The following is a 213,422-nucleotide window of genomic DNA, read 5'->3' on the forward strand; positions in this document are numbered from 1 at the left end:
GTGGGGGTGTATGTTCCAGAACCTCCAATTAGTTATAGTGACATCCAGTTTGCAGTAACATGGTTGACTTTTGTGCTAATTTTAGGTCACAGCCCAGTAGGCTGATCTCAGGCATCAATAATGCTCCTAATGTACCTGGATCAGCTTTTAGCAATATGGTTTTGTGTGGAAGACATGCTCATTACGATTATACTGTACTGTATCACCAGCTAAGTCTACACTGATCTGCAGTTCCACAGAAAGGAATATCTTTTAAGATAGTCAATAACAAAAAAAACTGTTCATTGTCCTAATTCACAAATGCATTCAAATTGCTAGTATAGCATTGTTAGTAATAAGGTCCTTAAGTTTAAAATGGGGAACAGTTTTTGCACAGTTTTTTAGCATTTTCCTATACTTTTCCCATGTTTATACTACGCACTTACTGTGCTAACATGCCTGGCTATGGTTTATCAATTGTTTAATACATTTTCACTGTTGATTATATTTATTAGCACTTTGCAATGCTATAGTGATATATACCCCAGTTGTATAAGGGTAGGAAAAGCATGTAGTGTTTTCTTGTACACTATTTCGGTCCTAATAAAATGATGAGATTATAAATACATGCAACATAGCATTCTTTGTTAAAGTAATTGCAGCTAACAAAGTAGTTCCCCCATGCACATGCATTAATTTTATATGTCTCAAATGTGCAGTTTAGCAAACATGTATTTTCATTTTAAAACATGATTTCTGGTACTACACTAGATTAAATAAATATATGTTTGCAGATCATGCTTTTAGACCGTCTTGCACTTCCTGGGTCATTTTACCTGGGGGGTGAACTTATCTCCACCCCTTCCCTGGCTTCTTACCTGTCAAAAACCAAGCAGCTGCTTCCCCTATTAACTAACCGATGTAGTTCATGGAAGTGCAAAATGAGAATGATTTTGTTAGCTATAATTACTTTAACTGAATCCACATAAATACCCCACTGTATACTGCATAACAAAAGTGAACTGTTCTGACCTAGTGCCATAAAGCCTTAGAAGTTGCATGTTACATTTCAAAGTAAATGGCAGAAAGTAGAAGACACACAGGTTTTGTTTGGAGCTTTTCCAACAATTAAATGGTCATTAAATAATCCAAAAGAGCATTGCCAGGCGTGGGCAGGTAATGTCTGACACACATGTAACAGAAAAAAAAGGAAACATCTTTGTAAAGCATGCAGAGCTAAAGGGCTGCCGTCAAGCAGTTTGTTCAGAGCAAAATGGGAAGCAGGCAAACCATGACAACAGCAGCTGTGCGCGCAGTGCATTGTGGGATTGTTTCACTCCTGCTCCATCTATATTTAGCTTGTGGAAGCTTTGACAAGTAGGCCAGAACTAGGATCAATGAGCTGATACAGGGTGCTCAATGAAATTACTTCTGTGATCAAACAGTGTGGGAAATTAAGGCTTGTTTTCTTTTCGAAAGATGGCATCAGAAGGTAAGCCTGAAGGGTTTCATTTGTTTCTTACATGCTTTGGTTTACCTGACAGTGCAGCTTTTCAGTACAGGGATGTACTCGTAAACCACCCTGTTTTTTTTTTTTTTTTTCCTTTTGTGAACTGTTTCAATGCGTTTATGCGGTGTTGAACATAATAAATAATGTAAAAGAACTGATGCAGTTAAAAAATAAATACCCTGCTGTATTCTGGTAACTGCAGTCACATATTGTATGTTGTATTACTGTGCAGTGCTGCTCATGCTTACAAATAACCAATGTGAAATATGGGAGAGTTTCAGTATCAACCTCAATGCCTCAGAATTGCAACGACAAAGAACTTCACTGTGCATTTTCATTTCTCTTGTCAGTTTCTTACCTGGTATAACATGGGCTAAATTATTATTTCATAAGACATTTGGTATAAGACTTTCTCTAGTAAAATGTTAGCTGTTTAGTGTTTGTCTCATGACACATAAACTCTATGACACCAGGAACCACACTAAGGATGTGACTGTTTTATCTGTAGTAGTTCTCATGCCAAAAAACGTGGTGGCCACTGAGTGCGACCACCAACGCCCACCGGTAACCACACTCTACTGTGGAAGCAGTAAAAGGAACCAGAATGCAAATCCAAACCATAACAATTGCAATGGGATGGGCTTAAAGACTTGATTACAGATGATTAAATATCTACTGTGAGGTTTGCTGTGGCTACACAAAAATCACCCTTGTGGCCGCATTGAGGAAAAACTGATATTTAATTTGAATTTCATTTAATCTTTATTTTATCAGATAAAAAGATTGAAAACTAATTTTCTCATTTACAACAACGATCTGGTCAAGAGGCAAACATCACAGCAGCACAAAGCAAATAAATACAACATAGAATAAATAACACATTAACAAGTACATACACATGCATTAGACAATAATAAATTCAGATTCAGATTAAAAACATCCTCCGAAACAAAACTCTGTAGTTTTAATTTGATTTGAAATGTATTCCAGTCAATAGCAGCTGCAAACTGAAATGAATTACACCCAAAAACAGTGGACACTCTGGGAAGAACCAATCTAATAAATGAATCTGATCTTAAATTGTAAACTGAAGCCGAGAACTGTAATAGGTTGCACAGATATAGTGGGGTTTTCCCAGTCAGGGTTAACTAACCTAAGCCAATGATCCAGTGTGCAGTGAAGGTCATTCAACCATAATATAAAATCACAGTGATGAGTAGGATAAGAAGCACCAGTTATAAATCTTATAGAATGGTATAAAGCACCACGAGTTTTGAGGCCATTTTGTAGACAACATCACCATAATCTAGTATTTGAAGAACAGACATCTGGACTAGAGTATACCTTCTTCTGGAAAGGGTAAAACAAAGTGCTCTTACAAAGAATTCCCGAGTGAAAGTGAGACATGTATCCGTGTGGTGACGGTGATGTCGCAGCCTTACTGGCTTGGGCCAAATGTTAGAAACCACTTTCTGTGGTCATTTATAAATCTGGAGGCCAGTTACCAAACCATAAACCAGAACGTTGCGCCAAAAAGTGGATGAAGGTGAAAAAGTATTAATCAGTATTCTTAAAATTAGGGGAAAGTCCATAACTGTGAAATTCCAATAGTAAAAAATTATAATTAATAACAAAGTGAGACATTCGGCAGTCCAACAGACTGTAGTCCAGCGCTTATCCACTACGTAATGTATGGAAGACAGACAACGATGTTACGTAATCAGAGTTCCACGTCTACTATATTTTGTTTATTTTTACATACATGCCCCAGGCCACCAGGGAGAACGGTGACGTTACGTATGTGTTTTGGCCGTGGGTCAGTTTCAATACCACCAGAAGCACGGGGAGGATAAATAATTAATTAGATGGGTCACGTGCTCAGCATTGCTTCCTGCCAATGACATTTCTCTCTTCTGCTCTCCTGCATCACAGAAAGGATGCTGTATGTAGCCAAACCAATGTGAGCAAAATAGAGTACCTGCTGCAACTCTGCAGGTAGGAGCTGTTTCAGCAAATTGGGATAGTGATTCCAGTAGTGCAGTTACTTCAAGGTTATTGTTGATGTAGTAGGTATGGTAACTTCAAAGGGAAACACGTTTTTGTGTCTGTTTCTCAAATCCAGCAGGTGCAACAATACGAATAATTACAGAATCCTATGATAAATCATCAGATATTGTAGGCCAAAATACATTTCCGAAACTCGGGCCATCAGTTCTGTTATTTTATGTTGGAAGTTGAAAAATATCACTTATTAGTAAAAGAACAAGGCTCAAGAATAAATCATTTCTTTGTAGCTTTTCGTTAACGCGGCCTTTTGTTTTCAGAATCAATACGCGAAGGTAAACTGTACGAATGTAAACTGTAATATTCGATGCCAACCCACAACAGTTTATTAATGGTGAGCTCTCGCAAAACATGAAGGACGTAAAGAAGTGTGTTTCTCTGTTGATATTACTGTCCGGCTACTTTGGTTTTGTTCCGGGCTGTCTACTGTACATTGAAGCAGCGTCTGCAGTCCGCTGTGTCTAGTCTCTGGGGGTAGCTTAGCGTAGTCTGTGCAACATCAGCAATAAAAGAAAATGCTAAATTCGTTACGAATAAGCTGTCACTGAATACAATTAAGCTAATCTTGTTAGTTTAAGGACTGTTTATTATAATTTCATGAGCAAAGGGTTGGGATGTTGAAATAAATGTGGTTAAAACATATGTGATGTTTTAAATGTTACATATTTTCTGAATATTTGGATGATGCTATGAATGTGTACAGTAGATGAGAACAATGCTGAAAAAAACCCTATTGTTTTCTATGCAAATCTTGGCAGTAGACGACTGTACATTTGTGTAATGGCTCCTCTGAGAACAACTTAATCAGCAACTTTCTCAATTGCAGTAGGCTGAAGTATTCCCGATTTTACATTTATATTCACAGAAGTATGCTTTATATTCCACTCCTAGCACAGTACTTGAGCTTACAGGGAGAACTTGTTTTTTCAAATATCATTGGGACACAAACTCTATTTTTAAAAAGCTTTGTAGAAGCATAGGGCACTTGAACTTTTCTGTCAATGACTTGCGTGAGTTATTCTTCTTCTTTGCAAAGCCCTTGATATAGTTTTATTAACACTATTTGCCTAGGTCATCCTAAACATGGAGAAACATTTTTGTGCAGCAAAACCCAGTTGCCAACAACATATGTATTGTAAACCATAAGTAATTTTTAAAAGCAACGACTGACTCTAAAATACCTTTTTTTTCTCTGCAGGCTCTGACATGGGTTCCACGGGAGAAATCAATGGCTCGGGTAATCTCATGGACTTCCTGGATGAGCCCATACCAGACGTAGGGACCTATGAGGACTTCCACACCATCGACTGGCTGAGAGAGAAATCCCGGGACACAGACCGGCACAGGAAGGTAATGGAACTAATGCACAACACAGCTTTTTTAGAATGTATTGAGCCAAACTTGTCCAGATGTGATACAACAATTCCAGTAGTTTCTTGCCTCGGCACATATTATACAATAAATCAGTTGATGAGTTTTTGGCTGCTAATCATTTGCTCATAGACCAAGCAAAGATCACTGAGAAGTAATATATACATTTTTAAAACTGTAATAAATAAAAATATAATAATCAGTCCTCATAAGTAACTGCCCACTTTCCTGGGAGCCGTGCCCTGATAACAGTAGTGCTTCAGACTTTAAGATTATACCAGTAGAATGCAGCTGCTTCTCAATTGAATTTTATTTTTTTTCAAGTATCACCTAAGGTTTGTAATTGGGGGGGGAAAACACATATTAAATCACTGGATTTGAAACAGGTCTCTCTCAAATATATTAATATGTAGTTGCTGAAAATTAATCAAAATATTCTGAGTAACATAACCATGTATGCACAAATATATGTGTGTGTTTTTTCCTGATCATGTCCAAGCACATATTATGACTACCCCAGAACACTTGGAGTGATGAAAGTGCGATGCTCTCAAAATGTTGGTTCAAAAAGTTTTTGCAGTTGCAGCCTGGGTCACTAATACTCAAACTTGTCAAACACTCCGCATCCCTTTCAGACACTAGAAATAATATATAATACATATGGGCTAAATTTGTAGTTTTTATTTTGGTTCAGGAGAGTGTTTAAAAATATGCATTTTTATTGTGATCTACTTAAGTTTCTGTCAAACATGGTCAGACATACAGTAGGTATTACTCTGCAGTTTCTGCATGCCATTTGAAACTTTCCCTTCATGGTTTCTTTCACCAAATAATTTTCTTTTTACATTAAAGCTAACTGTATTTACTTTACACCCTGTTTCCTATCCATGTATCTCCTTTTTATTTCTAGATTGCCAATAAAAGTAAAGAATCGATATGGGAGTTCATAAAAGGTCTGCTGGATGCCTGGTCAGGATGGGTGGTGATGCTTCTAATTGGGCTTCTGGCAGGTACGACCTTTAACCTTTAAAACGTTACTGATGACCTGCAACGTTGGTAGGTACTGTATCAGTCTATAATGGTTCTTTACCATTTTATCTGTAGAGCATTATTTTAATGGTTTTCCAGGTATCCACGATTGAAACACAAGATTAGAAATAAACATAAATTAACACACACGCCATGTGTTTTTTTTGTTTGTCTGAGGACACGTGGGTAAGAGTAACCTGTAATGGTTTAAACTGTTGTATGATAGGAATTGTATGTTACATCCTGGACTAGTTGCATACCTTTTAGTCATTGTGTGGTGACCCCTTTTTTTTTTTTTTAACCTGATTGTGTTCAGGTACACTAGCAGGTGTGATCGATCTAGCGGTGGACTGGATGACAGATTTGAAAGAGGGCGTGTGTCTCTCTGCTTTCTGGTACAGCCATGAGCAGTGCTGCTGGACCTCCAACGAGACCACCTTTGATGACCGGGATAAGTGCCCTCAGTGGCAGAAATGGTCCGAGCTTATGGTCGGACGATCGGAGGTGAGCAGTTAGATCATGACGGGAGTACAAAACTGTTTCTTTTTGTGTTTAGGAGGTTTGTTTAGCACTATGTGTTTTTATTTATTTATTTTTTTTAAAATGAAATGCTTTTATATAATAATTATTACCCTTTATGATCTTTTACAGGGTGCCAGCGCTTATGTGTTGAACTACTTCCTGTACGTGATGTGGGCTCTCACCTTTGCTTTCCTGGCAGTGTCTTTAGTCCGAGTTTTCGCCCCATATGCCTGCGGGTCTGGGATTCCAGAAGTGAGGAACTGTGAAGGAAACTCTACTGTGCTAAAATGTATTTTGTGTTTACTGTGATGAGAGAGGCAGATGTATACAGTATTTTTATGGATATAGAGTTTATAAGGAATGCTCCAGAGCATTTTATTTTTAATCAACCTATAAATGGAAGACCAATCTGCACCAAGTTCCATAAAGAAGCTGCATGGATAGCATAGCTCTATTTCACGGTGATAGTTTAAATTGACCAGGTGGCAATTATTTGTAATTGTTCTAAATAGTTACCAAGTTTTGTTTTAATATTACATTTAATTATCACAACCTTTCCCTAACCATACTTTATAGTACAACTGAGTAAATTATAGGAAATTACCACAATAATTACACAGCCTTATTATCCTGTTAGTGTAAAGCATGACCTGTTTCTGTCAAGCTGCCATATTGACGCAGTTCACTTCACCCTACTTGATGCAGAGATAATGGGAAACTCATGCTTGACTATATTTACAGGCTATTTTATACTTTTTTTTCCTTTCATTTTACTGGCTGTTAAGATGAAGTACTTAAATCCAAACAGTAAATCATATTTTAGCATGTGGGTTTTCAGTACTGAGATATAAAACACATTTTGTCTCCTTTAAAGTTGATTGGATCCAAACTCACTAAGTCTTTTGATTTGTGTTTTTACTGGAAATTCATAAACTATTTACAGGAGACCAAAGGGAAATGTTCATAATACAAGAATAGTGTAAACTGCTAGGAATGACTCTACATACTACCCTGTTTATGTACTGCTGATGTATTGTTGGTACTGTAATGTTTATGAAAAAAAAGTTGTGTTAGGTGACATTTATGTCTTTTCTTTAAGTTCTTAAAGTTGTTCAAGTTTATTTTCAGTAATAATAAAATAAACTGTTTTCTAGATCAAGACCATCCTGAGTGGTTTCATCATCAGAGGCTACTTGGGAAAGTGGACCCTTCTGATTAAGACGGTGACCCTGGTGCTGGCCGTGTCCTCAGGGCTCAGCTTGGGGAAGGAGGGGCCTCTTGTTCATGTGGCCTGTTGCTGTGGCAACCTCTTCAGCGGCCTCTTTTCCAAGTACAGCAAGAATGAGGCAAAGCGGAGAGAGGTACATCTACCCATTTAATACTGTCCAGTGTTTACGAAGTTGCCTAGTGCCAAGTATAAAAAAAAAAGTGTGGTGGTTTTGTGTGGACAGCAAAGACCATGAAGCACATTTTCCTTGTGACCGAAGCTGAATTTCAGTCCCTTCCCAGGTGACATGCTAGTGCATTAATCCACTGTGTGCCACCTAAAATCCAATACCTGTTATTGAGAAACATGAAGCTTAGAAAAAGGTTGTTGGACCGGCAGTGTTGATACAACAAAGTATGTTTAATTTTTGTGCTGTCTAATTTAAAGAGAATGCTTAGTGTGCTCTGTGTATAATGTCATCCTTTGTATAACACACACCTGTGTGTGACGTGCATAACTGCAGCCTTGGATTTCATCCCTTGTATAACGCTCTTCTTTATACAAGCATATCAAAACAGAAAACCTGTGCATATATAACATGCAACTTGTATATAGTGCACAGACATTCTCCCAATATTTTGTAAAAGAATATGTTATATTCTGAAATTTACTTTGTCCTTACAAAGAAAATGAAACAAAAATATAGTAAAACAAACAATAGCATTGTGTGTAGTGTGCAGTATATGTGCTCTATGTTTCTGATGCACAGTTTTGTATGTTTCAGGTTTTGTCAGCTGCTGCTGCTGCTGGAGTGTCGGTTGCCTTTGGCGCTCCGATCGGAGGAGTACTTTTCAGCCTTGAGGAGGTACGAGATGTTCTTACAAATATATTGTTTCCACGTTTTATGATGCAGTTCAGGCCCTCTGCCAGTCCCCAAAATAATATGCAAAACGATTGTTTAATAGTCTGGTTTATTATTAGGCAGTGGAAATCTTATCCAACAATGTCTTATAGAATCGCTTTACATTTATATGATGTTTCCAATCATTTTGACTGGTTTTGATCCCTGATGCTACAGTTGGCGCCACTTTATGGGAACACCTCGAGAGAAGGAAAAATATCCAGAATAAACAGCTGTCCCAGTTAAACGAGAGGCAGTTGAGACGACCTTAGTCACACTTGATTCTTAATGAAAAGAAAAATAATTAAATCACATCACATTATGATTAAATGTTAAATACATAATTTAAAATACGTGTCAATGTTTTTTTTTTTTTTTTTTTTACTCCTAAACAAATTTAATTGCACCTTTGATGTTGACACGCCAATGTTCTTTGCAACAGCAGCCTGATCAAACACACTTATGCAAGTAGAATGCGGCAAGGCATAGAGCAGTTCAGTGCAAGTACTGGAACAATTCGGTGCCATATAGTCCAGTATAGTCGAGAGTTGTGAGGGTTACAGACGCTGTCTGAACAGGTGTGTCTTGAGGTGCCGGAAGGTGGTCAGGGACTGAGCAGTTCTGATATTCGTGGGTAGGTCATTCCACCACTGAGGGGCAAAGATGGAGAAGGGGCAGGCTCTGGAAGCGGGGGAGCGGAGGTGGGGTACAGCTAATCTGCCAGTGGTGGAGGAGCGGAGGGGGCGAGAGGGGGTGTAGGGAGAAATGATAGTCTGGAGGTAGGAGGGAGCAGAAAGGCCGAGACAGCGGTAGGCGATTATCAGTATCCCAATTAGGAGGTGCCGACTGTATACATTGTTATATATTTGTCTCTTACTGGGTATGGATAGTACAGAATCAGATGTTTCTCATTGTTATCTGGAATTAAGAAGCAGACACGTGCCAGACAACATTCAAACAAGTTAGGGAGAAAAAATATAAAATCTCAGTATTGGAAATAAGAATACATATATAGAATTATTGCAAACAAAAATTGTTTGAAATGTATTTGTAAAAGATCATGATTAAAAAGTTTAGACATGTGCTGTACATCCCTAACTTACCATTCCTACTGTAGGTGAGCTACTATTTCCCACTGAAGACCTTGTGGAGGTCCTTCTTTGCAGCTCTGGTAGCAGCCTTTACCCTGCGCTCCATCAACCCCTTTGGAAACAGCCGGCTGGTGCTGTTCTATGTGGAGTACCACACCCCCTGGTACATGGCAGAGCTCTTCCCCTTCATCCTGCTGGGTGTCTTTGGGGGGCTGTGGGGGACCCTCTTTGTCCGCGGCAACATTGCCTGGTGCCATCGCCGCAAGACCACGCTGCTGGGCAAGTACCCTGTGCTGGAGGTGATTGCAGTGACAGCCATCACTGCCATCGTGGCCTTCCCCAACCCGTACACACGGCGCAGCACCAGCGAGCTCATCTCGGAGCTCTTCAATGACTGTGGAGCGCTTGAGTCCTCCCAGCTCTGCGACTACATCAATGACTCAAACATGACCCGACCTATAGATGATATCCCTGACCGCCCTGCTGGCCCCGGTGTCTATGCAGCTCTGTGGCAGCTCGCGCTGGCGCTCATCTTCAAAATTGTCATCACCATCTTCACCTTTGGCATGAAGGTAAGCTAATGACTTGATGTCTGCCATTTGTGTATATGTGTGAGATTTGTGACATAAAACAGTTCATAGAGGGCATATCATCTTCAAAAAGCAAAAGCAGATTTCTGAGCTAAAACATTTGTCTACTTCACTTAGTTTAACTGTCATAGAGGCTGCTGTAACTGACGAAGTAGAGGGAAATAATTTACAAACATCTAAAACTTGAAGAGTTTGACACAGCGAGTGACAATAGTTAGATACTGTGCAGTACATTGCAACTTGAACCAAGTGATAAGAGTCTTAAGAAGTTCAATAAGAGGTGTAATGTGACATATCCTGAGGAATTTAGATAGGCAAATGATTAATGGACACAGCTTTTACAATATTTTCTATGTTGTATTCTACTCATTCTTCTGGTCTGGTCCCCCATGTCTATAGATTCCTTCAGGACTGTTTATCCCCAGTATGGCTGTGGGTGCCATTGCTGGCAGGATAGTTGGAATAGGTGTAGAGCAGATGGCCTACCACCATCATGACTGGATTATCTTCAAGAACTGGTGCCGACCAGGTGCTGACTGTGTTACTCCAGGACTGTACGCCATGGTGGGGGCTGCAGCTTGCTTAGGTACTGTTACGAAGTTACATGCATCACAGTCATTACATTGACATTGACATCATCACAGCTCTTGTTGTATATAACTAGGGCTTCTGATTTTTTGTGTTTTCCTCCGACTTTTCTACTCTCCTTTAAAAATTCAATTGATACCTGTTAAGCCATTCATTTTTCTCCATCACAACTGAGAACCGTGTTAATAGTAAAATTGATTTCATTTACGGGCTTTTAAGTCTTACTTTTTCATTTAAAAGCAGACGCGATTCATCTTTATGTAAATACAGTTACTTATAACTATTGTAATAAAGTGTGTCCAGCATAAAAGTTTAAATAGTTTAGTTTAAATAAAGATTAGTTGCTTATTAACATGTTACAATCTCATTTGTACGTCCTGCTTGTAAATTAAAAATGAAAGCTTGGCCGATTTAAAAGCCTATTTAGTTTACAATCTGTTTTACTATTAACAAATTTCTCAGCTGTGATTGAGATGCACGAATGGCGTAACACATATCATTTGAATTGTTAAAGGAGAGTATAAAAGTTGGAAAACACCGAAAATCAGATATAATATACAATATACAATACATTACATAATATACAATATAATATACATTACAACAGATTTTAAACTGAGCCCCACAGGGATCTCTGCTGCTGGAACATGGTTAATTGCCAGTTTTTTATATAATTAACAATATCAATCCTTATTGAATCATGACTGTGTACATGAACAGATAAGGTCATTTGTTTGCCATTTCATAGGCGGAGTTACCAGAATGACAGTTTCTCTGGTTGTGATCATGTTCGAGTTGACGGGGGGCCTAGAGTACATCGTACCCCTCATGGCTGCCGCTGTCACCAGCAAGTGGGTGGCAGATGCCTTTGGGAAGGAGGGCATCTACGAATCGCACATCCATCTGAACGGCTACCCTTTCTTGGACGTGAAGGACGAGTTCACGCACCGCACGCTGGCCACTGACGTGATGCGGCCGCGGCGCAGTGAGCCCCCCCTGGCTGTCCTCACCCAGGACAGCACCACTGTGGAGGACGTGGAGACCCTCATCAAAGACACCGACTACAATGGCTTTCCTGTGGTGGTGTCCAAAGAGTCAGAACGACTAATCGGCTTCGTTCAGAGGAGAGACCTCCTCCTGGCCATCAGTAAGCAACCTCGTATTAGGAAACCCGTTACAAAAACAGGGCTGGCTAAAGCACTGAGATACATGTGTCCTGTCACACACTGATGGATCTAAGTTGGATATAAAGATTATAATAAATTACTAAAACTGATTAAATTGTGTAATGATTACAGGAAAGGTGGATCACAATCTTGCTTTTGAAACGGTATACATCTTACTACCTAATAATTGCTTGAAATTTGCTTATGCTTCTTCTTGTGTTCTTGCGCTAACCTTTGTCAGAAAGTGCCAGACAGAAGCAGGATGGTGTTGTGAGTAGCTCTGTGGTGTACTTCATTGAGGACACCCCACAGTCACCTGCCAGCAGCCCCCAGTCCCTCAAGCTGCGACGCATCCTCAACCTGTGCCCATTCACAGTGACCGACCACACCCCCATGGAGACAGTAGTGGACATTTTCCGCAAACTGGGGCTCCGCCAGTGCCTTGTCACCCGCAGTGGGTAAGTCATGTATACCTACCGATGGAGATGATATCCCCTCTGGGGGTTACAGTGGAGGTGAACATATGTACAATGCCTGTCATATATAGAAAGTATCAGAATGTGGGGGCATATGGAGGCATGTGTCTTCTGTCAGTTTGCCAAACGTACCTTTTTACTTGTGCAGTCTGTGTCTGTAATAAAGGCCTGGTGGTGGATGAATATCACTGATGTTTCTTTGTTTTTCCTCTTCAGTAATATTCTGTGAAAGTGCTGCCATTAAGATTTTTGTTGTCTTTTGGTCAGTATTTATTGATTTCTTAGTTTTATGTGTTTACATTCTGATCTACCAGTTGGTGGTACATAACTATTTACTCTTATTATGACTCTTATTATGACTCTTATTGTATCTGGGAGCGTTTTTTCCAAGTTAGTTTTGCCCTCAGCGAAGTAATTTCCATAAACTGATGTCAACTTTTTTTTTTCTTCTCTCCAGGCGCCTCTTAGGCATTATAACTAAAAAGGACGTTCTCCGACACATGGCCCAAATGGCAAACCAAGACCCTGAATCTATCATGTTCAATTAATCAGTGTCATAGGTGGATGAAGTCCATGCTTGCTGATACCTTCAAGGAGTTTCTAAGCTTATACTGTAATGCCAACGAAAGCACCCAGGGCCTTGCTGGGAGGACTTGCTGAAATGGGAAAGGAATCAGAAGAGACAGCCTCTGGGGTTTGCAGGGTCTTTGTTGATGCCACAGCAAATGTCATGCTAAGCTTTTATCTTTTAAAAGTTGTCCTACCCTGGAACAAATTTAACAAAGCATTAATATTTTCGCAGTAATACTGTAGTGTGAAATCATTATCAACAACATAAATAATTTATAAACAGAGTAGGTGGGGCTGGCAGAGTTAAAGGGACACATTGACACATGATTTGACTTGAATAAAACGAAGAAGGTTATTTAGTCCTGGCACTTGAGATTCAACAGGCACCTCAAAGCAAGCTGAAAAGCCAAGTAAATAAAGATTTGCTACTAAGTCAATATCAAGCAACAAAACCTGAAGCCACAAAAAATGATTAAATAGTTAAAAACAATTGTTTTGTAGTCATCACATCCTGATGACTTTTTTTTTATATATAAACTCAGAAGCACCTGCATGACCTTAAAAGGGCTCTCAAACAAGTTTGGGTGAAACACTAGATTGTAATCATTAACCTGACCCCCTGCAACACTTATACCCCATTGGATCTGATCAAAAAATCTGCTTTGTACACAAACACCTTTTCATGATCCTGCTAAAAATGAGCCGGTATCCAATCCTGTTTTTTGATCCTATTAGTACAACCGGCCCCAGGTCACTGATGTGAAGTGCATTTACTTTACTACTAAGTACTATGGACTATTTGGAAACTGGACAACTCATGTAAAAGCTACATGTAAATCGTATATAAATTACTTTGTTGTAATGATATTGCACAAAATCATCATTAGTAAGTCACAATTACAAAGCTCTGAATCTCATATTCAAATGTGACATTTTCCAAACAATTTGCAACGACTTCACGTACTTCTCTCGCTGCCTTCTCCAGCCAGTGACGTCACAGGAGCGATTTCCAGCAATGGCGGATTACAGTTTGATAAAATGCAGAATTTAAACAGCTCGTTTGACATAAACCAATCAAAAACAATCAAAACAAACCTGAGATTACATTGCTTTCCCATCTATTTTATCATTTACAAACAAACCAAAAAGTGTTTCTTATCCCCTTTTAAGATAACTGCTATTTCACAGCTGCGCAGAGTTGCTCTTTAAGCTAACTATAAAGAGCTCAGGCCTTTTAAATGCAGAATGGCTGATTAAAATTGGCATTGCAAAGGTTGATCATTTGAGTATACTTTAAACTCATTATTTAAACCTGTCATTGACATGCATAATAGTGGTAACTAGTATGTAATATGCTTGATCTACAAAGCTGCAGTGGAACATATTGCACAGTGTCTCAATAGTAAAAGAAAGCTGTTTAGTTACTGAAGCTACAGTGAAATGTTTTATATGTATGGCTGTATTTATTTGTATTTACCTTTGACCTAGTTGGCACTGAACCAACAACCTTTATTAGCAGTCATTGTTTCCTTGATGGATTACATCAATATTGAGAGATTCACAACATATCTTGCTTAATATGCAAATGTTTAACAGTTTCATCATGACAACTGTATCTTTTGGATATATCTTATACTCAGTACTGACATTGTTTTGCCAGTATCACTACTACACTACTGTATGTTAACAAATTGTTATTTTTTTAGAGGTAAATAGTACAGCTGGAACACAAAAAATGAACTTTTTAAAAAGCGAATCAATTTAAAATATGAAGTGTATGCATCTTTTTTTAATGCATTTGTTTTACTTTTTTTTATTGGAGAGTGTATTGAATTAATTCCTGTATTTATTTATTTATTTATTTTGGCTTCTGTAACAGTCCAAATCAGTGAAAGGATGTTGACACCCCTCAGCTCCTTCCTTGAGCTTCTTGCAAGGTAGCTATGGCAGCCCTGTCTTGTTTGACTAATAAGATTGTTCTTTTATGTTTATCACCCAACACTAAACTGTCAAAATTCTGTACCTGTGCACAACATGATTTTAAAAAGGGGCAAAAAGGGATAATTCTCCACATGCATGTATATACCAACACAGGATAATGACAAAACATTGATTGCAAAGTACTGTACATTTCTATTTGCCCTTTTTTAATAGTTTCAGATTAATCTTTAAAAAGCTGCAACTTGAATATTATTGATCGTATATTTTGCTCAGCAGAATGTATATTTAGCTTTTTTTAGTCTGGGCATGTATGAAAGAATGGGGCCAGTGGATAAAGCACTATAGTAAAATTATATAACTAATACTATTCAACTTCTTTGGTAAATGGTAAAGTGCTAGTACATTTTTATACATAGTGCCTATGTTCCATATTGAAAGCACCTGCCCCCTAATAAATAAATGGATAATTTATATAAATTGGTTTTTATTATCCACTGTGTATTTATTTAGAAATGTTTGAAGCAGCTTTACATAAGGTAATTGCATTGGATTTCTTTGTGTTGTACAACTTTTTTTTATTTCTTATCATGATGTGTTGTTTTGTGCAATAAAATATAATAAGCATTTGAACGTTTTTTTTATATCTAAAGAACTACGCAGTTCTATTAAAGTGTCAATTATAAAGACATTTTTACAGTCCTTTTTCAAAGTGTGAACCCTTATGCACTAATTGTCTGTCTGTCACACTACTCCGTAAATTCAATCTCCAAACTTGTATTAGTGTCATTATTAGACGTTATAAACATTTTCAATTGAATTAGGGTATAATCTTAAACTTGATTTATATACAATGTGTACTATTCTAAATTATTTTAAAAAGCATTTTTTTTAAATGTAATATCAACTATGACAAAAATTGTTCCCTTTACATTTAAGAAACTGCATAATGTTTTCTGTAACTTTATTTGTGAAAGAGAAATAGATAAGTATGCATAGGTATCCTTTGTTTAGACTTGCTGCAATTGCATTCTTCAGCTGGGCCGTTGGAAGATTTATGGGTATCTATGTACAGTACCAATTAGTCAAGAATGAAGAATGTTCTGTTAAGAAAAGAACCAACTGAATGGGTGTACTATACAGGGCAGTAGACAGCTATGAATAATCACTGAGACACTTGCCCATGCACTGCAGCTAACAACGTGTAACAGAGCGTAAATAATAATTATTTGTATGATTTTAACTGAGGCCTTGCTATGTCTGATTTTTTTTAGCTGCCTACAGAGAGGCCATAAGGGGGTCTGAGATTCTTATATAAAGTGCCAATAAGCTTAGCCTGTTCTAGGTTTTTGTTGGCTTCTTCAACATCAGTGTTGGGAATTCTTAAAAATTGTGTTGGGCCATTAATACAAAATAAAAATCCAAGATCCAATCTAGTTATTTATTTGAAGTTTTAGGTTAAGTGAAACGTTTTAATTGCATACATTTACCATATACTTACAAATTGTCTATTTTTCCACCAGTTGAGCCTGACATAGGGCTGGCATAATGTAGCTTGGGGTATATCCACACAAGCCGTAGCTTTAGCTGAATTTTGGTACTGGCACAGAACAAGGAATGGTGAACACAATAAAAAAAATCCCCGACCTACTTTGGTCACATTTTTTAAAATGTGCCATTATGTTGTCCATGGTTTGTTCTGTGACAGTTTGTTAGGGATTTATAATAGAACATGTCTTATGATTTCAGTGTTTCATTGGGGAAAGTTTTATATGATTCCAAAATGATTAAACCACAGATAAGCAGCAGTGTGGAGTAGTGGTTAGGGCTTTGGACCCTTGACTGGAAGGTCGTGGGTTTAATCCCTGGTAGGGGACACTGCTGTTGTACCCTTGAGCAAGGTACTTTACCTAGCTTGCTCCATTAAAAAAAAAAAAAAAAAAAAACAACTGTATAAATGGGTAATTATATGTAAAAATAATGTGATATCTTGTAACAATTGTAAGTTGCCCTGGATAAGGGCGTCTGCTAAGAAATAAATAAGATAAAATGGGATAATAAACAGATACAAATAATAATAAGTCTACAAATTCAGAGGATGTAAAGTATTTATTTAAGCCTACGTGAGAGTATTAATATCCTAACTGATTTTTACATACATTTATCCCGTTTGAAAAGTTCATTGACAGTTCATTAGGAGCACAGGTGTGGTATGTATATTATATATAATTAAAGTGTAAAGCCTGATTTTCCAAACTAATATCTTCTAGTCCAAAGTGTACTTTTATTTATTTATTTATTTATTTATTTACTTTTATGGTACAAGGCCTGCAAGAAACAAAAGTTGTGATCTTTTTGAAAACAAGGCAAACTGGTTTACAAAGAATCTCATTAAAACAACTTCTAAATAACTATGTCTTGTTATGTCCACTAGATGGTGCACAAACGCAAAACACTCTCCATTGGAATGTTAGCAAACTAGGTCAAGGCATGAACATGTGCGTTCAAGTGTTTTATATTTCTTGTAAAGGATGCACATGTCTTTACACAGGGAAAACATGTTTTCACGAGTCGTAACAGTATGAGATAAAATGAAAATGGGTACTTGATATAATAAAAGCCTTGGACTCAGGAGGGCATGTGCCAGGTCTGATATTTCATATTGGACATGTACTGTAAGTGCAAAGAAAAAAAGAAAAAAATAACAAATTTGCTATACAACAGAGAAATGTGTGACCTTCGTGCACAGTTATTTAGTTATTTATATATGTCTGTGGCACTTTTGATAAACGGCTGCAGCAATAAAATGATCCTATTATAAGTTTCCTTAAAATAAGGTTTAAAAAAATTAATTTCTTACCTTACAAACAACATTGTACATGCCCCTATTCTTGTGTTAAAGGTGTTTTGATTATTTGTTTTTCTTAACTTTTTTTTTTATTTGGGGTATGGCGATTTTTTAAATACAATGCTATAGTTAAAAATGTGTTGCGTTATTCCTTTAAGTGTTGTAGTTTACAGAAACCCCAACAATGCAATTAGATCATGTGACCTACAGCAACGGTATCAGGGGTCTGTTTGGAATATTTGCATATTGTGAATTAACACAAAGAACCAAAAGATTTTCAGCACAAGAGGCTGCAATAATGTTAATAATGCTAATAAGGGGCTTTCACATTTTTTGACCATACACATCCGGTAGTATCTGCAAACATGTAACCAGGGTCCGTTGTCCATAGTCACAATTCATTTTCTGATGTAGAGCTATTGTCTTCCTAGATTATCAATAAATCCATGAACCATAAAACTGTTTCTGGCAATAAATCATGAAGCTTCTCAAAACGAAACCAACATCAACAAAAGACAAACTACTGCGTGGTGTTAGACCAGGGAATTCATACTAATTAAATGTTAAATGAAGCATACAGAGGTCAATGAAAGTCACCTACAGTGGCTGGGGGAATAGACCTGAATTTAAATCAAAGCAGATAAAGAGGCTGTGTGGTCCAGTGGTTAAAGCAAAGGGCTTGTAACCAGGAGGTCCCCGGTTCAAATCCCACCTCAGCCACTGACTCATTGTGTGACCCTGAGCAAGCCACTTAACCTCCTTGTGCTCCGTCTTTCGGGTGAGACATAATTGTAAGTGACTCTGCAGCTGATGTATAGTTCACACACCCTAGTCTCTGTAAGTCGCCTTGGATAAAGGCGTCTGCTAAATAAACAAATAATAATAAAATAATAACAATATGGCACAATTCACTGCTTGTGGAGGGCTTAGGACTGAATGGCAAAGTGAGTTCAGTCAGTTTGAACTATTTCATGAAAATGTAATTCAGTCCAATTACTAATTACATTTTTTTGTTTATGAGGATTGTTTTGCGAAGTATGTATTTTGGGATCACCGTATTTCTAATAGGTATATATCACATGGCAGACCTGCCGCCAGTCATACACAAACACACAGCCTGGGTACCCTAAACCTTCCTTAAAAAACACATTATAGAAAGTATAATGTTAACCTGGAAGTTATTGATTAAAAAATGTTTTAAACAAACCTTCACGCATATTACTGTGCGTAGAACTACAGTAATTTGAATGCGAGCTGTGCAAAAGATATATTACACTTCCCAAACCAGAATAAGACGTGAACTGGGCAAAGCTGCAAAACACAGGGCCTAAGTGAAAGCAATTCAACAGGCATGGGAACCCTCAACTGAAGGTTTATTATGTGCTGCTTGTCTCTCAAACTGACATCACTGACTGTCTGGAGTAATACACAAAAGAAATACAACCCACCTGGATTCAAAATGACATTGTACCGCCTGCATCCTTAGTGCAAATATCTGTATTTGTTACAAGCGACGAAAAAACTAAACAAAACCAAATACGATTTAACCTCTTTTACTCTACATTTCAGAGACCAGTAATAAACCTTTGCAAGGGTATAAAAAATAAAATTTTGGAATTCTACTGATCTTAACAGTGTCTACTTGTACTGTCGGTTTGTTTCATAGGATGACCTTTTTATTTGAATACATTTTAAAATCCAGCAGTGGTTACATCCAGCTAAAGTGGCAGTTTGCCAGCTTGCCCTAGGCCTGAATTAATGCAGCAGCTGAGGCTGAGGAGTCTTTGGAGTGCAAGGACTGAAATAGTTTCTTTCCTAAAGAATGATGGCACAGTACCCTTAAAAAGTACATTATTCGCTGACTGTAGAAGGGTATTCATTATGTGTCAATGCTCTTTCTGTCAGTTTTCATAACAGGCTTTCCTCTGCAAGCCACCAAGTCTTTGTAAAACACCACAAACCAGATGAGGGACAAAGAAGTGGCTTGGCACCCCTTTTCAAGGGATTGCCTTCAGTTTTATGCTGTCAGCCGAGTTCTGAAGGAGTTATTTAGCTGAAAGGTAGGTACACGTCTTATGCTGATGTCAGCATTATTAGCTCATCAGCCGCCAGGGGGAAATCAAGTAAATTATTGCACTTGCTTTTTGGTGTTGTATGGCTTCTAGTGCTCCTCACAAAATTTTGGTCTAACTGTATGTCAGGTTGACTATAGTTTTGGATAGTGCCTTCATCAGTACCTTCAAAATGCCTACTTTCAGTTCCTTATAGTTTACCTTTATGATTGAGCACAATGGTGAAACGGGACACAAATAATTTTCCCTAACGTTTAATATGTACAATTAAAAATTCTTTACTAATTGGTTAAAGTACCTTTAAGAAATGTGATAGTTCTTTAGTTTACTAGGTTGTACTCTGCTGAATATCTCTCAGAAACCACATGGGTTAAGAGCCCTAAATAGTATAAATACCTGACTCTGTGAGAGGAACGTTATTATATAGAATGGAACTGTAGAACTTTACTATGTAAGGTCTGAAGCATTTATACTGAAATAAATGTTCTCTGTGCCTGTACCAGAAATCAGTGTCTGGACTCTCTACACTGTCTTCTGTCCTGGATTAACATCAAACCAGCCTGCCAGTCATTACAATGTAACGGTTACAGTGTCTGTCTAAAGCAACTTGACTTGAAACTCTGGTGTAACTGAGTTGGCTAAAGGAATGAAGTACTTATTTTTTTATTCATATTTAGACTTCAACCAAATTGCATTATAGAAATACAGGCTCTTTACTGAATATTACCATAGCGGACAGTCGTGCAGTGAGGAGAGAGTGTCATTTCTGTGATAGCCCATTGAAATTCATTAGAGATAATGCTCTTGTAGTTTCACAGCTAGCTTTTTGAAATTTCAAATTAGTTTAAATGCCACTTGTACCAGCATTGTCATTGTAATGTTGCAGGAAACAGTGAGCTCATGCTTAACTAGGCCTCATTAAACCTGACATACAGTATTATCGTATACGACTACTTGGAGCCTTTTTGTGAATAAGCTCTTCTAAATTCTGACTCCAGGACAACCTGAAACATATCAAACTGTTTGCAAGCGTCTATATTCCATTTTCCACTGGGATGACTCTACTTACTGTTGACTCTAATGAGGGTTTTGACAGTAGCTAATGAGTGATGAAATGTGTGTTCTGCGATAATAGATAACTTTTTAAAATTGACAGCACACATGTGCAACTTTGTGACATTAATCTTAATTGTTTAAGATGATAACGTGACTTGCTCTTACTGTGCACCGCGAAGCATTTGCACAATGAAGTATTTAAAGGCTGTTTTCTCAAAGGGTGCAGAAGTAGTTGTTGGGAAAATGGGAACATTTTATGTTGAACTGTAAATTACCTTTACTGTAATATACCACTGTGTTCCACAGTACTTACTCAAAAAAGTAATTTTCTAACTGCAATTGATAAATGCTTTATTATAGAAACCATCAAACCCCCTAAAGAACATAAAAACTCCAAATGATTATGGTGCCCATGACTACCAACAATTTAGCAGTGTAGAAGAGATCAGAGTAAGAGGGAAAATTATAAATTGGATCCTATTTAATTAAACTCAGGTGCAATTGCTTTAAATGTCATTTAAAAAAAAAAAAACAGTTTACATTTTTTAAGCTGTTTCAATCACTCTGAATAGGTCTTTTCTCAGAAATTAGTTTTATTTATAAAAAGGTACAGTGTGGTGCCTCTAGTTGTTATGAAATTGACAAGTTGTCAGACGTTGCCATGACTTTTTAAGAAAAGATTTGAAGAGAAAGAAACAAATTAAAATCGATGGTCATTTACCAATGTTATGATTATGATTTTGCATGGTAGTACAATGGTTGTACTACTGAAAAAAGAAACAAGGACCAGGGGTCACAAATGGAGATTAGATAAAGGGGCATTCAGAACAGAAAATAGGAGGCACTTTTTTACACAGAGAATTGTGAGGGTCTGGGACCAACTCCCCAGTAATGTTGTTGAAGCTGACACCCTGGGATCCTTCAAGAAGCTGCTTGATGAGATTCTGGGATCAATAAGCTACTAACAACCAAACGAGCAAAATGGGCTGAATGGCCTCCTCTTGTTTGTAAACTTTCTTATGTTCTTATGTTCTTACAAAATATAAAGAAAACCTGCCTTGCATTTGCTCAAATCTTCAATGCATGGGCTGATATATTGAATCAAAGTAATAATATCATTTCTAAAAGAAAACAGCAAGCAACCAAATAAAAGCCCATGCACCCGTTTGTGAGATTATATGGTACTACTTTGGCCGCGTTTACTGGTAGCCATAGATACAGTCTCGTACCCTAGTCATCAGAATAGGGAATATGGACACTTCTGACAACATGAAACGGAGATTTAGTTGGTCTATATGCAAATATCAATAAAAAGTATTTGAGAAACAGCACTGAGATCTACATACATCATAAGAGGACAGTAAAAAACACCTTTCAAATGTCATCTAAAGGGTTCTCTGAGTAGCTCACCTGGTAAAGGCACAGGCACGTGGTGTGCAGGGTGATGGCTCCGACTCTTTGGAAGTCTCTCCCAGCTTTGATGCGTGATGCTCCCACCGTCGCTTGCTTTAATCAACTCCAAAGACCCACTTGTTCTCTCTTGCTTTCCATGCTCTTTAAGCCTGATATCTGCTATTAGCTGCTGTGTTGCTGCTACTATTTCATGTATTATGCATTGTTTTTTTTTTTTTGTTTTTTTTACTGTATTTCATGTATTATGCATTGTTTTTTAATGTATATCATGTATTATGCATTTCTCAGCATTTAAAGTATTATGGATTTTCTTGTTGTTATTGCATCTTGTAAAGCGCTTTGTGATGGTGGTCCACTATGAAAGGCACTGTATAAAATAAAGATTGATTGATTGATTGATTGATTGATTGATACAACAAAGTATATGTATTTTTTTCCACCATGAAATCATGGACAGAACAATAGAGTTGATATTTAAAGCTGTGTGCACTTTCCAAAGGAAACAGGATAGACAGGTTAAAGTGTGTTTCAAACAAGGGTTGTTCTCAACATTAACTTCTGGCAAATAAATTAAATAGATTTCTGCTATTATGTATTCATGCCTCAAGTGCATACTGTACCTTGACTTCATCACTTAGTCTTCTTAACTATTTTAGACTAAAGACATGACGTACATACTGTAGTGGTTTTAAGTGCACAAAAACAGCTATGCTTTTGCCAAAGACCCTTGAGCATAACAACCACATAGACACGTACACAGGGCAATTGACCCTGAAATTGACTGCAATCGTTGTTTCCGTCAATTGATAAGATTTGACATAAATACATTTGTTCCATGATACTGTGAATGTGAGCACTATATTCAAACACATCAATATAGCCAGACAACTAGTGAACTGTACTGTACAGACCTGGGGGTTTAAGAAGATACATTGCTAGCTGAACACTTTTTTCACATTAGGATTTTTTGACATTTTAACAGGTTTTTGGAATAAAAGATATCATACTTTTTAGTGGTGGCAAAAGCCACTATATAAATAGCGGCAACATAATTATGATTTACTGTCAAGGAGACAAATGTTTTACTATGCTGTGCCTTCAACACTAATACTGTCCACTTATGAAGGCACTAGCTGAAAGGTATGTCTATTTGACCTTAATATGTTCTGTATGGGCATACCACACACAGAAATTCAGAGCACAGAACAATTCCAATAGACTGATGCACAAAGCAAATTCAGGATTTGTATTTAGTGATTACCTCTATTTAAATACAGTAAGAATGTAAGCATGGACATAACGAACAGAACTACAAATGTAATGCCATGCTCCAAATTTAAAAGCAATAAAAATATGTTGAAATATAAAGCAAAGGCTTCTTTTGTTTTCAGTGTTTTATGTAGTGCAGGCTCATCACATTGTGTGGAATACAGATGCAGTTCCTGCAGGTAGAGTGTTCAGATGAACATGAATCTAATATTGTTTTTCTGTTTCATTATTGATAACTTTGCATCACAAAACTTGGTAACGGTACCATTAGCAATTCAGTGCAAGCTGGAGTTTCAAACATTTATCCCTTAAGAGTTTGTGTGCCCTCTGTGAACTGTTTGTGTCACTCAACAGAAAACTCAAAATAATGACCCAACTTGGTATACAGTCCATGTTTCTGTGACTGCAGGCTACCTCCATGTGATTTCTGGTACTTAAGTCAGACAGGGGTTATGTATCATATGGCTGCCTTGCTTGTGTTTGCTATTGATCACCGATTGTATCCACAGGGGACCTCAAAAATGTATTTCTGACAGGAGCCCATTTATTTTGTCCAAGGCCAATATTGTTTTGAAGAGGTTGCGGTGATGGTGCAGAGTTTAGGATGGATAGGTAGCCTTCAAATTGAGGGAACTAATTGAATCACACCACAGGAAAGCTAGCAGCCCTCATTTAAAACAATAACAATAAATAAAAACACAATTATGGCCAACAGAGCTGAATTCCCAGTGTATATTCCACAGATGATCAGCGATAAATCACTGTACCTGTGACTATGGAATAGGGTTTAGTGTCGACCAAACTTAATAAGGTCCATAATAAAACTTGGGGCAGTTTAAATTTGACTACAGTAGCTATCCATTTGTGCTATGAACCTGGGCTGATAAAGTAGATGACATCTTGTTCCATTAAGCTGGTTTCCTCTGCAGTCAACAATCCAAGCAGACCTTAATCAAACATCAACAATGAAATGTACTTTACTTGTGTTGCTGATTTTTTCTGGAGACAGATTTCTATAAAGCCCCAAGTCCCAGTTGAAGTTAGCTGAGGCATTGTTTGTTACCCTTTCTGAAGAGGTTGATACACTATTGAAGTCACTATAAAATGGTTTCACCTATACAATTTAAATAGCCTCTAACCAAAACTTGATAGTCCATTTTATTTCTACATATAGTCTAACTTATGACTTTATGTTGAGGAAGACATTTTCATCTTCCTCAAAGAAGAACGTTTGGCAGCATGTGTTTGAGATGCTTTTTTTGGTCTTTCACTTCAGGTGTGCAATATTTCCCATACCAGTACTAAATTAGACTGGAACAATTAATGGCACTGGACAGATGTCCTTCACACGATTAAAGGACTAAAAACAAATCATGATAGCTCTTAAATGACACATCTGGAGATTTAATCCAAAGTACTCATCAATGTTTTTTTTTTTTTGTTCCTTTGCTGTTGTGTACCAGCCCCCCTCCCACTAAACTCATGAATGTTGTTTTCTAACAGACTGCTGTAACGAAAAAAAAGAAAACATACATGAAACTCGCTATCTCCACCACAGCAGAAAAAATTAAACTGAAAATAAAAAGCAGTGTTATTGTACTTTGCATTATTGTGGTAAACTCTGTCATGCAATGGCTGCAATACTGTGAGCATCAAACATATTCACACAGAGAAATATAAATAATAAAAGCAAAACGTTTTTTCTGAACTTTATGATGATTAGGCAGCTAACATCCCTAATAAAGAGCTGTCTCAGTAGTGATGCCAACAGATATAATGAGGTGGGTTTTAAAGGTTGCCTGCCCCCTACTGTAAATAAAAGACAAAATAGTTTACTGAATTTGCTTCCCAATTAGTAACCCCCCCCCCTTTTGAAGACACCACTGATGGCTAAAACTATTATTTTCTTCATTAATTACATCAATATTCTTTAAAGGTGTGTCATTTCAACTGGAAAATAGTATGTTTTGGGCATTAAAGTGTTTTAAGAATACGCTATTTTAATGATTATGAAAACAGATGTTTGATTTTGGAGGCATCTAATAAAGGCTCTTGCTATATACCAAGATAATTAGTTCTAGTCAACACATATGGCAATAAATGAAACCTAACTCAGAAATGTCAGGTTGCAAACTGATTTTTACAGTTCTCCATTCCCCAGGTCACCATTGTAAATGAGAACCTGCACACAGCTGATCTTACCTGGTTAAATATAGGGTAAGACCACTTTTAATCCAGGAGAGCCAAGATCAGAAAACTGTCTGTGCATTCTCCTCCTCTACTGGGATTTAACCTTATGGTGCCTTAAGTATTGAAGTCAAAGCACTTAGCAGATGGATTGAAGCAGGTTTTATTATTTTATATAATGCAATATAAATACATATGGCTTGTTTCTGTGTAGCTGTCCAAAAACATTTGTGTTCAACATGAACTAGTTCAAAATAGTACAAGACATGGCTCTCCAAACAAAATATATGTGTTTAAAAAAGCACTGCTTTGAAAACATAGAGCTTTGGAGACGAGGAAAGATAACATGAGTTTTTTTTTTTTTTATCAAAATGCTTAAAGCAAGGTATAAACCAGGTGGATTTAGATTTTGAGATAATAATAAGTAAATATTGGAGCAACATAACACTGAATTATTGCAAACACCATAAAATAGTAAATGAAATGTAAAAAATGACATTTTAATCTACTACAAATATTGTGTTTAATAATTGTATTAGAAACACATTAGGAATGTATAATTCAAATTATCCAAGGCAAATGAGTGGTTGTAATTAGAGAATTGAGACTGCTTTGAACTGAATTGAAGATTGAGGAATTGCTGTGGCATGGTGGTAGAAGTCTGGGAGGAGGAGAATGTACTGAAGAAACAACAAGCTCATAATACAGCAGACTCTCACTTATTCAAACCAGCTGGGACCGGACACAGTTCAGATCAGTGATTGGTTTGGAGTACTGAATGTCTTGGAATGTGTCAGCTTCACGTTTTGAAGTCTTCGTTTTGAGGAGTGTTCTGCTAAAACTTGATAACCCACTTTTCATTTATTATTATTATTATTATTTTTTAGATAACCATCATTTTAACAACCAAATACAAATACTTAAACGTGTGTGGGTTATCCAGTTTTCCACCACATGTTTTTTAAATTGTACAACATATAAAATACATTGATGGTAATTTTAAACAAAATTACTTTTGAGGGATATCATTTTTTTTTCCAGGACACCCCTCATTTAAATCTGCAAATGGTTTACAATTGCTAAAGTCTGGACTAACAATATTTGTTTTGTAACAGGTTCAGTTATTTTTTCAAGTTATGAGAAAATTAATAGATTCTGGCTTTATCAGTAACATAAGTGAAAAAGTATATATCTTTTTTTATATATAGAGAGTATCCTGCAATAGTGTTGTGACAGTCGTTACAATTTTCTTAAGAATGATCATTTTCATTATCGTTTTCTCTGAACCTTAACTGTGTGCCAGTAAGTTTTCACTTACTGTTCTTTCCCGGGACTGCCATAGTTCTCAGATATAGAACAGGTTCAGGTTGCTGGATCAGTGGGTGATGAGATCACTATCAGGCCTTTTCTATATCCCTGCTTCATATCATATCAGCAACTGTGAAACTGCACCTTTTTGATACCTGACACCAGTGATAACAGCCATATCCACTGTATAGCACACATAACGCAGGCATGGAACCACCTGACTTGGCTTTACTTAAAAATAAAATGAACTGAGGACGTGGAGCTCATGCCGCTTTTATTAAAAATAGAAGGGAATGGACTGTAGCATACATGGCAACTATCAAAAGAGGGTAGGCGGTCCTTTTTCAAGCATTAATCCCAGGCCTGTTCTGTCAGAAACTGTAGCTGAGTTCAATAACAAAAGACCCAGAAAATGGAAGGCTTGTAAACACCGGCTGAGCTGAGCTGCTAAACCCTCCTGGAGCAGAGTCATGCTGGAGGAGTCTCAGGAGTGCCATTTATTCAAAGACATATCTAAGTGCTTGGCCCTTTATGGAGACATATTGGCTGTACAGTAGTAATACAGAAAAATGAGGGCAAGTTAAACCTCACCCTTGCCCTGATCAGTGTTATACATCACCTTTACTTATCAAGCACTCCAAGGTTACGAGAAGCAGCTAAAACGGTCCGTGCTTGTCTGCCAGATCTGTGGGCTGGGCAGCTCTTTTATAATGTCCCTGGATTATTGTTTGTGACCTGTGGCCTTGCGTTTTATATATGACCTGTGTCTGAAGAGTTTAAGCTTCCTCTGAAGAGCTTTTACCACAGCTTGCAATGCTATAGTAAATGCATTTCTCTCTGGTGTACATATTTTAAGCAAATGAAAAGGCACTTACCCTGAAAGCGTAAACTCCAGGGTCACTTGTGTAATCAGATTATAGCAGTTATTCTGTACCTTTATGTTTGGTACGTAGTCAATAGAAGTCCACTCATGCAGAATCACAATATGTTGCATGTATATACATTTAAATTCATATGCATATTGTATGCCTCATTTGTGGAAGTATATATATATATTTTCTACATTTGATCTATGTGTCATTGTGACAGAGATCGAATGAGTCTTAGTGTTAGATCTCCCTCTCGACCTGTGAGAGCACGGTATACGAGGAACAGAGTACCCTTAATGAAATGGCACGACAATTTATTCCGTAGGGTAGATGGAAGTCGGTCAGTTCGGAAGGGGGCGGAGCCATGGCACCCGAGCTCAGTGACCCAGACGGTAAGCGGCGTGGCATCCGAGGACTGGAGGAGCGGATGCGCTCGTTAACCTCGGGGTCATGGGCGAGGGTATAAATAGGGGGCATGGCTTGAGTGATCTGTTCCTTTGCATATGGTTAAATTATATGACCAAGAAGGAGCCCGTTTGTGAAATCGACCGTGAGTGTTTTGTGTCTGTGTCCTAACACTGTGTGTCTTGTGTGTTGTTTCACTAAAGATTACTGAGCACGATCCGGAGCTGCAGCCGCAGGCCAGCGACAAACCCGGACTTCACCACTCACCTTTTCACTACTGGAACTGTCTGTTGTTTGCACCTTTTAGCACTTGAATCACGCACTGTCTTTGTGTTTGTGTTTAGTGTGGGTGTCGGAACGGGACTTTGGGGTTGCGGGTCAAACCCGTAGGATTATAACGAGAAGTGATATACGCCGCTATATCACTTCCAGCACCATTATTATTTACAGGTTTTGCCTTGAGGCTCTGGACATTTATTAATTTAAATAAACACCCTTGCACCTGTATCAACGTTGGTCTGTGTGATTATTCTGCACTGCACTCACCTGCACGTCATTACCACTTTGCCACACGTGGTTGTCAGAAGTAAGGATGGACTACGCAACACTGTCGGTGCTGCTGGAGCAGCTGGACAGCAGACGGGAGGGGGAGGAAAGACGGAGAGAGGAGAGGTACACTGCGCTGATCGAGAGGGTCGGGCTGGCAATACCTCCCACAGCATCAGCGGAACGCGGCTTCATAGCGCCCAAAGCCAGGACGCATAAAATGACGGCGGATGATGATCCAGAAGCATACCTGGTGGCATTTGAGCGGCTGGCTACCACCGCGTCATGGCCCCGACAGTTCTGGGCAAGCCAGCTGGGACCCTGCCTGATTGGGGAAGCGCAGGCAGCCTACCAGGCGATGGGGGATGACGACGCCGCTCAATATGACCTGGTAAAGCTGGCTATTCTCCGCCGTCTTAACATTACGGAGGAAACGCACCGAGTGAGGTTCAGGGAGTACAGGAGGTCCCCGAACGTACGCCCCAGGGTGGTCGCGCAGAAGCTCTGTGACCACATGATACACTGGCTCACCCCGGCGCTAAAAACAACTGCCCAGATGGGGGAGGCCATCGTCATTGAGCAGTTTTGTCATGTGGTCGGCGCCGAGACCCAAGGATGGATACGGCGCCACAACCCCGACACCCTGGAACAGGCAGTCAAGCTCGCTGAGGACTTCGAGGACTCCCTGGTATCCGCCCAGACCGGGCTACTCACCCCGCTAACTCAACGGAGCAGCCGAGCCCCACCTCCTCTCTCTGCTCCATCAGCCCCACCACCAGGACCGGTTCAACGACCTCCGAGAGCACCAACCCCAATGGGCGACCTTGCCTCCTCTTCATGGAGACCAAGGTCGGCCCCCAGCGGGGGTAGAGGTGCTGCCCCTGCCCCGTTGCCATACCAGCAGCGGGACAGACCATTTAACACTGTGCCCTCCTTTCCCCCTACCTGTTTTAGGTGCCGCCAGCCGGGACATCAGGCTAGGTCATGCCCATCTGCGATGGAGTGTGACGTGGCCGTCTGTAATCTGGCATCTGAAGCGGGTGAGCGAGGGAAAAATGGTCGGGAGGGGCCTTGTATTGTTAAGGTGATTTTTGAAAATGTGAAAACCCATGCATTAGTGGACACAGGGTGTGGTCAGACCTTAATTAGAGCATCTCTCTTAGGCGGTATGGTGTGGCAGCCACAAGGTCAGGTGGCGATCTCCTGTATCCATGGAGACACGGCAACATACCCCACAGTAAAAGCATATTTATCGGTCGGTCCGATGAAACGTTCCCTGGTAGTTGGGGTAGCGGAAAGGTTACCACATCCCATTATTCTGGGTCGGGACTGGCCCAACTATAAAGATTTATTGAAATTAAGGGCAGTCCCGGCCATACACGCAAATGTGGCAGAAAAAGTAGAAGGGGAAATGATTGGTAATGTTTTTCCCTTTCAAGCGGAAATGTTCTCTTCCCTGTTCCGGCCGAAAAAAACAAACAAAGAGAGAAGGCTGCGGAAATGGGAGGGAGCGTTAATGAGACAAGGCTGGGGGCTGGTGGGAGCCTGTTATAACGGTGAAAAACGTCAGTCAAAGGGGGTCGGAACGCAGTGTGACCGAGAGGGCGAGGTTACTGGGCCATCAAGGGCAGATGTTACTCCCGCCCCGCTCAATATACCGGACATGTGGCACTCGAATGTGAACCTAGTGTGGGAGCAGGACAATGACCCATCACTGGTGCACATTCGGGGACAGGTCCGGTCCATTGAAGGTAAGGATGTTGAAGGCGCTGGGGCACTAGTATTTCCACACTTCATTATCAAGGGGCAATTACTATATAGGGTAAACCTGGCCGCGGGCACAGGACATCCTGTAACACAATTATTGGTTCCCCCGTCTTGTCGGCTGGAGGTCATGAGGCTGGCGCATGATATCCCTTTTGCGGGGCACCTCGGAGTTGACAAGACAAGGGAACGGATATTGGCTCGATTCTTTTGGCCAGGTGTTTATAAAGAAGTGTCGAAATATGTAGCCACATGCCCAGACTGCCAGAGAGTAGCGCCGGGTCGAGTGCGCCCCGCCCCTTTGGTCCCACTGCCGATTATTTCCACCCCCTTTGAACGCATCGCAGTGGACATAGTCGGCCCTTTGCTACCTTCTGACTCCGGGTATACGCATATATTAGTGGTGGTAGATTACGCAACGCGATACCCAGAGGCAGTTCCATTGAGGTCCACTAGTGCTGCTGCGATAGCCAAAGAACTAGTGCAGATTATGGCAAGAGTAGGGATCCCCAACGAGATATTGACTGATCATGGAACTAATTTCTTGTCAAATACGCTACAGCAGGTATATAAATTACTAAAAATACGTCCCATCAGAACGTCGGTTTACCATCCACAGACGGACGGTTTGGTGGAACGTTTTAATCAGACTCTAAAGGCGATGCTGAGACGATTTGTGAATCAGGAGCAAAAACATTGGGCATCGCTCCTTCCCTACCTCCTTTTTGCAGTGAGAGAGGTGCCGCAGAGTTCGACAGGGTTCTCCCCCTTCGAGCTCTTGTACGGCCGACAGCCTCGCGGCATCCTCGATCTGTTGAGAGAGGGGTGGGAGGAGCACAAAGGCTCGTCCAAAAATGTAGTGCAGCATGTGCTCCTACTGAGAGATCGCCTAGATTTGGTCGGTCGTTTGGCCCAAGACAATCTCAGATCGGCTCAGCATCGACAACAGCAGCATTACAATCAAAATGCATTAATCCGAACTTTTCGACCGGGAGACAAGGTAATGCTGCTACTTCCCTCAGCGGAATCCAAACTATGTGCTAAATGGCAAGGGCCATATGAGGTGATTCGGGCTATAGGAAAGGTGAATTACGAAATTAAACAGCCCGATCGCCGTAACAAAAAAGAAATTTATCACATAAATTTATTAAAGCCCTGGCAGGCAAGAGAGGTGTTATTTATAGCCCCAGGCAATATAGAGGATGATTTAGGGCCCGAGCTAGAACCCTCTAGCACAAAGAACATTTCGATGGGGGAACAGTTACTTCCTGATCAGCAACGTGAACTACGCAGGTTAATTGAGGAATTTAGCGATGTTTTTTCTAACACGCCCGGTAGAACTAACCTCGCTGAATATGACATTATCTCTCCCCCAGGTGTCACAGTGCGAGAGAGACCTTACCGGGTCCCGGAAAGTCGACGGAGTGGCGTTCGCAAAGAGGTATGGGACATGCTCGAACTTGGGGTGATTGAGCCTTCCAGGAGCGAGTGGTGCAGTCCAATTGTGATAGTGGCCAAAAAGGACGGCACCAACCGCTTCTGCGTTGATTTCCGCAAGGTAAACGCTATTGCCAAGTTTGATGCGTATCCCATGCCTCGGGTCGACGAACTCCTAGATAGACTGGGGACGGCGAGGTTCATCTCCACTCTGGATCTGACGAAAGGATATTGGCAGATCCCGTTAACTCGTAGGTCTAGAGAGAAAACCGCATTTTCAACACCAGAGGGGCTGTTTCATTTTACAACCATGCCGTTTGGGTTACATGGTGCGCCTGCTGCCTTCCAGAGACTGATGGACCAGGTTTTACACCCACATTGTGAATATGCGGCAGCGTATATTGATGATGTGGTCATTTACAGCTCCACCTGGCGAGAGCATTTGGCTAGGATCACAGCCGTCCTTCAGTCTCTAAGGGCAGCCCGGCTGACAGCTAACTTGCGAAAATGTGCGTTTGCCAAAAGAGAAACACAATATTTGGGATTTGTAATGGGGAATGGCAGGGTGAAACCCGTTGTCTCCAAGGTCCAGGCCTTGGTAGACGCGGCAATCCCCAAAACCAAGGCTCAAGTGCGGTCGCTACTGGGGTTAGCCGGTTATTACCGCCGCTTTATCCCTGAGTATGCCACAGTGGTTAATCCCTTAGTTGACCTCACCAAAAAGAGCGCACCAAATTTAATTAAATGGTCAGAAGAATGTCAGGGGGCGTTTAATACTGTTAAGCAGAGACTTTGCCAGGCCCCTGCTCTCATCACTCCAGACTTCACTAAGAGATTCATCCTCCACACCGATGCTTCGGATGTCGGTTTGGGTGCAGTCCTGTCTCAAATGGTAGGCGGAGTAGAACACCCTGTTTTGTACATAAGTAAAAAAATGCTCCCTCGGGAGCGCAACTACTCCGTCGTCGAAAAAGAGTGTTTGGCCATGAAATGGGCTACTCACTCTTTAAGATACTACCTGCTGGGACACTCATTTGATCTTGTCACTGACCACGCCCCACTCAAGTGGTTAAGCACAATGAAGGACAGCAATGCCCGGATAACTCGGTGGTATCTGGCATTGCAGCCCTTCATGTACCATATGGTACACCGTGCAGGGAAAGACCACCAAAATGCGGATTATTTTTCCCGGGAGGGGGGAGTAATGGGAAAGGTAGGTTTAGCCGAGTGTTCCTTCGGCTCCACTCTGAGCGGTGGGATATGTGACAGAGATCGAATGAGTCTTAGTGTTAGATCTCCCTCTCGACCTGTGAGAGCACGGTATACGAGGAACAGAGTACCCTTAATGAAATGGCACGACAATTTATTCCGTAGGGTAGATGGAAGTCGGTCAGTTCGGAAGGGGGCGGAGCCATGGCACCCGAGCTCAGTGACCCAGACGGTAAGCGGCGTGGCATCCGAGGACTGGAGGAGCGGATGCGCTCGTTAACCTCGGGGTCATGGGCGAGGGTATAAATGGGGGCATGGCTTGAGTGATCTGTTCCTTTGCATATGGTTAAATTATATGACCAAGAAGGAGCCCGTTTGTGAAATCGACCGTGAGTGTTTTGTGTCTGTGTCCTAACACTGTGTGTCTTGTGTGTTGTTTCACTAAAGATTACTGAGCACGATCCGGAGCTGCAGCCGCAGGCCAGCGACAAACCCGGACTTCACCACTCACCTTTTCACTACTGGAACTGTCTGTTGTTTGCACCTTTTAGCACTTGAATCACGCACTGTCTTTGTGTTTGTGTTTAGTGTGGGTGTCGGAACGGGACTTTGGGGTTGCGGGTCAAACCCGTAGGATTATAACGAGAAGTGATATACGCCGCTATATCACTTCCAGCACCATTATTATTTACAGGTTTTGCCTTGAGGCTCTGGACATTTATTAATTTAAATAAACACCCTTGCACCTGTATCAACGTTGGTCTGTGTGATTATTCTGCACTGCACTCACCTGCACGTCATTACCACTTTGCCACAGTCATATATATATATATATATATATATATATATATATCAGAAAATCAAACTGAACATTTTAAGATTTTGTATGCCATATGTTGGTAGCTAAATGCTGGAAACTATGCTTGAGGGAATTATTACAGTAGATTGAATAGCTGAATGGCAAAAGTCAATTTTCCGGAGCCCTGGTAGGGGTGACCCTGTCTGTACCATGTCAACATACCCAGCACAAGAAAGGACTTTGCATTTCAATATTGACTGCTTCCCAAAATGTATACCCATATTGTTAATGTAAAATAGCTGTTAGCAAACTTTGTGTAAAAAAGTAGATTGACTTTGAGCATGATGGTAAAAAGGAATTTGGTATGGGGATGAAATACAGTATTATCTAATAACTAGTGTATTCACGTTGTTGTTTAGATTCAGTATGTGTCATTTTATGTGTTACTGTCATAACATCATGATGATTTTTTAAACAGAGAAGTTTAAAGCCCCTAAGAATGAAGTATAAACTTGAAGTACTTTAAGTACAGGGTGTAATCATTACTTGTCCACTTGCAACTCTCTGCCCCTAGTCGACGTAAGAAACTATTAACGGAATATTAGAGAATATATGCTATTAATTGCATATTATTTTTCTGGATACACGCGATCTCCACCTCACACACTCTAACCTCACCCAGCACACAGTAAGACTTTGACAGACTGGATCACGTTCTCAGCTGCACACTTAGGCCTCACACTGGTCAAGTAAAAAAAAAAAAAAAGAGAAGCACAGTATTGTAGTGATGGTAGTATTTTACCACACAGTTATTAATTAGGTGGCCTTGGGATTCATAGATTGGCAATAGGGCATTTAACAAAGAAACTGCTGTTTGGGAGTGGTGCACAGTGTCTGCCATATGCTTGTCAGGAAAGGTAAAATACAAGGATTCTGATTCCATTCTGTTTGTCCCAGTCTCAATGCATGTACCCAGGAGATAGGAATATGACCAAAAACTGCAGTGGTCTGGAAACTTTCAGTCTGTCTCCATTCTAATTTCAGTCTATCAGCTAAGAGTGAACTATTGACTTTATAATGGATGGTGTAGGGGTAGTAGAAATACACAAGTGTATTGGGCCATACAGTGTATAAAATACACTGTTTTGCATCGCCCTATAGAAATAACTAATTTTACTTTACTTTTCCATATACTTCACGAAGAACTGACAAAAAATGAAAAATGTGACATTTCGAAATCTTACATGAAATACTGTACTACTAGACTTCTGTGATATCATTTGGTAGTTTCTTTGATTACATGATGTAAAATAGAATATCTTAATTATGTTAATATAGCTTTTTTTTAAATTATGTCTCAATCCTAAAATTCCAGCTGATGCAAAACATTTGGCCATAGCTGTATATTGATCATAAAACTCATTGTAGTACTTAAATTCAAGAATAAGCAATTAAATATAGATAATAATACTAATACTAATACTAATACGACTACTACTACTACTACTAATAATAATAATAATAATAATATTAATAATAATAAGCAAAGACAAATTACATTGTAATTCACAGGAACATTAAAAGTTTCTCTGCATATTGTAAATACATAAAATACAATCCACTTTCTATTAATTTCTTTAGTTTTACACAAAAGCAAGTTGTTTTGCCACTGAGCACCCAACTGTAGTCTTGATTGATACAGTCTACTGTTTGTGTTTTAAGGCACTGGAGTATTGTAATTCATAGCACTGATCCTGACCTTTAGAATTAAAACAGTGTGAACAAACCTAGAGCAGCTGTTTTAATCTGCAGACATAAGCTTTTTTTGTTTGTTTTATTTCCATTGAAAAATAAAAAACATCCTGCCATTTCCCTTATGTGGAAAATCAGAAGGCTTATCAGAGGTTCTTTCCCTGTAATGACAAGCTGTTTGGGTTATTGCTAGAACACATGCAATAACAAAACCCTGATTGGTAAAAGTTTGTGGAATTTCAGTGGAGGCACATGCGGGTCTGTGACAGAGAGAGAATGAATTCTAGTCAACAATCTCCCTCCCGACCTGTGAGGGCGCTGTGTAACAGGAACAGTGTGCCCCGGACTGGATGGTTTGTCAGTTCATTCTAGGGTCAGTCGGAAGCCAGCCATCCAAGAAGGGGGTGGAGTCACAATACCACTCTGATACCAATACACAATACAATACACAGAGGACTGTAAAATTAAATATATAATATGTTTGTGTAAAAGTTACAGACTGAAAATCAAATTAACTGAAGTGGTGGTGTGGAGTAGTGGTTAGGGCTCTGGACTCTTGACCGGAGGGTTGTGGGTTCAATCCCCAGTGGGGGACACTGCTGTTGTACCCTTGAGCAAGGTACTTTACCTAGTTTGCTCCAGTAAAAACCCAACTGTATAAATGGGTAATTGTATGTAAAAATAATGTGATATCTGTATAATGTGATATGTTGTAACAATTGTAAGTCGCCCTGGATAAGGGCGTCTGCTAAGAAATAAATAATAATAAGTACGATCTCGTAAATGCGTGATTTTATTACAAACTTAACACAAGAGCAAATGGAATTGAGATGTAAAATTTGTGTTTTGCAAAACTTGTTTTCCTTCTTTGTCCACAAATACAACAAATGATTCCCACACTGCAGACTTTTCTGTGAGCTTTTGTTCATGGAATTAGTTTTTCTTAAGTTTTTCCATTGCTCCGACTTTTAAGAATGATCTAAAAGAAACACCTTCGATAATGCATCACGTGTCTGCTGCTGCGCTCCGCAAGCCATGTCATGTGCTACTGGGGGAAACCAATCCACGCAACTGGAATTATAAGCAATGATGTTTAGTACCAAAGAGAGTGTTATTGTTAAACAAAGACCTACGAGGAAAAACCTTGTGTACTAACAGTGAGTGTTTTGTTTGTTTTGTCCTGTCTAGTAATTGTTGTATTTGTCATTGCTAGACGGCTAAACAATCTGGGAGCTGTTGCTAAGGGGCCAGTTTCCAAACCCAGACTTTACATCCCTCCCGTGCACATTATTTGTATTTCACCACCTGCACTAAGACCACTCACTGTGGACTTGTGACCGTGTTGTGTTTGTGTGTGTGATTTATATCGTGTCGTATTAGTCCGTGCTTATTATTTAAGTGTTGCCGGCACGCAACCTAGCCAAATAAAGAGCTGCTTTACCGCATCACCACACAGACTTGCCAGCTCTCGCAAATTTATGGCGAGAGACACGATTTCTAAGTAAAATTAAGCCTCACTCGCAATTTCGAGGTGACGTGATGGCGCAAAACTTCACACTACGGTACAGTCAGGTTGAATAAGGAAAACACAAAGAAGTGACGCCACTACAGATGCATATACAACGCAGACTGGAGCAGTTCTTTCGCAGGAAAAAAAAGTAGACTCAGATAAACTTGCTTTCTGTCTGGTGTGTTCTGAAGACATTGGGAATTCTGGAGTAAGCTGCCTCAAAAAGAACCTGGAAACTTCCAAGCACTTAAGTCGGGCCGCAGCCTCTCGTATGCAGCAATATAACAGTTTTTTTTAAATCCAGCTCAGCAGACTTTGGGCCAGAAGGTTACAAATGCTGAAGTACTTTTTTGCCAAGCCATTTCAGAACATGGATTACCGATTACTTTTGTAGATCATTTCACAAAACTCGTAAAGTTGATGTTTCCAGATTCAAGCATTGCAAAGGAATTTTCCTGTGGCTGAACCAAAGTTACCGCAGTATTAAAGGCTCTTGCCAATCACCATTCAGAATCAGTTTTAATGCATGCCAAAATGGGCCCGGTAACTTTAATGGTGGACGAGAGTAATGATGTTTACAATGACAAGGAGGTTTGCATTATGATTAGATACTTTCATCAGACTCTTAAAGTTGTGAAAACAGACCTCTTGGCAATGGAAATTTGCAATATAGCAAATGCAAAAAACCTGTTCAGTGTCATAAATTCTGTTTTTGTGAACCACCACATTCCATGGGAAAATGTAATTGGCTTCTCTTCTGACTCTGCCAATGTCATGGTAGGGAAAATAACTCTGTTTTAAGTCGGGTAAAACAGCAGTCAAATTCTGTGTCCATCCTTCCTTGTGTTTCACACATTGCGCATCTTGCAGCAAAGGATCCTGTTAAAGTCATCTCAAAATCAGTAAAGGATCTGCTAGTGGACATTTTTTATTACTTCAATGGTAGTGCAAAACGAAAAGAGGAGTACCACCAATACCAGCACTGGTGTGATGCAGACGAGCTTCAACTAATAAAACACAGAGGAACAAGGTGGCTCAGTCTGTGCCAAGCAGTAACAAGGTACAGTAACCAGTGGGAGCTCCTTAAAGCATAGTTTGGAAACAATTCTTGAACAGAACATCCTGGCCGAGTTCAGCAGATTAACTCCTACATACATGATGAGGAAATGCAACTTTACTTTCTGCTTTTGGAACACGGGCTGGATGATTTATTAGCCTACAATATGTTTTTTCAAGTTAAGGTTTGAAGAGTTGACTACCTCTGGGAAGAAAGTGTGAAACTGCTCAAAACACAAACTGCTCAAAACACAGCTTAATCGATTTGTAAAGTCGGATGTGATAAGCAGTGCCAGTGATGTAACCATGCTGGATTTCAAAGATTTGGTTTATCAGAAAGAAAATAAGAAGTTATCAGTGGGTGTTAAAATTAAAGTTTTTTATCGCCGCTAATACAGATTTAGACAGTGCTACTCTTGACAGGTTCTGTGCTGGAGTCAGAAAGTTTTACTCTGCAGCAGTCCAGAAACTGCTTAAAATAATTACCACTAGCAGAAAAAAACTCTTCAAGTCTTAAGATTGCTACATTCACCTAAAAAACTGGATTATGATGAAGATACCATTCTTAATCTACTGACACAGTTTACATATATGACAAAGTTTGAGGATGAAAAACAAACAATCGTGAATGAGTGGAACCAGTACCAAGTGGACTCTGAACTGCCCGATTTCCAGCCAGGAGTAACCAAACTGGATGAGTGGTGGGTACGGTATCGCTCTTTCAAAACTCATTGCCACACTTTTGATCCTCCCTTATGATCAGGCTAGCGTGGAGTGTGTTTTCTTCCTAATGCGGAGAAACAAAACTTCTTTCCGTTCCAGAATGTGCAGCAACGTTTTAACAGCTGTATTCATAACGAGAACAAATGGTCCGACCTGCTATGAACTGAAACCTTCCAAACAACTACTTGAAATGGCTATGCACGCAACACTCCAGCAGCTGTCAAAGTAACCTTAACCAGGAAGCTGAGCAGGGTGGTGATAACACAGATAGGACAATTCTAGATAGTTGTTTGTAACGCTTATTAGTTATTTGGATTGTTGATTTTTGTAAAGCATTTCTGAGATGCAGTAATACAGTTTTGTAAATAGCTTTGAGCTGTTAGTTAAGCAATATAAGCTGCTAGTAATGAGGTTTTGAAGCCAACTATCAATATAAGATAAATTTTAGCATTGAAATATTGGTTTATGTTGGAAAAATAGCAACATATGTAATGTTTGATTAACCCGCTTTTAAAAAATAAAACTATGCTAAATAAATGATATCCTACTGTGATCAATAAAGCATGGCTTTGGCACATCAGTGTCAAACTCCCACAGTTAATTTGGGGAACTCCTCAGTCTCCTTACCCACAATCGTTTGCTGTGAGGGCAGTATTGTTCAAATAAGTCATGGCTTTGTTATAGCTGTGATGAACTCATTTTATCCGTATCTGTCAATTATAACAAATGTCGTTAAAATAATAATAACAAATGTATGCTATAGGACAATGCTATAGGACAATGGTGGCTATTTATGCTGTGTCAAATGTACATAATAGGCTATTAAGACTTTTTAGTACTATCACCACAGCATGTCATTACATACAGTAGCGCAGTGTGGAGGGGCTGTACTAAAGGCTATTTGGAGGCCCATTTATTTCCATACCTGTTTCTCCTTACTTCAGGTTAGGAACCTGAAAGCAATGTACACATTTCTAGAGCACACATGTAAACAGTACATTTTCTTCACTATTAAATCCACAGGGCTAGAGTGATGGAAAGCTAACATATACTCAGACACGAAACTTGCCAGGCCACCCCATACTGTGTGTACGTATGTTCTAATTGTACCAGAGGGTGGCAAGCTGTGCACCCAAGGAGTACAAGCAGTGAATGGAGCCCTGGTCTCCTTGGGCTAAATCCAGAACCATTTTGATCAAAAGAAACAATTTTATTTAGTCAGATAAATGCAAGAAGTTGTATCTTCCATTGCAGGCTTTAAGACCACCTACATATAAAGCAAAGCAGCATGTATAGATACATGTAAGTAACTGTAGATATAGGCTATACAGGATAAGTACCATTTTTCCTGCAGGGATTCAATTTCATGATTTCTAGGAAACAATAATAATAATAAAAAACCTCAGGTAAATATGAAATAAAGAGCAGTAAATAAAGCTGGGGGCTCTTGTTCTCTTGTGAAGGTCCACAGACTCCCCACTTGGCTCTGGGTAAACACAACACACTCATTCCCAGGTCACTGGAGCCAGCCCTATTCCAACACAACCCATCTGGGTCTTACACATCAATGTTTCTCGGATGGGTGCCTGTTCACTGCTCACTTTCCAGCCCAGTCTCGACAAGTTGCCATCATTTTTTTTTATCCTTTTGCTAGGTTAATTTTGCCGTCAACTTTTATTTTCGCTCCAAGTTAATCTCTCTTACTCTGCTGGGGCCCAGAAACATTGCACGCAGAGTTTCTATGGGCTTGCTCGGCTGCCTGGTTCCTCCCCAGCGGGAGTGTCTTTGTAACCTCCAAATAAATATTAGTAACAAATAATATAGCATTTATAGTGTTGCACTTATTAAGAGACAAATACATTTATGTTAACATAAGCATTTATTGATCATATTTTGATATGTTGTAAGCAAAACATTACCCTTTAAAATCATCACTACGCATTTTACTGCAGTATGGACTGGGGCAGCTGTTCAGTCAGTCCCTTCCACTTTTGACAGGTGGTTTACAGTGAGAAGTGGTGTTTATAGAAGCACATATTGTACAACCAAGTCAGCGATTTGTTATTTTAACAAAACAGTGCAACACACGGTCACATTTTTATTTTAATATAATCAATATAATCATTTAATATAACAATTGGGTGATGGTGACAGGGGGGATGGGAGTAGGCAGTAGGCCCCCATAACAGTTCAGAGCAAGAGGTAGTTACAGGGGAGATGATAGGCATACATAAACAAGTTACTTGCTTATTTGTGTTTTAAACTTAAGGGTGCAGTCCAAATTCACTTGGCACAAATTTCCTTTTTCGGTTTTGTGTTTGACATCAAGTAAAACCTGAATACTCCTTAATATAACTTCAAGAAATTAACACACAGAAAAGGTCACAGAAGGTTCAGCAATGTCTGTCATTTACACCGAGAAGAGACGGTCCAGTGAGTCCTGCAGCAGGACTAGTTAAAGAAAAATGTCAGAAGGAATCAGATCAGCATTGAAGACCTGTAAAGTGACAAGGCCTGATTTAAAGCTGTCTCTGCTGAGAATTGCCTGCAGGCCTGATCTGAAGATACCCACAGAGAATCACATTATCCAGAAACACAAGCTACATGTTGTCAGTCCAGGTCTCTGTCAGTCAGAGAACCTGTCCCTCCACCACTTTCGACATCTGTCACCCCTCCTGGTTTCCATACAATTGTAGGTTAAGCGAACCAGCTGACATTTGTGCCCAGTCATTGAAATAAAATCCCTCTGTTGAGGTGATTTACAAAGATCCTGAAAGTAAAACAGAAGCCACAGGACACCCACTTCTTCCTTGAAGGACAGATCCTGAAGTTGTAATGAGTGTGCTTTACAATCCACATCTAAAAAACAACTTGAATGTAGATAACATACTAGAAAGAGTTTAAATTAGAAATCTGCTGTGATGTACTTAAAAATATATATTCTATAGATAGCTTTGGATGATTCCTATGGTATAGTATTCTGTACATCGCCCATTATTTCAATGACTTTTCTACCTAGCAAGTCTATATTTGAAAGAAATGATACAGACATAACAGTAAGTCCACCCTGGACAAAGATTAGCTTTAGTGCTGAAATTACACATCATATAAAGCTGCCTTTTCTGTTCATTTATTGACAGCAGCAGGTGCTTTGGCTTACTATAGTATTAGATTGATCTTCATAGCACTGCACAAATCTTCTGTGATCTCCAAATTATATCCTGAAATTCTAGATGCATTTATATTTAGAGTTTTAAACAGTTACATACATTAAAAGAGAACATTTCAACAATCCCTATTGGATATTAGATGCTGCTAGTTGCCATTCAGAACAGCAGCACAGTCTCCTGGGATGGATGTCAACACTAATGAAAGAGCCAATCTATCATTCCGGTGATGGAAAGGTACTTCCATTTCAACCACATTGTGTCCTAATGTAGTTAACTAAAGATCAAAGTATGCATTGTGCACTGACTAAATAACATCAGGTAAATTCAAATGAAACATGGCTCCTAACTGTTTCATAAATCATAACAACGCATCACAGAGATAGTGCCCAGAATACATGTTCACTTGTGTTTCACTTGTGTTTCACTTGGAGTTTCTTTTGAAATAACATCAAAAGAAAAACACTTAAAATGAAGTGTTAGCGGGATTTAAAGCTGTATTACAGTTAATATACGGAGGATTTAAAACAGAATTGTGGCGAAATGTACAAAAATGCCTACATACAAAAACCCCAGAAGAATGTACACGTGACCATAGGGATTTCGTTGTGGAAGACAGCAAAGGAAAGAAGGTACAACTTAAGTGTGCAAGCACTGTCGAGTTACTACTATACAAATTTCGACAGGAAAAAAAATGCTCAAGCATTTTGGAAAGTAACCGAAAACACTAATTTCATACAGTATATCAAAAACGTTAAGCTCTGAAAAGAAAAAAAAAAACGATTTACATAAACCTCGAAAATAGCTAAAAACAAGCACAGAAAAATACAATTGATAAAACCCGAAAAACAGAAGCCCTATTTATAATGAATAAAGCTATGTTGTATTACATTTAAAAATATAGGGCTCCTTCACCAATCTATACTATGAAAGTAACCAATTGTTACAAGGATGGGTAGGCTGTTCTCTGTGTATACTGTTTTTTTTTCTGAGCTGTATTTATTGATCCATAGTATTGATCAACAGAATGATTTAAACATTGTATACAAATTGGTCTTTTTGTATAAACACACATAATCCTCACTCACCAGGGTCCCTTTTGTTGTGGTCATGGATTTATGCAGACCTAGTTTATAGTATATAACAACCTCCATGACTGTTTTTAATAAACTGGGACCCATACTATGGTTCCTAATTTTAATCCAGTCAACCCCTTTTCGTGAGCATCACTGTGCAATGAAAAATGTTCACTATAAAAGTATGTGTAAAACAACTAAGATATTTAAAATTACCCCTTTCAATGCTACTACATTATGTACAGTACTGTTTCTACAATAAACTTGAATCCAGATCCCTCTGACTCATTTACTTTGTATGTTTAATTACTGAGGAGATTGCAATGGTGTCGAATGATAGTGCATCTAAACACCCCCTTTAGTTTAAACAATTCAAATAGAAAAATGCAATTAAGATTTAGTGAGTGTTTGGTATCAGTACACTATATTATTATCAGTTAATGTTTATCAACAAATAAACTCCAGTAAAATCAAAAGCTTTTTTTGTATTAGAAATGATTAGGAATCAATAAAGAAGTATTGCAATAAGAGTACATTGATAAACATATGTGACGGTACCCACAATCAGCTGCCAGGGGAATAGGTCTTGTGAGGACTGACTGTTCCCACAGTAAACTAAAAGAGGATAGGCAGATACCAGCTTGAGAGGAAATCAGCCTGTTTGCTCAGGGAAGTAGTCTATATACTTTAATGGCTCCAGGTCTAATCTTAGGAACAATTATATAGGTGCTATGTGGGAAACCATAAACAGGATGAAGGAAAGCTAAAGGATGCTGCCGAAAGAAGTCGTCAGAACCCAATTTAGCTTCTTTTCAAGACTGAGCAGTTTATTGATAAGACTTCCGTCAATTCAAAAGCAACAAAAGTGTTCAGTGGGAATGGGGAAGATGCGTTTGGTGCACACTGAAGTAGACGTGGCCTCCTAAATATGTTTCATTCCCTATGTCATTGTAAGGGCATGTAATGTCAAGCTAATAATTTTAAGGGGGTTTTAAGTAACCTGATTAGGCCTTTATGTAAGAAAAGACAACAGTACTGTCAGCATTCTAGATAAGCTGCATACTGGGTTGAATGCATTGAAAAAATATAAATTATGCATGATATTTAATGTGTAAAGGTACACATAGCAATTATGATGCACAACTTGAGTTTGCATGTTATCAAGCTTCTTGTACTTCGTTGGGTCTCATTTGTCAATTGCGAATATACTGAATGCGGTAGCTAGTGAATGAATCATGAAAATGCCAGGACAGCTACAGGTGACTGTGGTCTGCATGGGAATTGGTAGAAACATGTGACCAATAAGTTGTTTAAAAAAATAAAAAGTATGGTTGAATCCACTCACTTGCAATGCATGTTTCTAGCTAGTGAATAAGCGACTGTATTCTTGATCCTCGGCACCGTCTTAGTCCCCCTCAACCTAACATATCAATTTGCTTATCTGTCAGCTGAATTTTTGGAAGGTAAATCTATATAATAAACACAGTATTGTGTTTGGAGAGAGTGGGGATGTTCTATATTGCTATAGCAAGGCGATCAGTACAGAATACAATAATATCGTTTCTTTATAAATATATACTATGTGCATGCAGGTCTTCGGTTCCACCTGCAGTACATTCTATATTGTTGTTTTTATTGTAAGACCAAGTCACCCACGGATCCCTCCTTAGTGGACGCTTTCTTTTAATGATCTTACCTTTCCTACTGTTGACCCCCAATCTGAGACCTGCTTAGAAAAGCCCCTAGAACTGGATGAGATAGCTGATGCGATTAGCCATGCAGAGTGGTAAGGTGCCTGATCCAGACGTATTCCTAATAGAATATCTCAAAATATACATCCCTCATCTGTCTCGTGCTGAGATTCATGCTCTCTGAGTCCTTTACATCCTCAACTTTACCCCCAACTCTCTGCCAAGCATCCATTTCTCTGATATTAAAGAAAAACAAAGATCCCCTGCATCGTGGCTCGTACCGCCCTCTCTGGTCAATGCAGACATCAAGATACTTGCTAATGTCCTAGCCTGGTGGCTATTTAATGTTATTTCTAACACCTCAACACCATCACATCCTAAGATTCTGGTTTCACTCGATGCAGAAAAAGTCTTCGACTGGGTTGAGTGAGAATATCTCTTCCTGGCTTTCCAGAAATTTGATTTGGACCTAAATTCATTGCCTGGATTAAATTGTTGTATATCACTGCCTCAGTGGCATACAACAATTTAATTTTTTTTTGTCTCCCACCGCCTCAGTTCGCACTAATAACACACATTCCAAATATTTCTCACTGCAGTGCGGAGCAAGGCAGGGGTGTCACCTCTCCCCGCTGCTGTTTTCTATTGCCATTGAGCCCCTTGCTATGGCATTGCAGAGTTGCCAAGATGTTTGTGGCATAATTCAGGTGGACAGGAGGTCTCCCTATAAGCAGATGATCTACTTCTGTACCTCTCTGATCCAGCCACCTCTCCCCCATGCCCTTAGATTAGTTTGATAAATTTTCTGGGTACAAGCTTAATTTAGATAAAAGTGAACTATTTGTTATTAATAAATGTGCTTCACACCATCTACCCCCATCCTTACCTTTTAAGATAGGTTAATAAATTCACCTACATTGGAGTTTCAGTTGCGAGGTCATTTACCGATTTCTTTAAATGCAACTTTAAATGCAAAGCTCCGTTATTGGAGTGTACCAAGCAAGACTTTTGCTACCTTCAGATTCATGACTTTGGGCGCAATAAGATAGCTCAGTTCCCTACTCTGCCTGATGGGACACCGATTGACCCCATCCTTAAACTCAACCCAAGCCGTAGGAGGTTGCTATCCGAAATCTATTCCATAATATTGTCATTTTGTAAAATATTTGGACTAAACTTCAATCCCTCCCCTCTGCCTGCACTCTTTGGAATTACATCCAAGGATATTAGCTTGTCAAAATTACAGTCGGACAGTTTGGCCTTTACAGCCTTACTGGCTAGACGCCTAATTCTGCTGAACTGGAAGCATGCTGCCCCACCCTTTCATACCCACTGGATTAGAAATATTCTGCAATCACTGGAAAAAATAAACTGGAAAAAATCTAATTCACCCTTCGTGGTTCTACCGAAAGGTTCCATGCTGCATGGCAACCCTTTCCCACCTACTTTGAGCTGAGACTCCATACCTCACCTGAGCCCAATACCTAAAAGTCTCTCCTCTCTCTGTTCTCTAAAAGTAGTCCCCTCTGCTCTACACTTTATCCCTCACTATTTCCCCCCTTTTTCCATAAAAAAAAAAGTCTTCCCCTCCTGTAGTGCATACTTTTTGAAGGGGTGGGAGGTTGGGGGATGGGTGGTTGGGAGGTTGGCGGGGTGGGTGGTGGGTGTTGGGAGGCCAATAAGGGAAGGTGGGAAGTTGGTGGGTGGATAGTACTGGGGAAGGCAAACATGTTCACATCACTTGTAATTGTAATTGTTCTTAAATAAAGGATGTTATGTCTACTGTGTTTGAAGAATCAATAAACAGAATTGAGAAAAAAAAGTATTACAGTATTTATTGAAAGTATTCATGACTTCAAGGTAATGTTGCATTTGACTCACCCAAAATACATTTTACTCACATATTTTCTAAATATCGAGTACATTACTCAATGACCATAATCCACATTATTACCTATAAATACTGTAAAAAAAAAAAAAAAAAAAAAAAAGATACCAAAAATGATTAAAGTCAAAGGCCTTGGTCCAATCAGTAAGGCTATATCAGTAGTGAAATTCTATGAAGTGATCAAGCTAGTTTATTTTACAGTAATCCATAACGTATCCGCACGTCACATATCTGCCCTAGCCGTCTGTCCGCCATGATCAATCTCTTCAGCAACGTCAGTTTATTATTGAACAGAGAATATTAGTTCAGATATTGTAGATCCTACCAAAGTTTTCGTACACTGTGTTGTATGTGCTCCGTGCACTGCCATTGCTGGTAGTGTCACATGAGCTGTTCATTGTGTTGATATGTAAATAAATTCTGTTCGCCTGCGGGCGTATCAACTCCAACCTCTGTCTCGATCTCTTGCCTGTCACTCAGCAGCGAATGCACGCACCCACACGGCAGACGGCTACTCTGTCACAAGCATTAATACCCTGTATCTTTCTAAACAAGGGATTTAGGGGAGCTCCCTAATAAAAGCTGAATCTCAAAACAATAATTGTGAATATAATAATTGTTACAGCTGTGTATAATGGTATTTAAAACAGGATTCATTGATCCGCCTTTTTACATATCCGCCTTTACTCTGGTCGGATATGCGACGGATTACTGTATTTTTATTTAGAGCGCCTTAGTTTATAATGTCTGGCTACTGGCCCCTCGAAGACAACAGTCAGCCCTGCTTATGTCTGCTTCAGCTCACAGGGCATCTGCCCAGTAGCTGTAGCATGGTAGGGTGACGCAGTGAGTGCCTGCTGATTTTGCCTCCCTAACCCACAGTATTGTCAGAGCCAGTGTGACACTGCCTGTGAAATCCCAATGTACTTTCTAAAATGAGATAGCCATTGGAGTGAAGAAGATAGTTCTATCAATGTGCAGAGTTCAAGGGTATTGAGGGGGAAAAGTATGCAGCATAAAGCAATTAAACTTAGCAAGTATAATAGAAAAAGAGGGGAAGAGGAAAATATTGTTGGAAAATTGCATCTTTGTGCTGAAATATATGGGACCCTTTGTATTTGAGTACGAATTTAGGCTGTGAGCAAGCACAGAATGACAAAGTGCTTCTTCTACCCTCTATGTGAAAGTACTGTAAGAGATGATCTTTGAAAGCGGATGCACTCTGGAATGTGGGAGGGAGTCAGCAACTGATATTTCAAACTGAAACCTGCTATGTCCAGCACACTGGGTTAGAGAAGGAAAGCTGTTGCAGCTGTGTCTCCAGATGATTTTATTTCTCAACTAACCACATATGTACTGTATCTTCATGTCTGACCTGCTGTCCCCCCAGACCCTGTGACAGGCCCTTAACTGCTGCATGGACCAAGGGGGGATTCATTACAAATGCATATGTTTAGCTGTCACCCATATCTTTACAGCTGGAGAGTATGCCTTACAGCACAATGCAAAGCCAGTTTTAATATCAGTCTAAACTAGTACCTCGGTTTGCAATTAATTTTCTGTCTGGCTTAATCTGCTTCAGCATTATAGTGTAGACTAGACAGAAATCATTGTATTTATAGGTACGCCATAATTTTTTTTTTTTTTTGTAGTTTTCTCCCCAGTTTAATAGTGTCCAATTATTTTTGTTAAGCTCAGCTCACCGCTACCACCCCCGCGCTGACTCTGGAGCAGCGAAGACGAGCACACGCTGTCCTCCGAAATGTGTGCCGTCAGTCTACCGCTTTTTTTTCACGCTGCAGACTCACCTTGCAGCCACCCAAGAGCTACAGCATCGGAGGACAATGCAGCTCTGGGCAGCTTACAGGCAAGCCTGCAGGCTCCCGGCCAGACTACAGGGATCGCTGGTGCACGGTGAGCTGAGAACACCCTGGTTGACCTAACCCTCCCTCCCCCTGGGCGGCACTTGGCCAATTGTGCGCCGCACCCTGGGAGCTCGCCATAAAACATTTTGATGCTTCAATTTTCAACACATCACAGGTGCTTTAGGTATACTGATATTAATTCAAGGTATTCCTAATACAGTAATATCCTTCCATTTGTGGACTATATTGTATAATTAGACTAGGTATTATTTTCAATTACTATGCTAACAACCTGCCAAATAATGAAGATGCCAGAGCAGTAAAGAGAAGGCAGCTGTGCACAGGTGTGCTAAACACCTCTGAGGCACAATACTCTTCTCTAAATACATATCTTTGTTCAGCAGATTGGTAAAATGTTTTTGGGACCCTGTGTTTCAACAATCCATTCTCATATTTTAATTTGAATCTAGTGAAGACAACATATTTAGAACAAAGTAATTACTCTGTCCTCCCTAACTGTTCCAATACTCGTTTGTAACCATCTGACATTCTTTCTTCATGATACCTTTACTCCCCCTTTTTTGTTGTGAGCAAATTAGGTTTTACCAAACAACAATGGTTTCATATTGGCTAGCCATCGACTTATTTGACATTTCCCCATTAGTGGTGTAATAAAAAAACAGAGGAGCTATTTAAATAGAAGCAATAGGAGTGTCTACGTTAAAATAGCCTTAGTTAAGATTATTAAAATGGAAATAACACTGAAGAAGGCATTACTATGTTTTGTAATAGAAGAAATGTGAGCAAGCATGTTTAAAGATGTATGCAGGAGTTACAATTTTGTGAGTATATTGTGATAGAAAAAGACTGTACATTATTGCTGTATTATTTTCAAAAAATATCAGTCATTCTATCAGTCACCTTATTGTTGGTAAACAGTAGTATTGTGTTGTAAGAGAAACATAACACTTAATCTAGCAAACATTACGTTTATTCACAACTGCCAAAATATCTATGATAGAGTAAAGTTTACTTGAGTAAACTACTTTCTTTCTAGTTGGTATGAAAAGTGGATTCATATGAATTTGAAAGATTTATGACCAGCATTCCACGCTGAATAGAACATGTGACACAGAACAATTGGAATTATTGACATATTTAAGCTGTAAGGTTAAAAAGTTTAAAATTGTAACTTTGTACATTTAAAAAAAGTAACAGGGAGCCTTTTTTTTGTTGTTGCAAAACACAGCTCATTGATTTGACGTTACAAATGCACATTAAAACTAGCTGTAACTACGGTATAGAACCCATTTTAATAAATATGTACACCTACTATTTACATAAATAGTAAATAACACAAGAATACAGCACAGTAATGCAATACTCATCTTGCTGTGGTTCTAAAGTCTTTAAATCGGTACTATAAATGATAAAAGGCTAAGGGTCAGGGGCAGGCTCTGTCACAGGCTTCTCAGCGCATGTGTGCCACTGCAGAAAGCGCTCGGACGCTCGACTGGAGAAGCGCTGTCAGTCAGCTACCTGAACAGCTCGGACATTCGACTGAGACGCGCTGTCAGTCAGCTAACTGCACAGGGAGGCTCGGCCAGGGTTTGGTTGACTGGAATCCCTGATTGGCTGGGTGGGGCCCTGGGGAGCGTGCAACAACGAACCAGTAAGCGTCTGTTACCCTGTCAATCTGTGCAAACTAAGAGTAACTGTGTGTGTAATCAGAACTGTGTTTGTGGATTAGGTTAGTTTAGAGGATCAGGAAACAATCCCTATCCAGTAGCAGAACTCTTCTTTTAGTGGAAGCAGGGCTCGACCAGTGTTTGGTCAACTGTTGTACTTACTGTCTTCATTATACTGTGTTTGTGCATTATCTATTAACTAATACATTTTTCATGAATTATACTTTACTAACAAAAACACAAAAATGCAGTGATTACATATTATGAATACAGATGTATGTTCTATCTGTGTGATTCTGAATGATTATTCACGGAATTATAAATTGTTATGCAGCATTTATGAAGGTGTTATGAATGCCACATACAGCAGTGTCCAGTTCAAAAAAAGTGTTACCAAAATAATACATGTCCTGCACAAGGACTAATTCTTGATGGGAGGAGTACAAACGGTCTGATGAAGTGGTTTGTGACCGCTTACACATATGCCAGAAGTAGTAGATGGGGTTTTATAATTCCTGTTTATTAATTCCAGTTTATTTTATCAAGGTAGTACCAAAAAGTAGAAACACAATGTCCCCTGTGCCCTTGAGATTTTTCATGTTGGTCACATCTGGTGAATTTTTCCCTAGTTTAGTCTATTTCCTCAAGCAATAACCTTTCCTGACTTGTATTTAACTCAAGGAGGTTGCCATGGAAATGCAGTCCAAAGGTTCACCTTGACTAGTTGACTATAACTGTTGACATTCTATATTTCAAATAGTTATTAACAATCTCAGCCATCCCCAATTTTCATAGGTATTTAAGAGATGCTCCCTGAGAAATTGTTCAATGCCTGGCTTTTCTCACTTTTTATCAATGCTGGTGCACCTTCTTAAAAACAGCCTGAAATGAACATCTCAACGATTAAATTTTTCTTCTTAATTAACAGATACAAATAAAATGTTTGTTTTTATTTCGGTAATATTTTCCTTGCAATGCACAATCAAAATGTTTCTGGGGGGACTAACGCAACACCTTTTCGAGGGAACTGGTATGCACCAAGCTAATACATTTAATTTCAGCCATCCTCAATGCCGCTAATTATGATATAGCTATTTCTTAGTGTGGTAGACAAACACATTTAAACAGTGAAAGTGAAAAGAACAAGCATCCCTAGTTATTAGAAGCACTGTCATTCTCCCCCCCCCCCCCCCCCTCTCTTAACAGCATATATGGCTGTGCAATAAACAAGGGCTATTGATTGGGAGAAGTTGTTAGGAGAGAAAAATGTGAAGTGTAGGGGACTGCTGTTTTGTCATCTGTCAACTTAATATTCTGGCTTTACTTCAGTGAAAGTCATTTCTGCATGCCACAAAATAAAAAAAAAACCTCACTTAGCAAGTGGGAGTGGGGGTAATGCTATGCTTGTTTTTGTGAAAGGATTGTAGCTATTAGTGAGGAGGGCAAATGGCATGCCTTTGATCAGTTAACAGGAGATTTGCACATTGGTAGCTCACAGGCACTGGATCTATTCCATTAATCTAATCAAGGACAGATCTATATAACACTGGCATTTAAATCATTAATATTAGAACCTTCCTGTTTCTTTTTTACAAACAGAACTTAAGAGATGCAGAAAGCAACCTGACAATTGCTATTCAAACTTTTTTTTAATCCAAGAAACAGACACTGAATATGGTACAGCAAAACAAAAGAAATTCTTGCTAAAAAAAAAAAAAAATACAAATACAAATAACACCTAAAACAAACAAACCGGCAAGCAGCAGTTTATCTGCAGTATGACCAGAAATGAGCACTGAAACCTCAAGAATGTACTCCAATGCTGCAGTGCTGATTGAAAATGACAGAAGATGATGCAAGTCTTTTGTAGCAGACAGGCAATCTGTAATCAACACTCGGGTTTATTTACTGAAAAGTGATTAACAATTCATAGTAGAGAAGGGGGAGACTTGGCTCCCATGAATAAAATGCAGATTACGCAGGAAAAGCATTCTTTCCGTTTTCTCCTTGAAGTGAAAGATACACTGGTGAAAGTCATCTCAGTTCAGACAGTCAAATAATAATATGAATCCATTGTGTATCTGGGTGACTTTTAACAGCATTTTCCACCAAGGTAATGTCCTGTTACTTGACAGCTTTCCTACTGCATGTGTATTCCAGTCCATGACATTGTTCTCAGTCTTCGGTGCAGAATGAAAGGTAGTGCAGCAATGAACACCCTGCCTGGTAATCCATTATTAAGCTATTTTATTGATTCACTAAAAATGCTTAAAAATAATAGTGGTAAAAAAATTGTATGGTAGTATTTTCATCTTGTTTGCATTTATTAAAAAAAAAAAAAGTATGATAAAATCTCCTGCCAGTTAAAAAGATAGGAATATATTTTCCCTTTGTGAAAGGATAAACAGGACTGAAGACATTACAACAGTTATCAACATGAATGCACACATTTGACTAAGTCATCCATATATACTGTTAAAACTAATTGTTTGCTAGGCTACATTCCTCAAGGCTTATTATATTGGCATGCTGGTTACAAAGGCAGAACAGAAACACCTAAAATTATAGACAACACTTCAGTTCTGTTTATCCATGTTTGAAGATCCAAATAAAAGCACCCCCTGGATTAAAAAAAAAAAAAAGTTGTTTAAAATGATTTTGCTATTTTAGTCCCTCTTTTTAAAATCTCCCAAAATTAACCAACTAAGCATAAATATAATAGTAAACAATAATGTGCAAAGCAAATCAATTCTACTTTTTTTTTTAGTTGAATTATTCATTTTTTTCATAAATAGTATAATTTGTTTTCACTATTAAAGAATAAGTACAAAGTACAGAACAACTTAAAGCCATGGCTTATATATTTATACAGTTTAGTGCCGGGAAAGTCCGCACTTGCAGTTCTGACTGGACTGTTCAGAGAAAGCTAATGTAAAGTAAAGCAGTTCCAGCCAAAGACGTTCTCCGAGACATTCGCTCCTGGGATACACCGAGAGTCCTTGTTATCCTTGTTGCCACGGCGATCACGGCTGCAGCTCAGTGCACTCCAAATGGTCTGGTATGGGAAGCCCTGTTAAAACTGTTAAACACTTGTTCCACACGTTAAATACAGGGCACACGGGCTGTGCAAATGAAATGTCAAACGTGTAAAGGTGCTGAGAGCTTACAGCATCGTAGAAGGCCAGAAAGCCATTGTCGTAGTCCAGCAAAACTCCAATACGCCGCAGGTGAGGGGAGGGCTCGATGGGTAACTCCTTGCTGTTGTGTCTCACCACCCAGGAGTTGTTACAGCGACACAAGACCCAAGAGGCTGAATTCTTACCAATCCACTCATGCTTGGGAGCCGACTTGTAGGAGATTCCAACTGCATACCTGAGAAAAACAAGAATACAGAATTAATTGACATCTTTTCATTATACCATCGTATGCATACATACACATACAGTACCCTGTATTATACATCAAGTGATGAGAGATCACGTTTTCATATTCGATGCTGCTGCGTATTTCTTCTTTTTTTTTTTTTTTACTGTTTCGTATTCATTCAAATCCACAGACAGAATGATCAATGGAATAGCACCGTTTCAAATTTGACTCTATTCTTAGAATTCAGCTGTTAAATTTAGGTAGAAACATATTTCCTTTTCCAAACATTGCACTTGTTATGTACACAGTATTCTGGGGATAGGCATAGACAACCCATTATTCGTCCATCCTCAGTACTGCAGTATTCATGAACGTTCAAGGTGTATCCTCTAACATCACTTGTTCTAATAAAGTACTGACTTTAATGAAACCCGGGATTCAATTCAGATTAGAGTATTTTGCTTGGTAACGTTTTAAATTGATAATTTGTTGGTATTGTTGTATACTGTAGCTCCCAGACAGTGTGTGTGCCTGCAGCCAGTCTCAGCATGCTAATCAAAAAGGGGTAACAAGAACCAAACCTCCTCCTTTGTATGTAATAAAATCTAATTGCTGTTGGTTGTTTGATCTATTAAATTTAATTCAGTTCAATTATTTGTAATCAAAGCAATCCCGGACTGAAGTAAACAGATGGAGCTGTAAGCACTCATATTTACTCTCTTAAAACAGAATTTTAAATTCCCAATTTACTGAAGCAGTTAATGGTTTCTAATCCCTTGCTGGATGGTAAATCTGTTTCTGGTCTGGGGATTCCATCTATGCCAACATGCTTTTAGCATCAGTGCCAACAACACTTTCTTTCTAACCTCTCCCTATTCAAATGTGCCCTGCGTATCCCGGAGCAGTATTAGAACTCCTAGACATAGAGAGACTTCTGTTTACATAGGGACTGAATTGTGAATCCTGCTTTGGTGCCTCATGATCAGCTCATTATTAGGGTTTGTGTGTAAAAAGTGAGAGAGGGTAAGTGGGCTTTCCCAAACTTTCTCTTCTTACCTTGGGCTTCTGTCCTTTCTATAGAGTGTTTATGATGAAGACACCCATTTCTGTGACTTTCTTTCCTTAGAAAGGTTTACTATGTTAAAATTGGTGGTTTACAAACTTTAACAATGTGTAGTGTATTAGTGTTTTTGTATTACAAGTATCATACTGGGTTGGACAAATAATATAGAAACAATATGTAACTGTAATAATTGGGTACCTACCAAGGGTTACTGCTCTTACATGGTAATTTCTGGTGGAATAAATCTCTGTGTCTCTACATGCCCTGTAATCTAAAATGCTACCAGACTGCTGCAGATTTCTAGTATAATCATGGATGAATGGCCACGTGTCCCCCCAGAATAGTTTTAACACCTTGCAGACTCATTCAGTGCTGTCCTCACTGTGCTTGGTACCTAAACCCATTTTACAGTAATATGACGTGTGTTTCTCATTTATTCTCAAAGTATTATGTTTTTACTTTGCAGTTATGCATCCATACACTGATGTATTTTTTTAAAAAAGTTTTCTGTAACATTCCCTTCAAAACATTGTTTTTATTTTTTATTATTAACACAGATTTCTTCTCAAAAAAAAAAAAAAAAAAGTATAGCTAGGTCGGTCAGTAAAAAGTGTATCTCACATACCATGTGCTTCCTCCAATAAGGGACTCCCAATAGTGGCGCCCGCTGTCAATGTACACATTGCCTGTCACGCCATAGCTCCCCTGACTGGTGAAACGCTCTTGCGTGTGACTCTTTTTTGAAGAAGTCTCGTCACGTTCAACAGTTAGATTGTCATGGGACACCTTTAACTTCCGATGGGCAGATTTCGGGTCCAACTTGAAAGGCTGACCTAAAAAAAAAAAAAGGTAACTGTAAAATGTTTTATTTTCATCCTTCACATGGGTTAGTGTTTGCTAAAATTTTATCTATAGGTTAGAAATCAGGAGATTCTTATGTTCAACCAACTATGAAACATTTGCAAAGCCCTCGCATTTCTAAAATATTGGCCTTAAGCAAGCATTCTGACAAGAGGGCAAAATATGCAGTACAACCGAGAAGCTGAAAACTATATTTTCTGTGACCCTAGAACTAATGCAAGTGTGTATAACTGTCTTATGCAGCGAAGAATCTCACCCACACAAATGTAATACCTAAGGGAATTAAATTATTTAATGCTAGAGTTGTTAGTTATAGACTGAGCATTTTACGGTTTAAATATTTATTTTTGCATTTTGAGAGTACTTTTTCAGGTTTGTGGATTTAGATTATGAAACTTTAAAGAGGAGTGGGCTCATTGTTTAAAGCACCAGCAAGACATCATAGATTTTAACCACTTACCCTTTTCATAACCTTTTTTCGCCTCACTTTTATATACCATTTGAAACATGGAACTACATATTCAACACCTCTTGAACGGACAATATATTAATACCTTCTGCAGTGGACGTTAACTGTTATATCAGGGTTGGTCAACTCTGGCCTGGGGTTGTTGGATAACTGACCTTGTCTTTTTATCCCCATGGTTAAAAAACTAGCAGGTAATGTGGTTGAACATTACATCTGTTTACAAGGTATTTGTAACTGTTGAGTGTGTTCTCAAAAATAATATCTGATACCTGACAGTATTTAAAATTTCCCAAATGAACAGCTAGTTTTGCTAACAATTAATGTGGATAACATGTTGTAAAACAGTCTGAGCATGCTAAATTATGCACGCAGACCTCAAAAACGTTATATTTAGATTATTTGTTCTTTGTTTTATAAAGAACTTCTTTGTAAACCGGCAGTTCAAATTTATAATAAAACCCTATGGCCAAAACAAAAAAAGATCAAATACCTTAAATACAAAGGCCTACAGTGTACGGCATTCATCTTTTTCAATGTAGCAGAGAAAAGAGTGCATCGACTACATTCAGACACATTTTATACAAGGAAGCTTTGTGGCGTCAAAAAATATTACACTTTTTAAAATGTAGATTTGTGTGCAAGTATGATGGTAATACAAGAAACCACAGGATTTAATCGATTCAAACAGACTTAAAAAAATAAATAAATACTCAACACAAGCTAAAGCCATTTGGATTGGAACTCTTCATTATGAAAAGGCACTGTTTTCTAAAGTGCGACTAATAAATGTATGGCAACTGGAGACGTAGTGTAGGATAACGATCTGGACTGCAGTCAACTGCTGTGACCTAGCACTTCAGTCCACTTTTCAAGTGCCTCTTCAAAAACATACTTCGAAGCTCCTGCTTAAGCAGCGTCACTTACTGTTTGTCTTGAGCTTGCCAGGCTCACTGCTCCGGCTGCCAGCCTGATTTATCGCCTTGACGATGAAGATGTACTTGGTGCCGCTCTGCAGTCCGTGCACAGTGTAGTGGTTCTGTTTAATATTGGGAACAATCATCCAGCTGTCAGCGGAGTTACATAAACCTGTGCGAAAAAACACAAATGCCATCAGATATGCCAGCCAGAGAGACGTGGCTCAGCTTAACAGGGCTCAACATTGTCAACAATAAATCAGCATGATTTATTTAAATATTGCACACCTTGTGCTAATCCTGTACATATGGAAAATCAGAAGCAGTCATTTAGACGGTCAAACACTTTGGGCCAGATTTTCAAAGCTTTTTACTCTGTCATTAGCACTTCTTTTTTTTTTTTGGTCGTACGAGACTCCTGATTAAACGTCTGAGTTATTTATGTCTAGACAGGTAAATTTATAGTTTGTGTTTTTTCCTGTCTAAAAAATACTGTGTTAATGAGGATTTGGATTACAGAGCCGAATGCTTACAGTCAACACAGCACACCACAATATAATTTATTGCTGTCCCTTATTTATGGCACCCAGGTGCAATGTGTATATGGCAATGCCTGGCATTGGGATTCCTTTTTTTTTGTCTGTTTGTTCCGTATTTACAGTATCTTGCCAATATTAATGATTGAAGTATTTAATGAATGCGTAAAAAATTATCTATCAATGCTTCTGCGCCATATGGCCTACAAGTTGGCTAATGAGTTAATGTATATCCTACAAACAAACTGAAAACAATTTTAATTGTATATTTTTAATACTGTGCTTTACTATTTAACAAAGGCATGTGGATCTCTTTTGGGGTTTAAGAAAATATTAGCCAATGCAACGTTATTGGGGTATAATTTGTTATTCTGGTTACAGAGTTAGAAAAGGAAGCTGTGTAATGAACTGTATTTAATAGCCTTAGGATGACAGAGGGAGAAGATACACTGTTTATGTTATTACATCGCACATTTCTCCTGCAGATCGTGGATCTTGTTTTACAAATCACAGAGCAGTTGTTTGACCCATAAGACAAAAATACAGACTGGATTTATCAGATTAGAAACCTCAGGGAAAGTACGGTGGTGCTTGTCTATTTAAGGTATTATTCATCCTTGTTTCGTTAAGGATAACGTGTGTAAATTGGAGAAGGCAGTTTCTATAATGGTAGGAAAAGGTATTAGTATATGAAAGAACTCTCTTATTCACATTCTACTAAATGCATAAGAAAATATTACATGCATGAATATAGTAAATGCTTTCCTTCAGAAGGTACCTTGGACTAAGCCAAAAATATTAACTCCATTTACATAAATTTTAGAGTTGGGGATTTTAAGTAATTTACCCTAATCCCAATCAAACCTGGTGTCTCTTTTTTGGGACAATCATTTAATAAAATAAATAAATAACCCCCCTAAACCTAGTATATATGGTGGACACTCTTATAGGATTAATTTATGCTAATTATTCCATCTTTGCCAAATTTTCAGACGCAGTAATTTAATATCTTTATATTTTTCCCCTCTCAAGAATTCATATGCAGCTAAAACCTGATGCTATTTCCACTGTAAATACTGTTCGCATTACCTAATTCTGCAGGGAAAACCATTTGGTCTAGCACTGAATGGATAATATAAACTGCGGTGCTCATTTCTGTAATTTGATTCATATGTGCACCACGTACAGTAATTAGGATTTTTAAGCAAAAATGTTCAGGTGTAATTATGGTTGGATCCATTCTATAAAAAATGTACAGAATATGTAGCCAAAGAAATAAACAACTGTCTGCTTCAATTTTTAGAGTCTGTTTTCAGAGCTTTATAGACAGTTGATGAATATGCTGAAAACTGTATACAGTTTTGCAGACCTCACAGTATTACTTCCCAGGTTTAACAGAACTGCCACCAGTAAATCACTTACTTACTCTTGGGTCTGATACATTTCATGGGTTTCTTATTTCAGAAGGAAATGGGTTTATAACGATTTGGAGTAAAATGCCTGGAGAATAGTACCAATGTACAGAAGTTTATATAAATTTGATGTGCTAAATATGATGCAATAATGGCTTGCACGAGTCGGCAAGTATACTGCATTTTATTGTCTGTAGGCCATGTTTGTGTACCACCGATGGGCTCTGCGCAGTGTACTAATACAGAGATAGGTGGGTGTGCTGTCAAAGAGTAACTTGGTAACGTGTGATGTATAACTAAATAGTCATACAGATGATGAGACATGGCTGTTGTTAGAGAAGTATGCAAATGGTTCACCAGAATGGTACCATTCAGATACAGAAACCTACTGACCTCATGCTCTAATCTAAGCTACCGTGGAACTATTCAACTTCCAGGGACCAACGAACTTCCATACTACCCACTTTGTGTGTTCCAACACAACCCTGAAGAAGTCATTGCTAACATGCATATAGCATGGACGTTTCTCATTTTTAAAATAAAACAGAGAATGTTCATTACAGTGTAGTTCCTTCATAATACTTGAAGAGCTGCTTCTCATTCTGAAGAAACGGTACATTATGAGCATGCACTGTATACATCGCGACTCAACAGACCAAATTGAGGTTGAAAAAGAAATACTGCTTGTGCAAACCACCATCTTGTATGAGGATAATGATACTGTCCCAGTCAAGGGGGGGGGGGGGGGGGCTTACAATATGCTCTCTAGCTGTTTTTATGGCTATCCATTAATAAACATGTTAATGAGCTTTAAGTAAGAATATTGTTTCATTTTCCTGCCAGTTTAAATGTAATCTTCACTCTATTCAAGTCAGACTTTGCTAGACAAATACAACAGAGATCACAGTAAACCATTCAGACCCACTGCATTTAACTGTGAAGTTGCAAATCAATGTAAAGTTAATACCACAGCAAAATGAAAAACGAGCCCTGCTATTTTGCGATGGATTGCAAAATAATTTGTTTCATTGTTTCATATGCATGGCTTGTGGATTTATGACTACACTTTTACAATTATATTACTTATGTTGTTCTCAGCTATTTTGGACTGTGCTAATGGTCCTGTACTTTACTTGTAACATGGTACTAATCACAGTTAATTAAATGACCATATTTTCTCAGATTATACAAATTTGAATATTACTTTAAATTTTGAAAGAATATTCAAATAAGAAAAAACACATTCGTCCCAGCACTGACGTGCACTGAACGTGTATTGTAACTCTCCTTTTAGTGAGCACCTTTTTAAATGTTGAACTGCTATATTTGAACTATAAAAATGTCTGTACTTTAATCTTTCCAAGTCCTGTAATCCACTTTAATCCAGTATGTATATCTGGTTCATTTCACTCTTAGCTGAATATTTGGTAGAACTGTTTTGTGAAAGTGTGCTCAGTACAGTAGATTTATTATTGTTCCCCATTATTGGAAAGTACAACCTCAATGCTATTCACTTTTTATTTAAATTCCAAATCCTGTTATCCTGCAATAAAATGACAGTGTATAGTTTGGATGACTGAATGACTCAGAATGGAAGCAGCACTGACTTTTTGTAAATTAAAAACTAACAAGGCACTTGCTGGATCAATTGAGGACTGTTGTAATTAAGCAGGTTTGAAGATTCTAATTATAAACTACATAGTTTAATGTTGAGCTACACAGGGGTACTTACTGTAAGGTAGTTCAACTTGTAAAAAACACACATTCCTGTCCAAAATATAAAAAGGGGTAAAACAAAGAAATAAAGAAAAGCACTGATCAACTTTACAGAATAAAAATGTTTATACTTACTAACTACATTGGCCTGTCCTGTGAAGATGGCATACTGAAGTTCATAGGAGACAATGCTGAATTCATCATCAGATGTCCAGTGGACAGTGATAGTATCATGCGACGCTGTACACAGCTCTTCACGAATTCCCGGGGGATTTGGAGCTAAAATACCAAGTGGTAATCATTTAGCCCTTTTAAATAACAGCACATTAGGTTCTTGTCAGGGGTACATCAGCATGGCAAATGTCACTTGAGAGAGAACAGTTTCTTCAACTACAATGATGAGGGTGAAAAGCACAGTAATTGTGCAATTTATTGCCCATTAAGATGTTTTCAGTTGTAGAAAATGGTAGGATTGGCATACATTGCAGGCTTTTTGTGATGACATTTCCTTTGCTATTGTCTATCTGACAGTTCATTTATTTTATTCTGTCTTGGGGTCATTTTAAGTGAATTGATTGCCTACATTAACATTATGGTTGATACGTGAAAGGGAGATAAAATAATATAACACAAGCTATGTATTAAGTACAAGTGTTACAGAACATCCCGGCAAGCATTGTTTTACAACAAAAGTATGTTGATATTTTATTTACGCATCATAAATTAAAGTCATAAATCAACTTGTACTCAGAAGCATTGACCAAAAACAAATTCATTTATGCTACAAACATTATAGTGCATCAATATCATGCTCCCTCCTGCAACAATGCTGGTGCTCTGATTGAAATTAGTGGAGTATTGTGAGAACAGAAAACAAGCATTGTTGCAGGAGGGATCAGGATTTGGATCCACTGCAATGTTTAGAAGAGAAATGACCTTTCTCCTGGCGAACACGCCTGAGCAAAAGTTGAGAAATGCATTCCCCAGCTGATTTATAACTCACGATGTGTGAATAGAAAATATAAAAACAATGGGGATTGTGTAAAAATAAATGCTGCTGCGATATTGATGACACAGGATACAGTACAGATAAAGCAACGTCATTGTAAACACTGCAGATGTTCTGTAAAACTTTAATACTTTAACACAGTACGGCAGATGCTTGCTGTTTGTCTGTAATCATGTACTTAAGCATGAACTGAGGTAGGCAGCGAGGGCATATGAAAATATAAAACAATAAAGAAAAGCTAAACATGTAATTCCATTATAATAACTGGGTAATAACCAACGGTTCCTGCTTTTACATGGTAACTACATATTCATTACATGCAAATGACTTTTTGTATGAAAAACAGCTTATTACCTGATGTAATTACATAGTAACACTATGGTACAGGCCCTCTATATATTATACAGATATTCCACCAGCAGTTACCATGTAAGAGTATTAACTATTGGTATATGTATGTCCATTAATCTAACATGCTACCAAATTCACATATTTAAGTACAACTAAAGACTAGTACTGTATCTCTTAATTAGAGTATGTCCTAAAAGCCATGTATTCATCACCTTGTATAACTGATTCAGGGTTGAATTTGAGGTGAGAGTACATATTCTCAGTTCAAAATGAAAATTTGAAAAAATATATTAAAAACACTCCTGAAGGATTTCACCAATATCATATGAACCAAAAATGCCAATACAGAATAATAATAAGTAACCTTTAAAATTATATTGAAAGCTTACATAACCACATGTGAATATGAATATTGGATCTTGCTCATATGCCAATGCTAAGACCCTTAATTCCAGCAACTCTCGGAGGTAATGTTGCTGAAGCTTACCGGTGAGATAGTCAAGGCTTTCTAGCATTTTCTTTTCCCTTGAAAAGTCTAATGCAAATGTGTCAAATGTGTCATTTAAGTTGATTTGTGGTATCAGGACCTGGGAAGATGCTGTCGCCATGGAAACTCTGCAAAATAATCAGTTCAAATGTTTTAAAAATGGATTCTGTGTATCGCAATCAATTATGCTTGCAATTCATACAATACAAAACAGGCATCAATAAATATACGGAGACTAAAAAGGAAACAATTCTCTTAATGGTTGGAAAGCTGCCAGTCCAAATTTGACAGTTGGTTTAGCTAACATATTTTTTAAATTGATGTTACGGAACTGTACACAGACTTGATCTTATGTGTAACATTGTCAGAACTACGAAGCATGTCATTTGGGACAGACTTTCTTGGAATAGACATCTGCCATTACCTCTGTTATTAATATTATTTAATTGTTTTAAATGTAATTTCCAAAATTATATAAAAGGGGGACTGAGCATCTGATTTACAGACCCCAATTTGCACTAATCTTGGACTATCCAATGTTACTTCAGGTAAGGTAGTCTGATATTAGTGCTAGTCAGGATCTGTGAAACCAGCTGTTTGAGTGTTTTTATAGTTTTATAAAACTGTATGTAGGCCTTTGCATTTTTATAAGCACAAGAAACATTTGCAAATGTGATTCTCAAAGATATTTATTCCAAAGCGTCATTAGCGCAATTGTTTTCTGAAAAGAAAAAAAAATAAAACACCAATTACACTTTCAAAATGAATTTTTTAAAAATGAACTATTTACAACTCCTTAAAATAAATGTCTGAGTTGCAAACAGCCCAAGTCTCCCATAACTTCCAGGAGTGTCCTTGATCTACATAACCCTCCCTCCCCCGAAAATGATTGAAAACCTCCCGCAAGTACTGCTAAATACACTGTCCCTTTTTCTGTAAAGGCTTTGCTGTGTTTATGTCAAACAGATCAGACGCGAAAGCCAAACTGCTAGCTTTGCTAAACAAGGTTAAATGTTGGTTGGTTGGTTGGTTGGTGGGTAGGTACAAGGCAGTTCAAGTTGGTTGGTCAGTAACCTGTCCATCAAACATAATAGGTAATCACGCCGATGGCAAATATTTTGAAGGTGGGACATTAATCGCAGTTGTACACAATGGCATTAAAGGACACACACAGCTGAAGCTGAAATTGAAACTGAAGGGGAACCACATTTTTTAAAAAAATACTGAAAAAAGAAAAAAAGAAAATATTTAACACTGTTCTCATCGGATTATGCCAGGTGCACACAGTGTGCAATTCAAATTTCTTGATCGCTCACGGCGGGATAAACGATTGCATGTACAATGTAAGTCTTGTATTAAGTGTCCCATGTTTGTTTTCAACTGCACAGTTATTGGTTGGTTTCTACGAGTTTAACTCAAATATCGTACTAACACATACAAATTGTCAGTGTTTTACTTCAGTAGAAGTTACAATTGTGATGTATAGCTACATCAGAAGGGTTGCTCTGTGATTGCTTTGTTTTTTTCTAACACATCACACCTTCACGTGTTTAAAAAATAAACAACTTTAGTACTCAAAACACCTCAAGATTTGTCATTTATTCATTTACTGTATGAATACATTAACGTTTGCAAACCTGTCTTACATCAAACTAATTCAAAACTAAAAACACAGCTGTGTATATTTTGACCATAAAGCAAAGCACCAACACGTGCTTAATTCGCAAAACATTTAGCTCCTGAATGTTTTCAGCACCATCATCCCAGTCTCTAGATTTCAACTCTTCACTGTTTATCTGTAATGTCTTACTTTTTGTTAAACAGCAGGATTAGCGTATTTCAAATGTTCTATACATTTGATAGTAATGGATAAAAAAAATATATTTAATGGAAATTCCTGACTACATCTGTAATTTACAAGTACATTTATTTTAAATTACTGTAAGTAGGAATTACATTATGCTAACAGTTTGAAATTCACTTTACACAATTATACTGTGAAGAGTTCATTTCAATACATTACTTTTTTATTTTGTAAACCAAGTGTAAAATGTACTTGTATTTTTTGCACTGCAGGGGTTACAGCATGTGAGGCAGGCAAAGGAGAGGGATAAGTGTTCAGGATAAGGTTATCAATGCTGGGGTGTTGTTTACAGGATTTTTAGTTGAGCACAACCTGACATTTTCAGTGGCTAACATGCAGGTAGTTTGTTTCGCAAGATGTTTCCAGACAGCGAGACAGCAAAGCATCGTGTCTGTTCTTACACAAAAACATCTGCCATTGTAAATAATGCACTTGAACCAGAGTGTTCTCAAAACCTGTTCAGCATATTCTGTCAGATAAAAGGCTATATAATCTAATGATATATGAGAGTAATGACACTATGTGTGAAAAAGAGTGTGCTATCCTTGCAAGGTACTTTGATGAAGAGAGAGGTCAAGTCAGTGTAGGCTTTGTACATATGCTTATCTGTAATTCAGCAAATGCGGAGAACATATTCAAATGTATTTCATCATCACTGGAAGGAAAAGGGATCGTGGGCTTGGTATTGTTGGGTCCCTGAGACTGTCTCCCTGAAATCAATCTCATAAACTTGGGCTTGTCTGGAGTTGTTTATTTCTGGTATGGTATCACACTTGTGGTTTTTTCCTTTTTGAATGTGCTAAGTTTCATCTCAATTCGATTAGTGGTTATCTTGTTTTGTATAAAACTATAAAGTGTGAAACTTATTTACATTGGGAGAGATAATGAAGAAATACAAACAGGTTATAAATGACAAAACAGACTATTGTTGTGTTTTCGTTTTTTAGTTGTGTATTTAAAGTACTTATGAAATCCTCCTTCCTGAAATCCTGGCATAAGCATTTTTTTTGACAAATGCCTTTTATGATGACTAATTTGAAAACAAAATAAATTGGGGTATATAAAATAAGACAATAATAATAATAATAATAATAATAATAATAATAATAATAATAATAATAATAATAATAGGTTTAATTTCACTGTTATAATTCTGTGGTGGCTTTACCTTTCAGTGATATTTTTTGCCGTCTGCAGGAAGCGGGCATGGTCATTTTCCTTGAGGGTTTGTTCAGCCTGGGTGATGAGGGACGAGGATTTATCAATGCATTGCTTGCAGTTACCAATCTGCTGGGCCAGTTTACGCAATCTCACCACCTTTTAAAAAAATAAAAAATAAATAAAATAAAAAAGGGTTTAGACAGCTGTTTTAACAGACTGGAATTCAATCACCACCTATCTGAATAGACAGAAGGTAACACACGTGGGGGACAAAAATATTTGTCAATGCCCAGGAGCCTATATCGATTCCAGAAGCCTGAAATTCACGAAATTGAAATATTGCATGGTACAGTGGAACATACCTCTACTGAGTGACACCTCTGTTTAAAGATTACACATCTTCAAATAAAAGTAGCATTGGTTTTCTACTGTGCTGAAGCTCATTAAGATTTGCGAAATTAAGAAAAAATGAAAATTGCTCTTCCCTTGGAAACCACATCTATTTTATATATTTCTACTCAGTTTTAATCCACACAGTTGTCTTCCAGCAGTGGGCTAACCCAAAGGCACGTAGTTAATTATTAATACAGTACATTCCCAAAGGACACTTAGGCACAGTTTTGCAGATGGTAACAATACACAGATTATTTCTTAGGTTGATAAATAGCGCCCTCGACTTCCAGGCCACATTACCCAAACGGTCCATAATGTCTTGTATTGCCCTCTGTGTCACATCTTATTGCCTAAATATATATGTATATATATATATATATAACTTATAATTAGGGTGTGATGGAAATATAATGAGTTCTGGTCGTAAATCTCCCTCTCGACCTGTGAGGATACAAAGTAGCGAAAGGGAAAGGCTTTGGACAGGTTGTCCTGACAGTTCATTCCCTGGGTCGGGAAGTCAATCAGCCTGGAAAAAGACGAGACTCCAGTGCGAGAATGTATTGACCTGGAAGGTAAACGAGGTAGCAGCTGCAGGCAATAGAGTCAGCTGTAATCGTTTACCAAGGGGTCATGCATAATCGCATAAAAGAGGCTGGAGAATTGTAAATCTTTTCCTTCGCTTGGGTTTTGACGTGGAAACTGGAAGGACCGGGAGATTGCCCAAAATAATTAATGAAAGGAGTTTGTGAGTGTTTTGTTTGTTTGTCTGTTTAGTAATTGTCTGTGTTTGTTATCACCAGACGGCTAAACTCAAATCCGGAGCTGTCGCCAAGGGCCAGCACGAAACCGGATCACCACTGCACTACCGTCACGAATAAACATTGTTATCAACACCTGTTTCACTAAAAGCACGTATTATATAGTACTTCACCACAAGCACTGAGAGCACTCATTTTGGACCTGTGATCGTGTGTGTCTAATTGTGTGTGTTTTGTACCGTGTTTTTCATTTGCGGGACTGCAACCCTTTGTTTCATCACTGCGCAATACACATTGTTGTGTATTGCCAGCTCTTTATTATTTACTGGCAGGTCATCAGACCATTGGTTTATAAACCATTAAAACATTTTCACCCGTACTTTGTTGTCTGTGTGATTCTTGGAATTACGGTATCTGCACTGCACCTGCTATACACCTGCTACCACTTACCACTTTGCCACATAGGGCTTCTGATTTTCGGTTTTAACCGATAAAAACTGACAAAACAACCCAGATACAAGACAAATGAAATCGGTGGATAGCCAAAAAAACTACTACTAATATTTATATAAAAAAAACCTTTTCCAGTATAGCTGGGCAATGTCCCTCCTTCCCAACTTGTATATCATTGATTCATTCTGAATACTTTAAAACCTACCCACTACTGAGTTTAAAACAAGATTACAATTAGGATTAGCTTTGTCCGGGATTTAAAACTGTATTACAGTTAAGATACAGAGGATTTAAAACAGAATTGCAAATTGTGGCGGAATGTAAAAAAAAATGCCTACACACAAAACCCCCAGAAGAATGTACCCGTGACCATAATAAAGATTTTGTTGTGAAAGAAGGTACAAGTGTGCAAGTTGAGTTACTACTATACATATTTTGACAGAAAAAAAGGCCCAAGCATAATTGATAATTGATTTGTTCTGGTCATAAAAATTTTGAAGAGGAAGTCTGTATCACATTTATATAGAAGGCTGTCCAAACCTTTCTTTTTGTGGAGCAGTGTTAGAAATGACAAATTCGCTGAGGCTCAAAGGGCGATGCAATCATCGTACCATTTGAAACTACACTTAAAAAAAAAACAACTATGCTGTAAAACACTATTCACACTGTTAATGTGCAGGCCTAAGTTAAATGCCCTGAAAACTAAAGCAGCTACATTATTAGATGAGGCAAGCAGTGTCATGTCACATTTGTTGTTTCAGATGTGACAGGGCAGCACAATGAGCTTCCTTTAATAAAATAAAATAGTAATTTGCAATGTACTGTGCACAGCATTCAATATGTATTTCCCAACAAGCTTGCTCTGTATGTCATCTCTATTCCTGCAGGTGGTACCATCAATGCACATCCTCCTCTTCTTTCTAACAGTATCGCTTAGTTCAAACACGAGGAAAGGAAGGAAGTCTCATCTGTGGAAAACCTCAAGGGGAACAGAGAGTCTCAGGTAGGTGTGTGAGATCAGGAAACAGCACTGAGATTGGCCTCTGACTGACAGGATAATTGGTATCTCATGCCAAAGATAACTCTCTGATCCCCTCCACTACCTCCCAACACAAATGGAAACAAGTAGCATAATTCAGTCACTGATGGGACTGCACCTACGCCAGTGAGAACACGTCTGATTTGTGAAGAATTTTATTGCACTGAGCCACATCCTAATTCCTCTTGATCATGAGTAACCTGCGGGCTGTTAGGGTGTATAATTTAATCACAACTGCAGTAAATGAACCGTTCTTAGGAGACAAGGAAAGGGTTATTCGGCTGGATGACTGACAGGAAGAATACAGTGCAGTGAAGTTCGTTTTTTTATGATCTCCTTGCTATACATTGTGTATATGTGTTATGTTTTATTTATCGTTTAGATGCATTTAGCTAGTTTTATCAAGTTCTGTACACCAAAATGCAATTTATTTGTGAATTACAAATCAAACTGTTAATTTTACAAAACTGTATCATTAGAGATTTGAAAAAAAATATCAGAAAACACCTGATAATGTGTTTTGGTTAACTAAACTGGAATTAAAACACAATATAAAATGAATGAATAGAAGTTATTATATCGAAGTAAATGAGTGGCTCTGTTTTATTTGCCAAAATTGCTTTTCATGTGTCACTGTATAAATATATCCACAATACTGTCTGCTTTAATTACATATGCAGTCTGTGTAATTATGAAACCGCACATGCAATTACAGTGTAGTGAGAGACACTTAATGTACTGAATTTATTTTAAGATTACTAAATTAGGCATTAAACCAAGCAGAATAACTACATGGTCCACTTACTGCTCAATCTACTTCTAGATTTAGAGAATCAGAGAATTACCCAGGTTGCTAGTCACACTCAGACCTGTAGTCTTTATTATTATTATCTGTATTACAGGTGAATTCTCACTTGTGGTAGAATTCTAATATACTGTACAATTAAGTTATTCTATAAACAGGCAAAATGATAATATTTAAGCCTCCAATGTCATTAGACACACAAATTTACATTGTTCCATGGTAAGTAAAATAAATGATGAAAGACATTTCTATACCATGTCATGATATGTATTCATACTGGGTTCCAATGCAACGCTTTAGAAAGAGACATTGCGCTGTCACGGACATCCTGCGTGGTGACGTCAGAACAGGAAGAGATTTCACACAGACAGTCAGGACTGCGAGGTATGAATGCGCTGCTTAAGCGTTTTATTAATAAATAAAAAGATTTGAACAAAACACTTTCCAAAACAAAAAGGCACGATGTCGAAAACAAACAGACAATACAGCACACAAACACTGAAGAAACAAGTATCGTGCTGGTTTAAATCCAGCACTAGTAGCAATTGTTATGTTTTTAGTTTCTGTTTCACTCACGTCTCTCCCATTCTCCACTGAACACACTCTTCCCCCGTGCAGCCAAAGCTGCAGGTTTTATATTGCGACAGAGGGATTAACTGGCTGTTAATTACCTAGTTTATCCCTCTGTCACATTCGGCACAGGGTTTCTCATCTGCATGGTCAACAGCCAGTTTGTCAATAAGCACTTGCTGTTGCCACGCATTCTCATGATTTTATCAGGATTAGGCATTTTAAGCCCATCCAGGCTGTGAACAATAACAAAACATTGTGTTTTACCAATTAAACAATGTTTTAAATAATAATACAAACACAAAATAATATGCACAGGGACGGTGTGTACCCCATTACACATGCCAACAGAGATTTCAGGTCAGATGCTACGAGTTAAGTTGACCTGAAAATCTTAAGTAAATGCAATTCTTACAAACATTTGTGGTTTTATGCTCTTGGTTGTTCAAAATATGTATTTTTTTTTATAGAAGGTAGATCTGTGTACATTATAAATTTGTATATAAACAGAATTTTTTTTTTTTTTTTTTTACATTGATGGCAAATGGTACCATCATATGAGGTAAGCAACACTCCTGGGTATCGGTTGTGCCAGGAACTGTTTAACAGTGAATTGTGACAGATTTGTGATCTTTTAGCAATGATGCAGCAAACAATACAATTTAGTAGGTAATGAAAGAAAATGATTTATAACAAATTGTTTTCAAAATATATACATTTTGCTTTTCATTGTTTGCCATTCATATCATAATTTCAAATAGTTACAGTTTTTCACATATGGTAGGTACATTTGTATCCGCATTTCCTAAGAGCTACTAATGTCAAAATGAACTGGAGCATTTTGCAGTGAATACACTAACACCTGATACTGTACACAGTTGTCCTTACCTTCCCTTCCTTGATTTTGGTTCCAATAATTTGTCTCCTTTGCTGAATTATGTCAATCAACTGGTCACATTCTTCAATTAGTTTGGACTCTTGTCTTGATGCATTTACCTGATAATAAAAAGGTAGCTATCAGCAAGGGAACGTAACTATACAGATCTCTGACAAGACAAATACACGCAAGGCACAACAAAGCAAGGAAAAATAACATGGTCATATTCTGAAGCAAACCCAATCAAGCAGACACAGGTTCAGTTAATGCCTTCATCAATGCATTGATTTACACTGTCTACATTCTTACACTGATGAAGACACCTGTCGAAACATTGAGTCTTACTTTACATTTCTATGATTGGGTGTTTTTGAAGTTATGAATGCATAGCAGAAGCTAGCATGAAGCTACTCGTAGCAATACATTGTTTTAGATGGCTGTGCACATCTAAATAGGGCCTGTACAGTATATTCATGCCAACTTTAAAAATCAGCTGGAAGCACACTTACCAGTTGTCACTTGTATTTTTAGTAACCACAAAGCCACTCGAGTCTAGACATGTTTTACAGTTAACAATAACAGCGGCACAGAGCATTTAGCTGATTACTACACTTGTTCAGTGTACATGTCATGCATTCTGTTTTGCTGGATCCAAACAATTAAAAATCATTCAAGTTTGATGACTACACAAGTCTTTTCAGGCCGTCTTGTCTGTGATTCTTGTTGACAACGACAAATCATCAAAACAATAACATAAATCTACATTGGCATTGATACAGCACCAGTAGCAGCCTTGGCTTGAGACAGACCTCAGATGATATAAGCATGGCAAGCACCATTGACATGGCATCACCACTGGGGAAATCTCTTTGAATAGGAATGGCAGTCTAGTACTGAGACTGTCTGCTTGTGTTACTACTGTACCAAGGTCCTGTCTACGAAACGGGATTCTGTATTCAGTATCTCCCCTTATCCACCAAACTACATTCCATAAATCCTGCTTTCTCCATTAATTTTAACAGCATTTGACTTTTGTGCTGGTATAATTTAATACCCAATTAAGCATCAAAACATGGCAAGAACAGCTGTGGAAACTTCCCAAAGGCTAATGCATTTCATTGATTTTGATTTGGTGAAGACCACTGGGATACTATTATAAATCAACCCATTAAAAATCATGATTTGAGTAACAGAACTCAAAATAATGTAAACATCACATCAAGATGAGCTGTGGTGAATACATAAATAAAATTACAAGGGTTAAAAATTCACAATTAAAGATTTCCAAATTCCATTTCAGTCCTCCAAACGTTCAGCTGAACATGAGGATAAATTCTGCAGGAATCTCTTCTGGACCCTGTTGTCTTTTCGTCTGACTTCAACAGTAGAGTTTATTGTGACAGTAGTAGAGTGAGCTTCCTCAGATCAGGAACTCAGCTAGCTATCAAAGAGATTCAGTCTTACATTCCATTCCAGGAGCCAAAAAAAAGCGAGGACCGGCTCACAAGGGAGGTGAATATGTTCAGTAAGGTCATGCTGGGCCAAAGGAATGGAAGCAAAACAACTAAAGGGGCAGGAAATTTGGGGTTTGGAGGTGACTTGGGCTGGATGCGTGGCAATGGAAGAACAGCAAACACAGGTCGCTGTATCATAAGTTTTTTTTTCAGATACTTAAAGAACTGTACTATATATCTACAGTGAAACCATCAAAATGTCAGTATGAATTATGATACACTCATGTTCAGGATCTACTGTATGCAAAGAATTATTGGGGAGCAGGGCAAATATGCCTACTGTGCCTCTGCTTAACATTCTGATTACATTTTGAACACAAGCAGAATAATACATCTCATTTGGACTACATTTGAACTGGATATTCCGACTCTTCTTACACGTAGCCTATATCCTGGTGTAGTTATTTTAAATTCTATTTGTTCTCAAGGCTGCATGTACTGTAATGGTATTATATTCAAATCTTCGAAACAGTACAACATCAAAGTCAGTCAAAAGACCCTGACGTGTGCCCCCTCCTCCCCTTAAAATCCTCAGCCATGTTTGCTTATTTATTTATTTTACTCGATATACTGAAGGCTAAGATGACACATAAAGCAAATACAAAATACAAATCTAGCACCTGGAAGGGATCACCATCATACTGTGGTCTGTTGCGCTTTATACATTTATTTTTAATTATACACACAGTCAATTCTCATTAATACAAATTTCAAGGGAATGGCAAAGAAATGTGTCTTGTCAGTAATTCTTATTATCAAGAGTCTAAGCCAAATGCATACTCAGTTTTTGTTGAAGTTACAGTAACACTGAAATCAAATTTTAATTACCATACAACGAAAAGTATTATACATTTGAAATTACTGTGCATTTTATTGAAAATACGGTTGTAAGTGAAGCGACCTTTTAAAAAGTATATATTGCAACTTAAAATCTGCATGTCCCAGTCTGATCACGGGCATTTTTAAACCACGAAAGCAGGGCGGCCTCAACAACAGGGTATTGAACAAATCGGAAATGCTGACAACTTGCATCCACAGTTTTGCTGTTCATAGGCTTGTATTATTGTATCCCAGTATTTCAGAATGGAGTCCAAGACCCTCTAACCCCAGAGTGGAAGTAATGTTTAATGACTGCTCCATGATTGCAGCTGCTACCTGGGCCCTGCACTGGGATTGCTCCAGGCAGTACTATTGGAGCATATAATATTAGACAGTATTTTTAGAGGGTAATCTTTTGATCATACTGCACTGTGCAACGCCAATATCTGCACTCAAACACAGTATACTGGAGGTGGTTGGCAGATGGACTGGTTTTCACTTTCATTTTTTTTTTTTTTAATTTAGTAGTCACCAATTTGTTTTTTTGTAGTTTTCTCCCCAATTTAATAGTGTCCAATTATTTTTGTATAGCTCAGCTCACCGATACCACCCCCACGCTGACTCGGGAGCGGCGAAGACGAGCACACGCTGTCCTCTGAAGCATGTGCCGTCAGCCGACCGCTTTTTTCACACTGCAGACTCACCGTGCAGCCACCAGAGCTACAGTGACTATAATGCATTTTAAGTTTTGTATTCTGCCAGGGGGAAGCAGTTCCTTAAACTGAGGTTATTCCTTTCTCCCTGTATTCTTGTGGTGTTGAGTTTCTAGCCAATCACCTTGTAAGTTGCCCAGTCAATAAAATATTATTGAACCAGCACACATCAGTTGATGACTTATACAACTAGCCTAAACCCAGTACAGAAATAGCATACTACTGTTGTATCATTAAAAATGAGCACAAGAAAAAAACTGTATATTAATGATTTTATTTTCTCTAAAACTTCTCTATTAAATTGAACGCCATTACATTTTCTACCCCTCAACATAACCAAACTGGGCTTTCCACTCCAATGTAGATCATTTGCCGGAGCCAAGAGTAAGAGAAAAAAAACTAATCCCTCATGCAAACTTGCATTCAGGAGATGAAATAATGAAGTGTGGCAGCAATGGAATCATTCAGAATATTAGATCTTTTGAACGCTGTCCAGAAAAAGTGAAAAGTGGCTTGAGGGGTATGTAATTTCAATTCAGATCTACCTCTTACCAAAAAACACTTGAATGGGGACTTTCGCAATATCAGTATACTCTCTGCTTAACTTAGTGTGCAATTAAAAAAAAAAACATGTGATATTCATGATTTTAACCTTTGCATTTGCAAAGAGCAGTACAAATCTAGGGTGACTATTTTTGTTGTTCGCATATGTAGGCATCTTCTAATGCGAAGCAGTATTTTTTCTACATATATATTTACACAATACATCATTAAACATGTATGTAACAAAGGGAGACATACCATGATATACAGTGGCTTGCAAAAGTATTCAGACCCCTGACCAATTCTCTCATATTATTCTCTCTCATCTCTCACATTACAAATGGTACATTGAAATTTCGTTCTGTTTGATATTTTATTTTAAAACACTGAAACTCAAAATCAATTATTGTAAGGTGACATTGGTTTTATGTTGGGAAATATTTTTAAGAAAAATAAAAAACTGAAATATCTTGCTTGCATAAGTATTCAACCCCCACACATTAATATTTGGTAGAGCCACCTTTTGCTGCAATAGCAGCTTTAAGTCTTTTGGGGTAAGTATGTACCAGCTTTGCACACAGTGTCAGAGTGATTTTGGCCCATTCTTCTTGGCAGATTTGCTCCAGGTTGTTCAGGTTGGTTGGACGACGCTTGTGGACCGCAATTTTCAAATAGTGCCACAGATTCTCAATGGGATTGAGATCAGGACTTTGACTGGGCCACTGTAGGACATTCACCTTTTTGTTCTTGAGCCACTCCAATGTTGCTTTGGCCTTGTGCTTGGGATCATTGTCCTGCTGAAAGGTGAATTACCTCCCAAGCTTCAGTTTTTTAGTGGATTGAAGCAGGTTCTCTTGCAGTATTTCCCTGTATTTTGCTTCATCCATTCTTCCTTCAATTTTAACAAGATGCCCAGTCTCTGCTGATGAGAAGCATCCCCACAGCATGATGCTGCCACCACCATACTTCACTGTAGGGATGGTGTGTCTTGAGTCATGGGAAGTGTTCGGTTTGCACCACACATAGCGCTTTGAGTTTTGGCCAAAAAGCTCTATCTTGGTCTCATTTGACCACAAAACCTTTTCCCACATCGCAGCTGGGTCACTCTCATGCTTTCTGGCAAACTCCAGACGTGCTTTCAGATGGTACTTTTTGAGTAACGGCTTCTTTCTTGCCACCCTCCCATACAGGCCAGTGTTATGCAGAGCTCTTGATATGGTTGACTGGTGCACCATTATTCCACTCCCAGCCATTGAACTCTGTAGTTCCTTCAAAGTGATTGTTGGCCTCTCTGTGGCTTCTCTCACAAGTCTCCTTCTTGTTTGAGCACTGTTTGGAGGGACAGGCTTTTCTTGGCAGTGCCTGGGTGGTGTGATGCAGCTTCCACTTCCTGATTATTGATCCAACTGTGCTCACTAGGATATCCAAACACTTGGATATTATTTTGTACCCTTTCCCTAATCTATGCATTTGTATTACTTTATCTCTAACTTCTGTAGAATGCTCTTTGGTCTTCATTTTCCGTCAGATTCACAGCCTGACCAATGATCCTTCAACAGTGGGGTTTTTATCCAGAAAATGTGACTGCAACTTTAATGGTTCACAGGTGGAGGCCAATGGTAAGGTAATTGTGTCCTCGTTAGGGCAATTTCTTTCATCGGTGTAAACTGGGAGCTTCCACAGCACAGGGGTTGAATACTTATGCAAGCAAGATATTTCAGTTTTTTTATTTTTCTTAAAAATATTTCCCAACATAAAACCAATGTCACCTTACAATAATTGATTTTGAGTTTCAGTGTTTTAAAATAAAATATCAAACAGAATGAAATTTCAATGTACCATTTGTAATTCAGTAATATGAGAGAATTGGTCAGGGGTCTGACTACTTTTGCAAGGCATTGTATTTTCATACTATGAGAATTGAACATCCAGGGCTCTATTATGTAATGTCATTAAACAGGCAGAAAACTAGATTAGAAGTACTTCAAAAACTAGAATTCATACTCCTTGAAAACTGGAATTCAGATCAAAGTGAAATACCAAGGAGAAAGACAAAACAATCATTTTCAGTCAGCTCCATTTTACGGGAACACTTTGTTATAAGAATCTTTATTTTTGTGTATTCCATTACTGTACACACAATTGGAAATACCTGCAAATCAATGGATTTCATTCCTGAATTTATTTAAAATTCCCAAGGGGAAAACTCAAAAGCAACATGTGAAGTCACTTTTCTTCCTTTCTCTCATTAAGAAAGTGTATCAGGAAACAAATTCACTAAACTCTTCCTTTAGGGCCAGGAAGGCAAAATATTATTGTCAGTAATTAATTATATCATCAGTAATAATTCATGGTTTCCTCCTAACTCCATTTCAAAAACATTATATGTGTCAGTAACAGCTACTGTTCAAAACAACAGCTCTCAGAAAAAACAAGTAGTGGACATATTTAAAACCCTGTTTCTGTTCCATCAAATAATGTACTAAAGATTGTATATGTTAAGTTTTACCAACTGTACCACACTGGATTTAAACATAAAGCTGAAAGCATGAAACAATCACGTAGAATTTCCAAATAAATACTGATGTCCTTATCGAGATAACAGCAGAGGAGCCTCCCTCGGGTGAGGTGAGACAGTGGTTAGAGGTCAACCAAGTATAAAGTCAGATCGATCCACCAGAAGGGCTCTGCCAGGAAACGTAAGGGTGGAGAAGGAGAAACAACTCCAAGACATTTTGAGAAAGGCAATCCCTGTTTACATACAATCGGGTCAAACTAATTATCAAGATAAGTCACAAAGAATTATTGGAAGCTTCTAAATAAATGTCTAATTATAATACAAGCCTCATACTATAGTATAAACATCATTGCATTTCTAACTCTAACTAAGAATTGTGCATATCACGTAGAAGTCATTTTGAATAATTCTGAGAGTACATCTGCAATTTACAGTTATTTTCAAACCACAGCAATTAGGAGCAGACCTGTTTTTAAACCATACAGTAAATCCACTTGGGAACAATAAGAAGTCAAGTGCTGTTAACAGAAAGACACTTACCTCTACATGCTGGCATGTCTGAATGAGTTTACCCATTAGAGTTTCCAGTTCATTGTTCCTCTTGATTAGGTTGCTCAGGTTTGTGTCTAAACCTTGCTGTTGAGGGAAGAAAGAAAAAGATTCAGTACATGGCTTCAGCACGCAAGATTTAAGAGTACAGGGCAGTAGTGGTGAGCTACCTCTTTGTTCTCGTCTTCAATTTGAGATCTGATCATCATTGTTTTCTGGTTTAGAAATTAAGAGATGCTGTGACTGCAATTCCCCAGTCAGATATAATCAGAAAAATAAATAGTCCACATATCATCCATCATCCATATAAGCATCTACCCCTCCATCAGCTTGTGCAGCTATACATTAGTCACAATAGCTTCTGTTCTGCCTGCGACGCCACTGAATACTTAAGTCTTGGCTGTTGAGCAAGCATTTTATGGTGTATTTTAATCTAATAGCGATTAACCTTTAACTTGATGCTTATTTTTCCAACAAAATCATTAAGAGAGAGACAGCTTGCAGATGGTGTTTCATGTATTTACTGAATTAATCCTATGGCAGGATACAAAAAAGTATATAGTCTGTTGCACTGTAGGTGCCCTTTTAAAAACAAACTTTTCCACTGTCCAAGGGTTAATGAGACTTAAACAAAAGCAAGGTAGCTTGCCCTGCCCTTTATTCTAAGAAGAAGAAGAATACCTAGTCACTGTCAGAGAGGGGACCTGAATAAAATGTATTTCAAATCAAACACAGGGCTGGTTTGTTCCATTTTGCAGCGTTCCAGGAAACTAGATTACAGAGCAGGCCCTTATCAGACATATAATCCCTTATAAGGCAGGACCGAAAAAAAAAAAAAAAATGGACTGACATGCTTACATTGACGCCCTTTAAAAACAGTGAGAAAATGACCACTAAAGACAATTTGGAGATCAATTTACTGTTGTGCTTCTGCACGTACAGAAATGTCATCAATGAGGAAAAGGCACTGTTTGGCTTTGAGGTGTCCTCGCTCGCACAGCTGTGAATTGGTAGCTCTCATGATGTCAATCCAAAAAACTGACATCAAAGCGTAAGAATCTGATCGACATCTACTGTACAATATGTTAGGTATGACTATAAAAGATTGTCACACGGCTGGCTGAGTGGTGACGTCAGAACCAGGAAATGAATACACAGAGACAGGACAGATGAGGTGAAATGATGAAAGCACTGTTGCGCGGTTTATTATAAATAAAAGGTTTAAACAAACAGAAGACAGGAAACGGCACTTTACGCCAAAATAAATAGACAAACAAAATGGACTAACACTTAAACAAACGGTGGATGCACAGACAAACGAACACGGTGAGTTTTAAACAAGTATCAACTAGCAGTGTGGAGTAGTGGTTAGGGCTCTGCACTCTTGACCAGAGGGTTGTGGGTTCAATCCCTGGTGGGGTGACACTGCTGCTGTACCCTTGAGCAAGGTACTTTACCTAGATTTCTCCAGTAAAAACCCAACTGTATAAATGAGTAATTGTATGTAAAAATAATGTTCTCCACTCACCGAACACACAACCCCGAGTGAGTAAAACGTGCATCTATATATACTGTTGTGCCGGGATTCAATTATTAATTTATTATTCACTTGAATCCCAGCACGTGAATTAATTATGTGCAACCTCGTGCTCACATATTATATACTTTAAATGCATGTGAAGTGATGTGCAATCCCGTGCCTAAATACAATTATACATTTTAAATAACTTGTGCTGCACACACCCATTTATATCCCATGCAGCCATCTCTATACACCAACATTAACACACCACACGCAACATACAACACAGGAATGCACACAGGGGCGGAGCACATTGCCACAAGGATACACCAAATAGTAAATGCATTACATATTAAAAACAACTGAACTGCCTTTTATTAAAAATCATTCCAATGCTCACTAAAAAGCCATGTTAAGCAAATCCCTGGCTCTAAAGAGTATTTAAAGCTTAAGGAAACAAATTATTCACACATACAATAATTCAAGAAACCAAACTTGTGTGGTTTACAATGCAGCACCAAAGGATTTGCTTTTATTTTGAGGTTATATCTCTTCAGTAATTCAGTATTTAACGCTAGTTGAACTATACCATTTTTTAAATAAATAAATTAGGAATTATTATTCAGTATACAAAGTGATGGAATGGTGGTTCTGTAAAACTTATGAAAAATGAATGTGTTTTATTGACAGAAAATGTAAACATAACATCATCCATGCTCCAGGCAAATCCTTCCTGGGGAAAACAACTTCAGAGTGTGCAGATGTTTTGCGATATGCCAGAGTTGCTTGTCAAACTGTGTTGATAAAATTTCTAGTGATAAAACACAATTCCTACTCGTAGTTCTCAGCTGTCCAAAATATTTTGACAAACTATTCTGTATGGTTGAAATATTTCTGCATGTGAGCACAGGTTAGAAAGTTTTGCTCACTTAAATATTTGATAAAATTATTCAGTTCATAAACATGTTTACAAGAGAAAAAAAACATGTGTTCTGGAACAATGTTGCACTGTAGCTGTTTAGTTCCATTTTTCATGCATTTTTACCTCAACAAATCACTTAAGCATAACACAACGACAAGTTAAAGTTTTAGTTTGTTGAATGTAATGTGGTAAGCCTATTGTACTGATTATACAATTGTTTATTATGCTTCAGATATAGGGAAAGGATACTAGGCTATTTACTATTGTTCCCCTTTTTGCAAAGAAATATACACGCTGCAGTATATATGTACTGTATATTACTGGCCAGCAATAGTGTTGTTTTTTAAATGGGCTTTCATGACAGCTGACAAAAGAGTTAGAAGCACAACAAAGTTGGGACTTTTATAAAAGAACATTTGAATAGCATTTTACTTTCATTCACCGTCTGAAATCTAACTGAATTAAGCTCCACAAAAGGGTAGCTTTCCCAGATCAGTAACGTGGTGCATAGTGACAGTTCCATCCCAAAACCCCTCCCCACCAGTAGGCTAAACAGAATAAGACGCAAATGGTGCAGGGAGCTAATCAGTGTTGTTATCACACCAGGTGAGAATAAATCAAAATATTGTTCATTCTTTTTTATAGTTGAAGACTCTTGCTCATTTTCCTTCCTCTTTTTCAAGGACGTGAATACGAAATATTGTCCATTCAAGATGGACTCTATGAGTATTTTAATTTATATACAAGGGAGACAGCTTACAGATGGTGTTAAATGTCTTTACTTAATTAATCCTGTACAGAGAGGAGACATGCTTTAATTGAATTTCTTAGCTGCCTTCACACACGGGGTTGGTTTGTTCCATTGTGTTGTGTTCGAGGAAACTAGATTACAGAGCAGTCCCTTATCGAACATTTATAAAACAGGAACCTCACACTTCAGCTCCGACTATGTCCATTCAACAGTCATTTCAAGTTGTATTTTAAAACTGTGATACTTGTTTGTCCAGGCAGTTTTTATTGAGTAAACAAACACAATTTTCTGGGTGCATAAATAAACATAAGTAGATGCATATTTTCATAATCAATGATGAACATTAAGCCATACATGCAGACAGTGCATGCAGGCAAACTACACACAATCCCAGTAAACATACAGCTGAACGTTGTTGAACTATACTACACATATTCTGGGTGGTTGGACATTGCTTGATTACATACAATGTCAGCTCTTTTAAATCACTTATTTTTTCTTTCCTTGGGAGTCTATGATTACAGTGGTAAAACACTGAGCCATAATGAAAAGCACTTAATGTTACACTTAATGGAGTAGCCATCTTTCTTTTCATAAATTAAATTTCTTCATGGAAAATGATACCCTCTAGTCTTACATTCTTTCATCTGTCATGTGCCAATTGGCACTGCATTCATATCAGACGATAATAACACTATTTCCTCTATGGAATTATTTACTTCTAGCGCTACATTTTAAATAGGCACACCAATGGAACCCTACCAGTTTTGTTCAGAGGTCTTTGGGTCTAAAGGTATACAAAGGTGTATCCTTTATCTACTTAACATCACTAACCACTCACCTTATACATATGCTTTTTGCTCAGATGAATGTTTTTTTGCAAATATGATTTAAGAGGCCTTGTAGTCCTCTAAAGTCTCATGGTAGCTTGTCTTGGTCACCTCTGCAGGCCTAATTTACCAATATCTCATCATATTGTGTCGAGGTACTGTGCTAGTGAAAGACCCTATATCTGTTAGAAATGACATATCACAGTGCAAACTATATTATTATTATTATTATTATTATTATTATTATTATTATTATAATAATAATAATAATAATAATAATAATAATAATAATAATAATAATAATAATAATAATAATAATAATAATAATAATAATTCAAGTTTAAACTTGCATGTCTTCCCAAAGGCACTATCTAACAAGTAGCGGAAGACACAAATATTCCTCTTCTTCCCCTTCAGTTCAGAGTCTGTCATGCTAGAATCAACTACATTGTATTTTTTTTACACAGTTGAGCTTATTAAAATATCATGTTGGAGCCTTAGAGAAAGCTGATGGGGTAGAAAATGAGCAACATTCTTAAACCTCTGGCTCCTACAAACCCCTGGCTCCTATTTCTATCCCTTATGAGCGAATCTATTTCTGAAAGCTACCCATGCGATTCCTCAGATTACAGGCAATGTTTTGGCTACTCCCGCAGAGTAAACATTACTTTCTGCTCCATTGTGTGAGCCTTAAATTCTTGAATCTTATACAAGGACTGAAAAGTCCTCTTGTTGAATTAATTTTTGCTGGGGAGGTAAATTATTACATCTTATCTGTATGATTCTGCTTGACACATGCATCCACAATGTTTAGAAATCACATCCTAGCCTTTTATTTAATGTGTTATGCCTATATTTAATGTGTATGCATTGTTTTTTGTTGTAATGTTGTAAAGCGCCCTGTATTTCACTGTATTATGCATTGTTCCTCACTATGTTGTAAAGCTCTTTGTGATAGTGGTCCACTGTGAAAGGCACTATATAAAATAAATATTGATTGATTGATATATTACAATCTACTTTTCTTGAATGTTATATTCTAGCAGTGCCTTCAGCAGTATCAAATTAGCATGTTTTACAGACTTTATTCTCCAGTAAAACCCTGCCCTTGCTTTCCCATTAATTTGGCACAGCTCTCTGTCTATTGTTGTAGGCCTGCCACCTGAAGACCAAAAATACAATTCCAATGGCTAAAACAAAGCAGGTCACACTATGCATCCAGAAAAGAACAATGTATGCAGGTCGAGTGTCACGAAGAGCAGTAGGGTTATATGCACAACACATATATTTCAGTGAATTATCATGTTAGGTATTTTATTTACAACTTCCTTGAGACAGGGGATTCCATGTTCATGCTGTGCTGATAGCATCACAAACTATACTAGAGCTGTCTAAACAAGGCAGAAACTACACAGTCTGAGGCAGTAATAGGCTTGAACAAAGAGTTTCAATTCTTACCTGGAAGGACCCTACTCTACTAGATTACTAGGTTTGTGTAGCCTCTGTGGTTAACAGTATTGTAGTCTCTAAAGTGACAACTGCAGGTTATACCAAAGAGAATTGTTTATATGTATTAGAAACCTCAGAACTTCCAGCCAAGCTTCCAGTCAGGAAACTTCATATTAAGGCACTTATTGGTATGATGGCTATGGACCATTTAGGCAGTCTGAAAACGAATATAAATTAATCTATAATTTAAAGATGTAAATGTTTAAATCATTAACAAAGACACTGTTTACTGCTTTCTAATTACAATACAGGATAATGATAATCTGGCATTAGTATTTTACGTTAGTTCTCTTACCTTCCTGATGTAGTCAACTACAAGACAGTAATGCCCTCTATTGCTTAACTAGACAGTATACTATCTACTAAAACCAAACATGGTTCTTCCTCCAGAAAGCATCCACTTCAACCACACTGATGAAGGCCTTCGCTGTTACGTTTGTCTATTTGACTTCATATGATATTATGTGAACGTTCGTGATCCCAAGTTTTCAGGGCCTAGAATTTTGATGGCACCATACTATCATTGTACTATAGTTTTCTAGATTTTGGAAATGCGTGTTCCAGCCATGGAACGCCTAGAGGGGTGAAGCCAGTGCCACTTTGGTACGATTAGCATTGTTCCAGTAGTCAAAATGCATCAAATTCAAGAGATAAATTGAAGAATCATCATCTTACTGAGACAGAAATAGACTTCTTTATCTCCCGTGATCTTGTTGCAATCTCGTTAAGAAATGCATATAGCCCTACATCAAAACGTAAAGGTAATTAGTATTAGCAGTAGCATGTTATTACAACTTTAGCATAGCACATTAAGGAATCCTTTTCGTGCTATGAGGGAATTGTAATACAAACATTTAACAAATAATTACATTTAAGCACCCTTGGAGATATAAAAAACAGAACAACACCTGAGTTACATGTGTTGTAAACCCAGTTGGCCACTATTAGGTAAGTAAAATTGGAACGTTTCTGTAATATAATTTTAAAATCTTACAAAGTCATTGTAAATACCCTTTCAAATGTAATGCGCGTTTAATTATTGGTACATTCTTATGCTGTGTGCTATATGAAATATTAGTACAGCCCTGCCTTAATTACCATCAAACCATCTGGCAAGGCCATTAGAAGTTTGTTTTATACCCATGTCAAACTAGAAAAGGACAAGGTCAAGGGATTTTTCTTTCAGGAATATCAGTGTGACAATCATAGTGTGCTACCTCTATTTTCATTGTAAATGTAGCCATTGAAGACGTGGCTATGCAGTCAACTCTATATTCTTGTTTTGAAAATAATTAAGTTTTAGTTACACACATTTCAGAACACTTTCCTGACGTGTTCTGAGATTCTGCTTTATATGTGAAATATTGTTTGGTTATGTTTGGAAATGAATATCATGCAATTTCCTGACAGTTTTGATGATACATAACCCACCAGCCTGCTCCAAGACATAATTGTATATTTTCTTTCACATGTTCTTCTGGATAAGTAAGAATATGAATATCTTGCTTTATATTTTTCACCCAAAATCAAATAATGTGTTATAGCTGTAGTACAGCATCTTCTGTCTTCCTTTTAATGTATTCAGGGCTTAAAATAATGAAGTGAATGTCTTTTGCCACACTTGAGAGATCACATAGCTGCTGTAACATCTTGAGAGCAGACCCAAGGAATATTAAATCTGTCTTATGAATATCAGACAGACAAAATACAGGCATAGAAGGTATGTCAACAATGAGTTTTATAAAGATGGCAGCGGGTAGTTATTATGGAACTTTGGGGATTTGTTTAACCCTGACGCGACAAAGTGCTCTAATTTCAGAGTCTAGGCACCGATGATGCGATCTCTCTTCTGGGATGTCGCAACACAATAATAAGCCGTGGGGCAATCAAATCTTTCTGAGCCTTGTCATTGAATAAGGCCAGGCACTAGGAACACAAAAATGTTATTCCAATATTTGACAATTTTCAGAAAAACGTCATATACAGGAAATGCGTCTACCAGCGCGTATTTTGAAGTACAACAGGACAAGATCGAGAGGAGACTTTACTATAGGTACACCACACTACACAACTTCTTGCCTTGAATGGTTTGACACCAAATTACATCCCTGATATGTTAATTGAATATACTCCTGTGCGAAACCTGCAATCTGCTGATGCTGGGCTCTTAAGAGTCCCAAAAACCAGGCTCGTAAACTAAACAAGTATATTTGTATCTTAATATAGCAATTGTTTCTCTCTTACCGCCTCTAACACTCTCCTTTGAGCACAGAAAGCTGCATTTTTTTATACAGGTGACCATCTCCCAATTAGCAACAATTAATTAATGAATTAACTTGGGAGATGGTCACCTTCTGCACAAGTTTTTTAAATAATAAAACAAAACACACAGCTTTTCACCGTCACCTCAAATAATAAATAATCATGGCTTTCGTCCGTCAGCACATAAAACATAATATATTTATATAATAATAATAATAATAATAATAATAATAATAATAATAATAATAATAATAATAATAATAATAATAAATGAATACATACATAAATAAAATACACACAAGGGGTGGGCACCACGTCACAGTTACATAAAACAAATTATTTGAGGTTACAAGCTATGAACTGCTTAGCCCCGGCAGACCTCTCCTATGTCACTCGAAGAGCAGTGCAATGCACTCTAGACAATAAAAAAAGCACAGATGATCTTCTGTTGGGAGTAGTCTGATACCGTTCGTATGGCACATGAACTGGGCATGGGATTGCTTGGCCTTGCATTCTATTTACCTAGCATGCCAAAACATCGCCCAAAACAACATTCACACGCCAAACATTTTACACAAGTAGAAAGGAAATAGCTTCCTTTTGTAACCTTGCTGTCAGATAAAGTTGTAATATTTTAAGAAATAAAGTGGTCTTTCTGTTAAATCGGAAAAATACAGGACTGTCATGCTTGTGTTTGCAAGAAAAATAGTACTGGAGACAGATGATTAGCCTTATCTGACTGCATAATGATTTAATTTATTCTATGAATTAATTTCTGACTTTGTTTCTTTTTTCACCTTTTCAGCACTAAAACACGCCTGTGCAAATATAAGATACGAGAGGCTTGCAGGGGTTCCAATTTTATTATTATGTCTGCTTTGACAAAATAAATACAAAATTGTAATGGCTGTAATTAAATTTGTTAAATGGGTTATCACTGAAACACTGACTTCCAAACCTACTGTTTCAGTTCCAGCCAAGGTCAATCGAAAGATCGAAAGTCCTTTGACTCTAATTTTTGTAGATGTTGGGTAAAATGAGTTCTGGTGTTCTGGTTGTTCAAGGACACAAAGTTTACATCAGAACCACTCTCCCACTACTGGCATTAGCTGTTCCCTTTAGGCATTAACCTAATTGAGTCCAATGATTGTATTTTATAGAAACTGAACTATGTTCTCACTCACTTAGAGAGATGTGCTGTGGATTTTTTTTTACACAGAAAAACCCATTCAATTTCTAGATACTAAAAAAGTAAGATGAAACACAACTCCTAATTACTGTAGCAGTAGAGTGGTTCAGGCGTGGTCTCGCTTTATTTGAAGAGGCCATTTTCTACAGCTAGAGCAGGTATGGCATTAGGTAACTGAATGTGCTGCTTCGTCTTCTCTTTGCTGAAAGATGTGGGGAACAGGCAATGAAAACGATACTGGAACTAGAAGGAAGCTAATCTTAAAACCTGAGGGGATTCACACTGTTTAGGGCCTTTATTGCTACATAATATATTGCAATATATAATATATTTTCACTGCCAGTTATTCATATTAGAGGAAACTTCAGAGGGCTATTGTTGTTTTATAAGGTCAGCCAGTTTAAATCCGGCCAGTACGTGCAGACATCAGTGCCAAGAATGTCATAATTTTCTTTACTTGACTTTCTGGCCATAGTGCAAACCTGCTTGGTAAAAGGTGGAATGTGAGTGTCCCCGGATTGAAATTCAATGGAAAAAAGAAAATAGAATAACTTAAAAAACATTTTTACAGCAGCTCAAAACAGCTACATTATACAGCTAAAGTACATTGGGCTGCCACTAAAATAAACAGTAGAAGTGTACACCAAAGTTTAAGGATACCAAAATACATGCATCCTATACACAGCATGTACAAAGAAATGCATACTATCCATCTGACTGTGATGAAAGAGGTGATATGATACCAGTACAAACAAACATTTTAGAAATAGCTTTCATAAAAAGTAAACAACTTCAGCATGCAATAAGCTTTGTCGTGATTCCACTGAAGTTAAACACGTAGTATTCTGGATGCGAGATTGGAATATTAATGTTTGAATATTCCTTTTGTTGCGTGTGGAAAATTACATAAAAATGCAGTTTTATGTTTCAGAACTTAACATTAGTGAACCATAAATTATTATCACCACACGTACCCAACATGAGGATGGAGCCTTCAGCAGATTTTAACATAAGTCATAGCCACAGTCTCATCTACTGCTGCAAAGGGTTCTCTGTAGCATTAACCTACATTACAATACTGTCACTAATGTTGAGATACAACACATTCATTACAGCCAGCCAGGCAAAATAGGTTCCACATGTGCAAGAAATGTCCTAAATTTAGATCCAAATATAGATTTTTTTTTTAAATTAATTACAGAGTGTGGTGAAGGATGTGGTAGAAATACTCAGTGGTCTGGTATCTAGCGTTTAGTAAGCAAAATAATCATTTTATTTTGGTAAAGCAAATCTATTTATATTTCTTTGGTCTTCTCTTTCAAACAGTGGAGGGACACCACTGAGGTGAAAAAGTGATGACATTGAAACTGATTTTTTCTTTCTTTGTTCAGGCAGTTGCAATATGTTCTGAATTCTAAAATTATATATAATATAAACATTGTGGTATGGACACCCAGTAAGATAAAATTGCAGTTAGAAGAATACTAATCATTTTAGAATACTGTTCTATCTTTTTAATTTGATCATAGGTTACAGCAATGTCACCCTCTGATTGGCTGAAAATCTGCTTGTGTCTACCCTCACAAGACTGATAAAACAGTTCAAAAAGAAACAACAATATCAGCTTAAACTTTCCTCACCAAAGGCATAACAAATAAACAGTCACTTTGCTAATGAATATTATATGATTGCATATATAGGATTTGTGAAAAATATGAAACCCCACCAAGCGTGATTTATAGTACAGTAGTCAGTGCTGTTACATACCAGAAGCTGGTTACTCTTGTTTTAAAGTCAGAAACTGCAACACCCTTTTCTTTCTTTAAAACAGTATTGTACTGTATGTCTTCCAATTCACACTACAACATACATATTTACAGTTCTAAAAGAGTTTTCAAAATAAGACTAAACTTAAAAGCATGCATACCATTTTCAGTAAACAGGCTGACAAATCTAAAATTGCATGCATCTTTCTATAAGCTTAGTAAGGCAGTCTGTGCTGGGAAAACACCCTGATGTGTATCAAATGTGTAGAACTTGAAAACAAAGCTCCAAAACATTTCACTGAGGCACCACTGTGAATACTGATTATGATTTGCGTCCATTTTTTGAAAATCTCTGCATAACAGCTGCCCTAACAAGGTCATTCTTCATTAAAAAATAAATTGATACAATATGAAAACATGATTCAATGTGTATTTAACATGTACATTTTCTCATCCGAGTTGTAAATTAATAACAGATTTAACAAAAATGTTGGTAGCGTGAATATCCGTAATTATCCTGTCCATTATATTTTGTACCCATTTACTGATGCACAACAGCAACAGCACGGTTCGCAGTGCATTCAGTTATCTAGTCACGTTTTTGCTATATTCATTTTTTCAAAATGCAGATAAAGAATTTCCAATTGAAAACTCAAGCCACCCCTGGTTCCCCAGCCCAGAAAACTGCATTTCCCATTCTGTTATAGAGTTTTTACTCTAATGTACAGTTTTTTTTTTCTATGCAGTAAAAATTAAAAATAAATAAAATTTAAAAAATCATACTTTGGTTTTACAAAGACCTCTGTTATCCAAACAGCACCTGGTAGCCTGTCTTGAAATGCTTTCCTCCCCTGTTGTCACACTAACCAGTCTTCTATTTCAGGTAGATGTAGAGCTATGACCAAATGTTTTGCATCGCCCTATATAATGAACAAATTTTGCTTCATAGAGTTGATTGAAACCTGCTAGATAATGTTACGTTAACATATTTAATTACATACCGCTTTGTAGTTTTCCATATACAGTAGTCTCAGCGTATAGGAACACCTCCTAAGAGAACACTTCACCTAAGGGAACACCCTTGTTGTGAAACAGATTTTTCCCATTGTAAATGCCCTGGCTAAAGGAACAGGAACTTTGCTTAAAAGAACACCTTCTTGGCACCGACAGCGATTAGTTCACAATGGATACAGTACTGTTTTGTGAAAAAGCGACTTGTCATCGCAAGAGTGTCTTGAGGGACACTGATTAGTTTATTAAATCTTCCCAGGACCGCTGTTATATAATTGAATTATTTTGTATTTTGATTTCCACCTCATCACTACAAAATGGCATTTGGCAAAATGCACTGCTGTTTCTCTTGCTATGCATAGATGGAAATTATTCTAGCTCTTGAAGAAAATCTCAATCAGACACGTTGCTGAGCAATTTGTTGTTTCCCGTTCTGGTGAGTTGCTTCACAATTCTGTTAAATAATGCCCATGTCTTGTATATTGCACATTGTACATTTTGTAATGTATGTAGGGGTGCTATGTTAATTTAGTTTGACAGTTCATTACTGTTAAGTTAAACCTAAGTAACACCCATTATTTTTTCCTCTGCCACTGTGATAGCCCGAAACACACCCGCCAGCTAATTTCATAGTACATAGCGAGTTAAGCTATTTGACTATGCTGTTTTGCTTTAGTTTTATTAACGTTAGTTTGTCTGTTACTTTATTATTATAGTTTATTAACATACTTGGCATTGAAAGGTCATTTGGTAATTTCCTCCATCAGAAAGTGTTTACAGTACAATCCTAACCCAGTTTCACATGGAAATTGTTGCATTACTTTATTTAGGTGAATATGAGCCTCATCACTTGCAATGAAGAAGTAGGCATGGCAGGGGAAGGTAATGGACTCTTGCAAACATTTGGTGACCCTCTGAAGCTTTTGATTATAAGCCCCTTCTCTGGCATTCAGGTTGGTGTAAAACTGTGGTTTGGTGTCGGAATGAGAATAATGTAAAATGTCTTGCTAATAAACCTTGCAGCTGCGGAGGCTTATATGAGTAGCACTAAGGGAGCTGAGTGGCTTGATTTATGGATTTCAACTGCAGGTCTTCATCAGCACCGCCTACTCCTCCCAAGGCTTGAGAGAATTATGGAAAGATCCCTTCTATATAAGTTGGTACTTGTTTTGGATCTATTTCAGGCAGTCAACATTATACGCAAAGAAAAACAAAATTAGACAGTCTAACACCCTTAATATGAAAAATACATTTATATGCATGTAGTCTCCAATAAACACAGAATGAAATATTTCCAGGTGTCTAACTATTATTAGACTTATTATTCCAGTGAGGTCCTTTCGAATGTGATATAGTCTTCCTTATTGCATGATGGAGCCCACTCTGTCAATTGGTATGCTGAATGAATGACTAGTTTGTTTAACTTAAAATAGCACTATTCATTGTAAAAATTAATTGGCAGTGTTTTTAAATAACTCATTAACTAAGTCTCAGCTATGGTTTAAATAAGTCTTTCTAAAAATTAGGCACGTTCCAATTGTAGCAAATGGGAACATTTTTTATGTGAACAGATTAAGTGAAACTGAACATGAAATTTTACACTCTCAATCACATCAAATGCAATGTTGCCCTACCTTACTTTAGCCTTTTAATTTGCTTTCACTACATTCCCATTTTATGCATTCTGGTTGTCAGAATGAAAAGAGTGAAACCGGCTGTAGACTCCACTGACATACCCTGTTAATATTGCTTCACAAAAACTCAACCATGCCCTAGGAAGACAAAAGATGTCTGAGAAGAGAAGCCAGCTGAGCCACCCCAAATCTTGATCGTCAGGGGGCATACGTCGCTTAGTTTAGTATAGCAACAATCGATGATTGATTGCTGTGGCTTTTGCCTTATGGCCTATTTGGATCCTGACACTTCCTGTCAGGATCCACACTGCTAGGGCAGCAGTGTGGAGTAGTGGTTAGGGCTCTGGACTCATGACCGGAGGGCTGTGGGTTCAATCCCCGGTGGGGACACTGCTGCTGTACCCTTGAGCAAGGTACTTTGCCTACATTGCTCCAGTAAAAACCCAACTGTAAAAATGGGTAATTGTATGTAAAAATAATGTGATATCTGCTAACAATTGTAAGTCGCCCTGGATAAGGACGTCTGCTAAGAAATAAATAATAATAATAAATAATAATAACACATGCTTTACTTGGTGTTGCTAGAATAAAACTCTTTCATTTTGTTTTTGTTTTGTGGTGAGAAATGGCAGGATCAAATGGAAGAAATGACATATATAATAATATGCACCTGCATTTTTTTCTACTGTATTTAAAGGCTTTTGTGAAAAGTCTATGAATTTTTCTTGCTCTCGCTTTAGACTAATAAAGTGTTCTCAATGGATTGATTATTGTTGATTATTACCTGTCCTTAATTCAAACAGGACATAGGTAGCTGATTGCACCTCTAATAATACGATTTGAAAAAATACTAACAAGGTACATGCTATTTGTGGGGTGACGTTTTACCAAAATAAACACAGATTAAAGTCACAACTTAAACTGGGAACTTGGAAAGATGTTGGCTAGCCCCAGGAGTTGAAGTGTCTTCCTCAGCTCAGAAGTTCTTTACTGCACTGAAATTCTTAACCAGGATAGACTGGTTTCCAGCCCTCAGTGAAAACCTAAAGGCCACACCGCCTCCAACATTCTCAAGCATCATTGGTAATTTGACCCTGCTGTTCTCTAAGAGATAAACACTGTGATTATGTTTACTCTTCAAGCCAAGCATCCCTGACAGATATCAAAATAAAAACTAGTTTCCATTCCTGTCAAAACAAGCCCTGAATAGGATGAATTAGGTTTGGCTGCTGGTACGAAGTTCGAAATCAGATGGTTAACCATAAAAATTTCAATGTTAACTGGAGGCAAGGAGTTTGTGAAACTGCTTCCAAGTCAAACACGTTAATTGAAAGAAATGAAAATGAAAACAGCCCTATATCAGCCTCAACTATTGCTACAGGATCAGGCAGTGTAGGTTAGTAATGACACAAAAAACCCTCAATTATCTTTTTATCTTTTTCTCAAAATGTTATTGCATAAGCCCAGATACAATAATCCCAACAGTCCGCTTTCCCAAGCCAAAAAAATGTCCCCGCCTGACAGTCTCCCTTCGGCACTCCAATCAAATATGAAAGTGTCTTGCTTTTCCTCAGCTCGGATATTTTCATGACCTGTTGGGCGCACTCAGGAAGGAAATATGTCCATCCAAGAAAAATGCATGACAGCTGACTTACAGTTTACTGTAAGTGCATCAATGGGAACGCTTCATGTATCACATTTAAAATTAAAATGTATAGTTTTTTTTTTTTTGTTTTTTTTTAACCTGTCAGATAATTTAAAAAAAGAAATAACAATAATAATAATAATAATAATAAAATCAAAACTTGAAATAAACAGCTCCTTGTGTAAGTGGTTATTTGAAATGCAGTTTCTGTCTAGTTTTGTAACATTAACAGTTTTATCTTTGCAGAAAAGGGTATAATTGGGGATGTGAAGGTGTAATCTGTTCCTTTGATGTGGTTATGATAATGACCGAGAAAGGAAACGGACTGTGAAAAGCGTATTGTGAGTGTTAAGTGTCTTTGTTTGTGGAAACTAACTGTCTGTGTTTGTCAATGTTAGACAGCTAACACGAACCGGGAGCTATCACAACAGGCCAGCATCAAGCCAGGACCTCACTGCACGACTGTCACTGTAATTACCTTGCACCGCACCTGCACTCAGAGCACTCACTGTCAGGAGAAGTTATCGTGTCTGCGTTGTGTGTTGTTCTTTATGTTATTATTTCGGGACTGAACCCCATGATTTATAAGCTGGCAATACACATTGTTGTGTAGAGCCAGCCTTGTTATTTAACCAGTTGCAAACCAGGAAACAGAGAAATAAAGAACTGTTTTGAACCGTGAACTCTGTGTCTGTCGTTGTTGGAGCACCTGCATCACTTGTACACCTGAGCACTGCAAACCACTCGATCACAGTGCCCAATTCAATTAACTTTTTAGCTGAAGGGAAAGGCAAAGTGGAATCATACATTGATTCAGTTAATGTGGATCACACTCAGGCCACAGTGAGTTCAAAATAAACAAATCCCCTGGGCCAGATGAGATCCTCCCAATAGTACTCAAAGAAATGAAAGAAGTTATTTACAAGCTGCTAACCAAGATCATGCAACAGTCTCTTGACACAGGGGTTGTACCGACAGACTGGAGAATTGGAAAACGTAATACCGATCCACAAAAAGGGAGAGAAAACCGAACCAGGTAACTAAAAAACAATAAGCCTGACTTCTATTATACGTAAACTTATGGAAACTATAACAAGATCCAAAACGGAAAATTACCTATATGGTAACAGTATCCTGGAAGACAGTCAGCATGATTTTAGGAAAGGGAGATCGAGTCTAACTAACCTGCTTGATTTTTTTGAGGATGCAACATTGACAATTGATAATTGCAAAGCATATGACATGTTTTATTTAGTCCCGCATAAAAGATTAATCCTCAAACTGAACACAGTAGGGATTCAAGGAAATGCATGCACATGGATTAGGGAGTGGTTAACATGTAGAAAACAGAAAGTACTGATTAGAGGAGAAACATCAAAATGGAGCGAGGTAACCAGTGGTGTACCACAGGGATCAGTATTAGGTCCTCTGCTATTCCTAATCTACATTAATGATTTAGATTCTGGTATAGTAAGCAAAGTTGTTAAATTTGCAGATGACACAAAAATAGGAGGAGTGGCAAACACTGTTGCAGCAGCAAAGGTCATTCAAAATGATCTAGGCAGCATTCAGAACTGGGCAGACACATGGCAAATAACATTTAATAGAGAAAAGTGTAAGGTACTGCACGCAGGCAATACAAATGTGCATTATTAATATAATATGGGAGATACTGAAATTGAAGAAGGGATCTATAAGGAGTTTATGTTGACTCGGAAATGTCTTCATCTAGACAATGTGGGGAAGCTATAAAAAAGGCTAACAAGATGCTCGAATATATTGAGAAAAGTGTTGAATTCAAATCAAGGGAAGTAATGTTAAAACTTTACAATGCATTAGTAAGACCTCATCTAGAATATTGTGTTCAATTCTGGTCACCTTGTTACAAAAAGGATATTGCTGCTCTAGAAAGAATGCAAAGACTATGCGGTGATCTGATTCAACCACTCAAAATTCTAAAAGGTATTGACAATGTCGACCCAGGGGACTTTTTCGACCTGAAAAAAGAAACAAGGACCAGGGGTCACAAATGGAGATTAGATAAAGGGCCATTCAAAAAAGAAAATAGGAGGCACTTTTTTACACAGAGAATTGTGAGGGTATGGAACCAACTCCCCAGTAATGTTGTTGAAGCTGACACCCTGGGATCCTTCAAGAAGGTGCTTGACGAGATTCTGGGATCAATAAGCTACTAACAACAAAACGAGCAAGATGGGCCGAATGGCCTCCTCTCGTTTGTAAACGTTCTTATGTTCTTATGCTCTTATGAGGCCTGCCCTTGTAAATAATGTATATTTAGTGGTTTGTAAAAATATATAGCGTGTTCTAGATGTGACAGGGCTGGGAGGTTAGACTTCCCTCCCTGCCTAATTAAAATGGAATGTGCAGCAGGTGGCCAGGTGTCAACTGAACAATTAATAGCCAATTAACCCTGATCACCTGCCTTTAAAAAGAGGCTGCAAAGCCAAGTCCTTTGTTCTTCTTTGTTTGTTATTGTGTGTGGTGTTTGTGCTGTCTTCTGTGGAGGGTGCAGGGTGCAGGGTGCAGGGTGGAGGGTGGAGGGTGGAGGGTGGACTGCATGTGTAACCAGGGTGAGCTATGGGGTTATCACAGAGTGTACATCGGGATAGCTACCTTTAAAACAGGGATTAGTTTAGGGGAATTGTAAACCCACAAAAGTTTTTTTACCTTATGCAGGGAGAAGTTTCCTCTAGTGCTCTGCCAGAGCTAGGGCACCTTTTATTTTCTAGTTATTTTTGTACAGTGTTTATTTTGCATTTTTGTAATTATGTACACTGTGTTTGGGTATGTTCTCACACACTAGGGATACCATTGCTGGTATCCTAGTGGCGACCACCAACCACTGCAACTGCCTGCAATCCATGTGTCTGTAAATAAAACCTGGACGCCTGAGCGGCATTTCAACTGCAAACCCTCTGTGTCTCTCTAATCTCTCAGAGGATACCCACATACCGTGACAGGACCCACTGTTACACTCGCCATCAAAGATACATCAGTAGAATCTAAATAATCTTGTATTTCTCCAGCAACAAGGTAATTGAATTGAGCTCTCGTCTAGGCCAAGCAAAATAAGAGCCCAATTTTTTTTTTTTTTTTAAGCATGTCACAGACACACACACACACATCGCTCAGTCCCATTCTGAGAAAATCTGAGTTATAACTTTGTGCTGACAGAGAAACATCATCCCCAGGACGAACACACAGTTAAAACAACAACTTTTAATTAATAGATAAATATCCTATAATTATCACGTGGCTTATTTCCTGAGCAAACTTTGGCCCTGTCCACACTACATAACCAATCTCGAGAACCTTACTCAAAATCATTTGATTACAATAAGGTCCATAGTGTGGAAAAGGTCTTTGTTTAGCAGTTCATTATTTCTAAGATCGACTAACAATGGACTTAATTGAATCCTTTTTTTTTTTTTTTTACGTTGACAATCCCTGTTTAGTTCATTAGTAATTTTTCCAAAACATGTTTCTTTATTTAATAAAAAACAAAACAGCAAAAGTACTGAATTTCTACAATAAACAGCAGCCACTATTAGAAGCTTATCCAAATTATATTAATTCAGCTATTTAATTCTATTCTCTGTTAAAAGTTTATTTTTAGTTCACACTCTTTGTTTGCGGTGACTATAGCTACATATGTGGACAATCACACAACAAACAGAAAAAAAAAAAAAAAAATCACTGACTCCATGTGATCAGAATCCATGTGGTCAAAGAAAAAAAAATTCTAACAATTCTTCTTGAAGCTGATTTAACAAAAGATAAGTAGTTTATGTTACAGACCTAATTTACCCTAAACACAGGAGAATACAGTATGCTATTGTTTAAAGTTTTGTGCAGGGGAAGCATATGAAGTACTAGAAAAATGATGCAACTTGTAACCTTACAGACCAAATATATATTTTTTAATTATTATTATTGTTTATCGGCAGTCTAACATGGGTTGGTAATATTTTGTTGATAAGGGCTAAAATACGTTATACTTAAAGGGACACAAGATTTGATAAATGTGCAAAAAGCTACTTTGAGCTTTGTCTATTTTGATACACTTAACTAAAAGCTGTACAGTATCTTAGACAGAAAGAGAAGGGTATGTCCTTCTAAAAGCAGAAAACAAGCTGGGCATCCATTTGCATAAATAATAGACAAGGCACTGGCCTTTTATAGAGAAGGCCACCTCTAGACAATAAGAATTGAAAACCAAGAAAATCAAGGAAGCTGAAGTCAGCACACTATTGCATGACAATTCAGAAAAACAGGCAAAAGACCTATCTTAAATGAACGCAGCACAGTTGTACACTCAGTCATATATTCCCTGTTTGACAGCCCAGAATGCAAACTCACATGGAGTAATTGGTCACTACTGTACAAAAACAACAATTCTCTATGTGGAGGTGACTGATGATTGAACCAACATCCTTTTACTCCAGAAGCCAAGATCGCACTGTTGATTTCTGGGGTATTCCCCAGGGAAAGCTTAAAGGCTTGTCTTATACAGAGGCCCTTTCACATTATGTTTGCCAGCAGTCCACTTCACAATTTCTAAAACACAGTGCTCTATGGGGTTTAAGAAACGTAGATCACTTTAGTTTAGAAAAACTTTAATACATTATTTATTTAATGTATGTATTTAAACGGGGAGGATCCCAAGCAAGAATACTACTTGCTGGCATAGTTTATAAAGCCTGATAACCTGTGACTAATGTTATTTCCTTGTTTCATCCAATCAGACCTACAGACATAGGAGGAAACACTACTGCGTTAGCTGAAGTGTCAACAAATAACATTCTGCACGCGACACAAAAAAAAAAAAGTTTGGTTCACGGTCGCCATAGAAGAGCGAAATAACACAGCTGCTTTTTGTTTGTTTAAATATCTAAAGGTACTGGGGTCCCCCAATGCTCTCCGTGCTGGACAGAAAGTCTCTTTGAGGGGAATATTTAACTTGTACCAAGTAGCACACTAGCACATTTTGTTTTAAGGGACCAACATGAACTATTTCATAGAGAAGAAACTGTATTAGCAATAAAAATGTAAAAATGTATGATACAAGGAACTATATTGAAAAAAAAGGTAAGAGAAAACAATTTTAAGTAAAGGAACTGCACATTAAACTAATTTAAGAGAACACGCTTTCAGAGACATTCAGTATTCCTAACATCTATAGCTCATTCAGTATAGTGCTTTGAATTCCTGGAAAAGTGTTCAAGCAGATGATAGGCAAGATTGATTTTACATAATCTGTATTTTAAATATTGCAGTGTGCCCTACATCTCTGGTGTCAGAAAGCTGCCATCATTTTTAAGAATATCATTATTAATTAAAGACTTACAGTTACTAAGTAATTTCTTAGGTTCTTGTCAAAACTCCAGAAAAAGTAACTCAGTAAGCAGAGCATTCTCTCAGATATGTGGAGTTTTGATTTTTCTGATCTTAATTTCTGAAATCCACTTTGCGCAGCTGATGGAAAATATTTCTTCTTTTCCCTTTTTTCATTCTCTGCAGTATAAGTTAACACTGCCGGTATGTTTAAAAAAAAAAAAAAAAAAAAAATCATTTATAATAAATGAATATTTATAAGTTTAAGGGTGTTTAAACCGGCAATCATTTATCAGATAGTTGACAACTCAGAACCAAGAAACAACAATAAAAAAATATTAGCCTGTTATGTCTAAAATTGCACAACATTTAGTGGTTTTTATCTTTGTCCTTTGTAATGGGAAACACAGTGTACCCCAGTGCTATATATTTTATATATTAGTGTAAAGCTTAACTTTTTAAAAACTTGGACTGGTTCCAGTTCTTTTGACAGGGATATTTTTTAAAAATGCCTGTATGTTCTATCCATTTCATAAAAAAACAAAACAAAACAAACAGAAAAACAGAATCAAAACCTTAAGTACATGTGACATTGGATGTAGACTTTAAGTAGTGGCCAGTTTTATGTAATTACATATGTTTATTTGAAAAGAAAAAAATATTTGTCAGTTTACGTGGTGTTCTACCAGCAGAACAATGCCTTCATTAAGTTAATTATAAAAAAGGCTTTGAAGGAAGGCTATTTGCAACTATCAATGGAGTCGTTTGTGCAGAATATTTAAACTCACTAATGATTCACAGTTTTAATAGATGTCCTGCAATGTAACTGGGCCAGTGCTGACAGACATCAGGAAAATCATGAGGTCACCCTCTGCCCTCAACTGCATTAGTTGTAGGCTGAAAATATGTGTTTTTAATTCAGCTGACACGTTGTAATGAAATAATTGACTTTCCAGTCGGATTTCAGCAATGTTTAAACACAAATCCTTCTGTTTTTTTATTTTTATTTAGTTATTGTGTAAAATACTATTGCCCTACTCGATAGGTGTTAGTTCAGTTAAAGTTACAGAAAATAGGTCATGTAAGCATCAAAGGGGAAGCACTATAGCATCACACAGATGTGACCTGGTCATTCTCAAACCAGGCAACCTTTGACTTCCCTAATTTACAACAACAGGTACGCATTGACAGCTGGGCTAACTGAGAGAGGGTATCTGCTGAATGTCAAAGTTGGAATTTGAACCTGTGATCTTCTGCAATGCAGCTCACTTTTCTAAGCACTGTTTTGCATCCCCAGACAGTCCATGATAATATATAAATGCATACAAACAAATACAATGTGCTTTTGTGACTGCAAACACAATTTAGCTGTTGCATTAAAAAGAAACACAACAACAATAACTATAACATTTCAAATATATATGCCTAATTTATGAAGCTTTTATGACCAGGATATTCCATACTAGTTCAGCTCATTATTCCTTTTTATAAAAGGAGAAATTATCTGAACTAGTTGCCCTGGGGCAAAAGCTTAGTAAATGCATCCCATGTAGGTTACTGGATGTAGTTAGGTGCCATGATAAGCATACTGTAATTACAAGTTGTTTCTATTCTCCTAACATAATATCACATGATGTATTGTAATGCAATGTCCCTCAGAGAGGAAGTAAGATACAAAACTTGTTTTTCTTTTGGATGTAGCTCATATTGAAATATTAAGCCAATAGCAATGTAAAACCAATTATGTTCCGAAACGTCGAGGTTTCTTTACTTTTTAAATGGTTTAAAAAAAAATACTAAATGTCCATGCAGACTAACCCTGAACCGCCATAAATTTGTATTGTGTTGTATTTGTCGGTTAGGAAACCAAACAGCTATTAAAAATGTTGTCTGAAAACCATGCTTTGTAGAGTTGCAGCTGATTTCAATGGCCAGTTTGCAGAAATAGACACCCTTACACATATATACTGCATTATTCTTGCAATATTACAACATTATATATATATATATATATATATATATATATATATATATATATATATATATATATATATATATGAACCTTAAACATTAGCATACACATTTATTCCTTCTGACAAAAACTATGCACTGTGCACAAAAGCTGTCCCACTGTCACAGTAAAATATTTTTTTGAAAGGCTCAGAAATAGCCAGCCAGTAGGGGGTTAAACACAACACATGTGTTATTGCTTGCTTGCCACATATTTTCAGTATGATTGATTTTGTGGAGTGGAGTGTTTGTAATAAGTTTCACCTGGTCTGAGGCTTCCTGCTCATTCCTCTGACTGAAAAACTTCCCAGGGGGTCTCTGCACGATGTCAGCATGATTAAATAAAAAAGACACTGATTTAGTTCATAGCCCCAGCGTGCATCGTGATCTTTTTTATATTGATTCTGGGACAGATGTAGTAAGATTTTGCTTCACTGCAGAGTTTGCCTAAACAAAACATGTAAGAACAGTAGTAAGAAATGACTTACTGTACAAATAGGGCCAATTCACAAAACTTGTAGGGCTTTTATAAGGACTTATTTAAAGCCCAATTTGGATGAATCCAATCATACTTGCTGTTCATTACATTTTTTTAACTGTTTTAGTCGATTATTCTCTCTTTCAAAGCACCATTGAATCTAAGAATATTATATGCATTCTTTAAAACAGTCCTTAACATGTTTGTAAATAGGGCCCATATGCTCTCTTACATTAAATTAATTTATGTTGAGTGCTTTATTTTAAAATGGTGCATACTTTGCACTAATGCAAAAGCTTAGTGAATCTGGCCTTTACCCTTGTATTCAATTTCAGTTATAGGGGCCTCTATCCTCATAACAACTTTTAAAATGTACCAAATAACAAAACAGTCAAATAACACAATTAAATAAATAAATAAACAAATACACAAAATAAAATCTCAAATAAAATAGTTTAAGGAATTAGTATGCAGTGTTAGACTATAACAGTCATCATAGCTTTGTTATTTGGAACGATTTAAAAGCTGTCATTGGATATCGGCGTCATAACTAAAATGTACTCCTGGGGTTCGTAGGGTTAATATAGTCCTACAGTTAAAACAAGATTGTCATCATCTTCTTAAAATCACAATTGAGGTTACTAATATAAACTACAATATGCATGTATGTATCTATTTTAATATATATCATCAAAAAAAGAAAAGGTGCTTGCTTAGGGATTGAATAGGAAAATACTATGCATCATTATTTACACATCTGTCCATCCCTCTGGCTGGATGATATGAGTTCAGAAGCATGTGTTTGATTTTTTCTATTATTCTAAAAAAACCAACAGGGTTGGCTAATAAAGTACATATGTACAATCTAAAGAAGTGACACCACTGGCAGATCAGATTTCTCTGACACTGCATCAGAGTACATACACCACTTACCTTACATGACAAAAGACTAATTGTTGCTTCGTCACTAAAAGTATATATTTAACAACATAACCGAACACATCTACCACATTGAAATCAAACAAACAAACAAAAACCCAATACAAACATAATCTGTGAGAACTGAGGTGTAAGGGCCTACATGATTTTTTAAATTATTAAATATATATATATATATATATATATATATATATATATATATATATATATATATATATATAGGGCTGACAATTAACGCATTCATTTTTTGGGAGATTAATTTTTTTAACGCACATTAATATCAGTCCTGTCTTGAGCCACTTGGCATACGGTAATTCATTTCCTGCAGCACCATTTGCTGGCATGACATGATTGAATGCGTGTAGTCATCGTTTGAATATAAAATTTGTCACGGCACCACATTATGTAGCAAGGCACTCAAACTGAAGGACTTGTGAATGCGATGTGTATTTTTTTTTTTTAACTTTTTGATGGTTCATTGGATAGAAAGAGGGTTACTTGTATCTACTGTCAAAGTGAGGTCCAGACAACAACAACACAACAACACATGAAACCCGTCAGTTTCGATAGAGTACTCTTTTAGAAATTCAAGATCCCTGCAAACCTATGAATCACTGATGGGACTTTAAAGTTCCATTTACCAAAATATATGCAAACATTTTTTTTTGTTCTGTTCTCATGTATACTCAATAAACAAGGTCCTTTTTGAATTATACGATTTGATTTCTCATTCTTCAGTTGGACAAGAACCAACCAGATGAGCGTTACACAGTCTATGTAAATTGTAAATTTATACAAAACACATTTCTTTCTTTTTTTTTAATTATGTACATTACCAGGTTTTCTAAATGATGACCTTTGTGGTGATGCTGCTCACTAATATACATAGGGTTATTTTATTAACGTTTTACTGATAAAGAACTATTGTCTGTTTTCCAGGGTCTTTGTCATGAGAAACAAAAGCAAGCTGTACACTGCTCAACCTCAAAGACAAGTGGCATCATTTCCAACAGAAAAGCTGTGGGACCACCACTGAGCCACACCAATATAGTGCATGTTGGCAAAACTGTACCAAGTGCAGACAGAATTTCTTTGCTTTGATAAGTCTGTCAAAACATAGAGAAGGGTGGGTGATGATGTAGCGACCTTTTTTTGTCTGTAAGCTGACAGTGAGTGATATTGTGCTTAATTAATTATAATAAACAGGAACAGTGCTAGTAATTGGCACTGCTTGAGCTGGAATCTTGAAAAACAATGAATTTATTTTATTAAAGAAGGTATAGGCAGGTCGCTTTTAGCAGTACATAATGTGCACGTACATTACAGTATGTCATTGTTTACCAAAGCTCCTTATTTACTCATGGTCGCTCAATGCTTCCATCCATAAAGAATTTAGACTAAAAGCTTTGGTCCCAATATATACAAATGAAAAGTGAATAGATATATTTGTTCTTTAGATTTGATAAACACATAATGTTTGAGTTAATTTAGTTAATTTGAAAAACTTTCAAGGATTTGAAGTAACTCTGTCAGATGTTGGTAAGCCAACATTTATTGTTTCAGTTTTGTTCAATTTATTATAAAGGTGCTTTGTGACCTCAATGGAAAAAAAAACCCCAAACTGTTCAATTAAATCTCTTAACAATTAAATCACTTAAACTAACTGCGTATAGGACTCTCTTTAATACTCTCTTCCTATTATATATATATTGTGAAGGGTTTTAGTCCTTCGGGTTCTTTCCCAGCACTTTAAATGACCCAGCCACACACGAAACTTGATTTTTAAAAGCGCAGTTGCGCTATTTTTTTAATAGTCACACAAAAACAAAATAAACAAAACAAACACTTAGCTCTTTTACGAGCACTACCTAACACACAGGTACACCCTGACTACCACGGGACAGCTAAGCTGTTTCCCCGTACTTACACAAAACACAGGTTTAACACCGCACTTACTTTTTACCTTACGACTGCTGGGAAGCAGAGTACCTCTTCCTGCCTCCTTCTACTCAGCAGCCTAGAGCAGACTGACTGCTCTCCCTATAAACCCTGCACCTGGCTCTAATTTACAATCAAAGCCAGGTGCAGGTGATAATTAACAATAAAACAATTAACCAAAATGTGCATACGCACATGTTTTCTGCAGGGAGGATATTAACCCCCTCCCTGCTGTGTTACACATCCTCCCCCTCAAGTGTGCAACACTGATCGGCCATTCCAAGGCCACCCCCTCCCCTAAAACACAACCACCCACCCTCGAGTCCACAAATGTCAATTTTCGCCCTCTTCCACGGGCGGACTTGAGGGTGGATCGGTCCCCGTCCTGGCCCAGCCAGGTAAGGACCGCGCACCGGCGACGAGGGACCCCAACAGGCTGACAGGGGCGACCGGAGCGTAGGCCGGGGCACTGGAGGATGCAGCAGTGGACAGAGGTCTTCCCCTGGGAACCGGTGCAGTGATGTCCGATCACCCAGGGGAAGCGAAGCAGCTAACAGGGGGAGCAACAGCGACGTCTGGCAGCAGCCCAGCGACGTCTGGGTGCTCAGGGAGAGCGGAGCAGGGAACCAGGGGCAGAGCTGTGGCCAGTGTTGCAGACTCCTGGGCTCTAGGTCCAGCACAGGGAGGTCCAGGAAGGCCGGCAGGGTGTCCAGGAGCAAGGGGCGAGGGACCGGACGCAGCGACGCCGGACTGGACCGTAGGGCTGGTGGTCGGGGCTGTGGTGGAGGTATGCTTTTCGCCTCCCCTGTGGGCTCCGGAAGCGGCGGCTCCTCCCCTCTGGGCTCCGGAAGCGGCGGCTCCTCCCCTCTGGGCTCCGGAAGCGGCGGCTCCTCCCCTCTGGGCTCCGGAAGCGGCGGCTCCTCCCGTCTGGGCTCCGGAAGCGGCGGCTCCTCCCCTCTGGGCTCCGGAAGCGGCGGCTCCTCCCCTCTGGGCTCTGGAAGCGGCGGCTCCTCCCCTCTGGGCTCCGGAAGCGGCGGCTCCTCCCCTTTGGGCTCCGGAAGCGGCGGCTCCTCCCCTCTGGGCTCTGTTGCAGACGGTTCTGGTTGTGCCGCAGGCCACTCCCATTTCAGCGCAGCCCAGTCCGTCTTCTGGATCAGCAGTTCCAACTCTGTCTGTTCCGTTGGTTTTTGTGGGGGAAACCCTCGCTCTAGCCTTCGCCTCTCATTTTCTTCTCGTTGCCTGCGGTTGGCCTCTTCTTGTTCCGCAACCATCTGTCTAAGTATTTTCATCACCTCCAAACAGTCTCCAGTCTCCATTTTTACTTTCCTCGGGTCAGTAGTGCTGTTTACCGCTGCCACCATATGTGAAGGGTTTTAGTCCTTCGGGTTCTTTCCCAGCACTTTAAATGACCCAGCCACACACGAAACTTGATTTTTAAAAGCGCAGTTGCGCTATTTTTTTAATAGTCACACAAAAACAAAATAAACAAAACAAACACTTAGCTCTTTTACGAGCACTACCTAACACACAGGTACACCCTGACTACCACGGGACAGCTAAGCTGTTTCCCCGTACTTACACAAAACACAGGTTTAACACCGCACTTACTTTTTACCTTACGACTGCTGGGAAGCAGAGTACCTCTTCCTGCCTCCTTCTACTCAGCAGCCTAGAGCAGACTGACTGCTCTCCCTATAAACCCTGCACCTGGCTCTAATTTACAATCAAAGCCAGGTGCAGGTGATAATTAACAATAAAACAATTAACCAAAATGTGCATACGCACATGTTTTCTGCAGGGAGGATATTAACCCCCTCCCTGCTGTGTTACAATATATATATATATATATATATATATATATATATATATATATATATATATATATATATATATATATTATGTGGTGTTTTGAAAGATACTTAATACACAATTTCACCATATCTCAGGGTGATGGAAAAGTCTAGAAAACTAATGAGAAATGTATTAAAAAATGCTATAGGGATCAAATTAAAAAGTGTACACCACAGATAAGTAACTACAGTGCTTTACGCTGTTGTAGTCCATATAGTGCCTACATAGACAAATGTAGGCATTTTTTAAATGCTTTTGAGTGTGAATTATAATGTTTAAAATAATGATAACTTTGCTAACACCTGGCAATATTAATGTTTTCCAAAACTTCAAATGCTGTTTCATTAACCCTTCAGTAACAGAGTGCATGACGTGAATAACTGTGTGGGGGGTGTTTTGCCCCTAAAGTTAGGGGTTACACCACAGTATCTCAGTTTTACTGAGATGTGCAAATTCATTCGTAACTTAAGGAAGTATGGAGTAGCTGAGCTTGCAGTCGGTGATACCTGTCTATCACTCTAGTTTTAATAGGGCAATGTGTTTATTAAACTGATATCAGTCTGCAACTTGTTTAAATACTCACCTGGAACATTAATTTCATCAAGGGTTTAATATTACTGTTTCATAAATGTACAATGTTACTGTAGAACAGGATGCTAGGGCTGTTTCATGAGCCTATAATATGAGTGCCCACAGACATTATAGAATCTAAAGGGTTAGTAACTACACCACTCACTCGATATATTGTGGGTGTCGGGGTCCAATATAAATCCTCTATATATCGAGGGCAGCGATATAGCAAGAGACCCACAGAAAAACAAATAGACTAACAAATACTGCACAATCACTCCCTTGTTTTATTGGAGGTGTCAGGGTCCAGTATAAATCCTCAATGCAACCTGCTTTTTCTCATTATTTGGCTTGTTGCTAGGGAGCTGACGTCACTACCCTGTGACTTTTGCTAGTGCATTGCTGCCATAAGTGAACGCTAAAATAAAAACCTTAATTTGCTTTGTGTTATTGTGCAATGTGTGTGTGTATGATAACAGTACGATAGTAATGCTTTGTTTTTAATTGTTTTGTATATTTTTGTTTGTGATGTGCAGTACGAAATAAAACCAACAGTACTTCTAAGTGAATTTGCCTTTGTATATTGCAGCTAAGGCATGGGCAGTTAGATTGTAAAAATGGGGTGCCAACTCCAGGACCACGATATATCCAAACCCGCAGTATAGCGAGGGGCCATACAATGAGCGGTTGGTGCATTCTGTTTTTGGTTTTTCAAAAAAGGAGTATAATTTTATTAAAATTGCATATTATTTCACCTTAGTTTTTTTTTTTTTTTATGTCAGCATATAAAACACTGGAACAAATCCATTAACTATTAAAATATACACACAAATAAATAATCACATTTTATAATTATACATTTTTTCCCAGTTAATACTACATTTTAAATATATGTAATTTAAAAAACATAGGAATAGTAATATTTTTATATGTATACAAAACATATTTTGCTTTCAATTTATGACAACATACTGTATGATATAAAAGACACTGGCGCTTAATAACAAAAAGTATTTGGAGCACCATGGCAGGCTAGTTAGGGATGAGGGCTCAGACCTAATAAATATTGAAGGTAGTCTGCTAGTCATTACTTGCCGAGTGTATGTTATTGACCGCAGGTATTGGATATACAGTAGTTATAGAAAACTATTTTGAATTGGGATTTATCTTCAGTGAGATCACAATAAGTTGCCATAAAAAAATACAAGACAATACACAGGATGCTTAAAAAAAGAAAAAAAACAAAAACATTTGTACAAACACTGCAAAATCCACATGACAGGACAAACAAAAAATAAGTACTTTGTAAAATGAAGTGCTCCAAATTAATCATGTCAACCATGAGAGGACACATGAGAAAGAAAAGTCTTAAAGAGACTCCTTATATAAAAAAGCCCAAACAAACAAACTTCAATAAAATTATAAGCAGATAAAGACAGAATTACTTTTGTCTTATCTCTAATTACTTGCCGTTCTTAATGTGTTGTGTTTGGTCGCACTTAATAATTCCCTATAGACATGTTTCTGTTTTCACAGGAAAACTAAAAATGGCATACAACTGCTGCTGCTGCTGCTGCTGCTGCTGCTCTAAAGTCCACATTGCTGCATACCCGGAGCTTGTATTTACAGTTAACATGAAAATGATTATCACTTTTCAATGCATTTCAGTGTGACAATGCAATCTGAGCCTATAACTACAGTTCAGTATTTAGATTCTGCTTTCAAAACATTTTACACTGTATTGTAAACAACATATTTGTCTCCTGCATTCCTGCATATATGCAGTATATATAACATTAAGATAGCAGCTTTTCATTCCTTACCTTTAGTTTTTCATATCGGTCGCTCAGGGCTGCCACTTGATGATCCCTGTGCCGCCCCACAAGCTTGCACAAAGAACAGATTAACTGTTCGTCCGTCACACAGTACATGTTCACTTTCTCGTCCTCATGCTCCAAGCACATAAGCCCGCGCAGGTGTGAGTCTGGGATTGGCTCGATGAGGCGGTGGCCCGTGAAGGGCTTCTTGTTGGGGTGGGTGGCCTTCAGGCAGTCCTCACAGTAGGATACCTCACAGGTGACACAGGTCTTGACAGCGTCCTGTGGCGGGTCTTGGTCGCAGAACTGGCACTGCACTTTCTCACTGGATGTGGTCATGGTGTTGCCGTCAAAGGCCCGCTCTCGGCGGGTCTCACTTGGGGAGTTGGGCCTGCTCACTGAAGCTTTCTGGAAGCGGTCGATAATGTTCTGCAGGGTGACGTTGCGCTTGAGTCCCTCTAGGCCCCTCTGGTTGAGGGTGATGACATAACGACAAGTAGGACACTGGAATGCGCTGATAGATTCCACAGGCTCGTTGGATGTGCAGTGGGAGACCAGGATGCGATGTGCGCAGCTGAAACAGAGGCTGTGAGCACAAGGCAGCAGCAACGGATCTTCGAAGAGCTCCAGACAGATAGGGCAGGTCAGCTCCGACTCCAGTGTTTCCATCTTCAGGCGAAACAAAGTGGTGTCGTCAGCGAAATCCAGGGAAGCTGATCAGCTATCTGGAAAGATGACACAAAATTCGATTAGACGAGAAGGATCAAAAGAGGGGCAGCTATGGGGGGTTGTCAACTTTCCCAGAGCAGCTTTAGCAAGTGAACTTGTCACGTCTTTAATGGTGAGATTGAACTTTGTTATATCAAATTGTAACAGTGCAATTCTAATGATTTAGAGTTTAATTATTTTGAGGCATAGCAGTGGAAGAGACAGCTGAGAATTTACATTCTACCGCAAATGGATGGAAAAACACAAAGGAATCCATGAACCTTAATCTGATAGAGGTACAACAGAATATATGATATATGATTGTTTTACACATTTTTTCTATTTTTTTTTATTATGCATTATTATTGTGAGATCTCTTACATTTATTAGCTGTGGTTCATGGCTATAATTCTTATTTTTTATGGACCGTAAGTGTTTCTCAGTTTAATTGTGGTTTGAGACTTTTTTAGGATATTACTAACTAGAAGAAAAAACTCCTTCACGCTCAACTAACCGTTTGTGAAACAAATATGTATAATTAAAAGACAGTGTCTAACTACTTTGTTAAAAAAAAGTTTAAAAAATCAATCAAATGACAAAAATGTCTTAACGAGGAAACTTCAGAGTCTGTAGTCTCATTTTTGTTTGTTTTTCATAAACTTTGTACACAGTAATACAATTTATGCAACATGACTTCAAACGTTTATAAAGACAAACAAGTGACCTATTTTTCAATTACATTCTCAGCGAGGCTCAAATCAAATCAATTGTACTGTATTGCACTCTGTGTAAGCTGTTTAAGATCAATTTATTTGTATTCCTTTATAAAACGCTTGCTGACCTGGCAGTATTAAAAAAAAATATATCGTCCTGCGTGGTTCTCCCTGTTGGCTCTCATGTTAAGGAACTACTTCTGCCTGAGACAGACAAGTCACTGAAGCAGAAGCATGAGCCATGCCTTACACACTGCTGTACCTCTTAACAGTGCTGTATACAGAGCCTTTGTTACTCATAGCTGTAGACAGTCCAGCTGTACCTTCTCCACACTGTAAGAGCCTTGTTTAACTGTGTGAACTCTCACCTCTCCTGAAAATGCACATAACTCAGCTCATTAAGGGTGAAAAAGGAATAAACTAATTAACCAGCTTGAGGAGCACGGGGCTCCGTTGAAGCCCTAATGTCCAGCAATTATTATGTGCCATGCGCTTTAGCTACAGTAGCATGACTAGGATTTGTTCTTCCAGTCTTTTCAAAACCATGGAAGCATTCTGAAGCAGTGAGGTAATAACATAAAACTCAAGAACAGTTGCTACACTTTACTTTATTAATATGTCAATATCTTTATAATGCAATAATGCATTTATACAGTATGATAATGTACAATACACTGTATATCAGATTGCAGTTGTTTTTTCTGAATTATTATTATTATTATTATTATTATTATTATTATTATTATTATTATTATGCAACACTATGTAAAAGACACCAAGATACATAAATGTCTTCATTAATTTTATCTTGTATTACAAATGTTAAAGTACCTTTTAATAATAAATACTTTAAATGTAATGATCCATTATTTTCTTTTGCAGTTTATTGACATTTTATAGAAACATCTATCTATTAAAAGAATCGGCATCAAATATTATTTATGTCCCATCACCAATAATAACATTAATCTAAACACAAATCTTGCAGATCTTTTATTCAAATTGTTTCCAATGTGGTTGTGTGCACCGTATGATTCTTTAAATGCCAAGGGGCATGTTGCCCTTTTCCAGAGACACTAGCAGATGAGGATATATATTGGTATGACATGCTCACTGAATAAAAAAGAAAATAATACAAATAATAATAATAATAATAATAATAATAATAATAATAATAATAATAATAATAATAATAATCAATTCAATATACAGAAGTGACATTATCAATTATTATGGCAAAATGTTGAAAACAGATATAAAAAGGGAGAAAAATGGGCTATAAAACGTGACTTGTTTCAGATACGTATTTGATTTGTATCAATATTCATTTCACAACCAGTTCCACTGTCACATTTTATTAGTCAAGCTTGAAAGTTATCTTTTTTTCTGGTTAAGCTTAGGAAAGTTTGGGTTAAATACATTCATGCACATGTTTAGTTTGTTCATAATACTACCCAATACAAACACTGGTATTGTTCTTTTCACCGCTCTTTAAATGTTTTAGTTTAACACTAACCTTTTACCACACAGCCTATTGAAACACAAACTCTTCCCCTTCAACAACAATATAAATCAACCAATCAATCAACCAATTTATATAGCGGTTTTCATAGTGGACCACCATCACAAAGCGCTTTACAAGATGCAGTAACAAGGAGAGAATGCATAATACTTTAAATACAGAGAAATGCATGATATACAGTAAAAACAATATATCATTTAAATACAGTAAAAAATGCATACTACATGATGATAGCATAATACATGAAATAGTAGCAACAACACAGCAGCTAATAGCAGAAACAGAAAGGAAATTCTAACCCTATCCCTTTCTCAGATTATCACTTTTTTTTGTTTAATATTCTACATAATCTGGTCAATTTGTGTGAGGGAGGGGAATTATTTTAATTACCTCTCTAGAGAAAGAATCACTTATTTTTATTAATACTGCTTTACACACTGTGGTTTTTGAAAAAGCAATTAGCCTTTGTGAAGATAAGCCCATCTTTACAAGCTTTCTAAAGCAATGAATGAAGGTCACCAGGAACATGAAAGGTGACAGGCATGTAAACCGTCAAATCACATCCCTGACACTAATGGTAGACGGGGTACATGTAGCTCTTTAAATAGCTGAGGGCCCAGGGGCTCGCCCCCTCCCATCCACTCCATTGTGTACACGCGCAATAAATACATATTAACACTTAAGCCACTGAACAACAAAAAAGCTAACAAATAAACAACTCCAAAGTGAACCCTTACTTTAGTTTATAGGGAGATTTTTTTTAATTAACAAAAGCAAGACAGTGTTTTTCAGAATGAATTCACATGGTGTTACAGCTGTATAAGGAGAATTAAAAGCTAAATTGTAATTTGTATAAAAGCTACATTTGTATAAAAGCTCAATTGACATATGTGTATATATACATTATAATTATCCTTCTTATTTTACTATTTGATTAAGTGCTGGAAGACACTGCAGAAACTAAATGATGGTATTTTACAGCAGTGCATAGATGCTCTCTCCTAATGACCGACTTCCATACAAACCCTTGTCTGACAAACCTGGCTTAGTTCTGGGTCTCTAGTGCTGAAATAAAAATGCTACTACAATAATTAAATTTGTATAAAATACATATTCAGCAGATAAGTGTTAAGATTGTTCTCAAGACAACCAGGTTAAATAACTACCATATGACTAGAATGAAGAACCACAGTTGAATATTATACTACTTTCATAAGTCTACGGCTAAGGCAATTTACTAACAGAGCATGTTCAGCATATGTATTCTGTCTAAGAAAAAAAGCTGTTATCTTAATAGGATGATCTCTTTCTGTCACATTCATATCCTATTTGATCTTCTTTTCAGTTTAATAATTTAATAAAAACGCAATTCAGACATTTGTTAAAAACAAATAACTTTGTGGAAGTGACGTACAATACCACACAGCTATAATACATAACTTACATAAATCCAGTACACACATTTCTAATGTGGCTAACAGGTAACAGTTTGTAATACCACTTGGATTTGGCATTGTAAATCATCCAACTAAGAAACACAGTACCTTCCCTAGACTCACCACCAAAGGCTGAATAAAAACAACCTATCCCATGACCGAATGCTCATAATCTAATCTAAGTGAGCAGAGACTTTCATTATTACTTTACATTACTGACCGATGGATTTCGCCCTGGTTTGCCTCGCTTGGACATTGCTGAAGAAAGATCACCACCGACCCACAATAAATAAAAAGCCACTGTCGAGACTCAAAGGCCAGATGGCAGAGTCCTTGAGCTCACAAATCCAGAAGCTAGGCTGTCATTTCATTTGAGACAGTCTGCTGTGGAGCACAACAGGAAAAACTGCCCTACAATTCCAGGAAAGCCAGCTCCACCTAGTTTACCTCCGCCAGGGCTATGAGCAGAAAAGAACTAAACAGAAAAATACTAAACTTCCAACAATCGAACAAGCTTTTCCATTGGCCCGAGGAGCAAAGCTTCAGTATCCACTTTCCTGTTCCCATTCAGCTGCAATTGAGTAAAAAAAGTAGTAGGGGATCGGTTTCTCTTCAAGCGTCCCTCCAACCTGTCCATGCCGCACAATGCTGTCTTGTAATGGGAACTTTGCTGGGCTCTGTCATTGAGAGAGAAAAAAAAAAACTAGAGCGAGCAGCAGCCCAACTCGCAGTGTAATTAATCCCGAGCAGAATATAAGCGATCTCTACTTCCCAAGCTCCTGAACAAGAGACTGACCTGTAACTGACAGATTACATCACACACTAGTTGTGTGTGTGTGTGTGTGTCTGTGTACTGTATACAATATGCAATCTAAACCTCTTTAAATTCCAAAGAAAGTATTTATTGCTTACATTTCACATATCGCTTACTGCAAGAGGGACGTAAACCAGACTCCGACAGCTGGGAATTGCTTTTGTCCTGAGGTGATATTACAATTCTATAGTGTTTTATCACCTTGTGATATGAAGACCTGTTATCTGAGTCTAAGTGGTACTTAATAAGTCTAAAGGCCCAATTCACCTACCCTTTTAGCTGTGACAAAATGAGTTTCAGGAAATTATAGCTCCATGCTACAAACAGAGTACTTATGGAGCAGCAAATTCTGAATAAAATGGAAACGCGGAACACTAACTATATCACATAAGCAGGTATTGAATCAAGCAAAAAAATAACAGCATTTTCCACATCCTTAGGCTTCTTTAGGTTTTGGTTTTGTCATGTGTTTAAACGTTTGAATAACCATATACAGTTAATCCCATGGAACACACTTTAAAAGGGAAAAGTAAGTGCTGGTTGAATTAATGGTGATATTTGAATGTATATGATTTGAATAGACAGGTGCTTACTGCATAGGAATTCAATGGAAAACACGTTTTAAAACACATTTGACACTCATAAAAAAGGTTTTACATGACTGTATCAGTATCAATACCATAGTATACTGTATATAATTTTTCAAGTATTATTTGGGGGATGAATTCCTATTAAAACCAAAGATTACAATACATCTGATGGTTCCTTTTGTAGCAAATATAAAAAATAAAAAAACACCCCTTTTTAAAATACGAAGCCATTTAATTTTCTTTCCCGACTTACCATTAAAAATTGGAAGAGGAAAGGTGGCAGTCTCACAGAGAGGTTCAGTTTAGTTGTAAGTGAGACAAGCCAGTCCTTATTGATCTGCTTATTTCAGACCATGCAAATCAATGAGTCATTGAGGTTAGCACAGCCTCCAAAAATCGAATGCTCTAATATAATATTGAACTGTGTGCACTTTTGTTTGGGGGATACAGATCATGCCACACGGGGGAGATAATCAAGTTAGAAGCTGAATCTTTTTTTGTTTTGTTTTGTTTGCTGGTGAAACATTTGCTTGTGTACCTAAAAGATTAAAACAATATATTTTCAACTTTATAGACTTGAGACAGTGGTTTAGTTTTAGGCTATAGGATAACATAAATGGAAATCCTATAGGTTTCTCTTGAATACCCTATAGAATTCATGCCCAGTTTACTATAGGACATCCTATAGGATTTGTTAAATAGTACTTCTATAGGATATTTTGATAGTACTCCTATAGGACATTTCCATAAGAGTCCTGTCTAAAGAAGTGTTGCAGTGGACGGCTATGCTTAAATGGTGAAACAGGTGGATATGCCACTTGTGAAAAGATAACTTTTGTGAACACTGCTTGACACAGGTATTTTAAGGATTGGCCTGACATGTGGTAATTGATCACACCAGCCAGTGGGGGGGAAACATCAAAATCTGCCAGTAAGGGCCGTAAGCAAATCTTACTCGATGTGTATTACCCAGTTTCATGACACATTACAATGCTACCATTTAATTACCACCAACTCCTGTCTGTTACAGGAAATAAAAAGTTTGCAAGCAGGGTTCTCTAGCAAGATCCTTAAGCCCTTAGATGTGCCTTGAAGCAGGTACCAAGTTGGTGAGCCACAAGAGATCTCTGTGACTGGCTTTTTTGTTTGGATTAAGCATAACAACATGAGTCACCCCTCCTCAGGTTTTAAATCATGTACATTAATGTTGTGTTTTTATTGCAGGCTTATTTTGCCTAAATTGGAATACCAGCCACACTTTGTACATTCAAAAAATATGAAACAGAAATTCAACTTACATCATGTAATTTTTCAAATTTGCTTAATAATACAGTCTACAACACTTCAGCAATATAATAAAGCCCAAATGAGACAAGAGGGTTAGTAGTCATTTAATTTATTGTGATTTAAAGGGAACACATTAGTAAAAAGCAATGTGTCTAGACTGATGTATATACAGCATGACTTTAGCCCTATACCAAGTGGCAACCTAACCTTCCACATAATCTACATTGTCCACTGTGCCTATCATCAGCTCAAGATTGTTTTCAGCCACGATCATTAGAAAATGAAATCAGGACATAGCAACAGGAGACCCAGGGAAATGCATTCTAATTTGTAGAAAAATACTGTACATATTTACAGCACCAAGCAAGTCATTGACATGCTTATAAACCTGGTTCTGCATTGTAAGAAGAAACAATTCAAATGCAAGTAAGAAAATGCAGCACATTTTCACAGAGGTTAATTAAGCAGACTCTTTCACCTTTCAGATGTTCCCCTCAGGACTATAGCCTTGTGTATCTAAGCTGCTATAACAGGTTTTCATTATCAAGTGATGTTGACTCATCTTTGTTTTAAAGGGCAGCTGCTTTCTGCTGGGAAATTGCACTTTCCAAAGTAAAGTTCTTGAGGTTCTTAAGGTTTGAATGTCACACATATACAGTACAGTACGGTATAGTACTACATATTACTTTGAGTCATTTTAAGTATGAATGTAGCAGTACTACAAATTGATAGACTGAAGAGACTAGAGACATAGACTGTGAGATACACATTGAAAAAAAAACCCCTGAAACAAGCATTGAAAAACATTGCTACACTACAAGCTCAAGTCATCCTTCTTAGGCAGACACCATTTAGAAAATTTCGGTTCAAGATTTCCATTTAACAGTCGTAGCTTATTTTATAATGTGTACCCTGTGGAGGCGGCTTAAACAAAGGAGGGCAGAGAGGTTTATTAAGTTAACACTAACTCGGTTTATTTAACCCCTTCATTTTAACCAATTAAAAACATACAAAAAAACACTGAAACCACTTGTTTTAATATACATTCAAATACATGTGTCATGAGATTCTGTGGGATTCTGTCTCTGCTTATCTTATGCTCTTGACAGTAAGGCTACAATAGGTATTGTCAAAACAGTACTCACTGACGTCCACTAAAAAAAAGATCTTGTAATTTTTCGGTAAAATTCTGAATAAACCCAAAACGAGGAACAGTAAGTATACACTTTAATAAAGATTATAAAATAATCTTACATTTTCTAAACTTGGGTCTGTAAAGTTTGCTTGTGAATGAAACCTGCTTTCTGGGCAGTGCAAGCTTTAGATGTGCCTCAGGATTTCAATTAACTAAAACCTGCAGATCAGGGATTTACATCTAAGCGGTTCTTATTAAGCACTATGAAAAGTGCTTGTGCCTACAAAAGGCCTCAAGGTTTAGAGTTTGAGAGTCAAGCACCCAAATGTGGATTCAAGGTGAGAAAACTACCAACAGAATTTCTTTCTTTAAAATTCAATTTCTTGATTACACTTCTAAATGCACCCCATTCCCCTTTAAGCATGAAATTAAACTGGTGAAGGACTATAAAAACCTCTTCTTTTCTCACTCCGGACTTGGTCCCCTCTTCAAAGCAATACATAATACACTCACTACTTAAAGTTTTGTATCCTCTTAATCAGCCACAATGTCCAGCCCAGGGATTACTTAAGAAATGAAGTGCCATCTGGCCTTGCTCTATCTATGCAGCTTATACAACCGTATCTACTGCTATTTTAAGATTTGGTGCTCAGATTATTCAAACCACTTTTTTGCCATTTCCTCTGTTTGATTTGTTTTTCAGCACCATAAAAACATTTACTCTTGACTAGTGAATCTATATTGAATGCATTAAAGTTTTACCTCTCCAAACACTAGCATTAGAAAAGGTAGTTCTAATAAAGGACATGTCCTCTGCTCTCTCATTCTCAGTCTGTCTCTCTCATTCACTCTGACTGTTTTAGAACTGTTGAAATGCATTAGGTCCCAGGCTCAACTGAAAAAGTGGCATGGTGTTTCTCTGTAGGTTTTACAATTCTCCAAGAACCCCAATAAAAGGCACGACAGCTTTTCTCAAAACCTGTCTGAGATGTAATGCTTAACGTGTTTGTTAGTGATAAATGAATGCTAATTACGATACATCTGACACTCAAATGATCTGCCACACCAATTACAAGGACAATAATAAGCACTGACTTTATATAACATACATTAACAATTAATCCACCGCCAAACATAACTTTTAAATGACGTGCCTAAAAAGTAATTAACTGCCTCTGCGGAGCAAATCAATTGAACACAACACTGTTAAGCTACGGAAAATAAATAGCTTAGATCTCTGATGGACTAAATCATGGATTTAAAAAAAAATCCAATGGCTGGCTCTGTTCTGCCATTGAGCCAGTGCCCTTAGGCAGGTCAGAGTGTGGCTGTTTATGCTCTCTGAAGCTGGTTTACAAACATACCCTCCTTATCAATTCTCTTTTGCTTAAAAGCTGATGTTAATGCCTCATTTCCAATCTATATTCAAAACCACCCATTAGCTCTCACAGAAAGAAACCTGGTGGCCTTTTTTTTTTTTTTTTGGAAGTGGATAATAAGGTTTGGAATGATCGATTATAAACTCCACACTGCTGAAATCATTCCAGTAAACTGATTTTACAGTGTGCATTTCAAAAGAAAAAAAAAATGTTCGAACTGTAGCATTTGAAGAGGAGACAACCATGAAGACTAACAGCACTGTGCAAAGGCACTGCCAAAAATAATAGATCAAGCATTAGCAGGATGCAAATAATAAAGCAGAAAACACCCTGTAGCAACATCACAGTAAATATATTGAAAATGCAAAACAATACAAGAATAATATCTTGATGAAGAGTGTTCTTTCTTTTTTCCCCCCAGCAGTTTTCTAAAAACATTTATTTTATTTGACAGTTTCACTTGTGATTACTTCCTATTAAATTAATGTCACAACTTTGGAACTCTGGAATACAAGCACATTTTCATTCACTATTGGGAAAACTGCAACACAAAGCACATAGATCAGATATTATTATAAACATTATTTACAAAATCTGTACAAAATGATTATTTAACGATTATACTGCCAATCTTAAAGAGTAAGCAGCTTCTTTGTAATTGCCTTTTTACATTTGCCTTACTACGGTATTTATGGTATTGCTCTCATAACCATTTCTCCCTAAAACTTTCTTTTCTCGGCTTAGAACTTGCAAAAAACAACACCAGTGGAAGTGTGGCAGTATTTCCATCTTTCATTTATACATCTCACTGTGAGATTACGGTTTATATATTAATCCAATTTTACGCATTATATAAAATCCAGCAGGGATGATTCATTTTTATGAAGCGTGATCTCTCCATTAATACATGATGAAGTGTGCCTAATAAAAGACACAGTGCCCATGGCCCATTAGCTATAGCAGCCATCAATTAGAAATTAAACCAAATATGCTCTTAACAAATTTCCTGCGTTGTGTTTCTTTCATTTCTACACATTAGCCTAAGAACTCCAACACCCCCGCAGCCAAAGTAAACATTAGGCCTGGATATACTTTAATAGCTTATATTTCTCCAGCGATGGAGCTCTTTGCATTGAAGCAGCATGCCAGCTCTTAATAGTTGATCATTTTAACAGTTAAAAAAAGGTTCTGTGAAATTGCTTTCCCTATGCATGGTTAAAAAGAAGACTCAGGAAACTGGAAACTAGGATTCAGAGCATGCATACAGTTGCCACCAAGTTCTGCTTTATGTAATAACACTTCTGTGTTTACATTATTGTTTTTAAATGTGTACAATAACTCCAGCAAACTAAACTGTATTGGGCTAAATTCACAAAGAGTAAAGTGAAAAAGTAAAACATTCTAGTCCAAGGTTTTTCCTTGTTCAATTTCCCCTAAATTGTTCAGGGAATTTGGAGATCTGCAGCACAGTCAGTTCTCCAGACTGGCCTGGAGAGTCATGTTTTTCTTGTGAAACATCAGCAATTTGTGCAACCTTGGATACAGAAGTGCCATTAACAAAGTTAGAACCCACTACCATTACACTTATTCAGTCATGTGAGTTAAAAATGATTCAAGGTGCTATTTCAAGATATTTAATCTCTGCTAAACTAATTAATGGAAACAGGCATACTGTGCTTTTGCTTCAAATGCAGTGTATTATATAACTACTGTAGTAATCGTCAGAGAGCACAAGAGAAAACCTTGTAAAATAGAGGGTACATTTGCCTAACCGTTGCCTTGACATAACAAATGCAGACACAGTTTGTAGCACAGCTCTGAAAGTAGGTCAAAAGCATTGACCTATCTAACATAATCAGTGCATGCGCATATGGATTTGTGATCTTTAAATGTAGCACATTTGTGCTGAATTTAATACCGTGCTACTATTTTATTATTATTATTTATTTGGAGGTTCCAGAGGTTGGGCAGGTTTAATTGTTAATGGTTTAAAATCCTATAATTATAATAGGTGTTATGATAATAATATATGTGATAATGAGGCTCGATCAAACGCTTGTCAAATGAAAGTCTTGATTGTTGAAAAGTAAACGAGCCAATTATAGAATGTCTTTAACTGGCACATTTGTATATTTCTATGTCGAGATTAGCCAATAGCTTTTGGCTTTACGAAGAACTGGGGAGGACGGAAGCCAATAGGGAGTGAGAAGAGAACAGGACGCAAGCATGAAAAGAGAAAAAAAAAGGGGAGATCTGAAAAGTTTCACTGCACTGCACACATACAGTTTAGTTTAGTGAAAACTAAATGTTTCTAGCCCTAAGACTGCTTGAGTAGGATAGCTGGCACAGAAATAGTACATATACTTATATTTACAATTTAATTTCTTTATGTGTGTGGACCCCTCTCTCGCGTCGGGGCCCCGAGCGGTTGCCCGGGTGCTGACGTCGGCCCTGGACAAAACTATAAGCAAGACTGTTTCATATTCGTCAACATGATTTTTAAATTATGAGTGTCTTCTCTGTTGGTATTTCAACATATATGGCAATACATTACACATACCAGGCTTATCCAGTTCCTTCGAAATTGACTCCCATGTATTGTCTTTCAAATCTGTATCTTCATTTTGCGATAATCTTTGTCATAAAGCTCTGGGTATTTTTTCAACGGCAAATTTTTTTTTTTTTTCCTCCGTCATTCTGGATACTGCTTCACCCTGCTGGAGCACGTGCATTGAAACTGTTCTCTGACTGGTTAATTCCCTAGCTGTCGCAGGACAAATCACAAAAAATAGGATTCAATCTTATTTATCTCGCATTGCTGCCGTGTCGCCTGTCGTGGGTAGCAGCCTTTACCCATTACACTAACCGGCAGGTGTGCTGTAACTTTTAGATGTGGGGGTGTGGACAGCAATCCTGTTCTCCACAGTGGTCCAAAGTATAGTCATCACAGACATTAACTAAAGACTGTTCCTTGTGAAACATCACTAATTTGCACCTAGTACATTGTGACAAAAACCTCACTTTCAGGTTCTATATGTTATAGAACACATGTCATGGATACAGATGTTTCTAATAGTTTGTCTTATCTGTAATGAAATTTAATACTACAGCACTGACTGATCAAAAGCTTCACTTTGTCAGTGCATTAAGAACGAATATAATATAGCAAAAAACCCTGCACAGTCTATTATGATTTGTAGAGCATGTGAAACTCAAATGGTTGATGCACAAATATGCATTCATTGCAATTAAAGGATGGGTCCTATCCACTTCTAATCTCTTTAATCTGCGAAGTACATCTGACAATAGTTTAGACCAAGATGCTGACCTACATTTTCACATAAATACACAGTAAGCCTATGTTTGTACATATTGTAGTCAAATAAATAGAATAAAAAATGGAAAATAAGCATGCACGCACAGACCTACAATACATTTACATTACTTACTGCATTTATTTTCACACTATTATACTCCACCTACAGTACTATATATATATATATATATATATATATATATATATATATATATATATATATATATATATATATATACACACTGTATACTGGACTACTTACATAGTTTTATATACAGCCTATACATACACTGTATTGTCTAAGTTAATCTTTTTTAACAATATACCAATGAAGTAAAACAGGAATGTCACTTAAATCTGTATCCAAAACCAACAAGATTTTTTTATGTGAAAAGATAATGTTGCATAGTTTTCAGGTGAGTGTATCATTTTGTGGAATGTGAATCTGCCAGTCAGGTCAGGTTAGGTTCTTGTGATCTTTTGGGATTTCACATTGTAGGTTTGGGTCAAGTAAAACATTTCTGCACTGTAAACACTGCAGCAAATGCTTTTCATTTTTGCCATAGCTGGTTTTTTTTTTTTTAAATACAAATAAAGTATTCATATTTTATGCATTGGGATATTAAGTTGTGTTTTTCTTTTAATTTTTTTTTTTTTCTGGAACAGACTAATGTCATCTTACCATGCAAACAGATAATCTATATGCAGTTTTAAAACTAAACCTTTCTTCTGCAGTGCCAGTGAGTTACCTGTGCCGTCAAACTAATTACATTTAATATTTCCTGACGCTGCTTTGGGATGTGTCAGCAGATTAAATCTTTCTACTTGTAACATATAGTTCCATCATTCAAATTACAAGCATGTTTTTAGCAGACAGATTCCGTAGCCTAATAATCCTTCTGATAGGATCTAAATTACTCACAATGTACAGCAGAGTAGATTTTCAACTATAACCTCATCTTTTAATATAGCATCTGGATGGACTGCTTTGTTTTCTTTAACAAAAGTGCTTCCAGCAAATAAAAAGAGCCGGGTGGTTTTCCACTGGCTATTTGTTGAGCAGAGCGAGAACCAACACGTGAAACTCTGTTCTCACAACACATAAGAATCTGTTTGAGAGCCGAGCAAGGCCAGGGCTGAGGTTACTGAGTTTCTTTATTCGAAATAAACTACCAATTTGCAACGTCTTTGCCACAGCTCGAGGCGACTGCACCGCAATGCTACACAGACGGGCACTTTGTTTACATTGAGGAGGACAGTGTCCGCTTCGCAGGATAACGACTACAGTGCCTGTGAAGGCTCTGCCCAGCCAGGACTGTCATGAAGACTGAGTCACTGAGAGGCCAGGTCTTCAGGAGCAACTGCAGTAGGTTAGTTTAGAGGATAGCGCTCGCCTTGTGTGGCAAACTTTTATTTTTAGCTTTGTTTTGTTTTCCTTATTAAATCTGACACTAGGATTACCATTGCTGGTACCCTAGTGGCAACACTTGCGTTAATTAAATCTGCGTGCGTGTGTGGCGTGCCAACACCCAAATGCTCTGTGTCTGACTCATTATTATTCAGTGACAACACACGCATGTAACACATCCCCCTGTTACACAGTAAAATTCCAGTAAAACTCTAAGGATAAGGTCAGGAAAAATAATGTGTACCCAAGTAAAAAAGCTTGCTAAAGCTAAATCTGTGTAAGATGTTTGATTGTGCGCTAAAATCTATGCAGGCTATTCTTTCACAGACCCTCTCAAAAACAGTTTCAAGCCTGACCTCTACAGGCAGACATTTGGCATGAACCTAACTACTGGTTCAAGGGGCTGCTGCAGAAAAGCAATTACTACTCTACACATGTGGCTTGGATTAAAAACCCCAATCAAACAATGTACCCCATTCTCTCATAAATATTACAGCAGTCTGGAATAAAATACAAAAAACTAACAGCAACACATCTATATAGATATATAATGTAGCTAGGGTTAGTTCTGTGTGAGAGAAATAGTCAGTTTATTTTACTTTGTGTCTCATGAACCATGTCTGGTGTAAAAGAAAAGAACACGAATGTGTCTGTTTTTCCTCACATCTCCCCAATATCAATACAAATCTCAGAAATAAGACCAACTATCTTAACAAATCACCCTTTGTACTGAGATCATGCCTGTTCCCACAAATCTACAGTACAAGTTGCCATGGTGACACCACACATGAATGTCTATTGGGTAATGGCCAAATACTAATTAACTGATACACTGACTGTGCACATTTGTTTGTTGCCATTTCACAAAACAGAAAAACAAAGCTTCCCAAAGATAAGGTACTAATACCCCCTCCCTCCTTATTTTATAAACAACAGACTGAGAATAACACCCCAGGGTGTTTTCTAACTGGGCTTTGGGGTAAGAGAGCTACAAAAGTTAAAAAAGCAAGTAAGCCGTTTGTTGTGATGATTATTACTGACACTCTGGCTGTAGCGGTCCACACTGATTTATTCAGTGGCAATCGGTTTAAAAGATAAAGCTGGACTAACATGATCACTCTGCAAGGCTAGTGGTGGGTTAGATAAGGCTTTAATCTGTTTAAACAAAAAAACAATTCACAGCAATGTGCTGTATAAAGACAACATGAGCCAACAACTGGAAATGGAGTGTTAATTAAATGCACAGGCATTATAATAGGGTGTGCATCAACTTTCAAAGTAAGCATACATCATAAAAAGAATTACATGTAAATCTAGGTTATGTGCCAGTAACTGTCTTGCTTCCTCAGTGAATATGTCATTGTTTTTTTTTTTTAAATACATGACTTCTGGAAAAAAGTACATTATGGAAGAAGTGAAGACACTGAACAACTTCACAGCTTTATGCGACTTTCATGCACAACTGCTGTATGCTGTGAATGCTGCCTTAAAACACTTGAATACCATGTAATTGTCTCAGCACTGTTAAATACTTGTATTTATTAAAAATTTGTCTCATAATAAGTTTAGAACACAGTGTACAGTGGTTAAGATAAGCCTATTAGTTTGACTAAACAGAGTTAATAGCAGCATGCCCATATGTTTCTACACCTGAATCAGGATGGGCAGTATGGTAATCAAAGAAAGCACTCTGGATTAATTTACAAATAAACCATTTCAAGTTCACACTGTGTCAGAAAAAGTCACATTTCTACTTTCTACATTTCACCAAGGTTATTTAAAGAAACAATCATGCTATTTTATCCTTGTAAAGTAATAATACCATATTAACTTTACTGCCAGCTAACAATTAATAAAATAACAAATTTAAAGTATTGACAACTTCCTCACCTGCCACATGGTTAAAATTCCATTATCCATACAGCAGAAAAGAAGTTAACAAGCTTGACTTGTGGTTATAAATCCATGAACAGCAGTTCACCTTCCAGAAAGCAAGTCAGTTCACTTTGTCTCTCTTATTTGCACATCTCTGACTGCACTTTGCAACGAAATGCCAGGCACCCTAACCTTTCATCCCTGCCTATTGTAAGTGAGCCAAAGGGAGGTAACTGTCCGCCTATCTCTTGTTTCAAATGGAAGCTCAGCGAAGTCATAGTAGACTGAATTAGTGCACAATAGCAGCTTCACCAATCAGGCGAAAGGGGGTGGGGGTTAGTTTACATGATGGGTTTTCTGTTTGAGGGTTAGGGAAGGTCTTTCTTCTCTCCTGTAGAATAATCTATCTCTCTCTCTCTCTCTCTCTCTCTCTCTCTCTCTCTCTCTCTCTCTCTCTCTCTGAAAAACTGCCATAAAGCATTCTGCTTTTTACAGTCATTGCCAAAGATAAAACACTTTTACAGGTTTTTGGCTCACTGAATTCCCATTGCCACATTTAAATAAGGAAGGATGATAAACATCTTCATTATTCTAAAATGTGCGTTTCCTTATCCTAATAATGTGTGTTGTCAGTCATGTATGTTTAAATGTTGTGTCATACTGTGACAGATCACCATAAAGACACATTTACTTCTTGATCAAGTGATTATCAGTGCTACTGGAATGTTTTGTAGAAGCCACCCGGAGTAAACCGTTGGAGAGTTTTGTTCATTTTTTTTTTTTTACTTCTCTTGTTGAACTCACAATGATGCCTTTTATCATTCATTAAGAGCTCTTTGTCATTTCAAGGTTTGTTTAGAACCCAAACAGTTTATTTTGCAGCAAGAATGATTCATTTAGCAAAACAAGTGGAGAATAAGTGAATGTATTCTTTTAGATTAAGAATACATTCAATAAGCATTTATACAAGTTAATTTAGATATTTTAAGTGATAATAGAATGTTTTATATTTTTTATGTATTATCTTTTTGTGGACCATGCAGTTCAGTTCAATTCATAACCTAATTTTATATTTGTTTTTTTCTGAAAACTCCCACCAATACATTTTTTTTTGTACAAAACAGTGGTGATTTGGACTCTTCTGAATGTTTCCCATCTCAAACAAGCTATCATGTAATCTGTCTATCTATCTATCTATCTATCTCTCTATCTATACTCCTAGTAACAGTGCCCCTAGTTCTCAGCTCCTTCTATCTGCACATTCCTGCCTGGTCCTTGACCTTTTAAGTGATTTCACATGGTGCTAACAGAACTGCAATGACTCATTTGTGTTAGATATATTACTTATATTTACCAGCTACCAAAAAACCTGTGCTGTTTCATATATCATACTCCAATATTTCTTCAATATTTCAACACCGAAACATTACTTTAAATCTTCTGTTCTCTTAAGGTTTTCACTGCTTACCATAATGTTTTGAAAATGTAACCTTACTTACAGTAATCAGTCGCATATCCGACTGCGGTGGACCACAGTAAGGGCAGATATGTAAAAAGTCAGATGACTGAATCCTGTTTTAAATACCATTATACACAGCTGTAACAATTACTGTATTCACACAATTATTGCTTTGACATTCAGCTTTTATTAGGGAGCTCCTCTAAATCCCTTGTTTAGAAAGATACACGGTATTAATGCTTGTGACAGATTAGTCGTCTGCCGTTTGGGTGCGTGTATTCACTGCTGAGTGACAGGCAGGAGATCGAAATGGAGGTTGAAGTTGATATGCCCCACAGGCAAACAGGATTTATTTACATATCAACACACTGAACAGCTCGCGTGACAATACCAGCAATGGCAGTGCACGGAGCACATATAAAGTCATATTTACTATTCAACCTTGCCTCTCATTATTTTAACTGACATATATTAAATATGTACTTCAGACTCAGCTAATAGTGGAAAATTAAATGCCCCTCAGGAAGACTATTGTTACCTCCAGGGTGCAATGCCCTCAGCATGTACTGTAGGTAACAATAGTCTTCCCTCGGGTCAATAATTTTCCTCTATAGCCCTCCTCTCCAGTCCATTACTATATATATTAGGGATGTAAATATCGTTTAATAAGAAATCTAATGGTTAACCGTTTAACCGTAGTTACACTGTCACACTAAATACCCTTTAAATAAATACCCTTTAAATAAATACCCTTTCCACATATATTTAGTCTTTGTCATGCATTGACATTTGTTTACCAAAGATAAAAAGAGGCCGCTTAGAGCACAAATCCTCTTTAATTGCATCACGATTGTATCACATTGACGATATATGTACCGGTACACCTTTCTAAGTTTCTAGTATCTCCTTAATAGTTAATCTCGATCCACTACAGGGGACACTGGTTTCACATAAAATAAAACACCATTTAAAAAAAAATAATACACGTTACCATCCCATAACTTAGCGTAGCAATCAACAATTCATTTTTCAGGATTCTTATGAATTAATGTTATGAATCCATTTTAAAAGCATGTACAGTGCCGAGAAAAAGTTTGTGAACCCCTTAGGATTTTCAAATATTTGACATATTTCAAACCTAAAATGTTATTAGATCTTAATCTAAGTCCTAATAATAGATTAGGTTCTTCTGTTCGAGTTTGGTTTTCACCAAACATAACGTTTCTCATTGAGGCCAAAAAGTTCTACCTTTGGCTTGTCTGTCCAGAGAACATTGTTCCAGAAGTCTTGTGGATCATCTATGTGCTCTTTGGCGAACTTCAGACGGCAACAATGTTCTTTTTAGAGAGCAGTGGTTTCCTCCTGGCTATCCTTCCATGAACACCATTCTTGTTCAGTCTTTTTCTGATAGTTGAGTCATGAACACTCACATTAGCCAAGGCGAGAGTGGCTCCCTCAGCTGCCTCCTTTCCCTAACTAAGCGCTCAATCTCTTGCTGCCATCTAGACATTACAGGAATAGTTTGTACTTTCTACTTTTTTTTCAACTCCAAACCTCTCACTTCCATATGCGTAGATGGTATCCCCAGATTTATCCAGCTTCATTTCGACTGTTCCACCTAACCTTTCCAACACAAAACAGAGATCTGTGTTTACTGTGTCCCACTTTGATTTCTCAGAAGCTCTTGGCCATTTAACTCTTAGCTTGTGCCCGCTGAGGTTCTTTTCTCTCTTACGCTGGTTCATCTGACCGGGTTCACAAGGATCATTAGGTTCATCACTAGTTGTTCCTATGCAAGTCCTCCTCTCATCTATGAAATATATATATATATATATATATATATATATATATATATATATATATATATATATATATATATATATATCATGACCTTAAAGTATTTTACAGTCATTAATTCTAATTCTAATGTGTGTTGTGTATGTCTATACATACTTTTGGCAAATTTCTTCAAGCCACAATTTGCATTTCTACTGTCTGTTTTCCCAGTTTTGCCTTTAAGCTATTTAGTTTTCTACAAACACAATAGCACTAGTCTAAAAAAAAGTTAATTAATGTTTCTTTTTTTGGAATTGCTGCAAGGAAAAAAACTCCATTACAAAAATTGAAATTGACTGTTGATGAAGCAAAGAGAATTAAGAAGATATATTGGTTTGGCGAGCTGCAAGAGAAAAATAAAAAGAGACTGCCTACTGTTGGTTACAGACCAAAAAATGACATAAAATACATAGTTTAAAAAGTTTTAGGTTTAAAAGTGTTTTAGGTAGCTGGTTTGGTTCAACAATTTGTTTCTTTAGCTGTTTTGGAAAATAAAGAAAAATGTTCATTATGTGATTAAAAAGGGACTTCTGGCAACAACAATCGCAGTCTTTCACTAGTTTGAGTGTGGTGTTGCTGTAACATTTCATTTGTTCATTTTTAAATGTTCATCTCCACTGAACTGAAATAGAAATCTACACAGCCATTTTATTGTATAGTTTGAGGATTCAGGTTCAGCTATGTGACCTCCTTTTAGGCAAAAATATGATGTCACAGTACATTACTGTACTTTGGATCAGTATGACTCAAGACCACAAGCTATCATGCAAGGCTAGCGGGACACATTAGAAGGAGTTTAGACAGTTCTTAGATGGTCATCTTGCATGAAACAATACTAGCTCTGACAAGTGCTGACTGCCATCTCAACGCTTTATTCTTTTTTTTAAAATCTAAAATCAAAGCTCTCAGCATTCCTAAAAGACTCCCTCACCCGTAATACTACTGGTTTTGATCCAGACTTGGAGGGAAGCCCCTTTTTAGGGAATGAGGGTGAATCAAACCAATTCATCTAATTCTTCAGCCTTAAAGGCTCAAAGGCAGCCTTTGAAAATGCCCATTGCTGTGCTAAAATGTGCAATGGCTTTGAAAAATTAATTAGATAAGAAAGGAGAAAAAAACTACTCATCTCAACCACTTCCTTAAATAAGCCACAACACTTGTTGTGCTAATGTTTTCTGAAGGCACTTGAAATGAGCGCATAAAAAAGAAAGTGACAGATTTGCCTAGCATGGACTTTCCCCATTTTTCTTTTACAGATATGTCTTGCTGTAAATCTCTGTGAAAGAATTTGAAGTAATATACAGCAGACATGGTAATTCAGCTACAGTACCAGCAGGAAAATAGCTATGTTTAATTTGTTCCAGAATCCTGGTAAGGCTAGTGTTCCAGAACATGATTCAACAACAGAAAAGTGTCTGTTAATATATACGATAAAATGTAGTATATATTATGGTTAGTTAAAAAAAAAATCCTAAAAAATACTTATAAATGGGGTTAACTGCAACAGTCATTCTGTCATGCCAGTCATTTAATGAAACAACTTAAAATATATCAGGGTTTTGGCAATATATTTCTTCAAATTGTATGTAGACATCTGGCCAACTTCCTACAAGTTGTAGCCATTTCTTTATATTTTTCCCAATAGAATATTTCAGGGTGTCTGGCCATTTATTTACAGAATAAAAGTTGTACACCTGAGCTGTGTAATCAAGGAGTTCCTCCACCTGAGCCCTGTTAATACTGAAGAATGCATATGATATATTCATTAATATACTAAGTGCAGGATTTTCTGCAAGTAAAAGCATACTGTACTGAAAGAATAATACAAAGGTGGGTCAGGATTATTATTCAGCTGTAAGTTTAATGTAACAAGACTGATATGCAAAACACCTTTTATTATCACCATTCTGTTTAAAAGAAGTAAAAACCGCACTGAGTGGCAACATTGACTTCCTACAAACATTGTGCCAATTCACTTTAAGTAACCAATTATGTTGGTTGAGTGAAGAGCAAATAGTGGAGCCACTGAGCTAATACCACCAGTCTCTTAGGCTTTAGCCTAATAAAAGTTTACCATTTTTTGTCATGTTTTTTTAATATGCTTTAACATACTCCTCTGGGCTCCACAAAGCTTACCTTTGCTTTACCATGCTTTCACTATGCTTTATTATACTATTTTGCTGTGCTTTTACTATAGAAAACTTTTCTCAGGTATGAAACCAAATAAATTATATTTTTTGTATGGCTGTTAACTCAAGTGGCTGAACTATTCATTTTTGTGAATTGTATTTATTTATTTGTTTATACTTATTTAATTGAGATTGCAAATTATTTACAAGGTAATCCCAGCATATTTTTGTGTTATTATAAATAAACAAAACTTCACAGAAGTAAAATGTATGTTAAAGAGTAAGTAGAGAGGTTCTGAAAAATATAGCGTTATACGTGCCCACGTGTTGCTTCAACTGTTTAAATAACGTACCTGTCGTTTTTCTTTTCATTGTTAACATTCTGACAGCTTTGTACACATAGGCGGCGTTTACATGCACACGTCATGACAGTTTTCCTCATGACCTGTTTGCCCTACTTTTCAAGAAACGCGTTGCTATGCCCTTCGGATTTAGGAGAAAGAAAAAAAAACGTCTGTACCAATGCAGATTACTCAATTCGTAGTCATTTAGGGGAGGGGATATTTACATGCACGTGTCTGCTTATCCAGTAGGAAAAGAACGACTCTGAAGAGAGCTTCCTGCGTTGCCATGAAGATAAAAACATTTAACAAGAGAAATGAATTCACGTGTTGTCGTGCATATTCTGAATTACACCGCGCATTAGCTACTTGTTTGTCTGGTTACCTTTCCAACACACACACATACACATACACAAACACACAATTATATAAAATATACTTTCCCTATACCTTTTTTAATACTAGCAACAAAAATGACCACAATTCATAAAAAGTAAATAGCAGATGCTGCTGTTAATGAAAATGTACTTTATTTGTATCACTGAGAAGGATCGCTCTTTCAAGGGTCCCTAATTCTAAATGTGATCAGTTTTACAATAACATACAATCAGAACTAAAAGCAAATACTGCTGAAAAGAAGCAGCCACTTCCAGCACACTGAATCTGTTTTACAGCATGGATTACTACACAATTGCAATTACAACAATCAAGAAGAGTCAAAGGAAGTTAAAATCACATTAAGCTGTTACAATATAATCCTGCATCTAAGACAACACGCATGCATTTACTAAGCGATCGATGCTAAGGGCATGTCAGCTCAAGTTAAAGTAACTTACTTCAATGGTAGGCTAGGCATTTACTTTTTCTAAAATGCCGCAGTAAAAAAATTATACAAATTGGCACTTATGCTCACTTCTAAAACTATTTTTAAAGTGGCAAAAGATGAGTGGCAGCCCCTTAGAAGTAACACATTGCTTGTGCTTTTAGATAATTTTCACAAAGAAACCAAGGTACAAAATTCCTAGTTTTGCAGCAGTCTCAGCGCTCCCAGCTGTTGTTTAGCTTGTCAATCCAAAGAGTTTGCAAAAGAAAATCGGAAAACAGAACTTAACAAAGTCTTTGTGTCTGTGCCATTTATAAGGTCATATGATTTAATTTGTATGCACATTAATAATGTATTGGCTGGGTGCTAATGTGCCTTGTTTTATTATTTATTGCTTAGTGATCCCCCAAGGTCCTCAGATTTATAAGAAATGAAAAACATTTAGGCTTTCTTTCTATTGGTTTGTGACTAATTTATGGCATTGGCAAGGAGTCAGGTTCAAAGGCTCCAGCATCAAATATATCACCACTGGAGCCCCCAGCACGTGAGAAGGTATACCATAGAGAGCAAATTAGTGAAATAAGAGATTGGTCATAGCTTGCAGTGCAGAACTCTTAGCGTGCTTGACTTTTTTGACTGAGCCAAGACCTTGCCATTATATTTCAGGCAAAGAAAAAAAAAAGCTGTCAGCTCCTTCTCTCCTTTATAGACAGCCCAAGAAGAATGGTCCCATTATCTAATAATAACTAGTGGTTAATGGACATTTATATTTGGCTCTTATTTCATTAGTCCCTCAGTAATATTCTCCAGCAAGGAATACAACTGGAAACTTAGCTTGGATTAGACACCAGTTATAATACTGAACGATGTAATACTCAGAATGTGAATCCTTAATGATACTATTTATTGTTTGAATAATTCAGTAATAATAGAAAATACATTGTATGGATCTTTCATTGTTATGCATCAATATTATATGAAATGTGTGGCCCATCTTTTGCCAAGGTGGACTTTTGCCAGCTTACTGTATACTACAAAACAAGAGAACTCAAACCACTGGAAAATACAAAACAGCACAAAGAAGATATCCACTTCGTTTACCCATTTCTTCAGTTTAATCAATGTACAATGCAGTGCCACAAAATGCTAAATATTTCAATAGAAGCTAGAACAGGCACATTCTTTTTTCACATTTGCATTTGAAAATATTCCTCTGAACAGACTTGATTTGTCTTATAAATCACATTTAATTTGATATATTACAGTTCTTTAATGATACTGTCCCTCTCATTATAAATAATTCAGACAATATTATAACCACGGGGTAAAAGCTACTCCAGATATTATAATATATACAATGAAACCATATTTGTTATTATCTAAACATGTTATTTAAAGCGCTGTGTTATTTTGAGTAGCCAGCTCTTCAATCCTATTCAGACAATTGCAAAGCCATCTGTGTAACAGGACGCTTCTGTGCATATTCTCGAGGGGCTTCACTGTTGGTACATGCTGGGAGGGGAGCTAATTAAACCATCAAGCTCACCAATGCTAATCAGGTTTCACCAGACAGTGTTGTTTTTTCCAATTCTGAACCAACCATACCAGCTGAGGTCTCATTAGAGCCCAGACACTTGCCCCAGTAGGACTAAACTCCAAGTAATAGCTCTTAACAAAGGCTGATAAAAAGTTATGTATTTTTTTGTTTGTTGGTATAATATAAATATATTATTCCCAAAAAAATTGTAACAGAACATATGAAACAGAACCTCTGCAAAAAAAATACATAATGCAACACATGAGAGATCAGTATTGATGAACATAAGTTAGAATATTTCACAGCAGTAGTCCTAATATGGTGAACATTAGGTGGGCTTGAACAATGAAGATGTGCAATTGAACTCCCCCTTGGAAGCCATTTAATTGCCATCAAAGCACATAAGTGGTTATAAAAATCAATGAAGTGTAAGTGTCTTTGACATCTTACCTTGAGCCAATTCTTGTGGTTCACTGCACAGAGATACAGAACGGACAGTGTCTCTGCTTTTATTGTCATATAGGTTCTGTTTTTATAATGTAGTACATCCGATTGTTACACTTCCGAGTCCTATTGTGTAAACACACAAGCCTCACCCTGTGTATGGGGAAAAGTTTGGCTTGCTGTCAATGGAAACATATTAAAAAAAAACAAGAACAAAAAAACAGCACCCAAAGGTACACCTACTGTTATGTGCAGAAATACTGCATAAGTAAGGCCCTGTGAAAATTCACGGCAGTGTCACGGGTAAAGTATCATATTTTGCAGAATGTGCATTCAACTATTTTATAAATTATGTGTACAGATTATTATTATTATTTTAAACATCAAATATAGAGATAAATGCACTGAAATCATCAAAATCAACATCAAAGTTATTCAAGCACGGTGTTGTAATTAACTGCTTGTAGGTAGAGTGTATCTGCAAGGACAGCTTTCAGTTATGTCAGATGCATGTTCACCATTTAGGTCTTAGTCTGAAGAATTTACGTAACTTTTTTGTCCAATTTTTAAAGATGGATATTTGCGCAAACAAACGCCTCTGTCAGGTCAAAATTTAATGTGTTTCGTGCTTCACGGTTTTCAGTGGACTTTTGGAACATGGAAGTAACCGTTTTTTGTTTCTTTGCGAGTAAAGCAGTCACAGTACTGCTCTGGATTTCCACCTTTCTCTTTCAGTGAATACTGTACTTGAATCTAGTGTTAACAGCTGACTCTCGGCAGTGATCTACAGTAAAGTTGCAGGACGTACAGAGCAGCTTACCTCCATCGCTGTGTAAAACTCCTGCTGGATACTGCTTTACGTGATCTGCTGCAGACACATGTTTAGCCTTTTTTTTAGAGACATCCATTTTCTTGTTTACAGTGTGTTGTATTCAATTTCCCACTTAGACTGCATATAGTCACATGACAATCACAAATAGTACTCGCAGGCACACAACAGAGCTGTACAGTTTTGTTAATGTGATTTTTTTTGTATGAAATACAAATAATGATTATGAAATCATTTATTTTATTTCTTAAGAATATTGTAAAAATCGCGGTAATGGGCTAATTTCATAATTTCTGCGCAGCCTGTGAAATAGCAATTTATACAGGGCTTCTTGGACACAGGACTCTGTGGTGCTTTTCCTACTATTTCAGACCAAAGACCAAATCATTTATATACATAAAGACAAAGCTTTTATACCATTAACGTAACATTATGTTTGAATAGGTTAACGTTTGAAAATCGTCCACCATAACAAAATGGTTACTTCATATTTACCGACAGAGTGATGAGACAGATACTGTACGGGGAGCTCTGGCTGTAGTCCATGCTCAGAATCTCACTGTTGGCTCACATAACACTTTATAGCTTGGATTTGAACTGGACTGTTTAGAGCCAAATTTATTATTTATTTATTACGTTTCTATTGTCTTCTATTCTACTTCAGAGTTGCAACTTGCCTTCTGCCAGAAAGTAAAACCTCAACAAGTTCACACACATAGGGAGGGTCCTTATAATCTTATCCATTATCTATGAGTTAAATATCTGTATGAAATCAACAGTTCACCGTATATACTGTATCATATCAAAAATAAATGCTATGCAGTGTGTGACAGATGGACATACAGACATACACAATCAGTTCAAAAGGTTCCATTGTTTGATAAAGACCCTAAAAACTACCCATACTTGAGTTTATATGTTTAAATTTTTGTATATTAAATAACAAATAATTTCAGTAATTATTACCTAACATGCATTACTCGGGTAGAACAAGTACAGAAAAGATATTACTAAGAGCATAGGAGCTGTTTATCTCAGTACATGTTCAGTATATTTAATTTTTAATTATGGAACATACAATAGCTTTTGGTTAAATTGTATTATTTTTCACTGGATAAGCAGTTTAAGGTTGTGTGGCAGTACAGTAGTGGCTAGAGGTGGCTGCGGAAAAAGAACAGCTACGAATACAGCTTCATAATCTCTGATCCTAGGACTTGGTCTGACATGAAATTGATGTTCTTGTCTACATATTTAATTCTTTGAAATGCAAGTTAAAAATCAGCACTTTTGCCCATTGGCACTGATGACATCCAAATGGATAGCAAGATCATTAAAAGTTTTATTAAAAATGGTACTCAGTAGCCCACTTTTCCAAAGTGTGGTGATAATTTAAAATAATTCATTTCTCAAAAAAGAGGCAAAAATATGTTTCTAAAATCTTCTAAAATCTATATTAAAATGTTATTGCTGTAAAAAAAAAATATATATATTACAAACCCATTTATTACAAGTACTATATTGCTTCTAAGTTTGTGCTGGATTGTGCACGCCCTTCTTGTTGTAATTGTGATGGGAGTTAGTGCTGACCAATGAAGAAAAAGTAGGAGTCAGAAGCTGCTAGCAAATAAGGAGCAATTGACATTCGATTTAAGAAAACCAGAGCTATTCTTTAATGCCTGTGGCGGAGTGTCCCACCCCTATATATATATATATGTGCGCTGTTTTATTATTATTTGTTAATTAGTTAATTAATTAGTTAATTAGTTAATTAATCAATTGATTGATTGTATTTGTTAATTTAGCAGACGCCTTTATCCAAGGCGACTTACAGAGACTAGGGTGTGTGAACTATGCATCAGCTGCAGAGTCACTTACAACTACGTCTCACCCGTAAGACGGAGCACAAGGAGGTTAAGTGACTTGCTTAGGGTCACACAATGAGTCAGTGGCGGAGGTGGGTTTTGAACCGGGGACCTCCTAGTTACAAGCCCTTTTCTTTAACCACTGGACCACACAGCCTTGTATTATTGTACTATTGTTTGCGGCGCGGATGTAAAGCCGCCGTCGCCGCCATTATTTGTTATTCTTTTGTATTTTTTATTTTAAAACCTCATGAGGATGCGTGACTGATCAGCTACTGATTATTTAACTAGCTCACAGTCACGCATCCTTATTAAAATCAGCCAGAATATAAAAGCCTGCAGCTTTCTTTGTTCGGTGAAGGGTGTTCGAAAGTAGAGAATGAGTGAGGAGTTAGGAGGTAAAAATTAGTATAGAGTAAACAATTTCTATACGTGCTGGCTAAAAACCAGCACGATATTTGTTTGTTTCTGTTTGTTTGGCTAATGTGCCCCTTTTGTTTTGTGTTTGTTTTAATCTTTTGTTTGTTTTATTATTTAATACACAGACGGAACGCCGTAGCATTTCAGTTTTGGCCCACTACTTCCTGGAGTTGAGTCTGTGTTTCTGGTCTGACGTCACCCCTGCAGCCATCCTGTTCACAATGCCATAGCACTATTTGTTAATTAAATATCTAGACATATTTACATTCATTGAACAATGCTGGAATATCTGACTACAGTGTTTTGTTATAGTCATATACATTCCTTATTTTTATACTTCACATGGTGAAGCAAGACCCCTGATGTAGTGTTTAAAGACATGGAGTAATATATAAAATGTGTATAGAGAGGGGCTCCGCCTCTTCAAGGCCCAACATATAGAAGGGGGGTTCCGTCGTGAGGAGACCCGACAAATAGGAGGGGGGTTACCGTCGCTGAGGTAACCCAGCATACGAAGAATGGCACCATTACTGACATAACCCGACACATGAAGAGGCTTGTGAACCAGAAAGAAAACACGGAGTTAGTAGTTATTAGAACATATAGAGCGGGGTGTTCCGCCTCTTCAAAAGCCCGGCATAGAGAAAGGAGGGTTCAGCACTAACGAGACCCGACAAACAGAAGAGGGGTCACCGTCTCTGAGGAGACCCGACAAATGAAGAGGGGTCCCATCGCTTAGGGGCCCTCACATAAATAGAGGCATCAGAACCTGAAAGAGAAGAAGAAGAGGTCATGCATGCTAAAGGAGGGGTTTGGCCGGGGTCCCCTCTGACTCGCTGAGAACACTCCTCTAAGAGGTAAATGAAGCGACGCTTAACAAAGGGTTGGAGAAAGTGGAATCACTAACCCCCCCAAAGAATGAACCCCGGGGGCTCCCGAGTGGCGCATCCAGTAAAAGCGCTCCTCGCAGGATGTGCCCTATAGCCTGGAGATCGCTGGTTCGAATCCAGGCTATGTCACAGCTGACCGTGACCGAGAGTTCCTAGGGGGCGGCGCACAATTGGCTGAGCGCTGCCCGGGTAGGGAGGGCTTAGGTCGGCAGGGGAATCCACGGCTCACCGCGCATCAGCGACCCCTGTGGCCGATAGGGTGCCTGTGACTCTGCAGCGGAGCCGCCAGATCTGTGTTGTCCTCCGGCACTATAGGTCTGGTAGCATTGCTGTGGATCTGCAGTGCGAAAAATGACGGCTGGAAGGAGCACGTTTCGGAGGACGCGTGTTTCAGCCTCCGTTTCCTGAGTCGGCGGGGGGGTTGCGAGCGGTGAGCCGGGGATACAGATAATAATTGGGCATGCTAAATTGGGGTGAAAACCGGGGTAAAAATAATTGGCGACGACTAAATTAAAAAAAAAAAAAAAAAAAAATAATAATAATAATAATAAAAAAAAAATGAACCCCTGGCTCCCCGCTGAAGACACCTATAAGAAGAAAAAGAGGAACCGCCAATGTATATAGAAAAGAACAAAAGAGTCAAAACATTTAACACAAAAGAAAACACTTAACGTGACAAAGGGGTTAGTAAACTGTACCCTAGTGACTATGTGAAAACCCTCCGCACATTTCTGGAAATAGAAGGAACTGTATATTCGGAGCATCTCAAAAACCTAAAAAAATGCTGTTAGGCATATGGTTTTCATAGTTAAATCGTCAAATGGAGAAAATCAGCCTTGGTGGAGAATAGTAACACTTGAAATATTTAATTTTTTTTAAACCTATACTAACTAATGAGACATAGTTAAAGCAGTTACTGGAAGTATAATAGTAATATATTTGATGTAGTTTTGCTCATAAGAATTCCAAAAGTTCTACCAAAATGAACTGTTGACTTTAGGTAATGAATAGTTTGAGAAGCAGGCTGCGCTGTCATCCAAATTGCTCAAAGCTAACAAGCAAATGAGGCCACACCCTGAAAGTTATGCCGACCACTGGCACTAACGCAGACAGTAAAGGACAGGGCAAAGGGTGTCATAAAAATCGCATTACAGGGCAAAGGCAGTTTGCTCCCATTTCCGCCGAGTTTAATGTGTTTTGCCCTAACGGTAAAGGTTTGCCCCGTCATTAAAATCAGACCCATTGTCTTTCCAATGAGTGAAGACACACTGGGACAAAACAAAACAAACTCATAAATGATAAAACTCTTCAGAATTATCCTCTTTTACTTTTACGTTTTTCAGACTTTTGTTTTAAAATGTATTAACAATACTTACAAGAACATGTAAAATGCAGACCAGACTTAATGGATTCTAAATTGGATTCTTTGGTGTATTCCCTTGGTTTCTTTGTAACAAACCCCATGGGACAGTATATTATTTAAGAGTAATCTTTTGTATTCTTAGTGTTACTTTAAGTGACCTGTGACCCCACAGGTTTATGGAAACTCCATATAGTTTGCGGGAAATGGTAATGCACAAGGGAGTTTAGAACTAGCAGCTTGAATACAAATGGATTCATTAGAGTAGGCACTTCATGTGCGAGTGTGTTGAACGAGCTAGCTGGAGAAGTGGAAGGCGACTTTAATACACATTTTATAAAGGAGCTTCACTGTAGATAGGCATTACTTTTAATGAATAACACACACACACACACACACAAAGGTGCATTCAACCGATAAGCAAACTTCATTAACTTGTATTGTTAGGTCAATGCACATCAGCACATTAAAATCTTTGGGAATGACCAAAAACATCTGCTTCTATTTTTTTTTTTTAAGACACTGCACTATTATTTTAAGAAAATAACCCCTTCTTCATCAGTGTAGTTTAATTCTTTTTTAATGTTAATCTTTAGAAATACACGGGGGGGAGAGGGGGGGTCAGGGGTGTACGGCTGTATTTATGGTTCCTTTGCAGTGCTGGAGAAAGATTAATTAATAAAGAATGGCTCTTTGTCAATCTGAGAAAACAGCGTCCTGAGAAGAAAATAAGAAACAATAGCATCCTAATTACCTAGTTTATGTTCTGGCATCTTTATCACCTACTAGAATTTAGTAATAATCTGATTTAATGTGATTCATTTTGAGTCTATCATGGGTTATAATCTATTAGATTAATATAATCATGTGTGTGGCTGGGCGAGGAGCCTTATTCAATGAAGAGGATAATAGACACAATGTCCCATAAATATAATAAACAGAAAGCCAGTGCATCAGCCAACCCCATTATAAAACTATACTCCAGTGGTTTCAATCATCCCTGCGCATTTACTATACAAAACTACATCTGTAGATTTCTAAAATGATACATTGCATGGAAAAAAAATAAGGGAAGAGGAAATTACTTTTCCATTTTAAATTAAAGGCCTGTACGGTACTACTATCTTCTTTTTGTGTGGTCTGTGTAATTGAATTGAGAATGTAGATGTGCCTATGATAAAATTGGGATAGGTTACTGACAGCACAATAAATGTTGGCTTTCATTTACCAAACCTTTTAGTTTTTCCTATAAGTTGGTTGACCAGTTGCATGGCACTAGACAGCTACAGTCTATTATAAACAGCAAATAATGTATCTATAAATGTGTTTTAAGCAATATAAGACAGCCTTTTGCACATTTACAGTCTAAGAAAACTTATAATTACTGTATTACATTACATGAAGCTTTGCACTAGTAATGTGCAATTGAAGTTGTGTTGTAATACTTTATAATTAGGACTTTTTTTCCAAATCTTTACCTCTCTTTAAATGTTAATTAATGTGAACTTTAGTGAAAGTTCGGGGTGTGTGGTCCAGGGCTTTGCTCGTTATTATTTCCCCTTTCTATCATCATTAATTCTCTATTTAAACCCAGTCACAACTCAACTCTTTCTCTAGCGTTTTGCTTTTTCCTCCTCCTCCTCACTTTTTTCATATGCCGCATGCCTCTGTGTCGGTCCCCTCTGGGCAGTCTCACTTCCCCGACCTAGAGTTCCAGGCAGGCTCTTCGTGTGGTCAGAGGGGACCACCGGCCACACTGTTCTTTCACAGCTAATTTGCTACATCTTGCCTCATGAAAGACGGCTGTCTTACTTCCTCCTTTATCCTCCCGGGATGTGGCCTTCATACTCTCAGTGCTCGAGTCCCATAACTAACAGATTATTTCTGTTCTTCCAGATTCTCTTTTCTTCCTTACGTCAAGGCTTTGAATGAGCCGCTCCATCCTCTGAGGGTCGAACCCGGTCGCTAACTGGGACCCGGTCGCTAAATGGGACCCAGTCGCGATGCCAAGTCTATAACGACTCTCCTAGAAGTCAGAGGACTCTATGTTTCAGGGGCCTGGAGGCCGATAGGGCCAACCTCGACTCCATAGGGAAGGCTATCTCGGTTGGAGTCCGGCCTGTCCTTTTCTCTCTCCCCTGTCCTATAGGCCGAGCCTCTGATCCTAAGTTGCAAAAAACACTCCCTTCCTCTCGCAGCCCTGGCTCCCACCTCGTGGAGTAGTTGTTAAGCTGTCTCTGCATCCTAATAAAGAGAAAAGTACTAATTAAAGACTGGGTTTAAGATTATTTTTGTCTTTGTTACAAATCAAGGCTATTTTAAATAATGGACATGCTATCAGTGTAAACTCTGTCGTGGGTATTTTGTGCTGAAAAGAAAATCTGTCAGGACAACTCTGTCAAGAGAGTGAAAATAATGAAAGCACACTGATAAACTAAGTGAATGCAAGAATGAAATACAATTAGGATCAAAATAAGTTTAAATTTAAGCCCAAAGTATAATACAGTTATTCCTCATTAATAAAAAATAACCTTTTGCAAAAGTGTGATACAAAAAACACATTTCTGTGCTTACAGTTTGATTAGTGTAGGGCACAGACTATACATCATTGAGTAGTGTAGGGCACAGACTATACATCATTGAGTAGTGTAGGGCACAGACTATATACATCAGCATTGAAAAAAGGTTTTTCAGCCAGCAGGAACTTCAATACTGCATCAGCAAGCTGATTTGCATTTAGCTGATCATGATTTAAGAAATAAAAATACAAACTCTTGATGGTGGCCTCTATTCACAAAACTGTTTTGATTTAAATGAATTCAGTTTGATATTGCTGAAGAAACCAGCAGCAGTATATATGAATCAATGAATATCAAACTGTATGTACTCATGAAAACAGTCTTAAAATAACTTGAGTTAAAGCCTTTATTAAAGGTTTGATTAAATCAGTATTTTTAACTGTCTCTATAGCTTTAACCACCAGTGTCCGTTAAACACTTAAAATAAACTTAATAACCACCTGCCACCTAAGACATTATATTATAGCACAGCAAGGCTATGTTAAAAGTATAGCACACTAAATGATTTTTTTTTGTGCACCAAATTAATTTAGATTCAGGCTAGTTAGAACCAACTAAATTCTTAACCCTGATTGATCTATAATACCTTCAGAGATTAGATACATTTTCACTACAAGGTAGTTAAACATGCATTAATGTCACAAATTCTAAATAAGTACAGATATCACATGTTCCTCTAAAAACATGACACAGACATACAAAGCATTATCATCACAGCCACTGAAGATAAAGTATTTGTCATAGTCAAGTTTGTGGCTTTTACATAGATAGCGCGAGACAACACCTTCATGCATTACATATGCATTAAGTCGAAACTTATATGTCATTTAAAACAAGGCCACCCTTTGTATAGTAGTCTTCACCTAAATCCCCACCAGCAAATGGATAAAGACACAACATATAATAGGTTTTTCTTGTTTGAATTTACACACTGGTGGTAAACAATATTATACTGCTTGTGTGAATCAAGAATTCACTTCTTTCTATGCATGCCCGGGTACTCCATGGACTCCATGGTAACTGTAACCCATAGCGATGTACTTCTAGAACATATGTCAGCTAAGCTCTGAACTAACTGCAGGCACAGTGTTCAACACTACCACACCCCTGACATATGACATACCACCAGGTATGCAGTAAGCTGTCTGCTGAACCAAAACTATCACTGAATGATACAAAAAGCCAAGCATGTCTTCAGATACAGAACAGTATTAAAGCTTTTTTACTATTCTTTTCCAATTTCCATCTGATTTAAAGTCCTCTCCACCTTACTCATTAATGTTTAATTTTAAATTATTTAACATTCAACAGGAGGAACATTCATTTTTTAAAATGAGTTCTCATGATGACTGCCATTGAAGACAATGCATCAATCGATTAAATATTAAGTGATGTAGGATTTAATTATGTGTTCATGTTTTATTAATATAACTGCATTACAATATTAATTTAGTTGGAAATAAAGTGCTTGTCCAAACACATTTATTTAGATGACAACTTTACCCTTTAATTTTCCATGTACAGTTTTCATATTATCAAAATGGAACAATTGAAACCAATATTGCAGACCAATTTTCCAATAAATCTTCAAACACTATGCAGTTCACCTGGCTTTAACTGTAATCCATCACACAGTTAAGGACACCAGGAGGTTTCCATTACTTGCTTAAAAATATATATCCTTTTAGCTGATAAAATCACTGCCCATTTTTACTCTTTTGCACAAGTGAAATGATAAAGCAAATCCTATCTCAAACCACTGTAATTAACAACAGCTTCACTGAACAAGAAAAGAGAGAGGTGAAAAAAAGCGATCTACTAAAAGCTATACAGCAATAGCATGTACCTACCACAGTTGTAAAAACATATACAAAGCATGATTTTTAGTCAAGCAAATCCTCATCTTATTGCATCTTTAGATTCCGCACTTGCAGCAATTACCGAGAATAGTCTTCCCCCTCAATTCCAATGACTGATTGTCCTCATGTGTTGATTTAGTCAACCGTTATGTTTGTGTCAGCTGTTATTATATATCTTTAATGAGCTTTGAGCCTCCTATGTTTCCATGTCACAAAGCACGAAAGTGTATGTTAATTCAATGATAATTAACTACTTTGTTACATCTTTCTCCAAGGCAACTGACTTAAAGAAACAGCTGCAATATAACAACCACACACATAGACTGTATAATATTATGACACACTGGTTTTCTACTAACTTACTGTCAGCAAAGTGGAAAGCACTGTACAAGAAACAAGCAACAGAATTACAGCTCAGTACAGTAAACACACTTTCCTTTTGAGAGACAGCTGTATAAATGAGACACAGTGCCTCTGAGCTCGCAACAACAAAACCAGCTGACTTCCCCTCACACAACTAAACCAGTTGGATAATGAAGCATACATTACCAAGGCACAGCATACGTAAACAGAGCTTACCAGTTTCTCATGTAGAAGGAAAAATGAGCGCTGCTCTGCATGGGAAGTCAAAAGAAAAGTGCACTGAATAAAGAGACAGAGAGAGAGAGAGAGAGAGAGAGAGAGAGAGAGAGAAAGAGAGAGAGAGAGAGAGAGAGAAAATCCTTCAAGAGCTTGGTCTTTGAGCCTTGTGTTTAGTTTTCTCTGTTTGGCTCCTTTTCTTAAATTCACTACACACAGGCATCCTTCTTAATCTCCCTCACAGGAGAAAGAGCACAGTCCTATTGATTAGAACAGACAGGATTCTCTTGGGTTTTATTGTTGCCACTGGACCACTAGTGCACATGAGACCGTGGAAAGTCTGAGCAACCAATATCCCTCCACCGTTCAGGAGGCTGTCAGCAAAGTGGACAAATGCTGCTCACTGTTAGCAGGGAGAGACCACACTGATTTCCAATTGAGATAGAGAACAATATACTTAATTAGAATCAAGATTAAAAATGCAACTGCTAGTGAAACTCCTGTGTGAGAGCCACAGAAACATTTACTAAATCTGAATGCATGTGCACATTTTGCATCTGTCTATTTATACTGTATATTTGCATGTGTAGAGTATGCTGTGTGTGAATTTGGATCTAAATATAAGCTTAAATGCACAATCAGAAAAATCTAAACAAAGAAAAAGATATGATATAATGAGAATTGCAAGTGTATACAATATATAAAACTCAACAAATTGCTTTTAGTGTTAATTTCTTATCAATGAACACTGATGTAATACTCAAAAAGATGGAATTGTCAACTATATAAAAGCAAAATGAAAAACTAATCATGTAAAGTAAACGCAGGCATACAAAGTTATTCCAATACTTAGTTAAAATGCTGCACGGCTTCAATTTTAATTTCTTAACATGGTAAAGGAGACTAGGAATGAAGACAGGAGCTGAATTTCCCAAACGCATATATTTGCAGCATGTTAAACTTTGAATTTCTACAGTTAACCATTTTAAAATGCATGAACTAAATGTACACAATTTGGCAGCATGAAGTCTATATAAAAGAGTGCAATATCAAATGATAATCCAAGTTTTGGTTCTAAGGCTTACCTTGCACTGTTGTTGCTGCTGCTACTGTTACTATGGTTGACTACAACAGCTCCTTGCCTGTGTTTGACACTTACTAACAAGCACTTTTAGTCTATGCATTGCAAGTTTTCCAGATTTCAAATAAAAGCTTGCTTGTCTCTTGTTTTGGCTCCCTCGTTGATGACTATTCCTTCCATTCCTTCTATATCAGGAGGGATCCGCGAGGTTTGAAGGGAAACCAATTTGTTTAGAAAAGCTTTCCTACAGAAGACAATTCTACCTGAGAAGTGCCACTTCTGTTGCCGGGTCATTAGGAACTTAAAGTGATGACTTGAGGGATGTGGCCCCTATGGACCATCCGGTAGGTGGAGAAATTTGTATCTCTGTCTCTATTCCCTAGACAGGCTTGCTACATAAATAAAATGAAGGCAAAAAAAAAAACAACCTTCATTTATTGCAGCATTTGGAATTCAAACAATAATAATTCAGTCTTTAATGGAAAAAAATACCCTGACTAACACTGCCAGCTAAGCAACCAATAATGATGAATTTACAACCTACAATATGTATGCCACAAGATAGGCATTCTGAGAGACTTGTCATTGCTGGTGTTGTTTTTAATTGGCAGTATCTTTTTTTCTAAGGGAGAAACAATTAAATTGCATATGCATGTTATCTGTGAACTACAACACGCTTGTTTACCCAGAGGTTAGGTTAGGTTAGGCCAATTCAGAGCTAGTTAAGGTTGAGATAAGCAAAATATATATATTTTTTTCTACTCTTTTTCTACTCTTAATAAAAAGTACTCTGCTGTATTACAATGCTGTATGGATTTAAATCATTGACAATAATAGCCTTTGCCCTTTTGGTATTAATGATTGACTAAAATTGTCAACAATGAAAGAACAGGATTCTTTACATTTTAATTAGGAATCTGAGTGACCACATTTACATTTTGTTACATACTAGCTTATCATTATCAAACATGTCAATTTTTCTTGTAGATATTTAGAATTTCAGGAAAAACAATTAGAAACCAAACTGTATCGAAAGGTTGCATAAATAATAAAAAAAAACAACATTTAAAAAATCTATAGGTAAAAATATAGGTAAGACAATAGTTTAGAGTTTACAAATCAGACTTATAATCAAACTAATAATGCACAATTACAGTAGGTATTAGTTCACACTAAAAACATATGAAGTACATATGCATACGCAGTGGAATCGCTTTGTGAAGACCATCAAAGGGGCTGAATACAACAGAATTGTTCCCTAATAATGGGAGATCTGCGGAGTAGTACAATTCAGATAGTTCACGGTTACAGCATCTTGACAGTAAATTGTACAGGGCCATAATTTACTGTGTGAAGGAATCCTTTGCTAATTCCTGCTCTCAATATTTTTCAGATAGTGAATTGATGAGGGAGCACTGTGCTGCTATTTATCAGTTTAAATTACAGTAATATTGCATTAAGCATACCATGGAAATAGCCAGAGGTAATCTTTAACTGTTTCCAAACATTATCCAGCACTTTTAATCACCTCCATGTCAGATCTGACACCACAATACACATGCAGGTACTATCACAGTCCTTCTTCTCTCCCTCCCTCCCTCACACCCTCACTCACTCATTCATGATTTTGCAGTAACCATACCTGGGAATAGTATGAAATCCCCAAAGTAGATGAGTACTAGTGCATTTGGTAAAAGAGTTTGATTTTAGATCCTTCCAGTAATTCTCGGACGTAGGAAAAGGATTCCAAATGAACATCACTGTCTGTGATTCAAACCAAAGACTCAAGGTCAAGCCCAATTCAAAGAGTGACTCAAGGTCAAGCCCAATTCAAAGAGTGACTCAAGGTCAAGCCCAATTCAAAGAGTGACTCAAGGTCAAGCCCAATTCAAAGTGTTAGAAGGCTGATACATTTTTGTTCTTTTTCTTTTTCTTATTCTGTTATTGGAATATGATCTGAAGCATAGCAGCATTTCCAAGGTGTGGTTGAGAAACTGTCTCCACTTCACCCACATGAAACACAAGCCTGTTCACAATCACAGCTGACTCCCCAGACTATTCAAAAGATCTATGGAAACTCTGCTTTACTAATCATAATGAAGTACATTCATACTTATGTATGTATTCTGGACTTGGCAAACTTTTTTCTGGCTAAAAAGTATTATGTTAAAATCGAAGGACTATCTTCATTTCTATTGCAAGGTTTACTATATATATATATATATATATATATATATATATATATATATATATCACAATTCTGCAAAATACCTAGAAATGATATTGGGATCACTAAAAAAACTAAAAAAAAAAACTATATGTACAGTATATCATGAATGATATTAAACTTAAAATGTATGCACTGTGTTGAGTATGCAGTATACAGTATGTAAAGATGAATCCCCCTTTGTCCAAATCATTATCCTAGAAGTGCCCCACAACATTTTCCGTCAGTATCACTGTTATATGAACTTTGCTCATGACGGTGGAGCAATTTGGGCATAAGAGATCCTACTGTATATTACTTTTTTTTTTTTTTTTACCTTGATAACCCGTATAACCCATGTAAAAAAATACCAAATAAACAATTCTAAAACAGTTTTAAAAGGATTATGGCTAAATATACCACACTGTTTGTTAAGCTGATAATAATACAATATGAAGTAATATACAGTAATTAAAAAGTATTTAAAAAATATATAAAAAAAAAATATAAAATAAAAGGCATGCAGACTTGTATTCAATTCAAAGTAACTAAAAAAGGTGAAACATTTTTGTTATAAACTATTGTTACAGTTATAAAGAAGAAAGAAAGCTGCTGTACCTCCATGAAGTCAATGCTTGGTAGATGAATCTCACATAAACCTCAGCTTGGACCTAAACAAACCACCACCATCGAGCATCTCTGACACCATCCCCTGGCCCCTCCCTTTTGGTATTCCTGCTGTATGTTCAGAGTTGCATGAATCACACTGAGGAGCCTTTGGTTCAACTGTATTATTTCGTAGCTGCTGCTGCTCCCATTACTGTCAATCTATTTTGTGGAAAATGCCCAACTCCCAGTTCCCCAATGCATCACAAAAAAACAAAGAGATAAAACAGATAAACATAGTGAAAGTAAACCTTGGGGATCTGGTGATGGATCACGTCATATAACTAAGCCTTATACACAGCTGGGGCACATTTAAAAAGCTTCAGTGCACCATTGCCTCCTATTTAAAACCCCATTTCTCAAAAATGATTAAAAACAAAAAAACAACCACCTGATTTGTTTCTGTGCTAATAAAAGTCTGCTTAAAGTGACAGCCAATAAAAAAAAAAGAAGATGAAAATATGTGCAGGTTTATTAAAATTATACATATATCCTTTTATGTTTTCTTTAATTTACTGGAAGCATTGAGAGTACAATTGTAACAGCAGAGATGCATTGTTCTGAAAGCATAGCACAGCTCTTTACAATACAATTTTTTTTTTTTAAATTCACACTAGTTTTGATCAACTTCAATATTAGTATTAAATAGCATTTAAAAAAAAAGAACACCAGCCCCTCTATACCCCACACATTATGTGATAACTATCTTGGATAATTTAAACATCTATTAGGCATATCATGTCTTTTCCAAGCCTATGTATGAAAGCACCATATGGCTGAGAGATTGTCAGTTGACAATCACTGTGGAAAACATAGACTAATTATATAAATAAATACCCCAGGCATGTGGCCAAACCCTTCAGTGTGCCAATGCACAAGGAGTGTCTTAAGGATTTAAAAATAATCCCTTCTTCTAATGTAAAGAAAATATTCTTAGTGATGTATTATTGGACATGCTAACTGGTTTTCATCTTAAGTCTTTGGCCATTCTCTTTTTGTTCATACTTGTCTTATAAATTATGTACTTAAAAAAGGAAACTTCAGCTCAAACTACAGCTGGTAAATACAAGATTTCAATGATTTTTAATAGGAATGTTTATACAGTTAATGCTACTACTACATTACTATTACTACTACTAATAATAACAATAACAATTAATATAATTAGTACAAAATGTGCATCAAAACTGCAGGACAGTCCAGCTAGAGAAAACAAAAGCCCCACTCCAATTGAAAGGTACAATAAACAAATTAAAAAAGCAATCAATCTCATCCTGTGTCACAGAAACATCTTTTCCCTTTGTCACCAGTAAAACGAAACTGACAATGTGCTAGTGGTAGTACTGATGATGACCAGGGCCAACTGTTGAGAGGCACTTGCTATAAGCACCCTGAACAACTTCTGTATATCAAAGTGGAAAACATTTGTGCTTTCAAAAACTGTTGATTTAGTTAGCATCAGCTTTTATTTATCCACGTCTAAAGAAATCCACACATTGGTTTTGTATATAATCCCATCTTCTGTATGTTCCAAGACCTAATGTATCTACTAACACACTGGTTTTCTTATTTTATGCGTCTTTGAACTGGGCCAGTCCTGTGTGTGTATCTCGATCCAACAAGGTTTGGCTGTACTGAACCAGCCCTATGACAAAATGGTTTACTCCCCGAAATCCATCACAAAGCTAGATTTCCTTAATTTAGGAAAATATAATATATCTTAAATCTCTGGCTGTTATGGAGCCAGGTGGTCCAGGAAGGCTAATTCCATTTGGATTTCTCCACTGAGTCTATTCAATAGGTTTCAGGCTCTTCCTACAAAGTGCCAACAGGAGTGTGGAATTATTCTTGACCATCCTGTATGAATCTTCGGTATTTTTGGGCCTGCTCCAAAACATGAAAGCACATATATATATATATATATATATATATATATATATATATATATATATATATATATATATACATCCCATCACAAACATCATAATCTATCTTAAAAGTGTCTCAGTAGTTAATACTAAATATTTAATAAGCAAATATTCACATCAACAACATCAAGTGGAGCACACTGTATTCATATTCATATTCCACTATGTTTCCTTGTTGAAAGTGTATCACTATCACTGTAGCCTATATATATATATATGCCAGCATATACTATCTTTATTTATTATACTAATTCTCTAAGCATCCTTGACCCCGCTATCTATAGTGAAGCTCACCATCACATCCTTTGTTATCGTTCTCTCTCTCATGCATCACAGAACCTTTTGTTCTTTTGACCTTTCCTTAGTGCAACTCTATTCATGTATATCTCCTAACAGGAGATGGCCTTGATTCTCAATGCTTTAAAGCTGATAGTCTTGTTTTTGCCTTATGCAGCATTTCATTCAAAAATCATGTTTTGGATTATCATAGACTGTATACAAACCTATCTGTGATAACGAAATGTATCACTTAAAGAGCTGATAAAGACACAGAGGCTGTGCAGTGGCCACAGAGCATCACACATTAGACAAACCATATAATAGTTATCATAAATAACAAATATGAAGTTAAATTTGACATTTAAATGTGTAGGAAACTTTGTGGTATAAAAAGATTACGTACTAAATCTTCATTGTGTGCTATGAATAACCCCACACAACCCTCTCGACACTACATGTCTCTAGAGGTTATTGGCCATCCGGCTCATTCATGGGATGATTCTTGATAAACAATGAAGACTCCTATGGTAGAAGCCAGCTGAAATTTAGAATCTTTTCAAGCACTGTCACTGAAAAAAAACAAAACAACAAACACTGTACCACAACTTCTGTGGTCATGCCTCCCTCGGGCGTTCTGCCACACGCAAAATCGATCCCAATAACCCTTTAATAAATAACTGGAGAATTAAAGAGGCAACACAGCTGGAAACTGAACTGTGTTTTAAATTGACTATCCAGGGGATCCTTTTAAGAGAATTTTGAATTAAGAGAAGATTCACTGCAATCACAACGTCTGGGAAAGTCTGCTACTGGAGCCTGGATTGCTAGTTGCATCTTTTCAAGTGGACTTTCCAAACACTGACTGGTAGCTTCACAGGGGCGTAGGGGCATGTCAATCACTTTCACTCAAATGCTGTTTCATTCAGTATAATGTGGCTTTGATTTATTTGACCCCATCCCCACCCCCATCCCTTGCTGGGATAATGTGCCTTTACTGCAGGTCAGTCACAAAAAGTGATTCATAATGGTAAGTGACCTGGAAAAGATTTCATTGTACTGAACACTTGCGTTTGCCTTTGCAAGCAGTTCTGTGGCAGCAGACCTGAGCAGCTCTATCGTCAGATTTATTTACTGGATGTCAGAAATTAGAGCCTGCGATAGTGGACTGTATGAGCTCTGTTAAAGTAATCAGAGAGATGACATTTGAAATGTAATGTTACAGACAGGAGGAGTAAAATCCACATAGAACGTGGTTGTCAATCTCCCCCTTCTTTTTTCTTAACCCTTATTTTATACTAAATAATAAAAAATGTAATATGTCTGCAATCTCATAAGACCTGTATCTAAATCAAGTATTGTAATTATACAGGGGTACTTGCCATTTTTTTCATTCAAAGATCCTATTCTTTAAAATTTTTCCTTTTTTCCTTTTTAATAGGATATACCATTTTTATTTAGACAGAATTTTAGCTCAAAAACACCAACTCTTTCTAACTTTTAGGATTTGTGGCTTGATCTCTATGTATATAATCTTTTATAGCCATGTTGAATAGCAAAATAACCGAGGCAACCCAGTTTGGTATCATAAAACTAAGAGGATAGTGTGCATTTTTCATAATGATATACAGCAGCACTATCACCTGCAATAAATGAAAAAATGAAGTTAAAATAGGTTAAAAGAAGAGGTGTTATTGTATAAAGAAATTAGATACTTGGGGTTAACTGCACATAATGAGTTGATTTTCCTTTTCTATGTGGCAGTGATGACTTCAGCTAATTCATTTCCTTTCCTTAGATCATGTGGTTATTCCTGCAGGGTTTCTAGTCATGTCTGCAGGTTCAAATGTTTTAATGCACAAAACAGATATATTTGTTCATTCATTGAAAACAGTATTTCTGAGGCATGCACTAGGTGGTTTAAAATACAATCCGACCCCTAAAGAGAAATAGTCTTTCCACCAAAGTTAACGAAATATAACAATGTTAGAAAATAAAATCTGATTCTAAAATTCCATTGGAAATTCTGACATGCACTCTTGTCTTATTTTTCTGACAAACCCATCAGTGAATTAAGCACAGAAACTACAGAAACTAAAAGCAGTGTATTATATCTAGAGTATGAATAGAAATGTATACTATATATTTTTAGTGGATACAATTATGTTTTGTGTGACTCATTTATTGTACTGTCCAATATGGTTTTTTAAAAAAGGAAAGATATAATTCTTCCAACTTCATTCCTTACTTCATTGAATCACATTGGCCTCTCATATTTCATGTTCAAGTTCAAGGAGTTTAAGGTCTAAATTAAAAGCTAAGTGCTGTAATTGGAGACGAGGGCTAAAAGGATGCATTTCAGGAATGTCAATGGAAGAAACATATGATACACATCCGAGAGACACTGTTGATGGAACTACTTCCAGGTCACAAATTTAATAGAGGTTATTCTCACATGCAAAAGTAAATTACTGCTAACTCCACTCATCACATTTAAAGGAAAAAAAAATGCTTCAAAATATATCACATTATAATAAATACAGAAATCTTCTCACTGTATCCATTTCAGAAAAATGCCTTCTTATATTTATATGTACTAAGTAATTTGACCTAATACTAGAATCTCTACTACAGTTCATTGATTGATTTACTATTTAACAAGGCATTTACATAGAATCAAAAGTTTAAAAAGTAGACAGTATGTATTTTAAATAAATAACAAATGACAAGAAGTACATAACACTGTAATTGGGATCTGATGGGTATTCAGACTGCAGCTTCACTCTTTTTTTAGTTCTCCATCATTTCCTTAATATAATGAAATGAAATGTCATTATTCAGAAGCAGAATGCACTGTGTAGACAGTGGTGTACACTTGGACACTGACAGGTGATGTCTTTTGCTTGCTCTCACGACAGTCTTTTTTTAATGCATGGTACTGGCAGGCTCCATAGCGCCCTACACAGCACTGCAAGCAAATCTCAGCACTGACCTGACCATTTTAATTCTGTTCTGGGTCTCTGTTTAACAGAGACTGCCATTGCATTGAATAGTGAAGTAGTTTTGAGCTGTAGGCTAACGTCCACTGGGAGCCGATCACACACAATCACACACATTCACAAATATATTACATGCGATGCATTTGTAGCTTGTTTTTTGTCCCATGAGTATTCCAACCAATTGTGATGTAAACAGACAAACTTGGTTTAACATGGGAACATGTTATGCTCCATTTACATGTGAGATAACTTACTGTGGCACCACTTGAAAAAGTAAACCCCATAGACCTCATTCCTGGTGAAAAAAAATAGTTTTAAACTGAAGCAATCTGAAAATGAGATGGTGGCTGTCTTATTTACATCATTGTTAAAAAAAAGCCTTCTGTTGTCAATTGTGGGCTGCATAAGTAGGGTTACCATGTGGCTCCAGATTAACCGGACGCTGTGAGACAGAACGGGATTTCAGACTTGCCCCTAAATTGAAATAAATGAAGGTGTAAATGAACCATCCTTAGCTACAATTAAGAATGGTGCTTAAATACCCGCATGTGCGTCAAATAATTGTATTATACTAAGAATGAATTGCAGCCAGTCGCTATTTTTTTCTGTTTGTTAAAATTCAATCGCCCATATTATTCTGCAAATACAATCGCATCATCATCTCGTTGCTCTATCGATAAATTAGCTATTCGTTCATTAAGATCTGATCAGAAGCAGCTGATCAGTGTGAATTGTTTGCTGCGCCCAAGCAATTCCACCACAGCAGGATTAATCTCAGCAAAGGTGGAGCTCATTTATACGTGAATTACTTTCAATTTAGGGGGAATTTTGAAATCCCGGTCTGTCTCAAAGCGTCCGGTTAATCTGGAGCCATATGGTAACCCTAGCATAAGCCTTGGGGTATCTGCTTGTTGAAGTATTTTGTTTCATTGGTAAGAATATCTTCAAGTTTAAGATGCTGCCAAGTGCCAGAAAACAAATGGATTGAGGTCTGTTTTTCCAGCATAGATAAGAACTAAGACATGTATTTTCACAAACAACAGCAACCTTATCTAATAATCACAAGGTTTTTACATTTTCAGTATGTCATTACAGAAACATATAGTTGTGTATCTTGGGCAATTGTGTCGTAACTTTAAATATTGCAAACATTATTCACTGATTGATTGTTTCTTGTTTTTTATCTGTATCATCAATATTTAATACAGATCCAACTGGGATACTACTTGGTCTGGTAGGATGATTTATACCAGACTCACACAAATTATTTTAGAGCTCGATGGCTCAATGAATGAGAGATATGAAACCTTGTAGCTCCAAATTGCTTATTGATTTGCAATCCAGGTCAATACTTCATGTCATGGCTGTTGGTGCCCCATGGGAAATGAGCTTCGGGGTCCAGTCCACATCTTACCAAAACAATTGGCATACAGGTGCACTCCACTTATAATGGATCCTGTTAGAACAGTTCCCTTTACAACGTATTGATGAGACATGCGTGATAAGGGGGGATCACTAGCTATGCCCCCATGTACGTATTAAACACAAAAGACTTTCCAGTAGAACAGCAAGACTATGCATTAAACGGTATATACTGTATGTTATAAACTAGTCAGTTTTAACCATAGTAATTCCCCATTAAAGCCCATGTTATAGTTGGGAGCCGTGATAATTAGAAGTCTGTGCTATTAGTGTTGTAGTATAAGTATTACTGTAATGGCGTTATGGGGCAAATGGGAGCCAGGGCAATGCCACTTTATAACAGATTCCGTGGTGTGAAGGTAGCACACCGTAATCCTGTATCGATGAATTGTGATGCTTGTTTATGTGATAACGTAATAGAAATATCATTTATATCTTTATAGAAGACCAAAAGCACAGCATAGCTCATTGAAGTTTACCAAGTGGATGTTGAATGAAGAATAAGTATTTTATAGTTAATAAAGTTTGTATCAACTGCAAGTCGCTTGTAACAAATATATGTCACCCTGGATAAGGGCATCTGCTAATAAATAATAATAATAATAATAATAATAATACATACATACATACATACATACATACATACATACAGTACCATTTAATATGTACAGTTTTCTTGTTCCACAGATAGATATTTTGCACAAATCAGGTACATCCAGCACAGTAAATGACAGTCATGGTGGCATTTGTGATGTCAGGCGTCAGTCAGTCACTTTTATTCTTCTATGTTTTTGTAGGCACAAATGTGTAACGTATACAATCTGAATTACATTTAGCAAAAATATAAATTTGTAAAATGGAACTACTTATTACATTGTATGGGCCACAGGTGTATGTTTTGTACAAATAATAAACTCCTGTTCTGTGGCAGTTAAACTTTCTTGTATTGTTTTTATATTTAAAGTATTTATGTTTGCAGATACATACAGCATTTTGAATTTTGTTTACTACATACTTTGTTTATAAAGTTCTGATTTCCATTGTCCCTTGGAGTCCATGATAAGTGGAGTGCACCTGTATTTGGTAGAAATGAGCTGTGGTGGAGGCAAATGTTTGATTAGCTTACATTTCTGCTATGGCAGCCAGATCTCCACAATGTTCAGTAGTTGCTTCCTATACAATAGGTTGACATATACTTGTGCACAAAAATTTGACCCTGACCAATTCACCCCTGCGACAATTCATCCACGTGACAATTTGTCCCCAAGACAGTTTGTTCCCCTGAGATTTAGTCCCCACAACATGTATCATAATACAAGAAGAGTTTGTCTATACTTTTGAGATGGTGGACTGTGCAACAATATAGACATTGTTGCTCTTTCATTTCAGCTGGCTAGTGTTGTTAATGACACTGTTTTTAGGGTTCACCTGGAGCCGGGATTATTTATGAATGTAACACCAGCACTTGACAACAGACTGCGAGAGAAACTTGTTAAGTCATGTGTTTTGTTAAAATAAGGGGTTTATTGGCGGCTCCCGAGTAGCGCATCCAGTAAAGGCACTCCACGTGGAGTGCAGGATGCGCCCTATAGCTTGGATGCCGCCAGTTCAAATCCAGGCTATGTCACTGCCGACTGTGGCCGGGAGTTCCCAGTGGGCGGCGCACAATTGGCCAAGCACTGCCCAGGTGGGGAGGGTTTAGGTTGGCTGGGGAATCCTTGGCTCATCGCGCATTAGCGACCCCTGTGACTGGCTGGGCGCCTGCAGGCCTGCCTGTGTGCAACTCAGAACTGCATGGTCCTCCGACACTGTAGTTCTTTAATGGCTTCACGGCAGGCTTGCAGTGTGGAAAAAAAGTGGATGGCTGACGGGACACGTTTCGGAGGATGCAAGTGCGAGTCTCTCCTAACTTAGTGCGGGGGTTGCAGTGGTGAGCAGGGTAGAATATTTGGGCATTCTAAATTGGAAGAAAAATCGGGGGGAAAAATAATTGTAGTTTCCAAATTTTAAAAAAATCATGCCGCCAGCATTCCTTTTGCAGTGCAAATGCCGAGGCCGTTACACTATTATTAGTAGAAGATCTCTAGTGCAGCGCCATTGGGCACCGCCCTAAGGGAAAAAGATTCAGTTGATTGCAAAGGGCCTTGTTTGCTCTGTAATCATAACTGTACTATATTTAAATATAGCAGGCGTGTCCAAGTCATGGTCCTGGAGGGTCATTCTACTCCAGGTTATGTAAAAATAAATACCGAACTACTTTTGGGCCATGATGGAGGTTTAAGTGGTTCAATTAAACGATTTTAAATTATGTTTGACGGAGGAGCTGGAATGGAACCAAGCTGGACCAAAAATATAGCATGCTATTGCATAGTTTGACTACTATATTTTCTATCATATTTTTTACCGAATCCTACATTACATCATTTTCTGAGTGAATGTGCCAGAAGAGATTATGGTCAGTATAAAATGTTCTTGTTTAGCTCAAATAATAACAGGCATTTTTGAGGAAGGAACTTATTTAAAACATCTGCAAGCGCAAAACAGATTGCCAAAATGCATTTGCTGGTTCATTTTTTAATTTGATTACTGTTGGATCAAAACAAGGTGCACCTTGCCTCTCTTTCCGTCAGCTTTGCAAACAATGAACTGTAAGCAGATATTTTCTCATGTCTTTACATCCATCATTTAGCATTTAGCAGTCTGTCAGTGGGTTAGGATAACGTGTTCAAAAGGCTACTATGTTTCAAAGTCTTTTCCATTATGAGGGATTAGTCCATTACTAATCTCATGCTTTTAGTCAGAGCAAACCCTGAAGTAACCTGTAATCTTTGCCTGTGAGTCCTTTTTGCATGTAATGTTAATCCAAATAGCCTTAGGAGATATATTTTTTTTTATTTGTGTTTCATGCATTTTCATCTATTCTGTCCAAGGTTGGAAAAATTTGAAGTCACTACAATTCAGAAGATAATTGTGATAATTGTGAAGTGTTTTAATTGAAGACACTGATGGAAGTAAACTGTGCTGAAGTGTAAAACATTTGGGAATTGTATTTATGTATTTATTTATTTGAATCCAAAAATTATATTAAAAAAAAAATGCAAAGTTGAATTCACTTTGAGAACAATGTTACACAGTAATGATGAGTTTATGAATATCAGTAGGTTCTTATTTAAACAGTGGTGGGTCTAAACAGTTATGTTAGGTATCTCTATACTATATTAAACTAGCTTGTGATTTATAGAACCGCTTTTAAACATTACTACTTACATGCAGTACGACCCTGGTATTAGTACAGCTGTTTTCATGTTTAAGGTAAAGAACTTCTAAAACGTAATAATCTAAAAAGGTGTTTATTGCACACATTAATAAATATCCAAGACAAGCAGCCAATGTATGATTTTCTTGGTTTTTGTTTTACCGTAGTTTCTTTCAGATTTAGTGTTCACTTTATGGATATATATGGCAGCTACTCTTACAGATTTCCCACAGCTATGCAATAAAGTGAACTGATGCATTAAGTAGTTACATCCTGTGGATTTGTAAGCTCGTTCCCAGACCTAGAGGATCTGGTGAATAACTCGGTAGCTCTCCCATATGTGTGGTTTGCTGCCACAGAAATTAAATATAAGTTCAAAAGGGATGCTTTGTACAACATTCATTTTCTGTGGTCTAACTAAGAGCTGACCTAAATCAAATAAATGATCATGTTAATATTCCTGAGCTCTAAAAATAGTGTACTGTATATCAAAATACATTCAAGACTTCTTTTATTCCTTTTAACAACATCTTTTTTGTACACCTTATTCTCTCGATTAACGCACATTAGAAGTTATTAATTGGTATTTCAAAGCAGTTGATTGCTAAATAAAAATTGATAAATTAAATTGTCAATGGTAACTTGTCAAATAGCCTGTGTAATGTATTATCAGTTTTACTACAATGCTGCTGATAGTTCTACAGTGGTTATTACACAAACTAGAACCTCCACTTTGGTGGTCCTTCAGGTCCCCTGAGGTAAAGTCTAAAAGGTCAGATACCAAATAATCAGCTTAAACTACTGAAGCAAGTGTCAGAGAAAAAGGCCCTTATACTAAACAACAGGGACGATAAACTCAGCTGACAAACAAAACAAGGTCAGTGGTGTATTTATCTCTCTTGGGCTGTGATTTCTATTTTAAGCTAAATATCCTCCTGACTTTACTCCACCTAATCAATTACTGTAACAAACTGCTTCCCAGCAATACATATCTAGAGCTTTAATATTGTGTTTATCCACAGAACAATTTAAATTTCAGTCCTATTGGGTAAATATTTATCCTCTTGTCTAGCAGAATCTTTCTCAAAAGACACTACCAATGATAATCTTTTGGCTTGGACTTTCATCTTGTTAGATCAAAGAGATGTAGCAGGGTTGAACCTGCTACGCTTTTCAGATTGGAGACCTCCAATGAACATGAGGTGCTGTAGGAAGTGGTGTATTGGGGGCTCAATCAACGCTCCAGCAATGACACTCTCTTAAGGATGGGAAAATAAACTGTTGGTGTCATATTGTGAAGTCAGATTATACCACGCCTATTGTAACACAGTTAACAGTTTCAGCATCCATGTCTCCAGAAAACATACAAGTCAGGAAGCATTATAAAGTAGTAAATGTGTTCATCATAAAGGTCATAAAATTCTGACCTGGCTTCAAATGTAACGTTATTAGCATTCCCAACTGTAATGATGAAGTAATTAAATGGTACTATTTTATGGCCAGGGAGTAAGCATTATCTTGCTTATAAATGAAAATATCACTCGAGCAGTCTAATAGAAATCCCCAAATTCACAGAAAAAATTATTGGTGCTCTTACTTAGGTATTTAGCCTTAATACACTGAACTCAGACCGTGCCACTACTGACTGTTCTTGTAAATTATATGACAAAGAAATAGGGAGCCACTCATGTGTATCAGTCTCCCCGTGGTTATTGCATGCGTTAAGACAGTAAAATAAGGCCGACGTCAATGTGAAAGTGGTACAATCACACAGCAGGGTTCACAGCATACCCCCCCCAGATGCTACCCTAAATAGATTATAAGGACTAGGAATTAAAAAGGAGTGGTATTTACAGTAATCAATCATCACTCTATTGGATATAACCAAGCCTAAACCAAGACACTGCACTATGAAATAAACCACAACCTTTGCAACATGACAAGATTTAGTAAAAGATTAAGACGAACATACTGTGTGATCCTAGACATCTAAGCATCTCACATAAACAACAAAAATACACACGTCAGCAACTTTTAAGGAGACTTTGATCACTATAGGGCTCAGTCATATTTCAAGACCATCTTAAGTGGTTTTTGGTGGCCTGTATAATCAGCAATCAATCTTTTAGAATCACTAAGCTTTTGATCTAGTGATGTTTTTTATGTTGTTCTCAAATGAAAAACCAATGTGTTGTACCATGTTATGTTCAGAGGGTATATTATACTGGCCAAAGCAGTGGAATAAATAATTGTTTTAGGCCAATACAAGTTTAAAGCTTTCAGTCTTGCAGTGTAGTTTTTTTAATTGACATTTTGAAAGCCTTTAGTGATATAAACCGTACTTAAGCTAAGAACAAAATCTAATTTTAACTTCTGACCAGGTGGAAGAGGGGATTAGAGCACAATGCTGCTTAGACATCTTAAGTGGGGGGGGGGGGGGGGGTTAAAATCCTAACTGCCAGAATACATGTGGGAATGTGGCTGGGGCCTTAGTTGAATAACTGAATGATCAATTAGGCTCCAGCCACATGGCATATACAGGGAGAAAATCCTTTATTTGGGAGAGAGTGTTTGGAGATGAGTTAGGTACTGTGTGCTGTGTGCTGTGTGCTTTTGTTTTGGTCTGTGAAAGCGAATACCAAGCGGGACATTAGTATTGTTTTGTTTATTTTGTTAATAAACGTGCACCAACAGCGCTTTAACTGCAGTTTCTAGCCTCTGAGTCTCATTCTTGATGCTACCCTGCTACATAATTATTCACTGATTATAGCGGGTATTTGCTGCCGTGGGAATAACTTACAGAGTATGCATTTTGTAAAAGTACAAATAAAATCTAACTTATCAGACGATACTTTTTCTGTCTGCTAGCAGTTACTTTATAATTAAACTGTATATAATCAACGTCCTTGTGACCTCACATTTTGGTTTATAATGTGAGACTGTGGCAGTGGCTGTAGTGCGCACGGTTATTTTACTTTCGTCCTTCAACGTTTCTCTTAACCACAAACAAAGGAACAGATCACCTAGTCACGTCCCCTTTTGTACCCTAGTCACGCCCCCTTGGTTAGCGAGTGCAACCGTTTCTCCTCCAATCCGCAGTTGCCACATCGCTTTTCCTCTGGAGCGATAACCCTGGGAATGAATTGTCAGGCCATCCAGTTCAGGGCACTCTGTTCCCTTTACACTTGTCCTTACAGTTCTGGAGGAAGATTTATCAACAAGAATCATTCTGTCTCTATCACAGAGACATCGGGTAAAATCATTATTCCTGAGCATAAAATCAAAGACAAACATTAGAATATCTTATCACACTGTTGCCACATTATGTCAAAGCTGTGAACTTTTTTCACAACCTGCTTCAATACTGAACCTTTATTCTCCTTAGCTATTAATGAAATACATTATTGGAAGACTAAGGGGGACATTTACTAAGATTTTCTCACACGACAGGGTGATTTTAGTAAGAATATTATTAGTGAAACCATCATTGAGTTTTTATTTCTTCCATAGCTTGACACAATGTCAAAAATCATTCCTAAAGAAGCTCTTTCAATTGTTCCGTAACGACCTGACATGAAAAACTGAACTGGTGTTATTTTCAATTTTGGACGCTTTTACTGCCTGCGTTCAGCATTTGCAGTTGTTCTATCATTAGTATTTAGGGCATTTGTAGTTCTTTAAAGACATGTGGCACAGTGGTTCTTGATTTTTTCGGTTGCAATCTCTATCTGGTATTCTGTAAAATTGGATTATCCAAACACCCTCTGGTGTTAGTTAGCTTGGATAATAGGGGTTTTACTGAACTGAAACACAAAATACACATACATGCACACTAAAACAAGACAGCATTATAAATATATGATGAATAAGGGATACAAGATAAAAGGTATTTCCATAAATCTGTTGGGAGAGCAAACACCACAAGCCATTTCAAGTGTTTCTGCATTCATTTTTAATGAACTTCTTGTGCACTCCACACAAGATATTTTCTGAGCACTAAGAATCATGTTTTTATAAAATAGAAAACTACTTTGTTTAGATGGCAGTCCGTGGGAGTCATTTACAGCATGTTGTTTTATCAGTAAACTGTGCTCTAATACAAGAGAGGGTTTTATTAGAAGTTTTTAAAAGTTTTGGTACAATAAATAGTAGATGTATCACTGTTTAGATTAATCGGATAAGCCCATTATTTAAGAAAAAAAAGTATCAGATACATTTTAATACAAATTTGCTACACAACAACTGTCATGCTCTGCTTGAGGGATCCAACAGTCAATGAATGACCAACAGTGAAACCATGTAGGAATTGAGGTGATCTGGCAGAGCTGTAAGGAGAAGCTCTACGCCTCACTGTCCCTCATCTTTCATAAGGATTAAACTTTGACATTTTAAGAAAATTATGTTGGCTGTACATTTTGTTTTGAACCACTATGAAGCCAGGTGTGTAAACCCCCGGAGCACTCCTCCAAGCAGATCTACATACATGTGGATGACGTGAACGAAGTAGGGTAGTGGCCGTATACGTATTAGTCATATCGACTGTGTAAAGGGCAGTGTTGTGTGATGTACTGCTGTTACGGATTCTGTCCCCTGTCAGTGAGATAAGATGAGGTTAAAAGCTTTATAACCACAAATGCAGAGGAGTCGTCGGTTTGCCCCCTGCCTCCGCCCTGTTACATCTGCTCATAAAGCTAGGCTGTGTATAAATAAAAAAAATCTGATATTTCAACCATCTAATTTTGCTACAGGTTATTTTGTTTATTTGTTTATTTTTGAGTAATATATACAGCAGACTAATGTGTAAAAAAAAGCATTAATTTTTAACATGTATTTTTTCCAGATTTAACTTAAATCTTGTATTTATTCCCCAGATTAATACATTCAGATATAATTTATAAATCTAGTTACAAGATTTAACATTTAGCTAAATATTTAACTAAATATGAATTCTCTTAACAAGATTTAACATTTAGCTAAATATTTTACTGGCCAGCTAAATCTGGAGTTTGTATGCAAATGAGCTTTGCCCGCTTTGTGCTTTCACGCGATTTGATTGGCTCTTGTAATGCTAATCGGGACATATGCAAATGTAAGCATTACAAGAGCCAATCAAATTGCGTGAAAGCACAAAGTGGACTGAGCTCATTTGCATACAAACTCCAGATTTAGCTGGCCAGTTAAATATTTAGCTAAATGTTAAATCTTGCCTGGACTTTCCACTCCCCCTTTATTAAGTAGTGTTGGAAATGCCCCTTCATATACATGGAATATTCCAATGTAAGGGAATTGCACTATGAAAATAAACGTTAAAGGGAAAATATGGAATAACTCAATTTACAAAAAGTGAGATTATTGCGCATATTAAATTAGTCAATGCCTAATTTTAGCACAGTGGAAAAATTGGGCCATTGTTTTCACCATCACTGTTTTTAAGTTGGTGAGAATTCAATAACATTAAAGCTGTTTCTGTTCTATGATTTATATGATTTTATTTTTAATTTGGACATTGATAAATGAGATCGGTCTACACATTATTCTAGCAATGACTATATTTCTTACTTCAAAGCAGTACTTATCTCCAGTACTGAAGGGAATAAATGGCTTGAAGACCTTGCTGACACCAGTTATTGGGGAGTGTGTGTTGTATAAGATCCCACTCAAGTCCTTAAATCCCTAAAGGAATGTACAGTCTGTGCATCGTCATATATATAATCAGCCTGTTTTTTTTTATGAACTACAAGGGCTAACACTAAGACTCTTTTTTGTAATTCACTTGTACATGTATATATAACTGGTTTTGGCATAGGAGGTCATTGCGATAAAAACATGCTTATGAGCAAGGGGATTAATAAGTGTAAACATGCTTTACTTCCTAATAAAAAGTCAAATTACCCCATAATGTTTAATGTTATTTGGCCTTGATTAAGTGCTCACTTTCAGCAATAATATGAGTTTATCATTTTAAATATAATAAGAGGCAAGTGCCAAAAGTTAGGGACTACATTTATTATGCCTACTCCTATGTGAAATTTCTACTCCTATGTGAAACATGATAGTATATCCACAAGGCTTTAAAGTATATTATATATCATTGTCCTACTAGTGTGACCAAAGACTGCTCTTGAGAGACCCTCCTTAGGGGGTGAGGGAACTTTTTTTTTAAAACAGGATGGAAAAAGATGTTGTTTTTGTGATATGGACTATATTGGGGCTTTATTAAAATTCATTTCCATTGTAACCAAACTAGATTTGAACCCAGGCTAGAAGACATAGGCTAGTGTGTTAAGCCAAAACTGGTATTCCAGACTGATTTCTTTTTTGCACAACCAAGAACACTATTCATTGTTGTTTTAGTGATATCTTTGTGAATGCTTTATCAACGCCACTGCAGTATGCCCTAATATCCTAAAGAGGCTTAGATTCCGGTGCCCTTAAAAATCAAAGCCAATAGCTTTTTGTTTTAATAAAGCACATTAAATGTTAAGATTTCACTAAAATAAAACAAAATAAATAAATAAATAAACAAAATCACTTATAATGGAACAAAATCACTGATAATAACCTCATAACAACCTTTGAAATATCAGTTCCTGTATTGAATTTGCTGAATAACTGTCGAGTAACAAGTTTAGCAGGCATTCGTCTTAGATCTTCAGCAAGGCATTGCTATACCTTAGGTCATCAGAAAACAATGCTGTAGACTTTGACCATCATTGGACACATGACTACCATAATCCTCAAAAGGAGTGGGTTTCTATGCACTAAACAAGCAATTAAAATCCTCTTTGGACAAGTTACAAATCCACAGGAATGTAACCTCCAAAGGAGATTTACTTTTTCTTAGCTGTGATGAGCTGCACGTGGGAGGCAACTAATGAATCTAGATTCTAGTATTGAAACTGCCAGGATTCATTCTTCAACTGAAGCTGAAGCCACTAACATATAATCTTCAACACTAAAATCTTTGAAAGATTTCATTTTGGGTCACTATTTTTGTTTCACATGATATTATTGTCACATGTTGGCAGTGCAATAACACACTTGGAGGCATTAGCTGCTGAACACAAAAGGAGCCCTCCACAATTTGCTTAGCACACAGGCATTCCTGGGACATTCCTCCACCAGAATAAAACTGCTAACAGCTCATGGTTGTAAAACAAAAAACAATCCAATTTCACAGGATGGCCACCCCCACACAGGGTGGCAGACCCCTTCCATTTACAAAAGATTTCACACACAAATAATAATATAAATCATGGAAAAGTGCAGGGCAATACTAATTTAAACATAGTAAGATAATTAATTAGTTCCTAACTGCCTTTGGGCAATAAATATACTTACCCTTTGACCTCTTTTCATTTGTGGATTCAGAAAGCATTACCTGCAAAGCTTTTGATTGTAAAAGACCCAGAGCATTTTTAATAACCAATTAAGAAACAGTTTTACTTAAAAAATACTTTATATATATATATACAGGGGCAACAGTGTGGAGTAGTGGTTAGGGCTCTGGACTCTTGACCGGAGGGTCGTGGGTTCAATCCCAGGTGGGGGACACTGCTGCTGTACCCTTGAGCAAGGTACTTTACCTAGATTGCTCCAGTAAAAACCCAACTGTATAAATGGGTAATTGTATGTAAAAAATACTGTGATATCTTATAACAATTGTAAGTCGCCCTGGATAAGGGCGACTTACAATTGTATATATATATATATATACACACACACAATTAAGTAAAATATTGTAGATCTAATATTGTGTGACAAATCTTGTATGCTTTGACTGTGTATATTTGTGGGAATGGCTGTTGTCTTGGGTACAGAAGGTCTTTTTGTGTTTCTATGCCAACAAGCACACAAATAGCAACGAACCTTTTTGTTGAAGCCGTGTGAATAGAGCCTTGGTTAATAATTGATTCTCAGCATAATAAAGTAATTTAAGGTAGAACAACAATTAAGAGTTTAAACTTGCTTATTGTGAGGTCTAGTTGGGATGATAACTGATATTACGCAGTCAGTAAGTCATAAAATACTTGAATGGAAAGAAAACATCAATTGATTTACATTCTCTTTTTGTCTGGCACTATAGCAGCTGCTAGCTAGTTAACATTCATGGCAATTGGACGTGGTGTCACAATGGCAGCTTTAAATCTTGTATGCATGTTAGAAAGAGAACCAATAGTAACTTGGGCATGTATGCTGGGGGATAACCATTGCTGTCTTACTGTCAGATCTGTGCGAACAACCAGCACAAGAAGAATTCCAATGTAGGTGCAACATGTGGCCATATGGAGTGTACCAACAAGTTACATGGTCAGGAAGGAGTGGCCCTCTCCATGCTGACTATAGCAGAGTGTTTCTAAAATGGAATGCCTTATGAAAATAATAGGAAAGCTAAAAACGCATTGCAGGCAAATCAAATTCACCCCAACCTTGTCAAAGTACTACACACAGTGTAAAACTAAAATAAACCAATTCAACATAGATGAAGGCAGAAGCTTTATATCATTTCTTATTGTCTTACCAAGATTATATGATTATATGATTCTTGGAAAGCATACCGTGGAAGAGCTGTTTTACTTTCCAAACAATTCACAAGTACTTTCGGAAACTTATGTGGCTACAAGCTTGAGTGCATCTCAAACTGAATGCAGACAAGTTGAGGATTCAGGAAAAATGGTAGTCAAGTATTGTATCTAGTAAAGATACAGTACAATGAAATTATGATTACTATCCATAGATGTACCAGTGATAAAGAATATTTATTTTATTTTTTTTGTATTGTGTTTTAAACTGTGGCTCCTTGAGAATTTTAGTGGTGTAAGGTTAAATTATAGTCCACACTATATTCAGTATTTTTTGGGTTCCGGGATCCTGCACACCATTTGCAGAGCCAGTGAAGGGGGTAAAACTATAACAGAACTGGTTAAACAAAAGCAGGGTGAATAAAGAAGGTTCCTGACCCCAAACTCCCTATTAGGATTTTTGTTAAATTACAAAAGGCATCTGCGACTTATGACCGGAATTGAAATATACACTGCCAGTACTGGGACATTGAATGTTTTACCATTTCAGGCAGTCACCATTTCAATTCGTCATTAGTACACAGTATATAATATTTAGGCTACCACTGCACTGGCGGACCAGATTTCCCATTAAAATATGTTGCATGCCTTTGAAAATGGCCTCGTTATTTATTCAGGGATGCCAAGTCTGAGTGGGGAAAAACGGGCAACATACAGTACAGCTTTAGCCAAAGGTTTGCATCACCTACAATTTTACAATTAAGTCATAATAATAATAAAAAATACATATATGAAGATCATTTAGATCTTTTATTTAACATCATGCAATCAAAGAAACTACAAAATGATATCGCAAAAGTCTACCTGAAACCATAATAGTAGTACAGTATTTCATGTTAGATTTCAAAATGTCAGATCTTTCAATTTTTGTCAGTTTTTCGTTAAGTATATGTTAACGTTAACGTGACATTATTCAGCAGGTGTCATTTGACTTTATGAAGCAGAATTAGTTCATTCTATAGGGTGATGCAAAACTTTTGGCCATAGCTGTACAGCTACCCTACGTTGTGTATTTGTTCAGTGCTTGCTGGAGAAAATATGAAAGTGCCAGCATTGTTGGTAAAGATCATTGTGGTAAAGTAGGATATAATGTACGTGTACAACAATTTCTCAAAAAATGACTCTATTATCCAGAAATGATGGAGCCCCTCGTACATTTAAAAAAAAATAAAAGGAAGCAGGTGCTGAATAGCTAGTGACTGTGAAGGATTGCCAGTGCACTTTCTACATTTCTCACTGACGGCATCAGCTAGTAACAAAGGTATGTGAATATACAGAATGTCTTGGCATGGGGAATACATGTCAGTGTCAGTGTTTAACAAATCACCGAAGTGTATTGACTTAACTTTATCAGATTTCATGGAAATGGCTAAATTAAATAGTTCCATTTCTCCCAAAAGAAAGACTGTATGAACCACAATGGTCACTCCCCTGGGTATTTTATTCCAGGTGTAGAATAACACATGTGTGGTGGTTATTCTCTTTCCCTGGTGCATTGGCCTGTCACCTCTCCTGTTTCTTGATACATTCTCAACCATTTATGTTCTTATTCTTATGAAACCTGGATCTCTTTTCAAACCACAAATGAAGAATGTCCTTTTAAAAATGGGTTTAACCCACTTGCCAACTTTACTTTTTTTTTTTTACTGTATACAGTTGTAGGGGGAAAAATTATTTTGTAATTCTTTTTTTGTTTTAAATGGTTACTTTCTAGTCATAACATGTCATGTGACCTCTTTTAACATGTTGCTATAGCTCACAATTAACCCAGCATGTTCAGCAATTTAGAACAGGTTTTTTTGGTTAGCCTGTAAACTAAAAAGTGCATTTGCTTTAATGTTACTGAGAAGGCAGAGGTTGAGGTTAAGAGGTTGCATGATGGTAAATTCCTGACCACATGATCCCCTGTCCTGCTTATTTATTTTTTCTGTGACCCTGCCCTTTACTTGATCTTAAAGGATGATCTTTGACTGGTGAACTGAAGCACTCAGATACAAGAGTTTTGAGTATGCCAACATTCTAAATGTTGTGTGGGTAATTCAAATGAACAGGAGAACATTTTATGGCATAACATGGGATTCTCGTTACATTGTGTAATCTTACCCGAGACAAGTAGCTGTGGTGATGAGTAACGCTGTAGTAAATCAATGCAATTTCTGAAGCGACGATCCTGTCTATGTGCTTTTTTTATTATTATTATTATTTTTATTTTTTATGAGCCTGAAAATCCTGTTTGTGATGATCAGAATTATTTCACAGCCATCATGTCATGGCTACTGCTAAGTATGCAATGTTTATACATACACGCACGCATAAATGTGGTTTAATTATCATTATCGTAAGTAACCCATATTTTACTGTAAAGGTTTAATCACACACAGATCAGTGTAATGTAAAGCATTATTCAAATGCTAGGGGGCACAGTAGAATGTACAGATCAGTGCTAAACAGTACATTTCTAATAAGATAGTGGAAATCCTTAATGATGTACCATATAACTGGACATTTTGGCTGGTATTACATTTGCAGATTTGCTACCTTGGTAGATTTTAACAGTTTTTGAATGAGCATTTATCATTTAGCAGATTCACAAAGAAAAGTCAGTTTTGTATTTCTACTTTTAATTTAAAAAAACATTCAAATACAAGGCCAAAACTCTTGATTACTTAAAAAAAAAAAAAAAAAAAAAAAAAATAGAAATTCCAATAACACAATGTAAAAGCATAACTGTAGACTCACAGTGTTAAAGTTTATTTAAAACACCCATTCATCCCTGTTATCTACAACTGATGAACCCCCCCCCCCCCCCCCCCATTCCTTGAACACTCTTGTTTATTCTCCTTGTTTATTCTCAGTAAATACCACCAGAATCCACCTAGCTGATATAAAATGCAGGGTGAAGTGTCTTTACGGTTTGATTATTTTCAACAAATCTAGGGAGACTCTTGTACATGCTGTATATGGCACATTTGTTTAAAAAAGGGAGTTTTTTTTTTTTTTAAATTAGGGTCCCTATTTTGTGTGGGTATTAGTCCTGCCGAGGTTCTCAATTCTATTCCTTCATTTAATAAATTCAATTTTTATACCTTTTTGTGTAGTTATTTATTTGTTGTTATTTAGTGAACGTATTTATTTCAAATGGTTACATTTGTTTTCACACAGTACTCCTGCTAAAGGAAGTTCTCCACAGAGCCAACAGTGTAAGCCCATGAAAACACCAAATTTCATAGTACTGAGCCTTCACATATCCAAACTACCTGGTTCAACCAAGAGTGAAAGTCAGATCCCAGGTTTAAGACAACAGACTACTCACAATCTCGCTGAGCTCCCCACCAGCAGAAAACGAAAAATGAAACCTCAGCAGCATTTAATGTGCCCACCTTAACCTTAAATCCCACGCACACACACTTTTTATTTATACCAGATGAAAACCACTGTTTAAATAGGAACTGATAAAATCAACGTGTGGAGGATGCTGGAAAGCAAAAGCACATCTTACATAAGCCACCATTGTCAGCTGTTTTAATACCTTTGATTAAACAACTGTTACCACTTGAATTTCAGTTCTGTTTTACTTTTAAATATTGCATGAAACAGCAGTGAGCCGGTCCAGTTCGTCTTGGCATTAACAACAAAAATATAAACAATGAAATTAGTCTTTTTTTGTTGGGATTGAAGTTCCAAACTTAATTCAATGTAATAATCACATCCAAAACTACTGGTATTCATAGTCTTGTCAGATGTGTGTATGTGTGTGTAACAGGGCGAGGAGCCCTGTACAGTGTTGATTTGTTTATTTTATTTTAGAACGGGATTTCCCCCCTCCGGTTCCGTGTTATTTTGTATTTTATTATTATCGTTATGATTTATTTATTGCGTTATAGGACGGCGAGGCGCCGTGTGTTATTATTTCTGTATTGTTTTATTTGTATTTATGTATTGTCGGCGTAGCCGTGTTTTTGTTTTATATTTTGTTTAGCGTGGATGGGTAGTTCCATCCACAGTTTAAAAAAAACTTGTGCAGAAGGTGAACCATCTCCCGAATTAATTACGGGATTCATGCTAATTGGGAGATGGTTCACCTTAATAAAAGCCTGCAGCTCTCGGCACTCGGGGTGGGTGTTTAGGAGTGAGAGCGGCGAGAGGAAACGAAAGCAAAACGAAATTAAAAGATTGTATTATTTTTGTGTTCTAGATTTTGTTTTGTTTATCTGTTTTATTTTGTGCTCTGTGAGCAAAGTGTCTTTTTTTTGGTTAAATATTTTATTTATTTTTGTTTAATAAAAACGGTGCTGAAAGCGCGTTTTGAACTGCAAGTACCTGTGTGTTTTTAGTTCCTGCACTCTGGCCTGACGTCACCACTCGTCATCCCTGTCACAGTGTGCATGTAAGAATTGCTGTTTAAATGCTGGTTATAGTAGACTTCGTATTACTCTTAAAACTATGCCATAGTGTTAAACACGTAGTGTAAAAAAGAAATGTCTTTATATTTACAGGATCCACCGCCAAAAAAAAAAAAAGCAGTGTCAGCAATTCTGTAAACTGTTTGACAAGTTTGTATCAATCATAATGGGACCAAAAGCATGCCATTGAAGTGATCTCAGGCCCAAGCTGTGTTACCATCTGTACTTTTATTCAAAATTAAAACCAGCACCTATTTTGAAATGCAAGTAGAATGAATCAAGCAGAACATCAGACATTTTAACTCAGTATCGTATTGGTTTAAGTTTTGAAATGTGCCACTGTAGGATTGGCTTGGCTTGCCCAGCTTGTTAAATACCATCTCCTGTTACAATTTGTCTGTGAGACATATTAATACATGCAGAAGTTGATGTCTTCCATCAATTCAAATACCTTCTCTGCTGCCAAGCTAGTTATGATTAATGGGGTATCTACTTTTGAAAACACTCTCTTTCATTAACTTTTTGAGAAAGAGCCAAGTTTTTAAAGTCTCGATTAGCCAGATCAACTGTTTGTTTATTGGATTCCTTTAATATATATATATATATATATATATATATATATATATATATATATATATATATATATATATATATATATATATAATGTATGTGTTGTGCATTGTTGAACACATGTATCCATTAGCGCTTCATAAAGATTATTAAAACAGGAAGAATATTAACAGTTTATCACTCTGAATGCCAATGAGCGACAGCAATGTGTTTTGAATACAGAGACACATTGTATACTGCAACAATGTATTTTTAGGGAACAGAATCCTGTGCAATTTTGTTGGTTTCCACCACTACGATAGAATTAACTGAAAGAGCATTTCTTCCTTCACTGGTTTGTGGTACCGCAACATTTTTCTATTTGCCCAAGGAATTCTTTAATTGATCCCAGATACAAAGACATTTAGTTTAAATCTGTCAAAGCCTATCTATGCTACATCATTTGTCTGATGTCAGGTTAGCATACATTCTTGGGTTCAGGTGTTGGTTCCATATGCTGTGGGGGAGGAATCTATAATTTGTATTTACACTGACTGCACCTTGACTCCATTAAAGGTTGAAATCACATGTCCTAATATACAGGAGTCATTATGCTTGGCTTTCCCTTAATCACTGTTAATTATATTTCAAACATTGAAAGGTTTACTTACAAAGGTCTAAGAAAAGAGGTTAAGGAAATAACAAACAGTGGGCTTCTATTTACAGAAATTGAACTCAAATTTGAAATATCTTGGGACTTTAAACTTCACAGCTATCAACTGTTACTAACCAGCAATAGTGACACCCGAATATGTTATGGAGGTTGCACTGTCTAGACTTTTTAAGTAATATTTTATAATATATTAAACATTCATATTTAAAAAAAAATAAAACAACTTGTTAAACACATGTAATATCTAAAAAACATAAGGGCTGGACTCCTTGAAGTCAATTATTGCTATGAAATTTGATTATTATGCTACCACAACACATACTGTAGACTGGTAGACTAATTGAGTTCCAGGCTGTAAAAAACAGTGTTCTGGAAATATTGAAAACGACATCCTGCTAAATCCAGGATACTAACCCTAATTCCCTCTTCAGTGACCATACAGATTAGACTTTCCGCTGTGTCTAGGGTACAGCCTTCATATATGTTTTATGCAGGTCAGCAGGTGTTCACAGAATGCCACTAATAGAACTGACACAGAAGAGTATCAAAGAGAAAACACACAAGAGCAGTAAATGCCATTCAGACAGCTGCACCCCTGTAATGGGGGGAGGATATCCAGCAACGCACTCTGGCATAATGTCTTAGTTACGGTAACAGATTGTTCTTGCTTTTTTTTCTCTGAGAGACCAATATAATCCCTTTATTCAGTCTATTTTCTATACACTTTGTATAGCACAACAGAGCAGAGCATACTTGCAAGTGTGCTCAGTATTAACACGTAAAAGAAGAGTATTTGTGGTGAAAGTGTTTACAGAAAATATGTAATGACATACAGTATTGGTTTAATGCACAATACTTTAATACAATTTTATGGTGAACTTGGGGTGAAAATATACAATTACAATTATGATAACAACAGTACATTATTTTTTAGATTTAAAAAAAGAAAAAAAAACATATGATTTAAACTAAACAGAGTGATGGTTCTTAAAGGCATACTTTATACCCTCTAAATTAACATATCAGTTTATTATCTCACGATGTGTTATAATATTGTATTACTTTTTTCTGCAATATTAATTTAGAAAATACTGGCATCATTATACAAATGATACCTTGATCAGGGTTGGCAAAGGTAAATAATGCTGGTGACTTTATTAATAATGTGTATACAAAGAGTAATACTTTATGATTAAAAATTGATATCATGGGATTCTTTTTTTATTTCAAATTCAGAGGGTATGGTATTACAGATTATTTTTTTCTGTCAAGGACTACATCCAAGAGAAAAGGAATGTAACAATTGCACTGGTCTGGAGAAAATGTTATACTCATTTCAAGTCTGTGTTCCAACCTGCCAACACCCTGTTTATCAGCATAATTTCTGATCTTTTAGATAACATATTGTGGAATTGTATTTATCTAGATTTGCCATCTGTGTTTTTTGGACTTTAAAACGTAAAGTGTTTCATACTGAACACATACAGCTTACATTTTACATGATGCAATTTAAAACGTTCTGTTTTGTGTGTACCAGTTGGCCACATGATGGTAACAAAATACAGTGTCAGTCCAACCTTGATGTATGTGTTATTTTAGTGTTGAATTGTGGACAACCATCAAATGTTTTCCAGTCCATTCACCAGTTTAGAAATACTGTATAACCTATTATTGAGACAGCCAGAACAGAATAAAATGTTTTTCTTATTTTCATACATGTACATAATGCAATATCAAGAAGGGATAAACGCTTCAACTTAAAAGTCAATCTCAAGCACCATTTTGACAAGTCTAAATCTTCCATGGTGTTGCCAATCCCTGTTACCAATACAATGCTTTGCAAGTTTTCTTGATCTTTTATAAACGGGTGTGTTTATAAAAGAGATACATAAGCCAAAAAATGGATGTAGACAAACATTTTTTAATACACATCACTTGAAACCCTGTAATGTTATCTAGTCAATATAGGAACTTGTTTGTTGGGTGCCTCTGGATGCTGTGATGCCTATAATTAAATTGGTTGTACCCATATTTTGTTTGTGATTACTTCTAAATGACAGCAGCTTACATGGCAGTGTAACTACTAGTGGAATAAGAGCATGATTATGTGGTAATGATCTTTACCATGGTGTTACTATGTAATGGTACAAGGCAATTTTCATGTAATTACATACTAGTTAGGGTAATAGGTTTAGATTTGGAATTGTTGGTAATAGGCCAGTTAATACAAGGTAATTACATGTCATATTCATACCCTAGCAGGCCACCAGAAAACAACTTGCTGGCTATTTTATAGATGCTTCTTCATCTATCACTATCAAAGTGTATACATTAAACATCAAAGCATGACAGGGGGTTTGTTAACATGATCCAACGGCACACCTAAGGGTGTTATGAAGCAAAAGCCTAATTGAGCACCTTTGACCCTATAGGCGTCATTATCTCCTTTTAATGAAGGCCCCGATGAACCGATGCCTGGGAAACATCACAACAAGAAACTGCAATTACCAATAGAATGTGCACACATACTGACACCATTCATATCAGTCACAAATGGAACTGCATTATAGATGTATTAAAATTACAGCAATGCAGCAACTGGCTTTAAATTAGGTCCATTCATTTGCTATCTATATAGATGAGACCAAAGCAAAATAGCTGCTGGTCAAGGTAACCCTACTGTGCGAACTCATGCCACACACAAGCAGTCAAAGCACAAGGAAAATGATGTGTCAATGTCAAAGTAAAAAACAGCTAAGGTTCAGAACCATAATAATGTCTTTTCGCTTGGATCATTAGCTGTGATTCTATAACAGGCAGTGGTAAGTTTAGAATGTGTTTTTCAAGGTTACAGATGTAACCAGATAATTGAGATATTTAAATTGCAGAAAGCGCAATACACAATAAATGACGTTTTTCACTTGTAACCAACCGCTGGAAAGGTCTTTCTTCTTATGATACGTTACGCAATTGTTTGGAAATGTTTCTAAATAATTTAAATACAAAAGTTTAAAACTAGTTTCATATGTCTAATTGGAGCTACAACTTTTGACCTTAAAAAGGATGTGTGGTTTACAAATTCTCCAAAGCTCAAATACAGAAAGTAATTTATAAAAACAAAAAAAACCTGAGACTATAATAATAATTTTGAGTGCTGCTTTCCAGTACAGAAAGAATATAATAACTTTAAATCATATGGTTTAATGGGATAGCTGATCAACTTCTGGCCCCAGGCTCTGACCCTGATACCTAGGTATATTCAAAATGCAGCAATCCCCTGACTTGCTTTGCAAGTTCAGATCTGAACTGAGCCGCAATAATGGGATACAGACTTATGATCTTGGATCAAAGCAACGTCGACTCAGAAGCAACAGAATTTTAATTATTTTCTGTAGGAGATTAAAGTACCTATAAATAATGATTTGCAGGGAGGACAAATCCAGAGTCCACATGCCTTGTTCACTCCCTCATAAAACAGCAAGTCAAGTTTCTTAAAAAAAATAGATAGAGCTTCTAGTAAAAGAAAGTACACTACATGGATTCCTGAACAGTAAAGGACTGTCAATTCCAGTTCCCCTGATTTTCAAAGAAAACAAAGCAAAATAACTTATTTAGATACATTGAAACATCACACACTACATGTGTACCTTGTTATAATACAGTGTGATTCACAAATCCTATCAACCGCCCCCTCCCCCACCCCCAAAAAAATGACATTATTACAAAACATGTTCGAATTGAGTTCCATCATTGGCCTGATATGCGGTTCTTGATACCTGTCAGTTATGACATTCATCAAAGGCTTTAACTGCACTCCCAGCACTTTGCCCTCAACCATCCACAACTGTCCCTGTCCAACATGTCTGTCTACTTTAAACCTGAAATTAAATGTTCCATCATTTTCTTTTTCTGAAGGTGTATTGATTTTGAATCACATTGCATATACTTTTCACTATCAAGATACAGAAAGCCACAACTACAGGTGGTGGGCAAAAAAAAGGAAACACCTTAAACAAATAACATCCCAGCATGCTTTGGAAACCTAAGTGACTTTGAAAGAGGGGTGATTGTTGGGGCGTGTTTGGCAGGAGCTTCAGTGACCAAGACAGCTCAACTTGCTGATGTTTCATGAGCAACGGTGTCTAAGGTGATGTCGGCATGGAACTCTGAGGGAAAGACATCATCAGCAAAGGGCAACAATGGGCATTAATTCGAAGTGCAAGTCAAAACAGGTGAGCAACTGCAGATCAATTGACTGCAAATTTCAACCTGGGGCGTGAGCAGCCAGTTTCATCAAAAACGGTCCACAGAGAACTCCACAGAGCGGGATACAATAGTGGCCCAATGCCCTATTAAGTGACTTTACATTGGTGTTTCCAGTTTTTTGTCCACTACCTGTACACCCCAAGTTCAAAATGTTGGTTCCGAATGATAGAGGGTTGGCATGCTAAAGAATAGATCGCCTTACAGCTTTGAGTCAATATGTGAGCCAAGATCTAGCATGCATTTGCACACAATGGATTTATTGTTACAGCCTCTTACGGTATGTATCAGTGACCTTTCCAAGGAAACATCACAACTCTGTCTGGACAATATCACACCTAAAGCAGACAAAGTCTTAGTCAGCCACTGCATTGCTGAAGCTGACATTCCTGGGTTAGGTTTGGCTACCCTGGGGACAATATCCAAGGATCATTACTCCCATCCAGCTATGCAGAGATTTTAAATATAAATACTGCGGCATCATTATTTCAAGCAGGATCGAACACAGCTACTTTAGCAATTTTAATCCTGCTGCATTGAACACCAAATGCCAAATCTATCCAGCCACCTGCTCTCTCTACGGGACTATTCTTGCTTTTTCTTGGCAGCAGCTGGGCTTCCGCTGATAGCTCTTTTCAATGATTACCGTCACATCCTGCAATTTTTACAAAACGTGTGCAAATTGGCTCAAAGATACAGGTCCTATTGGTTGCATACTTTACACACAAGATAATGAGACAGAAGCACTAAGCTTTTGCCTTAGTGCTAAGTTTGAATCACTTTTTTCAAAAGGCAAAATAATACTGATCTGCCCGTCTTACCCAATGCTAATGTCCTACAATGTATTAAGCAAAATACAATCATTAACAGTCTCAGAGAAAACTGAAATTAGAAGAAATGTGAGGGACTATTATATATAACAATGTCATATTTTGGCCATCACATACATTTGTCTATATTTATCCTCCATGTTTATTTCCACTTAGTCACTAGAATTAAGATAAGGTTTTGACCACACAGCAGGCCTAATAGATTTGTGGAACTCCCCAACATTTACTGCAGCTGTAATATTTATTAGAATACGTTCTTCCCATCTCGTGGTGATAGCATTATAATTACCAGCATCACTAGAGTGAGCTTTAACAAGCTTTAGTCAGCACTTCTCATATACCTCAATGTGAAACAGCATTTCTCATCAGACGTACAGTGTACTAAGCGATACAAATGTCTTAAGTAATTTATTTATTATATCACTTTGAATGCTTAAAATCTCATAAGATTATTGTATTTAGCGGATTTATGTTATAATCTAAACCAGTGGTCCTGAAAGTAATTTTAACATGGGCATAAACATGGGCATAAATGTACCCTCCCTGGCTGTTTGAGGGCATGCTGATGTATATTGCCAAACACGTGTTTTAAAACAATAATTTATATAATTGTGTAATCACCTGGATACACTATGTTAGGTGTACAAAACACCTGGTCCAGTGTAAAGATTTGATCACTGTTAACTAATGACTTTTCTGTTGCCTTTTTATGAAGCACTATTTATTATTTAATTACAAAGAGAAGGTGTTATACACTTTAAACTGGACCAGCAATAAAAATAAGCTTATTTTCTATATATATATAGAAAATAAAAAATGAAATCCCTTATTTTTGTGAATAAATTCTTGGTTTGTTTATAATGCTTGTAATGTGGTTGAAAGGATGTGGTAGCGATCCTGAGCAGTGCTCCAATCTGTCACATCCCAGGTGATTGCACAGCTTGTTTTTAACAAAATGAATCACGGAAGACGTAGCTTCACACAAGTACGTGTTTGAGAACATACAAGCATTTTTAGGCTTGAAGATGCCAAACACAGGTATTGATCTCCTGGTACCTGCAGTCAAAAGTCAGCACTCTTGTTGCTGGATTTGTAGCACTGTTGCAAAGAAAGATAATTTTGAACTAAGCTCTAGCAACTCTACAGCTGCCTTAGCTGAATAAAACGATTTAATACTGGAAACAAATTCCCACATATTTTGTTGGAAAGGTGCATACAAAAATGTGAAAGCTGACTCAAACTGGAAAATGTCTGTGAAGCGACTGTCAGATGTATGTTCCAGCTCTGTGATCTGGTTTGTGTACACAATTATAGGGAACTGCTCAGTTAAGTGCGGATGTTCACGTGTTACACACAACAGCTAGGGAAAATGCCTAAAGTCTTTAAAAAATCACAATTTTGCTTTGTTGAAAATCTGCTATTTTTTTTTCTTTCTGGCACTGCTGTCCAACGGGTACACATCTTTGTATTCTGGATGCTTTGTACTGTGATGCTCGTTTTAAGTTGTAACTTTTATTAGGGAGGACTTTCAGGCAGATTATACACATACAGCTTTTTCCACCTTCACTCACAATTGCAAAATAGTCATGTCCCCACTATGGTAAAAATGTGTGCTTGCCTGCCTGGGTAAATTCAACTATTTTTTTTTCAATGGTGCTGAGCACTCTTGTGTGGGCTCCATGCTTGATCCTGCAGCTGTCCATGCACTTGAGTCCGATTCCAATGTTGCTCTCGTAGAAGACACCTCATGGCCACGTTTATTTCGTTCTCTGAACCTGTGTGCGTTTTATCTTTTAATGTCATCAGTCCTGTTTAATTTTGGTGTTTTAATCAGCCAATTTCTTTCAATAATACGTTGTACCTTATGCTGTAATGCAATTTCAACTTGACTACAAATCTCACAATCTTATGAGGTCTCATCCAAATCACAAGGGGGTACTGGCTCTTTAAAAGATCTCTTGTGAAACTAATTAAAGTTTCCAGTACAAGGACAGCTGCAGCGGACATGATGGTGTGGCTTAGTGGGCACGAATTTGCCTGCGGGCACGGCTTTGAGGAACACTGATCTAAATGAACCCTTGTATCTTTCAATATGGACTTTCAATCACAAATAAGAGTTACTCACATTTCCAAGCCAATCTAGACATTTCAGCCTGCTCCATGTGGGATGCTCTGCTGGGAGAGATTGCGAGTTGAAAACCCATTTGTACACCTTGACCTCTCTGTTGTAATGAGTAGGTTTGTGTGTGTTTGTAAGGCACTCTGAGATGCTTGTTCATGACAGTTGTATAAGTGTGAAGTTTGAGTGATTGATCAAGTGATTTGTTGTGTTGCTGTCTCATGTTCTTACCTTGCTAGGGCTAACAAAAGGGGCACTGGATATCAGTTTGCATAACAAGAGGGCCTGCACTTAAATTCCAGTACGGCAAAAATAATACAGCTACAAAACATATCATTCTTTCCATGACATGGCTGCCATCTGTTTTTTGTACTGCACATATGGATGTTGCCAGTAAAAGTATTTGAATGGATCTTTTTGACCAGGGATGTTAAACCAGCATGGGATGTGAAAGAATTTTCTAATGTTGAATTCAGATAAAACAGAGGTTTATGCTAGTGGGATCACAGAACCAACTAAAAGGAAATGTGGGATTACATGAGCTCGACCCTTGCAGTCTCTCATCAAAACTTAAATTAGAAATTAAGAGTTTGGGGGGGGTCATCTTTGATCCTGATCTATCATTTGAGACTCATATCTGGGAAGTTACTAAAGTATCTTTTTACCATTTGAGAAATATAGCCATACTTAGACCAATTATTTCCGTATCTGATGCAGAGAGACTAATGCATGCCTTTGTTCCATCTAGAATTGATTATTGTAATGAACCTTTTTCTGGTTTCCCAAAACGTGTGGTATCCCGCTTGCAGCTTGTTCAGAATACTGCCACTAGAATTCCGACTAAAACCAGGAAAAGTGAACATATTACCCCTGTTTTGGCCTCTTTACATTGGCTCCCTGACTTGGTAGTTGTATGTGCTATATACTGTACAGTGCTTTGCGATGCTTTTGTATAAAAAGCGCAATATAAATGTAATAAATATAAATTTATAATATATAAACATAAGGCCTATGGTCGAATTAGGCAAAAAAGACTGGTGTTTAACCTTTTTTTTTTTGCTATACATATTTCAAATACAGGTCAAATGCAACTTAATTACCTGTGTTATAGTAAGGATTAAATACAGGAATTTTAATTCTCAAGTGAGACATTTATTTCATTAATGCTGCAAATGCCAAATTGTTGTTTATATCAATAGTGGTGGTATAAATATGGAAATGGTACCATTCTATACACCTTCCTATCTCTGATTTCTGGTGTACATCCTTTGATTACCAACAGCTGCTCATTAAACAGCTAAGCATCCTAAAATGTTATTACCTCTTGAAAGATCATGTTGACATCAATTATGTTACTCACGTGTACCAGGTGTGTTATAATTATTATTTTCTATGTGTTGACCAAAACGTTTTATAAGCATTGTATACCATGCAATCAAAAATTTTAAAAAAAGATTTTTAAAGTGTTCTTTACAAAAAAAACTAAGTAGCTGTGTCTCACTATCATGTACTTTTTTTTTTTTTTTTTTACTAAAATATAGTGTCATTCCTGGATGACTTGTCTTGTTTCCCCTTGCTTTCTGTGCAATCTACTTAATCAGAAAACAAATTACTGTACTTTCCCTTCCTGTCCTTTCCTACAAACTAAACTACCTGCAGCACCAGGAAGTTAGAAATGTCACCTTCAAACCCCATACTATATAAAAATAAAAATGCCCTTTTTGATGTATACAATGCTATAGGAATTAACTACATAGCTGATATTTACAGCATGACTTACAATCTTTGTCAATCTGTAAAAACAGACAAACAAATAATATTCTGTGAATCACAATACCTTTAAATCGCTTTTCAAATCATAAGCAAGTATGTAAATCAGTGCCCTGCCATCTTAAAATGAGCACCCCTAAAAAAAAATGGTATTATCCAAAATACACACAAAACCTCAACACGTCTGGTATAAATATCAGCTGTCTGCATTGTGGAGCTCAGAAGGAGTATACAATATATACAATACAGTAGGTGTTTGTGATATTTCACCTCTTACACACAGATTGTGCATTCTGGCTGTGTGTGAAGTGAGAGGCAGATTGCTAGAGATCTGTGCATAACGTTATTGTGATGTATCTTCAGGAGAGTCTGACTGCTGCACTTTGGCCTGCATAGGCTGGGCAACAACGGACGAGTGGCCCGACGGAAACACCTGCTTCCCTGTGCAAATGTACAGCGCAGAAAGCACTGGGCCCGGCAGATGTTAGACAGACCTCTACAGTTTTGGAGGACCGTTCTCACATGATTCCCACTTCCAACAATTCAATTCGAATAGGCGCATTTGGGTATGGAGGACGGCTGGAGATCATTTGCGGAATGATTGCATAAAGGCAACGGTAAAACATGGTGGCTGCAGTACCATGGTCTGGGGTGTGATTTGGTTCAGTGGAAAGCGAGTTGGTGTTCATCGAGGGATGTCTCAGTTCTACATGTTACATTGCTATCCTTCAGGACCATCTCATAGCATTACGTGCAGAATCACCACTACCTGGAAGAGACAGGTGGGCTGCAGCTTCTTCCCTGGACTCCTCAGTCCCAACATGAACCCTGTCGAACATGTCTGGGAACACCATGATAAACCTCGACCACTATCTGCCAATGTGAATGAACTGTGGTCAAAACTCATCTAAATATGGCCAAATCTGGATGTAATACAGAATCTCATTGATTCCATGCCCACACGAGTTCAGACCCTCCATGATGCAAAAGGCCAAGCTACCTGATACTGATGTGTTTGTTTCTGCTCAGTTTTGTGCTTGTGTCCTAGTTTGGTACAAAAAATGTCACCTCTGTTTCAAGACTGGTCATTTTAATATGGCAGGGCACTGGTACAGTATATCACCATGAACTTCAGCCATTGTACAGTGTAAGTGTGACATACAGTATACACAGACAGGTTACATATTCGTATACTCTCACTTGTGGTAAATAATGTTGTATCCAAATTGTATCTCAATTCGATAAGCATTTCTTTAGATGTAAGTGTGTTAGTGTGACAGCAGATAAAGAAATACCGACAGGCATTGCCTTACTTATTCTCAGATTCTGATACTCTCAATATCGTTCATACCTTTCATGTGGATAATATAAGCGGTTCTCTAGATACAGTAAACTCTACAGTGTGATATTCTACAGAGGGCACAGATTAAAAGGTTGTAAATGACCATTTAATGATGAACATAAACATAAATGTTTGACAGTGTCTCCAAGTTTAGTTTAACGTCAGCTTTTGATGAATTCCATACATGTTTATCATACATAACGTAAACAACTGCATGATGACATTCTAACTAACCAGATCTGAATATATAAAGGATCATGTATTATTGTATATTGAAAAATACTTCTTACACAATTTTATGAAAGCAGAATAAATTAAGCATCAGTTTCAGATACAGGAGCCTCGCGTATTTCTGTAATTGTATTGACTGTGACGTTTTATTTTAAATAACATTTCTGATGTCACCTTTTTAATTTTCAACACTTAGCGCTGAATCGGTGTTATGGTGTGAGGTGTTTATAATTGCCCTAGACATAAAATATAGTCACTGCATTTACCCCCAACTCACAATGAAATTAAAAATAATTTATTGAGATATTGTACAGTACATGTCTATTCTTGTGTGTGTGGGGGTGTTGGAAGAATGGAGCAATGACCTTTTTGGTCTGTAGGGCAAAAAATACATCAAATGTACTTATACTGAACAGAAAATCATAAGCTGCTATGTGTGTAATACCACTAGAATGAGCCTTGGCAGGCACAATTTCGGTACAGGACTCAAGGATATGGAACAGCCCACAGGTCCTTAACTATGTATTTGGCATAGTATTAAGGTTAAGGTGAGGGTGCATAACATACAAGTTCATAATTCTAATGACTGAAAAACAAACCATAGATTCACCCACCTATTCTCTTATGCATTGTAATACGCACGTAACTTCCAGAATATATTTTCCATAAAATATATAGAGAAATGTATATCTCTTTATAAAACAAATAAACAAAACATTGCATCAGGATTCTCCGGTATTTTGCAATTACAACATATCCGGTCCCTGTAGTAATAAAGCAGCTAGAACTGAAATGAAAGGAGACACTGAAATTCAGTCATGTGTTAAAAAAAAAATTAAAACAAAATGTGTCAGATAGCAGCGGTGCAGCTTCCTCTCAGCAGCTCAGCAGACTGTTTGGAGGTGTTTGGAAGGCCCTGTGAGTAAACAGGAGGCATGTTCAGGCGAGATACCTTCTCTCTGAATCAGCACAGATCATTACTACTTTACACACTTTTCTGTCTTACATTTTGCTATTGATTCATGTAATGCCTCCTCCACACTTCCTGACCTGGAATAAATCCAGATAATGGTATCAACATACCAATTATAGAGTACATATGGCATGTAATTTTGTCAGTTAAAAAAATAATATTCTGGAAGCCTCTTTTCAGGACTTTAAACATAAAACACCACAAGGAAATGAATAGTAAGTTTGGCATTCTTTTTTTTCATTTTCTTTTTTCCCTGTTTTTGCAAAGATGTCTAACTGTCACAAAATGAGAGCTTAGCATAACATGTTGTGCTTTTTAATTACTTTTTAGTTTTCATTATTTATAGACCTAATGGTAAAGAGAGGCCTGGTCATTAAATGTTCAGAACCTTCCTCCTACCCCCACCCATTAGAAATAACAAGAGCTAATTACATGAAAAAAAGGTAAAGAGCCACCATGTTTATTAAAACATGGTATATTTACTTATCCTTTAATCATTAAAGTAGATAACTGCTTCAATGTTATCATGCAGGCTACTGACACATGAGGTCTGGAATAAGACTTCCAATGATGTGCAGTAAGAAGGATTGACTCAAATATACCATTAGAGCTAAACCTTTAGAGCTAGGTCTTTAACTGCCTAACAAGTCTGTCTGTGATCCTGTGTAACACTGTATTTTCATTGTCTTCTGTTAGGCATTTGATTGATGGGACTGAGTGCTGCATGCTCCAGGTCATTACTTGAAATGAGGCTTCAGCCACTGTACATATATCTATATCTATCTATCTATCTATCTATATATATACTGTATATATATATATATATATATATATATATATATATATATATATATATATATACTGTATATATATATATATATATATATATATATATATATATATATATATATATACACACACACTGATGACTTATTACTATATACACTTTCACAATTCTTTCAGAATTAGGGTAATGCTTTAAGTTCACGAGAAAAGGATAAGCATCATGTTTATTAACGCTAACCCTTATTAACTGGTATTACTGAAAAGAAAGTGCAGGTTATCTACTGTCTGTATGTTGCCACTTATTAATTAATGTTTATTACTGTCCTTTTAATGCAAGGTGTCAAAGTTTAGACAAAGACATTTTTAAAGTTTGCTCTCCAGTCAAATACACCACACCTTTCAAATGTTGTTTCAAATTTCAAAATGTTCAGTATTTGATCCAAAATAAAGATTAATATACAATTAACTTAAGCACGTTGCTGACTTACATTAACCGTTCATACATTACAAAACAATCGATAGGGAGACAGAAGGTTTGAAAAAGATACTGCAGTGACCATTGATGCACAAATAGAAGTAAATTATACATAACCTCAAAACACTCAATCAGAATTCTAATGTAGAACTATGTCAAGTAAACGAACACGAAGAACGCACTGGCCAAACATGTTTTTACTGTCGTTTTTTGTTCTTTAGTGGTAACACATATGGATTCCAATGAAGATGTAGGTCCTGAAGATAACAAGCCATGTAAAACAGTATTCACATGGAACCATCAAAACTGTAGAAAACAACCATTACTACTCAAGCTGTATTGCATAAAGTTTCCTTGAGTTGAAAAAAAAAGTTGAAAAAAAAGTTCCTTCAACATTCTACACTTTAAGTACAACATTCCATTCTCAACAAATTCCAAGACACTTTTAATTATTTTCTTCCATCTACAGTATGCCTTAAAGATTTCCTAAAAAAAAAAAAGGCAATGCTATGTAACAGGGATATGTTACAGATTACATTTTTTATTCTTTTCTTCCCTAGCACACCCCTAATTGGAACGGCTCAGACTTTTTAATTAATTTTAACTTTACATCTGGATTTCATCAGAGATAAGAAAGCAGCGTTCATTGAACTGTCTGCCAAACACAAATACTTACAACAAAGCCTACTGCGCCATATTAATTGATAGTCCAAAAAAACTTTAAAGGAAATAACTTTCTAAACCACAGTTGGCATCAACAGCAAAGCAGCTTGGTGCAGGTAGTGTCTGTCTTACCTGCTTCCCCATTGTGCCTGACATGGTTTCAGTCTCCTTTTGTTGGGCCTGTGATTAAGAAGAAAGTTTCACTCAGCAGTGTGGGCTCTTGGTAAAGCCTGATGTGTCTCCTACTAGTAGTGTGGTATCTGTTAAACTGTAACAGTGACTCAGGAAGCTATGTTCTGTCCAGCCTCCAGCTCACTCCCACTCGCCAGGGTGTGTGCATATGCATGTGTCTCCCAGCCAAACAGAGGAGGCTCTCTCCTCAGTCTAACAGGTTCCTTATATAGGTAAACATGCCTTAAATCCCCTGTCTTGGAGACTTGCTGGAATGAAAGCTTAACTCCTGGAGTGTGAATGACAAAAGGGAAGTGTATTGTACTGTAAGAATGTACTGTATAGAACCTGGAAAAACATATACATCTTTTTTTGCAGAGTTTCAGTATTCATGATTCTCATTTTTCTTGAATGCTTTTTCTCCAATGGGTAAAGAAACACTATAATTCAGTCACACTTTAAAGTAAGGTTCTGGGTACATTCTGAGTGTAATGCATTAATAATAGCTGTTAGCTGTACATTCTTGTGTGGAGTCGTGTCTTAGTTCATACCAAAACTCATGCAAAAAAATAGTATCCATTTTTTTACCCTTCAGTTTAGAAAGTACAATTATGTTTCCTCTCTGCAGCAACTCCCCACAAAATGCATACTCTTACAGAGTGTGGTAGAGCAGTGGTTGTTTTTGATACAATGCCTTCAGATATCTCATAGTGTGTGCAAGACAAAGACATAATCTAGCACAGACAAAACTGTAAACTAAGAAGTTGAAGAAGCTACCTTCTGTATATTTAACAGCAGCTTTTACAACATGTTTTATTAAGAGTGGAGGCTTTACAATGTCATAGTGTGCTATTTTTAACTGTATAACAGAGATTTGTGGTATCTTCTGAAACACATTCCTCCAGTGAAGATTTGAAAGAAAGCCTATTTAATGACCTATACAGTGGCAGATCCTAATACTCGTGATCTTTAACCCTATATTATTCCAGCTGGGGTTTTGACCCCAGTGGTGGTTTGCAGATCCACTTATTAAAATGTTTACATGCAATACAAATACAGTGAAGTGAGGATCATGACAAATCAGGGTTGTACATTTTAGTTCATAAAAATAGACCAAGTGTCTAGTGTCTGCAACAACATACAAGTTAAGAGATTGGTGACTTGTGGCACATTGTTTCTCTCATGCACAGATCCAACATTTATAAATACTAGAATCCCTATTTTTTGCAGCCCTTTGAGCACCATTGTCATCATACAATACAAAAAACATGGCTTAAAACAACGGTTGAATTACAGTACTTACAGTACAGTACGATTGGGCATACACATTGATGAGTTCTTATGATGGGGGCTGGGTGTTGGTACTGCATGGTGCAAGGACAAGTCTCTAAAGGTTGTGGTGAAGTGAGAAACGAAGCATGATTCAAATGCAATATACTCACAGAAAGGCGGTGTTTTGTGAGTGAATAAGTTTGGTGGTCTAAAACCACAAATTTGGAGCAATTGCAACTTATGTTTTTTCAAACTCTGCTGCGTTGCTTTATCTATCATTTTTCTTCACTAATAGCATAGACTAAAAATGGCATTCAAAAATCTTCCCATAATATCTGCATCTTCCATTTAGGAAAATTTGAGATCTAAGAAACAATGGGAATACATAGTCAGTAAGATTTATGAGACTTTTTTGTTAGCTGTGTGTACTTTAAATGTTGACAGAGCAAATCATGGAAATCCTAAAGCAGAACCCTGCTACAAAGAAAACATCACAGGCTCCAAAGCTATTAGGGAATTAGGTGTTGTCATCAAAGCTCACAGTGACAACCCACTAAGTGGCAACATGAAAACTAACATAAAAAGGGCCAATTATTGAAAAAAAGCAGGCAGTAAGAATGTGGTATAGTGACATGACAACAATACAAAACAATATAGAAACTTTTACCTTCACCTATTTTCTTATTACAAATCAAAGGCGGAGATTGCTTCCTGCCGCACCTCCTAATAAAACTTGCCCCAGAAAGTCCTGAAATGACCTGCTTGCCAGCCTCAAACCTTGATTTAATTTGCTCCAGCCTGTCTGTGCATGCTGTCAACACCTGGAGGAGACATTCAGGTGTTTATGTGCGCTGTGAGGAGGCTGAGAAAGTACTGTACAATGCCATCAGATGACATTTTGGCACAGTGTGTCTTAAAGATGCAGTGGTCCATTTAGGAAGATTGATAACTTTAGGTTCATCTGTTGGGAAATAATCAGGGAACATCCACAGTCCTGTCAGCACTATTCTGGTTCTAAAATCTGTTGTAAAGAGAATGATTCAATTGTCACGTTCAGGGACTGAAGCTTTATTATCCGATAGTTATTTTAAAGTTAAGATTAAGTTAAAGGTTTGGTATAAAATTGTGATTGCAGGTTAGGATTTTTTTATGTGTAGATGCAATGTAAGCATGGATGTTCCTGCAGCATCTACCTCTGGGCTAAGCAACAACTCTTTTGGGATGGTCTTGGAATATTTTACCTTTAACCAAATAATTGTAACAAATGTAGAGGATACTTACTTTAAATAATCGTATTAATTGTTAATTACTACCGGTTTCCCATTCTCTGAACATTAGTGAAACCTGAGTCAGAAAAACTTAAATTATAATTTTTTTTGTTAAAAAATATAATATTCTCAACCCAGACGAGAACCCTGTTTTACCTACCTCCCGCACCTTTCAAAGGGTTCCAGAAACAACGAAACCTCAACCTAAAGCATAAAGGTCTCAGCCCATCCATTATTTTAATTTCATTTCATTTTATTTTCAACTTTCATAGACAGTTTCTGTGTCACATAATTTTAAGAGACAACACATTTTCAACACAACAGATATGGTAGAGATACAGTGAGATCATAATCAAGTGTGACAGGTTAACCTACCTGTGCGGTATGCAGCTTCTGAGAAAAAAAAAAAAAGATAAAAGGATGCGATTTCTTTTAAAATGTAGGCTACATCTAATATCAAACTGAGAAAGAGATGTAATTATAAGGCAACAGAAGAAAGAGACAATGAAATTGCTTGAACTTGCGATAACATTTTTTTCTAATTTATGTCTTGACTATTTTTTTTCCTCATTGACCTGGAATTGTTCTTGGTTTGGATTTTGTACCAAGCAGACTGGAATGTTAAAGACTTGGAATCGGCGAAAATATGGACATTGTGTTCCAACAGATTTCTTGTCAATGGACTTTACATTCCCCAATCTTCCTAACACTGTTCTGTGTGATTTTGGACCAAACAGCCTTTTATGTTTAGTACAATTTGTGTTTGCATAGTGGAGCTACTGTACTAAAGTAAACAGATAGGCCAGGTATCTCTTTTTAACAATTTGAATACGTTACTTTGTTTAGTGCTACCATACAAGAGGAGAGTATTGTCTGGCACTGGATTCCAGTACTCGAGTGTTCGGTAATTGTAATGCTCAAGTACTCAAGCAATATTTTTCTCAAAGATCCCACCCCTACTATACAATATATTTTATTAGACAATAAATTGATTGTAGCAGGATTCCAAACCATGCCATCTTCTGTAGAAGTCAATACCTTGCATAGTTACATGATCGATGTGTCATGCTCACAGTCTCTCTCCTTATTGGCCAAATGTTTTATGAAAATGTTTCTCAAAGCAGAACCCCAGGGCTATTCCAAGAAACATGTTTCCTTGTTTCTGTAAACATGAAAACACCCAGCATACAGCAGGAAACATTTTGTCTGGAAACATGTTTCTTTGTGCACGCTGGGCTTTATACGTAGATAGTCCTGATTTTCATGGATTTTGAAACACGATTGTGGAATACTGCAGCTTTATTTCATGAATGCTCGGGCACTACAGAGCTGAAAACAAACTACTAAATCCCTTTTATAGAATTTTAGAACAAATCATATATTAATTCATGATTGATTTGTGCTCTACATTATTTATACAGCTAAATAAAAAGTGTATTTCCCCAATGAGACAAGTAAACCAGAATTAGTAACAAATACAAACAAATAAAAAATAAACAAATGCAGTTGTTACAATTATAAATGCCCATATTCTGTTTTCTGTTCTTCTTTCTGACTATTAACTTAAAGTGAATGGTGAACGCAATAGTAATCATTCTAATGTAAAACGTATTAGAAACAAAGTAGTGTTAATAAATATTCCAATAATAATCACAGGTGAAGGAACTACAACAAAATGTATGTCGACTTGTCTTGGTTTCTTGACAAACGTTATTAAAAAAAAAACAAAAAAAAAAACATTAATATATATATTTACGTCCGGTTTCAGACACCCCAATTCTGTGAACTTACCTGAGGTATTAGGTAGTCCAAGATTAGTGCTAGTGGTGTGTGAAACCAGCTGGAAAAATGTTATGAATATGACTAATGTTAGGATTGTCAGGGACTATTATTTAAAACACAACCTGGCAGTTAAAATTGCATGTCCTGAAGCATTTTACTTTGCTAATGTATATCTGGTAGATTTCCATTTTCACAGCCCTCTCTACTACCACTCCCAGCAAGGCAAACCTACTTTTAAATAGCAGTTCACTACATGCTGTTTGCTGTTCATCCCACGTAACATTATGTTGACCTCTAGAAACCTGTAATACACAGCATGGCTCATTTACAAGAGATACTTAATGGATTATCTCTTTCAAAGAAAATGACTGACTGCAATAAACAATGTTATGCAACGCATGATACATACATATATAAATCAAAGTTAATGTCAAGAAAACATTTAAAACATGTTAAAAAAAAGTGGAGCTCCAATCTTAACTTGTACACTGAACTCTGGCTGTGTCAGGATATGAGTGGTGTGGTAAGGATGCAATGTCCACAAAGAAGGTGCATTTAGAAGTGGTCCTCTTTAACTCACAAATTATCCCCACTACCAACAATGGTATTACAGGTCCGAAACAATAAACAACAATCACAGTCCAAGGTGCAAGCACGTGTTGTGGGGGTGTGCAAGTGCAGGTGCTCTGAGTGCTTGTACAGGTGGACGTGATGTGGCAGTGCAGGTGCTCCGAGTGCTGGTACAGGTTGACGTGATGTGGCAGTGCAGGTGCTCCGAGTGCTGGTACAGGTTGACGTGATGTGGCAGTGCAGGTGCTCCGAGTGCTGGTACAGGTTGACGTGATGTGGCAGTGCAGGTGCTCCGAGTGCTGGTACAGGTTGACGTGATGTGGCAGTGCAGGTGCTCCGAGTGCTGGTACAGGTTGACGTGATGTGGCAGTGCAGGTGCTCCGAGTGCTGGTACAGGTTGACGTGATGTGGCAGTGCAGGTGCTCCGAGTGCTGGTACAGGTTGACGTGATGTGGCAGTGCAGGTGCTCCGAGTGCTGGTACAGGTTGACGTGATGTGGCAGTGCAGGTGCTCCGAGTGCTGGTACAGGTTGACGTGATGTGGCAGTGCAGGTGCTCCGAGTGCTGGTACAGGTTGACGTGATGTGGCAGTGCAGGTGCTCCGAGTGCTGGTACAGGTTGACGTGATGTGGCAGTGCAGGTGCTCCGAGTGCTGGTACAGGTTGACGTGATGTGGCAGTGCAGGTGCTCCGAGTGCTGGTACAGGTTGACGTGATGTGGCAGTGCAGGTGCTCCGAGTGCTGGTACAGGTTGACGTGATGTGGCAGTGCAGGTGCTCCGAGTGCTGGTACAGGTTGACGTGATGTGGCAGTGCAGGTGCTCCGAGTGCTGGTACAGGTGGACGTGATGTGGCAGTGCAGGTGCTCCGAGTGCTGGTACAGGTGGACGTGATGTGACAGTGCAGGTGCTCCGAGTGCTGGAACAGGTGGACGTGATGTGACAGTGCAGGTGCTCCGAGTGCTGGTACAGGTTGACGTGATGTGGCAGTGCAGGTACTCCGAGTGCTGGTACAGGTTGACGTGATGTGGCAGTGCAGGTGCTCCGAGTGCTGGTACAGGTTGACGTGATGTGGCAGTGCAGGTGCTCCGAGTGCTGGTACAGGTTGACGTGATGTGGCAGTGCAGGTGCTCCGAGTGCTGGTACAGGTGGACGTGATGTGGCAGTGCAGGTGCTCCGAGTGCTGGTACAGGTGGACGTGATGTGACAGTGCAGGTGCTCCGAGTGCTGGTACAGGTGGACGTGATGTGACAGTGCAGGTGCTCCGAGTGCTGGTACAGGTGGACGTGATGTAGCAGTGCATTTGCCCCGGGTTGTTGTGCTGGCTCAGAGGCTTCAGCTTCTGAATCCATCGCCCTGCTAACACACACAACAACAACAAACAGCAGTGCTCCAGCTTGGTAACGTCAGTGTAAGGGGGCCGTACTCACGTAGCTGCGTCTCCTTTGTACTACTAAACTCCTCCCTGTGATCAGTACAGTGCCATGCTCTATCCAATCACCACACGTAACACAGCTAATCACAATAGCTGTTCAGCAGTCTTAAAGCTACACCCTTTCACCAAGATGGCTGACTTCTGGTTCTGTCCTACCATCGGCCCATCCCTGTGAAGGCGTACCACGAACCTTCCTTAGCGCCCTTCCAGGTCGGGAGGTAGATTTACAGTTCAGATTCATTCTCTCCCGATCACAGGCTGATTGATGGTTTTGTGGAGGTGGAGAAAGCTAAGCTTCACCACACATAGAGGACACCTAGGGGTCTATTTATAAAGGGTTAACGCCTGTCAAAATGAGAAAAACGGGGTACATGATCGGATTTTGTCCATAGCCGCCTATTTAACGGCAGTTGCTATTCATAAGAGATCATTCAGATGCGTCGTTAAGCCCCAGCGATTTTAGTCTATGAAGGCATGTTTTTAATGAATTGAAAGAAAGGTTAACGATTACCTCATTAGCAGAAAGTTTTGTCAGATCTTGTGATTTTTCTCTTTTCTGACGTGACGGCACAAAATGTAACACTACAGTACAGTTATGTCGTATAAGGAAAACCCAAAGAAGTGACACCATTACAGATGCAAATACAATGCAGACTGGAGCAGTTCTTTTCCAGTAAAAAAAATAGACTTTCAGATGAACATGCTTTCTGTCTGGCTTGTTCTGAAGACATTGGAAATTCTGGAGTAAGCTGCCTCAAAAATCACCTGGAAACTTCCAAGCACATAAATCGGGCCACAGCCGCTAAAATGCAGAAATCTATAACAGTTTTTTTTTTTAAATCCAGCTGACTTTGGGCCAGAAGGTTAGAAATGCTGAAGTACTTTTTTGCCAAGCCATTTCAGAACATGGATTACCGATTACTTTTGTAGATCATTTCACAAAACTCGTAAAGTTGATGTTTCCAGATTCAAGCATTGCAAAGGAATTTTCCTGTGGCTGAACCAAAGTTACCGCAGTATTAAAGGCTCTTGCCGATCACCATTCGGAATCAGTTTTAATGTATGCCAAAATGGGCCCGGTAACTTTAATGGTGGACGAGAGTAATGATGTTTACAATGACAAGGAGGTTTGCATTATGATTAGATACTTTCATCAGACTCTTAAAGTTGTGAAAACAGACCTCTTGGCAATGGAAATTTGCAATATAGCAAATGCAAAAAACCTGTTCAGTGTCATAAATTCTGTTTTTGTGAACCACCACATTCCATGGGAAAATGTAATTGGCTTCTCTTCTGACTCTGCCAATGTCAAAACCAGTAGAGGGATCTGTTAGTGGACATTTTTTTTATTATTTTAATGGTAGTTCAAAACGAAAAGAGGAGTACCACCAATACCAGCACTGGTGTGATGCAGACGAGCTTCAACTAATAAAACACAGAGGAACAAGATGGCTCAGTCTGTGCCAAGCAGTAACAAGGTGCAGTAACCAGTGGCAGCCCCTTAAAGCATAGTTTGGAAACAATTCTGAAACAGAACATCCTGGCCGAGTTCAGCAGATTAACTCCTACATACATGATGAGGAAATGCAACTTTACTTTCTGCTTTTGGAACACGGGCTGGATGATTTATTAGCCTACAATATGTTTTTTCAAGTTAAGGTTTGAAGAGTTGACTACCTCTGGGAAGAAAGTGTGAAACTGCTTAAAACACAAACTGCTCAAAACACAGCTTAATCGATTTGTAAAGTCAGATGTGATAAGCAGTGCCAGTGATGTAACCATGCTGGATTTCAAAGATTTGGTTTATCAGAAAGAAAATAAGTTTTTTATCGCCGCTAATACAGATTTAGACAGTGCTACTCTTGACAGGTTCTGTGCTGGAGTCAGAAAGTTTTACTCTGCAGCAGTCCAGAAACTGCTAAAAATAATTACCACTAGCAGACAAAACTCTTCAAGTCTTAAAATTGCTACATCCACCTAAAAACTGGATTATGATGAAGATACCATTCTTAATCTACTGACACAGTTTACATATGTGACAAAGTTTGAGGATGAAAAACAAACAATCGTGAATGAGTGGAACCAGTACCAAGTGGACTCTGAACTGCCCGATTTCCAGCCAGGAGTAACCAAACTGGATGAGTGGTGGGTACGGTACCCAGCTCTTTCAAAACTCATTGTACACTTTTGATCCTCCCTTACGATCAGGCTAGCATGGAGTGTGTTTTCTTCCTAATGCGGAGAAACTAAACTTCTTTCCGTTCCAGAATTTGCAACAACGTTTTAATGGCTGTACTCATAACGAGAACAAATGGTCCGACCTGCTATGAACTGAAACCTTCCAAACAACTACTTGAAATGGCTATGCACGCAACACTCCAGCAGCTGTCAAAGTAACCTTAACCAAGAAGCTGAGCAGGGTGGTGATAACACAGATAGGACAATTCTAGATAGTTGTTTGTAACGCTTATTAGTTATTTGGATTGTTGATTTTTGTAAAGCATTTTGAGATGCAGTAATACAGTTTTGTAAATAGCTTTGAGCTGTTCAGCAATATAAGCTGCTAGTAATGAGGTTTTGAAGCCAACTATCAATATAAGCTCCATCTTAGCATTGAAATATTGGTTTATGAAAAATAGCAACTTGCGATTTATATGCCAAACCTCCTGATTTTTAGGAGTTTGTCTCATGATCTCTGTTAGGGTGGAGTTGGCAAAACTGGTATTTGTCTGCAACTTGTGATTTGTTCTGCACCATTTAATGCTTGTTATTAGGGTATAAAGGCTTTGCCTTTCTAACTGCATGTGTATTAGGTTGTGTCCTTCTAAAGAAAATATCTATCTTGGTGGTGTGTTTTATTGTCTTGTAATGTTAGCTTGCATGGTTCAGGGGGCGTGGAGCAGGGGTTCATAATCTTCTAATCTTCTAATTTTCTAATTCCCTGTCAATTAGTATCTATTTTCTATTTAAGCCCTGATCACCTGCACCCTTTCTGTCTAGTGTTTCGTTTTCCTCCTCCTCCCCTCCTCCACCTTCATACATGCCTTCGCATCGGTTGTCTCTGGGGGGCAAGTGAGTCTCACTTCCCCGACCTCATGGTTAGGCATCCGCCTCCCTTACCTTCAGGGGGGTTCTCACCATGTGAGTCAGAGCGGACCCCTGGCCATACCCTGTCCTGTCGTAGCTCCTGCGCTTATCTTGCCTCACTCAAGGCTCTGTTCAATTCTGCCTTTCTTTCGGGACGTGGCCCTCGTGCTCGTCCCATACTAACCTCTATGCTTTGTCCTTATTTCGGGTCCCAGGCAGCGTGACGTCTCGGCCAATCAGGGGTTTAACGAGCGCCCCTTACAGAAGTCTCAGACGCTGGGTACCCCTCTCTCTCATCTCCTTTCGTGTCCTGGTCATCCGGGACCGACTTCCTCTCGAGGGGCGGCTCTCCGAGTCATAACCCTTGTATGTGTTTTCGGTATGCTGGGTCCTCTGCCCCTGGGATGCGTCGGCATCGTCGCCCTCAGTCAGCGATCACTTTTCTATCCTGTCTCCGGTATGCTGTGCCCTCAGCCCCTGGGATGTGCCGGCATCGTCGCCCTCAGTCAGCGACCATCTTTCTATCCTACTAACTGCTCCTTCTGCTGCTTCTGCCTTTTCCTTCACCCCAGCTCACGCCCCGTGAACTTTATATTGATATAAATGCCTACCGTAGAGTGAGTGGTATTTCAGGTGCTGCATTTTAATTTTAACTGTTACGGCAGAGTGTGTTCTTAAATATATGATATAGTATTGGTGTAGTTAACTATAAACAAGCATACTTAATGGTTGTTGGGGTGTTATGTACAGTGGCTAGTACACTGCATAAGCCTGGCGGCCTGACAAACTTTTTTTTTTTTTTTTTAATACTTTGTACACAAGCCAATTAGTGTGTGCTAGTACATCATGTGTAAGCAGTATAACACATTTTTATGTTATACGTGTATGTGGGACAGGTGAAATACAGGGGGTTATGGTTGGGGGATAAAAATAAGTTGGTTCTCCGACACCCCACCCCTCTAAAAGTTCACCTGCCACCACTGGTTTATTATTAGCAGTAGTACTAGTAATTATGGTGGTGAAATACAATTTATTCGTGCACAGTTGTGAAGTGTTGTCCAGGTTTGGTGCTTGCCTTAAACGACAGCTTCAGATCGTGTTAGCCGTCTAACAAGAACAAACAAGTACAATTAGAATCGACAAAACAAACACTAAACAGTCACAGTACTTTTTACTCTCCTTCAGTGGTTCTCTCACAACCATAACAAAGGAGCAGTTTGCACGGCCACTTTCCCTTTAGTACCTTCAGCCACGCCCCCTTGGTTAGCGAGTGCAATCCTTTTTCCTCCAATCCGTTATTGGTAATTCGTTTCCCATCTGGGGCGATGACTTAGTGTACTGTCTCCACACCCTTCCTGGATGACCGACTTCCGACTGACCCTGGAATGAACTGTCAAACCATCCAGTCTAGGGCACACTGTTCCCTTTACACAGCGCCCTCACAGGTCGGGAGGGAGATTTATAACCAAGATTCATTCGTTCTCTGTCACAGACCCCTTTAGGTTTTTAGCCTCAGGTTAATTCCGGAATCCTGAGCTTTGACCTATTAATTCCCAACAGAAGATTCTTTCAGGTTAGTAATATTGGCATTGTAGTTTTAAACTTTGCATGACATCTGATATAGGATGATTAATCTGAGTTGAGAAACAGGCACCTAAACCAATTTCACATCTAGGGCAATACTCCTGCAGTGTTTTTGTCATTCTCTTCTTACTTTGCAATCCAAAAAGTTCACCTGCCAAGGTCAACAAGCAAAGAAAGCAAAAAGAAACAAAAGCAAACATTTATGATTGACGATGTTTATGCTGAGACAGCACAATCATTACAAACAAAGCAAACCAACAAGTAAACTTAGATACAAAAATATCCATTAAGTTATCCAAAAGCTTCAATTAACAAATGTTGGCAAATCAATTTGCAATTTGAACAGTTTGTTTGGAATGTACCATGGAATCTTTAATGTCCACAGTGGAGAAGATTGTGGTTTGACATCTAACCTAAAGGATAGCACCCTCTACAATAAAATCATGCTGGTGCATTGGATCAGTACCAATATCAGTTTTATTATTATTATTATTATTATTATTATTATTATTATTATTATTATTATTATGTTTATTTAGCAGACGCCTTTATCCAAGGTGACTTACAGAGACTAGGGTGTGTGAACTATGCGTCAGCTGCAGAGTCACTTGCAACAACATCTCACCTGAAAGGTGGGACACAAGGAGGTTAAGTGACTTGCTCAAGGTCACACAGAGTCAGTGATTGAGCTGGGGTTTGAACCAGAGACCTCCTTTGCTCTGTCGTTAGTATAGTTACAGCTTTGCCTCTGTTGCCTATGTTCCGATATAACATAGGACAGGTCTAGACAAATAGCCTTGATATACATTTTACAGCTGGAGATGGGAGGGTGAGGGAACTTTATCTCAAATTGTACTCATACAGTACAGAGGCAAGGTGTGTCAGAGATAAAAGACCTTTGACAACAGTATCCATTGCCTTTTCTATAAACTGAAAGAACATTTGACCGAAATTCAAGATGCAAACCAATATATTTAGACTATCTGCTGATCTGCTATCTGAGACTGCAGAAGAAAGGCTTGAACCACATACAGTACAGAGAAAAAGAGTAAAACTTTTGTTTCTTTCTGAGTTGATGTGCATCTTCTGATGCAGTGAGATAACAATCTACATTTCTTGGTTGTTGTAAAATGCATGTCAACACCTTCATGTCTTACCCGTTTCTCTCTACCAAACTGTATCTCTCCAGACGCACACATTCAACCTGCAGACAACATATTCGTGCTACATTTTACAAGGTATTAAGTGAATGACTCTCCAACACCTCTGCCAATGCTGCTCATTTAAATAACACAATATGTTGGCAAGGTCGTAATTAACTTGGACTTAGAGATCCAGTGTCAGGAGGTTAAAGCTACAGAAGAGGTAAAAGTAAAATTGTATTAAGTGAAAGATACCACTGCCAAGAAAAATAAATTAAGGAAGTATGCATGAACACAGCACACTTGTATGGTGATTACTCCACCCAACTCCCTTCAGAAAAGCTTTTAATGTCCATGGCTTGGGCTTGAAGGGCTGTAGAATTTACAAATTTAGATGCCAATTGGATTTAGATTCTATCGGGTAGTCAGGTGTTTTTAAGGCTCATGATGGATGTAGACATTTTTTTAATGAGGATTGAGGAAAGGAATCCTTTAATTAGATTTTCTTTTTAGAGAAACTATCCTTTTAAAACCCTTTGTTTCACAGAAGTTTCTGTGATTACGGCATAAAAGGGAAGATCCGCACAAAAGGAGTGAATAGAAATTAACTGGATCAGAGCAGGAATATGTGCCTAATTAACGTTTTTAAAGGGTAAGTAATGCACTTTGTTTAACCTTTAGCTGTGCCATTCTTAGCATTTTACAATTGGGTAACTGCCAGAGAGTTGGTAAAGGGGCTTATTGTACCAAGCAGAGAAAGGCTAAACCTTCATCTCTTTGACTACAGAGAAGCAAGAGTTTGCAGGGCTGCATTCCTTATTATGCCACCGGAAAACTCTTTAGTAGCTCTAATGGCAAAGATGCCAGTATTCTACTAATTAACTGCAGGCCATTACATATAACTAAGTGACGTATGGGACCCTCATCTCTCCCTAAGCCCCCACTCGACCTCTCCGCTCCTCCTGCACTAGAAGACTGGCTCTACCTCCTCTATGCTGCCCTGCCTCCAGAGCCCGCTCCTTCTCCACCCTCGCCCCGCAGTGGTGGAATGACCTTCCTACAGATGTCAGGACTGCCCAGTCCCTGACCACCTTCCGGCGCCTCCTCAAGACTCACCTCTTCAGACAGCACCTGTAGAACTCCTCTTTTTTTTCCCTCTGGACACTTATCACTCTTCCTTAAATGCGCTTTACTTGCTCTTATCTGCCCCCTATTTTACTGCATCTAATCCTGTACTTTAGAGTACTGTAATCTGTCAAGTGTTATTTAATCTGTAGCATTTTGTATTTAATTATATCCTGATGTAACTATCACTGACACTGTTATCTGCTCCGTTATTGAATCGTATTTTGTCATACTTGTACTTGCTAGAACCAAAGTCATTGTATTTATCTTGCTCTTAATTGTACTGTACTTGTACTGTGATTCTTGAAATGTATTTTTGTTTACAACTGTAAGTCGCCCTGGATAAGGGCATCTGCTAATAAATAAATAAATAAATAATAATAATGATCAACTGCTCTGAAATCAATTTTACAAGTAAAATAAATGTTTGAATGTTTTCAGAGCTATGAGACGTTATGGCCTTGCTGCCAAAAGTCTATTATGTATTTTTATTTTCATACATGCTTTTGAGACCCGGCATGCAACTGAATTCTCAAAGTTGCTGAAGAAGTGATGTTTACAGAATAGGATTAAAGTCTCACCTAAACAAATGGCAAATGTTGGTCTTGAAACTAGACTTTTAGACTTAGGGTCACCAGAGGATTTTTCACTGACAAATATTTCCCATTAATTTGCGCTCACAGTTTCCCAGCTGTATTGGCTTTGGGCTCTGTCGACAATTCTTGTAAACTGATCAGCCGGCTTCTACACTACCTTCGCTTTATGAATGTTCTTAAATTCCTAATATTGTTTGTGTTATAATGGCACCATCTGAAAACTGTGGTGTACAGATTGAAAATACACTGTTGAGGTTTTGCGCTTGCCTTCCTTTATTTCCTCTCCTCAACACACTCCTGTAAAAAATATGATTAAATCTCATTCCGTTTGTAAAAATAAACCAATAATGTTAATGCTATAACACGAGTCAGAAATACTTTTGGTGCAGGTAGGAGCATGGGAATGTACTGTAAATCAGCCTCAAATAATGTTTTAATTGGGAAATAAATGAATATACAGATATTAAAGATTATGATAGGAGGTGTGAGTTTTCCTCTGACAGACAGTGAGACACACGGAGGAGGTGACATTGACAACGCTGCTTAGTCACGCAGTACCAGCGTCATAACCAGAGCTGACATTCTACTGAGGTTAAACTTAGGTTTCAAGCTATAGCTGGCAGTATTTATATGGCTGCTTGGTATTTACTATTCAAACTCCAAATCTGTGTTACATGGCAAACCAACTGAGAAAATTGTACTTCACCAGAATTTTTACATGAGCATCAGCATTGATGATGTAAAAAAACAACCAAGGACACAACCTCGGTGTCCTCATAGCTAGTGACGGCCATGCGCAGTACTTACAGTATTTGCACACATACAAACAGAAATGATCACATGATGCTACCAGCAATGGTTAAAAAAGGCTAAATAAAACACCAAACTACAAAAAACAGGTGCTGTGAAGACAGCAAGCGAGCACTACTCCACTAAACAACGGAGATCCCGCTTACAAACCTCGCTCATATACTTTTATATAGGGTCTTAAATCGCTTACCTAATCCTTATTGATTATACAATTAAACCAAGCCCAACCCCGGTTATACACATGTGATCGGGGAATTTTGGCTTTTACAAATCTTTTTTCCGGGTAGCGTGAATGATCTTAATCCTTTTGCTTGTTATGGCCTTGCAGCAGCCCCAAGGTTTATTAGCTGACCCTTTTTATCGCAATATACTCCACCAGGACTAGCCCGTCTGCTGGTTAGGGATCCACAACTGGCCAATCACTAGCTACTTTTCCCGGTAACCAAACACAGCAGGTAGGATGTCCCAGACGGAGTTTCCGGCTCTCATAATTTACAACAAAACTATTTACACAATGCGATTTACAACACACACACCCCCAAATGAAAAATAGACAAAACAAAAACCTGCTTTTCATGCACAGGACCTCAGTTCTGCCACACAGGTACATACTGTAGTCTACATACTATAGTACCATAGCTGTCCCATATAATCCAGAAGCCAGTACAGTTTCTCTCACATAAAAGTATGTTTTCTAATATTTTGTAAAACCCACCTTGGAAGTTGATGTTTCATAAAATGGTATCATTTCTGACAAATATGCTATAGAGATGTTTGATAATGCATTCTTTTGTTTGGATATCTATAGAAACCACTCAAGGTTAGTCGGTGAAACTGTGTCCTCTGCTTTCAGACCCTGATCTGCCTTTGACCTGCAACCTTGCACAGACTTGTTCTGAGCTGTCTGCTAGCATGACCTGTTTTGTCTGCTTATCTGAAATGATTTTGTATTTAAAGAAACACTTACCCTCCAACAAGTATTAGGACAGATAAACAAAGGCAGAACAACCTAATCCATTTACTACCAATGCGGACTGGTTGGGACACTTTGTTTGGCTGGGGTTTCACTGATTAACTTCAGGACTGAGTACATATTTATACAGATACTATTCCTTCTACATTTGTTACAATTATTTTGGTTCTTGGGAGATATTCCAGGAGAATCATGGGGAGAGAACTGTTGTGTAGAAGTTCCCAGAGCATTTCTAACCAGACAAACCTACAATCTGCATACCATTCACACCTCCAATTGAGAAATCATGGAGAATGAGGCATTGAAAGAAAGCATAGTAATATATCAAGGTTATATATCCTCAACTTAACTCAACTTTAAAGTGTTAACATTGTATTTTATCTCCAACCCCCCCCCCCACCTTAAATGGAAAAGTGTATTTGTTTCCAGCAAGCTGCATTCTGCTGTTTCTCTTAGGAGTGAAAGTTTCACTTTTTCCCTGGAATATTAAATTATATGAGGTTACATCAGTATATGTCACTGTGCTTCTGTAAAATCTACACTTACACTGGAAGCAATCCTAAAGCTTTGTTTTTAGAAAGCCCAGAAGTTAAGTAAAATCTTGCCGAAAAAAAAAGATCCCACAGAAATGATCTCCCTGGGTTAAACTTTGTAGAGCAACTACTTTGAAAAAAACTCAGTCCAGATGGAGCATGCAGACATGCATTCCTTATGCTTTCAACATTCCAGGACTAGAGAGAGGCAGAGTGGTGATGATGGATACAAACAGACTGACTAACATAATCTTAAGGGGAATATGCCGATTACCAGTTCCACTTCTGAAAATATATTATGCTAATAAAACATTTTTGAAGGTAACTACTCTGTATAAGATGTGCTGCAGGCTTCAAACAAATACGTCTCTTTATCTATTTATATAATTTATCAATTACCTATAATAAATGTCTTTTATAAAATACTTGTTGCCATGACTGAGTGCAATATGTAATTAAATTAAAATACAATTTATAGTGATCATAATAAGATGTGTTTGATTTTTTTCTATACAATGACTGTATTCTGTATACTGTACCAGTACTAAGTTTTTTCTGTTTTAATACATTCATAATTTAATTTTTTTCTGTAAAATATTTTCTTCTTTTTAAAAAAAAATCTTTTGTTGTTATTGTAACCTTGGCGTGTGGCTCAGGGCCCCCCTGTTCTGCTCCCTATTTAAACCCCAAGTCACACCCTTATTCTCTGTCTCACTTCTCAGTTTCCTCCATCCTCCGTTCCTCATCTACTATGCTGCACCACCTCTGCAACTGACTGCCATTGGGGCCAAGTGAAGCTCACTTCCCAGCCTTATAGGCCCGTCCGCACCAGCAGGGCTGGCGGCAGGTAGGAAAAATATTTTTCTATCAAAAAGGTTTTCATAATCAGTAGTTCGTCGCTAAACCGGACATGTATGGAGACATGAGTTGTCCGATTAAAAAAAAAAAAAAAATATATATATATATATATATATATATATATATATATATATATATATATATATATATATATATATTTAAATAAATCTGTACAGTAGCCTATACAGTAGTAAAATAATAGAAGTTATGATAATGAGGCTCGACAAAATGCTTGTCAAATGAATGTCTTGATTGTTGGAAAGTAAGCAGGAACTGTGCCAATTATAGAATTTAATTGGCACATTTGTATAATTGTATGCTGAGATTAGACAATAGCTTTTGGCTTTACGAAGAACTGGGGAGGACAGAAGCCAATAGGGAGTCTTTCCAGTCTCGCCCTCGAGGGAAGTGAAGCTCACTACTTAGCTTGGAAGTCCGACCTTCCTCAGTAAAGGCAATCGTCAGCAAGCTGGGGGAGACCTCTGGACTTCTCTTCATCTTTTTGATTCTTCTGCTGTCCTATTTTCTGTTTCCACTTGGGGGATGCAAAGCTCGTTCCTCCACAAGGGCAGCTCTCCAAAGGGAGTCAAAGGGAGACCCTGTCCTCTTTTCCAAGTTGCAAGCATTTTCCTCCCCTCCTAATCCTGGAGGTTCTTCCTCCACACAGCAGTCTTTAATAAGTTAAATTACACTGATGGCTTAATTTAATATGTTATTAGATATTACATCATTTACTGCTTTTAGATCTATCATATTATACTCAAACACTTAAGTAAAAATCCTGTTTGCATTTGGTAAATATAAACCATATTTGTAGTAAAGGTTACAATGTATTAACTCATATGTGTAAATGCAGCTGGATTACTTTAATCATGCTGTTTTCCATGTGCTTCTATATTGAATCATGTGCTTGATGTTGTTTGCGAGGCAGTTCTCTTTAGTTTTTTCTGCTAGAATATGCCAGATTGTTCCTTTGTTTGATGGTGATAAAACAACTAAAACCATACCTCCACCAACTAGAACAATCCATAATCAAAGGACAGACTATTTTTGGGGTTAAAAAAGACCCATTTAAACTACTGGGACCATGAAGCCTGCTAGTATAAACTTGCACACTTTATCTGATAACATCTTTACAGTCAACTGAGCTAAAAATATTTGGCATTCTCTGACAGGCCTGGTTAACGTGATTGTCTTTTTCTCAACCAGTCACCTAAATATTACTGATACTGTGGGACACAGTGAAGTTATCAGAAATATGAGATGCCAGGAGGATGTATCCTTCTTGCCAGTTGGATAAATCATGAAGGAAGGAATTTCATATTCTACTTATGATCTCTAAAAGTTATAAGTCAAATATACCTAGCTCTTATGATTTGAAACATTCTTCTGCTTCTTTATCTAATTCGTGTTCTAAGGTCAAAGGTGTTCTGTACTTTACAGTAACCAGGATATGATGACTGAAACAGATAATTATACAAAGTGAATCTAGGTAACAAGAGGAATACAACAAGATCATTCTGATATTTCATTCCCAAGTTGCTCTCTAAAAGACTTTAATTTGTTACTAACTATTTTTGAATATGGCTTGTGCCAATTATATTATTAAATGGTTTAGCCTTTTGGGCACTCAACAGCATCAGAAATTAGACTGTCCGTTTTTTTTAACTTTCTATAAAGGAGACGAGCTGCACACGCACACGCACACACACACACACACACACACACACACACACTGTGTGTATATGTGATCAAACCAGACAAAGGCCTGCAAATATCTGTAGCAGTAGAAGATTTCTTAATGCCCACAACAGACTCTGTTATACATCAAGAAACATAACAGAAATGAGATGTTTACATAAAATAAAAACTGTACACCTGAAAGAAAAAGAACATATGTTCACTACGGAACTGAACAGGAGAGATGATAGTAAAGATAATTAAAATGTTAACAAAATAAACAATGTGTGCGTTTTTTGTATGTTAGGATGATATAGAAATGAAGTCTGATGTGTGACACTGTATCAAGACATGGCTGAAGACAGAATAAAGAACCGAGCAGATTTTCAGTGGTGAGCTTCGTTATTATTATTATTATTATTATTATTATTATTATTATTATGATTTGACACAAGAATTGAGCAAAGATGGTCAAATTCATGAGTGAACAATTTAACGATACCTTAACAAGATGAATGTCGATGGGTGAAAACCATGATGCAAACCTTTGTCAAAAACAATACACAAAAGAAAGCGATCAGAGTTTCCAATTGAATACTTGAAGCCTGATTTCTTCAACTAAATTTTATGGTCAGACGAATCCAAAATATATATTTTTTTCACCAAGAAAGCAACAATATGTTTGGAGGAAGAGAGGAGAAGAATTTAAAGAAAAGTTAATGTCAGTGACTATAAATTAGTTGGGGCTGCGCACATTACGATTGTTTTTGCTTTTGTGTTTATTAGATTAGTATTTTGGTTTTGTTACTTTTGTTATGTTTCACATTATATTTTGTTTATTAGCCAAAGGGATGCATGTTTGTTGCTTATTTTGTATTGCTGTGTGTGTTATTTTTACTACAGCACAGGTGATTAGAGGGAGAGAATAGTCCCATTCCCCAATTCCAAATGCAGCCACAGGTGTTTTCCATTTACACCAATTAACTATCATTGATCATCCCCTATAAAAAGGGAACTGAAAGTACAGGAAGGGGGAGCATGGTTCTAGGGGGGAATTGAACAGAGGACACAAGAAGTCGGCCATCTTGACAGACAGACCTGGACGGCAACAACAGGGATTAATGGAACTCGAGAAGGAATACAGAAGGACAAAGACACGGCAGCCCGATAGAAGGAAGGTCACAAACTGATAGCAACGTATTCATCCTTGAATTACACTGTTGAAATGCTCTTTGATTTAAAGAAAGACTATTAGTATTATGCCGAGGACTGTGTGGTGTTTGACATTTGACTCTGAAGTAAAGACGCTTGGAAGAAAGATTTATAGCTACCGATAACAATAGTGGTTTTTATGATAAGGAGTTGTACTGCTTCCCTTCAAGGTACCCCCCTCCACAATGACTCCCCAGAGGAGCGAACAGGCACCAACCGAGGGACGGTCTGCCATCTCCCTGTACACACCTGAGATGCAAGGTCCTACCCTAATTAAGCTAAATACCAGTGGCCGGGTCGGAAGACTGACTAAAAGTAGGGACGGCCGAGATTGGGGTGTACATAGTGAATGACCAGGGACACGGAGGGAGTGTGGATATTTAGTGCTGTTTGTTCTTCCATTGTGTCGTGGTACTGGAGAGGGGGGATTGAGTCTGAAGGGAGACAAATAAAAGCCTTACACCGGGACAAACAAACGTATTAGGAGGTTCTTGGGTCAGTCACCTTCAACTTTACCTTTCCTTCTTGGCGTTTCTATTGGGACAGTGTTTGACGACTTGGATTAAGTACAGGACCCACTAACTGATTTCTAGGCCTTCTTTGGCCCCACAAAAATATACTGGAACTATTGTCTTGCTCAGGACTGTGGTGTTGTAAACTCTTGTGTTGAGTTGAAGAACTGTATTAATATTATCCCCCTGAAGTTACAAGTAGCCTGTCTGCTAACAATGCTTTATAGAACGTTTTAGTGGTTTTACTTGGTGCGCATTTTTAGGTGTTTTTAGAGAAGGCGTTTGTACTGAGAAAGGGGTGGCATATAGGTTCACACTGCAAGGTAGTCGTAGGGGGGATTTTGTGAAATATTCTTATAAAGAAAAACTGTATTGAATTGTATAATTTCCCTGTAATAAAAAGAGAATTATTTTTACTTGTTTGTGTAGTTTCTGTACACTCACTGGGAAGGTCCAGTGGTCAGTTTGAAATCCAAACAACCGGTGGACAAAGGATTAGAAAGATAATGAAAACTTACACTTAACTGGAATTAACAGTATTGGACCCTGACATTCATCATGCCATCATATTTCTCAGTAGAACAATTAGAACTGCCCAAATACTTTTGTCTGCGACTGTATACTACTATAAAAAATATTAGTCTTATCTCTTGTGATCAGCAGCACAGAACAAGGCTGGGGTGTGATATGAGGTCAGTAACTCACCCAGGAACTACAGGAAGCAGGAAGGGGTCTTTGTGGTTATTGACGAGTTGGCAGTGTACAAATGCAGCTTTCTGTGAAAGTGTTTTCTTTTTTGTTTACGTTGTAAGAGGTTAGCTTTAAGACTTGAAGTTTCATCCCTGTATCCCTCTCTACCACGTAGGAATGGGCATAAAAATATTTTACTAGTTACAAAATACTTATTTTAAAATATAAATAGTATTTTTTTTTTTTGTATGGAAAACAATTGTGAAAATTATTTTCTATTTAAAATAACTTTTATACTAATTTGACTGGACAGGAAATGGGAACTATCCTGATGAACTCCCTCCTAGTCTCGGATAAACCTTTCTACTTAAAAAAATATATCTATATATGTATATTGCTGTGTCAAGTATAGCAATACTTCTTTAAAGATGGATGTAGATAGCAGGCGGGAAATAGGAGGCTGGTGGCCAAAACAAATGGGGAGGCAGGAAAAAAGCAGAGGGCTAGGAGGCTCCTTAAGCCCCCAGCAGTACTAAACCTTATTATTGTATTCTAATTGACAAAATTTCATATCTTAATGTTTTACCCCAATTCGACTGTTAAACACATTTTCTCCACTAGCCAGCAGAGAAAAGAAAACAGTAGCCCATCATCGTTTATTCTATTAAACTTAACTGTTACACATTGCTAGCGTATGTTTGAAAATGCACTGTATACAACATTAATATAGCATTTAGATTTCGAGAACACGTCACTAACATACTTTGCATACAATATTTTCTATACAAAGTTATTAAGGCAGGAGAAAGGCAGACATAAATCAAGCACATCCTATCAATTTAATTTGCTAAACTTAAATAAATGACCAACAAAATAATGAAATACTGTTTTGTACACATGAAACGTATTTAATAAAAAAAGCAATGCAGCCACACTTTAATTTGCGGACAATATAGATTACAATTCGAAGAAACAAACAGAAACAGTACTCTATCATTTTAAAATAAATGTATTAAAATTGAAATGAATGAATCTATATTGGCATCCGCTACGTCCTTCTAAACCGTGCTTCGTTCCTTTCACTCTCGTCAGTATTAGCATCTGAGGTCATCGATGTGGGAGGGCACATGTCCGGTGATTGGCTAAAACAGGCAAAAGGGGAGGGGAGGCATGCCACCCTTGGCTATTTTTTAAATGACTTTACTCAACGTTCCATGCAAGACAGCTGAAGAAATGGAAGAATATGATTGGCCAATGGACGTGCTAATCATAACTACAGAGGAGACAAGAGGCCACCTGTCTCCTCCGAATGTACAACAGTGACTGACTGGAGAATGTGGATTGGACGTCTGCCTCTGTGTTAAAGCTATGTATTTAGTTTTATATTACATATAAATAAATACATTAAAAATCTTATTTATTTCAGAATTTAAGTAGGCAGTGCCTCCTCGGTCTCCTCTGACAAACCACCACTAGTAAAAGGTTTATTCCACATAGGTTTTCTCAGATGCTGACAAAGAGTAACATTAATGCTTAAAATAATGGATGCAAAATCAATTCAATATTTTTTCTGTAGGCGTCTAATTAATTAGTTTTTGTATAGCTAAGGAATTCATGATGCAGAGAACTTTATAAAGTGCCTAATTCTATCAAGATTATTATCCGAGAAACATACTGATTCTTGAATGCCCCTTTAGTGCACACTCTGGGTGTTTAATGGAGAAACAGCAACGGCCTGCTAGTTACTTTGCTCTTTTGCATCCTACATTAAAAGCAGAGATGATCGCAACTGGACTTTATCATTTGGAAATAATGATCTGCTATTAAAAGTGAGTAGAGATCAGACATGTTAGATTACATCACTTCATTTTCAAAACGATTGAGTGGCATTTCCTTGCACTACCGGTAACACAAAAATGCAACTTAATAACTATTTACTTTCCACGATATGCTATAAATTCAACATTCCTTACTTTCCTTTATGGTGTTTCTCGTGCTTGAAGACTCACCACCAGTATAGTCTTAATAGTTCCCTAGTAAAAGAAAAATACCTTGATAGGAGTAAGTAATTGTTGCTCTTTTTTAAACATTATATTAATGTACAGGTATTATATATTAATGTTTGAGTCAGCTTGTTGAGAGAATTATCATATTATAAAAGCGGATTTTCTAACACCTTGCTCCTTGTCAAGTTACACTTTAGTCAGCTCTAATTTAATCATAGAATTTGCTTATAAACCACATTTCAATGCGCATATATATATATATATATATACAGTGCCTTGCGAAAGTATTCGGCCCCCTGAACTTTGCGACCTTTTGCCACATTTCAGGCTTCAAACATAAAGATATGAAACTGTAATTTTTTGTGAAGAATCAACAACAAGTGGGACACAATCATGAAGTGGAACGAAATTTATTGGATATTTCAAACTTTTTTAACAAATAAAAAACTTAAAAATTGGGCGTGCAAAATTATTCAGCCCCTTTACTTTCAGTGCAGCAAACTCTCTCCAGAAGTTCAGTGAGGATCTCTGAATGATCCAATGTTGACCTAAATGACTAATGATGATAAATAGAATCCACCTGTGTGTAATCAAGTCTCCGTATAAATGCACCTGCACTGTGATATTCTCAGAGGTCCGTTTAAAGCGCAGAGAGCATCATGAAGAACAAGGAACACACCAGGCAGGTCCGAGATACTGTTGTGGAGAAGTTTAAAGCCGGATTTGGATACAAAAAGATTTCCCAAGCTTTAAACATCCCAAGGAGCACTGTGCAAGCAATAATATTGAAATGGAAGGAGTATCAGACCACTGCAAATCTACCAAGACCTGGCCGTCCCTCTAAACTTTCAGCTCATACAAGGAGAAGACTGATCAGAGATGCAGCCAAGAGGCCCATGATCACTCTGGATGAACTGCAGAGATCTACAGCTGAGGTGGGAGACTCTGTCCATAGGACAACAATCAGTTGTATACTGCACAAATCTGGCCTTTATGGAAGAGACAAGAAGAAAGCCATTTCTTAAAGATATCCATAAAAAGTGTCGTTTACAGTTTGCCACAAGCCACCTGGGAGACACACCAAACATGTGGAAGAAGGTGCTCTGGTCAGATGAAACCAAAATCGAACTTTTTGGCAACAATGCAAAACGTTATGTTTGGCGTAAAAGCAACACAGCTCATCACCCTGAACACACCATCCCCACTGTCAAACATGGTGGTGGCAGCATCATGGTTTGGGCCTGCTTTTCTTCAGCAGGGACAGGGAAGATGGTTAAAATTGATGGGAAGATGGATGGAGCCAAATACAGGACCATTCTGGAAGAAAACCTGATGGAGTCTGCAAAAGACCTGAGACTGGGACAGAGATTTGTCTTCCAACAAGACAATGATCCAAAACATAAAGCAAAATCTACAATGGAATGGTTCACAAATAAACATATCCAGGTGTTAGAATGGCCAAGTCAAAGTCCAGACCTGAATCCAATCGAGAATCTGTGGAAAGAACTGAAAACTGCTGTTCACAAATGCTCTCCATCCAACCTCACTGAGCTCGAGCTGTTTTGCAAGGAGGAATGGGCAAAAATTTCAGTCTCTCGATGTGCAAAACTGATAGAGACATACCCCAAGCGACTTACAGCTGTAATCGCAGCAAAAGGTGGCGCTACAAAGTATTAACTTAAGGGGGCTGAATAATTTTGCACGCCCAATTTTTCAGTTTTTTATTTGTTAAAAAAGTTTGAAATATCCAATAAATTTCGTTCCACTTCATGATTGTGTCCCACTTGTTGTTGATTCTTCACAAAAAATTACAGTTTCATATCTTTATGTTTGAAGCCTGAAATGTGGCAAAAGGTCGCAAAGTTCAAGGGGGCCGAATACTTTCGCAAGGCACTGTATATATATATATATATATATATATATATATATATATATATATATATATATATATATATATATATATTATACATGACAAGCTAAAAGAATTGCCCTGCACACATCATGTTTGCACAGTTGTTTTACCAAAAAGTGTCATCAGGGCATTGAGACATATTCAGCTCCCCCTAATGTGGGCAATAATCGGTTGTAAACTGCGTCACAATTATGGTTAGAGTGTTGTGGTACTGGTGCATCCATTATATGAGATAGTACAGCTCCTGTGATGTCATGTGACAAATCACATCATTGCACAGCAGCTTATGAGATTGTACATCCCACACTGTTAATCATAAAAAGGGTTTCTGTCAATCTTTTTTTGACAGGCTCTCCAGCAAGCAAAATACTTTGACTGAATATTGATTCAACATCAGATATTGACGTTGAAAATTGGTTGCTTTTGCAAATGGAATTGACATTGAATTGTCAACGTTTATGCAACATCGGATATCAATGTTTTTACAAGGTGTTAATTTAAATTCTGCGAATAAAAAGCACACAGGTTAGTATAACGGTCACTGTTTTCTGAATAATTTGTCATTTTGCCTCAAAATGGTGAAAAGGGTACCTTATACAACGAAGGTCACGGCCTAAGAGAAATATATTTTAAAACTACCACACCAGACAGTGCACGCTATACTACATAAGTACCAAAACCAGAAAAGAATTGCCACAAAGTGACAAGATTGTGCCATTGTTGCCAAGGTCAGGAGAAACAGGAAAGTACATGCTTCAGATATTGTGCAGGAGCTAATTGAAGAATGTGGTGTTAAGGTGACAGCTGAAACAGAATTCACTCTGAAACACTCTTTTTTTGAGTTTCTGTTTCTCTTGGCAACATATCTTCCTGATTAATTGTTTGAGACTGCTTGAATAATTGCTCGAGCACATCTGGCATAATATCTACTTGAGGTGGAAAGAGTGCTCAGCTGGCTGAACAAAGCCCAAAAAAGACACAATTAGGAGGTTTTCATTGTACATTTCTATTTTTTTCCAGAATAAGACTTTCTAAATACAGTTTATTTTTCTTAGTAATTGAACGATGTCTGATTGAAACCATAATTTTCTTAGTAGTCAAAGTAGTAAAGGTTTATTAAAAACACAAACAAGTACTATGAAATCCTGGGAATGAATAACAAGTGAAGTGGATTTAGTCTAGACGTGGCTATTGACCCAATGGGAGCTAACCTTTGCACCTGCCTGCCTTACCTGGTTATTCAGCTTTGAATAATGGATTATTAAAAAAAAATCCAGATTTTGCACGCTGTTTGAAAGGGGAGCCTTAGAAACAGATTAGCCATGAGTCTTACCCCTTATCCCTATATTTTTGCTGCTGTATTTGGATTGTTTATTTTATTTTATTTTTGTTTTGTTTTATTTTAATAATAAAAAAGAGATAAACCACTGTATATACCTGCTCCTGCATAGCTTCAAAGAAATACTGTGTTTACCATCTCTTTCCTCAAATCTTTGTCTGAAGGACGTCCATGCTCGGTCATTCAAGATGCCCACAGAGTAACATAGTTCAAAGTTATAAAACCAGCAAATATTCAGAGAGTTAAACCAAGATAGAGAATCCGTTAGGCTACAATACAAAGAAGGTATGATCAGATGGAAGTTTATATACCTAATGTAAGTAAATTATGGTCTTCCAATTACTTTTAGGAACCACAAATATTAATTGCAAAGCTAATGGGGGCAAAAGTATGGCTTTTGTTGACTGAGCCTCATTTATATATCACTGTAACCAAAATGAAGCACTTAATTCCCACGAAACGAGTCATTTAGCTACAAAGAAAAAAAGCATAATAAACAACAGCCTGTTAACTCTCTGGTGACAAACATTTAAAAATGTTGGCGTTAGCAGAGGAGATGCATTTATAATATGGGATTGTGACAGAGCCAGAACGATTCTTGGTGATAAATTTCCCTCCCGACCTGTGAGGACGCAGTGTAAAGGGGAACAGAGTTCCCTGGACTGGATGGCCTCACAATTAATTCCCAGGGTTAGGTGGAAGTCGGCCATCTAGAAAGGGGGCACAGCTACATTAAGTCATCGCTCCAGAGGGAAAGCGATGTGGCAACTAAGGATTGGAGGAGAAACGGCTACACTCGCTAATCAAGGCAGCAGTGTGGAGTAGTGATTAGGGCTCTGGACTCTTGACCGGAGGGTCATGGGTTCAATCCCAGGTAGGGGACACTGCTGCTGTACCCTTGAGCAAGGTACTTTACCTAGATTGCTCCAGTAAAAACCCAACTGTATAAATGAGTAATTGTATGAAAAAATAACATGTAAAAAATAATGTCATTGTATGTAAAAATAATGTGATATCTTGTAACAATTGTAAGTCGCCCTGGATAAGGGCGTCTGCTAAGAAATAAATAATAATAGATGGCTAACACGATCCTGAGCCAGCATAAACCCGGACAACACTGCAGTATTGTTCACAGATAAATTGTATTTGCACCACTAGCACTAATAGCACTCACCCTGGACTTGGACTTGTGTTTGTGGACTGAACCCCATGTTCATTTCGTTGTGTACTGCCAATCCTCCATTTATTGTTTACTATTGGATTACAAATTAAAACTACCATTTCACCAGTACTTTGTTGTCTGTCGTTATCTTGAACACTGCATCACCTCTACACCTGCACACTGCAACATCCCTTGGAGCTGGGAGACGCTTGGAGCTCGGTGCTTTTATTAAACAAAACAAAAATAAAAGACTTATACAAAAAAACACTCAAAACAAAAGGCACGTTGGCCAAAAGAACAGACAAATAATAACTAAAACAAAAAACAAGTATCACGCTGGTGCAAACCAGAGTGAATAGCAATTGTTTACTTTTCTCTTGACTACTGTTCTCCACTCTGAACACACTCTTCATTCAGCAAAACTGCAGATCTTTTATAGTCTGGTCAAGGGCTTAACTAGCTATTAATTATCTTATTACCCCTCGGCCGTAGTCTGCACGGGTTTATTAAGTCTGCGTGACTGTCAGCTAGTTAAATAATCAGTAGCTGACAGTCACGCATTCTCACGAGGTATTTTAAAATAAACAATAACATGGCGGATGGCACCTTGCTTGTCCTGCCACACAATAATAAAATACAAATAATACATTGGCTTGTCGCCGTCATATATACATAAATTACAACAACAATAATAACAATAATAATAATAATAATAATAATAATAATAATAATAATAATAATAATAAACAAATATATACAAAGGGGGCGAGACACTCCGCCATACATACCCCGCCTTGTGTGCAGCACACATGGCCTCAAAGGCCACCTCCCCCCTTAAAAACCCAGCAGTCCAGGTCCAGGTCTTGGGCCAGGAAAAGAGGTTTCAATGGGCCCATAAGCGGCAATGTCAGCAGTGCCACTAACGGCACCCAGGCTGGTTCCTCAAACCCCAGAAAATCCCCGGAGATCAGCAGCAAACGACCTCTGGGGTTGGCATCCCCGGGCAATAGTGCACGGGCAACCCCAGGCGATGCAGAGCTGGTGACCCAAGGTGAAACAGCATAGCGCTACCTCCACTAGAAGGAGGGTCTCTCTAAAACACTTCTCTCCTATACTTTGTGGGTCTTTAAATCCCTAAAGTAATTCCTGTTCTTACTCTACAGATTAATCCCGACCCTGATCCTGGATATACACACAGTCGTCTGTGGTTATGGCTTCCTCTTCATAGGAAAAACAAAACTCTGACCCCAATAGTGTAGACAGTCTCCATTCCTTTGGCCCATGGCCCTGCAGCAGCAGCAGTCTGGCTCCAGAGGATTTCCAGCAGCAGCACTCTGAATTCCCATGGCTTTGCAAAAGCCACGATCACTAGCATGTGCTCCCCAAGGCATGCCCTCCTAGCCAAACCTCTGATCGAGCCTCCCTGTCAATCAGTTGCCTGGCAACACATCTCCCATCTCCCGCTGCGCATCTCAGCTGCTCCCACAGCTGCACACATACGTGGAGGAACCAGGGACAGCACGCCCTATCACAGATTGGCACAGTGATGTCTGGGCTAATAACTCTGTGTATAGCAGGATTTTGTTTGGAGTAGTTTTTTGTTAGTTTTATATTTGCCTTTGCCCTTGACCTGTGTCATATGATGGTGTTTCTATGTTTATCTTATCTATGATTATGAAAAGGATGCTTCAGCACATATAAGGTGATACATTTTAAATGGATTTT

General features: G+C 37.5%; 2 protein-coding genes across 10 annotated transcripts; one reads left to right on the plus strand and one right to left on the minus strand.

Annotated features, from left to right (window-relative positions):
• Positions 1 to 1,308: 1,308 nt before the first annotated feature.
• On the plus strand, positions 1,309 to 15,629 carry LOC117405096 (H(+)/Cl(-) exchange transporter 4). 3 transcript variants are annotated; one of them, XM_034007889.3, is made up of 12 exons: positions 1,309 to 1,471; positions 4,752 to 4,903; positions 5,835 to 5,934; positions 6,270 to 6,457; positions 6,605 to 6,727; positions 7,630 to 7,836; positions 8,467 to 8,547; positions 9,701 to 10,246; positions 10,664 to 10,850; positions 11,601 to 11,999; positions 12,260 to 12,476; positions 12,952 to 15,629. In XM_034007889.3, exons 1-12 carry the CDS (start codon positions 1,459 to 1,461, stop codon positions 13,040 to 13,042), a joined length of 2,304 nt encoding a protein of 767 aa, XP_033863780.1. In that variant the 5' UTR covers positions 1,309 to 1,458; the 3' UTR covers positions 13,043 to 15,629. The 3 variants fall into 3 exon arrangements, with proteins under 3 accessions (XP_033863780.1, XP_033863781.1, XP_058886102.1); XM_034007890.3 differs by lacking the exon at positions 1,309 to 1,471 and adding an exon at positions 3,372 to 3,484; XM_059030119.1 differs by lacking the exon at positions 1,309 to 1,471 and adding an exon at positions 3,832 to 3,887.
• A 36,601-nt stretch (positions 15,630 to 52,230) lies between these two features.
• On the minus strand, positions 52,231 to 212,901 carry LOC117405155 (E3 ubiquitin-protein ligase Midline-1). 7 transcript variants are annotated; one of them, XM_059030125.1, is made up of 11 exons: positions 212,486 to 212,901; positions 107,366 to 108,084; positions 100,031 to 100,084; positions 77,352 to 77,447; positions 70,716 to 70,823; positions 65,817 to 65,965; positions 62,785 to 62,912; positions 61,073 to 61,216; positions 57,284 to 57,445; positions 55,655 to 55,862; positions 52,231 to 53,972 (listed from the first exon to the last, which is right to left on the minus strand). In XM_059030125.1, the coding sequence occupies exons 2-11, from the start codon at positions 108,026 to 108,028 to the stop codon at positions 53,624 to 53,626; spliced, it is 2,061 nt and encodes a 686-aa protein (XP_058886108.1). In that variant the 5' UTR covers positions 108,029 to 108,084; positions 212,486 to 212,901; the 3' UTR covers positions 52,231 to 53,623. The 7 variants fall into 7 exon arrangements, with proteins under 7 accessions (XP_058886108.1, XP_058886105.1, XP_058886107.1 ...); XM_059030122.1 differs by lacking the exon at positions 212,486 to 212,901 and adding an exon at positions 184,115 to 184,251; XM_059030124.1 differs by lacking the exon at positions 212,486 to 212,901 and adding an exon at positions 142,490 to 142,604.
• Positions 212,902 to 213,422: the final 521 nt, after the last annotated feature.

This window comes from Acipenser ruthenus, chromosome 9, assembly GCF_902713425.1.
Source record: "Acipenser ruthenus chromosome 9, fAciRut3.2 maternal haplotype, whole genome shotgun sequence".
NCBI classification, from domain to species: domain Eukaryota; kingdom Metazoa; phylum Chordata; class Actinopteri; order Acipenseriformes; family Acipenseridae; genus Acipenser; species Acipenser ruthenus.

What these genes read in the sequence shown, in the direction of transcription:
- LOC117405096 (XM_034007889.3), top strand. An exon ending in ATGAGGCAAAGCGGAGAGAG is followed by an intron (nt 7,837 to 8,466) that starts GTACATCTACCC and finishes TGTATGTTTCAG; the next exon opens with GTTTTGTCAGCTGCTGCTGC. An exon ending in GGGGGCTGCAGCTTGCTTAG is followed by an intron (nt 10,851 to 11,600) that starts GTACTGTTACGA and finishes GCCATTTCATAG; the next exon opens with GCGGAGTTACCAGAATGACA.
- LOC117405155 (XM_059030125.1), bottom strand. Translation starts at nt 108,028, where the DNA reads ATGGAAACACTGGAGTCGGAGCTGACCTGCCCTATCTGTCTGGAGCTC. An exon ending in ACCGATATGAAAAACTAAAG is followed by an intron (nt 100,085 to 107,365) that starts GTAAGGAATGAA and finishes GACATCGTGCAG; the next exon opens with AGACCCCCTGGGAAGTTTTT. An exon ending in CTTATTGGAGGAAGCACATG is followed by an intron (nt 53,973 to 55,654) that starts GTATGTGAGATA and finishes TGTTTTTCTCAG; the next exon opens with GTATGCAGTTGGAATCTCCT.